General features: G+C 39.9%; 2 protein-coding genes and 1 pseudogene across 3 annotated transcripts; all 3 read left to right on the top strand.

Moving 5' to 3' along the window:
- The first annotated feature begins 22,839 nt into the window (after positions 1 to 22,839).
- LOC134213684 (ATP-binding cassette sub-family G member 4) lies at positions 22,840 to 62,787 on the top strand. Its single transcript, XM_062692956.1, has 9 exons — positions 22,840 to 23,843; positions 49,934 to 50,241; positions 60,363 to 60,508; positions 60,590 to 60,828; positions 60,895 to 61,308; positions 61,368 to 61,468; positions 61,527 to 61,682; positions 62,056 to 62,261; positions 62,321 to 62,787. Exons 1-9 carry the CDS (start codon positions 23,537 to 23,539, stop codon positions 62,460 to 62,462), a joined length of 2,019 nt encoding a protein of 672 aa, XP_062548940.1. The 5' UTR covers positions 22,840 to 23,536; the 3' UTR covers positions 62,463 to 62,787.
- Positions 62,788 to 105,564: 42,777 nt separating this feature from the next.
- On the top strand, positions 105,565 to 229,110 carry LOC134213683 (ATP-binding cassette sub-family G member 1). Of its 2 annotated transcripts, XM_062692955.1 has the most exons (11): positions 105,565 to 105,619; positions 105,815 to 106,437; positions 153,801 to 154,378; positions 178,994 to 179,111; positions 192,312 to 192,892; positions 192,960 to 193,079; positions 210,644 to 210,837; positions 226,674 to 226,842; positions 226,909 to 227,009; positions 227,364 to 227,519; positions 228,220 to 229,110. In XM_062692955.1, the coding sequence occupies exons 3-11, from the start codon at positions 154,021 to 154,023 to the stop codon at positions 228,562 to 228,564; spliced, it is 2,142 nt and encodes a 713-aa protein (XP_062548939.1). In that variant the 5' UTR covers positions 105,565 to 105,619; positions 105,815 to 106,437; positions 153,801 to 154,020; the 3' UTR covers positions 228,565 to 229,110. The 2 variants fall into 2 exon arrangements, with proteins under 2 accessions (XP_062548939.1, XP_062548938.1); XM_062692954.1 differs by having other exon boundaries at positions 105,574 to 106,437.
- Positions 229,111 to 268,453: 39,343 nt separating this feature from the next.
- LOC134210412 (ATP-binding cassette sub-family G member 1-like) overlaps positions 268,454 to 288,358 on the top strand; it is a 47,473-nt pseudogene continuing 27,568 nt past the window's right edge.

Raw genomic sequence — 288,358 nt, 5'->3', positions numbered from 1 at the left:
CTCATAAAAACCTCCGCATATCGTTCTGCTCCATTTTTTCCTGCGCCTCACTAATAACTTGTTCTTCGTACTCTTTTTTCTTCCTGCTGTGGGGTCGTTTTTCGGCTGCTCTTGCTTCCTTGTACCGATCTCTATTCGATCGGGTACCCGACACCAACATCCGGCTTCTGGCAACGTTCTTCTCGTCTGTCACTCTCTGACACTCCACATCGAACCAACCCGTCCTGGGTCGCTTCTGTGCAGTGCCTACCACTTCTCGTGCTGTTGTGCTCACCGCTCCATGGATCGACTCCCATAGATCGTTGATGTTGTCGCTAACGTTGATTGCACTTATCCGTTCGTCGTGCTTCTGGCGGTACTCAGCTGATACTCCTTCCGCCGACAATCGCTGGATATTGTAACGCATTGTTCGCTGTGATCTTTCGTTCGATACAGTTGACAACCGTGATCGAATTTTACTGACAACGAGGTAGTGATCAGAATCAATGTTCGGACCTCTGAATGTCCGCACATCGATAACATCCGAGAGGCGCCCACCCACCAGAACATGGTCTATCTGGTTGCAAGTTTCACCATTTGGGTGTCTCCAGGTGTGCTTTCGGATGTTCTTTCGTGCAAAGTAGGTGCTACTGATGGCCATCCCTCTGGCAGCAGCGAAATTTACTAGCCGTAGGCCGTTGTCATTGGTAGCGGAGTGAAGGCTCTCCCTACCAATTATGCGACGGAAAAAGTCCTATCTACCGACCTGAACGTTAGCGTCTCCGATAACAATTTTCACGTCATGCTTTGGGCACTCTCCATAGGTTTTATCAAGACATTCATAAAACGTGTCCTTCGCGTCGTCGGATTTATCGTTTGTCGGTGCGTAAACGTTGATTAGGCTGTAATTGAAGAATTTGCCCCGTATCCTCAACACATAGATTCGTTCGCTAATGGGTTTCCACCGCATCACTCGCCTCATCTGCTTGCCCATCACTACGAAACCAACTTCATGCTCTGCTTTTTCACCGCCGCTGTGATAGATGTTATACTTGAATGCAGTATTGGTCGTGGGGTCCACGGCTCGGAATTCACGTTCTCCGGATCTAGGCCATCGGACTTCTTGAATAGCAGCCACGTTCACTCCAACCTTCTGCAGTTCACGAGCCAGAATGCTCACTCGTCCAGGTTCATTTAGGGCCCTGACATTCCAGGTACCGAGTTTCCAATCATAGTCCTTATTTCGTTGCCGGGTCGGTTGCCAAAAATAACGTTCTCTTTTTCTTCTATCTGGCCCTGTTAAACCTTTATAAAAAGCTGCATGAATCCGCAAGTAGGCTTCGCCAAAGCGACCGTGTGCCGCTCAAAGCGCACAAGCCCAAGTCCTGGTGTTAGGTGGGACGCTAAACATCCCTGACACGACGGCCCTCGGACGAGACAGGAGGTTTGCGCAGGCCCAATAAGCCGCCTTTAAAAACAATTATTACGAACGACATAGAAGATAATACGACTCGATACCATCGGCAACGACCTAGGCGACGAATAAAGGATCACGACTGGAAGCTTGGAACATGGAACTGCAAGTCGCTAGGTTTCGCAGGTTGCGACAGGATAATCTACGATGAATTACATCCCCGCAACTTTGATGTCGTAGCGCTGCAGGAAATCTGCTGGACAGGACAGAAAGTGTGGAAAAGCGAGCATCGAGCGGCTACCTTTTACCAAAGCTGTGGCACCACCAACGAGCTGGGGACCGACTTCATAGTGCTGGGAAAGATGCGCCAACGCATGATTGGGTGGCAGCCAATCAACGCAAGGATGTGCAAGCTGAGGATAAAAGGCCGTTTCTTCAACTATAGCATCATCAACGTGCACTGCCCACACGAAGGGAGATCCGACGACGAGAAAGAAGCGTTCTATGCGCAGCTGGAGCAGACATACGATGGATGCCCAGTGCGGGACGTCAAAATCGTCATCGGTGACATGAACGCTCAGGTAGGAAGGTAGGAAATGTATAGACCGGTCATCGGACCGGATAGTCTGCATACCGTATCGAACGACAACGGCCAACGATGCATAAACTTTGCAGCCTCCCGCGGAATGGTAGTCCGAAGCACTTTCTTTTACCCGCAAGAATATCCACAAGGCCACATGGAAATCACCGAATCAAGGAAAACCAAATCGACCACGTTCTAATTGACGGTAAATTCTTCTCCGACATCACGAACGTACGCACTTACCGCAGTGCGAATATTGAATCCGACCACAACCTCGTTGCAGTATGTCTGCGCTCAAAACTCTCGACGGTGATCAGCACGCGTCGGAGTCATCCGCCGCGGCTAAACATTGGGCGGCTACAAGACGGTAGACTGAGGGGCCCTCCTTAGCCTTGCGGTAAGACGCGCGGCTTTTCGGATTGGAAATTGTCTCGACTTCCCTGGGCATAAAAGTATCATCGTGCCAGCCTCATGATATACGAATGCACAAATGGTAACCTGGCTTAGAAACCTCGCAGTCAATAACTGTGGAAGTGCTTAATGAACACTAAGCTGCGAGGCGGCTCTGTCCCAGTGTGGGGATGTAATGCCAATAAGAAGAAGAAGAAGAAGAAGAAGAAGAAGAAGAAGAAGAAGAAGAAGAAGAAGAAGAAGAAGAAGAAGAAGAAGAAGAAGAAGAAGAAGAAGAAGAAGAAGAAGAAGAAGAAGAAGAAGAAGAAGAAGAAGAAGAAGAAGAAGAAGAAGAAGAAGAAGAAGAAGAAGAAGAAGAAGAAGAAGAAGAAGAAGACGGTAGACTAGCCCAACACTACGCGCAGCAGCTGGAAGTGGCACTCCCAACGGAAGAGCAGCTAGGCGCAGCATCTCTTGAAGATGGTTGGAGAGATATTCGATCCGCCATTGGAAGCACCGCAACCGATGCACTAGGCACGGTGGCTCCGGATCAGAGAAACGACTGGTATGACGGCGAATGTGAGCAGTTAGTTGAGGAGAGGCTCCGAATCTCCAGGAAATCCAGGAGGAGATCGGCCGGCTGAAAAACAACAAAGCCCCTGGAGTTGATCAACTACCAGGAGAGCTGTTTAAACACGGTGGTGAGGCACTGGCTAGAGCGCTGCACTGGGTGAATATCAAGGTTTGGGAGGATGAGGTTCTGCCGCAGGAGTTGATGGAAGGTGTCGTGTGTCCCATCTACAAAAAGGGCGATAAGCTGGATTGTAGCAACTACCGCGCAATCACATTGCTGAACGCCGCCTACAAGGTACTCTCCCAAATTTTATGCCGTCGACTAACACCAATTGCAAGAGAGTTCGTGGGGCAGTACCAGGCGGGATTTATGGGTGAACGCTCTACCACAGACCAGGTGTTCGCCATACGTCAGGTATTGCAGAAATGCCGTGAATACAACGTGCCCACACATCATCTATTTATCGACTTCAAAGCCGCATATGATACAATCGATCGGGACCAGCTATGGCAGCTAATGCACGAAAACGGATTTCCGGATAAACTGATACGGTTGATCAAGGCGACGATGGATCGGGTGATGTGCGTAGTTCGAGTTTCATGGGCATTCTCGAGTCCCTTCGAAACGCGTAGAGGGTTACGGCAAGGTGATGGTCTTTCGTGTCTGCTATTCAACATCGATTTGGAGGGAGTAATACGAAGGGCAGGGATTGACACGAGTGGTACGATTTTCACGAAGTCCGTTCAGTTATTTGGTTTCGCCGACGACATTGATATCATGGCACGTAACTTTGAGAGGATGGAGGAAGCCTACATCAGACTGAAAAGCGAAGCTAAACGGATTGGACTAGTCATAAACACGTTGAAGACGAAGTACATGATAGGAAGAGGCTCAAGAGAGCTCAATGTAAGCCACCCACCACGAGTCTCTATCGGTGGTGACGAAATCGAGGTGGTTGAAGAATTCGAGTACTTGGGCTCACTGGTGACCGATAACGATAACCGATAACGATACCAGCAGAGAAATTCGGAGGTGCATAGTGGCTGGAAATCGTACGTACTTTAGACTCCGTAAGATGCTCCGATCGAATAGAGTTCGCCACCGTATCTCTACAAAACGCTTATAAGACCGGTAGTTCTCTACGGACACGAGACCTGGGCGATGCTCGTGGAGGACCAACGCGCACTGTGAATTTTTGAAAGGAAAGTGTTGCGTACCATCTATGGTAAGGTGCAGATGGCGGACTGTACGTGGAGGAGGCGAATGAACCACGAGTTGCATCAGCTGTTGGGAGAACCATCCATCGTTCACACCGCGAAAATCGGAAGACTGCGGTGGGCCGGGCACGCCAGAATGTCGGACAGTAATCCGGTGAAAATGGTTCTCGACAACGATCCGACGGGAACAAGAAGGCGAGGTGCACAGCGGGCAAGGTGGATCGATCAGCTGAAGGACGATTTGCGGACCCTCCACAGACTGCGTGGTTGGCGAAGTGCAGCCATGGACCGAGCTGAATGGAGAAGACTTTTATATGCAGCACAGGTCACTCCGGCCTTAGTCTGATAATAAATAAATAAAACTTATAGTTAATCGATTTGCTCTTATTTTGCCCCGCATTTAACGGGGATTCCTGTCCCATTTTTTCCTATTGAAAATTGGCCAAATCGGCCTATATGCTCAAAACTTACGGACAAAATACTAAAAAGCACGAGAAAGACACCTTTATCACTAGGTTGATTAATCAGGTTTAAAACAATTTCTGTTTTGGGTAGTTGAATAACAAAAACATATTAAACAAACTGTAAAACATATTAAGTTATAATTTCTATATGCATTTATTCGTAATTATTTCTATAGCTGTTTTAAATATTTGAAGTTTGTTATAATTATAATGTCATTTCGATTTGTTGTTCTGGTTAGAATGATAGAACAAAGTTTTTTTTATTGAGAATACAATGATAGCAATTAAAAAAATCAATCTCAGAGCAACTCGCATTGCGCTGATCCGTTGCAATTATTATCAAATCATATTTTATAGGCCAAATAAATGCTTTTTGCTCGGAGTCACTGCACCCTGCGGGATTTTGTTGTTGAGCAATAAATTTTCCCGGATTTCTTCCCCACGTAACCGTGAGAGTCCGTCAACAATGGGCGTCGCACGCTATCGGAAAAACATGAAATTGCCGCAAACTCATCACATAGGCAGCATCACAAGCAACAATTCAAGTTCTCTAACCTTCGATGTTACTAGGGATGTCCCCCGCGATCATCGTCGTAATTGGCTGTAGTAAAGTAATCATCGTGGAGCTCAACACAATGCAATGGACAACGCTCATATGCACCCGACGATCGTCAGCGTCGACGGTGATTTGATGAAGATCATCTGTTACTTGGTTCCGCGTGTTGCTTTTCCTCCGATCGATCGGCGGGCTGCAGAAGAAAACAAATAAAGACGATAATGATGATGCAGAAAGGGAACAAACTACAACAACTTCGAGAGCAAAAGTGACTATGTTTGTTACATTCGAATTTGATAGATAATATTCGAGAGTAGATTCCTTCTATTAGGAAGTGCACCCAAATGCGCCAACTTCCGGAGGAATTCCTGAAGGAACTTCCGGAAGAATTCCTAAAGGAACTTCCGGAGGAATTCCTAGAGAAACTTCCATATTGCCTCTTTTTGATCTATACGTTTGGAAAAATGCAAACAAATCATTAAATAGGTATAGCTATAGTGACTGGGGTCGCTTTTAACACGGTTAGATTTTATCAATTTTTCGCCCACCTAATATTCCACAGCTTCCTTTATACTGTCTGCTTTATCTAAGATTTTTAGGTGGATTCCCTAAATAACCAGAAATAACCAAAACCAAATCGCCTTAAGAGCGATCCCAGTGTATAGAAATTAATCGTTTTCCAGTATGATTGTTATTCATTATTGTAAGGAAATTGCTTTTGTACGTAGCTGTGATATGAAAACAGAAGAAACTGTTTTTGAGAAAATTAAAAATAAGTTTCATTCTTTGTTTGAATGATGTTTTAACTTAGCGTAGGAATGTTATTTAATGCTAGGAACATAAAAAGCAAATGGACGGAATATAAATATTCGCTCTGACTGTCGGAAGAAAAATAAACGATCTGCTACTGAACATTTTTTGCGTGTTGTGCCACAAGAATTACGTACAACTGATTTAATTTTCCTCTTGTTATCTTATCGTAAATTCCTCATTGCAAAACGATAGAAGATCGATTGAAATTTTTAAACGAACCAAAAAACAACCATCTCACATGTGTGATGGGAGATTAGAACGCACGAGATTGTCACTTAGCCTTGAACCGGGGGCAGCCAAATCCAGACAAGATTAGTTCCGCACCATTAACCGTCAGTCGGTAGGCCTAGAAGTTAGGGTCAGTCCCTTTTTCGAGCTCGCTCGTGCCCGTAATCAGAATCAGTGCAAACAAGTGCCGCTAGCTGGAGCACAGAAGTTGGACCAATTGACGTCAGCGCGGGTGGACTTTGACCCTTTTGAACCCTTGTTTGTTGTTATTAGTCGACCGCATCGAAGCTGCTACTTGTGGGTACACACATACTTCACACTTATTACATGCTGGGACAAGTGCACACTTCTTATCATCACCAACTTGCCCAATCGCGGGAAGCGGCGCGACACGACATAAAGCAGTGCGCGCGGTCTGTCACTTGACTCGAGTTGTGTGTTCCGATGAGCAATGCAGCCGCAGCGATCCGTAGTGCTGATTGCAACTGGAACACCCGGTCGGTCGGTTATAAGCTTATTCTTTTCGTGGAACAAGCACTTGGTATTTTTTCTGCGACCATAAGACTCGAATTTCACATTATGAAGCATTTTTTGCATTTGTGCTCAGCCTTCTTTCATCGGCTCAACCCATAAACCATATCACGTGTTGAATTGAAGGGAGCCAAGAAAAAAAGAACGATGATTCGAAGTTCAACTCGTGGCTACGATGAAAGTTAGGTCGAGCACTGATAATTTGGTTTTATTTTTGCGCGGTTCGTTAATTTACGCGCCAATGTTTGCAAACAAATTCACTCGATCTCTCTATGTGGATGTGATAACGTTACTCTTGAACAATTTTCTTAATTGATTGCATACCATGAATGGTTGAATAATTCTGACCAGCTTTGTCAGAATTCTGATATGTACAGGAGCAGGTGGTGTGATGATGCGAGCAGAAGATTGGGTGAACACGCCATCCTAATCAGCTATTGAAATTGATTATGATGGTGGGACTTCGAAGATCAGTTTCCTTCCGGACACCTCAAAGACAAGAAATCTGAATAGAAAATTATTTTAATGCATTCAGTTGTCATTAGCCGAGTTCCATCACTTGATTCTAACTTTAGAAATACGTATCTGCATAGCTACAATCAAATTCTAGACTGTCACAGGCCAGACCTTGACGAAAAAAATCCCATAAAAAAAGCAAATAAGAACATTGCATTAGAAAGATTGTGTGATTGTCCTTGCGTAAGTGCAGTAATATAAACTAAGATGTCTAAACAGTTCCCCTTCGAGCAAAACGTTGTAACGTTTTACGTTTTGCCTTTCTCGTACAATAAAGTTGTACCGAAAGGCTATCATTTCACCCAAAATCGAACTTTTATAGGGGTCACGGACAGCCATGATGTTATATACCAATCAACTCAGCTCGTCGAGCTGAACAGATGTCTGTCTGTCCGTGTGTATGTGTGTGTGTGTGTGCACACGAAAACCGAAAAACATTAGCCACTTTTTCATATAGTAATTCTCAACCGATTTTCTAGCAACAAGTTGCATTCGAAAAAGCCTTGTTGATCACTATTGAATTTGATAACGATCGACCATTGCGTTTAAAAGTTATTAAGTAAATAGAATCGAACTCTATACTCGCCATATGAGGTTGGTGTCTTGGCTAAATACGAGAAAGGTAGTATCACCAGTCGGTGAATAAAGTTGGGTTTTATCGATAAATTTTAACTGAGTCAAAATAGTAATTTATGACGTTTTAGTAGTAAATATTACGTAGGGTAACGGTACCAATAGTGGAGGTATTAGTAGATCTACATAAGAAAATATTTTTTGGAAATTGATAATGATGGAAAATTTACAGCTTGAATATCTTAGTCAATAGATAAACTAATAAATTTGCTAACAACAGATGTCATTTAACATCGACAATTACCGAATATTGCTTGCACCACTATGGGTACACTGTTCCTTTAGTGGCGGTAAAAATTAATTTTGGTTCCTATAGTGGTGCTATCCATTGGTTTCTTATGAGACTCGCCACTATTGGTACAGTTGCACCACTATAGGTGCAAGGGAGTCAATTTTGTTAAGGAAAATCATTGGTTTCAATAGTTTTTCATGTGAAATCTTAAGATAAGTTGCATTTAACAGGATATTTAAGGCACGACGCGTCAACTAAAACCATCGTAAAGTGTATAAATATGATAAATCTCATTAAAACCCCACTACCTCCACTATTGGTGCTACCTCCACTAAGGGTACGGTTACCCTAAATCATTTGAAATTTGAATTTTTATTTGTATAGAGTAACGGTACCAATAGTGGAGGTATTAGTAGATCCACAAATCAAAATATTTTTTAAAAATTGATAATTATGGGAAATTAACAGATTCAATATCTTAGTCAATAGATAAAATATTTAAAGTCAATAAAAAAAATAGATAAAATAATAAATTTGCTCACAAAAATGAGATTGATGTCATTTAACATCAACAATTACCAAATATTGCTTGCACCACTATGGGTACACTGTTTCTTTAGTTGCGGTAAAAATTAATTTTGGTTCCCATAGTGGTGCTATCCATTGAATTCTTATGGGACTCGCCACTATTGGTACAGTTGCACCACTATAGGTGCAAGGAAGTCAATTTTATTTAGAAAAACCATTGTTTTTAATAGTTTTTCAAGCGAAATTTCAGGATAACTTGCATTTAACAGCATATTCAAAGCACGACGCATCAACTGAAACCATTGTAAATGGTATATTTATGATAAATCTCATTAAAACCCCACTACCTCCACTATTGGTGCTACCTCCACTAAGGGTACGGTTACCCTATCATCAATAAGTGAAACGTACAAAAAGGTAAAACGAATGATTAATTTTAATGTTGAGTTGTATAATAAAACGAATTCGCGTTGGACTTTTCCAGCGCATTGCGCTTTTTGGTACGGGCTAGATTAATCGAGTCAGATACAGGGATACGTGTGACGTCAACAGGGCCCGTCATTTCGTCCAACGGACATCAAGAGCTCGAGCGTGCGTCAAGCCCGCCTGTAAAGATAGTCAATCGGAGGAGAAATGAAGTCGCTGCAAATATTTCCGAGAGTGCGGTCCCCGTACGTCGTCAATAATCGTACGCAGGACCCAATTCGAACCGACGGTTAGCAGTTTTTCTTTCAGTCCTCGCTCGGTGAACCGGAAATGTACCCGAAGCCGGGTCGCTAGGGAAAAGAAGCTACTAGCTTGAGGGAACAGTTATTCCGGACTCTCGATTCCGAAATCGGAAGCTTTCCGTCCAGCCGCCATTTCCTCCGCATCTTTAGTTTCGGCCATGTGGATCGAGCTCGATCTCCATCGCAGCGCTCCAAACTGCAGCATCTGCGACAAAGTCAATCGGTCGAAGCTATCGCCACAACCTGGTAGGAGGACACCGTCGCCATCTTCTCGGCGGAATCCCAACGCATCGTACGCAACGTGAAAAACCTGCGCAGGAATTTCGTTTCATGGCCATGATTTAGTTCTATTTTCCCGTCCAACCCGAATGAGAGAATAGATGCCGTTAAGTGATTTGGAGAAGTTAGCTTGAGTTTTTAGTTATATTGCGTTTGCCGTGGCTGCAGTTCAAAAATTGACTTCGAAGGTTGCTTTCCATTCTTATTTCAGCGGATTGAGCGAGTTCAAGTAGTTGCGAAATTTACAAAAAGAGTGGGGGTAAGTTTTGAGCGTATGTAATTTTGGAACCAGCAACCGTTCGAGAGTCCCCAGAGGTAAAGGGTCTGTAAAATTATTAGAACACGACCGGTGGTCTCTTTTAGAGATTGGCGCTTAAGCTACCGTGCTTTGTAAATCTCGAAATTAATTCGCGAACGGTAACAACTTTGGTTCAGGTTCATGGAGCTGTATAGTAACTGAAAAATGATGAGGTTGCAAGATCGAAAGAGCGTTTTACATTGCTCAAGATCTGCACAGGTTCTCAGGTTGGATGATGATTTATGACAAATGCCCACCAGTATCAAACAGGAGACAAAAACACCAGCTGGGCATGTCGTCACTTGGCAGTTTCCGATTGATCAATTAGTAAATAACTCGAAAATATTTAACAGAAACTAACTTTAAGCTTAGTCTCTAATACGTCTGAACCCTGTTGAGCCTTGTACACTCTGTCCCTCATTAAAATAGGTACATCCCATATTTTAAGGATACTTTTTTCTTTGTTGTACCGAACGTTACAACATTTTTAAAGTGGATTCAGAGGTTGGATTATCAAGTTTTGTCAAAATTTGGCCAGTCTATTTCTTTAGTTCATTTATTTAAAAATTTAACATTTTTTACGTGAGATGAACCTAGTAAACCATTTAAAAACTAATAATAATCGTTATAATAAATGTATATAACGTGTTTAAATGTAATTTACTTGAATGCCAAGAAGTATTTTGACACCTTGAGAGCACTTGCATTAAAACGTTTGTTTTGACTTAGATTACATCATTCATTTGATAACTATTTGAAATAGTTCATCCTCTTCATCTTGTTTACTGAAAAGCATAGAAAATGTAAGAACTACTGCGTTTGAAAGTCACTCATTAAAGTTCATATCTTGTTCGGGACTTGAATCAAGGCAGTATTTGGGCAATATAATTGAAATATATGTCATTTCTTTAATTAACAAATTACAAAAAAAAAAACATTGAAACGCTTGGTTGAATTTGTTTTTCTACTGGGAAACAAATGTCTAATTTATCATGGCTTCCCAATTTGACCTCATTTTCCCCGAATTACCCTCTTCGATGGAACATCGAAAAAGCACGGCATTTTTCAACATGAAACATTGGTGACAGATATTTTATGATATGGATAGCAGAATTTTGCTTCAAAGTAAAAATTAGATAAGTAAAATAATTGTTAAAGAATTACATTGGCATGCAGTTTTAGAGATCGATCAGTATTAGCGGTCATATTAAATACTGCACCGACCTTATCCTCAATCATTATAAAATGAACAGAGTAAATTTTAGGTTGTACTAAACAACATATCAAGCCTAACAGTCAATATTTTGGCACTGCAAATTTAACGTTTCAAAGATACACGTGAGGTAATCCACAAAAATGCAATGGCAAAAAATCATGTACTCCAGGGGCCTGCTCTTTCTCCAAAAATGTTTTCTACATGATAATTTGCGATACATATGACTTCGCCGAGATGCAAGCAACTTTCGTGGAGTTCAAGAAAGTGATCAAAACAGCATGAGGGGATATCAGTGCGTGAAGTGTCGAAAATCGTAATTTCAATGACTAAACGAATGAAAATGGTGTTCAAAACTGAACTAAGTTATTCTCTGTTGAATAATTTACAATTTTGTTCCTATATAAGCTCAAAGTTATCCTTAAAATATGGGGTGTTCCTATTAATGTGGGACATAGTGTATGAGATGGACTCTATGTTCAAGAGCTGTATAAGGTGAAAGAGGATTTTGCAGTTCTTTTGGAGACTTGGCGGCAAACTAAAATAATCACGTTGTGGATCCAATTTCGTATACTTCATCTATGTTTTGCATTTAGGACTACAGTAATGGTATGAAACTAAAAAAAAACGAATGATCGTTAGAAAAACTCCGTATCTGCGTATTGATGCTTGGTTAATATTTATGGGTACAACTTTCTTTCAAGCCTTTAGTAATTTGTTTTTTGACGTAGGATTACGTTTTTCGGGAAGATAGGGGGGTGATTCTGCAGATTCAAGTTTGAGATCATCTGGAATAGTGATAAGGAAGTATGGGCTAATATCTCAGCAGTCCTGAAATCGATTTTGAAGATTTTTGCATCATTCGGTCGACGAACTCTTTAGGGGAAGGGGAGGGGGGTCAATATGCCCTAGCTAAGCAAACACTGCTTTATTGTCTTATTTGTAACGCTATTCATGGGTATTTTTTACATTATGCAACAGTTAAACAAGATAGCTAGTTGATGCCATTCAAAAATTGTCAAAAATCTAAATTGATAATATTTACATTTCAAAAAAGTGGTGATATTCTGTTGCCGGAAAACTCATGAGGCAAAACGCCTTTTAACTGGCAGCTCCTAGGGAACAAAGTACCACGCGTCGGCGAATCAGCATTCTGGTATGGATAGTGCGTGGAGACGCAAGTACATTGTAGGTTAGAGCCACTAAGGTGTTTTGCCTCGCCAAAATGTTAGATGTTTCTTCAAAATGTGGAAATTTTCGGTTTTTCCGACCTTCCCATACACTATTTTGAAACTTTTTTCGCCTAACCTACATAGGGAGTGAGTGCTAGTAGTGGACCCCGTGCGTATAATGGACCCCCTGAACAAAATCTCAAATTAAACGCTGGAATCGACAATTTTCTGCAAGCTTCCGTCGGGTGAAGTTGCTTCATGTAACAGGACAGCAGTTCCATACATTTGTTATGGACAGGAAAACAGAAATTCAGTTATATTAACTAATTTGTTAACGTAAATATGCTAAAGGCTCCATTACTAGCACACAAGGGGGGTCCATTATAGGCAAAAGGAACATGTGGGAATGGGAACAAACTCGACGTTGCGTATTATGGACCCGGTGGTGGCCATAATAGACATGCTAGCTAGAAAATTTTAAAATCCCTTTTTATTGGTAAAAATGAATGTTTTGGCTAGTTTTATGTACGAAACACGATGCTGGTACCTGTTGCTTGTCATCTGGTGCAACAGAACTACAGTTTGACAAGAGGATCGCTCTAGCGAAGCGACTGAAGTAAATTTTAGTCGTTAAGGGGTCCATTACTAGCACTCACTCCCTAATTTTAGATCTAGTTTTGTTACGGCCATCTTAATGACGGTAAATATGAGAGAAACCACAAAAGGCGTTTTGCCTCGGGGGGCGTTTTGGGGCCTCTTCCCCTACTAACTAATAACAGCAAAGGATTAAAGGCGTTAAACTATTGAAAAATTAAAGTTCGGCAAGCACTGTTTAAAATCGGTGAACTAACATATTCCGAGAGGCTGACGTTGGCGTCAGTAGCAGTCAAGTGAAATTTTCTTTTAAGATTCTGATTTTGGCATTATTTCTGTTTTTGATTGGAAAGGCGCATTATTGAAAACAAATCGATTCTTTTGAGAAACATCATTTTAGACAAATGTGCATCAAAGTGCAACGATGGCAGAAAGTTTCCGTCAGTAGCAGAATTACAAGCGTTCATCGAAGGGATACGCTGGAAACAATTATTCGCATGGATGACGTCCATCGCGTATCAGCACCAGATTATCGAGGGCAGCAAAATAAAATTTCCATTAAAAATTAGAAATTTTCCATAAAAAAACCTGATTTGATAGCGATAAATTTCCATAATGAATGTAAAATTTCATTAAATAATTAACAATTTCTCTATAAAAATAAATTTAAAAAAATCGACAGTAAAAATGGCAATAATAATGAAAAAGTCTTCTCGATAAAGAAGTCAAAGTTTTACTTAAAGAAAAGTGTCCACAAATAAATCATTATTAACAACAATTACAAATATTTTTTTATACACCTCAAGGGCGAGTTAAAATCTGCCAGTCTCACTATGCTCGATTCAGAAAAATATGGAGATGCTGTAAGTATATTGGGTATGTATAGGTACTTTTATCATCTTATGGATTTTTACTTGTTCTTTTTCATCGCTTTTGTTTCTTTTTTCTCGTTTCAGAGGGCGAGTAATGGCGCTTGACCTGGGCTTATGTGTACACTGATGGACATAAGTAATAGTCATACGAATCCTACTGGCTTTCGGATGTTCTTTCGTGCAAAGTAGGTGCTACTGATGGCCATCCCTCTGGCAGAAGCGAAATTTACTAGTCGTAGGCCGTTGTCATTGGTATCGGAGTGAAGGCTCTCTCTACCAATTATGGGACGAAAAAAGTCCTCTCTACCGACCTGAGCGTTAGCGTCTCCGATAACAATTTTCACGTCATGCTTTGGGCACTCTCCATAGACTTTATCAAGACATTCATAGAACGTGTCCTTCACGTCGTTGGATTTATCGTTTGTCGGTGCGTAAACGTTGACTAGGCTGTAATTGAAGAATTTGTCCCGTATCCTCAACACACAGATTCGTTCGCTTATGGGTTTCCACCACATCACTCGCTTCATCTGCTTGCCCATCACTACGAAACCAACTCCATGCTCTGCTTTTCCGCCGCCGCTGTGATAGATGTTATACTTGAATGCAGTGTTGGTCGTGGGGTCCACGGCTCGGAATTCACGTTCTCCGGATCTAGGCCATCGGACTTCTTGAATAGCGGCCACGATCACTCCAACCTTCTGCAGTTCACGAGCCAGAATGCTCACTCGTCCAGGTTCATTTAGGGTCCTGACATTCCAGGTACCGAGTTTCCAATCATAGTCCTTATTTCTCGCTTAACTTTTCAAAAGGTCCTAAGTAACATTTTTTTTTTATGAATTAATTTGAATAGCGCAATCAACAGAAAAACATGTAAGCTTTTGATTGCAGTACTCAAATTAATTCATGAAAAAAATGTTACTTAGGTCCTTTTGAAAAGTTAAGCGAGATTTCATTGCCAGGTTGGTTGCCAAAAATAACGTTCTCTTTTTCTTCTATCTCAATTTTTCGTTGTATTTGAGAGGCTTCAGTAAGCTACCTTACCGGGGTCGCGTTACCTACATCGCGCTGGTCGGGCTGCCACCTTAGGTGTAGCTGACGCGATACAGCATTTCGTTGATCAGCCGCTGGGTACCAGGCAGACGCTGCACACTGGGGCAGCCCTGGTTCAAACATGGAATAAACCTCTCAGTCATTGGAATGGTTAAATTGACCATGGGTGTCTTCAGCGAAGTTTCAATATACATCAATGCCGACATTTTGTTCAATATTCATCACTTTTAGCGATAATCGCATAAAAGTCCCAAACGCCAAATTGGCCAAACAGCGTTTTTAAAGTATGATTTCTTCAGAGAAGTTGCTTGTCAGATAATTTTGATGAACCTTGGTAAAAATATCAAATTTCCAGAGCCTACTGTGATGATTTATTTGGTTATTTTGAAAAGAAACACCAAAAAATTAAATTTGATCGGTAATTGTACTTTTTCGACACTTTTACTACTGATATTATTCAAAATCATAGGTATTGGTAAAATACATGATTCGTGGCGGTTATCCAGTTAGAAAAATTGATTTTTGGCGATTTATCGTGGAAAAAAGGCTAATTTATGGTATTTTTCACATATGCCGATTATGCGATGGGGCAGAGACGGGCAGCTGTTTTAATCAGCAATGGACAGAAAAATTCAAACCCTTTCAAACAAACACTTTCTCAAAGACATGATATTCGATGATTTTTATCAAAATTAATTTTACTGAATGCCAGTACTGGTGCTATAAAAAATACCTCCTAATGATTTTCGATTAGTTAGGAGGGTAAATAATTGAACCAAATAAATCATCACCAAATAAATCATCACAGTAGGCTCTGGAAATTTGAAATTTTTGGCAAGGTTCATCGAAATTAAGTGATAAGCAACTTTTCTGAAGAAATCACACTTTAAAAACGCTGTTTGGCCAATTTGGCGTTTGGGACTTTTATGCGAATATCGCTAAAAATAATGAATATTGACCAAAATGTCGGCATTCATGTATATTGAAACTTCGCTGAAGATACCTATGGTAAAGTTCATCATTTTAATAGCTGAGAGGTTTATTCCATGTTTGAACCAGGGCTGCCCCAGTGTGCGCTGTTTGAGCCGCACCTCCTGGTGAACAGACGCTCGAGACGTACCTTCTCACTCTAGCTGATGTCAGAAGGACAACAGTTACCAGGTTGCACTACCAGCTAAGTACACAACCCTTAGCTGGCGGTCTTTTGTCATCGGACGACACGTGGAAGCGTGAGATAGGAACTTGCGGAGACCAGAGCTCTGTTGGGCGCCTTCCTTGATATCAACTTACCATTTTGCAGCCCAAATGCCCAAATGGATAGCACTTTAAATAAATATGATGTCCGTGTTGAGATGCATGATCAAGATTTACTGGTTCTGAAATTTATGCTGGGTTTGGAAAGAATCGAAATTTTCAATAGTTTAACGTTGATAATCAAAAGTTTCAATAAAACTGGCAAATTGTTGGAAAGTGTCTGAGTCGCTTGAAGGCGCCATTAACTTTCAAAATCTTACATAATTTTGTGAGGGGACCGTCATTTATAAAATTTTCATTTCACACCCTGTATCAATCCCCAGTTGACTAACAGACTTCATTGTGCGTGGATGTTCAATACTCTCTCTCGTGCGCATTGTACCTAACCTAATTTTATTCGTTGCCCAAGCACGTTGCTCCGGCGTTCTGATACTCGTCGTGTAAAAGTTAAACCATGGAGGACGGACTTTTTAAAAATACCCTAGCGTTTCGGTTCCCGCCGGGATCACCAGCACCGTCGTTGGTGGAAACAGTGTTTGTGTGTCTAGTTAAAAAATCTTGATGCCATGAAAGAAGCACAAGAGCAGATTCCAAAAATCATTGCCTTTCGTTACTCCAATGGTGAGAAGGTTGAGATAAAAGTGTCCGTGGCAGGGTGCCACACGAAATACTTTCGCATCTTTGATTTGCCTCCTGAAGTCCCGGACTCTGAAATCTCAGCAGTCCTGAGCAGATAAGGTAATGTGAAGAGAAAGGTTTCCAGTAGATTTGAGACTAAACATGTTTACAGGGGTGCGCGGCGTGCACCTGGACGTTAAAAAAGGGGTTCCAGCATATTTGTACTTCCTAAGCAGAAAAGGTCGAATTTATTATGAAGGCTTAAAACAAAAGTGTATCCTTCCCGTGTAGACGATAATAGCTCATAACAGTATAACATAATATGAATTTGTTTGAAATAAGAGTAAACTAAACCTAAGCCTTTCTAAACTTTTCTCTCACCATTCTCTTCACATATCATGTTTTGTTATCAATATCACGGCTTCTACCCGGGTTTGTAAAGAGGAAGGTCACTTGAAAACCGACTGTCTACAAAAAACTGAAAGAAAAGAAGAAATCAAGGACAATTCCTTTGGAGCATATCGAGTGAATGGGACGTCGTGTGAAGATGGAAAATCCTTTTCGCCGATGAAAGATGGCGAAGAAGGAATAAAACAGTTGAGCCAGGATCTTGCCCAGGAGCAGGCTCCCAGCTACTCCGGAGTATTGACTGGGCTTAAGGCAGTAAAGGAGAAGGAGAGCGTGGCGGTAAAAATGGTCACGTTGCTTTCTTCACGCAATAAAAGTCCCGCGAAAGGTGAAAAGATAATGGAAACGGAATCGGATTCGGAGAAAGATGGTGCAGTAAAATCTGGGGTAAAACGACAACACTCAACCGGAGGATCGAATGGTGAAACTGACGAGGAGAGCCCCCGGGTTTCAAAAAGGTGGAGGGCAATCGAAAGTCTGCCAAAGTCACAAAAAAGTAACTAATCCCCTTGAAAAGCTTGCGAGTGTGCCAGTTCCAGTAAGTAGACGAACAACGTGGGCTGAGTGAGGTTATGTTTGGCGGTAGCATGTGGTTCCTGTACAGAGACGTTCCAAGTCATGGGTAGGACAAATAGGAACGGCCGATTTGGGCAAAAGTTCTGGTATTAACATAAGCATTAAGCGATTCGCATAAATTCGTAGGTGTTACAAGCGTAGATTGTTGTATGAGATTAGCATCTTCGCTAGAATCCGTTTGAGGTTTTGAAACTGGTAGTGTGGAAGGCATAACAGTAGGAATAGTTTTGGTAGAATACGACAAACAGATAAATGACTAAGGAATACAGAAAGGACAGGGACGAGTATGCGATCGAGCCCACGACCTGCTGCTTATAGGCCCAACTAGACCACCGAGCTTGTCTCCGATTTGGGCAATCGTTCTAGTGTTAAGAAATCTATGCACATTCTATCTGTACTGCCTCCGAAAGCATAACCTTCCCATATTGATATTAAATCCATTTCAATGTGGGAAAGTTAGGGTTGCAGTGACATTCTAAAAAAATTGAATAAGGACTTGAAAAGCTCTTGCGGAAAATACTCACATCATTCGAGAGTTAATGTTTTAATTTTCAGGACAAAGATTGCTTTTCCAAGATTAATAATGCCTTCCAAGAAGCATGACATACAGGAATTCTTACGATTATTGAATATATTTACAAGATTTCAGCAGTAAAGTGAAGCTAAATTTTAAAATGTGTTTCATTGTGGACTTCTTTAGTTTTGCTACAACTTTGCATAAAAGTTGGTTGTTTATTGCGCTAGTAGCAGTAACCTAGACTAAATGATTAAAATATTGTTTTCATTTAGTAGGAGTTACTGCAACTAGCGGTTCAAATCCGTTTTTAGTGGAAATCAAAACAAGAGTTTTTTTAACGAACTATTGAGAAATCGACTGTATATTTTTATTTCGATTTTAAGGACGGCTACGCAGTCTTGAGTTATTGAAACAAGATGTATATTTATCCGACGATACCATCCCCCCCGTGTCGAAACGTCGGATAAATATACATCTTGTTTCAATAATTCAAGACTGCGTAGCCGTCCTTAAAATCGAAAAAAAAAGTTTTTTTTAACTTTATTCAAGGGATTTTTCAAAGAGACATTGAGTTTGTCACTTCAAACACCGGTTTGTTCTGCGGCGTCGTAGAAAACCTTCACACTGGACGACCACCATACAGCACATTTTAAAATGTAGCCTCTGGAGTTATTGGCATACTACAAAATGATCGAGCCCATATTACTAAAAGAGCGAAAGCATTCTTGATCCCAGAAATCTCTATGATTATTGTTGAAACTCTGATTAACTTTGAAATCACCATTTGCTTATAAACATATTCCTGCCAGCCAATCTGTGAACCAAGCCTCATCTTACCATAATCATGGGTAGGACAATGCTTAATGGAAAATGAGTTAGGAGCGACAATTACTAGTGCAAAACAGAAAAGGTCTCCAGAACCAGACGGAATAACCTACGAGATCTATCTAGTGCATTTCGAGCAAGTTAAACAAGAACTATTGAAACTGTTCGATGGTTTTTTGGATAACACGCTTAATCCCATGGAAAGCTTTTCTGAGTGGGCCGTAACGTTGATACCAAAAAATGGGAAGGCAAAGGATTTGACAAATTTTAGACCGATTAGTTTATTGAACACGGACTATACAATTTGTACAAAAATGTTAACAAATCGAATTTCGGGACGAATCAGTAAGATCGTTGACGAAGGTCAGTCTGCAGTGGTTCCGGGAAAATCGTGTGTTGACAATCTTGATATCATGCGAACACGGATTATTAGGGCGCAACAATCCGAATACATGAAGTTTGCGATACTAAGCATAGACCTAGAAAAAGCGTTTGATGTTGTGGACCATGATCGATTATGGGAGGTGATTGATAAGTTCGGTTTGCAACGTCCAGTTATAACGGCGATACAAAGGCTTGTTTTACTCCTAATTGATCCAATTGTAGAAAATAAAAATGTAGATTTCAAAATTTCGCTCTCCGATGCCACACCACTGAGTCGGAGTGATTCTTTCCACTTTTACAAAACGGTGTCATCGAATGAACACCTACCTGAAATTTGTCACAGTGCTCGATACAACCATTGCTTGAAGCTGTTAATCATTACACCATAATTCTAAACACGCGCTTCAATTATTCCTAATTTTTCGTTTCACTAGAACTTATTTAAACATATTAGAAAACATTTTAAAATGTATCCTCAAACCGAACAAAAAATCACTTCGGCCCAAGAACTTCTAGCCGCACCGTGCTGCCAGGAGTATGAAAATGATCCTTCATTGTTAATAGGAGAACTGTCTAATACGTTGACGCTATCATGTTATTTATAATTCTCTCGATTTCAAAAGGTGAAAAAATATTGTTTTTAGAATAAAATGTTGAGAGATTGAGTGAAATTTTGTTTAGGCCGGGAACTGGTTATATGTATGCCGGAATGGCAATGACTGAAATGAGTGCTGCACCTCGTTAATTTAAATCAAATAAAAACTTTTTTGAACGATATTTGGCAATAGCTATTTTTTATCAGAAGTGAACCTCAATGCAGTATTATATAACCCACAAAATTCAGGAAAAGTTGCTTCCTGTTATAAATATCAATTAAATAATGCAGTCGTACGCAAGTTAGGCCGGGAATGGGGTAAGAAACCCTATCATATAAACCCGTCGGAAACTAAAACAAATGTAACTGCTGAAGGAACAAAGAAAATTCATTCAGCCGTTTTCGTGTTATGCGGATACGAACACAGACCATTTCATTTTTATTATATAGAAGAAGATGATCAGGAATTCGATCTAGTGTTAAAAATAATTAATGAATAGGTATTCCTTTTGTGCTAGTATCAAATTAAACTTGTTGGAAATATTAGGTTTGAATGTGGCTCAAAGTTGGAAAGAAATGGTTGACAATAGTTTTGTACAGCTAATCCTTAACATGAAGCATACTATTCATATGTTCTTGATGAGAAGATTGAATTTGATGGAAAAAGTGATCACTGTCAATACATAAGTATTATCCAAATTATGGTATGTCTGGCAAATAATGCCTCCAAAAAATAAGCAGCTGGCGGAAATCAAAATGATAATAGGTCAGTTTTTGTGGAGTAACCATAAAATGTTTAGGGTCCTACGCAATCAATTGTATCTTGACAAGAGACAAGGTGGAGCAGCTTTAATTGACCCCGAAACACTATGTCAGTCCCTTTTTCATTTGAAATTTGCTTTCAAAAATGAGGTTAGGATCCTTTGCTTAAGATTGCTAGATGTAAGAGCCTTACTATTAATACCAAGAAATTATTTAGTTTAACTCAGATAGTTAGTGATATGGATCACATTTTGACAATCAAACAAGTTTATAACTACCTTCTTGCCAAAAAAAAATTCAAGTTAAAATTGTTCAAAAACATCAAAATCTTCCTTGGGAAGTGATTTGGGAAAATATAGCAAAAGAATGTATTTCATCTCAAGCAAGCTATGTTTTGTTCGAAGTGTTTAATGACGTTTATCCAAATAAGGTTAAAATGTCAAATCACAATTTTGCAAATATAGACAACTATTTGTGTGATGTTTGTAAACAACCCGATACAAACAACCATAGGATCAAACAATGTAACAACTCAAAAAATGTCTGGAACTGGGTTTCGGATGTACTTAAAAATAAGCTCAATCTGAAACTAAAATCACCAGATGATAGATTGTACAGAAGAGTCAATAACAAAGATTGTAAACCTAAAAGTACCTTATTATTAGTGTCAGAAATGATTGTTTATAATATGAAAAATTACAAGAATAGTAGCTTGTTTTGTTTTAAAAAGCATCTAAGAGAAGCTCGATGGAATAATAGGATTTTATTTGAAAAACACTTTGCTAAATTCCTTAACATTTGTTAATGAAGGTAGAAATAAAGAATATGTATTATAACTGAACTCCGACATCTAAAAATTGTATGTGAATTACAATGCTGTATGCTTTGCTTTTGTAGGTTAAGTTTGTAAAACTATGTGGTAATTAATAAAAAAAAATCCCTATGCCTTACCCTTCGACGTAGTTTATGTCAAAATTTCAGTTCAATTACATTTTTAGCCGAAAGACAACTAAATACCTACTTGCATTTCTTTTTCGATAGAAGATTATAAAAACTCAAGGCTACCACAAGTAATGGAAATTATGAAGTGGTACTTCTCAAGAAAAAGGTTCATGCCCATGTATAGTTTTTCCAGCTAAAATGAGCAGAAGCGATCACTATGCACACAAGTGATTTTTATGGATTGTAAATTCAACACATTTAGAGATGAAAGGCAAGACTTCAACTCAGTCTTATTGATAGGAATCGAGATTCCAATCTTCCAATATGACCAATGCTTGGCATTATGATTATTTTCACTAGTTTACTTGCAAATACTATTTTTTAACTGGTGAATTAAAAACGAATGCATTGTGCAACATAATTCGTGGGCTACATGCCGTTTGTGAAGAATATTATTAAAATAATGGAACAACTATCAGCCACAATTTTAATTCTGTATATCTTACACATTCGTTTATTTAACAGCTTTGTTTCCAAAAATAAAGAGAACTAGCATACAGAGGAGTAGCAAGTAACAGATGTGTAACAAGACGAGTCATCTCATATTGACAGTTTTTAATTCTCATATATCTATCGAACTCGAACCAAGAAAGTCATTAATACCCACAGACCTCAGTAAACACCCACTTCAACCCATAGGGCTGTGTATTCAGCTGTCTTTATTAGGAAATGCAGTGCGCGGCACTTGTTCACCATCTCATCCGAAACTGCGCTCTGTTTGCTTCGGATGCTGTTATCAGTCAGTTGCTTACACGATTATTAATTATTGAATCGCCACCATCTGATGGGCACAAGCACAATGAATACATTCAATCACAACCGAACCCTCCCGAAGCGCGCATCGAAGTCGTCCAATTTGAATGAATTACTTAACCAGCAGCGCCATATGAATGAAGCTATAAACATATCGCCAATGAACCAACTAGTTCTACTTGTCTGGAGTAGTCTCCGAGTAGCCAACAGCTCGAGCCACCAGCACGAAGCTGACTGGGCTAGACTTGAAAGAGGTCTCCGCTGCTGAAGCGACTCCCTTGCTGCGGTCAGTCAGCCAGTCAGTTGTTCTTTGTCCCCGGTGCGAGTTAGATCGCTTCATTATTTACTCGCCAATAATAATCAACTGGCAATTAGAGCCTCCATTACACGGGGCGAGTAACTGTTTGCGTGCATCGTCGCGGCGTATTTGTCGTCGACTTCCCAGTCATCGCGCGCTGTCTTTATCGCGAAAGAAATCAATCGTTCGTTCGTTCGTTCGCTCGCTCGTTGTCTACTGATAGCGCGCAAATACAGCGGGATTGTGTTTGGACAGTTAGAGGATTGATCGGGATTTGTTCGGCCTCTGGTGAGGCGGGCAGGAGCAGAGGATTGGTACAAATCTTCGTTCACAACCCAGGACGTTGTTCGTCTTCATTAGTTCACTGGACAGCGGTCAGAGTGGACGGTGGCGATCAGATTTGGTGGATGTTTTCCCGGGTTCGCGTTCTGTTCTAGTGCTCGATGTAAACTGTTGCGCTGATTGGTTCTAGTGTTTGCCTAAGAATGAAATAAAGTGCGATTTCGCTGTGGAAAGCTTTGTGTAACCGATCGGCAGCGCCGATAGAGTGATTCATTTGGAAGTACATTGAGGAATATCCGCGTGGAATCTCGTTAGTAACGAGCAAGAGAGAGAGTCTTGTGAAGGGAAGCAAAAAGTACAAAGTTCAAGGGAGTGCAGCACACAGTGGTGATAAAGCTATGGATATTCTACAGCAAGAGGTTCGGGGTGGGATAGCGTTGTCAACGCTCAGCTCCGAACAACATGCACCGGTTTATAACCCGACGACTGTTCCGCTGAATCGAAAAGATTCTCGCCACTTGGATCATGTGTTGAATAATACCGGGCACAGCAATAATCACAACAACAACAACGGAGGACACTTCCAGTCGCACAATGACATCGAGGCGCACCATATTAGGCCGTTCCAGAATTTGCCGCCCTGCGAACCGGTAGACATCCAGTTCAAGGATGTGTCCTACTGTGTCAGTATGGGATTCAGAAAAGGTGAGTGATGCTGTTGAATTGTTCGTCATGCAGTTTAATCGGAGTTGCGTATTTTAAGAGTGCCAGTTTGGTGTATTTGATAAAACATGTGGGAGTGCCGTATTTATAAATAGTTTATTGCGCTTAAATGAAGATAGAAAGATAATTTTGGGAACATCTCTGATCTCACTCATTTTTTGAGATTTGTGCTAACGTATGAACTGTATCACACACACAAAACGCGACGCGAGACTGGACACAACACTTATGGTTCTTACAAACTAAAAAAGGATTTTTAAATTTACCTTTTTGTCGACCGGTTTCGGGCTCGATGTTGCCCATCTACAGGACGTGCTCCAACTGGTTACAAATGGGGACGATTACACTTTTGTACTTTGGCACAGTACACGTACATCTCTGATGTTCTAGTTATAAATAATTTTATAAAAATAAATAAATAAATATGCTGTTTATGTACCTTAAAAGCTGAATTAAATCAATATTATTAACAATGAGTCATTGAATGAACGCAAGTTTTACATCAAAGGTCTTAGTTTACTTTACTTTTTGTTCCAGTTTGTATGTTTGTTCGCGGATAAATTAGATTTTTAGTATTCCTAAGCACCTACACTCGCGTCATCCATATGACGTTAATGTCGTTAAAAGTACCATATATGCATTTTGCGTCATCGGAGAATTTATGAATGAATCATGATAAAAATGTTTTAAATGAGAAATCTCAATTACTTTAGAGATGCCAGTGAATTCTTGACTTTAACAGTTCGCAGATTTGAAAATTATTCATTTTAAATATTTTTCCTATATTTTTGCCAAAAAAACAAAGCTCAAACCTTAGCCTACTATTCTGTGGTTGAGCACATTATTTTATTGTTGTACATCTTCACATAAATTAGGCCACCGGACGACTTGCTCACTTTTGGTTATTACACCTACAATAGTCAAGTAGGCTATGGGGCCCTGTTTAGCCGTGAGGTAAGACGCGCGGCTACAAAGCAAGACCTTGCTGAGGGTGCCTGGGTTCGATTCCCGGTGCCTGTCTAGGCAATTTTCGGATTGGAAATTATCTCGACTTCCCTGGGCATAAAAGTACCATCGTGTTAGTCTCATGATATACGAATGTAAAAATGGTACATGGGCTTAGAAACCTCGCAGTTAACAACTGTGGAAGAGCTTAATGAACACTAAGCTGCGAGGCGGCTCTGTCCAAGTGTGGGGATGTAATGCCAATAAGAAGAAGAAGAAGAAGAAGTGAAGTGGGCTAACATTACCTCACGTTACCGTATTTCGCATGTTTGGTGCTTGAGTAAAATCGTTGAATATGTGTTCCGTTTTATGTCACTTACTTTTACTGGTACCGCTTCCTTTATGTCTACGTGTTTTTTTTATTATGATACAAAATTCATGGTTCAGTAACTTGGATTCAGGATCTGTACTCCAGAACAAATTATGAGATAACGAATACGTTTCGTTAAGTCTGAAACAAATCTGTTTTGGCTTACTAAAATGTTTTTGGAATTTAAAATATAAAAACTCCGGGGTTTCCTAGAGTGCCGCAGAGTTTATTTTAGTTAAATTTTCATAGATTCAGAAAACAAGTGCAGACCCCATTCGATTTTGGCAACACGTTCGGTACATTTACGTTGCTAAAATCGAACGTTGGCCAAAATCGAATACGAGTTAAGTAGCTCCATTTAGTTCCACCAATTATTGCGATATCTTTGCAGATACCGAAAATACAAGACACTGAAGACGACCACACAGTTGTTGTCGAAATACGTATCTGCAAAGATATCGAAATAATTGGTGGAATTAAATGGAGTTACTTAACTCGTCTTGACGGTTGAATACATTCCAGTAAAAAAAACTTAAAATGTTTTTTTCTGAAAATCGAATAGTTTTTGTTTTTCCATGATATTTCACATTTTACGATGGCTTTAATATTTAAGCAAATTTTTAAGCGTGAAATGAGTTTCACGTGGTTTATAAACAGTTTCAAAAATAAAAAAAATTGTTGATAAAATCGAAGGATGCCAAAATCGAATGGCTTCGGTACATAATTTGAATTTTGCCAAAATCGAATGGGGTCTGTAACTAATTTGAGAATTTGCTGGAAATAACGAAAATAAATAAAAATTTTGTAGAAGCTTTTCGAATTTCTTGTTCACATGTCAATTTGAAATGTAAATTTCAGATTGATAGTTATAGGGGTAACTGGGGTAAAATGCACCCGCAGGGCAAATCACCTTTTTGGCATTTTTAGCGGTGTTCCAGAAATATTTTCAAGAATGTTTACTACTGGATTGGTAGTTTGAGATCTGAACTAATGCGCTGTTCTAAATACTCTGGAAAAAATGCTGAATATGCACTAAAAAATGCCAAAGGGTCGTTTTGCCTTTGAGTGCACATTACCACAGTGTCCCCTAGTCACTTTGTGTTTTTAGCAAAGTCACCCAAGTAACATTTCTAGTTTTATAACGGTCTTTAAAACCCTAATTTAGTCTTCATGACTTCCATAAAATCAGCATAAAACTAATATTATTGGGGCATAGCTTATTGTTTAAGATTTATTTTAATGTTTTTTGTCATGAATGTCACTACATTTTGAGACAAAATTTTCAACTCTTGTATTCCTCATTTTAGCATTATAGGATGTTCTTAAAAGTTGTTCCATATTTAATTTTGAGACACTTTACTAAAGAATCCATAGCTGTATGTTTTTTGTATCATTTGTTATGGAAATTGTTTTTGCCTTTCGTGTATACTAAGTATACGTAAAAGCTATGGGATCACTTCAAAACCGAACTTTTGATAGAAGGTTCGGAGATCACTCGACTCAGCTCGGCGAATTGAGGTGATGTCTGTATGTATGTATGTATGTATATGTGTGTATGTGTACAAAAAAATGTGAGACACATTTTTTTGTACTTAGCCTTATCCGATTTGTTTGCAACAGGATTCGACTAATTTTTTGCTATTGAAAATTGGCCCAATCGGCCATTGCGTACCGTAGTTACTGAATAATATTGTTTTTTACCCATTTTTCCCACTTGGAAAAAAATTTCAAAATCGAAATTTTTTCCGACTTTCAAAACTCACCCGCGCACCATCACCGCTAGGTGGATTTTTCTGTTTTTTTTTTGAAAAACTGTTTTTTTTTAATTCGACGTTTTGAAACACGATTCGGAGATCGCAGTATGCTGCGCACGGATGTAGTCGTGAAAATATTCTGTTCCTGTCCCTTTTTGTGGCCTGAAAAATGTCTAAATTTGGGGAAGGGTCATTTGGCCGAAACCCATCTGGCCGAATGCCACTAGGCCGAAAGTTGTTTGGCTGAATATACCATTTGGCCGAAAAGACCATTAGGCCGAAAGTTATTTGGCCGAATGGATCATTTGGCCGAAAGGGTCATTTGGCCGAAAGAGATATTTGGCCGAAAGGGTCGCAGGGATGGGAAAAATCAAATTTTCGAAAAATCGAGGATGATCAAAACTCACCCGCGATCTTACTTTTAATTTACCAAGTGATAAAAACTCGCCAGCGATTAAGAATCGTTTGAAGCATTTACCGTTACGTTTTGAACTATTTTTCCTTACTACCAAGAAACCATAACGCCAAATAGAAGATATAACGGGACTGTTGACAATTACCCGATATTAGTAAAGATTAATGTTTGATTGAAATTACTTTGTTTATTATCGTTTGAGTACAAAATTTGAGAAGTTGTCGCCGGCGTTGTCACGTGAAAACTTTTCACATAAAAATTGCAATCATTATCGTCTGATAATGATTCAGCACAACACTGAGTCATTTGGCCGAAAGGGTCATTTGGACGAAAAGGTCATTAGGCTGAAATGGTCATTTGGCCGAAAGTATCATTTGGCCGAAAGGGTCATTTGACCGAAAGGGTCATTTGGCCGAAAGGGTAATTTGGCCGAAAGGGTCATTTGGCCGAAAGGGTCATTAGGCCAAAAGGGTCATTTGGCCGAATAGGACATTTAGCCGAATACGTCAATTGGCCGAATAGGTCATTTGAAAAGTGAGAAATTAGGAATGAGAAGAGAGAAGTCTCACTTCACACTACACGCTGTCAAAAGTGAGAAGCGCGAAGTGAGTAGTGGCTTTCGGCCGAATGGGTTTGGGCCAAACGACCCTTCCCCCATAGGAAAGATATTTGCACTGGGAGAGCATGAACAACGCTAACAAGATTCAAGGTTCGCAATGGTGAGCATGCCTGAAATAAGGATATCAACTACAACTAACGTTCATGCTGGAATGTGGATCTATTGGACAAACTAGGCTATAGTCAACCAGATCGGTAAGAAAACGAGAAAGATTAGGTGAGCCGTTCATGGTCGCCGTTGGTGAAATCTTTCCGACTATAAATAACGAATGCATGGTACACTAGCCCCACATATATTGTTCACTTTGTAACAATAACTAGTCACTGACTGGAGTTTAATCACCGTGGAAACTTATTTGTTGTTTTAATTGGCTTTTTTCGGTGACAATTAAATCAAAACAGCAAATTTAGCGTTACGCGTTTCGGCTTACTACGCTTCAGCCATCATCAGACGCTACTAGCTGGCAACCTCCTAGCTGTTCAGTCAGACAAACATAACTAGGCTTCCTCCGGGTAATTCCCCAATTTCTGCAAAAATCTCCGCCGATAGCTCTCGGAAATGCCACACGAATAGCTTCGGAAATGCGGAAATTCGTGAGCAAACTTTCAAACGAGTTTATGGAGGAGTATAAACTCGTTTGAAAGTTTGCTCACGAATTTCATCGGAAATTCCCTCCGAAATTTCTCCGAAAATTCAACAGGTATACTCCTGAAATGTCTCCAGGAATCTCTTCGGAAATCCCTTGGAATTAGCACTAGCATTGTTACGGTGTAATTCGTAGATTGGACACTAGTGATACTCATGTTTCACTTTTGAGATCCTTATCTAGAATGCTATCAGAAATCAAGAAGGGGAGTGGTCCTTGATTCCAGTCTTAAACAAAAATAACAAAAGCATGAGGATTACTACTCCTGGCCACGCCCATCTTCACCGTAACTAGGGAGAGGAAGGAAGTGTTGATGTAGTACTTACTTAACGAGAGGCCACCGACTTAGCGACACCCTCATAAGTACCACGGAGTTGGATAATGAGGAAGGTATTCGTTGGGTCAGGATTTGCCTGTAGCTGGCAATGTAACCGTGGTAGATCTTACCACGTAACACACCACGTAAAGGTGTCTACCCAGCATTACGGGTCCTCTTCGGAAATCCCTTGGAATTTTATCCGAAAATTCATCCTGGATTCCCTCCGGGAGCTCGTTCAATTCAAGAAGGTAGATTTTTCACAGAAATTATTTCAAAAGCTTCCCCAGAAATTTCTTAAAAAACACCCTAAGAAATTCCTCTATACATTCCTCCAGAGATTATTAAGCGAATTCTCCAATGCATAAATTCGAAGATATATTTTAATGCATTCAACAATAAAAAATACGTTAAAATCATGTAATGATGCAAATCGCGATTCGAATAATGAGCGATTCTATGGGCCATGATTCTGTTGGGATTTTACTCACGCATGATTTGAATCGCCGATGAGATTTGAGAATTTGAGATTGTACCAACACTACGAAAGACAAAAGGTCAAAGGACAAACGGTCGAATAGACAAAAGGTAGGAGGGAAAGTGATCGAAGGGACTAAAGGTCGAAAGGACAAAATGTCTAAAAGACAAATGGTCGAAAGGAAAAAAGGTCGAGTGGAGTATGAATTTGACACTCATTGCTACAAAATATCGACAATCTTCTGTTTCTTCGATACTGGAAAGAAAATTGTGATTAATTGGGAAAATAATGTATAGGAACTTGCGTTCGTTAGTGGCGAAATAATTCTTTTTTCGACACTGGATAAAATATACCAAAACTAACGTCATGTTTCACTCACGTGCACTCGCGGACTCCACACAATGCTTGCCGGAGGAGCAAATTATGAAGTATCGTGCTTCTTTTGCTTAAGGTCACTCCTGACGGAATCCAAGATTAAAAGTGCTCGCTTTTTCGGGGGCACACCACTCGATACGGAAGCAACGCACAACTGTCATTTTTATTATTTCACGCATGCTGCGACGCAGCAAAGCTAAATCAACAAAAATGACAGTTGTGCGCCGCCTCTGAATCGAGTGGTGTGCCTCCGAAAACGCGAGCACTTTTAATATTGGATTCCGTCAGGAGTGACCTTAATGTAAAATGGTTAAAGAACTGCCCATGAAAAAAAGAAGGATAATTCTGTGGGAAATGTTAAAAGCTAGATTTTGCTTCAGGAACCTGTTTCAAACTTATTGCATATTTTGTGACTTTTATGACAACAGAATAATGAATTCTTAAATGTTGGGCTTTCGATCTTTTGTCCATTCGACCTTTTATCCATTTGACCTTTTGTCCCTTCGACCTTTTCCTTGGCATTTTTGTCTTCTGTCTCAAAGCCTAATAAGCATGTTGGTACTTGGAAGGAACTACAGTCGCCTCTTCAAATCTCGATATTGAAGGAACCATCGAGATAGGGAGAGATTGAGGAATGCAAGGAAAATTGAAATGGATACTAGATCCAAAAACGCTTGTTGCTATGAAATACGACAACAAAATAAATGTTTTTTTTATTGTTGATAGGTTTGTTATTGTCCAGAGATGATCTAGTAGCCTTAAAATTTGAACATATCGACATAAGGAGCGTGAATCCTAAACAAATCATTATCAGAACACATCGAGATAGAGAGGTTATCGAGATGTAGAATGCCCAAATGTATGTTGATTGAAGGGACCGAGGAAACCATCGACATAGGGAGAGATATCGAGATATAAGAACATCGAGATGTAAAGAGTCGACTGTAGTTCTGCTTAGTGAAGTTTGAAACAGATTCTGTAACATGCACCACGTCCTTATGGACAAAATCGAACGAGCACTGCAAAGCCCGCACTCGTTTTGCCACATGGATGATGGTTTTCAAAAAGTCCATAGCAGTCCCTAATACTCATCATCTAATACTAACTATGTAGAGTAAGACGGTATTTTGTCCCCTCCTCTGGCCAAACTATAACTTACTAAGGTCAAAAATCAGTTGTTATCTTTAGTTGGCCCTCCTTAGCCGTGCGGTAAGACGCGCGGCTACAAAGCAAGACCGCGCTGAGGGTGGCTGGGTTCGAATCCCGGTGAAGGTCTTGGCAATTTTCGGATTGGAAATTGTCTCGATTTCCCTGGGCATATCATCGTGCTAGCCTCATGATAAACGAATGCAAAAATGGTAACCTGGCTTAGAAGCCTCGTAGTTAATATCTGTATTAACTTTATTTCGACGTTATTTTTGGAACGGAGTATGTCCCCGGTAATTAAGCGTTCAAGGATTGATACGCACGTAACGTGTGTAAAACGCAAAGTCTACCCAAGTATCGTAATGAGTTTAAGCATCGAATTAAATCATACGCAAATATCAGTCCAGTTAATACCGAATATTCTAAGAAAAACGAAAAAATCTCTACGTACGCTAACATCCTAAACATTATTATATTCAAAGGTAGCATAAACCTTCCAAACCTTCCAAAACAGATAGAAAATCGATAAATTTAGTTATTTCATAGGTATTTTAATCTTACAATATTCCTTCATACAGTTGACACAACTGAAAGCCTATCGAACCAATCCGTGGTTCAGTTTAGGGTGCGACATTATGACGCAAGTGGAAGAAACAGTTGTTTACATCAATAATAGTTTCATTAGTGGTTATTGGATTGTGAAAGTAAATTTCTGTCAATTACGGAAAAAAAACCCGACTTAATCCACCTACAGTGAACGCAACCCTTCTTACACTTTTGAATGGTTATGTGTGCCCAGTGCATATTACAATTTCTATGCATATGACCTTCAATTGAATGTAAAATAACTGATATTATCATGCTTTTAACGATTTCAAAATAAAAAAGGGATACTTCTGGAAATTTAACAATTTTTAAAAAATACAAAAAGACTGCAGATTTGATTTGCCGCCTTAAATGGCAATATTACAGCTTCTGTTTAAGCCCAAAAGAGTTCAAATCGGGTCATAGACGGCTGAGATATTGGTGTGACAATTTTTCATTGGTAGTCTGAAAATATGTCTCATATTCGTATTTCACAGATATCTCTGAAACCGAATTTCCGATTGCAGAAAAAATTAATGGGTCCAATGACAAAACATAGCTTTCGTTTAAAGATAAAATCGCACAAATCGGTCCAAGGACGACTGAGATCTTGATGGGACATATTTTACCAATGTGTGAAGTTGATACGTCTAATGCTTTATGTTCGTATTTCAGAGATATCTCCGGAACCCAATGTCTAATTGCAAAAACAAAATACAATGGGTTCAATGGCAAAGTCATAGCTTTCGTTTAAAGATAAAATCATGCAAATTGGTTTACAGACGGCTGAGATATTCATGTGACAGTATTTTGTTAGTTTTCTGAAAATACACTTCATGTTCGTATTTCTCACATATCTCTGGAACCAAATGTCCGATTGCAAAAAAAATTGAACTCGTACAATGACAAAGTCATAGCTTTCGTTTAGTGTTAAAATCGTGCAAATCGGTCCACGGACGGCTGAGATCTTGATGTGAGATTTTTGTAACGCACACACATACGCACACACGCACACACACACACACATACATACATGTGCTCAGTTCGTCGAGCTGAGTTGATTGGTATATACGACTTGGGTCTCCGAGCCTCGGATAAAAAGTCGGTTTTTCAAGCGATCTTTATACCCTTCTTAGGGTGTAAGAAGGGTAAAAAGGAATACTTCTGGAAATTGAACAATGGCAATGGCAGTTCAATGGCAAAGTCATAGCTTTCGTTTAAAGATAAAATCATGCAAATTGGTTCACAGACAGCTGAGATATTTATGTGACATTATTATGTTAGTTTTCTGAAAATGCACTTCATGTTCGTATTTCTCACATATCTCTGGAACCAAATGTCCGATTGCGGTTTTTCAAGCGATCTTTATACCCTTCTTAGGGTGTAAGAAGGGTAAAAAAACGAAACGCTCGATAATAACCGATAATTGTGTAAAATCCATTATGGTTGATCTTATCGGGTTTAATTATTGAGTCTAGGTTGAATAGTTCAAGTAAATTGACTATTGAGTAAGTGACTTGATGTTAACGCGACTTTAATGTTCAAACATTCCATTTAGCTCCCTTGAATTGGAAAACAAATTGAACTTATGAACGAGTCAAATAGATTCAACTGATTTGATTAACTTACTTGCCTAATATAACCTTCAAAATCTGTTAGTAATAAGTTTGTATTGATTATTCATTTTGGTGCCGTTCATTGGCGACTCCTTAACCTTAATCACCTTTTCCATGAATTCATATTTGCTTGATTTATACGCGTGAACGAATGGGAAAAGTAGATTTCGATTAGCGCAATCAATTCTGATAATATTATTTCCATTCAAGCCAAAAAAATATCCATTTTTGCGTCGTTGGGGAGATAAGAACTGAGTTTACGAGACGTCGCTGGTGTCGTAGACAAATAACAAAACACTTCTAGAGATGGATGCATGTGTGCATTTAAGCCTTCATAACATATCACATTAAACTAAAAGCTTATGCCGGGATCACAATAAAATGATTTAATGTTCTGTTACATGATGTAAAAAATTTCTCACTATGGCTGATATCAATCAAGCTATCAACCTATCATTAGAATGCAATCGACTGCAAATTAACAATATTTTCTGCTATTACCGCTTCATCACTTCCTTCTGTATGCCAGACAAACAGTTTCTGTCGTATGCATATCAGTGGCGTAAGCTGGTGAGCAATTTATATTTTTTTCGCCGGCCTTATTATCGTCATCTGAAGTGATGAAGGTTGACTTTTTCTTTACTTAGTACGGCAAAACGATGTTATTTGTTATTTAATCGGACACCCTTAATTGTGAAATTGTCGTGATTTTTTTTAATTTTTTGGACACTTTTTAATTATATTATTTTAGAAGCTATACTGTACCGATAATGCTTCTGAAGGGAGACTGTTTAAAGGTTACCATTAAAATTTTTACAGGAAAAATGACGAAATGTGTTAATATGATATTATATTTTGTTTTACTGCAATAAAACACAACTTTTTCAATTTCCTGTTGTCTGGCTACGTCACGGTATGGTCACATCATCGTCATTCCGCCGGCGTAAATGACCGGTAGGTACCATCCCCTCATAGGACTATATCACGTTGAAGAGTGTGACGAGAAAGTTTAATGTGCGTCCAATTGATTGGAATGGGAATGGAATAAGCGGCAGCGCCGTCGTCGTCGCCGACCGCATTATCAGCTGTTTCACACTCTCGATTATCAGCCTTCCACTAATGTGCCGATGGACACGATTGAGAGAAGGCTCACTTTCTTTGTTCTCAACGAAGCGCGGCGTTGCCCCTGGATTGCCCTTTATTCGCGGCGTTACTCCACACTTTGTATTTGGAAACGATTCGCGAGAAGACATTTTCGCGAAGGTCGTCCACTCCGGGGGTGTTCCGCACTCCGTACTCATTACTTATTCCGCGAGTGTTATTTGCTCGAGTAGTTTACACCGGGTGCGGTTGATGAATGATAAGTACAAAGGTTGCGGGTAGGATTTTTTTTGGGGATATGGGACAACGGGTTCTTTGTGATGAGGAATATTGGCTCTCGCGTAGCAGAAACAGGTTTCATCTATTTCAAACGAAATCCGAAGCACACACCAATGCGAGATTGAGTGTCCAGGTATGACTGTTTTGTTGTGAATTGCACGAATTGAAAAATTTGCATACCGGTTGTTGATGTTTCTTTTATAATGGATTCAAATGTGAAATTAATATTGATTCTTCATCATGACTGGCAAACAGTGCAGCAGTTCTTGGAAATATCAATTTAGGATAAACAATGTATGCTTGCTAATGGTTAAAATGAGTAATGTTATTAAGACCTATCAGTGAATGTGTAATACGTTTCAAGGATGAGATTTCAAAAGAGCTCTATTATACAACGATTTTACGTTATATTGAATAAGTCTGTCCGTTTGATAAGACTCTTCTTTATTGGTATTATATTTCAAACTGATACTCTTATGCCCAAAAAAAAGGCAATAAAAATCCCGATTTCATCCTTCTCTTCATTTTTAACCCCTAAATTCACAAAGGAATGATAAATCCATTACTGTGAAAGGTTTTGAAAGGACAGCGGAGAAAAATCGAGGATCCAAGTTTTCATCAAGTTTGTGCGAAGTTTCCGTTTAGTTTTGTGATTTTACTCCAAACAGCTTCTTATCATGCAGAATTATTTATTAATATTTTTTAATTATCATGCAGACCCTTTAGGAATAAACATTCTTTTGAATAGGACGCACCGTTCTAACAACCAATAATAAAAATTAATACACGTTTTATTCAGAAAGCTTACACCACTCTAACGATTTGACGAATCTGAAAGCACTCCCACGCAAACCAACACTACCAATAGATAGGTGAAGGTTTCCGCCGTGAAGGTTTCGTCAAATCTTCGTTTGTATATTTGTTTACGAAAGCAGATAAATCGTTTTGAAAATTTTGTCTTGAGGGGAAAGACGTTGCAGAGGCTTTCGGAAGTTTTAATCGTGAACGGCCAATCCTTATTAGGCCTGAACGGCCAATCCTTATTAGGCCGTTACAAATATTCAATAAACTTTTTGTCCTACTGGTCTCCGAAAGGTCAAGGGGGAGGGGATAATAAAAAATAAATATTAAAATGAAAAAAATCAAAACACTCCTCGGATTTGTTAAAGAATGTTTTGAAAATCCTCAAAACAATCCGAATTTTATTTTGTTGCCCCCTCAAAATATTATTCTGAGGGGGGGGGGGAGACAAAATAGATTTTAAATATTTGTATCGGCCTTATTAGACATTTAAAAATCACTCAAATAAAGTTAAAAAAATATTTTTATTAGTCCCAATCAGAGTTGAAATAATGATAATTAAATTATCCACGGAAAAGATTATTAAAAGCACAGTGAACTCTCCCGATACTCGATATTGAAGGCATCATCAAGTTAGGGAGGTATCAAGATAAGGGAACACATCAATTTTTTTTCCTAAAATATCAAATACGTTTTAAAGAATTTAGAGATATGGTTAAGGGTCATTTGGCCGAATGTCTTTTGGTCGGAAGGGTCATTTACCCGAATAGTTGAAATTGTTTCCTTATTGAGTGAAAGGAGAAGTGAGATTTTGAACAAAAATAGTTCAACCGTCTAAGTAGAGTTAAGCACTCTCCATTTAATTCCACCAATTATTTCGATATCTTTGCAAATACGTATTTCGACCACAACTGTGTGGTCGTCTTCAGTGTCTCGTACTTGACTCGACTTTTTTATTCGAAAATAGTTAAAAGTAAGAACTAAGAAACTGTGAGTAGCAGAATACAGAGAAGTGAGTAATTCGAAATGGAAGTGAGTACTTAGTAGTGAGATATGTGGAGTACCAAATGAGTAGTAGGAAGTCAAAAATGAGAAGTGAGAAGTGAGTGGTGAGAAGTGAGATGCGATAGTTGCGAAGTAAGAAGTGGGAAGTGAGTAGTGAGGAAAACGAAAGCAAGAGGTGAGAAGTGAGGAATAATAATTGGGATGTGAGAAGCTAGATGCTGAGAAGTGAAAGGTGTTAGATGAGATATAAGATGGAAAGGAAATGAGAGAAAGAGATAAGAGAGAAGAAGAAAAAAGACGAAGGAGGAAGGAAGAAAGCCGAAGGCAGAAGGAAAAAGGACGAAGGAATAATGAAGAAGGAAGGAGAAAAATGGAATGAAAAAGATGAAAGGAGAAAGAAGAATGAAAACGAAATGAAGTAGAAGAAAGAGGAAAGATAGAAGAGAAAGGGTTAAGGAAAAGGAAGAAGGGAGAATGTTAGAGGAAGAGGGAATAAGGGAGAAGAAAGAAGTAAATTGGTAGAAGAAGATGGACGAAGAATGATAAAGGAAGCAAAAAGAGAAAAGAAGGAAATTGGAAAGAATATGCATTAATATCATAATTATCAATTCTCACATCCCACTTCTCACCAATCACATCCCATTTCTCACTTTTCACTCCATGTTCTTCAGCTCTCAATTCTCTCTTCTCATCTCTATAACCTCATTTCTCACTTTTCACTCCTCCTTCCTAGGTCCTCAGTTCTCAATTCTCACTACTCATTTATCACTTCTAACCTCTTTCTCTTCATTCCCCACTTTTCACCTCTCACTCATTACTACTCACTACTCACTTATCATTTAGCGTTTCTCACTTTTTTTTTCTTTTAAGTCTCATTTCTCACTTCTTACTTTTCACTTCTAACTTCTCATACATTACTTCTTAGTTTTCATTTTCTTCTTCTCAATTTCCCCTTCTTACTATCTCTTTTCTTTTTTTATCACTTCTCGCTTCGAATTTCTGTTTTCTCATTTCTCGGTTTTCACTTCTTTCTTCTCACTGGTCACCACTCTCTTCTCACTTAGCGCTTCTCAGTTCTCAATTCTCACATCCCACTTTTAATTTTTCATTTCACCATTCTTTCTAACGAAGAAAGAAGGAATAAAGCGGAAGTAAGTAGAAGTAAGTAGGAAGAAAGTAAAAGAAATTAGGGAAAAGGTAAAGGAATGGGAAAAGAAAGGAAAGTAGAAGGAAGAGAAAATAATTGAGAAGAAAGCTGGCTTAATACTTCTCACTTCTCACTTTTCTATTCTTGCTTCTCCCTTCTTGCTTTTTACTTCTCTCTTCTTATTTTTCACCTTTTTGTTATCACATCATACTTTCTTATTCTCACTTTTGCCTTCTCGCTTCGAATTTCTTTTCCTCATTTTTCACTTTCCACTTATCACTTTTTACTCATTGGCGTAACTCGCCTCGACGCCTAAGGGGGGCTACAGCCCCTTCATCTACTTTCTCTATTTTGAGCTTCTCGTACATTTTACCACCTCATCAAGTTATCTTAGTGGGAAAGTGATAAATGCGGTCCAACCTCCTATATGGCAATTGCGGATCAATCACACTCATCCATATTCCCTTCTCCCAAGCACTCGCTTTCTCAAACTCGGCTTTATCCCGCACACTCAAAGGACAATATGTGACGGATGGCCGTCAGGTTCCCACCGGTAAGCAGTGAATATTTTTGCATAGGTATTTCGTAAATATCTATCTATATAAATCCTCCAGGAATTTCCACGTGAATGTCTCAAATCGTCGAAGGATTCCGAAACAATCTGTCGAGGGATCTCGAAGCAAATCGTCGAGAGACTCCGAATTAATCCTCCAGGGATTCCGAAAAGAATCCTCTAGCGATTCCGAAGGGAATTCTCCAGGAACGTTAAAGCAAACCGTTTAGGGATTCCGAAGCAAATCATCGAAGGGTTTCGAAGCAAATCATCGAATGATTCCGAAGCAATTCGTCGAAGAATTCCGAACTAAATCTTCGAGGAATTGTTGAATGATTCCGAAGCAGTTTGTCGAGAGATTCCGAAGCAAATCGTCGAATGATTCCGAAGCAATACAGTGAGGGATTCCGAAGTAAAACGTCGAGGAAGTCCGAACTAAATCTTCGAGGAATTCCGATACAAACCGTGGATGTATTTCGAAGCGAATCGTTGAATGAACCCGAAGCAATTTGTCGAGGGATTCCGAAGCAAATCGTCAGAAGGATTTCAAAACAAATCATCAAGGGTATCCGAGGCAAAACGTCGTGAGACTCCGAATTAAATCTTCAAGAGACTCCGAAGCAAATTATCAAAGGATTTTGAAGCAAATCCTCTATGGGTTATGAAGGGTATCCCCTACAGATTCCCAAGGGTATCCCTCGAGTATACTGAAAGGAATCCAGTTTGAATTCTTCTGGATTCCGGTTGGAATACGTCGATGATTTCGAAAGGAATTCTTTGGAGATTATCTTCTGCTAGGCAACTGAAAGTCTGCTGGAATACTTTTACTCCGAGATGGTTAACCACATGTCTTTGACTGCTGGCGTAGTACCACGATTGCTTTGATTAATATTTTGGTGGCTCTTCGTTGTTGTTCATACCTGGGACGGGACTTGCAAAGAGGAAAAAAATGTAACTTCAGCTGCTGTCAGTAAACTGCTGTCACAAACTGTCAGGTGCAGCCAGCAGCTTTTTGTATGAAAGTATTGGTATCCCAAATAAAATATTCCGCATGATTTTTGTTTTACGAAGACTTTTTCACTTTAACGAGTATTCCAAATCATCCGTTTAGTTTATTAATAATCAGTTATCAGTTCCTGGTATAAATATTCTTATGAAAATTAATTCCAGAAGAGTACACCCGGGTTTAGGTGACAATAGTCAAACAGTTGAAACTCGTCGAGTCGAGTACGAGACACTGAAGACGGTCGAAATACGTATCGAAAATTAATTGGTGGAATTAAATGGAGAGCACATAATTCGTCTTAGACGGTTGAATACATTCCACTAAAAGAGCTTTATATATTTTTCTGAAACTCGATGATCAACTGATTATCTGCTGCTAGGCAAGTAGAAGTCTGCTGGAATACTCTCACTCCAATCCGAGATGGTTGACCACATGTCTTTGACTGCTGGCGTAGTACTACGATTGCTTCGATTGATATTTTGGTGGCTCTCCGTTGTTGTTCATACCAAGCTTACTTTGATGCCTATAAATCAATTAGATATCTCGCGCCTAGTTTCATAGGGGCGTAACTGTATTGATCGATTTCTCTTAATCGATTTTATATTTTGTTAATAACTCAATTGTTTCAAAAGCTAAAACCGTAATTATTGATTCTGGTGCAAGATACAATCATCTTTTATCACACCAAACCAATAAATCATCGACAAACTAGCGCAATTCGACACAATAATAAAAAGAAAACATCGACGAAGAGAAATCGATCTTTTTCATTATGCCATGTGTTGAAAATTATCACTGCTAACTATCTTTTCAAATCCTAGGGGGGCTATTTTGTTTCTAGGCATGGCTACTTCATACTTCTCACTTTCCTCTTCTCACTGGAATAATAAAAATGACAGTTGTGCGAAAACGGGAGTGCATTTAATTTTGGATTCCGGGAGGATTGTCCTTCAAATCGATCAGAGTTTTTTGAACGGGCCCCTTCGGCTCCTAGAATTTTTTGAGCATGGATAACACTGAGATGAGATAAGACATCTTACTGTCCCTTTTTGAAACCATTTGCCTGCATTTTGCTGGTGGATGCTTTATTTTTACTTTTGCGATGTTGTTAGTAGCCTGGGATTTTCCAACTTCAGTTTCTAAAGAAACAAGTAAACATGAATCAACATTTATTTCATTAATTTCTACGTGAAATAGAATGAATAATAAGAATGTTGTCATCATAGAACTGTCCTTTTTTAATTTCATCGAAGTCAGCTCGGTATGCCATCCCAACAAAATTGTGATTCTTTTTAACTCACTTTAACGACGAGATCAGACGTCGTGAGTTTTTGGAATCTCACTGAAACCCCGAGCGACTAAACCCAAGCGGATGTCCTCAGATTGGGCACGATATGCCGTCCTTCGAAGTCATTCGGGCTAGAGCAATTTCACGAGGGAAGACCGTCGATGGATTGCGTGATTGTTGTACCACTTTTTGGAATTGTGGTAGAAGTTGATGTTGACGACTGAATCACCAGCCCCATCTGGAGAAGTAGCATGTTTCAGGATAATGTTGTGCAATCCTTTAAGATGCGTTTTCATTCCGCTTGTGCTGGAGCATTCACACTTAGTTACTTTTAAACACTTCACGCATTTGGCTACGCCACGGTTTTGCTTTCCGCGTAGAAACCACACAGAAGCAGCGGAAATACCGAATTTAATTTTCGTTTTAAATTCCATGTGAAATTTTTCTCCGGAGTTCGCGACTGGACGTGTTCGTATTAGGACGCAGGAAAGTTGCAAAATCCGACTACACGCTAACATTTTCCTTCTTTTCCAACTGACTTACATACAGTCAGTTGGCCTTGAAAGGCGCTATTATTGATCTATATTTGTGAGCTGCTGTCAGAGAGTAGCAACCATTGATATGTACACAGTCAGTCTAAGCTAAGCACAAATTCCATATAATTTTTTTTCTCTGTGAATTGCAAACGCAGTCACTTAAGCAATAATTTTCACCCATGGTCATTGAAGAAAAACTATTTGAGATTTTTTGTACTATTTTTTGTAGTTGTAGTTGTTCTGTATACGGTTCCACCCAACAGGCAAGATCGAATTTAATTATCATTCTGCTTTCAATGCACTGCTGTATGAAGGGCCAAAAATGGGGGTGGCGGACAGTGTAATTGGATTACACTGTCGGTGTAATTACACCGACAGTGTAATCCAATAGACTATGAATTTTTTAGATTGTTTAGAGATTTTTTTTATACTGAGAGCAAATGCTTAATGCCACAAGCGAGTAGAAGTTAATGTACCTACGCCTATTATAGTATAAATAATATAAGCTGTATATTTCCACAAGTACAAGACACTGAAGACGGCCTTACTGTTGAGGTCGAAATACGTATTTGTTAAAGTTACAATCAAGTGGTGGAATTAAATAGGATAGTACGAACTCGTCTTATGACAAGTAAAAATAAACTTTGTTCAGTAAAATGTAAACTGCATCACAGCAAACTTTCAGAAAAAAATGTTGATGATTAGCAAAAAAGTTTGTTGCTGGTTATGTTCTTTGCAATTTTGAATTGCTCAAATAATAAAAAGCAAATTTGGTGTGTAGTATGCAAGGTTGGATTTGGTGCTTTACAAGCAAGTAAGCAATCAGGCTCCCTAAATTAGGCAAAGCTTGCTTTTGAATGTTGTAATTGAATCTTCTTTAATTTCTTTTTATTTTGTTTTTTTTTTTGGATTTTGCACAAAAAATAATCTAGGTATATATAAATCTTCTATTGTGACGATTCCGTTATGTTGAGCTGCGGTTTCACAAGTCGCTGTCGTACTTATGCATGCATTTATGCTAATTCAAGCAAACTTCCTAGTCTGCATAATCTGCTTTAGAACACATGCTGATTGTTGATTGATTCGACCGACACATACCGTTGACAGACCAGATATCTCGCAAATTTGCAGCATTCTAACAGATGCGATCCGCTATTCCGAGCCCCACCGGCAGACAAGACACCCCACGGTCAACCAGTTTCCATTTGCGTTCGGTTCGTACTTCCTTCCGTGCGCGCATGAACTCTCCAAGAACAATGTTGCCCAACAGCTGTCTTCCTCCCAAGCGGCCATAATTCACACCTTCGCTATCAACTGGAACCCGGTGAGTCGTTCAGTCAATCAACGGGTCAGTACCGATGTTAGCTCGTGAGTGCCATTAAAGGGTAAAATCATTACTCGAACCTGTTTCAGCTTTGTATCGGAGACGATGATCATTCATCATCCGTCGCAGGTTTTCTACTGGAGAACCGGTTCGCTGAAGGAATATTGTGGCCCTTGGCAGGATGATGCTGCGATCGACTAACGTGAAACAATGAATACATTATATAATGAGATGCGGTTTCTCGACAATTCAAGTTTATTCTTGATGGGACAAGGTCGGGATGGCAATCTGCAGTGGAAAAGCTATGAAGGACTTGTTATTGACCTAGAGTAGTCTGTTTCCATGTTTTGTAAAACAAAACCAAGAAAATATGAAGTTGGTTTGTCATTTTTTGATGCATAACCGCATAACAATTGAATTGAAATATTTATTAATATTCAATTTACGACATTGAATACGTCTCAGGCTATTAATAGCCCAATCGCCAATCACTTTCATTTGAAATGTTTCTTTGTACATACCCAAAGCCTGCATTCTCTCAGGAGTCGTCGACCATCGAAGATTGCTGACGGCGCACAAAGATCCTCATTATCAACGGTTATGATCGATGCTGATTGTTTGTACAAGCGCAGGCAAGCTGTCCATCTTAACTGTATCAAAACTGCCTGCCTGTGAAGCCAGAATCACGCTTGGAAGTTACCTACTTCGAGTGAGTAACGTTAGGTGAATGACTTTTGGCCTGGGTGTGCTACGAATCGGCGTAGTAAAAGTGCAAATAAGGCATAGTTTATGCGTTGTATCGCCCGTCTGATGTAACTGTCGCGACAGAAAGAAGGGAACCGGATCGAATTGTTCTGTTTGCGTTTGGCAAGTGCTGAGTCAGATTGATTCGCTTTTTATTTCGTCGTCTGCGGCTATTCTACTGGGGAATAATAATAGAGGTAAAAAGCTATAGAGGAAGACTGTAGCTGTCGTCAATGGCGAAACATCTTTTGCTGACAAGGATTGGCCAACGAAGAAAAAATCAATACGTTTCGACAGTTGTGTACCCAATATGTTTGGAGAAGAGAACACAGGGAACCGTAGCGACAATCTTCCTCTATGGTTTATTACCTCTATTGTAATAATAAACTGGCCCGAAATTTTATTTTTAACCAGATCAAATATTATACATCATCACCGCTATACAATTGCCGTCACTTTTGCAGCAGCACATTGCTGTTTATACACGGCATGCCACTGATCCATAATTTCTTTCTCCAGTTTAAATTTGTTGGAGTCAACATTATTCAATGCCGTATTACCATAGATATAATTTGGTATTACTACAACTTCGGATAAAATTAAAATTTTATTCATCCACGACATTCGTGAAAATAAGAAATGATGGATAATAATGCAGAAAATTCAGAAAGTATGGAAGGAGATGCGAATTTTAAGACTTGTACTTGTTTCTATTGTTTTTTCTATATTGGACCCCTCGTTGTGTACCGTTTTGTCCAACAGATTCTGAATTGATGGTTAGTGGACAAACAAATAAGTTAGTTCCCAACAGTAAGTAAAAAATAGTAAGTAAGTTCAAAAGAACTCTGCGAACATAATAACAAAAAAAATTCACGCTAACTTTATTCTAACGGAAATTCGTTCGACTTTCCAACGAAAATTCGTTCGACTTTGCAACGAAAATTCGTTCGAATTTCCAACGGAAATTCATTCGAATTTTCAACGGAAATTTATTCGAATTTCCAACGGAAATTCATTCGAATTGCAACGGAAATTCGTTCGAATTTCCAACGGAAATTCATTCGAATTTCAAACGGAAATTCATTCGAATTTTCAACGGAAATTCATTCGAATTTCCAACGGAAATTCATTCGAATTTCCAACGGAAATTCATTCGAATTTCCAACGGAAATTCATTCGAATTTCCAACGGAAATTCATTCGAATTTCCAACGGAAATTCATTTGAATTTCCAATGGAAATTCATTTGAATTTCCAACGGAAATTCATTCGACTTTTCAACGGAAATTCATTCGAATTTCCAACGGAAATTCATTCGAATTTCCAACGGAAATTCATTCGAATTTCCAACGGAAATTCATTCGAATTTCCAACGGAAATTCATTCGAATTTCCAACGGAAATTCATTCGAATTTCCAACGGAAATTCACTCGAATTTCCAAAGGAAATTCCTTCGAATTTCCATCGAAAATTCATTCGAATTTCCATCGGAAATTCATTCGAATTTCCAACGAAAATTCATTCGAATCTCCAACGGGAATTCAGTCGAATTTCCAACGTAAATTCATTCGAATTTCCAACGGAAATTCATTCGAATACCCAACGGAAATTCATTCGAATTTCCAACTGATATTCGAATGATTGATTCGAATTTCTAACTGACATTCGGACAACGGAAATTCATTCGAATTTCCAACGGAAATTCATTCGAATTTCCAACGGAAATTCATTCGAATTTCCAACGGAAACAAATTCGAATTTCCAACGGAAACAAATTCGAATTTCCAACGGAAATTCATTCAAATTTCCAACAGAAATTCATTCGAATTTCCAACGGAAATTCATTCGAATTTACAAAGGAAATTCATTTAAATTTCCAACTGAATATCTTTCGAATTTCCAACGTAAAATCATTTGAGTTTCACACAGAAATTCATTCGAATTTACAACGGAAATTCATTCAAATTTCCAACGTAAATTCATTCGAATTGCAACGGAAATTCATTCGAATTTCCAACGGAAATTCATTCGCATTTCCAACGGAAATTCATTCGAATTTCCAACGGAAATTCATTTGAATTTCCAACGGAAATTCATTTGAATTTCCAACGGAAATTCATTTGAATTTCCAACGGAAATTCATTCGAATTTCCAACGGAAATTCATTCGAATTTTCAACGGAAATTCATTCGAATTTCCAACGGAAATTCATTCGAATTTCCAACTGAAATTCATTCGAATTTCCAACGGAAATTCATTCGAATTTCCAACGGAAGTTCATTCGAATTTCTAACGAAAGTTCATTTGAATTTCCAATGGAAATTCATTCGAATTTCCAATGGAAATTCATTCGAATTTCCAACGGAAATTCATTCAAATTTCCAAAGGAAATTCATTCGAATTTCCAACGGAAATTCATTCGAATCTCCAACGGAAATTCATTCGAATTTCCAACGGAAATTCATTCGAATTTCCAACGGAAGTTCATTCGAATTTCTAACGAAAGTTCATTTGAATTTCCAATGGATTCATTCGAATTTCCAACGGAAACAAATTCGAATTTCCAACGGAAACTCATTCGAATTTCCAACGGAAATTCATTCGAATTTCCAACGGAAATTCATTCGAATTTCCAACGGAAATTCATTCGAATTTCCAACGGAAATTCATTCGAATTTCCAACGGAAATTCATTCGAATTTCCAACGGAAATTCATTCGAATTTCCAACGGAAATTCATTCGAATTTCTAACGGAAATTCATTCGAATTTCCAACGGAAATTCATTCGAATTTCCAACGGAAATTCTTTCAAATTTTCAACAGAAATTCATTCAAATTTCCAACAGAAACGGAAATTCATTCGAATTTCCAACGGAAATTCATTCGAATTTCCAACGTAAGTTCATTCGAATTTCCAACGGAAATTCATTCGAATTTCTAACGAAAGTTCATTTGAATTTCCAATGGAAATTCATTCGAATTTCCAACGGAAATTCATTCGAATTTCCAACGGAAATTCATTCGAATTTCCAACGGAAATTCATTCGAATTTCCAACGGAAATTCATTCGAATTTCCAACGGAAATTCATTCGAATTTCCAACGGAAATTCATTCGAATTTCCAACGGAAAATCATTCGAATGTTCAACGGAAATTCATTTCAATGAAAATTCATTCGAATTTCAAACGGAAATTCATTCGAATTTCCAACGGAAATTCATTCGAATTTCCAACGGAAATTCATTCGAATTTCCAACGGAAATTTATTCGATTTTAAAACGGAAATTCATTCGATTTCCAACGGAAATTCATTCGAATTTCCAACGGAAATTCATTCGAATTTCCAACGGAAATTCATTCGAATTTCCAACGGAAATTCATTCGAATTTCCAACGGAAATTCATTCGAATTTCCAACGGAAATTCATTCGAATTTCCAACGGAAATTCATTCGAATTTCCAACGGAAACTCATTCGAATTTCCAACGGAAACAAATTCGAATTTCCAACGGAAATTCATTCGAATTTCCAACGGAAACTCATTCGAATTTCCAACGGAAATTCATTCGAATTTCCAACGGAAATTCATTCGAATTTCCAACGGAAATTCATTCGAATTTCCAACGGAAATTCATTCAAATTTCCAACAGAAATTCATTCAAATTTCCAACAGAAATTCATTCGAATTTCCAAAGGAAATTCATTCGAATTTCCAACGTAAGTTCATTCGAATTTCTAACGAAAGTTCATTTGAATTTCCAATGGAAATTCATTCGAATTTCCAACAGAAATTCATTCGAATTTCCAACGGAAATTCATTCGAATGTTTAACGGAAATTCATTTGAATTTCCAACGGAAATTCATTCGAATTTCCAACGGAAATTCATTCGAATTTCCAACGGAAATTCATTCGAATTTCCAACGGAAATTCATTCGAATTTCCAACGGAAATTCATTCGAATATTCAGCTTAAATTATTTCAAATTTTCAACGATAATCAATTCGAATTTACAGCCGAAATGCATTCGAATTTCCAACGAAAATTCATTTGAATTTCCAACGAAAATTCATTCGAATTTCCATCGGAAATTCATTCGAGCGTCCAACGGAAATTCATTCGAATTTTCAACGGAAATTCATTCGAATTTCCAACGGAAATTCATTCGAATTTCCAACGAAAATTCATTTGAATTTTCAACGGAAATTGAAATCTAATGAATTTCCGTTGGAAATTCGAATGGATTTTCTGTTGGAAATTGGAATGAATTTCAAATTTTCAACGATAATCAATTCGAATTTACAGCCGAAATGCATTCGAATTTCCAACGAAAATGCATTTGAATTTCCAACGAAAATTCATTCGAATTTCCATCGGAAATTCATTCGAACTTCCAACGGAAATTCATTCGAATTTTCAACGGAAATTCATTCGAACTTCCAACGGAAATTCATTCGAATTTCCAACGGAAATTCATTCGAATTTTCAACGGAAATTGAAATCTAATGAATTTCCGTTGGAAATTCGAATGAATTTCTGTTGAACATTCGAGTGAACTTTCGTTGGAATTTTTATTGAATCTCCTTTGCAAATTCTCTGAATCTCTTCAGAAATTCGAATGAATTTCCGTTGGATATTTCAATGAATTTCCATCGGATTCCGTTGAAAATCAATTCATTCGAATTTCTAAAGGAAATTCATTCGATTTTCCAAAGGAAATTCATTCGATTTTCCAAAGGAAATTTATTCGATTTTCCAAAAGAAATTCATTCGATTTTCCAAAGAAAATTCATTCGCATCTTCAAAGGAAATTCATTCGAATTTCCAACGGAAATTTGTTTGAATTTCCAACGGTTTACCATCTATTCTCGATGTGCACGTTCCAGCAGCCCTCGAATTTCGATCAATAACGGCGCCGTTCAAGTCCTTACAGTCAGTTGGGAAAGTAAAAGAAGGTTAGTGTGTGGTTATTTTCACTACAAGAGACCGAGAATACCTCTGCATCTCTACAATTACCACGGGAAGAAATTTGTGTTAGTTGGATGGGGTAATCAGAAACATAGATCGGGATTCACCATGAAAAGCGATGTGATCTATGCAACTTATATTTTACCAGTTAGTACGGATATTTTAATATACAACAGTATAAACATTTTCTTATCAGACCTTTTGGAACACGTGTTAAATTGTTCATCCATCGTAATGATGAGCAATCAATCACTCAAAATGGACTAAAACGTCAACGCCATCGCTATTGCTTTAAGGTGGTTATACAACAAAGCCACAAATCGGCCATCTTGGAAACCACGTGTTTTTTTTCTAGTGATTTTTCAAGAGCACGAATTGAGAAAACCTCAATGCCCATGTGTATGACACATCCGTAGATTGTTTGCTCACTCATACTTAACAATCGACTTTAATTTCAGCATTGTACGAAAATTATTACGCTAGATTTGAACTTTTGACAATAGGAGTAGAAAATCGTGTGGTGAATTTGAAATTCACCACATGGCTTGATTGTATAATCACCTTAACGCGAGGATTTACCATGCCTACTGTAACAATGACAATGTAACATTAGAAACTATTTCTGCCTTTCTCGTACAACAAAATTTTACCGAAAGGTTATCGTTTCACTACGCTTCTTCTTCTTCTTATTCCCACTAGGACAATGCCGCCTTGCTGCTTAGTGTTTATTCAGCCCTTCCACAGTTATTAACCGCGAAGTTTCTTAGTCAAGTCACCATTTTTTTCATTCGTATATCATGAGGCTAACACGATGATACTTGTATGCCCAGGGAAGTCGAGACAATTTCCAAATCAAAATCTAGACTAGACCGGCATCGGAAATCGAACCCAGCTACCTTCAGCATGGTTTTGCTTTTATAGCCGCGCATCTTACCGCTAGGCTAAGGAGGACCTCACACTACCACACTGTCAAATTTACGTTTATCCTTTGCAACTGGTAGTCAAAAAACTTATGCTACTCCAAAAATAGCAGAACTATTGCGGCAATCAGGGAATCAATCATCGCGCCATGCATTGTTCCACCACCACCCGGAATTCCCTAGCAAAGTCCAACGCAATTCCAACAAATCCCCGACTTCTTCATATTTGTGGCACACCTTATTTCCACCTACATCAACGAGCAACGATAAGCAACAATAAATCAACCTTTGGTCCCGCAACGCGTCATCCATCGGCACCCTCAGAGACGAAGTATTGAGTCGACTGTCTTATCGCGGTTTCCTTTTTCTATTGCAAGCTAACTTGAGCTTCGATAAAAGACGAATAATCAGCGCTGATAGTGTCGTAAAGCTCCAGCCCAATTGTTTCAGATTTTACGTATGCATCGCGTCACGCATGGGCGGATTTCAATCGGTTGATTGTTGATAAGGGCTGATATTTTCGTGAACTAACCTGAACCGAATGTTTAATATCGCCTCAAGGTCTGTGGACACAAGTTTCCGTCATTTCCAGTGCGAAATTGATTTACTATGATCATCAGCCTGACCAAAACATGTTTTCCATCATCCTTGCGACAAAACAAAGCAACTGCTTATCACTCGAATTACGGCCAATCAGGCCAGGGTTAATGCGCGTTAAGGAACACACTTGAACAGAACACTTGAAGCGATGGTTCTGATTTGTAATCATTCTTCCCGGCGACGACGGTTGATTAAACTTTGCTCAAAGTCCACCACCACGGTTGGTAGTTTAGATTGCAATCTGTTGTGAAAAAGGGCTCGTTCTATCATCCCGGATGCGATCGGGCTCCGATATTTACAGCTTGCTTATCGCTTGTTGACATTTGTGAACTATTTCTTCAAACCCATCGGTTAGTAGAATTCCTGTTTGTAATGAATTCAACAAACAACTGCAAAACGAGCGAAATGCAATATCATTCCATTGCATGTGAAATTTGATAAGATATCATTCCTATTTCCAATTATGTATCAGTCACTCGCTATTGACACCAACCTAATAATAGACTTTTTTCAATTCTCGCCCATCTATTCTTACCAGGCCAGAAAGAAATCCTGCACAAAGTAAATGGAAAGTTCCCGGGAAGCCAACTCATTGCCATCATGGGCCCATCGGGTGCCGGAAAATCCACACTGTTGGATTGCCTGTCCGGGTACAGGCGGACCGGTGTGGAGGGAGCCGTTTATGTGAACGGGCGCATCAGGAATCTGAACAGCTTTCGGCGGATGACGTGCTACATCACGCAACAGGACCAGCTGCAGACGCTGCTGACGGTGCTGGAGAATATGCGAATTGCGGCGGACCTGAAGCTGGGACCGGAGAGCTCCAAGCACGAGAAAGAGTCCATTGTAAGTGGTAGTTTTTACCGTTTGCAGTGTAAAACGCAAATAATAGGATACTGTGTGTTTGTTACGATTTTTAGACTATTGAGAAAATAGTTGATGACAGTTTACTTTCGCTCGATCACAGAAATCTGGCATATTGTATCTTGCAGCAAAATGATAACTTAGGGTAAAGTGCCCAATATTGGACCCCCAACCAATAGAGGACCCTCCAACCATTTTTGCATTATTACAGCACAATGCAAACATTTTGCTATGGAATTGCATCGGGAGAACCTACCTTACAGTCCTATGATTTGATTACATGTATTGGAAATGCTATGGAAAATAAAATTAGATGATTTTTTAAAATTCTATAAAAAATAAACATGAGAGTGTCCATTATAGGAACATATTGGGGGGTCCATAATAGGGAAGAAGAACGTCCCGAAACGGAACATAACAGTCAAATGAAGTGTTGACTATAGGGAAGCAATTTCCTATTATGGACCCCCAGGGGGTCTACTATAGGGCGAATTCAGTCAGACTTTAAAATGTTAATTTCAACAAATAACTTCGATTATTTGAGCGTTTTATGTATGTATCGTGAAGAGGAGATGCAGAGCTTGATATTGGATATCACGCAAAATTAATATTTTGAAAATTTCCACTCCTTATGCCAGGAAAAGCAGAATTTCGCTACTGGGGGTCCACTATTGGGCATTTTACCCTATGTGATCATTTTTCAATGCTGTCATAGATGTTAAAAATTTATCGGCTGGAGAAATAGCACGTGGTTTAAAAGCATTCATCTTCAGAAGCCACCATGTGGCGGCCAAATTTTCAAAAATATCAAAGTAACTTTTTTCCTATTCTGCACATAAATGCATAAGAGTCCCACGTGATTTCCCATTAAAATCGAGATAAATCCAAAAAACGGCTATAAATCGCTTCTTCTTTATCAGTGTCATCAAAATATAAAAACAATGTTCCCCAAATTAAAAAAAACATTTCTTACACGACCTGCCCCATGTTCAAAATAAATGCATAACAGTCTCACAGAAGAATATGCAGATATTTCCTCATTTCGGTCACACAGAATAAGACAACGTCATGGCAAATCATTAACGAAGAACAACGTTTATTTTTCCAAGTTTATTTAATCCGTTTACTTAAAAGATTTTTGAAAAAAAATCAATAATTATTCATTTGTCCTCATCGGCATCAGACGTCTACTTATCTGCCAGAGTTTTGCAATATTCTTTCTTGTCCTCTTCAATTACTGGCAGAATCGCCTTCAATAATGCGGTTTTACGCTTTACATAAATCCCTCGCGGAAGCTGTTTGAAATGTAAATCTTGAGACAGATCGAAACCGGTAGACGACACCACTTTTCTTAGTGAATAGCATAACACTGTCCAACACAGCACCCATGTTCAACGAATCGCCGTACTTCAAAGCGTAGCTTCCTTTCTGGATTACAACCTGCTTCATTTTGTCCGTATAAGGCCGAGGATGGATATTTTTAGTGCGTTCTGAGATATCTGCAGCCGTGTTTTAAAAAAAATCTTGATGATGCATTTGAAACACTGTTACATTTTTCTCTGCACATTTCAACACATCCTTGAAATCTTCGAATCTTGAAATCTTTAGTTTTCATTTTCTTCTCGACAGCTGCGTGATAGCTATCAGTAGCCATGAAGGTCTGTCCCGTCTCAAAATATTTTAAAGTAATTTCCTGCTTTGAAAATCCTTATACATATCTGTCGCGGACAGATCGGAGGGAAGGTAGTAACGGTTGGGAGCGTGTTCTCGGCGATAATGCGATACTGTAGGACCATATGACTTAATATTCTTCTCTATGGCATCTCGTTTCTCCGTACTTCTTTTGTACTTTCCTCGCTGGGACTTTTTCAGCTGCTCATCTCAACACACTGATAAATTATGTTACTGTTGGGATGAAGTTCAGCTTGGCGTGTATATTATTTAAACCATGTGAAAAATATTCACTTACCCACAATGATCAGTATACCCCAGAGTTTACAAAAAAAAAAACTTCCGACATACTTTGAAAGAAAAATCATTAGAATCCCTTGTCATAAGACGAGTTAATACAATCCCATTGAATTCCACCACTTAATTGTATCTTGACAGATACGTATTTGGACCTCAACAGTAAGGCGGTCTTCAGTGTCTCGTACTTGACTCGACGTACGAGACACTAAAGACGGCCTTACTGTTGAGGTCGAAATACGTATCTGTCAAGATACAATTAAGTGGTGGAATTCAATGGGATTGTATTAACTCGTCTTATGACAAGTGAAGACATTCCACTAAAAAGCTCAAAATAATTTTCTTATCATTGGGATCCATCAATTGAAACACGAAAGTGTTACTTTTTCTCGGAAGGGTTAGGAAAATCTTTGGGTGGGAATAAATCATTGGTATCATCGCCAAATCCGGCAAAATCACCTTCTGACCGTGCGTCGTAATGCACCGTGTTGTCCTCATCCATCTCATTAGCTTCCTCGTCAGAACTATCACCGATATCACCATAAATTTGTAGTTATTCAAGGAACGACTTTTTCAACTTTAAACACGAGCACAGAAACTGACAGAATAATTATGACACGTGCAAGAACACCCGATGCATCACAGTAAGCACTGATACTGTAATGCATTTATTCACGTAAAATTAGGTGACTAATAAACGGATGTCAGTTTTACTCATATATTTCGGCGTTTTAATTAATAATGTTGGAAAAAAAAATAAAATGAAATGGAACACTATATGGTACAGTGTGTGGCGTCGTTAGGATGCGGAATCCCAAAACAAGAACTTTAATTAAAGAACCGTTGAAACTTTAATCGCGTTTTTCTCGATTGCTCGGTTTTGCTAGTGGGACTAATATGCATTTATGGGCAGTATAGGTATGGTTTTTTCATGAGCGTCACAATATAAAATAAAAGAAAAATATCAATTACAAAACACCGGTACAGATCCATTTAATTCGATTTTGCAAATACAATTAAAAAAATCTAATTGCTTATAAACCGCGTAAATCTCATGTTTCGCGTAAAAAAACTGGTTAGACCCCTAAACCGACGTAAAAAAAAGTAAAAAAAAAATTGCATTAAAAATGTTCAAGGAAAAAAACAGATTTTAAAATCCGCGTAAAAAAAACTGGTTAGATCCCAAAACCTACATAAAAAATCGAAAGTTTCCAGGAAAAACACTCACATTGGGGAACTGCTCCTGAATTCCATCTCATGGCTCCGATCTTCATTCCATCAAAAACAAAGCAATGAAAAGGTATTTGATTTATTTCTTATTTTTGTGATTTTTTTTTCTGCAGCGAGCACACATGTTCACAAAAAGAAGCGACGAAATTGATGCCGCATTTCCTTGTTTCGCGATGAGATGAATATATGTTCAGTGAGATGGAGATCGGAACGGTTCTCATATGTAGATATCAAAATCCGCGTAAAAAATCGTCACAGTCACAATAAGTGTAGAAATGTGAAGTATCATGAGAAAACCAAAACTATTCGAAGTTGGCGGCATTCGATTTTGTGCTACCATAAATGTTCCGAACCATTATATTGAGACTGGGAACACGACCTAGAACTAGAAAAACTTTAAGAGCGACACCTATTTTCAACCTTCCCCAAAGGCCTATACATGGCTATTATCTATAGTTCTCATGAGGTATCCTACAATCAAGCAATTTTGTTGAGATTCATGGGAACAGTATCTAAAATAGATCTTGTCCCTTTACCTACATGAGTTTCCAAAAGATTTTTTTTTAAATTTTAAATCCCCTATGCATTCATCAAGGAAATTCATAAAAACCACAAACTTAACACTAGTATAAAATATTTATATCCTGATTTTTTTTTTCCAAGTCAAGAAAACAGTTCTCGATTGTCGTTAGCATTTCTGTTAGAGGACTTTTTTGAGAGAAGTTAGATTGACTGTTTTATTCTTAGCTTCCGACCACTGCAATTCAACTTCTGCAAATGGATTCTTCCTGCCCAAAAAATCGCAATTAGGATAAATGATATATTTTGGACATGTACATATTTTGGACAAGCCTGAGCTTCTTCGATCAATTTTAGATAATGTGTAGGATTTTTTTTATCGAAAGTATGATCATTGCATACTTTTACCTCAACTCTAACGGCTCCTGATGAGAATTCACAAATCAACTATTATTTATCGTTAAAATTATCTAAAATGTAAAGCTATCTACCAAAGTGCCTGCTGGACGCCAGTATGCAGGAGAACATGCATTATAGGACTCTTCGTAACATGCACCTGAAACACGTTTAAATTGGTTCAAACGGCAATCTTGAGGTCCTGCGGCCAAAGTTTGATTGTAATTGAGATACTAACATATTCCAATCGCTTATCATAAACTTGAGACGGATGAAAAAGGAGTGACCAAAATGAAGTTATGTTTTTATGCATCAGACATTTATTGGTCACCCCATGTACAGTACATGGATGAACCATTAATTGCCAACTTTCAGGCTGTTTTCAATGATATCGATAAGATTGCGAAACAATGTTAATTTCTGGTTTAATCTATGTCAGTTAAGCAAATAAATGCATTTAAATGAATGTGGGTACTTGTAGGCAAGTCATACCATTGAGATCTGTAGGTGGCCATTTTTAAATAAGGAGAAAATGACTCTGTCCAAAATATATTCATTTTCCATGTCGAAATTATATATTTGATGTCCAAAAAGAAAATATTTCAGTTCGCAGAATATCACAGTTTACACCTAGTAAACGTAATTTACTCAAAAATTGGGTAATGGAGACACAAGACTAATCATAGGTTATGTATTTGGATGAACCTAGTGGTTTTTAATTGGTTTATACTATTCAATCTCGATATATTTTCTAATGAATGTCCTGCGCTTGTCCAAGATACATCATTTACCCTACTCGGAAGTATATTCAATAGAATATAAAGTTGCACAATGGTGGAATCAGATCTTAAACCATTGAGCTACTGAGACCTGGTAGCTCGTGATTGTAAAGAAGGAGCCAGATCAGACTAGTTGTGTAGAGCTGAATAGGGTAGAGACAGGCTGGTAGGAGAACTAAGCTCTCCCTGCTATTTATGATGGTTGTGTAGGGGGGGATGGTTACTTGAATTTCTAGAAAAACCAGGGGAAGTCCAACACAGTTCTAAAAGACAGAAACACCGTCTTCGACCAAGGGTCGTACGCAATGATTATTTAACATCTAGCATGAGACAACGGACAAAGACACATAACAACCAGTGGATCTGTGGTGAATTTGTCGATCACGAAAACTTCCTCCTTACCGGGCGGCGGTAAGCGAACCCACCCTTCGTAGCACATGCGTCTAGACGACTGCACGGCCACGAAGCCCACAAACAAGCCAAAGTTGTGCCGCCACCGACCTTCACAGGATTTTGTTTAATTAATTTCTTTTGTTTTGATTCAAAAGACAAAGCAAATTGTCTCCTCGTTTAAAATGAGATAGTGTTAAAATAGAATTATTCATAGTGTCAATGAAGGCGTTCTGGAGGCGTCCTGGAGGGCATTCCCGAGGCCAGCCAAAAATGCGTTCGTCCCGCATCCTACGTAATATCAGAATCGCAGCCTTCCCTCTAGAGGTCAGTGAGGTCGGACGGAATTTGGATAGATCCCGGGAAAGGACGTTATTCTTGGAAATCGAACCCACTATTGATTCCAAATTGATTAATTTCGTTAATTAATAATACAATGAACGTAACTATCCTAATGCCTCATTTTGTTTACGTGGATAAAGGTAAAGTGGATAGTTCAAAATGAAATTACTTAGAATTAAAAATCTCTAAGTTTGCTTTATTACTCTTGGATTGGCTTGGAATTCCTAATCAGAAAACAAAATTTCGAAGTGTGACGACATAAAATAGCACAATAGGCAAAAATGGTGACTACCGTTTTGACTAAATTCCGAGACTAAAATAAATACTCCCCCTAAACAATTAGAAAATTCCCATAAAAAAAAATAGAAAATTGCCAATAAAGAAATCAAGGTATGAGCAATAAATAAATATAAAATTTTCACAAATAAAACAAAATTTCCATAAACATTTAAAATTTTCCTCAAAACAAAAATAAATAAGCACTTTTAAAAACAAAATTTGCAATTATAAAAGAAGAATTTTCCATAAAAAAAAATAAAATAGTCTACGAAAAAAATACAAAATTTCCATAAATAATTCAATATTAGCAATAAAAAAATTTAAAAAAAATCCTCAAAATAAATATATTTTTCCATACAAAAAATAAAAATTTTCCACAAAATGATAAATAAAGAGCAATAAAAAAATAAGAAAATTTTCATAAAGAAATATAAAAAAGCAATCAAACTATGCTTTTTTTTCCATAGATGGCCCCTTTTTTAAACGCGTTTAAAGTTCATGTAAAATTTCATCAGCTTCATTGCTTTCTTGTATTTTTTTATGGAAATATTCTTATTTTTTTATTGCTCTTTTTTGATTATTTTGTAAATTTTTTTAAAATTTTTTATGGAAAAAAATATTTATATTGTGGAAAATTTTGTATTTTTTTATTGTTAATATTGATTTATTTATGGAAATATTTTTTTCGTGGAACATTTTCATTTCTTTATGGGAAATTCTTCTTTTATAACTGCTATTTTTGCTTTAAAAAGTGCTTATTTATTTTTGTTTTGTGGGAAATTCTTGATTGTGTATGGAAATTTTGTTTTATTTGTCGAAATTTCATATTTATTTAGGCCGATATTTATATTTATATTTATATTTATTTAGCCCCCCCCCCCCGTCGGATTTTTTTTCCGGTAAATAATATTTTGAGGGGCAACAAAATAAAATTCGGAAGATTTTGAGAATTTTGAAACCATTCTTTAACAAATCCGAGGAGTTTTTTGATTTTTTTCACTTTAACATTTATTTTTTATTACACCCCCCCCCCCTTTGACCTTTCGGAGACCAGTAGGAAAAAAAGTTAATTAAATATTTGTAACGGCCTTATTGCTCATACCCTGATTTCTTTATTGGTAATTTCCTAATAGTTTATGGAAAATTTCTAATTTTTAATGGAAATTTTATTTTGCTGCCAAATTCCGATAATGGCTCATATTACGAACACCGGCATTTTAGCGCCCCAGAACAAATTTTTCATCGGTATTCCTTACTGAGGATAAAGATTACAATCCTCTGCAGAAAGTTACACGAATAAAGATAAAATGGCCGTTTAAAAGCGAATGTTCGGAATATGAGTGATGTTCGGGATTTGAGTCGAAACGGTATTCATCGCGAGACAGAAAAGCGCAGGAATTCAACAATGTGGGAAACATACTTAATGTTATTTTCAATAATTTTTCGAACCAAAAAGTTAAGATCTACTGAGACTAATATGAGACAATTATGCGTGGAAGGGCAGTTAAGCGGTTAGGTGTTTTCAGGATTTACCGTCTTGATCGAGACATGTCAGTAGCTACTTCAATCTTCTTCTTCTTCAATGGCTCTACATTCGAACTGGAACTTAGTTGCATAAGTATGCATTGCATAAGTATGTATCTTGTGTGGCAAGTACAATGGATACCCTATGCCCAGGGTGTCGAGAATGTTTCCAACCCGAAAACATCCTAGACCGGACCGAGAATTGAACTCGCCATCTCCGGATTGGCTATCCGCCAATCGCCAAAACGCTTTTGCTCGCAAGGTTACTGGAGACCCCTAACTACATAAACCATTAATTAAAAAAAATCAAATTCAAAGTCAAACAAAAATGTTCATTCGCGCTATGCGTAACACTTGGTAGTACCCACCAGCTCTCCCACATTTTAGTATAACAAGGTATAAAACAAGTTGGACCACGCCCACCTCAAAATGCGTTATGTAATTTGTGAACAGACCCTTACCGTTACTCTGTTATTCCTACATCGATTGGGCGATGTTGTTGAACATGTTTGTGATAGTCCTTGACAGAGAGACAATAAAAAAGTTTCAATAAACGTCCATGTAGGTACCTTGGAATACCCGAGCTGGGGAAGCTTCAGAGTAGGGACATTTATTTATTTATTTACTTATTTCGCCATAGGAGGTCACCCCGGAAGAAGCCGTTTGATGATTAGGACTGGGATTCCATTTTCGCGGGAATCAACTTCCCGGGAAACGGGAAATTAAAATATTAATTTACTTACCGGGAAAAAAACAATTATGCAAAACTACATTCAAAATCGTGGCATGCATTTTGTTGTGATCTCAAGGGATTGACACTTGTTTGTACTTGTTGCTCGTTTGTTTAGGGATTGATGGACAATATACCTCAAATGATCAAAGAGTTGTTAAAAAGCTTGAGAACGTTTTCTGTTTAGTTCGAAAAGCGAAAATCTGCATTTGCCAAACAATCGCCATGTTATAAGCATAAGTTGGCGGAGTATCAGCATTTATACTCTGACTCAAAAGTGAGATCTGCAGTGTCAGGATAAGCTCTGCTAGGCACTATTTTATCATAATGTCCGTATTATTTTTTGATATGGGAGAAAAGAGGGCTTTGAGAGGTTTTGTTCTGTTATTGCCGGAGGGATTCTAACGTCAACCATTCTGAAACTCGGTCACACAGTTTTAGGTAATACAAACAATCTTCTGGTCAACTTTGAGCAAAATACTGTCATGAGCACTTGAGTACATTTTTTTACTCTGAAGGTCATAAAACAGATAAATAAAAATATTTATAAAAAAATGTTCCATTCGAAGGCAAACGAAAAGAACTTCTATACGAGCGCATTTTGATTGCAGCTTACAATTGTTTAGCATTTTCAGTTATAATTTTATTTCTTAATAACATGGGGCCTACACTTTGTAAACATGTTTTCATTGGGGGAACGGTGAGAAGACGTTAGTCAGAAATTGTCATTGATAAACCCAATTTAAAAAAAAATGATTAGAAAATATTTCAGTGTGTTGACTTCCCTGGAAATTAGGGAAACTAATGTACATACATCCTGGGAATCTGGGATCCTGGGAAATCGTTTCCCGAAATGGAAGCCCTAGTTAGGAGGACTTTTCTCCTATCATGTAATAAGTATAAAAACGTCGACACAACGTTCTGATACCTGTAATAATTAAAAAAGAAAACGAATGTTGGAAGGGCCTTTAAGATGGCAGAAAAACGGAATACTCTGCTGGTTCAGGTTGATTTAACTATTTCACTTAGAAAGTGTCTTCCAAATATTTGGCAATTTAGTCGCCCATTAACATGTCAGATAGTAACAACTTTCATAATCTAACTCAAAGCTATTACAGACAAATGATTCAACGCGTTGAATACTAACCTAATAGTTTAGTCGGCAGAGACCTGTCCAGCTGGAGACGAGCCAGCCTCGGGCTGAAAGTTCCGATAATAAAGACAAAAAAAAAGACCTGTGCAGGCCTTGGCTAAGACACTGCAATTCTGATAAGACTACATCAATGCCGCTTGTGCTGAGTGGCAGCCCAAGTTTCAAGTTTCAAAAGTTTCACCCAATATTTAGATATGGGAATAGGACCAATAGGTTTAAAACCCAAAGTCATCCAAGCTTTTTTGACGTAATACACAAACCCACTATTAATGTTAGATAGTCGTCGGCAAATCTTTTGGTACGGAAACCGACATTATTGCGTAGTCTTAATAGCGTATCCACAACGTATCTTCAACGAGATTTTACAAAAGTGGAGATAATACTCCCCCTAATACATACGTAGACACTCAATATCCCAATCCTCTGTACCATGTATTCTCATTTTCATTTTTGTCTTTGGGAGGCTGTAGTAACTTGGTTGACTTCCTGCAATCTGATATGATCCAAAGGGAGCTGCTGCTGATGAGGAGCTTCAGGCTCGGTAGGTTGTTCCAGTACCCGTTAATATTCCACTGTAAACAGATCTTAACTCGGAAGGTAGGGAGGAAACTGTTGAGGTAGCGAAGAATGATGGGAAAATTTGGGAGGATTTCTTATAAAAATTCATTAAATGTTCTTGTAGTAATTCGAACGAATTTCCTGGGAAATTACTGTCGAATTACTGTCACCAAATTTATTTTAAAGATAAGTCTATGAGCTGATCAATATTGTCAATTTTCCTCTCTTTCCACAGATCGAAGATATCCTCACGGTATTGGGTCTCTACGAACATCAGTACACCATCACTAGTCGGTTATCGGGTGGACAGAAAAAGCGACTATCAATAGCTCTCGAATTGATCAACAACCCCACAATCATGTTCTTGGATGAACCAACTACGTAAGTCTACCTTTTTTTGATAATGCTCAAATCTCATTGGTGTTTAACCTTTGGAAATTATTGCTCATTTGCCTTTCACAGTGGTCTCGACAGTTTCTCGTGCAACCAAGTGGTGGATCTCTTGAAGCAGCTTGCCAAACAAGGTCGCACCATTATTTGCACCATTCATCAGCCATCAGCCAAACTGTTCCAAGAGTTTGACCAAGTGTACGTCCTCTCCAGTGGCGAGTGTATGTACCAAGGCTGTACCACCAATTTGGTTCCCTTTCTCCAATCGGTGGAGATGCCCTGCCCGGTGTATCACAATCCCGCCGATTATGGTAAGACAGAAGCCAAAAATTGTCATTTGGTTTTTCTCCCTAATGTTTGTGTTTTGCATTCGACAGTGATCGAGTTGGCTTGCGGGGAGCACGGGATGGACAAAATTCAAACCATGGTGACAGAGATGGGGAACGGCGAGAGCACGGATTGGTTCGGTGACAAACGGAGGGTGCTCAAGTTGGAGCAGCTTCGGAAGAAGTACCCCCTGAAGAAGGTGATCGAGCAGCACGAGGACTTGACGGCGACGTCACAGTTACACCAACTACAGGTGCTGATGAAGAGAGGCATTATTAAGGGGAAACGGGATGCGACGCTGACGCACTTGCGAATCGGAGTCAACATCTGTATCGCTGCCATGCTTGGGTTTTTGTTCGTGGACGCCGGTAACGAGGGTTCGCGCGTGTTGGACAACTACAATTTGCTGTTCTCGATCTTGATGCACCACATGATGGCCACGATGATGTTGACGGTTTTGACGTGTAAGTGTCGACAGTGTAGGATTCTGAATTAAGACGTTTAAACATTTTTTTTTCAACAGTCCCCACAGAAATGGGAGTCCTCCTGAAAGAGCACTTCAACCGATGGTACTCGCTCAAAAGTTATTTTCTGTCAGTGAATTTACTCGATCTACCTCTATCGGTGAGCTTTGTGTGTAAGTTTATTGTGAGTCATTGCTCAAACTCATTTCTCTCGACAGTTCTTCTGCTGCTTGCTGTTTACATGCATAATTTACTTTATGAGTGGTCAACCGATGGAATTGTTCCGATTTGGGATGTTTTTCACGATCAGCTTCCTCATCGTGCTGATAGCGCAGAGCATTGGCCTTGCAATTGGGGCTTGGTTTAATGTGGTGGTAAGTGCTAGTTATTAAGTTTAGTTACATTTAGTTACATTCCAACTGAACTGTAAACATAATTCTCGTAGTTTTACCTTAACAAACTGGTGCATATTCCTTCCACCAGAAATTTCATTAACGTAGCAACACCTTCGAATGCTAACATCAACTGGATTGTTTGACATACTCACATTCAATCGATCCGATGCGATCAATCATTTGGTCAATAGTAAGCAAGGTTCGCGTTGGCAACCATCAAAACAAACCTGACGCTTACTACTAATCAGCTATCTCCATGACCTACACTTACTAGCAACACATTTCATATCATTGAATAGAATTCACAGACTTTACTCCTTGATTTATTATGATTGCTTTCGTTTTTCACCAGAACGGCACATTCCTCGGCCCGGTGCTGTCTATCCCGATGATGATGTTCGCCGGCTTCGGAGTTACCCTGCGCGATCTGCCCAGCTACCTCAAGTGGGGTTCACACATCTCCTATCTGCGGTACGGCTTGGAAGGCTACGTCAACGCGATCTACGGTGAGAATCGCGAGACCTTGGATTGCGAACTCAAACCATACTGCCACTACAGGTGAGATGTCGAAACTTTTGTTGGTTTAGAATTTCTTGAACATGTTTTTTGTATTGTAGGTACCCAGCTAAGTTCCTCTCGGAGATTTCGATGGAGGGTGACAAATTTTGGACCGATGTCTACGCCCTGACGGGGACGCTGGTGCTGGTTCGACTGTTGTGCTACTTTGCCCTCCGATGGAAGGTGATAGCCGTGCGATAGAGACGGAATGTTTCGATTCCTGCAAAGAAGACTTCCACCACGCTGTTTTTTGATATTTGCTAAAACCTGGGATAGCATTTTTGGTTCCATAGATATGTGGGATATAAGAAGGGGGGAAGGGGTTGTGCCAAAAAATAACCGATTTGCCAAAACTAGACGCGGAGATGCACAAAGTGGTTAGCTTGTATTGTGTAAATAGAGTATGACAACAATTCCAGATAAAGCTAGTGATATTTATTTGCGTAAGATAATTCTTCGTGGTTTGTATATTTTCTAGACCTCTAGTGCAATACTTTAATGTTGAAATATATTGATATAAATACAATGCTGTCTTTATTTCACGAGATAATACGATTTTTGAGTTGAAATCCTAATCGGGATGCGTCCAAGCATGTTATCGATCATTTAGTAACCTGCGTTCGATCATTTATTACGCATTGCAAGAAAAATTGATAGTCCTAGAAAATTCAAAGCGCCTCCAATGAATATTTTCCGGGTTTTTGATCAAAGGCAGCTAGCTAATGTTAAATTTGTGATGTTTTGCTTGTATATATTTATATATATGACATTTCTATATTCAGTTCAATGTGCAGAAAAACAAGGACGAAGGACTATACCTGAGATGCTCAACAATCCTTGCCTAAGTCGCTGCAAGTTGTGAAACTTGCCTAGGACGTGGTTAGGTTTTAACAGAGAGCTCTTGTAATTTTCGATAAAAAGCTTCTTGTATCAGCGGGGGGCATTTTCCGTTCAAAGCGCACTGGTCCAAATCGTAGGACTCTTAATAGGTCCGACACGATGGCCTCCCAGTGAGAAAGAAAGACTGTCCAGATTAGCCGCCGATAAAACCAATCATTATGAAAAAAAATTTTAGGGCTTGAAACTGTATGACATTCTTCTAAATTTGATATTTCTTTGATTAGCTGGCTTGAGCACTGAGCCACTACATATTAGGGACCAGTCCTATACACTTCGGGTTAGTTGATACCGACAGGATGCTGATGATCAGTCCTTACATATTATGTACGCGTGTAAACACGTCATTCAACTTTCTGGGCTTCATGACAGTTGCTTTGGTATCATGTTCAATCCAACGCACACTATGTATGATTTGTTCTATGCGGGGATTGCCTTCTGCGCGTTATTTCCGCGAAGCTATCCAAATTTTTCTTTTTCTCCGTTTTTTTTTTATTTATTTATTTTTTTTATTCAGACTTAGGCCGAAGTGGCCTGTGCGGTATATAAGAGTCTTCTCCATTCGGCTCGGTCCATGGCTACACGTTGCCAACCACGCAGTCTACGGAGGGTCCGCAAGTCATCTTCCATCTGATCGATCCACCTTGCCCGCTGCGCACCTCGCCTTCTTGTGCCCGTCGGATCGTTGTCGAGAGCAATTTTCACCGGGTTACTGTCCGACATTCTGGCTACGTGCCCGGCCCACCGCAGTCGTCCGATTTTCGCGGTGTGAACGATGGATGGTTCTCCCAACAGCTGATGCAACTCGTGGTTCATTCGCCTCCTCCACGTACCGTCCGCCATCTGCACCCCACCATAGATGGTACGCAGCACTTTCCTTTCGAAAACTCCAAGTGCGCGTTGAGAGGACCAACGAGCATCGTCCAGGTCTCGTGTCCGTAGAGGACTACCGGTCTAATGTGCGTTTTGTAGATTGTCAGTTTGTTACGGCGGCGAACTCTATTCGATCGAAGCGTCTTGCGGAGTCCAAAGTACGTACGATTTCCAGCCACTATGCGTCTCCGAATTTCTCTGCTGGTGTCATTTTCGGCAGTCACCAGTCAGCCCAAGTACACAAATTCTTCTACTACCTCGATTTCGTCACCACCGATGCAAACTCGCGGTGGGTGGCTTACATTGTCTTCTCTTGAACCTCTTCCTATCATATACTTTGTCTTCGACGTGTTGATGACTAGTCCGATCCGCTTAGCTTCCCTCTTCAGTCTGATGTAGGCTTCCTCCATCTTCTCAAAGTTACGTGCCATAATATCTATGTCGTCGGCGAAGCCAAATAGCTGGACGGACTTATTGAAAATTGTACAACTCGTGTTAATCCCTGCTCTTCGTATTACCCCTTCCAAAGCAATGTTGAATAGCAGACACGAAAGACCATCACCTTGCCGTAACCCTCTGCGGGTTTCGAAGGGACTCGAGAATGCCCCTGAAACTCGAACTACGCACATCACCTGATCCATCGTCGCCTTGATCAACCGTATCAGTTTATCCGGAAAACCGTGTTCGTGCATTAGCTGCCATAGCTGGTCCCGATCGATTGTATCATATGCGGCTTTGAAGTCGATGAATAGATGATGTGTGGGCACGTTGTATTCGCGGCATTTCTGCAGTACTTGGCGAATGGCGAACACCTGGTCCGTGGTGGACCGTTCACCCATAAAACCCGCCTGGTACTGCCCCACGAACTCCCTTGCAACTCCCTTGTGCTAGTTGACGGCATAAAATTTGGGAGAGTACCTTGTAGGCGGCGTTTAGCAATGTGATTGCGCGGTAGTTGCTGCAATCCAGCTTATCGCACTGTTTGTAAATGGGACATACGATACCTTCCATCCACTCCTGCAGCAAAACTTCCGCCTCCCAAATCTTGGTAATGACCCAGTGCAGCGCTCTAGCCAGTGCCTCACCACCGTGTTTAAATAGCTCTCCTGGTAGTTGGTCAACCCCAGGGGCTTTGTTGTTCTTCAGCCGGCCAATCTCCTCCTGGATTTCTTGGAGATCCGGAGCTGGTAGAATTATGTCCTGCGCGCGTTCCCCCAGGTCCATCACCATACCGCCATCTTCGTCTGCCACATCGCCATTCAGGTGCTCTTCGTAGTGCTGCCGCCACCTTTGAATCACCTCACGCTCGTTCGTAAGAAGGTTCCCGTTTATGTCCTTACACATATCAGGCTGTGGCACGTGGCCCTTACGTGAACGGTTCAACTTCTCATAGAACTTTCGTGTGTTATTAGCGCGGTACAGTTCCTCCGTCTCTTCACGGTCTCGATCTTCCTGCTGGCGCTTTTTCCTCCGGAAAATCGAGTTTTGTCTGTTCCGCGCCTGTTTATATCGTGCCTCGTTCGCCCTCGTGCGGTGTTGCAGCAATCTCGCCCATGCTGCATTCTTCTCCTCAACTAACTGCTCACATTCGCCATCATACCAGTCGTTTCTCTGATCCGGGGGCACCGTGCCAAGTGCAGCGGTTGCGGTGCTACCAATGGCGGATCGGATATCTCTCCAGCCATCTTCAAGAGATGCTGCGCCTAGCTGCTCTTCCGTTGGGAGTGCCACTTCCAGCTGCTGCGTGTATTCTTGTGCTAGTCTACCGTCTTGTAGCCGCCCAATATTAAGCCGCGGCGTCCGACTTCGACGACACTTCGAGAGTTTTGAGCGCAGGCATACTGCAACGAGGTAGTGGTCAGATTCTATATTCGCACTGCGGTAGGTGCGGACGTTCGTGATGTTGGAGAAGAATTTACCGTCGATTAGAACGTGGTTGAATTGGTGTTCCGTTTCTTGGTTAGGTGATCTCCATGTGGCCTTGTGGATATTTTTGCGGGGAAAGAAAATGCTTTGGACTACCATTCCGCAGGGGGCTGCGAAGTTTATGCATTGTTGGCTGTTGTCATTCGAGTCGATAAAGATGTTTCCTTGTCAAGTCTTATGGAAAATGCCATGTTTTCAATGACTTTTTGGGGTCGTTAACTACATTTGAATGTGATTCTATACCCTCCTCATAGTTATTGCATCACGCATGCCTGACTAATTTCAAACAACCTTCAATGATTGAGAATATAATAAGTTCATGTCCATCATTGCAGCCACCAATCGTGAATTAATTGTTTGTTAATGGGAGGGATCGATCCGGTTTTCTTTGTGCCATGAGTGTGGTACAATAACTAAGGAGAAGATAACCAATAAATCAAGATGTTTTTTAAACTTATGAGATTTTTTTCTATCACGTTCAATTTAAAGGAAGTTTCCGACCGCGACAGATTATCGACAACATGGAATTAGCCACCTGGCTTGATAAATAAAATATCTTTAACTGCTAGGCGCCTCGAACCGTGGACCTCTTGATCTGCAGGCCCTGACACTACCACATAGCCCACTCTAGATTCATACCAGTGGGTCGAGCATACTGGATGACATTGCTCATAAATCATGGTCAACTTTGTTTTAGCATGGGGGGAATGGTCTTGCTTGACTACCCTATTCAAATGTTGAGTATTTCATGAAAACTGCATTATTACATGTCGAAGGTTATTTTTCAGAATAAAGTGATGTATGAACGAAACTTCCGCAACACTCGAAGGAAATGGAAGGAAAAATTGAATTGGGCACATATTGAAAATTTATACTATCCCCAGAGGCACCTAAAATTATTATTCTAGTTTTCAGGCATTCTTTTCAGCTAAATCTAATAAAAAGTCATAGAATACGCCCTCTAAACATCCTAGTATCAATGACAAAGTGATAATAGATAATAGTCTAAAGAAGCTATCAACGACTAATCCTTTTATTATGTGGAGTTAAATAGATGCATTCAGACGATATTTTTACGAAAAGTCTAAAAAATCACAAATCTCGTTTGATGCACCTCTAAATCTCCAAGTATTTGGCTGTAAATTGGTCAGGATACTCCATTTAAGATACTTATTGAAATAGAGGGGTGGCACTTTGAATCTGGATTACTTTTGAAAATGGTGAACATGTCTAGTGTGCAGACTATCCGGTCCGATGACCGGTCTATACATTTCCTCCCTTCCTACCTGTGCGTTCATGTCGCCGATGACGATTTTGACGTCCCGCAGTGGGCATCCATCGTATGTCTGCTCCAGCTGTGTGTAGAACGCTTCTTTCTCGTCGTTGGGTCTCCCTTCGTGTGGGCAGTGCACGTTGATGATGCTATAGTTGAAGAAACGGCCTTTTATCCTCAGCTTGCACATCCTTGCGTTGATTGGCTGCCACCCAATGGCGATGGCGCATCTTACCCAGCACTATGAAGCCGGTTTCCATCTCGTTGGCGGTGTCACAGCTTTGGTTGGAGGTAGCCGCTCGAAGCCCGCTTTTCCACACTTTCTGTCCTGTCCAGAAAATATCTTGCAGCGTCACGACGTCGAAGTTGCGGGGATGTAATTCATCATAGATCATCCTGTCGCAACCTGCGAAACCTAGCGACTTGTTCCATGTTTCAAGCTTCCAATCGTGATCCTTTATTTGTCGCCTAGGTCTTTGTCGATTATATCGAGTCGTATTATCTCTTATATTGTTCGTAATTATTGGTTTTCCAGGCGGCAGGCCCGCAAACCTCCTGTCTCGTCGGATGGCCGTCGTGTCGGGTCTGTTTTGTGTCCCACCTGACACCTGGACTTGGGCTTGTGCGCTTTGAGCGGCACACGGTCGCTTTGGCGGGGCCTATTTGCGGATACATGCAGCTTTTTGTAGGAATTTGACAGGGCCCACTGTCAAACCCCACCACATCCTTGGCAAGCCCCACAACTCGCAGATGATCTGGGGAGGGATCGTCAAGCCTTTGGACATAGTCCCTTCCGAAAACTAATCATGATGATTTTTTGGTGCTAGTTATCACGCTTTTGCATGTTTTTTAAACAAATATAAATAGTGAAGAACATGAAAACCCTTTCTGACATTCCAAACTTATCTATTTTATTACTGTTCCAAAATAATTTGATGCATTACGTTTTGTTATTATGCTTGAAATAAGTTTTTAATCAGTTACAACTAAGATAATTTGAAACCAAATGTTTTTACTCGGTCAAATTGTATTGTAACATTGGTTAAAAAGTTAAAAGTAAAACATTGAAGTCAGTTGCATCAGTAATTTAAAACTTATAGTTACCCTTAATCCATTTACCATTTACAATATTTTTCTATTATCATGATGTTGCATGTGTTACTTGGGGATCTGATGGGAAGAGCTCAATGTTAGTGATCTGAAGATTTAGTGATTTACTTAAATTGTCATAAAGGAAGCTAATAGAAGACAGTGGGAAGAATTTCTCAGCTCCATGAATCCTTCGGAATCGGTAGCTGAATTGTGGAGGAAAATCATTCCAGATGGCTCTGGCACCCCACTGAACCAGTCTTTCTCCGCTGCAGAACTGACATTCGCCATAAGTGTTTTTCAGGCAAAAATGAGCCTCTCGGGGAAAACGATAGGTAGGGATTTTGAAAACTATTCAGCAGCATATAAGCATAAAAGCATATGGAGGCGCATGATACATTTGTGCTATAATTCATCTTGTGACTAAACTGATAATGCAAATTTCATCACATCCGTTTTATTAAATAAATGAACAAGTGTACAAGCATTGGTATGGAACCTAGCCATTTAGTTCGAGATGTCGCGAAGAGCAGACCGCGGTCACACCATCGGCATCGGCAGAGCTTCTGCCGGACATTATATTCCCGCCGATGGTGTGGGTCGTGTGGTCGACGTCGTCAGCATTAGCAGCATTTAGATGAAAATTTCTTGCCTGTTTCGCTACAATGGCGGAACACATTTCTGCAACGATGGCAGCTGAAGTTCTAACGATTGGCTATCATCAGTGAAAGCAGCTCTTAAGCCCGTAATTTGAGGCGAGATGAATCGATGGCAGATAGTTTCCGTCTGTAGGGGAATCACGATCGTACGTCAGAGACGCTGGAAAAATTCATTTTCCATTTTAGCATTAATACCTTCTTCTTCTTCTTCTTATTGGCATTACATCCCCACCTGGGACAGAGCCGCCTCGCAGCTTAGTGTTCATTAAGCACTTCCACAGTTATTAACTGCGAGGTTTCTAAGCCAAGTTACAGTTTTTGCATTCGTATATCATGAGGCTAACACGATGATACTTTTATGCCCAGGGAAGTCGAGACAATTTCCAATCCGAAAATTGCCTAGACCGGCACCGGGAATCGAACCCAATTCAACAGATTTAATTGACCTTAAAAAAATGAAAAATGCTCCTTAAACTTAAAAATCTTATGCACAATTGTATAGCCCCTAGATTGTTTTGCTTGGTAACCCTATTCAACTAAAAACTAAGAAAAATGCTCCTTAGGATGAATAAAATGCTCCATAAACAAATAAAAAATGCTCCTTAAACTAAGAAAAATGCTCCCTAAAATAAAGAAATGCTCCTTAAACCAACGAAAAATGTTCCTTAATTTGAGGAAATGCTCCTTAAACGAAAAACAGTGCTCCGTAAAAAAATGTAATGCTCCATAAACTTATAAAATGTAATCTTAGCCAACAGGCTATTCAAAGCATTGTTTACGAAATTGAGCACCTGTCTCACAGACAAACAGACGTCCCAGACAATTGCACATCGAATAAAAAATGTTTGGCGATACGAATTTTAATTAAAATCACATTGCATTTAATATGCTAATCGGTTTATTCATTAACTTCCCCGCATAACCACACACGACTTGAAGAACCCGGAATTGCCTTCTTCTTCTTTAATGGCTCTACATTCCTACTGGATCTGAGCCTGTTTTTCAGCTTAGTATTCTATGATAAGCATGTCCTCAGTTATTAATTAAAGCATTTCTATGCCCGTCATTGCATGAGTATGTATCTTGTGTGTCAAATACAATGGATACACTATGCACAGGGAGTGGATAATCGAGCTCGCCATTTCCGGATTGGCAATCCACCGCCTCTACTCGCAAGGCTACTGGAGACCGAACTCGAAATTGTAAAGCACACTAAAAAACTGCTAGGGAGACTACTTTCAAAACTAAGAGCTAACTAGTCGCCTTACAAAAATAAACCTGAAGGAACTTGGCGGTGGATGCTTAAACAGCACGTGCAGTTTGTACTGTGAATCAATTTTACTCATTAACATTTTATAAGTTTCATTTTTTTTTACGGTGCCTTTTTTTTCGTTTAAGGAGCATTTCCTCAAATTAAGGAACCATTTTTCGTTGGTTTAAGGAGCATTTCTTTATTTTAGGGAGCATTTTTCTTAGTTTACGGAGCATTTCTTAATTGTTTATGGAACATTTTATTCATCTTATAGCCTATTCAGATAACGCCATTAATGACATAATAATTGGCGTTTCAGGGTAAATACGCTTTATGATGTCATTATTTACGTAATATTCCATACATTTTGCGCTGTCAAAAGATACCCGCTAAAAAGAATCATAAAGAATTTATTACGAACAATTATTACGAGAGAGCTTTCGTTCTAACTGGGATGCAGGGAGAAATTTAACAAAAAAAACTGACAAGCGTCACGCTCTCTTTGCCAGAAAGCAAATTCTCTCTGTTTTCATCTCGTTTCGTAGTTGACAGCCATGCTCTTTCTGTCGCAGCAGGGTCGAATGCATGTTAGATGGAAATCTTCTGAGCGCTGAAGAATAACTCGGATTGTGATGGTTTTGTGGAAAGCATTTTATAGGATGAAAAATAATGATGATAATTATTTATTCTCCACTTATTCAACATGAATTGTTTAAAAAACAGATGCTCTCTAGAATTAACATGAAGTATTTAACTTAAACCTAGATTTAATAGAACAAATCGAATAAATTTTCAAAGTTCAAGGGCCAATGCGGAAGACAATTTAAAACGTAGGAATGGTTGTAAAACGAATATATTTGATGAATAAACATGATTTCATAAATTGTTTCAATTCTGCTCCTTGAATGGCTTAATATACTTTGGATTTCAACATTTTTCACGTGGGACAACTGTACGATTTGAATGGGATGTATATATAAAGTAGAATAACCTTAAATAAAACATGGATTGATAATGCATTAATTCATCCAAAATCCAGTTTAAATTATATCACATTCACACGATTCGATTTTGTTAGAAGCTGTATCATTGATTGTCGAGTAGAACGCAATGGTTCAGTTTCCATTTTTGAAAAAAAATTAAATTGCTGAGTTGCCCTTCATACATGGAGATACTAGTGGAAATACATTTTAGTTCGATAATATTTCTTGAAAATTGGTCCAATCGTCTTTTTTTTATTTATTTGTGAGAATTGGGTCCTAAAATGAAGAATCGATATTCGATTTTCTTTCAGGGAACGATGAAGGTAATCATTCTAAACGCGTCAGTTTTTCTTTAGACTGAAAAATCGAAAAGAACATTGTTTAATTTGAAATTGAAAAATAGATGAAAAATGCTTCCTCGACATTTTCGGTCTTGTTTGACGTACGTATTCAAACGCACTAGCAAAACACCGCAGGGCATTTGACTCAACCTTTGACAGTTAATATATGGGGCTGACGTTTTGGGCTGATGGTTCATTCGTTCTGAAATGTTGCACAGCCCAAAACTTGCCTTAAAATGTTTATTTTTACTGATTTAGAATTTTAACAGAATTTTTATAATAACGGTACAAGTATTCTTGACCGATACATTATCGTTTGCAACCATAAACAAGGTAGGGCTTTAGGACCCAATTCCCAAAAGTATCTAAATTTTTCTATCAAATCTCCGTTCGATCATAGTACAAGGGGCAGCAGGGACTATGTCCAAGGGCTTGACGACCCCTCCCCATGGCCACTGCGAGTTAGGGGGCCTGCCTAGGATGTGGTGGGGTTTGACAGTGGGCTCTGTTAAACCTCTGCAAAAAGCTGCATGCGTCTATATAGGCAGGCCCTATCAAACCCAGTCAACACATGAAAGTATATGGTGTCGTGTAGGCTGTTGAAGTGGAGGCGATATAGGTGCTTCTCCATACAACATGTATGTATATCGTGTACCAATATCGTCTCCAATTTAGCATCTTGTATTGCACTATGTACGACTTTATATTGACTGAAAAGCGACCGTGTGCCGCTCAAAGCGCACAAGCTCAACACGAGTGCCAACCGGCACATCAGGATTAATACCAGTGAGATCCTGATTACGGTATACTGGTCACGGCAAGCGACAAACACATGCGCGAAAGTTATGAAAAATAAACGACATGTAAAATAAACGTAAATTAACAAAATATGTCTGGCTGAACATTCTTATTTAACGTTAAATAGAGATAACATAATTAGCTTTCTGATTACTATCAATTTGATTGAACAGCCGTGATTATTACTTTATTTTCAATTTGAATCCCGTTTCTTTTTTACTTTCCTTGCGTTGAAGAAATGATGCCGCGGGTGCCTCATCCGAAATTCAAATGAACAATCGCTCATTTTGAGCGATTAATTGTTTTTTCTCGCGAAGGATAAACAATTGAACAAATCAAGGAAATGCTAATACTGTAGTATAGAAGTTGCATAGTCACATCACTTTCCATGGTGAATCCCGATCTATGTTACTGACTACCCCACCCAACTAACACAACTTCCTTCCCGTGATAATTGTGGAGATGCAGAGGTATTCTCGGTCTCTAGTAGCAACAATAACCACACACTGACATTCCCTCCCTTCCCCAACTGACTGTAAGGACTTGGCCGGCGCCGTTATTGATCAACATTTGAGAGCTGCTGAAACGTGCACTTCGAGAATAGATGGTAAACCCCAACCACTATTCACTTGGATCGTAGTGCAATTTGCACCAGTTCTGATCAATCACGGAGTAGCAACCATTGATATGTACAGTCAGTCTTAGCTAAGCTAAGCTAAGCAAATATCCGTTCGATCATAGTACAGAATCAAAATACTTTTTAAACTTAAAAATAAATTGAGGAATAGTCTGATTCCCCGAAGAACGGCGCACCCAACTAATGAATGTAGCTTCGCTCATTATCCTCAATGAGAGCTACAAATATTTTTCGAAAATCCCTTTTCATATTTTTTTTATATTTTTTTTTTTCGTAGAAACTTTGTTCAGAAAAAAATGTTCGATTTACGCCACGCAAATGCTTGATTTCGCCAATTAAATTTTAAAACTCTCCTTGAATTCAACCCTGTATTAGCGTGCAAATGAGGAAACATGGAAACGTCAAGATATATTATCTTGCTCGTAATAATTGGATACCCTCTCACTTAACAAAGTCATAAATAGCCCAATCTGAATAGGCTATTAAGGAACATTTTTCTTAGTTTTCGGTTGAATAGAGTTATCAAGCAAAACAATCAACAAAAAACTCTAGGGGCTATACAATTGTGCATAAGATTCTAATTTATGATAGCCATTTTTAAGGTACCTTTTGAACTATTTTATAATAATTCTTTTGTCAATATACTGCGCAATTATTGTTAAAGTATAAACTGGATCCGATGAGCGATATCTTTTCTTTTGAAGTAAAATTTATAATGAGTATCCGATACTTTTGATGGTCACTGTTGAAAGCTGGCGGGACACCTATACGTGATGTACACGAACTTGCCGTTACAAGCGTTGTTGTGGTTGTAAAAGCTCCGAAAGCTGTTCAGTCGCTTGAAACGGTGAGTTACGTTTATTTCACTATCAGTTTGCGCAAGCTTGACGGTATCTTAACTGTACTAATCGCACCGAGAGCTTTCACTATGAAGTGAAGATACATCACCTTTTTATTTTTGTATCGGTTTTAGTGATATGGGATCTTCAAATGGAAACATCTTGCTATATGCAGATATGACTGATTGTTAATCCAATGAACATATTTCTGTTTGTTCGATTTTATACAATGCATAATTTCTTAAATCGTTGAAATCTACTCCATTGATCAATTTATGTAATCCAATGTAATCTAATGTAATCACATGTGTATTTATAATTGCTGGTAAACACTTTTCTGAAATTAATTCTTTTCAAATTGTCTAATGGGCAAAAATATTTGCCAAATTAATTAACGTTTCATACCATCAGTGTCATGTCTCCAATATGTGATCAATTCTTCGGCGTGTGCGAATATATTTTTGGAGGATGCTAAATTCTCAAACCGCATGCGCCATAATAACCGTCAAACGTCGAATGCTAATCATAAAGGGTGGTATGGACTTCTAAAGTACTGTGAAAATAGATAGGACAAGTAGTGGTCAAGGAATGATTCTGCTGCTGACATTCCTTGAATAGTACGGAGCTAACAAGGAAATCAAATAATTTAGCAATAGCAGGCGTATTGCAAGAAAGAAAACATTGATTTACGTCTTCCCTTGCGAAATAATGCACTGGTGCATTATTCCGCAAGTAAAGTGACGTTTTGTTAAGTTTTTTTTTCACTCTGTTTTTTGTTTGTTTGCGATTTATTGCAGGTCCACTATTTTTTCGGCTGTGATGATCTTCAGGTGTACCGAGATGTAAGGCTATGTTGGAAGTAGGTGCTGCGATTGACCATGTTCTGGGAAGCGGCGGAATCTATTAGACTCTTGATTGGACTTCTCAATCGTCAAACAAAGAGTTCTGAAGTTTCCAAAAGTCGGTTTAAACTTCTCTTCCTGGCCAACCTGAGCGCTCGAACATCCATGAAGATTTTGATGCTGTAGGTTGAAGAGATGTCAAATCCGCGCTGCGTATATAATATGCTATCACCATCAATCCTTCCGCAGTGTAAATGCATATTTGCATATCGTCCTTCTAATGAAAGCTGTGTCCAGCTCGTGTTTGTTGTCGCAACTCTGGTAAATGGTACAATCAACTTTGAACGTTGCAACACACTTCCGGCAGCGCTACGATGTTGAACGCATTCCTAAAACTATATCAAAAATAATTCGAGTTATTGTCGACTCGATGATGCTGATCTGAGAGATTTGAAGTAGCATTAGTCTAGCTACCAATTACTAGTATCTTATATTCGGTGTGGGTTTCTCCGATGGTTCCGGTTCGTATTCTTTTGTTGATTATTCGTTGCTTTTTTTTTTTTTGTAATCTAACCAGGCAAGACATCAGCTCAATATTATCACATTTACACCAACCCTCAGAATTTTTAATGAACGATAGTTAACAATGTTGCTTGATGTCTCTCACAGGTACTTGGGCGATGCTCAGCCCTCCAGGCAAAGGTAACAGACGCTGTTGAGAGGCGAGTTCAAAATTCACTTAAATAAAGAAATAATTATAATAACAATAAAATTTCCAGCAGATCTTATGGATGTGGTTATGCATATGGAAACTTTGAATCATGAAAATGCTAATGCCGAGTTCCTGGAAGAATTCCCGGCAGAATTACAGAAAGAATTCCTGGATAATTTCCGAGAAATTCTTCGAGGAATTCCCGGTGGAAATTGTGGAGGATGTTCCGGATGAATTTTCGGACGAATTCCTGGAGGATTTCCCGGAAGGAATTAATGAAAAATAATTTCGAATTGAAGGTATTGCGGAACCGGAGACGAGCCAGCCTCGGGCTGAAAGTCTCCTTAATAAAGACACAAAAAAAAAAAAAAAAAAGGTATTGCGGAAGGAATTCCCAGACTTATTTCCGGAGAAATTTCCCGAAGAATTCCCTGAGAAATTTTCTAAGCAATTCTTGGAAGGATTTTTGGAGGATCTCCTGAAATAATTCCCATAGAAATTCTTGAAGGAAGTGGCCTCGGTCCATGGCTGCACGTCGTCACCCGCGCAAATCGTCTTCCACCAGATCGATCCACCTCGCTCGCTACGCACCTCACCTTCTTGTGCCGTCGTATCCTTGTACCATTTTCATCGAGACTAACATTCTGGCTACATGCCCGACCAACCGCAGTCGTCCGATTTTCGCGGGAAAACGATGGATGGTTTTCCCAACAGCTTATGCAATTCGTGGCTCATTCGTTCCCAGGTACCGTCCATCATCTGCACTTCGTCATAGATAGATCGTTTCCTTTCGAAAACTCCAAGTACGCGTTGGTTCTCCACGAACATTGTTCTGGTCTCGTGTCCGTATTTCAGGAGGAAGGAGGAGGAATTACTTGGAGAATTCCTGGGGCAACTAGCGGAGGAAATCCTCGGGAAGTTTCAAAAGGAAGTCATGAGAGAATTCCCTGGAAATTTCTGAAGGAAATCCCAGAAGAACTCCCGAATGAAATCTCGGAGGTATTTCTGGGGGAATATTTGGAGAAATTTTCGAAGGAATTCCCGTAGAAATTCCTGGGAGAATTTTCGGAGAAATTCCTGGGGAAATTCCACAAGCAATTCCTGGAGAATCCCCAGCAGAATTCCTGGAACATATTATGGAGGAATTCTTGACGGAATTACTGGTGAAATTACTGAAGGAATTCCTGGGAGTATTCCCGAAGTAATTTATTAAGAATTCCTGGGGAATTTCCGAAAAAAATCATGGATAAAAATCCGAAAGAATTTCTGGAAGAATTGCCGGAGATTTCTGGAGGAGTTCCTGGAGAAATTTTCCAGGAGGAATTCCTGGGGGACTCTCTAAAGAAAATCCTGGAGAATCTCCTGGGGGAATTTATGGGGAATTTTCACAGAAATTCCTCCAGTAATTTCCCCAGGACTTTCTCCTGGAAATCCTCAAAAATTCCTCAGGGAAGAATCTTTCCTAGCAACGCCTTCGTTAATTCCCAGAAGTTCCTCTTGAAATTTCCCCAGGAACTCCCCTAGCAGCACACAAGTTCCTCATTGGTTTCTGCAAATGATATGTGACCAGATTCAGTCACTATCAAGTTGCTGTAACCATTTCTGTCTGACTTGTGCTGCTCGGGTCCTCTGGAGAATCCCCAGGAATTCTTTTTGGAATTCCTACGGTAATTATTCCTAAAATTCTCCAGAAATTCCTCCAAGAGCTTCAACAGAAATTATTACGGCAATTCTCCCAGAAATTTCTTGGAAATTCTTCAGCAATTCCTCCGGAAATTAACAGTGAATTCCTCCGAAAAATCACCAGGAAATCTTCCGGGAACTTCCCCAGCAAATTCTCCGGGAATTTCTCCAAGAATTCTTCCGGGAATTTTCCCAGAAATTCCTCCGGGAATTCGTCTAAAGTTACTTAGGGAATACTCCCAGGAATTCCTTCAGTAATTTCCCCAGGAATTCCGCCTTCCTCAGGGAATTCTCCCAGGACTTCTTTTGAAACTTCCCCAAGAATTCCTCCGGAAAATGGAGTTCCCTCAGGAATTCCTCCGGAAGTTCCTCCAGGAATTCCTCCGGAAGTTCCCCCAGGAATTCCTCATGAAGTTCCCCCAGGAATTCCTCATGAAGTTCCCCCAGGAATTCCTCCGGAAGTTCCCCCAGGAATTCCTCCGGAAGTTCCCCCAGGAATTCCTCATGAAGTTCCCTCAGGAATTCCTCCGGAAGTTCCTCCAGGAATTCCTCCGGAAGTTCCTCCAGGAATTCCTCCGGAAGTTCCTCCAGGAATTCCTCCGGAAGTTCCTCCAGGAATTCCTCCGGAAGTTCCTCCAGGAATTCCTCCGGAAGTTCCCCCAGGAATTCCTCATGAAGTTCCCCCAGGAATTCCTCATGAAGTTCCCCCAGGAATTCCTCCGGAAGTTCCCCCAGGAATTCCTCCGGAAGTTCCCCCAGGAATTCCTCATGAAGTTCCCTCAGGAATTCCTCCGGAAGTTCCTCCAGGAATTCCTCCGGAAGTTCCTCCAGGAATTCCTCCGGAAGTTCCTCCAGGAATTCCTCCGGAAGTTCCTCCAGGAATTCCTCCGGAAGTTCCTCCAGGAATTCCTCCGGAAGCTCCTCCAGGAATTCCTCCGGAAGTTCCTCCAGGAATTCCTCCGGAAGTTCCTCCAGGAATTCCTCCGGAAGTTCCTCCAGGAATTCCTCCGGAAGTTCCTCCAGGAATTCCTCCGGAAGTTCCTCCAGGAATTCCTCCGAAAGTTCCTCCAGGAATTCCTCCGGATGTTCCTCCAGGAATTCCTCCGGAAGTTCCTCCAGGAATTCCTCCGGAAGTTCCTCCAGGAATTCCTCCGGAAGTTCCTCCAGGAACTCCTCCGGAAGTTCCCCGAGCAATTTCACCGGAAGTTCCCCGAGGAATTCCACCGGAAGTTCCCCGAGGAATTCCTCCGGAAAGTTCCCCAAGGAATTCCTCCGAAAGTTCCTCCAAGAATTCCTCCGGAAGTTCCTCCAGGAGTTCTTCCGGAAGTTCCTCCAGAAATTTCTGGAGGAATTCCTCGGGGAACTTCCGGTGGAATTACTCGGGGAACTTCCGGAGGAGTTCCTGGAGGAACTTCCGGAGGAGTTCCTGGAAGAACTTCCGGAGGAATTCCTGGAGGAACTTCCGGAGGAACTTCCGGAGGAACTTCCGGAGGAATTCCTGGAGGAACTTCCGGAGGAATTCCTGGAGGAACTTCTGGAGGAACTTTTGGAGAAATTTCTGGAGGAATTCCTGGAGGAACTTCCGGAGGAATTCCTGGAGGAACTTCCGGAGGAATTCCTGGAGGAACTTCCGGAGGAATTCCTGGAGGAACTTCCGGAGGAATTCCTGGAGGAACTTCCGGAGGAATTCCTGGAGGAACTTCCGGAGGAATTCCTGGAGGAACTTCCGGAGGAATTCCTGGAGGAACTTCCGCAGGAATTCCGGAGGATTTCACGGGGAACTTCCGGAGGATTTTCGGAAGAATTCTAGCAGGAACTTTTGGAGATACTGCCTGACGAACTTATTGAGGAAATCTTGTATCAATTTGCAGAAGCATTCCTGGAGGAATTTTCTGAAAGAACTTTCGAGGAAATTCCTGATAGAGCTTCTGGTGGAATTCATAAGGAAGGAATTCATAATAGAATTTTCGGAGAACTACTTTCGGACTATTGATAGAACTTCCGAAAGGAGTCCTGTAGGAACTCCCAGAATAATTTCAGTAGAAATTTCCGCAGGAATTCCTGGAAGAGCTTTTTGGGATAGTGCTGGACTTCTGAAGGAATTTCCAATATAACTTCCAGAGATAAATTTCTTGGATACATTTTCAAAGGCGTTTTTAAGAAATTTCGGATTTTTTTTTTTAAATTACGAAATAGGTTTACGCCATCGCGCCACTAGCGTCACGTCTCTACCGTTAGCTTAAAATTATCTCTTGAGCGACCGCCTTTAAAACTTCAATAAGCGTACAGGTCTATTTCTGGAGAGCCTTCAGAGAATCTACCAGAGGAATCTCCAGCGATATTCCTGAGTAGATTTCTGGGAAAATTACTTGTAGAATCTCCGGAGAAACTATTGGAGGAACTCCTTGACAAATTTCAAGAAGAACTGCTAGAGGAATCTTTGAACGAATTCTTGAGGGAATTGCCGTTTTATACCATGCTGGGAATTTAAAAAAAACTTTCGTGGTAGAATTTTTGAATAAATTTTTGAAGCAATTCTCGGAGGGATTCTTGAAAGCGCTCACAGATGAACTCTTGAGAGAATTTATCGAGTAAATTAAAGAAAATGTGGTGGAATTTTCCCGGAGGAATTTCTTATGACATCTTCGAAAGATATCGGGAAAGAGTTTTAAAGCAATTCTTAGAAGACACTCCGGGGGATTGACCCGTAATGCTGGGTAGACACCTTTACGTGGTGTGTTACGGGGTAAGATCTACCACGGTTACATTGCCAGCTACAGGCAAATCCTGACCCAACGATTAAAGCTATGTTCATTTAGAATCCGGAATAATAGAATCATCTGTATCTAGGTAACGGATTGACGTACAAATAAGGTTAATACATCAAAACAAGGGCAATTTACTGTACTTTAAAGAAAAATTATTGATACAAATAATTTCTTCTTGTTTCTAGTAAAAATTCGCACCGTCTTTTTTATTCCTCTCATTAAAAGTTGCACACCTCCGGAGTCAACTTCCTTGGCACATTTGTTCCACATTTTGGTCACGTCCCGAGCTGTTTTTCCACGTTTTCCACTTTTCTTAAGCTTCCGCTTCATTACTGCCCAAAATGTCTCGATGGGCCAGAGCTGTGAGCAGTTGCGTGGATTTATGTTTTTATCGACGAAATCTTCGTTATTATCGCGGTACCACTGGATGATTACCCGGCTGTAGTGGCAACTCGCCAAATCTGGCCAAAACTTCACGGGATCTTTATGGGCTTTATGGAAGGTCGACCGCGGTTTTTGAGACATTCCTCCTTGTACAGCTTCGAGTCCATCGTCTTATTCGTCACAAACACTTAGGTCTTTGCCCCACAGTTGCATATCCCTAGCCAAAATCATCCGTTTTTTTGCAAGTTTGTCCAAAAAGCAAACTTAAACTTCGCAGGAACTACTCCTCGTGCCGTCACCATGTAGAAGTTTTGGCTAAGAAGCTGTCCGAAATCCATTTTGACGTAGGTTCCATCGTCGATGACAGGATTATCTGTATGGGTGTGCAGACTTTTTTCTCTCCTTTCGGCTTCCATCTGGAATAATTTTTGACACGCTGCACGAAACTTCGTGAAATTTATACCACAGCAAGTGGGCGCCTAGGTAGACAAACTGCTGTAAAAGAATTCTTGCAGCGGTCACTTTCCGTGCCGCTGCAATACAATAAATGATTCCGGATTCTAAATGGACATAGCTTTACCTTCCTCATTATCCAACTCCGTGGTACTTATGTGGGTGTCGCTAAGTCGGTGGCCTCTCGTTAAGTAAGTACTACATCAACACTTCCTTCCTCTCCCTAGTTACGGTTAAGATGGGCGTGGCCAGGAGTAGTAATCCTCATGCTTTTGTTATTTTTGTTTGAGACTAGAATCAAGGACCACTCCCCTTCTTGATTTCTGATAGCACTCTAGATAAGGATCTCAAAAGTAAAACAAGAGTATCACTAGTGTCCAATCTACGCATTACACCGTAACAATGCTAATGCTAATGCTATGCTAATTCTTAGAAGACACTCCGGGGGACAATATTCGGAGAAACCCCATGGTAAATTTCCAAAGGAAATTGAATTCCTGGGATAAGATCCTAAGGGAACTTTCAAAAAATTTCTTGCAGTTTCCTGGGATTTTTCCGGAGAAATTCATAGAAGATGGATTTAATCAGGAAAAAATCTTGCGGTTTTTCTAGAGGATATATGATACCGCGCCGCCACCGCCGATATTGGATGGCGTGATGCCGCCGTCGACTGAAAACTCATTAAGTCTACTCTAGATTCAGTCTGTGTCTACAGCAAATCTTGTAGATATAATTAAAAATTTGCTGGGTCTGCAGGAGGTTTGAATGAAAACAAATGAAAATGATGATGAACCATTTAATAATAAAGATTTAAAGCTTTTGACTTGCATCCATTTCACTCGTAAACGGGAGTAGTGTTCGAAAAAAAATCTGAAAATTTATTTTGCCCGAAGTACTAATCTTCACAGCTTGGCCTGCAAGAAGGTCGATTATGATCGGAAGTTGCATTGCAGTTTCTGAACTGTTGGCGCGAAATGCCACCATCGTTGCGTTGGTTTCGACCGGACATTCATTTCACCAAATTGCTAAAAACATCTGCATTAGTACCGGTGACTCAATCTAGAAATAAAGCAACTACAGATTATTTTGAAAAAAAAAAAAGTTCCAGCTATTTATAAGACCACTTACTAACCTTGATTGATGACATTTTGCCAAATTGATTGACGAATAGGCACCATATATTTCTCGCCTACTTCTACGTTTGCTTCCAACCGCTAAAATTACTTCGGTAATTAGATCAAATTTTCCTTGAGTATTTTCCTTGAGAACTGCATACTAAGCTTAAGAAGGTAAACACAGAACGCACGAACATCATATCATACCAGGTAAATCGCCTGGAAGACCGTGACATTTGAGAGTAAATCTCGTGCCAGTTAACCTACAGCTAAGCAGGGCTCTAACCGAAACTAATTGTTGCGACAATTTGCCATGTCTACGATTACCGTTCACCTACCGGGGGCCGGTCGGAGTTCTAGTTCTCGATAATTGCAGCGCAGCTGCCACCGAATTGATCCGCTCGGCGGGTTAAATTGTGGAACGTCGATCGCATCACGGCAAAGGGGTGTTAACTTCTTTTTCTAATCTCGACAATCGAGTGCATCGAATGCGGTGCCGTTGCAGTTGTTTTAGTAACGATTTGTATTATGATGATGACGATGATGGCGACGTTGAACGAGGCAGTTGATAATGATCATGTTTTATCAATTAGTGGGATCGTACATCAACACCGACGTGGGGAAGCAGCCATGAGGGCTGATTAAGACGAGTCTGGTCTATCATTTGGAGCTGTTTGTATAAGTTTTTAGTATCGCTTATCAAATTGGATGATTTGCCTTTTCTTAAATTGTCAGTTTCCGTAATTGACAAATGCATTCGCACAAGGATCGACAACTATTAATTGTCGGTTTTGTCATTTATATTGATTATGGCTTACATTCCAGAGACTGTAGTGATACAAACAAAATGATTGATCTTCGGTTGTTACAAGGTGGACATAATCTCATGACAGACGGGAAATTAATTATTTGTTTTGATACGTTTCAAAGACTTTTTAGCTTGCTTTGCAGACATCATTTGTGGGGTTTATTTCTCTGTCTTGTTCAACATCACATCTCCCCAACCCGGGAGCAACTTGACATATGCAGGGATGCCAGATACAATTTTCAAATGTCTGTGTTAATCTCAGTAAAATGTCTGTATTTGTCTGTATGGGGCTTAAGAAGTATACTGGAAATAGAAAATTACTCAAAACCATACATTTTTGATATCATTGAATATCAAGGCTTCAATAATCTGAAATTCGAAATAAGTTTTTGTTTCATGAAATAATCAATAAAGTATAATAAAACTAATTGTAATTCATTTAGTTTCCGTTAGCGATTATCCAGCTGAGATTCAGCGAACACTCTACATCTGTAGAGTTCCTCCGGACTCACAAAACGCCTATTTCAATTCTACGTTTTCCGCCTAAGAGCTGCCTTTGCTCACTCAATGAGTAAGGGAAAATCATCAGGTCTCGATATGGTTGGTTATTTAATCATTAAAAACTTTCCCAACTCCGCCAAAATCTGGTTCTGGGTTGATAAACTAAGCATGGTCTGATCAAATCTTTCCGGATGAATGGCGGAAAACCCTTGTTGTACCCATCCACAATGTACCGGCCTATTTCTCTGACAAGAGGTGTCTTCAAAACCGTGGAAAGGTTTGTAAATCAGCGGCTAAAAATTAGAAGTCGATAATAGGTTCGGCTTTCGCTAACAAGCGTTCCGCCCGGAATACGACACGGGCACATACTTCGCATATCTGGAAGATGTACTGCACAATGCCTACAACGACGGCAAGCACGCGGATCTAGAACATTTCCAAGGCCTTCATCAGGACTTCTAACAGTGGCAATAATGGGGATTCTCCGGCAACCTCCTTGCTTTTGTCCGGAACTTGGTAGACTCTGACAACCAGCAAAAGACTCTGACAACCAGCGTTCGAGGACACGTCCTTATTCCGCTGGTTGAGTGACTAACCCATCTCCAACAAAAAGATTGTGGAAGTTCTTGGAGTCTCCATTGATCGGAGACTCTCGTTCCTTTCGCACTTCCGCGAACTCAAAGTAAATTGTCGGACCAGAGACAACGTGGTTCGGACCTTGTCTCATACTCATCGAACCAACAACTGGAGGTCCTTCAATTCCTTCGTTCGAACCGCCTCAGAATTGTTATTCGCAACACCAGCCGAGTCTGCCTGTGCGGAGGCTGGCATTCTGCCCTTTTGCCACCGTGTGCTGGCGGCCATCCGCCGCTAGCCGGCTCGTTCGCCGCAGCTACTGCTGGAGAATACAAGATCCCTCTTCTAGATGAAGGGGCCGGAATCGACACACTACGGCCTGCGGAGAATATAAATAGTTTGCAATTTCCGCAGGGGTGACAATTCCGCGGCTCTTAGAAGGTCGGTGGTTGAGCCACAGATATTTCCACAACTATGAACACAGTTTTACGGATGGGTGAGCATTGGGGTCACTGGGACCGGTTTCACTATCTCGGACCACCTCCCAGATATGTGCTGCATTTATTCGGCTGAAGCAGCCACGGCGCCGTATTCTACCCGACCAGGGAACCCATCCTCGTAATTTTAGACTTTGCCAGCGCCATCTCTACATTCCAGAGTGATAAGCCTAATCACAACAGGATCCAAACCATCTTAGCGAACATGCTCTGGAACACAACCTTCCCTTGGATCCTGGGGCACTGCGGAGTGCCTGGCAACAAAAAGGCAGATCTCCTTGCCGAAGTCGGACATCAGGGCCAACATATCACGACATCCGTCCTGTTTGGTGATGTCAAAACCTGCATGAAGAAAATCATTTGAGAAAACTGGGAAAAACTGGACAACCACATCCTACACTACAAGGGACCACATCGGCGTGGACATATGTTCCCTATTTTAACAGCAGATCATCTCCCGGCTCTGGTGGCCCTTGCATAATTTCGACAGGAGCCCTTTCTGTACTATCTGCAATGTCTGTGACGTTAGCAACTCTGAGGTGCATTTTGTCAGCGGATGCTTGTAAAATCAAGTTCTTCCATTCAAGTGTCCAAGTTCACCTTCGAATTACTTATAAAATCTTTATGAGGTTTGTACAATTATTCCAAAGAATATACATTTAAGCATATTCCAGGCTTACTTCAAGAATTCCGAACTAAAATTCCGGGGTCCTCAGAAAAATTGATTCGATTTTCTTTGGTGTTGTTCTCTCAGGATTCCCTACGTAATGTTTTCAAAAGCAGCATTAGGTTTTAATTTATACTGGAATCATCATCAGAGATTCTCAGGTTTTCATGATTTTGTCTGCTTTGGTTTTTCTCCAAAGATAACAAATGTCTGTAAAAGTCTGTAACATCAATCAAAAGTCTGTATAATGTCTGTAATCTGTATGATGTCTGTATGCAAGACCAAAAGTCTGTATAAATACAGACATGTCTGTATATCTGGCATCCCTGGACATATGCAATACAATATCACTGTACCCCGAAATTTTGGTCCGGGTGGTCCTGTCAAACTCGAGATTAATCGAATCATTTTACGAATAGGGCGAATATGGAATTGATGTGCAATGCAGAAAAATGGTAAATGAAAATCTATCTAAACTTGAATTAATCAAAGGAGAATGGGGCTTCCGTAGCTGAGTATTAGGATGACCGCCTTAAGGTTGTTGGGGTGGATTATCAAAACGTTTCTGGTGGGTTAATTTTCTCGGATAACGGTTTATCGTTCAGCGGGATTGTCGCAAAACTTGAAAATTTATTCAATTTTTTGAGGCAGGTAATTTTACGAGATCTCACTTCTGTGTCATGAAATGCGTCCATTATGAGCTTTTTAAGACTGGTGCTACTGGTGAGGGAAGTTTAGCGCAAATTCAGAACGTTCTTAAATCGCTTCATTTGTTTACTTAAGCTATCAGTACACTGTTTGTCATAACGACAAATATTTGTCAAGTCAGCCTGATATCCATGTCGATTTCTAGTCAGTCTGACAGATATCCGGATAAACTTGACAAATATTTGTCATCATGACAAACAGTGTACTGAGGGCTTTAAACAATATGTACGCAAGTTAAACGAACTCTACACTACTAAAAATCCACACATATTTATTGGCAAAAATGCATAGATTTAACTTATGATGTATATCAGCGCACACAAAACCATTCCCCACGAGAACTACTAATAAAATATATATCCAAATAAACTTTATGTGTGGTCTCGAATTAGCAATTATTTAATATATGTGTGGCTCTATATCGATTATATTAGGGTGGAGCTATTGCAAAAAATTATAACGGCGACACATATATCTTATACAGATATTTTTGGCAGTGTATCACTTCCAGTATACCTAAATATGCCATTCGTACTGTTTTAGGTTAATTTTCTGTTAATGAGATGGCAATTTCGACTGATTTCAAAATGGTTCAAACCATGATACGATTTTCACTAGTTCAAACCATTATTGAATGCCCTACAGTCGGGATTCGCTGGTTGGGATTTTAATACTTGGGTCACTTTTTAGTTGGGCCTCCGCTGGTTGGGCCATGGCCCAACTAAAAAGCAACCGTACGTCAAAATTCAATGTAAACACGGAAAACGGGATTGGGCGTCACTGGACATCATTTGTGATGTTCAAGTCGAAATACACGTGTTCAAATGGCTGTCAGTTGGCCCAACCAAAAAACCGAATTCGTTAGTTGGGCCGAGGTCGTGGCCCAACCAGCGAATCGCGACTGTATTAGTATTACATAGATCAGTGTGGACATACTGACATACATAATGAAAAAATGGATGAGTACTTTTCGTTCCTCGAAGTGACAATTTTCAATTTTGAAGTAATGATATTTTCCGTTAATAATTTTTTACCGAAAGTTGTTGAATAAGCCATTTAATTAATTTCACTAAAACTATTTTTTATTGAGCAAAGCAAAATAAATTATAGAGAAGGTTTTCGAGAGTTTCGCAATCGACGTTTTCACTTTTATCTATTATCGTCCTTCCGTGAAGTATATTCGAATACATATCTTTACAAATATTCTTCAACGGTTCACCTGAAATTAGCCAAAGAATTGACTAAAGAAATAAATCAAGAAATTTTGACGACACCATTGTGTTTATTAGAAGTGTGTTCCAAATGAGAAGTATTATGCGTAATTTTGTGAATAAAAATGAAACTGTCATAAAGGAATTTAATTTTTTTTAGTCAGTTTTACAGTTCTCTTAATTATCTAATCCTTATTTGAGTATCAAGGAGCAAAAAACAATGAATAATGGTTTTGGCTCCGTTGCGCTTAATGCACTTGAGCATAAATAATAAGTAAACGAACGAATAATAGAAACATTATTTGTTTTCCTCTTTGTTCATTTTACTTTCTTATATTTACTTCGCAATTAAAAATCTGCCCTATTCAAATGAGGATCCTGTCTGTTATTTGGAGACAACAAATGACGAAACAAAAAACATGACTTCCATGGAGAAAAAGTGTGACGTTGGCGTAGGATGGACCCATTGTTTATGTTTCGAAGCGCCATCTGCGATTTCCAAGTGGGTACGCGAAACTAAGACTAAATGTCAAGTTGTTCGGGGGTTGCATCTCCCACATCTGCAGCAGCGGGGGAACGTAAGATCATAATAGATACGGTCTTGTGGGATAGACCTAATTATCCGAAAAGAGAGAATTGGAGCTCCACGGAGCCTAATGAACATTATCAAACTTCGTACACGAGAGCCAGTATTACAATGGCTATCAGATATTACCTGATGTGATTCTGTGCATCAACAATGGATTCTTTGTAGATCACGAAATGCAAAAAAAGAAGGAAATAAATCAAAATGTTACTTGGTACATCATTTCGGATTATGGGTCATTCCATACCAAGTGACCGAACCACTTGTAATCGACTTACACCAATATTTATCAAATTTTGTGGATTTGTTTATCCACCGATTATATGTGAAAATCCAAATTTATTTGATGATTGGACAACCCCTCGGCAAATGCGAGCACCCCCCGTTTTTGACGATTTGTAAAAAGCATATTTTTGAACGACTCATATCTCGGACAGTTTTAAAGCTACAAATAACTTCTTTTTATGCATTTTGAAGAGAATTCTTCAAACTTTTTGAGAAAAATGTCGATTTTCAGTAGAAGTGTTGCCATCTGCATTGTTTTTGCATTTTAAGTAAAAAATTGTATTTTTCTGCCAATGAGTATATTTTTATTTGGAAAATAACATCAACATCGTGTTCTCCAGAGAATTTTGCATAAGAAACACTTGAAACTCCAAGGTACTATGAGCCGTTCTCGAGTTATAGAGTTTTGAATGTAATATGATTCATATGGAGCTTATCAATCACATAAGATTTTGTTATGCATACCCAACCTTTACCCTTATTGTTTTCTTAAAAGAAATTGTAAAACATGTAACATTGAATAGAAAATAATGTACTTGGCAACGTAGTCACTTTGGAAAAAATAACTTTTCTGTATTGTTGTAAAGCGTACTATTAAACTATTACTCACATAGGTACTATAGTATTTCACCTGCTATGGAAAGATTTTTTTTAATTTTATAGATCATTAATTAATTTCAAAAGCTTTCGGCTCATATGCTGTTAAGCGTTACGGAGCTGAAATCCTTTTTTTTACTATTCTATTCTTACAAAATAACGTTAGATTAAGTTAACCGAAAGACTCGTGTTTTAATCATAGAAACAAACATTTTCTTAAAAACAGCAAAAAAAGTCATACGAAAGGCAATTTCGACAGAGGAAACGATATAATTATCTAAAAAACCTTGATTAATTTACCTTGCGGGAATGGTGCACTTCTCGTGCATTTTGAAAATAGTATTTTGACCATATGTTTCGAGTCCATAGTCCGAACCAGTCAAATTTAAATAGCAAACAATGGGACAGGATTTCCCGTAAAATGTAACATGTTGTGAGCAAATCGGTTAAGGGCAAGTGCCTAAAAAGTTGATGAAACTTTTCTGCGCGCACACACACACACAGACATCAACTCACCTTATGCTGAATCGATTGGTATACAACACTATGGATCCCCGGGCCTTCTATAAAAAGTTTGTTTTCGAAGCGAACATATAGCCTTTAAGAACGCTTAGTGTACGAGAAAGGGAAAAATAAAGTAGCTCATAAGGAAGTAGACTTTCACTATGTTATTTTGGGAAAAGGGTATGAAAAAGGCAAATCATTAAGTAAATGATACTTGTACTTTCAGAAGAAGAGGGTAAGTGATTTGTGACTATTTGTGACAAGTGGGAGGTAACCGGGTTGAAAATGGCAAAAAACGTTGGATGCAATTTTCAAACGAATTTTGTAGTTATACACAAGGCAGAAGAAAATCTTAATATCAATACTAGTCGACCAGAGGAGAACTATCCACAAAAAGTTTTTATCTTACTACCACGGGAATTAAACCCACACTTCACAGCACCCAAATGTGATTTGACGACAGCCATGAGCTCTCAGTCATTCACCAAGGAATCGAAAATTGTCAACTGTGTATGTATATTGTCAAAATATGAAAATAGTAGACCAAAAACAAACATCATTAAAAAGGACTTCTTTGAGATAATGATTTTATTTTCTGTATTTTGAAAATAAATGGATAATATTTGCTATCCATTTTTTTTTGTATTTTTTTGCATTTTTAACTCCTAGAGAATTCAGATTTTCTTAAACCATGTGACATATTGCGTTAAAGGTTGACCATAAGAATGCCGAAAAACTTTGCAGAAGAAGGATCACTCAGGAAAATCGACACATACTTTATGGGAAAAATCCATGTATTTTGAAATATGCATATCATGCGTCGGCACATACCTAATTGCATTCAAATTCACCCATGGATACTATGACCCAGATGGATAGTATGTGTGAACACTTATGCAATGCATGTGGGCGCATGGAATATATGTGTCAAAAATATGGAATCCTTTTCGTCAACCCCATTGCAAAAATCCATGTGTAAATTCATGAATATAATGTGGAGTTTTTTGTGAGTAATCCTTGCTGGAACGACGATCAAAATTGTTTATTCTGCCAGCACTGCCAAACTACGTGTATGTACCAATCATTCAACTGAGCGTTGTTTCAAAAATTTTATTTTTTTAGGACTGAGGAACAAATTGTAGTATAGTGCTGGCAGAAACATTTCAACAATCAAACTTCAAAGCGTTGTGAAATTTCCAGCAATGCTTATTCTTCAGCAAACTTTTTCGGCATCTTTCAGACTATATGCTAACGTATTGAGTCAGATGATTGAATTAACGATAAAATAAAGCCGCTAGGAGCAAGAATGCAAAAAAAAATCCATGCTAATCTTCATATAAATTTCAAACGAGATGCGGAAAGTGGGGAAGCAACCAATTGAACTGTGTGTGTATGTGTCAATGCGAATGTGTGTGTATGTTCGGAAATTGATAAAAATATTCAATGTTCACAGTGAAAAAAGGACTTTGCATTTTTAAAATCCTGTATCTCAAGATCGGAACATAGTACCTCGGGGTTTCAAGCGTTTCCAATGTAAAAATGGCCAAAGAACACGTTGGTGAGGTTATTTTTTAAATAAAATTATACTCATTGGGCAAAAAATGCATTTTTCGGACAAAAACTTGAAAATTGTTCATTTGGCAACACTGCACATCAAAAAAATATTTTTTAATAAATTCCTTGAAAAATCTTCTTTCGAATGGTTACCTTAGATTCATTATAGACCTCACAGTTCCAGAGATATTAACAAAACAAAATGATGGGTTTCATCATTTGTCCGAAAAGGGGGATGGTCGTATTAATCGTGGGGAGGTCCAATCACTACGAAATTTTGGATTTTGGGGTATAACCCATACATAAACAATTGGTCAAAATTTCATTTAATTCTAAGAAAGTCGATTGCACGTTTGCATTTTTTCTCGGTCACTTCATATGGAATGACCCTTATCCATTGTTTATTCGGTTTTATTTATTCGGTTTATTAGAACCGACACTTTTATTCACGCGCCTTTGCACCATCAAATCACTCGATGATTCATCACAAAAGATCAATCTCAAAACACATGTTTTCGGTCTTCAGAATCGTTTTCCACATAGCTGTTTTCTTGATAGGCAAAAGTATGGTAAAAAGGCGAAACGTGGACAACTATTTTATAATACTTGGAATCCTAATATGAATATAGAAGAAGAAAAAATAATGAAATAAATACGAAGCTTAGTATACTGCGCAATCATACTCACCATTTTATGTTCTTGAATTCATCTATTTAAAAAAGTAATAATTTCTTCAGTTCAATTTGTCAATATCCTGAAAAATATTGAATGAGTTCTTTCATATTCCATTTTATTTGATGTCAGATAAATATGTAAGAAATGAAATAGAAAATGGAAGTAGTATGGAATACCAATACAATAGTTTCAAACGCGTTATAGAGAGTTGTGCTGAATTAAATTTGTTTCGCACACCGTCTTCTTGCACACCGCCAAAGATGGTCCTTAGCACCCGTCTCTCGAATACTCCGAGTGCTTGCAAGTCCTCCTCTAGCATTGTCCATGTTTCATGTCCGTAGAGGACAACCGATCTTATTAGCGTCTTGTACATGACACATTTGGTGCAGTGGCGAATCTTCTGGAAGCCCGTAGTAGGCCCGACGTCCACAGATGATGCACCTTTGTATTTCACGACTAACATTCCCGAGTAGACAAAAATAGCTCAATAATATCAAATGTTGATAAGATAGCAAAATGAGATATGAACCTGATTGATATAAGAGATAAAATATCAGACGATAATATCAATATTTTGCACTAAAATATCATAAGGAGATCAAGTTATGCTATTTGTAATAAGTGATGAATATCATGTGCCATTAGTTTGTTCTTATCCATATCATATCTTGATATTTAAATGATATTTCGGTGCAAAATTTTGATATTGTTGCCTGTTCTTTTATCTCTTATATCAATCAAGTCCATATCATGTTTTGTTATTCTGTTCATGGCTTCTGCCCGGGTTGTTATCAGCCATTAGCAAGGATCCAAGGTAGACGAATCCTTCAACCACCTCGAAGGTATCCCCGTCTATCGTAACACTGCTTCCGAGGCGGGCCCTGTCGAGCTCGGTTCCGCCCACAAGCATGTACTTTGTCTTTGACGCATTCACCGCCAGTCCAACTTTTGTTGCTTCATGTTTCAGGCGGGTGTACAGTTCTGCCACCCTTGCAAATGTTCGGTCATCCGCGAAACAAATAAATTGACTGGATCTGTTGAAAATCGTACCCCGGCTGTTACACCCGGCTCTCCGCATGACACCTTCTAGCACAATGTTGAACAACAGGCACGAAAGTCCATCACCTTGTCTTAGTCCCCGGCGCGATTCGAACGAACTGGAGTGTTCGGCGGAAATCTTCACACAGTTTTGCACACCATCCACCGTTGCTTTGATCAGTAAGCTTCCCAGGGAAGCTGATCTCGTCGCGATCTATACTGTCTGTCGTAAGCCACCTTGAAATCAATGAACAGACTTGATATTCACGGCATTTTTGAAGGATTTGTCGTACAGTAAAGATCTGGTTCGTTGTCGAGCGGCCGTCAACGAAGCCGGCTTGATAACTTCCCACGAACTCATTCACTAATGGTGTCAGACGTCGGAAGATGATCTGGGATATCACTTTGTAGGCGGCATTCAGGATGGTGATCGCTCGAAAGTTCTCACACTCCTTGTCGCTTGTCGCCTTTTTTGTAGATGGGGCATATAACCCTTTCCTTCCACTCCTCCGGTTGTTGTTCAGTTTCCCACATTCTGACTATCAGTTTGTGCAGGTAAGTGGTTAGCTTTTCCGGGCCCATCTTGATGAGCTCAGCTCCGATACCATCATTACCAGCTGCTTTATTGGTCTTTAGCTGTTGGATGGCATCCTTAGCTTCCCTCAAGGTGGGGGCTGGTTGGCTTCCATCGTCCGCGAAACTGACGTAGTCATCTCTTCCGCTGCCTTGACTTTCACTTCCTGTACTCTCAGCGCCATTCAAATGTTCCTCGTAGTGCTGCTTTCACCTTTCGATCACCACACGTTCGTCCGTCAAGATGCTCCCATCCTTATCTCGGCACATTTCGGCTCGCGGAACGAAGCCTTTGCGGGATTCTCTTCGACTTCGTTCCATATACCCGACGTTGTTCTCCGCTGCGTCGTTAATGGCTGCTTTGACTGTATTCCAGCAGTCCTCAAGAGGGGCCCCATCGAGCTCACCCTCTTCCGGCAACGCTGCCTCGAGATGTTGCGCGTATGCAGTGGCGACATCAGGTTGCTTCAGTCACTCTAGGTCGCACCGTGGCGGTCGTCGGTACCGAACATTGTTGCTGACGGATAGTTTTGGGTGCAGTTTAACCATCACCAGATAGTGGTCAGAGTCGATGTTAGCGCCACGATATGTCCTGACGTCGATAATGTCGAAGAAGTGCCGTCCATCAATCAGAACCTGGTCGATTTGTGATTCTGTCTGCAGTGGTGATCTCCACCCGAGCAGCACAAGTCAATCAAAAACGGTTGCAGCAACTTGATTGTAACTAAATCCGGTCACGTATAAGTCGCATTAACCTATGTGGAACATATGTGCTGCTGGGGCAGGTGTACCGATACGGAAGGCTGTGTTGGAAGTAGGTGCGTATGGCCATATTCTTGGAGGCAGCGAAATCAATTAGTAGTAGGCCGTTTTCGTTCGTCAGTCGGTGTGCGCTGAACTTCCCAATAGTCGGTCTAAACTCCTCCTCTTGGCCAACCTGAGCGTTCAAATCTCCTATGATGATTTTGACTTGGGCGTGGCTTGGGCAGCTGTCGTACTCACGTTGCAGCTGCGCGTAGAGTGCGTCCTTATCATCCGGAATGTGGGCTATGGACGTTGATTATGCTGAAGTTGAAGAACCGGCATTTGATCCTCAACCTGCACATTCTCTCATTGATCGGCCACCACCCGATCACGCGCCTTTGCATATCGCCCATCACTATGAAAGCTGGTCCCAGCTCGTGTGTATTGCGCTTCTCTAGTAGATAGTAGGATTACCTCTAAACGATCGCACCACTGATCCCTTCCAACAAACCTCCTGCAGCGCTACGATGCCGAATCCACGGTCCTTGAGCACATCGGCTAGTATGCGTGTGCTCCCGATGAAGTTGAGAGATTTGCAGCTCTACGAACCGAGCTTCCAATCGCTAGTCCCTTTTCGTCGCAGTGGTCTTCGCCGATGGTTCCGGTCCGCACTCTCTTGTTTATTGTTCGTTGCGTATGTTTTTTAAAGGCTGGCTTGCAGGGCCTGACACCAAACCCCCTAAATTTCCGGAGGACCATTCCTCCTTATTCCCGGTGGACCATGGTGCACAGTTTCACTTAGAGTCCTTCGCTGGCACTCGGACGATGATCAGCAGCCCCTAACATGAAGAACAGACGCTGTTGTGAGTCAATCCTCACATGGAGAAAACAGACGATCAAAATGACAAGCTTGGCCACGGTAAAGCGTGAAAAAAGAAAAAAATGGAAATCGCGTTTGCTTGTTTTGTTGAAAAGAAGTGCACGGAAAAAGAAAAAAATGAAAGTTTTCAATCTTGACATTAGTGACACTGAAAAAAAATGTTTGCAAAAATAGAATGTGTGCCATTAAAGAAATCTCGCTTAACTTTTCAAAAGGACCTAAGTAACCTGAGTTTTTTTCTGGTAAATGTTAATTTGTCGAAACACATTATTTTTATTATTTTTTATTATTACAATTTCCCGAGAGGTAATCCCTGATAGGGTAAACAATCATTCCTCTGAGAGGGTATATTCAATAAAGTAAACAGTCATTCCCTCCGAGAGGGTGTCCCTGATATGGTAATCAATCATTCCCCCGTGAGGGTATCTATGTAGATAATGTAAGCAAAGAGTTGCGTAGAATTTTTTGATATTTTTTCCCGATTTTGATACAAGATTGATGTTCCAGAGCCTGGTAAGCTCTATCCATGACGGCATTCCGAGATCAATTGATGATTTGAGATCAGTGTTAGAAAAATGTGAACAAAGAGTGAGAACAAGTAAGGAGAGAGTTGCGTAGAATGTTGTTGGTGATATTTTCTGATTTTGATGGAAAATTGATATTCTAGAGCAGCGGTTCTCAACCTTTTTCTTGAGAGGTACCCCTTCGTGTTTTTGTATTAATTGAGGTACCCCTTATTTTAATAAGCGTAGTTCATAAGATTATCTTGAAAGAGTTTTGAGCATCTTGAAATTACGTTTCTGAACCTTTTAAGGTAGTAGGTAAGTAGGTAAGTAGGCTTCCAAGCTTCTTGAAAGAAGAATTCCGAGCTAAACGAAAGGAAGTTTTCGATCCTCTTGAAAATTGGTTTCCGAGACTCTAGAAAGGAGGCTTCCAAACTTCTTGAAACTGGGCTTTGGAACCTTTTGAAAAGAGGCTTCCGAGCTTGCTTCCGAGCCACTCGTGGGGGTTGGCTAAAAAAATTCTGAGTTCCTCGAATGGAGGTTTCTGAGCCTCTTAACCCTCAAACTGCCGGGACGAATCTTGACAACTTAAAACAGCTCGTTCTCGGTCAATTTTTAACTAAATTGCAAGCGGTTTCAACTGTGATCAAGGGGAATAGCAGTTACAGCATGTAGAGGGGTAAAATGCTCAGGATGACCCTCCCTCTTTTAGAGGGGGGAGTTTTTAAGTGTGGCATAAGTCATTTTTTGAGCAAATGTTTAGTATTTTGAAATTTTTAACGTCGTGACAGGTGTTTTAGTATACGTAATAATTGATAAATGTGAATGGTTGACAACAATGGTCAAATAGACATAAATTGACCTCCGGATGACTTTCGAATGGGTTCCGGAACCCGGAATATCCGGTATAAAAGGCCAGCATAGAATCACCGAACATATCGGTCTTCCGACACCTCAAACTTTTCAGAATCTCATAGGTAACTTAGAAAACGTCATATTTTCTTGGTAGGGTAAAACTGGCCATTTGATGGCCACGGAACAGGTTCCGGAAACCCGGAATTTCCGGAAAAAAATGGCCAACATAAAACAACAAAACAAATTAGGCTTCCGACACCTCAAACTTCTCAGAATCTCATAAGTAACTTAGAAAACGTCATAGTTTTTCAGTAGGGTAGAACTGGCCATGCAATGGCCATGGAACAGGTTCCGGAAAACCGGAATTTCCGGTACAAAAGGCCAAGATAAAACTACATAACAAATTTGGCTTCCAATACCTCAAACTTCTCAGAATCTCATGAGTAATTTAGAAAATGCCTTAGTTTCTTAGAAGGGTAAAACTGGCCATGCAATGGCCGCGGATCAGGTTCCGGAAACCCGAAATTTCTGGTAAAAAATGTCCAACATAAAACTACAAAACAAATTAGGAATCCGACACATCAAACTTCTCAGAATCTCATAGGCAACTCAGAAAACGTCATAGTTTTTCAGTAGGGCAGATCTGGCCATGCAATGGCCGCGAAACAGGTTCCGGAAACCCGAAAATTCCGGTAAAAAATGGCCAACATAAAACTACAAAACAAATTAGGCTTCCGACACCTCAAACTTTTCAGAATCTCATAAGTAACTTAGAAAACGTCATAGTGTTTCAGCATGGTAGAACTGGCCATGCAATGACCATGGAACAGGTTCCGGAAAACCCGGAATTTCCGGTACAAAAGGCCAAGATAAAACTACATAACAAATTAGGCTTCCAATACCTCAAACTTTTCAGAATTTCATGAGTATTTCAAAAATGCCTTAGTTTCTTGGTAGGGAAAAACTGGCCATGCAATGGCCACGGAACAGGTTCCGGAAACCCGGAATTTCCGGTAAAAAATGGCCAACATAAAACTACAAAACAAATTAGGCTTCCGACACCTCAAACTTTTCAGAATCTCATAAGTAACTTAGAAAACGTCATAGTGTTTCAGTAGGGTAGAACTTGCAATGCAATGACCACGGAACAGGTTCCGGAAAACCGGAATTTCCGGTACAAAAGGCCAAGATAAAACTACATAACAAATTTGACTTCCAATACCTCAAACTTCTCAGAATCTCATGAGTAATTTAGAAAATGCCTTAGTTTCTTAGAAGGGTAAATCTGGCCATGCAATGGCCGCGGATCAGGTTCCGGAAACCCGAAATTTCTGGTAAAAATTGTCCAACATGAAACTACAAAACAAATTAGGAATCCGACACATCAAACTTCTCAGAATCTCATAGGCAACTCAGAAAACGTCATAGTTTTTCAGTAGGGCAGATCTGGCCATGCAATGGCCGCGGAACAGGTTCCGGAAACCCGAAAATTCCGGTAAAAAATGGCCAACATAAAACTACAAAACAAATTAGGCTTCCGACACCTCAAACTTTTCAGAATCTCATAAGTAACTTAGAAAACGTCATAGTGTTTCAGCAGGGTAGAACTGGCCATGCAATGACCATGGAACAGGTTCCGGAAAACCCGGAATTTCCGGTACAAAAGGCCAAGATAAAACTACATAACAAATTAGGCTTCCAATACCTCAAACTTTTCAGAATTTCATGAGTATTTCAAAAATGCCTTAGTTTCTTGGTAGGGAAAAACTGGCCATGCAATGGCCACGGAACAGGTTCCGGAAACCCGGAATTTCCGGTAAAAAATGGCCAACATAAAACTACAAAACAAATTAGGATTCCGACACCTCAAACTTCTCAGAATCTCAAAAGTAACTTAGAAAACCCCATAGTTTTTCAGTAGGGTTAAACTGGCCGTGCGATGGCCATGTAACAGGTTCCGGAAACCCGGAATTTCCGAAACAAAAGGCCGACATAAAACTACCCTCTCAAAATCTCATGAGTAATCTAGAAAACGCCTTAGTTTTTTGGTAGGGTAGAACTGGCCGTGCGATGGCCATGGAACAGGTTTCGGAAATCCAGAATTTCCGGTAAAAAATGGCAAACATAAAACTACAAAATAGATTAGGCTTCCGACACCTGAATTAAAATTTTAAAATATTTGAAACTGGATGACTTTTTTTTTTCAATTGACTTATCGCTTGACTGATTATTCCCTCAAATTGAAGTTCTTACTACTGATGCTAAATTATAAATGAACCTTCTTCTTCTTCTTCTTCGTTTATCATGAGGCTAACACGATGATAATTTTATGCTCAAAGAATTCGAGACAATTTCCAATCCGAAAATTGTCTAGACCGGTACCGGGAATCGAGCCCAGCCACCCTTAGCATGGTCTTGCTTTGTATCCGTGCATCTTGCCGCACCGCTAAGGAGGGCCCCAATGAACCAAAAACGCTAAAAATGCTGGTGCTCGGATTAGATGAATGAATTGACAATTAGGTAAATTTTTTTTTTTTTTCAAGAAACCCTTAACCCTTTTAGATGGAAATGGTTTTGTACATATCGCTAAATCCCAGGTGTGGTGTTCTACTGGTGATATTGTAGAAGCAAGACAAAGAGGTGGCTAGGGCTCCGATACTTGGTCGAATAACAGTATTACTGTTCTGTATTGTCAAGAAAGGATTGAATTCTTATTGAGAAGGGGCGCACATTCAATGAGATTGCTCTCTGTAAAGGGTCCAAATAGGCTATCATGATCCTCTTGAGAGAAAAAAAAAACAAGAACTATATCGAAACCGATACTGCATTGCTTATCAATAGTATTGGAGTAATTGGAGATGCACCTATACATTAAGAATACGGGGAATGCTGCGATAGATCTAATAGCTGGTCAAAGTGGTACATCCGAACATAAAAATGTTTGAAAAGTGATTTATTTTGTAGTTCTACGTTGGTCTTTAGTACCGGAGAAGTAAGGTGTAAGGTAAGATAAGGATCCAAGTCTTATTGGTCCAAGGTCCAGGTCCAAGTTTTATTGTTCTATGTTGGCCTTTAGTACCGTGAATTCCGGGCTCCCAGAACCTGTTTCGTGATCATCACATGCCCAGTTTTACGCTACCAAAAAACTATGGCGTTGTCTAGATTACTAATAAAATTCTGAGAGGATTGAGGTGTCGAAATACCGATAAATTTCGTAATTCTATGCTGCCTTTTGAATTGGAATTTCCGGGTTTCCAGAACTTGTTCCGTGGCCATCGCATGACCAGTTTTACCCTATCAAGAAACTAAGGCATTTTCTAAATTACTCATGAGATTCTGAGAAGTTTGAGGCGTCGGAAATCTAATAGGTTTTGTACTTTTAGGTTGGCCATTTTTTACCGGAAATTCCGGGTTTCCGGAACCTGGCCACCACACGACCAGTTTTACCCTAACAAAAAACTAAGGCGTTTTCTAAATTACTCATGAGATTCTGAGAAGTTTGAAGTGTCTGAAGCATTATTTGTTATGTAGTTTTATGTCGGCCTTGTGTACGGAAATTCCGGGTTTCCGGAACCTGTTCCGTGGCCATCGCATGGCCAGGTCTACCCTACTGAAAAACTATGGCGTTTTATTAGTAACATATGAGATTCTAAGAAGTTTGAGGTGTCGGAAGCCTAATTTGTTTTGTAGTTTCATGTGGGCCATTTTTAACCGGAAATTCCGGGTTTTCGGAACCTGTTCCATGGTCATCGCACCGCCAGTTTTACCCTACAAAGAAACTAAGGCGTTTTCTGGGTAAGTCATGAGATTCTAAGAGGATTGAGGTGTCGTAAGACAAGTTTTTTATGTAGTTTTATGTTTGCCTTTTGTGCCAGAAATTTCGGGTATCCGGAACCTGTTCCGTGGCCATCGCATGGCCAGTTTTACCCTACCAAGAAACTAAGGCATATTCTAAATTACTCATGAGATTCTGAGAAGTTTGAGGTTTTGGAAGCCTAATTTGATATGTAGTTTTATCTTGGCCTTTTGTACCGGAAATTTCGGGTTTCCGGAACCTGTTCCGTGGCCATTGCATGGCCAGTTCTACCCTGCTGAAAAAGTATGACGTTTTCTAAGTTACTTATGAGATTCTGAGAAGTTTGAGGTGTCGGAAGCCTAATTTGTTTTGTTGTTTTATGTTGGCCATTTTTTTCCGGAAATTCCGGGTTTCTGGAACCTGTTTCGTGGCCATCAAATGGCCAGTTTCACCCTACCAAGAAACTATGGCGTTTTCTAAGTAACATATGAGATTCTGATAAGTTTGAGTTGTCGGTAGACCGATATGTTCGGTGATTCTATGCTGGACTTTTATACCGGATATTCCGGGTTTCCGAAACCTATTAGTAGGTCATCCGGAAGTCAATTTATGTCTATTTGGCCATTGTTGGCAACCATTCATATTGACCATTATTTACTTATACTAAAATACCTGTTATGACGTTAAAAGTTTCAAAATACTAAACATTTGCTCAAAAAATGACTTATGCCACACTTCAAAACTCCCCCCTCTTAAAGAGGGAGGGCCATCCTGGCCATTTTACCCATCTACATGCTGGAACTGCTATTCCCCTTGATCACAGTTGAAACCGCTTGCATTTTAGTAGAAAATTGACCGAGAACGAGCTGTTTTAAGTTGTCAAGATTCGTCCCGGCAGTTTGAGGGTTAAAAGGGGGCATCTGAGACTCATGAAAGGGATTCTTCGAGCCTCTTGAAATGAGGCTTTGGGCATCTTGAAATGACGTTTCTGAGCCTTTTGAAAGTAGGCTTCTAAGCTTCTCGAAGGAAGAATTCCGAGCCCCGTCAAAGGAAGTTTCCGAGCCTTTTGAAAGGGGGCTTTCGACTCTTTGAGAAGAGGTTTCCGAACCACTTTAAAGGGGGCTGGCTGAAAATAGAATTTCGAGCCCTTCGAAAGGAGGTTTCCGAGCCTAATGAAAGAGGTCTTTCAAGTCTCTTGAAAGGAGGCTTTGACTATCTTAAAATGACGTTGCTGAACCTTTCGAAAGTAGGCTTCCAAGCTTCTTGAAAGAAGAATTTCGAAATCCTCGATAAGGTTTCCGAGCACTTGAAATGGAGCTTCCAACCCTCTTGAAAAGGAAACTTGTGACCCTCTTGAAAATGGGGCATCTGAGCCTCTTGAATGAAAGCTTCCTATCTTTTTGAAAGGGGGCTTTCGAATCTCTTGAAAGGGGGCTTCTAACCCTCTTGGAAAGGGTGCTTCCGACTCTTTTGAAAAAAGGCTTCCGAACCACTTCAAAGGGGGCTGGCTGAAAGAAGAATTCCGAGCCCCTCGAAAGGAGGCTTCCGAACCTCTTAAAAGGGTGCTTCCGAGCAGCATGAAAGAGGTATTTCTAGCCTCTTGAAGGGAGTCATTGATCATCTAGAAATGACGTTGTTTGAAAGACTTCCGAAAGACTTTGAAAGAAAGTTTGCTAGCCATTTGAAATGGGATTTCGAGTCTCTTGAAAGGGGGCTTCCAACTCTCTCGAAAAGGGAGCTTCCGAGCCTCCTGAAACTGGGCTTCTGACCCTTTTGAAAATAGGCTTCCGAGCCACTTGTGGGGGTTGGCTGAAAGAATTCCGAGCCCTTCGAAAGGAAGTTTCCGAGCCTTATAAAGGGAGGCTTTCGAGCCTCATGAAAGGGGTTTCCAAGCTACTTGAAAAGGGGCTTCCAACTCTCATGAAAGGGGGCTTCCGACCCTTTTGAAAAGAGGCTTCCGAACCACTTAAAAAGGGCTGGTTGATAGAAGAATTCTGAGCCCCTCTAAAGGAGGTTTTCAAGCATCTTAAAAGGGGATTTGAAAGGAGGCTTTCGAACCGCTTTGGAAAAAAGCTTTTATGCCTCAAGGCTTCTGAACCTTCAAATTCAATATTTTGGTTAAGAAGTATATTCTTAACATATTTCATAATCAAGTAGATTGCTTTTGAAGATTTTTTTGATCTTTTGTCCCACAGCCCTTCATACACTGTGTTGGCTGTGGTGAACATGATTCGATATGTTTTGATTTACTGATTGCTATGCATATTATGTACAATACAAAGTCTTGCAATATAAATTTATACAATTATTAAGACTTTACCAATATTTTTTTATTGGAATTGTAATACGTCATTACGCCATTACGCATTTTCGTCCGAGGTACCCCCTGGGGTCAGCGAAAGTACCCCAGGGGGTACATGTACCCCAGGTTGAGAACCGCTGTTCTAGAGCCTGGTAAGCTCTATCCATGACTGCATTTCGAGATCAGTGGATGACTTGAGTTCAGTGCTAGAAAATGTAAACAAAGAGTGAGAACAAGTAAGGAAAGAGTTGCGTAGAATTTTGTTGATGACTTTTGTCTGATTTTGATGCAATATTGATGTTCTAGAGCCTGGTAAGCTCTATCTATGAATGCATTCCGAGATCAGTTGATAATTTGAGATCATTTTCAATAATTCACCTTCCCAACTAACTGCAAGAAAACTACGCTCTCCGCTCTCCGTGACCATTCACCGTGGATCCTTGAACAGAAATAACGCGCGAGCGCGAGACACGATTTTTTTATTCCCAGTGAAAATGAAACGGTGGGTCAAATGGCCCGTAACTTACATCATTCTGATGACCGTGTTGGGAATGCATGAACAGGATTGATTGATTCTGATATTTTTAATGGGTAGGGAAGAATAGAAATTTTTAATAGTTTATCGTAAATAATCAAAAAAATCAATGAAATTAACAAATTGCTGCAGAGATTCCGAGTCAATTTATTTATTTATTTATTACCAGACTAAGGCCGGAGTGGCCTGTGCAGTACACAAAAGTCTTCTCCATTCAGCTCGGTCCATGGCTGCACGTCGCCAGTCACGCAGTTTGCGGAGGGTCCGCAAATCGTCCTCCAGCTGATCGATCCACCTTGCCCACTGTGCACCTCGCCTTTTTGATCCCGTCGGATCGTTGTCGAGAGCCATTTTCACCGGATTACTGTCCGGTATTCTGGCCCACCACAGTCTTCCGATTTTCGCGGTGTGAACGATGGATGGTTCTCCCAACAGCTGATGCAACTCGTGGTTCATTCACCTCCTCCACGTACCATTCGCCTGGACCATGCTCGTGGAGGACCAACGAGCACTGGGGGTTCGTGTTCCTATAGTTGGGAATCCCATAGATTTTATATGGGATTCGCAACTATCCAGTATTTTGCGCTCCATAATGGCGGCGTGAGTTCCATCTACTTTTTTATTATTTAATGTTTATTTTTTATTATCCTCCCCCCCCCCCTTAACCTTTCGGATACCAGTAGGACATAATTTAAATTAAATATTTGTAACGGCATAATTAGACATTCAATATATTTCAAAGCTCCCAAAGGCTATACAGCCGTGAAGAGAAAGATTGTGTTCTCAACCTCAGAATTCCATTTGAATCCTTAGCACATGAGGAGTGTTCTTCAATTCCATTTGTTTGGTTTATAAGCACTTGAAAAGATCCTCGCGTGGGAATTCCGTGAATTAGGCAACAAATGACGTTTTTTTGAAAGCCACTTTTTGTCCAAGGTATTGATGTCTCACTTTTTCTTGGCCATGTTTACGCTACATAATGTAAATAAATAGCTACAAAATAAATAGGAACAAAAAATGTCCGTTTTTTTTAATGGTACCTCCTGAATGTCGAATGAGATGGAACTCAAGCCGCCATTATCGAGCGCAAAATACTGGATTGGAACACTACCGCAACTTATGGCGCAAGAGAGAGAAAAAGATAAGCTATTTTAAAGATACTTTACCGATTCAAGGAAATTCCAATGGTGTTAATGTCTCTAAAGTATTATGACAGGTCAACTAATTGATCGGTACGGTGGGTTGCTGTGCTTAATTTGTTTATTCTCTAAAATTCGTACTACCACAACTAGGAACACCCACGACTAACGGAACTTTTACCCCAATTAAAATTGAGCGTCTTAGGGGAAAATGTTACACGGTTAAAATATTTCACTAGGGTAAGTATACCGGCTTTGGCCACCTTAGTGCCTAATTTGGCCAACTCTGAAAAATGCATATTTTCAAAAAAAAATATATCAATAAGTATCAACAGAGAAGTAGCATGAGGGAGGAATATATCTCTTGTTAGAGCTAATAAAACCCTCAAAAATTGCTTTATTTCTGAAGTTATGCGAGAAACTGACCAAATTAGGAACATAGCCAAAACAGGTATAGTTCCCCTATTCCATTTACTTCCGCTATATTCATCAAAGTATAAGTAATAAACTTTAAATTAATACCTGAACTGTAGAGTTGTAAGCGAATGTAAGGAATGTTTCATCAAAAACCATTTTCTACCATGCAAAGCAGAAATCAATCACAATCATAATTTGATGAACCAATGCACCATGCGTCTCCATGTGCTTGTATGTCTAATGCCTATACGTCGAACATGTTAAAAGCTTAATGGTATAATAATAAATCTCCAACAGTAATGAAATTACGAACTTGGTGTTTTCGACAAAGTTTTCCAGGACAAACTACAACTTAAAACTCTAGCAATGACATATACTTTGTATGCTGTAAAGTACAAAAAACATAGCCACTTTTAGGAGTATTGATCATATGGCTGAAATCCTCCAAAGAAGCGCATCGACTTACTGATAAAATGTCTTGAAGACGCCATAACGCTAAATCACAGATTAAAGATACTATTAAATAAACGCGCTAAAAACACGATTTTAGCTACCGTGCAATGCCAAAGTTGCAACCACAGAGTTGGGTAGTTACGATCAATGTGCTGATGTTGATCATTTCTGTTTTCTGAGGTATCTCATTTTCTAAAAACGTTTGATTTCATATAGGTGCTTATGGTGCGAATCATCCCCCGATGATTGAAACAAAAACGACAATTTATTATAGTCTCCAACGGATGAAAACCGATTCGTTACCGCAAGATCGTTTAATGTCACATTGCTCACCATGCCGCATCAACTCACAACTCATTCTCATCCGACACACAACTGTTGAGCAGCAGAGCATATATTTGAGGATGATGATCGGATACGCACCTCAGATAGCCGACTCGCTTATATTTCAAAAATTGAATCACTGCAGGTTGCAATAAGATGGCAGGACTTTTATTTATTAAATATAGTTTGCGACGGTTAAGTTGAACTTAACTGAAAATTTTGTGAGGCGGAAGAGTTGAAATATAAACTGAATTAGGTCGACGCGGTATCAACCACGTTCCCCAATCAAATCGTTCAAGCATGGCGAGAACGGAACAGAACGAACGTTTTAGTTGTGATGCACATCCACCAGTCGAGCGGCAGCATGGCTCTGCTCTGAGAACATCGATCAACGCTGGCGCTGCTGCTACATCTGATTCGCGACCAAGTTCAGCATGACGGACGACGGCGGCCGGTCAGCTCGCGGCTGTTTCCCCGTTAACCAAAGCAGGCGAAGACTTATGAGTGTTCGTATTCTGTGTAGAGTGTAGAGTAGGGTAGTTGGCGGTTCGATCGTACGTTCTGATTCAGAGCGTTTGGTTCCGCTCGGATTTGTTCAACAGCACTTGCTGTTGGCTGTGGTTTGTAATTCGCGATTAAAGGCTGCATGAAGAAGAAGAAGTCGAAGGATGATATTAGAAAAATATTGCACGGGGAAGCATACGGAAATTTTTTTAAAACTCTTCTTAAAAATTCTAGAAGCTATTTAATTAAAAACGGAAAGCAGTACGGGGTTGGACTTTTCTTATACTGTGCATCAAGTATGATATCATAAAATAAAATTTGAAATCGAAAAATGTTTATGATGCAGTAGACGGAAAGTCCAACTTCGTACTGCTAACCGTTTTTAATTAAATTGCTCCTAGAATTTTTGAGAAGAGTTTTAAAAAACTTCCCGTATGCTTCCCCGTGCAATATTTTTCAAATATCATCCTTCGACTTCTTCTTCTTCATGCAACCTTTAATCGTCAATCGCCATCACCGTCGTTGCTATTCGTGCGCTCGTTTCCTAGCAGTAGTATTTTTGCCGCGGTCGCTGGTGGACGTAATTTGTCTTAAACCTTTAGGTGGTTGTTTTGTATTTGGTTTCGCGATTTCTTAGAACTTATGTTTGCATAACTTTGTTTTGCGATAGCTGCTACGTTGTGCTAAAATTGTGGATTGAAATCGTAAAGGATTGTTTACTAATGTGTTAGATGTTTGCTAATTTTTTGTTGTGTTTAATTTTACATCGTGCGGTTGTATCGCTGATTTGTGTGTAGGTTTATCAAGTTCGATGAATGTTTGAAAGTTGCAACTGATTGACCGACATCCATGCGAAAATAAACGGTAAAGTTGAAGTGCATTGTCTGTGCCAATTGTATGTAAATAACCGGAGTGTGAATTGTTAAGGCATTTTCAAACTAAGTGTTTCCAGATAGAGTGATTTTTCGTATCCGTGTAACAAATAGGAAACTTACGTTTATACGTACACGATCTAACTTCTACCCCGAAAATTGAATTGTGTCAATCACCTTGTCAGTGAATCAAATGAAATAGTTAACCCCTAAGGAGTGAACCCGTGCAAAAAAAAAAGTTCTCCGCATGTAAACCAATGTTCTAAAACGAAGTCGTTCATAGAACTACAAAGTGCAAAAAAAATCGCGACGCTGCTGGAGCGCAATAGCATACAGCTGTGAAATCCATTCCTGCCGGAAGAAATCGTGCGGTTTGCCAGTCGGGAATCGATACGGTGTGTGTCTGAAACTAGTGTACGAACAGTAGCGGCGCTGTCGATAGTCTACTCCACTTGAAAGGCGTTAGTAAGTGCAATTGATGACGACAACAACGCCGGAGACACGTGTATGTTAGTTTGTTTTTACTAACCCGAAGGGCGTAGAAAAGTGTAAGTAAATGTAAAACTTCATGCATGACGATTACTGCCCATTTCGTCATGTAGTGATTAGTTGCTGTTTTTTTTCCTATCTGCCTTTTGTGTGGTGGCATAACAGCCAGATAATAGTTTTCAAATTATATGCACGCGGCTTGTTGTATCTAGCCCAAGTTGATAAGTTGCATGCCTTGAAGTTTATTTTACTTGCCTTCTGCTTTTTTTTATCTTAGCAATACAGTAGACAACCTTACAATAAAGTTTTGAATGGCGATTTGAATGGGTTTCGTGCCAAGGATGTTTTCGATCATTTAGTAATTTGGGCTAGATGATTTAGAAGTTTGTCAATAACTCATTCCAGAGGATAGATTTCAAAATGTGTTGTATGGTGGACCGTATTACTATGTTGTGTTGTTTGTATTACTCTAATAACGGAGCTAAAGCGTTAGTTGCAGTAGCTTTTACTAAATGATAACACAATTTCAATTACCGCAGCGCAACTAGTGCTATAATATTCCACTAAAAGAACTTAAATATTTTATTTGCTGTGACTCCGTTATTAGCGAAATTCAAACAACGATCTATTTAGGCAGAACTATAGAAAAACCTTCGCACTAAAATTCCGCCATACTGTCTGGAATGAGTTATTGATAAACTACTAAATGATCTAGCTCAGATTACTAAATGATCAAAAACATCCTACAATATTTTGGGTTAATCTAAAATTTTTTTTAAGAAATCCTCCTGAAATTTGAACATTCAGAAAATACGAGAGATGTCTCTCTAAAAATCATGAAAGGCTTTGAAATTCTTCCGATGATAGCTTCCCTAAGATTTTCCAATCTATATCTCGATATTTCCATGAGTCGATAATCCCTTCAATATCGACTAATGGAGGTTTGACTGTACATGGTATTTCTATCTGTTCGAGAATTCCTCTTGAAATATATCCTGAAGTTCCGACAAGATTTCTTTTTTTTATAATTTAGTTAAAGCTTTAAAAGCTAATTGCTATTCAGGTCATTTTTTTTTTAATTTCTTATGAAACTCCTTCGAAAATACTTCTACTTCTAGGAAGCCTGCGGAAAGTTCTCTGGCAATTTTTCAGCAAGTATTTTAAGAATTTATAAATCCATCAGACATTCAATCGGAAATCCATACATTTTCAAAAATCCTACAGTATGGCCCATAACAAAATGCGAAAATATTTTTTAACTTATGTTTGTGTACATTAAAGGGTTATTTCTATTATTCATATATATGTGTGTAAGCAAACGTATCATGAAAAAAACATTTGTATCTAGTGAATGTATTAATAAAAAAAATTGTTACTATGTAACATAGTCTCTCAACTATGTAACTACGTAACTATAATTTTGATGTTTTCGCATTTTTTTATGGACCATACTGTAAAGTATTCTTTAAGACATTTTTCAGAAATCGTTTCTGGAATTCACTCAGGAGCTTCTTTGGATATTTTCACAAAAAATGTGCGGAAATTCTTCCTGAGAAAGTTTTTAAAACAACCGGTGGGGAATACCCGGGCCATAGCCAGAAGAAGTTTCCTCGTGAACGCTTTGAACAATTTCTGAGGAAATTGCTTTAAAAATTTCAGAATACGGGAGAATTCCATTATGCTTATCTGGGAGAACTCCTGAAGGGTTTTTTATCGCAAAGATTTTTGTAGTAATCGTGGGGAACACTCCTGAAGGCAATCTGGGACAGAATTTCTGGATGATGTGATAATAATACATGTGGAGGAATAGTCAGATTAACTTTTGGAAGAATTTCCGGAGAAACTTATGGGAGAATTTTTGAAGATTTCCTTAAGAAAAGGCCGTAAAAATTCCTGAAGGAATTTCCACAGAAACAAATCTAGAGGCTTTGGAGGAATTTTCAAGAACTGGAGGTAGTAAATTTCGTAATGAATTCCAAGAGGAATTTCTGGTGGAGAGAAATTCCAGGAGTAACTTGTGGAGGAATTCCGAGCAGGAATCCTGAAGGAGTTTACGGAGTTCTTGGTGTTTTTTTGTTAGAATGTAAAAGGGAATATCTGGAGAAATTTAAGAGGGATTATTAGGAATAGTTTCGAAATGAATTTCAGAAAAAAAAAATCCAGGAAGAACTCGAAAGGGAGTTGAATACCCAACCAGCGACTGCTTACTCTGTATAACAAATCGTTATATTCTTATACAAAAAATATAAGCTCACAAACAAATATTGTAAAAAAAGCTTACAAAATTTTAAGGTATCATACAACATTTGTATGAGAATCTATCATTTTTGCATATGCCCAGTTCTTATGCAGGTTCTGGTAGGTTATACAGAATTGTTAGAAAATCTAACAATCACCGGTTGCCTTCACCCAATAGCCCTTCTTTGTATCACAAACTGACAGAAAACATTCCAGTACGACATTTATATAAGTGATTACCTTATTTGTAGGAATAATAGCAAATACATCATTTTTCTCAGTAGTCTATAGACGAAAAACAAATTTTCTTTGTTATTCTACTGCTTTGTTGTATTATTTCATAGAAAAACTTACCTTACAGTATTTTTAATGATAAAACAACCATTATCAAACTGTATGAAAAAGGGCTAAATGGTATTTTCAATTGCAAATCGGCGATGCAAACAGGCGAAAACGTCAAACAAATTGACAGCAAGGCTTGACAGGAGGGCGAAAATGATTTTGAGAAAACATTATGGCGTGTTTCTGAAGGGCGTAATTGTACACGGATAAAAAAAAAGTGTCAACCAATATTTTTTACTACCCAGCTTCCAAAATTAAACAGGAACAAAATTGATTTTTATGTCGTGAGACTGAATACGCATAAACGCATTCTGTAAATACTAAAAAACTACTTAAATAATAGTCAATAGTTGAACAGAAATTAAAATACTGGCGGCCAATATTGAAATTCATTTTTCTCCATTTGAGTAAATTGCGACATTGGCCCTCATGGAACAACTGTGTCGATATGTGACATGACAGCCCGACTGTCATTTTTGGTAACTCACTGCCCATGCAGCATCAAAGGCATCAAGCGTCACGAATAGTTATCGAATTGGTGTTTGAGTGTATTGGACCATAGGCATAGAATTGGCTCTTACATTTTAATCTTTATACACTGATACAGGAATGTACTTCAAATATTGTTTTATCTGAGCATTAAGACACTATCAAAAATCCACACATTTTTATTGGCAAATATCCATAAATTTAAATTATGATGGATATAAGCGCACACATAACCATTCTTAACGCAAACCACTATTAATATATTTATATTTTATAGTTATATAATAGAGGAGAATATTGTTTTATGAAACAAAAATGGAGGCCCATTTTGTTTCACGCTAAATTTTTATAAGCTGAACTGCTACTCACAACTTCTGTTTCAAAACTGAGCTCTCGTCACTTCTTCGTTCGTCAACACACGTTATGTCGACAATATCGACTCGACAATACAATTACTCTCTCTCTCGAGAGAAAGAGATCTCACTCATTCTTTTCTTCTTGCTTCAAACCGATGAATGTAAAAGCTCAATTATAAGCTTTTCATTTCAACCAAACCAATGATATAACGTACTAGAGCACACTGGTTCATTTGAACTTTTACTACACTAGAAATATGTCCGTTTTTGTATTATAACAATTTTGATGTATTTGCTATTATTCCTACATTATTCATACACTATCTCAACAGTAACATAGTGGCAACAAAGATCCCTTCTAGCAGTTTCGAACAGGTTTTTTCGAGAAATGAAATTGTCGCTTAAATGCAATCAGGCGTTTTTTCTACTTGGACGTAACAACAATTAAAAAAAAAGTTTTAAAAAATCACTTTTATCGGTTTTGCAAGTATTGTTGACAGTTCAAACAATATTTCCACTGCTGTTACCGTTAGACTAAATGGTATACCACGTTTGATATTGAAACATTCATTTGATATTGTCTTCTTCTCAATAAGCAGCAAATTATTTATTATTATTATTTTTATAAATTTTAACAGGAAATAAACGCTGCCGCCGATTGAAAATGATCCATTTTAACGCCAGCTATAACATTTTAATCGGCGCCTAGGTCTAGTGAAAAAATGATCATTGATGGCTCAAATGGACTACAAAGTCCATGGTGGAGATATTTTGAACAATCTAAAGCATTCAAAAAATATTTCACTTTTTTCATTTCAAAATGTCGTATAGGGGTGGTTCCTTCATGAGCGCTGCCACCTGGAAAATTCTCGATAAAAAGTAGAATCATGGGAAATTTGGCATCACACGATATAGGAAATGAAAATATATATAAAAATGTTTAGTCAAACAATCTAATGTGCGAAAGCAGTCCTTTATTGGACAAAAGAAAAAACTCTTGCACAGCCTGCCTGTTCAAGTCAACGAAACATGGCTGCTAGAAAACCGAGTCAAACTGATTATTCACGCAATTTTTTTAATCGTTTATAGTTGAAAAAGTGCATGAATCTAGCGTAATGAAGCTGAGGTCACCGAGGTTGATCAAATTCTGAGACGGCCTATAATGATTTTTACCGGAAAGTTTTGTGTTGATGCTTTTTTGAAAATATGAGTTGGGCATTAATTGGTTAGGAAGAATGCATCTAATGCCTATGACTCTATAAGGCTTCTTATATATTTTGCTAATAGTCTAGAATTATGACAAAATCTTAGAAAATTCTTGGCGGCTGTAATCAGATCTACATATCGCCGAATATTGACTGAACTTTTTGAATTTCCGGTTCAATAAGCTTTTCAATCTTACTTCTTTTAGGTAAGAATCAAATTGTTCTTTAAACATAAAATTTTACGCGTTTTGCTTTCTCCAGTAGGAAAGGGGCGCCTAACTATTTTTAAATTTGCATTTTTTTTTCAACTGATGCCGCTGGCTTTATCCATCTCAAAAACGCAACTCATCGTGTTTTTTTTACGAACAAGAAAGCAAAGCCAAAAAATGAGGTCATTGTGATTTGCATTTTGTTTTGGTCTCCTGTTTTTGTTTTTGATTCAGATGTATCTTAATTTGCGGTTTATAATGATGGGAGAATCATTCAAATAAGATAAGGCTAATGACACAATGTGGCGTGAGAAGTGTCTTTTTCTTTGGTAGCATTGTATTGCCTATTGGAACATTGCAGTCACTCAGCTGTTCTTCAAGCACTTTCGTAGTTGATAATTTTCAGGTTAGTAAGCCAAGTTATCTTTTTTCTATTCGTATATCATGGGGCTTACACGATAACACCCTTATGTCCTGGAAATTTGATGTCCAACTCACATTCTCTAAACCGAAACAGAAATTCAAACCCAATCATCGTCAGTATTGTTTTACTTTTGAGACATACTTCTCACCACTAGTCTAAGGGGAACCCAATAATGTACATAAGAAGTGTGGAAGGAAGCTATTATTTTGTTTCACGATGGAATTTCAAACGTACAGTACGTTTCACACAATTGTGCAGGATTAACCCAATATTAATTTACCTGCAGATTATGGGTTTTCAGTTGTGACCGAAGTCATAGCATAGCTTGTAGGTAGAACAAGTTTTGTTTTATTTGAAACTAGGAGAAAAGACCCAGCTTTGCCCGGGTTGCAAATGTCATATACTGGATTATTTGCAGCACCGCACCCTACACCCAACCGGCGGATGTTAGATTTTCTAACAATTCTGTATAAGAATCTACCAAAACCTATATAAGAACTGGGCATATGCGAAATTGTTAGATTCTTATACAAAAAATGTAAGCTCTCAAACAAATATTGTTAGAAAAGCTTACAAAATTGTTAGATTCTTATACAATACTTGTATAATAATCTAACAATTTCGCATATGCGCAGTTCTTATACAGGTTTTGGTAGATTCTTATACAGAATTGTTAGAAAATCTAACATCCGTCGGTTGGGTGTAGATCAACTTCCTTGCGGTTGATTTGTTTTCCTCAACAGCTGACTAAAATTGTATTCTAATTATTAAATTTACCAATTTTTTGTATATACAAACCTTGCGAATCACAAAACGAATCGATTAGGCAGAAAATTTTGTAAATCGGTCAATCTGTATGGTCAGGAAGGATATATCAACTAATTTTTATTTAAATAGATAGATATATAGATAGATAGATAGATAGATAGATAGATAGATAGATAGATAGCCCAGCAGGAGTGCCAACCGGCACATCAGGATTAATACCAGTGAGATCCTGATTATGGTATACTGGCCACGGCAATTGACATCGGACGATTCTCGGATTATGGATAGGATTAGACGCATATGAGCTGACAGTTGAGCTATTCTGCTTCCTGAGTAAAAACGAGTGACATCTTTTTGAAATGGCTAGCAGGCTAATGGTTCGACTGCCTCCGTCCCGGTAAACAACCTGGCAGGCCTCCGGTAACGCTCAAAACCTGTCACCTTTACCGGTGGGTAGTAGGTTCAGATGCACCATTCTGATTTACGCCGATCCGGCTCTGAACACTGTGTTATAAGGCACCGGAGTCAACCCTGCATGGACCTCACTGTTTACATAGGGACCCATGGGATCACAAAGGCGACTATCTACAACAGGTAGAGATAACGGCCCGGAGGGGGGACCCGTATAGAATGGAAAACCAAACCAAAAACAACGAAGGAGCAGGCGAAGAGAATGTTTTCGCAAGGAGCGGAAAGTTGCTGAGATCACCAGCATCGACAATGAAAGCGGTGGATATGACCAGTGATAACAACCAGCAGGTCAAGAAACAAAGACCTCCAGGAGAACTAGAGATTCTGAATCAGATGCTCACACCGAAAGCGGGAGGCAGTGCCTTTCAAGAAAGCCTCCAATTCGGGAGGTCCAGCATGGTGGAAGTGAGAAGAAAAGTAAATGAGCTCTACGATTTCATTAAAGACAGGAACAACGTGCACACTAAGATCAAGGAAATTTTGACGTGTATTAAATCCGCCGTTACAGCTGCTGAACGCGAACAAAAATCGCTGAGGTTGAGAGCTGAAACTGCTGAAAAGACGCTGATAGAGATTGCGGAAAGAACAATCAACGAAGCAGAAGTTACTCGCACGGAGAAGCGGGTTAGGGATTCTCCAGGGGAGGAAGAAGTTCCAAAAAAACCAAAAAACGTGATGGCGTGCGAAGGAAAAAAAGGTAACGAAAGAAAAGACACTGAATGGCGTACCGTCGAGAGGCAGAAGGAGAAGAGGAAAAAAGAGAAAGATAACGGCGAAAATAAAAAGTCAGAACGAACAAAGCAAAAACCCAGAGCTCGCAGAGTGAAGTACAAGGATGATGCGCTATTCGTGGAGGCAAACAACCAAACTTCGTATGCTGCACTACTCAGGAAAGTGCAAGAAGACCCTGAGTTGAAAGAATTGGGCGAAAACGTGGTTAAAACCAGGCGTACTCAGAAAGGAGAGATGCTCTTCGAGCTAAAAAAAGACCCCTCGATCAAGAGTTCGGCCTTTAGGGAGCTCATCGCCAAATCACTAGGCGAGGAGGCAACGGTTAGAGCCCTGACCCAGGAGGTTTTAGTCGAATGTAGGGATTTGGACGAGATCACCACTGCCGATGATCTGAGAGATACACTAAAAGCGCAGTGTAACCTGGGGAACATGCCAATGTCAATACGGTTGAGAAAATCGTATGGAGGCACACAAACGGCGACGATTCGACTGCCGGTAGAAGCGGCCAACCGGCTTATGAAGACTGGGAAAGTCAAAGTGGGATTGTCGGTGTGCTCTCTAAAAGCCATCTTTAGAGTTTCCAAACAAATGGAGAGATGTTTCAAGTGCATGGACTTCGGACATCTGGCAAAAAACTGCAAGGGTCCTGACAGATCTACACTTTGCAGGAAATGTGGCGGGGTAGGACATTTTGCTATAGACTGCACGAAACCAGCAAGATGTATGCTTTGTAAAGCGGAGGACGGAAACGACCACATGACGGGTGGCTTTAAATGTCACGCATATAAAAAGGCGATTACAGGCCAACAGTGATGGAGATAACCCAAGTAAACCTCAATCATTGCGACACTGCTCAGCAACTGTTGTGGCAGTTTACAACGGAATCTAACTGTGATGTCGCAATCATTGCAGAGCCGTATCGAGTTCCTCACGATAACGGTAATTGGGTAACGGATAAAGAACGGATAGCTGCGATACAAGTTATGGGCCGATATCCCATACAGGAAGTAGTCGATAGCTCACACGAGGATTCGTAATCGTCAAAATCAATGGTATCTTTGTATGTAGTTGCTACGCACCGCCAAGGTGGCCTATAGAGCGGTTTAACCAGATGCTGGATGTGCTCACCGACACGCTAATCGGCCGAAATCCAGTAGTTATCGCAGGAGATTTCAATGCCTGGGCAGTAGAGTGGGGCAGTAGGCTAACCAACGAAAGAGGCTACAGTTTGCTGGAGGCTTTAGCAAAGCTGGAAGTTAGACTGTGTAACGAAGGGAACGTTAGCACATTCCGCAAAGTCGGTCGGGAATCCATAATCGATATCACGTTCTGTAGCTTGTGTCTGATGGGAGATATGAACTGGAGAGTTAGTGAGGATTACACTCACAGTGATCACCAGGCCATCCAGTACAGCGTCGGCCAGAGAAACCCTACGTCGATACATAGGATGAGATCTTGCGAGAGGATGTGGAAAACGCAGTACTTTGACAAGGACCTTCTAGTCGAATCACTTCGTGCGGCAAGTGGTAATCTAAACCTTAATGCAGATCAGTTAACAGAAACTGTAGCGAGGGCATGTGATGCATCAATGCCGAGAAGATTGGAACCACGCAATAGGCGACGTCCGGCTTACCGGTGGAACGAGTCACTCAGGGATCTTCGTTCTGCTTGTTTAAGGGCAAGAAGACGCGTTACAAGATCGCGAACAGAAAAGGATAGAGAACAGAATAAGGTAGTATTTCGTGCGGCTAGGGCAGCATTGAACCGCGAGATCAAGTTGAGCAAGTTGAACTGCTACAAGGAGTTGTGCCGCGAAGCCGATGCCAATCCGTGGGGCTACGCTTATCGGACGATAATGGCAAAGACCAAAGGACCAACAACGCCAGTTGAAATGTGCCCGGAGAGGCTAAAGATAATAGTGGACGGTCTCTTCCCGCATCACAGCCCAACGCTGTGGCCATCAACTCCGTACGATGATGAAGACGACGCTGTTGATGCTACGGTCTCCAGCGAAGAGCTTGAAGTTGTCGCGAAAGCTCTGAAGGTTAAAGCTCCTGGTCCGGACGGAATTCCCAATGTAGCATTGAGGACTGCTCTACTGGCGTTCCCGGACATGTTTAGGACGGTAATGCAAAAATGCCTGGAAGAAGGCAATTTTCCAGATAGATGGAAGATACAGAAGCTGGTGCTGTTGCCAAAACCAGGTAAACCGCCTGGGGATCCAACATCGTACAGGCCCATTTGCTCGGAAAACTCTTGGAACGGCTTATTCTCAACAGGCTATCAAAGTACACAGAAGGTGAGCGTGGTCTATCGAATATGCAGTTCGGATTCCGGAAGGGTACATCGACGGTGGACGCAATCCGGGCTGTCATTCAGAGGGCCGAGATGGCCTCTAAGCAAAAAAGGAGAGGTGGTCGATACTGTGCCGTCGTAACAATCGATGTTAAAAACGCGTTCAACAGCGCTAGCTGGAAGGCTATCGCTGAAGCACTGCATAGTATGCGTGTCCCGGCGTACTTATGCAGGATTTTGAAGAGCTATTTCGAGAATCGTGTCCTGACTTACGAAACAAACATCGGGCAAAGGTCGATCAGGGTCACAGCAGGAGTGCCACAAGGTTCTATACTCGGACCCATTATTTGGAATGCGATGTACAATGGAATACTAACGCTTATGCTGCCCAAAGGAGTCGTGATCGTTGGATTTGCCGATGACGTTGTCTTGTCGATAACGGGTGAGAATCTAGAGGAGGTGGAAATGCTGGCAGCTGAAACGATCGATATAATCGAAAACTGGATGGCTAGTGTCAGTTTACAATTGGCTCACCACAAAACAGAAGTTGTTTTGGTGAGTAACCGCAAAGTCGCACAGAGTGTGGAAATTTCTGTCGGAGGGCACGTAATTCGGTCTCAGCGTTCACTGAAACACCTGGGGGTGATGATAGACGATCGGTTAAATTTTAATAGCCACGTTGACTATGCCTGCGCGAAGGCTGCGAAGGCAACCACAGCGTTAGCCCGAATCATGCCAAATGTTAGGGGTCCGAGGAGTAGTAGAAGGCGGCTTTTGGCGAGCGTATCATCATCGATCCTAAGGTACGGCGTCCCCGCGTGGGGTAATGCGCTCAAAACCAAGCGTAACCAGGCAAAGCTAAATAGCGTGTATCGGCTCATGGCTATGAGAGTCGCTAGCGCCTATAGGACTATATCGTCGGAGGCAGTATGTGTGATCGCCGGGATGATTCCCGTCGGCATAATGCTGGCTGAGGACATTGAGTGCTACCATAGAAGGGACATTAGAGGTGTGAGGAAAACAGTGAGAATAGAATCAATGGCTAAGTGGCAACATGAGTGGGATAACTCGGACAAAGGAAGGTGGACCCACCGCCTCATTCCAAACTTGACGAGTTGGGTAAACAGAAAGCACGGCGAAATAGATTTTCATCTGACGCAGTTCCTGTCGGGACACGGATGTTTTAGGAAGTATCTACATCGCTTTGGTCACGCACGTTCACCATGCTGCCCGGTGTGCGAGGATACGGAGGAAACATCTGAACACGTTCTATTCGCATGCCCCAGGTTCGAGACCATACGAAGAGAAATATCAGCTTTGAGCGTGGAGAACATAGTCGGTGAGATGTGTCGCGATGAAGCCACTTGGGATGTCGTCAAAAATGTAGTATCGCACATTCTTACGGAGTTGCAAAGAACTTGGAGACGGGACCAGCGAATGAATTGACAGCGACAGCGACCACGCGAAGATAGGGAGAGAGTGATACAATCGGTAACTGGGGAGGTTCCACTGTCGGGGAGCCTCTTGTCGGAAAAGGATAGATCCGCCGCCGGGGACTATTCGAGTAGTCCGCGATTAAGCTGGGAGCTTAGTGGCTCAAGGTTATTGATTATCAATCTCGTAATAACTTTCGTCGCCGGGGAGGTGCGTCGGTGTAAGCTAGATCCACCGTCGGGGACTAAGCCGAGTAGACCGTGACGCGTAAGAGTACCGGGTTCGGGTCGTCGAGGCGCCATTGAACCAGACGTTATGCCCCACCCGGAATCTCTGGATAGACTTCGGCACTCGACCGGTCACTCGCTGAAGTGAGAAAGGACTGAAGATTGGAGAAGACAAATTAGATGTTAAGAGTAGTTCAGGCTACGCAACAGCCTTCCACGAAAGCGGGTCGTCGGTTTCGAGGGAAAATCCTTCGCCGGGGAACTCCCTGACGGAGTAGGATTGATTCGCCGCCGGGGATCATCTGAGTAGTCCGCGACGGAACTGGGAGCTAACTGGCTCAACGTTGATAGATGATGATGAATGGCACGAGAATGTTGTTAAAAGACTATGATTAGACCTATATCAGGCTAGGAGCTGAATGGCTCATAGACAAGGGAGAACAGATCCGGGGGAGATTCCGCCGCCGGGAATTTTTTCGTCGGTGTAGGCCAGATCCATCGCCGGGGACTAGGTCGAGTAGATCGCGACGCGTTGAAGGCCGGTTTCGGGTCGTCGAGGCACCATTGAACCGGACGCTATGCTCCACCCGGAATCTCTGGATCGACTTCGGCACTCGTCCGATAACCCGTTGACGTGAGAAAGTGCATAGGACCTGCTGACCAGGTGTATTAGTGGTGTTGAAAAAGAAACAGCCTTCCACGGATGCGGGTCGTCGGTTTCGGGGGAGCTTCCGCCGCCGGGGGACTCCCCGTCGGAGTAGGATAGATCCGCCGCCGGGGATTATCTGAGTAGAGTGCGACCACGTTGGGAGCTAAATGGCTCGAAAAGGAGATGGTGCTGAATGGCACGAGGAAAAGATAAAGAATTTTGTGTGCTTACTGGTACAAACAAGAGAGCCAAATGGCCCAGAAGTAAATAGAAAATCGAAGAGAGGCGCCGTGAAACGTGCCATTTTGGGAGGAGTACATAAGGTACTGCCTATCCCCCAGAAGTAATACTGGAAGGTAGTCCCGGGGGGTTCAGGGTATTAGGGGAGAGGGTAACTCAAGTAACCTTCTGTTACTTGGGTGGGTTTAGTGGGTCCGGCGGTTTGGCCTTCTGCCTAACGCGTCAACCCCACTCCCTGAGTGATAATTTCAGGTGTCTGTATGCAGATTTGCCTTCATCCCTCTAGAAAGGAAAAAAAAAAAAAAAGATAGATAGATAGATAGATAGATAGATAGATAGATAGATAGATAGATAGATAGATAGATAGATAGATAGATAGATAGATAGATAGATAGATAGATAGATAGATAGATAGATAGATAGATAGATAGATAGATAGATAGATAGATAGATAGATAGATAGATAGATAGATAGATAGATAGATAGATAGATAGATAGATAGATAGATAGATAGATAGATAGATAGATAGATAGATTATGATTATGATTATGATTATGATTATGAAATTATGTTTGATTGAATAAGCGCTCGATATGAGAATTACAATCGGTGTTAATGTTTTCATGTTCTCTATAATTGTTTTATTCAAATAAGGCCAATAAGGCCGTTACAAATATTTAATTGACATTTTGTCCTACTGGTCTCCGAAAGGTCAGATAGATAGATAGAAAACTCTTCGGATTTGTTAAAGAATGTTTTGAAATCCTCAAAATCATCCGAGTTTTATTTTGTTACCCCCTCAAAATATTATTTTTTCCCTTTTTCTCTTGTCATGGACGACAACTGTCTCCATATATTGTTGGCTCCAGGCTTGCATGCATATAAAGCTGGCCGATGAAAATGCACACATTAGATATTAGAGTGATTTGGAAATTTTTTTTTAAGTATCTTGTCTTGTCTTGTCTTAGGGATCGTTCAAAAATGATGTCACAGGTTTTAGGGGGGGAGGGGGTCTAAGATTTTGTGACAGTACATGTACTAGGTATACAAAAAAGCGTGACAGAGGGGGGGGGGAGGAGGTATAGAAATTCCAAAAAGTAGTGGACGTCATATTTGAATCGCCCCTTAGCACATGCAAAGTTAGTATTAAAAAGCAGAAAAATATATAAAGCTCTTTTAGTGGAATGTATTCAACCGTCTAAGACGAATTAAGTACTCTCCATTTAATGTTAATAAAATTAATTGGTGGAATTAAATGGAGAGTACTTAATTCGTCTTAGACGGTTGATTAAAAAGCATCCAGTGGGTTATGTGGATGGGTTACATTTTCGTAAATATAACACAACCGTGCAGGCTTGAAATGGGAGACGATTCATAACTCTTTGGCATTCAGTGATTAATAACATGGTCAACGAAGAGTTTTGAATTCACAAAAGGAAGAAACTGGGACAGCCGTACCAACCGTTCCACATTAAGGACATTACTAAGACGATTAGAGTCTGTCCTTGCTGATCTAACTTCCAGGGATGGGGCACAGGTATTTCTACCCATATGTCCTGGCTCTAATGCCTAGCCTAAAGCACCATTACTCGCTTTCTGAAACGAGATAAAATAAAATACAGAAAAAAAAGAATCCGAAATGAAATTTACAAACCTTGAATTATACTTACTTATTATTATTTATTCAATCAGCCATAGTTTTAGTTTTATTCAAATTGATCTTCAAATACAGAACCATATCAATGATATTCATTTGAAAAAAAAAATCGATTGAGTTTTTCCAAAAATATTGAATTCAACAATATTGCCAATATGTAAAACGCATTATCTGTTAACTCATTCAGCTAAACTGTCATCAAAATATTTCAACATGTTTTTAAAACCATTCGTTTGGTTATCTTCTTTCATGTATTTCATATACAGTCGACTCTCTACATCTCGATGTTCTATATCTTGATATCTCGATATCTTGATATGTCGATGGTTTGCTCGGTCCTTTCAAACTACATACATTCGTGCATTCTACATCTCGATAACCTCCCTATCTCGATATCTCTTTATCTCGATGTATTCTGAGGATATTTTGTTCTGAATTCACTCTCCTTATGTCGATATGTTTAAATTTTTAGGCTACTAGACCATCTCTGGACAATAACAAACACATCAACAATAAGAAATGACATTTGTTTTGTTGTCGTTTTTCACAGGTTTTTCATAGCAACAAGCTTTTTTGAATCTAGTACCCATTTCAATTTTCCTTCCATTCCTCGATCTCTCCCTATCTCGATGGTCCCTTCAATATCGAGATGTGGAGAGCACTGGCGTAGACAGAGGTGGGGCACCACACGATGCAATCACACCCTTGTTCTCATAGGCTATTGTTCTTACGCCAAGTGGTGCCCCACCAAATAACAATAGCTAGCGACGCCAGTGGTGGAGAGGCGACTGTGTTTAAATGAATATATTTGCATGATCACAGACTCTCAAGTTTACCAACGATATCACAAAGTTTCATTTGAAAGCCCTGAAACTTATTAATTGAATGCTTTTCTAAACCCGTGTGGCAAGCATTATGGATATTGTTCACACTATGCCTAGGAAGTTGAGAATGTATTCCACCCGAAAACATACTAGATCGGACCGAGAATCTTTGTTGAGTTTGGTCATTTTTGAATCGCTTCTTCAGAAAATTGTGTTAAATCTCCCCGTCGATGAGAATATCAATTAGCACATGGAACTTTGGAGCTGTCAAATCAAACTCGCTAACAAAGGCCGTGAGTTTTGGTAACACGTGAAGTTGGACGATTACGAAGAAACACAGATCGATGAACCAGGTTAGTTAGTTAGTTTCAATACTAAGTGATCCTGATTGTACCTGAGCAGGGGAAAAATTAGATCAGTTCTATCATTCGTTTGAAAAGTATGATGTCGCATATTTTTAATGATGGTAAATCGAGGGTCATGCGAAGGGCAACGATGGACGATAGAACTGGAAAAACGAGTTTGTCCGATGGTTCCCAAATAATTATATAAAAATCGCAAGCAATTTTTTTATAAGTCTACTTTTTCTCTGGATGACAGCGTTATTATACGGTGTTGAATTTTCAATGAATCATCACTTATAAGCGTACCGTCGTCGGGGGTGACAATGGGTCAAATGGGGGTGAGAATGGGTCACTGTTTCATCCACTTAGAATGCTTGTAGAAAAGATTGAAGGTATCTGAGGGCAAGAATACTAAAATACAAGAGTCCTATTTGAACGATTTTGCTCTACGACCTTCAGACTGTCGGTGAGAGCGATGACCCATTCTCACCCCCAGACCCATTGTCACCCCCGATGGCGGCACAGTTGTTTTTTTCATTTTCAAATATGTTAATCATGACTTGACCGTAACAGTAATGATTGGTTGTTGATTCCCAAATGTGCAACCTTAATTCCAGTCTAAATCGTCACTGACGCATATTCAGTGACATTTTCCAATATCAGAAAGTAGTGCGACGAAAACAAAATAGTGCGATGTCTCGGTATATCATACCTTAGGCGTTTAAATTGTGTAAAGATTCATAATCAAAATATTTGATTAAAGTGAATTTCCAATGCAATTCGGTTCAAATCGTTGCAATTCGGTTCAAATCTTTTTTCTACCTTATTTTACCATATGACTCGATCGCTGATTGATTTAATCTTTTACGAATATTTGAGTTATTAGAAATTGATATGACGGGAATCAGTGCCATGGGCGAGTTAGTGCATATCACTATATATGGTTATTTAGGTTATCAACCAGACCTAATACATGATATGATGGGTAGTATTCATTGTTATCTATGTCGTTTTTCAGATCAACTCGCAAACTGTATTTGGCGAATCATGATGACAGAGTCCATTACTAAATAATTTTTGTAGGCATATGCTTAATTGGCCCGACCGCACATGTGTTTATGAAAGTGATATTCGTAGATTTCGGCTCATGTGTTGATGGGTACTATACGTAAGATCATTTTCTTCGTGTCGATCATAGTCATTTGATAAATGCAATACATGCAGATACCATTTTTTAACCTTTTTTTTTTTTTTTAATTGGAGCGATGACTTTGAGATGCTCTAATGTTTTGATTTCACTCCATCAAATCAAGTTTCATTCTAAATAAGCATGGAGATTAGAACATTTTAAACTACTTCATTGAAGCAAAACAACATATTATTTATCTAATAGTAAAAAAACACTTGAAAACAAACATTGCATCTGTTTTCATCTCAATCTTAAATCTCAGATCTTTTGGCTGCGGAGGCTGGTTCATGACAGCAACTCGTGAGGAAGAAGATGATCTTGAATAAAAACCACGACCAGAACATGACTCAGCAAATAGTTCACCGGGCGTTATACCTTTGTCTGATTCGTCCTACTCTTTCTGCAGAGAAGTACAGCAAAAAACAGGAATCCATTCTGACTAATTGAGTTGCACGCTAGCTTGGCTGTGTTCTTTTTTTCTGATCAGGGAATTCTCGAAAGACTCAAACTTCCACTTCCTGACCATTATTAGGGTGACCATATTGTGGTTTTACAACAGGTTGATGATTGCTTGAAGTTTTCCTACAAAGGGGGAAGAAATTTAGAAAGACAAAAAACACCAACTTTCGATTCCGTAGACGAAACAATCTAGCTTTTAAAAAGCAAATAAATAGTGGTTTAATAATAGTAATGATTAAATCAAATGTTTCTGAGGAATTTTTGTAGTCCACTTTAATGGGCATAACACCTCTAAGCGAACATAGACTATAGAAAATCGGTTCTATGTAGTATCCATATTATAATTCCTACTAACTGAAGTATTTTTATAAGAATTGATGATTTTTATGAATTTGATAAAAATATGAGTGTGAGATGGAAATTTGAATGGATCCCCAACAAATGTTTTTTTTCTCAAATTATGTTGTTAAAATACAAATAATTGTCAGTATAAGATCACTACAATGTTTATACCAGGCAGATCGTATTTTGTTTTTACTTTAAAACACTCAAGTTCAGCTGTTATAATACGAGTTTAATACAACCCCATTTAATTCCACCATGTTGTAATATTTATAGATGCGTATTTTAACTATAAGGCCATCTTCAGTGTCTTTAGTTAGGCAAGACACTAAAGAAGGCCTTACGGCCTTAGAGCAAGATATTCTACTGAAAGAGCTTGATAGTTGTCACTGAGAAATTCTCAAGTAGAGAAATACGTAGTTGATATAAAAAGTATAATGCAAGTAAATGCAAGAATAAATTTGTGATCTCGTAAATATTTTTTTACCTATTTCACATGAATGGCTCCAAGTAGAAGACTATCATATATCAATGATTTTTATTTTGTTTATCGACGGATATTCAATGGTCACTCTTATTGGAAATAAGTTGCTAGAAATCTTGTACTCCATGTTCATCCGGATTCTCGACAAGTTCCTCATTTCCGTATTTATCGACAAATGACTTAGCACATCTCAATGAGACGTCTTATTGTCCCGCAGAATTCGGTTTCGCGATCATCGATCCATTTGATTTTTTTGTGTGTAGATTTGAACTGCCCATCCGATCGCTTCTCACCGCTCATCCTCGCCGGGTGGTAATTTGTTCCTCACATCGAAAACAAACAGACATTTCACACCACGGTCCACACTCAACCATCTGAAAAGATTGACAGACGCCTGTGCGTTCTGGTGTTGACAATAAATTTGAATATGGGAGGCAGCAATATGGACGCACATTGATAAACTACAATTTTTCTATCAGAGACTAGAAATTTTCAGCCTTAGAGCGAAAGTCATTTTGAAGCTCTTAATAAAAAATAAGTAAATTCCATTGATATTAACATTTGTTTTATTGTCACAATAAAATCATGAATTTCTCAACTATTCCTTTCAGCTTTTTATTACTTGCACATATTTTTTTCAATTTCACCCTATTTCAACTCGATGGACCATAATAATATTTGTGACGAAAAATTAAAAAAAAAAAATTAATTAAGAAAAATCTTTCTTACAAGAAATGGATTATGTGGCAAATTCTTCTGAGTTTATATTTATTTTGTTTTTATACCTATTCAAGTAAAGTACACATCGGTTATCTTTTATTGTCCACATGATAGCAAATAGACTGGTCCTCATTTTCGCCGATGTAAACACGCAAAATGCTGACTTCTTTAGAAAGTATGAAGAAAACAGATTGGCGGAGACGTCATTGGTGGTTACAATTAGTCAATTATTACATTTACTACAGACGCCATGCAATATTTTAATGTTTACATCACGATTCCATTTGGACAGTTTCCCATTCCGCCAGTCTCTCAGCTATTAGTTTTGCCAACAGTCTGTATGGTGCGGTAAAAAGCGAAAGATTTATGGCAGTCGGTTGAAGCACACGACATTACTGACTGCGAAATGTTTAATAACTCATGCGTTATCTACTCGGTATCTGGAACACTGAGCTAGTGGGGCGTATTAAAATCACATTATTAGTAGTATCAAACGAATTATCTTTTATCGGTCAACGGATTTCTAACTCAAGATCAGTTAGTAATACTTCTGTTTGGAAAAAGATTAAATATATTTGCCCTTATGAGATAGTGTGGCGACTGGTATTTCCGCCTGCGATATGATTCCCGTCAACGGGTTACAGGGTTAAACAATGAAAGAGGGGCTTTACAACTAAACTTGTCGATATCAAAAGTAGTCTCCGGAGCAAATAGACGCTGGTTTCCCTGGATTTCAGCCTCTATGGCGGAAATTAAAAGATGGATGGGAATACCTGCTGTTTCCCTAGTCCCGATACGCCATTTAATTTACGATGGCTTTCACAGAACAATCCACTCGTTATTATTACCATATTGACTGGTGCAGGAAGAGGTAAAAGTCGAACGATTATCATCCATATCTCTCTTAGCGGAATAATATGCTAATGGTGTAAATAAAAGCTGACTGAGACGTTTGTTTGTTTTCAGCGTTGGCAGCGACGCATGTCGGTATAAAGCAAAGTTGATGCAGTTGGTCACTTGGTACCGTTGGGTTTGAAGAGGGTAAACAGAATTATGTTTGATTCAATAAAGAAATCCTAATTACAATTTTGCGTGTGAATAATAAAGCAAATACTAACTTTCTTATCAAAATGTAATGCTTTTCCAGTTGCTTGTACTTATATTCGTATTTAGTGTGCAGAAACCCGATATTATTTTTAAAACATTCATTTCAAAATTCACTCGATGATTTATCGTCACATCACTGGAGAGTGGAGATGCTACTTAAGCCAACACATTTTTTGCAGGAACGACCGTCGATAGCCGTCACTATTGACGCCATGGAATATTGTGCATGCACCATGCTTCAATGTTTTAAACTTTGGAATTTTCTGTTTAGGGAACATCCATTAATTCCGTAACGCTTAGAAAGCGAAAGAGGGTTGTGTAAAGTGTGACAACCCATACAAAATTTTCAGACATTTCATACAAAAACTACGCCACAGACAAAGGGGGTGGGGAGAAAATGATCTGTTTTGCGTTATGCAATAATTACTTACTTTTTAAAATTGTGGTCCTAAAAACAACGGAGCCACTTGGTGATTTGCCGCTGAAACGCTTAAGATGCCATCCACGGGAAAAAAAATGCAGCATCTTCCTCCGACGCGCGTTTGTGATTGTGCTACCAACGGCAACGTTTTGCCGTCGCCAAGCGGTTGTATTTTGGGCTTTAAGGAAAATTCGTCTCGGCACAGTTATCTCTTATAATAACTGGTGGTTCTCAACCTTCTCTTGTATGAAATGGTGGTCCTGAAAAGAAACGATTTCTATAATGTGCTTTTTAAACGCTAAAAGCAACAGAAACGAAGTTGGTATCTTGGAAGAAATTTTTACTTGACGTCATGGAAATAATAAGTATGTAAATTCTTTCCAAAAACAATGGTGGTCCAGAAAAAACGAATATTTTTCCATAATTCGCCTTTCCAATCTTTTACAGCAACCACTCAATAGTTTAAGTCTTGCAAGAAAATTGTGACTTGTAAGAGACTTCCATTGATGTTGGCTACCAGTGTTGAAAAAAAAACATGGCGAGCCTAGTTGTCTTGCTAGATCAATTCGTCTGAATTCCAGAATGATTTGGAGAACTTGAAACATTCGCTTTGGGCATATCCAATACTTAAATCAAGCACATGGGCTCCAGAGTATGTATTGAAACCATTGGTTGCTTTTTACTTTGTATTGAGCAAAGTTGACTTGGTGGACCAATTGGTTCGAACTCCTGAATGATTTGGAGAACTTAGATCATCTGGTGTGATTGTTAATCATGTACATGGCGTCTAAGGGCATGTATGAACCCCATGACTTACTATTGGCTTCGTATCGAGTTCATTTGACTTGGTAAACCAATTCATCTGAACTCCCGAATGATGTGAAGATCCGGTTTGGACATATCTAGATCGTAAATAATGCGTATGGCCTCTAAGGGTTTGTATGGGCACCATGGGTCGCTATTGGTTCCGTATCGAGCGTAATTGACCTGTGGAGGCTCTGAAATTGAGAATGATTTGAAGAACCTAGAGCATCTGTAGAAACATTGTCTGTCTTCATGATTCGTCATCTCTGAAATAATGTTGGGTACATTTCTGAGAAAAAAAAAAACACCAATCAAATCGTTCATGCGCGATATCCGTGTGCAATTTTTGTCCATACAAATTACGATTACAGGATGTAGGTGGGGCCAATCAACAATCTAAGATCAGTTTCGGAAAATTTATGAGCTGACGATTATCTTCTATATAATAAAAATGGGTTGAGTTTTTCTTCCTGACGATTTAACTCGCGAACGGGTTGACCGATTTACAAGATTTTTTCCCTAATCTATTCGTTTAGGGATCCGCAAGGTTTGTATATACAAAAAGTTGGTGAATTTAACGATTAAATGTAAAAAATCATTAGAATGCAATTTTGGGTCAGCTGTTGAGGAAAACAAAACAAACGCACGGACATTGACCTAGAGTGCGGTGCTGCAAATTAGTTCATTGTGACATTTGCAACACCCGGGTGCACCCGGACAAAGCTGGGTATTTTCCGCTAATTTTGGGTATATAAATTCAATACCAAATTTTCAAAACGACTTATCTGCTTTTGTAAACAAAGATTTAAACGTCGATTTGGCGAATCTGTAAGCACTCCCATGCAAACCAACACCATCAATGCGAAGGCGAAAGCTTATGCTACCTGTAGACGCTGTTGGTTTGCGTGGGGGTGGCTTCAGATTCGTCAAATCGACGTTTGAATCTTTGCTTACAGAAGCAGATAAGTCGTTTTGAAAATTTATTATTGAATTTTGGATATGTTTCAAATTTTCAAATATTCTAAATTTTAAATAGGGGGAAAGACGGCTTTGGCAGGTTTTGTTCTATTATTGTCAGGGGGGTTTTTGTCGACCAAATTTTATGAAATTTTGCCACAATATTCTTTGATATGCAAAGATGTTTAGGTCAAATTTGAGCAGTCATAAAAAAAACCCTTGCCAATAATGGAACAAAACCTGCCAATACCGTCATTCCCCTATTAAATTTTTCTAATTTTTAAATTTGCCAGTTTTTAGTTTTTCATTTTTTTTTTCAACTTTCCAGTTATAAAATTATACAATTCTCGCTTAACTTTTCAAAAGGTCCTAAGTAACATTTTTTTTCATGAATTAGTTTGAATAGCGCAATCAACATAGCAACAACAGTTACTTAGGACCTTTTGAAAAGTTAAGCGAGAATTGTTTCCTAGTTCTCACAAATTTAAATCCTTTGAATTTTTAATTTTTATAATTTTCACCTTTTGTCTTTCTCGTACAACAAAGTTGTACCGAAAGGCTATCATTTCACTCCGAAAACGCACTTTTTATAGAAGCCTCTGAGACCCATAGTGTTATATACCAATCGACTCAGCTCGACGAACTGAGCACATGTCTGTCTGTCCGTGTGTATGTATGTGTCTATGTGTGTGTGTATGCGTGTGCACAAAATCTAAAGAAAACATTAGACAACTTTTCGTATAGTAATCCTTAACCGATTTTCTCGCAACAAGTTTTATTCGACAGAGGACAAAGCCTTGTTAATCACTATTGAATTTGATAACGATCGGTCATTGCGTTTAAAAGTTATGAAGAAAATGGTACACCGAACCATATAGGCCCCATATAAGGTTGGTGTCTTAACTAATTGCGAGAAAGGCATCACCAACGCAAGGTGGATTAATCTGTTTTTTTTCTAAATTTTTGTTTCATCGAAGGTTTCTCTTTGTTTTCTATTTTTCTATTCATCTACACACTTAAAATATATAACCGAACTCGGTTGAAATTGAACCGAGTTTTTATCTGCTGAACGCTCGGTTGCCTGTTCGGTTTTTATTCAGAATATTTTGATGAAAATGAACGACTGATCGGTTCATTGCTTTCAACCGATCTGGTTCGGTAAAAAATTCAACCGAGATCGGTATTATAATTTAAGTTTGTAATTTCACAATATGAATATTTTCTAATTTCTTGGTCTGAGAAAAAAATTAAAATTTCAATTATGTTTAATAAGGTTTCAAAATTTATGTTGCTAATTTTTTTTTATTCTAAAATTTTAATTAGAAAATTAATTTTGTTAGTTTTTATTTTATTTTAGGCTTTTTAAGTATTTTGCATTTTTTAAATGATAGAACCTTGAAATTTTTTAATTTATTAATTTTGAGCCACTTAAATTTTTTAATTTATAAATTTTTAAGCTAGGTACATTATTTATTTTTTTAGTATTTTAAATTCTCATTTTTATTTTTTTTATTTTCGGATTTTGAAATAGCTTTCTTCTTCTTCTTATTGGCAATACATCCCTCACAGGGACAGAGCCGCCTCGCAGCTTAGCGTGCATTAAACACTTCCACAGTTATTAACTGCGAGGTTTCAAAGCCATGTTACCATTTTTGCATTCGTATATCATGAGGCTAACACGATGATACTTTTATGCCCAGGGAAGTCGAGACAATCTCCAAACCGGATTGTGATTGGTTGATTATGCTGCTTTCGGCCTCAAAAGTTCAAATATGTTTCAATAGTTTTATATTTAAGAATGGTTTCAATGGAAAAATTGGGAAACATGAGAAAATTTCCACACTCTTCCCGAATTACTTTGGTAAATAAATATCTCGAAAACTTATTAAAGGATAACGGTGTTATTAGTGTTCAAATTCTTACGTGATTTTGTGTTACAAGCTAATTAGAAAAATTTCATTTTTCGAGTAAAACGTTGTCTAACTAAGGTTTCAAAAAAAAAAGGCTTTCCGTCAAGGTCTTACGTTTCTGCAGTTAAATCTAACATGTAATGCGTAAAATAAACTATGGCCCAGAGAAGAGTTGAGAATCCTAATTGTAAATATTTTGATAATTCCAGTTGGTAAATTAAATTTGATTTCAGAATTAAATTCTTCCTTGTGCCCGTTTGCATTGCTCAATGTTCAGAAATACCAAGCGGATGTAAACCGCTTCCGTTGTCGTTTCGCTACCACTTCCATTGCGTTCCCTGTCGAGTTAAGTAATTTCTGATAAACTCCTTATTGTACCCGGGATGTCTTACAAAAACACACCACCCTCTTCTGTTACATATTTCTTGTCTACTGATTGCTTGGAGTGTCATATATTCTATACGTCTCCTTTTCTCTACACAATGGAAACCATTTTCAAACGAGTTTCACAGTTTGATTGTATTAAGTGGGTTGCTTTCACTCAAAACCGTAGATTGGGCCAATAACCCAAATTTGTGTAAAATGACTTTTATGGCACTTTGTAGTTTGCCTTTAATCACATGTTAGCAATTTACCCAAAACTGAGTTTAATTTATCCAAAGCTGACTTTGATCCACTAAAAATTGAGAATATTGAATTTACTCGAATTTGGGTTATTGGGCTGAGCAACCCCGCTGAGGTGCTTGCATCTTGTTCTAGTTTTGACAACATTCATGGGAAGAAAGGGAAGAGAAGAGTTTGCAATAGCCATCGAGCAAGTAAGTGCAGTGCGTGTTTTATTCGTCGGGAAAATAATAAAATATCTATTTGGTGTCGGTGGCTCATGCGCATGTATTGCGCTTTGCTCCGGTCGAAACAAGCGCGATCTTCAATAGTTTGCTGTAGCTATCGGGCTAATAAGTACAGAGTGCTGCGCGTCCGTTCGGTCGTCCAAAACGCGATTCTCCTCAGTTTTCATATGCCACCGGGCGTGCATGGTTTAACTTTTTTCTCGTGGCGAGACAGCGAATTAGTGTTATTTCCCATCCCATAGATCGCATCACTCATAAAAGTGATTCCAGATAAAATATCCTATACAACTAACACAATACCACATCCCGAGACAATCGTGGAGATGCAGAGGTGTTCTCGGTCTCTAATAGCAACGAGAGTCAAACTAACAATCCTTCACTTCCTATATGACCGTAAGTACGTGGCCGGTGTCGTTATTCACATTAAATTTTTGAGCTCCCGAAACGTGTACTTAACGTGCAGCTAATCCCAAGCCCCATTTATTGTGTTCTCCGTAGAGTTCTAGTTCTTCTAGTCAATCACGAAGTAGCAACTACGAATTGTGCGGTCATAATGCTCATGGTCATGCTCATGCATTCATGAGAAAGAAAGGGAAAACTACCCAAATTTGGGTTTCTGCAATATTCTCATCGATGTCCGAATAGGTCTGCGGTGACATTTATATTTTTTTATTCTGCATCTCCCTCCTAGATCGACACAATCATTCGCTTAACGTGAAAAGGGCCAAAACTTACATCAAGCTGATGTTCGTGTGGGGAATACATGAACGGGATTGATTGGTTCTGGCATTTTAATGAATTTGACAAGAATTTAAATGTTCAAAAGTTCCAATAAATTTGGTGGAAAGTCCAAAATCAATCGTAACATAAAGGTTGTAATTTTGTGACTGTTCACAATTTTAGATTCTGATTGGACATCCAGCATCATCGGATCGCTTTGCCAGATACCAGATACCAAAAAAGCTATGCATAATTTGGTTGTTCTGATACTTGCAGGCATATTTTATCTCATAAAGTTATAATGTGTACGAAATGTGTATTTGCACGAATTATGATCTAATGAAATCGTTTTTACGACACTGCAGTGATCGCGAGAGTGATGAATTCAGATCACATTCAGTATGCTAACTCAGCAGACTTGCCGGTCGGTCGGAAGGCAGTCATTAGTCATATGGTTGTTCAGACGTTTGTCAAATAAATGCCGACGTGATGCAAAAGAATCAGTCATTGCAATTCATCGCTGGAGAACAATTATTGGATGATACAATCCGGTTAGTTAGTCATCGTGCATATTTTTGTTCAATTGTTCACTAAAAATTCTGTAAGGAACACCGGCTTTTAATGAATAATTTCAATGCAAGATGAATTGTAATTATTTATAAATAAGAATCCAAATCATATAACAATTTCTATGTGCAACGAGTGCCTTGGAGTAAAATTACAGAAATGCTTTCAACATCATGCTAAAAGACTAGCCAAGTTCTGATAAGTTAAAATTCGTCACAAAATATAAAGGTAAAAAATTAAGTTGTGTTTAGATAAAATAAGCATTTGTATTACTGTTTGGCGCTGTCATAAGTTCTATGAATTCAAAAGTTTTTGTGCTTAATTGCTTCATCAGAATTCGTAGACAGATCACCTACCCGGTCTGAATTCGAATCAAACTTCAATTATGCGCAACGTGTCGAACTGGTTTATCCCCTTTAGTAAATCAACCGTACGTAAATATTTAGTTTTGATTGTCAATCAAAACTGGTCAAGCCTATGAAAAAAAAATGCTAATTACTCATTCTCACAATAAAGACACACGAACACCATCTAAATATTGGTACCGTCTGAAAATACTATATAATAGGGGGAATGACGGCTTTGGCAGGTTTTGTTCTATTATTGGCAGGGTTTTTTTTAAGACTGACTATGCTCAAATTTGGTCTAAGCATTCTTTACATATCAAAGAATATTGTGGCAAAATTTCATAAAATTTGGTCGATAAAAACCCCCTGCCAATAATAGAACAAAACCTGCCAAAGCCGTCTTTCCCCCTAATATAGCAACCCAACACGCAAAGTTGTGATAATTTTTTTTGTTTATTCAGTACCTAGATTAGTTGTGTTTGAGGAACTAGATGAAATGATTTGAACGGTAAACCGGTGATAACCAGAACTGAAGGAATACATTTTTACGCTTTGTAGTTTTTATGTCCTGGAATTTGAATAATCGTTTGTGGCATTATTGGTCAAATAATTTGTAAATTCTCAACCTTTTAAATCAAGTCGATGTTTTCAGATATGTAACTTTCGAAAACTGTATAAAATAAAGATATAATCATTCATTTCTAATGATCTGAATGTCAGCAACGAAACGTGCAAATCGACGCCGAGCATCTCGATAAAGGTGCCAATAGTTGCTGATATCCTGGTGGATTTATCGAAGGCCATGCTTTGAATGCTCGTGAATGTTCAGTCAATAACGGCGAAGGTCATGTCCTTATCGTTATATAGAAAGTGTGGGATTATTTATATGCAATCAGCGAACCACCTAACGATCCTTCGTCGATTTCTCGGCATTTTTATTATAAGCAGATTTTTTTTGCGCCTTATCCCCCCAGAACGATAGAAAACAATTAAATCAAATCTTCTGTTTGCCATTTTTAATTGACGTCAGGGGGGAAGTCGACGAAGAGATCTCCTTCTGGTGAATTTCGTTCTAATTGGCTGCAACTTGATATTTTGACTGGTTTACCTTGTTGAAGTATTAAAATACAGCACATTGATTACGGACTTATGATGGGTCGTAAAACAATTACTGGACAGAGACCAGGGAAACGAATTCTTCGTACACCTGGCTTTACTTCTTACTACCCTCAATACGACAACAATGCACTTCAAATGACGCACAACGATTACCTATATAAGGAAGTACTTCCAATGTGATAACAGTTCTTATAGGTCAGGAAGACAAGATAGTACAGTTACATTGCGTTTTTTCGAGTTTATTCGATTTGCGCTCGTGACCTACCTTTTCATGATAATAACAATGCTGGTGGGCGAGAAAACAAGTTTCTGTCACTACACGATGTGACACAGTTGAATTAAGTGAAGGAATGGAGTTGAATGTGATTAGAGGATTTTACCACAAGGTACTAAATAATGAAAGGACTGTTACGTAAATTCCTGTAGGTGTATCAGCAAACAAGTCATTAACAATTAAGCCTCATTAGCCGATTAGTAATTAAACTATCGAATAGCGAATAATAGTCCATGACTTGTCACTACGCGTGTCTATTGTGTAGATGAGAACGTGGAATGGGAAATAAGTGGATCGATTGTACATGATTAGAATAAATAATACCTACATCGTTTATCTAAATGAATGGATCACGGAATGGGGATTTTTCCCGGAAAAAAAATGATGCGATTACTTCTGTCCACACGGAAGATCTTTTTGCTTTTTTAAAGAGGCTTGCAGTTCACCTCTGAGCACACGGTAGTCTAAAAACCCCTTTTAAACTTGTTCTTATAATCGGACATGATCGTTTTTTAACCCTTAAAAGGCCGGGACGACAGTCACCTCCTTCAAAGTGCTCGTTCTCAGTAAATCATTGACCAAATTTCATGACCCCGGGCTTTTCTCAAAGGGGATTAGTAGCGCTTTCTTTTGACATAGATGCCGCCCCGCTAGACCCCTCCCCGCGTTCATGAGTATCGAAAATGTCTGTGTTTTTTCCTTATTTTTTGCTATGATGGCCAAATTTCTTCAGTAATCAAGTGCAATAAAGTTCTGGCGCCATAAAATAAAGTAGATACTTGAAATATATCAAGTAGAAGTGATTTTGAACGTTTCTAAGTTATCTGATTACTGTTATCACCGATATTGAAAGCCATATCCCTGATCTAAGATTGATGGTCATATTTCTTAAAATCTGATCACGAAATAAACCAGACAGGAGGGAAAAATATCACAAAAAACTGTAGACATATGTGTAATCAATTTTATGTATTGAAGATACTATTTTGGAACATTCCAGTTCATCCAAAATATCCGTGAGTTCAGGTCTTGAATTCTACCATAGAAGCGAAAGGTAATGTGCACATAAAAATACTCAGAGTACATCCTACTCAGTTCAAAGATATCAAATAACTCATGGAACATTTTTCTGCGTGTCCCATAGTGACATTCTAGAATGCGCGAAATGTTCTGAAGTTCAGCTCGTAAGACCTACGCTACAACGGTCTCGAAAATGTTTTAGGCAGCTATCAAAAACCTTCCCAACAGATCCTTGGATACCTGCCAAGAAATGTTATACCGATCTTTCTGCACTTCAGTACACTGCAGGTCATCCAAAACGTTCTTGAGTTCAGGTCATCAAATCTACAATCAAGTAGAAGCGCAGTGCTTGTTTCAAATCAAGCTCAGGTCATCCTGCCCAGTTCGAAGAAATCAAATGAGTTATGGGAAATTTTGCTGCGTGCCTCAGAATGTCATTCTAGAATGCGCGAAATGTTCTGAAGTTCGACTCGTAAGACCTACGCAACAACGGCCTCGAAAATGTTTTCGGCAGCTATCAAACCCCTTCCCAAAAGATCCTTGGATTCCTGCCAAGAAACATTATACCGATCTTTCTGCATTTCAATACACTCAAAGCCATCCAAAACGTTCTTGAGTTCAGGTCGTCAGATCTACAATCAAGTAGAAGCGCAATGCTTGTTTCAAATCAAGCTCAGGTCATCCTGCCCAGTTCGAAGAAATCAAATGAGTTATGGGAAATTTTGCTGCGTGCCCCAGAATGTCATTCTAGAATGCGCGAAATGTTCTGAAGTTCTGCTCGTAAGTCCTACGCAACAACGGCCTAGGAAATGTTTTAGGCAGCTATCAAAAACCTTCCCAACAGATCCTTGGATACCTGCCAAGAAACTTTATATCGATCTTTCTGCATTTCAGTACACTGCAGGTTATCCAAAACGTTCTTGAGTTCAGGTCGTCAGATCTACATTCAAGTAGAAGCGCAATGGTTGTTTCAAATCAAACTCAAGTCATACGGCACTGTTCAAAGAAATCAAATGAGTTATGGGAAATTATGCTGCGTGCCCCAGAATGTCATTCTAGAATGCGCGAAATGTTCTGAAGTTCTGCTCGTAAGTCCTACGCAACAACGGCCTAGGAAATGTTTTAGGCAGCTATCAAAAACCTTCCCAACAGATCCTTGTATACCTGCCAAGAAACGTTATACCGATCTTTCTGCATTTCAATACACTCAAAGCCATCTAAAACGTTCTTGGGTTCAGGTCGTTAGACCTACATTACAACGGCCTCGAAAATGTTTTCGGCAGCTATCAAAACCTTTCCCAACAGATCCTTGGATACCTGCCAAGAAACGTTATACCGATATTTCTGCATTTCAGAACACTGCAGGTCATCCAAAACGTTCTTGAGTTCAGGTCGTCAGATCTACAATCAAGTAAAAGCGCAATGCTTGTTTCAAATCGAGCTCAGGTCATCCTGCCCAGTTCAAAGAAATCAAATGAGCTATGGGAAATTTTGCTGCGTACCTCAGAATGTCATTCTAAAATGCGCGAAATGTTCTGAAGTTCGGCTCGTAAGACCTACGCAACAACGGCCTAGGGAAATGTTTTCGGCAGCTATCAAAAACCTTCCCAACAGATCTTTGGATTCCTGCCAAGAAATGTTATACCGATCTTTCTGCATTTCAATACACTCAAAGCCATCTAAAACGTTCTTGAGTTCAGGTCGTCAGATCTACAATCAAGTAGAAGCGCAATGGATGTTTTCAAATCAAGCTCATCCGGCACAGCTCAAAGAAATCAAATGACTTATTGAAATATTTTTGCGTGCCTCAGAATGACATTCTAGAATGCGCGAAATGTTCTGAAGTTCTGCTCGTAAGTCCTACGCAACAACGGCCCAGGAAATGTTTTAGGCAGCTATCAAAACCTTCCCAACAGATCCTTGTATACCTGCCAAGAAACGTTATACCGATCTTTCTGCATTTCAATACACTCAAAGCCATCAAAACGTTCTTGGGTTCAGGTCGTTAGACCTACATTACAACGGCCTCGAAAATGTTTTCGGTAGCTATCAAAACCTTTCCCAACAGATCCTTGGATACCTGCCAAGAAACGTTCTACCGATATTTCTGCATTTCAGCACACTGCAGGTCATCGAAAACGTTCTTGAGTTCAGGTCGTCAGATCTACATTCAAGTAGAAGCGCAATGATTGTTTCAAATCAAGCTCAGGTCATCCTGCCCAGTTCAAAGAAATCAAATGACTTATTGGAAATTTTACTGCGTGCCTCATAATGACATTCAAGAATGCGGGAAATGTTCTGAAGTTCAGCTCGTAAGATCTACGCTACAACGGCCTCGAAAATGTTTTAGGCAGCTATCAAAAACCTTCCCGACAGATCCTTGGATACCTGCCAAGAAACGTAATACCGATCTTTCTGCATTTCAATACACTCAAAGCCATCCAAAACGTTCTTGAGTTCAGGTCGTCAGATCTACAATCAAGTAGAAGCGCAATGGATGTTTTCAAATCAAGCTCATCCGGCACAGCTCAAAGAAATCAAATGACTTATTGAAATATTTTTTGCGTGCCTCAGAATGACATTCTAGAATGCGCGAAATGTTCTGAAGTCCAGCTCGTAAGACCTACGCTACAACGGACTCGAAAATGTTTTCGGCAGCTATGAAAACCTTTCCCAACAGATCCTTGGATACCTGCCATAAAACGTTATACCGATCTTTTTGCATTTCAATATACTGGAGGCCATCCAAAACGTTCTTGAGTTCAGGTCGTCAGATCTACAATAATGTAGAAGCGCAATGCTTGTTTCAAATCAAGCTCAGGTCATCCTGCACAGTTCAAAGAAATCAAATGAGTTATGGGAAATTTTGCTGCGTGCCCCAGAATGTCATTCTAGAATGCGCGAAATGTTCTGAAGTTCTGCTCGTAAGTCCTACGCAACAACGGCCTAGGAAATGTTTTAGGCAGCTATCAAAAACCTTCCCAACAGATCCTTGGATACCTGCCAAGAAACTTTATATCGATCTTTCTGCATTTCAGTACACTGCAGGTTATCCAAAACGTTCTTGAGTTCAGGTCGTCAGATCTACATTCAAGTAGAAGCGCAATGGTTGTTTCAAATCAAACTCAAGTCATACGGCACTGTTCAAAGAAATCAAATGAGTTATGGGAAATTATGCTGCGTGCCCCAGAATGTCATTCTAGAATGCGCGAAATGTTCTGAAGTTCTGCTCGTAAGTCCTACGCAACAACGGCCTAGGAAATGTTTTAGGCAGCTATCAAAAACCTTCCCAACAGATCCTTGTATACCTGCCAAGAAACGTTATACCGATCTTTCTGCATTTCAATACACTCAAAGCCATCTAAAACGTTCTTGGGTTCAGGTCGTTAGACCTACATTACAACGGCCTCGAAAATGTTTTCGGCAGCTATCAAAACCTTTCCCAACAGATCCTTGGATACCTGCCAAGAAACGTTATACCGATATTTCTGCATTTCAGAACACTGCAGGTCATCGAAAACGTTCTTGAGTTCAGGTCGTCAGATCTACATTCAAGTAGAAGCGCAATGCTTGTTTCAAATCGAGCTCAGGTCATCCTGCCCAGTTCAAAGAAATCAAATGAGCTATGGGAAATTTTGCTGCGTGCCTCAGAATGTCATTCTAAAATGCGCGAAATGTTCTGAAGTTCGGCTCGTAAGACCTACCCAACAACGGCCTAGGAAATGTTTTCGGCAGCTATCAAAAACCTTCCCAACAGATCTTTGGATTCCTGCCAAGAAATGTTATACCGATCTTTCTGCATTTCAATACACTCAAAGCCATCTAAAACGTTCTTGAGTTCAGGTCGTCAGATCTACAATCAAGTAGAAGCGCAATGGATGTTTTCAAATCAAGCTCATCCGGCACAGCTCAAAGAAATCAAATGACTTATTGAAATATTTTTTGCGTGCCTCAGAATGACATTCTAGAATGCGCGAAATGTTCTGAAGTTCTGCTCGTAAGTCCTACGCAACAACGGCCTAGGAAATGTTTTAGGCAGCTATCAAAAACCTTCCCAACAGATCCTTGTATACCTGCCAAGAAACGTTATACCGATCTTTCTGCATTTCAATACACTCAAAGCCATCAAAAACGTTCTTGGGTTCAGGTCGTTAGACCTACATTACAACGGCCTCGAAAATGTTTTCGGTAGCTATCAAAACCTTTCCCAACAGATCCTTGGATACCTGCCAAGAAACGTTCTACCGATATTTCTGCATTTCAGCACACTGCAGGTCATCGAAAACGTTCTTGAGTTCAGGTCGTCAGATCTACATTCAAGTAGAAGCGCAATGATTGTTTCAAATCAAGCTCAGGTCATCCTGCCCAGTTCAAAGAAATCAAATGACTTATTGGAAATTTTACTGCGTGCCTCATAATGACATTCAAGAATGCGGGAAATGTTCTGAAGTTCAGCTCGTAAGATCTACGCTACAACGGCCTCGAAAATGTTTTAGGCAGCTATCAAAAACCTTCCCGACAGATCCTTGGATACCTGCCAAGAAACGTAATACCGATCTTTCTGCATTTCAATACACTCAAAGCCATCCAAAACGTTCTTGAGTTCAGGTCGTCAGATCTACAATCAAGTAGAAGCGCAATGGATGTTTTCAAATCAAGCTCATCCGGCACAGCTCAAAGAAATCAAATGACTTATTGAAATATTGTTTGCGTTCCTCAGAATGACATTCTAGAATGCGCGAAATGTTCTGAAGTCCAGCTCATAAGACCTACGCTACAACGGACTCGAAAATGTTTTGGGCAGCTATGAAAACCTTTCCCAACAGATCCTTGGATACCTGCCATAAAACGTTATACCGATCTTTTTGCATTTCAATATACTGGAGGCCATCCAAAACGTTCTTGAGTTCAGGTCGTCAGATCTACAATAATGTAGAAGCGCAATGCTTGTTTCAAATCAAGCTCAGGTCATCCTGCACAGTTCAAAGAAATCAAATGACTTATTAGAAATGTTTCTGCGTACTCCATAACGACCTGAACTCAAGAACGTTTTTGATGGTCTTCAGTGTATTGAAATGCAGAAAGATCGGTATAACATTTCTTGGCAGGTATCCAAAGATCTGTTGGGAATGGTTTTGATCAGGCATTGCAATATCATCTGAGCACAGGATGTCATCTTTGCTTGTGCAAAGATATTATCCCTAATCAAAGAGCACTCTGAAAAGGTATTATCATTTGAGCATTTGATGATGATCCTGATAGACAGTGCGGTTCGGGGTTTGTTCACGTTGCGAGGGCGTTGCTACAACAAAAACAGTGAAAAAACTTTTCTCCATGGCGAACATTGCACTTTGTTTACTGAACAGATAGATAACTAAGATCGATATCCCAGCATATCATCAGTATCTTTGCTCAGAAAATCGAATGATGGGATAAATTGCAATGCCTGGTTTTGATACGCAGCAGAAAGGTACGCAGGAGAATTTCTAACAATTCATTTGATTTCTTTGAACTGAGCAGGACGACCTGAGATGAATTTGAAACAAGCATTGCGCTTTTATTTGATTGTAGATCTGACGACCTGAACTCAAGAACGTTTTATATGGCCTTCAGTGTATTGAAATGCAGAAAGATCAGTATAACATTTCTTGGCAGGTATCCAAGGATCTGTTGCGAAGGGTTTCGATAGCTGTGGAAAACATTTTGGAGGCCGTTGTTGCGTAGGTCTAACGAGCTGAACTTCAGAACATTTAGCGCATTTTAGAATGTAATTATGGAGCAGGTAGACACATTTTCAATAAGTCATTTGGTTTCTTCAAACTGAGCAAGACGACCTGAGCTTGATTTGAAAACAAGCATTGCGCTTCTACTTGATTGTAGATCTGACGACCTGAACTCAAGAACGTTCAGGATGGCCTCCAGTATATTGAAATGCAGAAAGATCGGTATAACGTTTCTTGGCAGGTATCCAAAGATCTGTTGGGAAAGGTTTTGATAGCTGCCGAAACTATTTTCGAGGCCGTTGTAACGTAGGTCTAACGACCTGAACTCAAGAACGTTTCAGATGGTTTTGAGTGTATTGAAATGCAGAAAGATCGGTATAACGTTTCTTGGCAGGTATCCAAGGAGCTGTTGGGAAGGTTTTTGATAGCTGCCGAAAACATTTCCTAGGCCGTTGTTGCGTAGAACTTACGAGCAGAACTTCAGAACATTTCGCGCATTCTAGAATGACATTCTGGGCACGCAGCAAAAATTTTCCATAACTCATTTGATTTCTTTGAACTGGGCAGGATGACCTGAGCTTGATTTGAAACAAGCATTGCGCTTCTACTTGATTGTAGATCTGATGACCTGACCTCAAGAACGTTTTCGATGACCTGCATTGTACTGAAGTGCAGAAAGATCGGTATAACGTTTTATGGCAGGTATCCAAGGATCTGTTGGGAAAGGTTTTCATAGCTGCCGAAAACATTTTCGAGGCTGTTGTAATGTAGGTCTAACGACCTGAACCCAAGAACGTTTTAGATGGCTTTGAGTGTATTGAAATGCAGAAAGATCGGTATAACGTTTCTTGGCAGGTATCCAAGGATCTGTTGGGAAGGTTTTTGATAGCTGCCTAAAACATTTTCGAGGCCGTTGTAGCGTAGGTCTTACGAGCTGAACTTCAGAACATTTCGCGCATTCTAGAATGTCAATATGAGGCACGCAGCATAATTTCCAATAAGTGATTTGATTTCTTTGAACAGTGCCGTATGACTTGAGCTTGATTTGAAACAACCATTGCGCTTCTACTTGAATGTAGATCTGACGACCTGAACTCAAGAACGTTTTGGATGACCTGCAGTGTACTGAAATGCAGAAAGATCGATATAAAGTTTCTTGGCAAGTATCCAAGGATCTGTTGGGAAGGTTTTTGGTAGCTGCCTAAAACATTTCCTAGGCCGTTGTTGCGTAGGACTTACGAGCAAAACTTCAGAACATTTCGCGCATTCTAGAATGGCATTCAGGGGCACGCAGCAAAATTTTCCATAACTCATTTGATTTCTTTGAACTGGGCAGGATGACCTGAGCTTGATTTGAAACAAGCATTGCGCTTCTACTTGATTGTAGATCTGACGACATGAACTCAAGAACGTTTTGGATGGCTTTGAGTGTATTTAAATGCAGAAAGATCGGTATAATGTTTCTTGGCAGGTATCCAAGGATCTGTTGGGAAGGTTTTTGATAGCTGCCGAAAACATTTTCGAGGCCGTTGTTACGTAGGTCTTACGAGCCGAACTTCAGAACATTTCGCGCATTTTAGAATGACATTCTGAGGCACGCAGCAAAATTTCCCATAACTCATTTGATTTCTTCGAACTGGGCAGGATGACCTGAGCTTGATTTGAAACAAGCATTGCGCTTCTACTTGATTGTAGATTTGACGACCTGAACTCAAGAACGTTTTGGATGACCTGCAGTGTACTGAAGTGCAGAAAGATCGGTATAACATTTCTTGGCAGGTATCCAAGGATCTGTTGGGAAGGTTTTTGATAGCTGCCGAAAACATTTTCGAGACCGTTGTAGCGTAGGTCTTACGAGCTGAACTTCAGAACATTTCGCGCATTCTAGAATGTCACTATGGGACACGCAGAAAAATGTTCCATGAGTTATTTGATATCTTTGAACTGAGTAGGATGTTCTCTGAGTATTTTTATGTGCACATTACCTTTCGCTTCTATGGTAGAATTCAAGACCTGAACTCACGGATATTTTGGATGAACTGGAATGTTCCAAAATAGTATCTTCAATACATAAAATTGATTACACATATGTCTACAGTTTTTTGTGATACTTTTTCCCTCCTGTCTGGTTTATTTCGTGATCAGATTTTAAGAAATATGACCATCAATCTTAGATCAGGGATATGGCTTTCAATATCGGTAATTACAGTAATCAGATAACTTGGAAACGTTCAAAATCACTTCTACTTGATATATTTCAAGTATCTACTTTATTTTATGGCGCCAGAACTTTATTGCACTTGATTACTGAAGAAATTTGGCCATCATAGCCAAAAATAAGGAATAAACACAGACATTTTCGATACTCATGAACGCGGGGAGGGGTCTAGCAGGGCGGCACCTATGTCAAAAGAAAGCGCTACTAATCCCCTTTGAGAAAAGCCCGGGGTCATGAAATTTGGTCAACGATTTACCGAGAACGAGCACTTTGAAGGAGTTGACTGTCGTCCCGGCCTTTTGAGGGTTAAACAAATATGTTCATCACAATCGTGTTAAATCGAAGGAACCCCCAACGACCAGCCCTCAACTTGAAATAAGTTCTCATCCGTATTGCAGTGAATTTCGCACTGACTGGCTCGTCAGCTGTCTATAGCGCAGCGCAACGATTCAGAAACAAATAACATCGCCACCGTCGCAACAACTTTTCTGCTGATAATGAATACCACGCTCGGAAGATCCAGTTCCGCCTGTCGGGCGGTGTAAAGCATTGCGTCCTCCAGCAACAAGCTGATAGTGAGAATCGTTTTCAAGTGCACGGTTCGCATTCGTGGTCAGTGTTGTGCTTCGGATTTTAGTCAAGGCTTCTATTCAATATGTGATGAGTAACAGCCTACTCAATGATCAGAAAAGTGAGAAAATTGCATTTAAAAATATTTACGACCATTATTGTTGCTTAGGTATCAAGTCTACTTCCAGAACTATTATATATTTAACAAAATCCTTCTATTCAAGTGTATGTGCTTTAATACATTGCAATGTGCCATGTGCTATGGCACAAAAGTTGATGTTTGGAGCTAGTTGATTCCAAGAAACAAAATAAGGAAAAATTATCAATACGTAAACTTTGCAAAGTAATATTGGTGGTTGAAGTCACGTTACTCTAGATCTAGAATACAAGAATACGGTGAAGATCCTCCGCAAAAGTAGTTCAATGCATTCAATGCAACCCTCAACCTATCACTCTAGCAGAAACGTGTCTGCCTTGAAAATACGTAGTTTGTAGATAGCATTCTTCCGATACCTTCCAGGTATTGTATTGAAAGTATTGAAAGGAAAAATTGAAGCTTCGGGAATAAGGCTTTCATGAGGATATATTCTATCTTTAGCAGGGAGACTTTTCACCCGAGGCTCTATAAGGAAAATCTTCTACATAAAACTTCAAAACTATGGATCCATATAATCTTATTAAGAATTTTCACCAGAAATACTCATCTTCAAAAACAAAATCCCGATGGTTTCGAACATTTTTTTCGTAGAAATCTCTTCAATATCTACAGGAAGCTTTTTCAAAATAAAAAAAAATTAAGTTCCTGTATCAAGAATGTTATTTAGCTCTTTTTTAGTGGAATGTTTTCACTGTCATAAGACGAGTTTAGCACAATTCGTTTTAATTCCACCACCTCGTAATACTTTTACATATACGTACTTCGACCTCAACTGTAAGGTCGTCTTCAGTGTCTGGTAGTCGAGTCAAGTACGAGACACTGAAGACGACCTCACAGTTGAGGTCGAAATACGTATATGTAAAATTATTCCGAGGTGGAGGAATAAAATGCAATTGAGCTAAGGGGCCGTACACATATAACGTAAGCACTTATGGGGGGAGGGGGGGTCGGTCAATATCTTACGCTCCATATAAATAAAAATTCATTTGTATGAAAAAAATCTTACATGGGGAGAGGGGGGGTCGAAAAACCCAGAAAAAAGGCTTACGTAATAAGTGTACGACCTCTAAACTCGTCTTATGACAGTGAAGTTTCTGTATTCAATACACCAAGTGATTTTTTAGGATTGTCCCCAACGTCCACATCATATTTCTTCAGAGCTCCTAAAATTGTGTTCATAAATTTACTAGAATAAAAACTTTAATCTATTTTTATCACGTGAAGCCTGAATGATTTTTTTTTTAGAACGATCCATCAGAATTCATGTCAAATAAATTGGCCTTACTGACTGGGTTTTAATCACCGTGGAAACTTATTTGTTGTTTTAATTGGCTTTTTTCGGTGACAATTAAATCAAAACAGCAAATTTAGCGTTACGCGTTTCGGCTTACTACGCTTCAGCCATCATCAGACGCTACTAGCTGGCAACCTCCTAGCTGTTCAGTCAGACAAACATAACATAACAAGAGTTATGTTTGTTTGACTGAACAGCTAGGAGGTTGCCAGCTAGTAGCGTCTGATGATGGCTGAAGCGTAGTAAGCCGAAACGCGTAACGCTAAATTTGCTGTTTTGATTTAATTGTCACCGAAAAAAGCCAATTAAAACAACAAATAAATTAGCCTTAGTTTTGATCGCTATTCCAGTTTTTTGTCTTCCATAACCAGTTATAAGTGGTCAGTTAAATCAGAAATAAATCTGGTAGTATCGTTTTCAAGAAATAATTTGAAATGCCGGAAATTTGTTACTCATATCATTCCATATTGCATGGATCATGATTAGTTGCGTTGTTTGACACTACTACTGCCACCGGAACCATCATGTTCTACCGCAATAAGGACAATTTGCTTTAAAATTTATTGATTTGAAATGATTCAGCTACATCCATATTCAACATTTTGCTCTAATGACTGATACCGGAAAGTAGTGGTTAGGATTTGGTGTAGATTTGAGATGAATTGCCTCGTTGTGAAACTAATGTTTCGGTACGAGTCCAACAGTAGCGTTGCGACACTCATCGAAAAGTAAGAGTGTGAGTGAAAATAATTATTAAGTACTTGTTGGATAATGCGATGGTATTGAGCATCGTTTCGACCGATAACATCGAGCATCGGGAATTCATAGTAGTTCGTTAAAATCGTAGTAAAGAAAAGGCTGACATGGTTTCATCACTTATCATGGAGAATCCAGACCCAGTAATGCCTACAGACTAACTAATGTACTTCTCTGTGTTTTTTTCGTGGATATGCAGAGGTAAACAAGGTTTGCAAACAGCAGAAATCATCTTTTAATATTCCTTCCAAATCCGGCGCGCTTATTGATCATTTGAACGTTTGAGTCACGGAAACAATAAGAATGTTTGATCAATCCCAGGTACCACTTCGCTTGATTCTTTGTGTAATTTCACTGATTCTGGCCAATCACGGAACGGAGTATCATCCGGAGATATAGTTACGTTGGCACCAATTACCAATGTGCTGACCCAGAAGTTAAGCTTGACAACAACCTACAACACGCAACCAGTGGACGGATGCCGCGTCAGCAACTGTATCGAATAACCATCGACCATCGAACTTCGGACCCTTTGGAGTCAGCAGATTTAGAATAGGCTGTGAGGTTTCGAGGACTGAACAATTAATAATCAAATTCAGTTCAGTTCGTGTACGCGTAGTGCTGAGATCGATAGAAGTGTTGAAATAAAATTATTTTTTTGAATTAAATCGAGCCACGACTTGTGAATATATATGTAGCCAGTCAAAGCTAAGTTAATACTAAACTTAACCGGAGTTTGACTCGAAGTAGATTCAGTACAACGGGATCGATAAGCCCTGACTTTATAGATCCTAGAATTTTGTCGTTACTGCTGAGTCCACCAGGGGTTCGACTATCTGGCCATTCCACGATAGATATCGAGTGCAATTCAGACCAGTACTGGAATTTCTCATTTTCAATGATAGATGTCACGCGATGTTTACATATCTGCCCCTTTCAATATCTATAGAAACGCGAAGGATGAATGGCATGCTACAAAAATCTCAAAAAATATTTGTCCCGTGACAGAGCATGAAAGTATGCAATATCTGCTTTATTTTTATGTTTATTACCACTTTCAGCCTGGTGAATTAAAGCAATATTATTAATTTATCGACTAGTCACTATCCTTTGCATATATCTATTAAAATAATTTAGAAATTTTAATTCTAAAATAAAGCACAACATCCTTTCATGACTGCCTTTCATGTGAAATTGATCAAAGAACCCACGATTCTTTCATTTGGTCGCCTGAAATAGAAAAAGGCGCTTTGCTCTCTGTCTTATGACGATCACGACTTATTCCAGTACTGATTCAGACCCTCTCAAGCGTTGACTGAAATTACCGGAAGCACGAAATAAGTCGTTCCGATACGTGAATTCGTTTCAAGTATCGTCGTTTCCGGTGATGAATCAAGTCAGGTTCTGCACTCCCAACAGTTGCCCTGGTATTGGGCGACATTCTCGAGCGACTATTCACACAAAGACAGCGTCGCAGCCTCGATACTATGGTACAGCATCCTACAGATCACAAAACCCTTTTTGACGGTTTTGAAAAAAAATATTGCAAAAGCAGTTTGTTGTAGTTATAACATAAAACAGGAACACCGCGTTTTATCAGAGGTCTCATAGATTAAATACTTAGAGAGGCGCCGTAACTGCAAAGTGGATTGATCTATAGATAAAATGACGCAACCATACACCAAAGCAATTGAAAAATATTTGAATCTCGTGATTCATTCGGGGTCCAAATCTGCAGAAAACCAGTTAAACCAGTTTTAAATTTTTGACCGTTGGCTGGTATGAAAAAATGGTATGAAAAATGAATCTACACCCCTCCTTTGTGTTGTATGACGAACTTCAGACGTTTCTCAAATGAATCGCACGCGGCACGCACCTGATTCATCGGCATCTCGCACGAGATCATGGAAATGAGCGTTTTACATTGGTCCATAGTGCTCACTTTATGTTCGCTCTGCTTGGCCAGCATGTATGACCATACATAAAAGTCCAAAGGATTAAGAAGCGGGGAACTGGGAGGCCACAAAGACTTATCGAAAAATATTCAAATTCTCTCGACAACACGCTTGGACGATATTGGCCATGTGAGCCGGTGCGCCGTCCTGTTGAAAGACGTAATGATCATTTCCGTAGATGTTACGAATTGCCGAATCCACAACCTTCTCTACAATCTTGATTTTATAGTACACGGCGTTGATTTTCACGTTTTACTCAATGAACACCAGTGGGCTTCCCACGCCTACATAGCCCCCCGAAACCATCACCGACGCGGCGCTCTGGAACCGCAGGATGTTTATGTGGGATGGGGGGATGCTGGCCACCGTCGGCGCCCACAACAGATCATTTTGGACATTATGCGGCTGTTGTAAGTCAAAGAATTTCTCATCAGAAAACACGAACTCCTGATCTACGTGCCGCGAAAGTATCAGTTTGGCTCTGTCCTGCTTCTTCTTCGTTGTAGCCTCTGTTTCTCCGTTAACCTTACGTTTCTTGTACGGCTTGTATCCCAGCAGGTCTTTTGTCATGATGGTCCACATCGTGCCGATCGACACATTCAGTTCAAAAGCGGTCTTCCGGATCGAATGGTTCATTTTTCGACAAACCGTCTCTCTCATCACCTTAATGGCTGCTGGCGTCTTTGCCGAACGCGGCTGCCCAGATCTCGTCACGTGAAAAGGCGTTTTCGAAATCCCCAACATCCCTTAGTTGCACTTTTTGTAACAAATTTCTCAAAAAAATGTATGGATCGTTACGCTTTTCGAAACTTCCCTTCCCCTAAAGGCATAAAGTATTTAATGGATGTCTCTCAAGCGTTATTTCCTATTCTAGGAAACCAGCAACTTACACGTGTGTAATGTGGAAAAACAACGAAGCCGTTGAATATTCTGGGTTTTAAGAAAGATTGGTTATTTGTCTGAGTTTTAAAAACGACGGCCCTATAAGGATTCTGATCATTGATCATTTTACTCCAGAGTTAGATTTTATTGAGACTTAACTAGGTTCAGTAGTGGTTCCAATCTACCGATAGATTCACTCCAGAGTTGATTTATCTTGATCCGAACAAGTCCGATAGCAGTTCCCGGCAGCGACCATCGCCAGACCTCTATACGAGCTTACGTAATAAGTGGGGGAAGGAACTGGTTGGCCGAAACTCATTCGGACGAACGCCACTAGGCCGAAATTCATCTGACTGAAGCCATTCGGCCGAACGAATCGTTTGGCCATTTGGTCATTTGGTCGAATAGGTAATTAGGCCGAATAGTTCATTTGGTCGAATAAGTCGTTCGGCCGAATATGTCATTTGGCCAAATGGGATATTTGACGTCTCACTTCCCACTTCTCAATCACCATTTCTCACTTCTCAGAAATGAGAAGTAAGAAATAATGGATGGCGTCTCCCTTCTCACTTTGCTCTTCTTACTTTTCATAGCTCATTATTTCTAACTTCTCATCGCGACAAGAGAGAAATGAGAAATAAGAAATGATGAGTGAGAAAAGAGGCGTGAAATCTAAGGAGTGAGAGATTAAAATTTCTCTCTCCTCGATTTTCACTATAAAAGTGAGAATTGCTAAGTGAGAAGTTGGACGTTTTACTTTTCACTTTGCTCTTCTTACTTTTTATGAGAAGTTTGAAATTGGGAGTAAGTAGTGAGGAGTAAGACGTCTCGTAACTTTTCACTTATCACTCATAATTTCCCATTCCCATCTTCTTATTTCTTCTTTCTATCTTCTCATTTCTCTCTTCTCATTTTCACAGTGGGAAGTGAGAAATAAGAAAAGATGAGTGAAAAGTAACGCATCTTTCTTTTAATTTTTCACAGTGAGAAGTGAGAAGTTAAAAATAAGGAGTGAAAAGCGAGACGTCTCACTCATCATTTCACGGTGTGAAAAATGAGAAGTGGAGAGTAAATAGTAAGACGTTTAACTTTTCACTTGTCATCCAGTTTTTTGGCTTCTTATTTCTCCCATCTTATTTCGCACTTCTTCGTTCTCTTAGTGAGAAGTGAGAAGTATGAAGTAAGTCGTCTCACTTCATATTTATCACTCCTCACTATTGACTTCTTACTTCCCATTGTTTAAAGTGAGAAGTGCGAAATAAGAAGCGTCATTTCTCATTTCTTTCTTTTCTTTCTTCTTTTTGCCAAACGACTATTAAGGCCAAACTTCTTTTTCGGTCAAGTAACCTTTTAGACCGTAGGCCCTCCTTAAGCCGTGTGGTAAGACGCGCGGTTACAATGCAAGACCATGCTGAGGGTGGCTGGGTTCGATTCCCGGTGCCGGTCTAGGCAATATTCGGATTGGAAATTGTCTCGACTTCCCTGGGCATAAAAGTATCATCGTGTTAGCCTCATGATATAGGGTAAAATGCCCAATAGTGGACCCCCTAGTAGCAGAATTTTGCTCTTCCTGCCATAAGGAGTAGAAATTTTCAACATATTTATTCTGTTTGGTATCTAATAACCACTTCTGCATCTCCTCTTCACGATACATACATAAAACTCTCAAATACACGACGTTATTCGTTGAAATTAACATTTTAAAGTCTGACTGAATTCGCCCTATAGTAGACCCTCTGGGGATCCATAATAGAAAATTGCTTCCCTATAGTCGACACTTCATTCGATTTTCATGTTTCGTTTTGAGACGTTCTTCTTCCCTATTATGGACCCCCCAGAATATTCCTATAATGGACACTATCGTGTTTATTTTTTATAGAATTGTAAAAAATCATCTAATTTTACTTTCCATAGCATTTCCAATGCATGTAATCAAATCATAGGATGTAGGTTCTTCCGATGGAATTTCGTTGCAAAATGTTTACTTTGTGCTGTAATAATGCAAAAATGGTTGGAGGGTCCACTATTGGTTAGGGGTCCACTATTGGGCACTTTACACTACGAATGCAAAAATGGTAACTTGGCTTAGAAACCTCGCAGTTAATAACTGTGGAAGTGCTTAATGAACACTAAGCTGCGCGGCGGCTCTGTCCCAGTGTGGGGATGTAATGCCAACAAGAAGAAGAAGAAGAACCTTCTAGATCAGGGGTTCTCAACCTGGGGTACATGTACCCCTAGGGGTACCTTCACTGGTCCCAGGGAGTACCTAGAACAAAAATGCATAATGGCGGATGTATTACAATTCCAAACAAAACATATTAATAATAAAAATAAAATCAAAATGTTGAAGAATATGTTAAAAATATGCTTCTGAACTAAAATCTATAATTTAATGGTTCGAATGCCTCCGTTTGAGATGCATAAACGGTTTTTTTTTCCTAAAAGCTCAGTTGTTTCGTAACAAGAAGATTAGAAGCCTCCTTCTTTGCATCCTTCCCTCTCATTTCAAGAGGCTTGGAAGCCTCATTTCGAGGGGTTTGGAAAACTTCTTTCCAAAAGCCCGGAAGCCTCCTTTCAAGAGGCCCGGAAGTCTCCTTTCAAGAGGCCCGGAAGTCTCCTTTCAAGAGGCCCGGAAGTCTCCTTTCAAGAGGCCCGGAAGCCTCCTTTCAAGAGGCCCGGAAGCCTCCTTTCAAGAGGCCCGGAAGCCTCCTTTCAAAAGGCCCGGAAGCCTCCTTTCAAGAGGCCCGGAAGTCTCCTTTCAAGAGGCTCGGAAGTCTCCTTTCAAGAGGCCCGGAAGTCTCCTTTCAAGAGGCCCGGAAGTCTCCTTTCAAGAGGCCCGGAAGTCCCCTTTCAAGAGGCCCGGAAGTCTCCTTTCAAGAGGCCCGGAAGCCTCCTTTCAAGAGGCTCGGAAGCCTCCTTTCAAGAGGCCCGGAAGCCTCCTTTCAAGAGGCCCGGAAGCCTCCTTTCAAGAGGCCCGGAAGCCTCCTTTCAAGAGGCCAGGAAGCCTCCTTTCAAGAGGCCCGGAAGCCTCCTTTCAAGAGGCCCGGAAGCCTCCTTTCAAGAGGCCCGGAAGCCTCCTTTCAAGAGGCCCGGAAGCCTCCTTTCAAGAGGCCCGGAAGCCTCCTTTCAAGAGGCCCGGAAGTCTCCTTTCAAGAGGCCTGGAAGTCTCCTTTCAAGAGGCCCGGAAGCCTCCTTTCAAGAGGCCCGGAAGCCTCCTTTCAAGAGGCCCGGAAGCCTCCTTTCAAGAGGCCAGGAAGCCTCCTTTCAAGAGGCCTGGAAGCCTCCTTTCAAGAGGCCCGGAAGCCTCCTTTCAAGAGGCCCGGAAGCCTCCTTTCAAGAGGCCCGGAAGCCTCCTTTCAAGAGGCCCGGAAGCCTCCTTTCAAGAGGCCCGGAAGCCTCCTTTCAAGAGGCCCGGAATCCTCCTTTCAAAAGGCCCGGAAGCCTCCTTTCAAGAGGCCCGGAAGCCTCCTTTCAAGAGGATAAAAGTCTTGTAGGAAGCTTGATGATTACACTTAATGTGAATTGGAAAGTTGCACCGAATAATAAAAATGTCAGCCCACTTTATGGAGAGCCATATATCCCATCAGCTTTTTCGTCCATGTTTCATATGTCTAATGAGTTACGCTTCATTTATTTACAGCAAAAAATAGGAGGTACCTCAATTAATGCAAAGGATCGAAGGGGTACCCCTCATGAAAAAGGTTGAGAATCGCTGTTCTAGACCTAACGACATTTTCGGTCAAATGACCTATTCGGCCAAATGACCGAGTCGGCGGTATGACCCTTGGTACAACTTTCGGCCTAGTGTCCTTGGCACCGGGCAAGCGGCCCTTCTCCTAATAAGTGTACGGATGATCAGAGATTGAATGAAAGGAGACACGTAGAAACCTCTCACTAATCATCTCCGAATCCACCAACGATATGTAATTGTGAGAGACATTTTTCGCAAGCTGAACTGATTATGCCTTTTAACTTATTGTATACAGCTGTGTAAAAATATCATAGTCCCCAATGGCAATTGAGCGAGAACGAAACATTTAATTGTAGCTTGTTGGTGGGGGCTGCCTCTCAAATTCTGATTTTCTCGCATCAGTTTATATCAAACTTGTTTTCATAGCTTGTTACGATCGAAAGAGATTCATGTCTTTCGTCAATCGCCGTTTGTTATCAACTAAGTGCGAATATTGCAATCCTTATATGGGACTTATTATTACAACTTGGAATAAAATCACGGCATTTTCCAATAGTCAACAGTTCCAGCCACACCCTTCCATATGCTGAGGAACGAGGGGGCTCTATATCCTTTTATAAGTGCCACGGTGAGTTTTGAAATCGTGAAAAAACTCAAAAACACATAGAAGATATGAATATCCTAGATATGAATATTCCTGGCATTGCATGCCCGTCATTATGTGTCGTCATGCCTAATGACGGTCTGCCATCAACCTACCCATGAGTTAGGAAGAAGTATTTTTGATTTTTTTTTGTTTATACCGGATACTTGGAAAAAGATAAAATTTGAGACAACACAGTGTCAGATTTTGTTCAAAATTTAACATTAGATTTTGGTGCCACAAATCAGGAGGCCCCTTCCTACCGCCGAGTACCGCAAATATTTAAGAATTGCTTTAAACCTTATGTAACTGTTGTCGATTAGTGTACAACATGACTTTTCTTTATTTTTTCTGTCAAAAGTCTGTGACGAGTAAACGCATACAGTGAGCTGTCGTCCAACTGCATTTCCGCAGCTGAAATTCTGCCATTTAGTGCCCACATTATGTACCTACACTCGTTTGTTCATAAATCTTTTTCATTTATTATGACACGTTGAGAAATTGATTTAGAGCATGATTTCAAAAGCTTATAACATACGCATATTAAACAGTATATATAACCCCACAAATATAAAATCGCGTGTAATAGTTTAAACGGAGAAAATCGAATACAACATTACGTCATTCCATAACACAAACCTCGATTTCAACACTAATCTGCTAGCATTTTATCTTTCATCAGTAGAATTTATTAGCATATTTACTCATTAACTCGTGCATAACGATTTTATAATGCTCAATATTGTTTTTGTTTGTCTTTATTGTTCTGTGGATTTTTGATAAATCTAATCTTAATTAAATCTTGTACAAGTTTTCTAAATGGAGAGAAATGAATTCATAACAGAGGAGATTCATAGGGAGAGTGCTACTTGTAGATTTGGTATACATTCCGAATTTTCCAATTTGAGTTCTCAATCGACTTCTTTTGTTTTACTGAATGGTTTTTGCCTTTCTCGTATACAAAGTATACGTAAAGGCTATATGTTCGCTCCAGAAACGATTTTTTCTTATTATATTGAAATAATAACGCAGTGGAAAATATTGATGAAAATATTGAAAATATTGAAAAATTGATATTTGGAAACTTTTTTCATAAGTTTAAAATTACGTTTTAAAATCATATTGACTAAACTAATGCAAGGTTAATCTAAGATACAATGGGCCATTCGATAATCGTTCCCATCGTTAACTTATCGTTCCTTATCGTTGACCCGTGCGTGAAATGCGGTTCGCATTTTGCACACAATATGAATATCCGTGTGAACTTTGCATTCTAGCCCTAATGATACTATTTGCGCACATTAACCAGGAACCCGTATGATTACTTTCGTTCCAGGTGAAACCGATCGCGTGCAACGAAACATCACCGGAAAAGACAATGCCGCGTTCATTATTGTGATTCTCCGCCGCCCGATGAATTAGAAGACAGTTATCGAAATAGCCTATCGGGCACGGTTCGACGCGGAATTGGTTTCGTCGGGAGTGGGGACGAGGTACGGCGCGAGTTCGCGTGTCTGGTTTGTGATCTTCTCCCCGGGGCAGCTAACTTGGACACGATGACCGTTCCGCAACCGCCGTCATCGTTGGTCCAATCGAGCGTGATGGCGACTGGCATCAGTCCGAGTGCAACCGTGACACAGTCCGGAACCCCAACAACGACGACGACGACTGCTAGCGGTGGTGGTTCGACGACGGCATCCGCGTTCAGTTGTTGTCCAGCGAACGGTGAAAGTTCGTCTATTGGGGAAGATTCGATAGAGCTGAGTGACTGCCAGGGGAACAACAATACGATGTACCACAATGGGTTCTTCGAAAAGGAGGACTACCACTTTCCGAAGAGGCCGCCGGTTGATATCGAGTTCAGGGATATTCGATATACTGTGAAGAAGCTCAACATTAGCAAGGCAAAGTTTGGTAAGTGGATTTTTATTATTATCGCAGTACACTCCAGGAAGAAATCATTTAGCTAAGGAACATAAGTAGAGTTTGTTTAGCTCTTCAAATACACGAGAATCAGGTACTACGCCTATAAACTTCCGGGCCAAAAAGCTGAGGAACTGATTTTATTGAAAAATATTTGGTTATATCGTTCAAATGCTACATTACTCAGATTTACTGGCCATTGCTGCAAATTCTTCGTATTCCATACCAAACTTGACTTCAGGTTGTTGCTAATTCTGCATTGATTATTGCTACAATCATCATTGGTACCTCACCGGTTTGATCTCGTTTTCTAGAAATCGTGGCATCCGGTCAATAAAACACCGCCTAATTCTTTCACGCTCTTCACATTCAACAACCACCAGAGTATGACAGAGCATGTTTCGGTACGCTTATTATCACTAGCATGAAGCTTTTGTAGTTAATCCACTTTGCCACGCATTGATGTGTATCGAACACCCATGCAAACGAATTTTGCCCGGATACCATTTGTGGTTATGGCTGTAATTAGTGAAAAGTAGAACGAATTGAAACAACCCATGGTTCGATTGTTGCTATTTTGCTTCGCTTAAATGCGTTCATTCTATTCTAACCAATCGGTATTGTAGTAGCGTGCCAATGAGCACATATAAAGAAATGCGAAATTTTGGAAACAGCAAATATGCCTTTAAAAATGTTCATTGGCCTGAAAAAGCGGAATTAGGGCCTACCAGGGAGATCTATTTTGTATCAGAATTTTATAATAAAGGATAACTTCAAAGGAAACATACGTTTAATTTGTTTGAAAAGATGGATTTTTAGTTAGGGAAAAACATGCCGGAATATGCGTTCAAATCATCAAAACGGTCCACGCTCTCCTATATCTTCATTGTTCTATTTTTAACCACATTCTTTCTCATCATTTGCACATGCTAGCACCTTGATCATGAAAACCATGTGTGCAGAATTCCGCCAAATACCACATCCTTGACAATGGCACAAAGCACCTCCGGAAAGACCACTCTCAAGCTTCAGTGGGCAAGAATTGGAAAGCCTCATTCGCCGGCACCAGCTTTTTACTCTGCGTTCCATTGTTTGACCAAGGAAATACATTAATAACACTGCTCGTGCGCCCAAGCGACCTTCGGTCATTAGGTAGTGAGTGAAACGGTCGATGGTGGTGGCGTTGATGAGCACGCCGCAGGCTTCCAAACAAATCGCCAAAAGAGTACCTCTTGACTGTAACTTTCGAGGGGCGAAACAACTCTCGAAAAAATAAGTGCGGCTGCTTGTTCAGACGGACCGTAGCCGGTTTATGGATTTTTTGTCGGTCCGAAAATTTGTCCAGACAGCTGTATTTACTGTGGATTTTTTTTGCCGCTGAAAATCTGCCGATCCGGTTGCCGGTACTGTCGTGGTAGACCTCTTCGCCGATGAATCGCACTTTTGTATTATTGGCACAATAAAATGTACCTTGTGGAAAGTTATATGTTCGCAACATTAAAATAGTTTCGAAACAGCTTTATTATTTTGTTTCGTCTAGTTTGAGCGATATATTTATTGATGTGCAGCTAGTGCATATATGCCCCGAAGTCCACGTGATACAACCCTAAGGTGGATTAATCATATAACAAAAATATCGCTTCGAATTATGGCTTATTGAATAACCATTTATCAAACTTCATCGAAAGCCTCCCATTGAGCTTCCGTAGATAAATTCTGAGACGTGTGCCAATTTTCAAGAGCCTCGTCCACCTTCCGAAGGAGTTTATTTCACCCCAGCGACAGCTATCAATTGATTCTGTTCTAATCGAAGTCGAAGGCAGTCAAAGGTGGAAACCAGTTGACCTCATTTGACTTGATTCGTTTGTTCTATCGTCTCGTCTCGGTTTTGTGATGCAGAGAAATCGCGTTCTTCCAACGAGTAGACGGCTGCTACTTACTGTACATACGGAGAACAACCGCTGAGAAGGGAAGCACTTCACGAAACATCGACTGTGGAGAAGTGGTAACGGACGAATGGCGATTCGTATAAAGGCAATCAGCATTTCGACGATGATAGCTAACTACCGGCAGGTTTCCCCTTCTGACGAGCGCACAGGTGATCATATGTACTTGAGGTGTGTTCTGGTAGAATCGGCGAACTGGCTATTGTTGTTGAGTGGCACAGTTCGTTCAACATAAATTGACAGATGATTTGGAAAACTTTAATATTTGATAGTTATATTTACTGTGATGATAATTTCAAATACTATACAATACGAATATTTAAAAAAATTGTTCTGTCGCATTTGACAGGATTTTGTGGAACGGAGCTCTCTACTTGCTTATTTCTCATTTAGAATAGAAAATTATTTACAGCTTACTTCCCATTGTTCTTGGAAGTATTCACATAACGGAGGGCTATGTCTAGAAATCGAGGAAACATTTTAACTAGAAAAGAACCCTGTTTGCTTGTGACACATTCGCATGTTTTGTTTGAAGTTATTTATACGCAGTGTCGTAAATTATGGAAATCTCACTCAAAAACACAATTTGATTTCATAAGCCTTGTTGCTACTGCGATTAAAACGGTACACAGTCCCTTTTGATGGGACTAGTTCCGGATGTATGTACCTATACAGCTTTTTATAGAAGTTTATTCCTAGCACATCCCACAATTCACAGCGTGGAGGCTCGTCAAGTACCAGCCCCAGGATAACTAAACATCACTATATGAGTACGGTAAGTGCATGATTAGCACCTTCAGATTGAATATTCATAAATTAAGAGCGACGTCCGTGTTTCGCCGAATTCTGACGCATTTTCGTGACGCTGCTAATTGACTTCAGTGAATTGCACCTTTTGGGGAAGACAAAACATAGTTATAGGATAGGATAATTTTATATTATTTGGTTGTGCCTCGTAAGGCAATGCTTACCTAATATTTACACATAAAGATCCTCCGGGTACTTAGCTTAGCGGGTACTGATGAGCCCAAATTCCCAACACTAGGCACATGGCATCAGAATAGAATATTTTTTGTAGTCTAAAACTGATGACTTGTAACAATTAATGGATTTCCCTTCATAAATTAAATGAATATTCAATTCTCTTCGTTTCCCACAGATCCAATTATCTACGTCCTTTCTGTGGATCTATTCTTTTCTCGCAACCACTCGCGAATCATTCAGATCGCAACTAGGTGTCTCTGGTGGACCTATCCTGTCCTATCTCTGGTTATCGAGAGACGTCCGCTGCTTTTTTGACATTATATGCGTTATGTTACTAATACACATTCTCATAACCTATGCGACCCGAATGCCATGACTATGGTAAAGTGTCGATAATAAAGTAATAATAATTCTCATAACGGCTCAGTATCTGGGTTTGGGTCCAACACCATTGACAGTAATGCTTTTCATTTCGATCTAATCTAGGTCTTGGATGGGTCGGGTGGAAGGTGATCTTTTCTATTTCTCACTTTCTCAGCACCTTGATTTATAAGGTTTTGGAGATTTCTCTCGTATCTCTAGGATTGTATCACTCATAATTGGCGATTAAAGGTTGCATGAAGAAGAGGATGTCGAAGGAAGATATAAGAAAAAAAAAATGCACGAAGAAGCATACGTGCTTCTAGAAGCAATTTAATTAAAAACGGAAAGTAGTTCGGAGTTTGACTTTTCTTATACTGTGTATCAAGTATGATTTCACAAAATAAAATTTGAAATCGAAAATTTGCGTTTATTATGCAGGAGGAGAAAAGTACAATCCCGTACCGCTATCCGTTTTTAATTAAATTGCTCCTAGAATTTTTGAGAAGAGTTTCAAAATACTTTCCGTATGTTTCCCCATGCAATTTTTTTCAAATATCATCCTTCGACTTCTTCTTCTTCTTCTTCATGCAACTTTTAATCGCCAATTGACTCGGACTCGGATTACAAATCCAACGTCAGAAGTTTCAGAAACTCTAAAGTGAGCAGCTGCATCAATCGATCCACCGTGTTATTGAGAAAATATGTGAGACGAACATCGTCCTACAAGCTGGTCGAATAGCCTTATGTACCCCATCTACAAGAAAGGGCGCTGTTCTTAACGGTGGCTTTGATGAAACCCTACTTCAGATGTTGGTTGGAACACGCAGATCAAACGAAACATGCGCTACGTTATTGTAGAAAGATCATGGGATGCCATGGTTTTGGAGAAATGAGCAGAGGAGAGCCTTTAGCAGAACTCACGGCATACCGTATACGGTATACCGTGAGCAGAACTCTGTGGTAACAACGACATGGTGATCGGGGAATCAATTTTCCCCCAACGGTCGGATTTTCGGGTTTCCCGTGACGGTTTTATAGAAAACGGAATAAACCTAGTGCTGATATAAATTCTGATCATCATCAATTCTGAGACCAGGAAGACTAGATGCCAGAGCCGCGGTAGAGCGAGAAAAAAACCAAAGGAGCCAAAGTCTTGGCCCGTCAACAATACTCTGATTTGTAAAAGGATGTGAAACGCATCCAAAGCATGAAATCATCGAACAATGCCCCAGGGGTCGATCGCATATCAGCCGAGATGCTCAAAGCTAACCCGATGACATTCGCTCAACTATTGCATCGTTTATTTCTTAATCTTTGGGACACCGCAGCTTCCCCGGGCGACTGGATGCGAAAACTAGCGAAGCATTATGTAGCTGTGTACTGTCCTATGTCCAAAGTCTTATGTAAAGTTATCCTAGATCAGATTCAGGAGAAGATCGATACGACTCTCCGGTGGAATCAGGTCGTATTCTGTGCCGGAAGATCCTGTGTGGACCATATTGTTACGCTCCATATAATTCTGAAGCATTCCAAGCGTCCCTTTATTCTGTTTTCTTTCACTACGAACAAGCCTTCGACTGTCCCAATTACGAGAATATGTGAGGCGCCTTGAGACGCAAGTTGGTTTTTGAGAAAATCATCGGTAAAATGCTGCACAACGGGACTTGTTTGACCCCATCCGGGTCATAGCCGGTGTGAGACAAGGATGTATTCTAACACCGTTACTGTTCCTCATCGTAATCGACGAGATTCTGGTAGGAGCGATTGACCGTGAAGCATGGACCATGCAGCACCTAAACGACTTCGATTTAGCTGATGACGTTACACTCCTTGCTCAACGGCGCTCTGATATGCAGAGTAAGCGCTCCTATTCGGCAGGTTCAGTCACCAACGCCAACAAAACCAAATCGTTGGATGTAAACACAGCTACCCCTTCCAGTTTCACCGTAGTCGGGCAATCAGTGAAGAATGCAGAAAGCTTCCAATATCTTGGTAGTCAAAAGACGTCAGAAAACGGTACCAAGATTGACATAGGACACAATCCACGTACTTCTACGCTTCTACTCCGAGGGACCAAAATTTCAAACAGAAAAGTAGGATCCAATATCTGCAGGACATACATATTTAATTTCAAGAAAAACATTTTTTCCACTGAAAACTGATTTGGGGACATCTCTACAAGTGTCCTTCACCCAGAGCCGTAGCGTGAGCTCCCGGCGCCCTTGGCGAAACTTTTATTGGACGCTTCTCGTTTATTAAGAGGAAATAAAGTGCTCAAATTTTATATTTAGAGAGCAATTTGAATCTTACCAAATAGTAGTAAATTTAGTTGGTTTAAAGATGCTTTAAACTACCTTTAATAATCAGATCTCACAGATAAATATTATAAATTTTCATGCACATATTTGGAGCATTCACATAAACCGAACATTCGATCGATCTTACTGTTAAACGAACATGTTAAATCAAAATAAGTTAAAACTGTGCTTGCTGGTAAAATTCAGTCAAATTTAGATGAATATTGAATGTTATATCGCTACGATTTTACAAGTTGTTAAATTTTCAATCGTGTTATGAAGTTTGCAGAGCCGCGTTGGTAGTTAATAATAATTATTGGAAGTTTTTCACGTCCATCTATAAAGTAGATCCCGGAGCAGGGAGGGTTTGAGTAGCTTTGAAAATTATAACAAAAAATAGTTGTACAAAACAAATAGCGTGACCAAGTGGTCGAGGAGAGGGGAGTTTAAAATCACTATTTTTAGTGATGCACTAAATGAATGTTCACATTATATTTTTTGTTAAATTTCAACGGGATAAAAATTACACAAATTAAATAACAAACAGTTTTTTTTCGGAACCCACGTTCTGCTACATTGTTGGGCCAAAAATTCAACTCTAAAGTGGATCGTTCTATCCACGGCGTAGCTATCGGACCTATTCAGATTCAGACGAATCTACATCTAGAGTGGATCTGACGATAATTTGGAACCATTACTGAACCTTATTGGATTAATAAAATTCCACATCGGACCTAGCCTAATCATGAAAAAACTTACTTTGAAGTGAGTTGGTTGAAAGCCGGAATCGCCATAAGACCTATTCGAACCAAGAAAATTCAACCCTGGACTAAGTCTTTCGGAATCGCTGTTCTGGATCGTAATCGGACCTAGTCAGATAAAAAAAACAAAATCTGGCTCGGCTTGGTCAGGGGTTTAAAGGAACTAACAGATTTAGTTGGATCAGTTGAAACCAAATCTGGAATCGGAACCGCTATTTGACCTTGTTGAACCAAATGTATTTGTTGATTGGTGGATGAAATCACCATCAGATCTATTCGCATCAGGGTAAAGCCAGTTCTGGATTGGGTCTGTTAATAATTTGGAAGCACTTGTGCACCTCTCAATGCAACTTTGATGTGGTTTGATCGATGGTCGAAAGCGCCGTTGCAAGCAAGAGGGTAAAGAAAAGAAATCCAACTCTGAATGTTGGCGCGGCAGATACTTCTGATCACCCTATCAAGTTCGTTTTGGAACATATTAGAACAACACAACATATTAGAAGAAAGGAAGGAAAGACCTCAATGAACACAGATAGGCATTACAAAGTTTCTTCTTCAATAATTTATTGCCCTCTCGCAATGCTAGCAAAGCAAATGTTTAGGAGTTAACGAAATCCCTCGATGGAGATGCTGATGAAACTCTATATTATTCGGACTACATGGAGTTTTTCGAGCAAAAATATCTCAATTCTAACCCTTAACCCTTATCCCTGGTATCAGTTATAGGAGCAAAAGAGCCCTTCGGAATTTGGTCATTCGGTTGGTAATGGATGTAGTCCTTGAAGAAACCGCATACAAATGCTTAATCATCCCGGGCAGAACCCATGAACAGAATAACAAAACATGATATGGACTTGATTGATATAAGAGATAAAAGAACAGGCAACAATATCAAAAATTTACACTGAAATATCATTTAATGGCTATGGATAAGAAGAAACTAATGGCACATGATATTGACAACAAATTATTGATATTATCCTCTGATCTGATTTCTTATACCAATCATGTCTATATCTCATTTTGCTATCTTATAAACATTTGATAATATTGAGCTATTCTCGTCTACTCGGGATTTCTTCATTATTCAATGTTCACTGCTGTTAAACATGAAGATTCCGAAAGTTCCTCGGTGGCCGTAATAGTGACCAAAAATTAATCAATTATAAGGTGTGTATTAAGGTGGCTCAAAAACACTTTTTTAAATTGTTTGATGGGCCGCCCTCTTATTCGACTCTATTTGATGCCCTGATGCTCTGGACAAAATTTCAGCCAAATCGGTCAACGTTTGGGCGGTGCTAAACTCGTTGGGAGTTTATATGGGAAAATGTATGCAGAAACATCCAAAAACAGTGATTTTCAGTTGGACGGCACAGTTTACGATCAAAATCATGATACTCATTCAGTTCTTGTAGAATTAAATACAGAATGTTATGCTGAAAACCGCGAGAAGATTAGAGTTTATTAGACAAAGATATTAGCGTTTTACTGGAGTGTTGTAGGGGTGAACTTATTTCTTTTCAAAGGTAAAAGAAACGAAATTTGCTCAAACCCCACTTCAGAGAAATGCTCATAAATTAGCCGGGTAAACTCTAATCTTCTCGCAGTTTTCTGCATAACATTCTGTATTAAATTCTTCAAGATCTGAATGAGTATCATAGTTCTGTATCATAAGTTGTGCCGTCCAACTGCAAATCACTGTTTTTTTTTTATTTTTCTGCATACATTTTTCCATATAAACTTCCAACGAGTTTAGCACCGCCCAAACGTTGACCGATTTGGCTGAAATTTTGTCCAGAGCATCAGGGCATTAAATAGAGCCGAATAAGAGGGCGGCCCATCAAAAATACTGAAAAAAGTTTTTCCCATACTAATTTGAGCCACCCTAGTGTGTATCAAACTTCGTGATTTTCAAATAACTTTTTAAATAAGATACCCTAAGATTTTTTTTTATTCATCCTGAAGGTCCCTGAAAATTCTGCCGAAATACCAGTGAAAACTAAAACAACTCTATACAAAACGTTGATGTGGAAATAAAGAAATATTTTTTGTTTGCTCTCTACCATATACCCATAGACCTTTGGACCAATTCATAGTCAGTTTGGTTGTTACATGCCCACAAACTAATGAATTTGTTCTTTTTATTATAGAGCAAGCATTGATTTTAGCCAACCAACCGGCAACACACTACGGTGTTGCCTCCACCGCAACTATTTGGGTACAAATGTATTTGTGAATACGTCATAAAGTAGACTTTTTGTTGACGTTTTTATGTGTCAATTGCATTGCTGTTAAAAAAAATGTTTTCGTGAGATATTTGTAGGGGAACAGGTGGTAAAATGAACACGTTAAGGACTTGCGCTGAATTCAATCATAAAACGAGGATAATTTGCTAGTTTTACTACTTGGTTCAGCAATTTAACTCTTATTCTTATTGCACTGAACATTTTTTTCGCTAATAAACATTGTTTCATATAGTTTTTCATCGAAATAAACAACATCGAAATTTCGTATGTACAAAAATAGTGCGGGTAAAATGAACACTGCCTGGTGGTAAAATGAACATCGCTTCTTAAACCCTTTTGAAACATTTAATTTTCTTTTTTTACTCTGGCACTGTATATACAATAGGGTGTCCCAAAAAAAATCGATGTTCAAAAAGTCATGGTGCTCAACCCTGAAATGAAAGATATACCTATCTGGATAATTTTTGTAGAACAAACCGAGTTTCAAAAAAATCGTTTAGAGGTCGCGCTAGATCGATTTTTGAAAAATGACCTTTTTTTAGGTAAAAAATCAAATATTGGGTCCTTTCACAATTTTTTTGAGGGTCACCCATTCGTTTTATATTTTTTTATTTTTCTGTGGATCTTTGCCCATTGTCTCCATGAATTAGTTTTTGGTATTATGTGTTTTTACAGTCTGCAGAACTTTTTAAATATCGAAAAAAGCACATTTTTTGACTAATTTTTGAAGTTATTTCATCCTCACACAAAAAATATTTTTTTCTCATTCAGAAAAACTTACATACTACAAAGAGCTATTTATAAGGAGTATTTTCATAAAAAAGATCCAAGAAATGTTGTTCTGGGGCTGAGATATAGCAGTTTTAGTAAATAGTCAAAAAGTGTACAAATTCGGTACTTTTTCTTTACATGTTATAATTTCATCAAGATTGCACCAATATTTTAATTTAAATTAAAAACAATTCAAAAGCAAAGAAATGGGAATATTTTCTAGGTAACATAGCTTTTCTTTCCGATGGAGTTCGTTATCTGGATTACAGGATTTGGTCGGAGTATATGGATGGAGCCAGTTATAAAATTATATCACACCCAACAGTTAATATGTAGCAATATACAAGTAATTAGGTTTACTATGATCTCTTTATTAGTTTTGATTCAATCATATGATGCTTTTAACTGTATATAAAAAACAAGGCAGGCTCAGCACGTATGTAAACATTCAGTTTGAACGTAAACATGTGTCGTCACTACTATCTTCGCACAAGCTGAACTGAGATGATGCTCTACGGTCTCCGAATTGTACACTTTTTGACTATTTACTAAAACTGCTATATCTCAGCCCCAGAACAACATTTCTTGGATATTTTTTTATGAAAATACTCCTTATAAATAGCTCTTTGTAGTATGTAAGTTTTTCCGAATGAGAAAAAAATATGTTTTGTGTGAGGATGAAATAACTTCAAAAATTAGTCAAAAAAATGTGCTTTTTTCGATATTTAAAAAGTTCTGCAGACTGTAAAAACACATAATACCAAAAACTAATTCATGGAGACAATGGGCAAAGATCCACAGAAAAATAAAAAAATATAAAACGAATGGGTGACCCTCAAAAAAATTGTGAAAGGACCCAATATGTGATTTTTTTTCCTTAAAAAAGGTCATTTTTCAAAAATCGATCTGGCGCGACCTCTAAACGATTTTTTAGAAATTCGGTTTGTTCTACAAAAATTATCCAGACAGGTATATCTTTCATTTCAGGGTTGAGCACCATGACTTTTCGAACTTCGATTTTTTTGGGACACCCTAATATACAACTAATTGAGATTAGGAGAGCCTTTTGAAAAATCTGGTATAACTTTTGAAAAGCTCTTAATTATCAAAATAATAAAAAGAAGGATGCCATTTTCAGAAAAATATATTAAGCTCTTTTAGTGGAATGTATTAAACCGTCTAAGACGAATTAAGTACTGTCCATTTAATTCCACTAGTTAATTTCCGTTATCTTTGCAGATACGTATTTCGACCACAACTGTGTGGTCGTCTTCAGTGTCTTGTAGAAGTCGAGTCGAGTACAAGACACTGAAGACGACCACACAGTTGTGGTCGAAATACGTATCTGCAAAGATAACGGAAATTAACTAGTGGAATTAAATGGACAGTACTTAATTCGTCTTAGACGGTTTAAAAAGAAGGAAAAAAGTTTTAAAATATCAATTATTTTTTAATTAAATTTACATATTCAAAGTTTTTTCTTGGTTATTTGATATGGTTGGTTTCTTGAACTTGTGCTTCGCCGTCGCACAACTTTTACCATAAATTTGTGAAAGTTTGATACAAGTGTTCATTTTACCCCCATACCTGCCTTGTGATAAATAACTCTTCCTCTAACTATGCAAACCAATAATTTTACTATTTACCCCTGCAACATCTTTGTGAAGGTTGTCCTATTTGCCGCTGTGGATAGAACCGGTTTAAATCAATGTTATTATGAATTTATTGAGAATTAAAGCTTGCGAAAAAATGGTAAAAAATTACATTAGACCCTATTTTTACGACCTCAATTGATATTCCTCATACACTATTCCTAAAATCGAGTAGTGCACGACGCATACGCTATTGCGATAAACATTGGTTGAAAACAGACTATTAATCGAAACAAATGACAGAAAGATGCCTCTTCACCATTGCTAAGATTGATTTATTCTCTGATTAGTTATGCAGAGATTTCTGTGTCATTTCTATGGAACACCCCCTTTCCAAAGGGGGGAGGGGTCTCGAACCATCTTAAGAACCTTCCCGGCCAAAAAAAACTAGTGCATACCAATTTTCACGCCGATCGGTTCATTAGTTTCGGAGTCTATAAGCACAGATAAAGATATGTTGTGATTTTTAATATATTTTCATGCACATATTTGGAGCATGCAAATAAACGTAACATTCAATCGATCTTACTATTCTTTTAAATCGAAATGAATTTAAACCGTGTTGATTGTAAAATTCAATAAAATTTAATTGAATATCGAGTGTTTATTCGGTTTGTTAGAACCTGGGTGCTGCGGACTCAATCGATTCTAATTTTCAAGATATTTTGCTTGAAACCCGCGAATTTCCTCTCAGTGTTCGATGTACACGTTACGGTTTTTTCACATTGAATTATTATTATGTTTATCTTTTTTGAATGAATTGCAAAGAATTCGTCGATATACCGCATTGCATAAATTATTGTGACGATTGTAAAATTATTCCATGCTGTTTACTTTTATAGAATTCCTCGATAGATTTAAAATGATATCAGAAAAATGAATTTTGTTAGAAATGAACTATAATTAGTATAAGCGGATTTACACGTGTACTCTCCCAGCGTTGCTCAAAATGCTCACAAACTCTCTCGATGCGATGGATACTTTTTGACAGCTTGCGGTGGAGATTTTTTGACAATCATTTTGACTCTATCCGCAGCTCCCAGGTTAGAACTAACTGCAATTTTACACGTCGTTGAATTTTCAAAATTATTTGCTGTGAGGTTCAAACAGACAGAAATTCATTTTTATGTATATAGATTACCTGTTGGTTATGCACTTCAAATGACGAACAGTTCCGGATCTATTTCTTCTTCTTTTTATTGACATTACATCCCCACACTGGGACAGAGCCGCCTTGCAGCTTATAGTGTTCATTAGGCACTTCCACAGTTATTAACTGCGTGGTTTCAAAGCCAGGTTACCATTTTTGAATTCGTATATCATGAGGCTAACACGATGATACTTTTATGCCCAGGGAAGTCGAGACAATTTCCAACCTGAAAACTGTCTAGACCAGTGCTGGGAATCGAACCCAGCCACCCTCAGCATGGTCTTGCTTTGTAGCCGTGCGTCTTACCGCACGGCTTAGGAGGGCCCCATCTATCGGGTCTATTTACACCTAGGATTATTTCATGCGGTTCCATTTCGGTCGATTATGATCTCCAGATGAAACGAAACAATGAGTTCAGACCACAAATAAAAATCAATGGAATTTATAGAAATTATTGATTTTTTTCCGCGTGAAAAACAGACCTATACAGATGTGTTAAACTTTTTATAAAAGTTTAACCCCACGTCAACGCCACAACTCACAGCAAGGAGGCTCGTCAAGCCACAGGATATGTACTTTACCACGACGAGAATGTGTTCAGTCGACTCGGATCATTCATTATTCCTGAATGATTAGCGTCTTCAGATTGAATATTCATAAATTAAGAGCGACGTCATTGGCTTCCGAAATCTGACGCAATTTCGTGATGCTGCTAATTGACTGCGGTGAATTGCACCTTTGAAGAAAGACAAATTATTCGTCTGGAAATATATCATATTAAGTGTTCACACAAGGTTTCCTGTATTTCCTCTTTGGTATGATAATTAGACTATTAGATGATCTGTAATAAATAATATAGAAATGAGTGTTTGACTGTAATATCTGCAATTTATGTTGGTAATCTGGGGCCTTCTTTAGCCGTGCGGTAAGATGCGCGGCTACAAAGCAAGACCGTGTTGAATGTGTCTGAGTTCGATTCCCAGTTCGGTCTAGGAAATTTTCGGGTTGGACATTGACCGGGGTTCTGCCAAATTGCACCAATCGTCATTAACCATTGTTTTACCTAAGTTTTCATGTAGCAGATTCAATTAATCATAAATCGTATCGGATATCCCTTAGCCCTATATAACTGAGGATATCTTATAACAAATGTACGCATGCCTAAATATGAATTAACTTCACTTTTACGAACAAGTTATCACAAGTCAGTCAAGAAGCCGCTTGGTGCGGTTTGGTTGAACCCCGACCATATGCAAAAATGGTAACTTGGCTTAGAAACTCCGCAGTCAATAACTGTGGAAGTGCTTAATGAACACTAAACGAATAGTATTATTATCAACATAGTCCACTTCGTGAAACCCCATATATATAAGGCAACAGACAGCTCACTCACACCATCTTGCGTCACAAAAGGTAAAAGTGATGGTGCAGAAATGGCAAAGCTTAAGCTAATTTTGCTATTTTTGAAAGTTGAATTACATTTTCCAAAATTTTGCTTAGCCGAATCAAAAAATATATGATCGCTTTTTTCTTCATATTTTGCATTTGCTCGAATTAAAGCACGGAAGTATCTTTCACTTAAATCACTAAAAAAGCTAGAGTGATATAATAATTCCTTTATTTTAGCATAACAATGATGGAAGGAATCATATGCCGGATTTAAAAAAAAAGATATCAAACCTGCGTGAAAAGGTCGATAGGAAAAACAAGGCCGAAAGTACAAAAGGCTTTCAGCTCTTGGCTGGTTCACCTCTGAGCAAATATATTATATTATAACTCACAAAGATCATCCTGTGTTAAAATGGCGGAAAAATTCAAGAATAAATTATTATTAGTTGAAACACAAATTTATATTAATATGCAAACCTCGATAGAGTAGCATATATGTGAAAGAATGCAAATCTAGTATAAAACCTCCAATTTTAAAGCATTGGAACTTTTGTCCCAATTATCTTTTTTTTTGTAATTTCGACTTATTCACATTATTGTCGTAGAACGTTTAGAAGGAATATCCAAAGTAAAAGCTAAAAGGCTTTTTGATCAAGATAAATCATTATCTGCATAATACCGATTAGCTTGGGTGCATAATTCTGCCTTCTTTATGGCTAAGGCTGAGCTTTCTACCTCTATTATGCCTCTATTATGAATCAGTAAATGCAAAGTCATTTACTGCAATATGATTCTCTGCTAAGCAGAAAATATCGCTACAAAAAGCCATTACACTCTTTTTGCCTTTTCTAGGTATGTGCGTGTAATTGAAGAAGGAACTAAATTCCCAAGTGCTTTGTTCTGGACAACTACGCATTAAGATGAAATATGTAACGTTTTGCATGTTGCCAATCAAAGAACCTCTCAATTTGACTTAACGACTGGTTCTGGCATTTAATGCATTCAGGCTAAAGGTCCTTTTGGGCAAATGATCTTTACGGGTGTTTGGTCTTTTCAGGCGAAAGGAATTCGGGTTTATGGTATTCGCACGTTTGTGATAGAACCGTCTCGAAATTAAGCGAGATTTCAAACCATAAAAGCGGTTTTTTTAATCGATTCGGAAGCTTTTCAGCAATTTCTAAATCCATTGAAACTATTAGGGTATCCAACGAAACATTTTTTTTTATTTATTCAGACTAAGGCCGAAGTGGCCTGTGCGGTATAATAGTCTTCTCCATTCGGCTCGGTCCATGGTTACACGTCGCCAACCACGCAGTCTACGGAGGGTCCGCAAGTCATCTTCCACCTGATCGATCCACCTTGCGCGCTGCGCACTCGCCTTCTTGTGCCCGTCGGATCGTTGTCGAGAACCATTTTCACCGGGTTACTGTCCGACATTCTGGCTACGTACCCGGCCCACCGCAGTCTCCCGATTTTCGTGGTGTAAACGATTCTTCCAACAGCTGATGCAACTCGTGGTTCATTCGCCTCCTCCACATACCGTCCGCCATCTGCACCCCACCATAGATGGTACGCAGCACTTTCCTTTCGAAAACTCCAAGTGCGCGTTGGTCCTCCACGAGCATCGTCCAGGTCTCGTGTCCGTAGAGGACTACCAGTCTAATGAGCGTTTTGTAGATTGTCAGTTTGGTACGGTGGCGAACTCTATTCAATCGGAGCGTCTTGCGGAGTCCAAAGTATGTACGATTTCCAGCCACTATGCGTCTCCGAATTTCTCTTCTGGTATCATTTTCGATAGTCACCAGTGAGCCCAAGTACACAAGTTCTTCTACCACCTCGATTTCGTCACTACCGATGCAAACTCGCGGTGGGTGGCTCACATTGTCTTCTCTTGAATCTCTTCCTATCATGTACTTCGTCTTCGACGTGTTGATGACTAGTCCGATCCGCTTGGCTTCCCTCTTCAGTATGATGTAGGCTTCCTCCATCTTCTCAAGGTTACGTGCCATAATATCTATGTCGTCGGCGAAGTCAAATAGCTGGGCGGACTTATTGAAAATTGTACAACTCTTGTTAATCCCTGCTCATCGTATTACCCCTTCCAAAGCGATGTTGAATAGCAGACACGAAAGACCATCACCTTGCCGTAACCCTCTGCGGGTTTCAAAGGGACTCGAGAATGCCCCTGAAACTCGAACTACGCACATCACCCGATCCATCGTCGCTTTGATCAACCGTGCATTAGCTGCCATAGCTGGTCCCGATCGATTGTATCATATGCGGCATTGAAGTCGATGAATAGATGATGTGTGGGCACGTTGTATTCGCGGTATTTCTGCAGTACTTGGCGAATGGCGAACACCTGGTCCGTGGTAGAGCGTTCGCCCATAAAACCCGCCTGATACTGCCTCACGAACTCCCTTGCAATTGGTGCTAGTCGACGGCATAACATTTGGGAGAGTACCTTGTAGGCGGTGTTCAGCAATGTGATTGCACGGTAGTTGCTAAAATCCAGCTTATCGCTCTTTTTGTAGATGGGACACACGACACCTTCCATCCACTCCTGCGGCAAAACTTCCTTCTCCCAAATGTTGGTAATGACCCAGTGCAGCGCTCTATCCAGTGCCTCACCACCGTGTTTAAATAGCTCTCCTGGTAGTTGGTCAACCCCAGGGGCTTTGTTGTTCTTCAGCCGGTCAATCTCGTCCTGGATTTCCTGGAGATCCGGAGCCGGAAGTCGCATGTCCTGCGCGCGTTCCCCAGGTCCATCACCATACCGCCATCTTCGTCTGCCATATCGCCATTCAGGTGCTCTTCGTAGTGCTGCCGCCACCTTTGGATCACCTCCTTATTACTGTCCTTACACCTATCAAGCTGTGGCACGTGGCCCTTACGTGAACGGTTCAACTTCTCATAGAACTTTCGTGTGTTATTAGCGCGGTACAGTTGCTCCGTCTCTTCACTGTCTGGATCTTCATGCTGACGCTTTTTCCTCCGGAAAATCGTGTTTTGTCTGTTCCGCGCCTGTTCATATCGTGACTCATTCGCCCTCGTGCGGTATTGCAGCAATCTCGCCCATGCTGCATTCTTCTCTTCTACTAACTGCTCACATTCGCCGTCATAAGTCAAGAATATCTCTCCAGCCATCTTCAAAAGATGCTGCACCTAGCTGCTCTTCCGTTGGGAGCGCCACTTCCAGCTGCTGCGCGTATTCTTGGGTCGTCGCAACAAAGTTGATTCATTTCATTAAAGGGACATGTTACAACCGCGAATCCTAGTTTACAAGGAAGCTTAGTTCATTATCTTTCTAAAAACATCCTTTGTGCACATATTTGTAGGAATATAGCCATAGATCAAATAAGAACACGTCTGTCTTGTACGATGTTCAGATAGTGAATGAAAAAACAATTATTTATTTGCTATACATAGTAACAGTTTGGTAATCATGGCATGCTTGTGAATCCTGTATCGTCGCTGACTCCTACACTCCTCCTCGACGGCAGGACTCCAGCAGCTTCCCGGAAATGTTTCAACTTGATGGCTTGGAGTGGCTTCGTCATCATATCTGCCACCATTTCTTCGGTGGGGCAATAACGAAGTTCAATTTCTCCATCTTGCTGTAACTCCCGGACATAGTGATATTTGGTTTCAATGTGTTTGGATCTACGTCCCACGGTTGGTGAAGTAGACTGTTTGATACAACCTTGATTGTCTTCGTATATGATTACCGGCATTTGAATCTTCACAGAGAAGTCTTCTAGTATGCGTTGAACCCACCGGAACTCTTGACAACATTCGGCAAGTGCCACATACTCGGCTTCGGTACTACTCAAAGTGACACAAGTTTGCTTCCTTGCGCCCCAACTTATTGATCATCCGGCAAAACGAAATATGAATCCTGAGGTAGATTTTCTGTCGCTTGAATCTCCTGCCCAGTCCGCATCAACGTAGACATCCAACGGAGAATTGTCCAGACCTAGCACTAGCTCGTTGTCCATTGTATTTTTGAGATAACGTAGAATTCTCTTGGCTTCCACCCAGTCCGCTTGAGAAGGCTTACTTGTTTTTCGCCCCAGAATAGACACGCTGACCGCTATATCCGGACGTGTGTTAACGGCTACATACAACAATCCTCCGATTAGACTAGCATACTGTTTGTTGTTCGGCAAGTTGTCTTCATTCTCCTCCTACATAACCTACATAACCTGTAGGAATATAGCCATAGATCAAATAAGAACACGTCTGTCTTGTACGATGTTCAGATAGTGAATGAAAAAACAATTATTTATTTGCTATACATAGTAACAGTTTGGTAATCATGGCATGCTTGTGAATCCTGTATCGTCGCTGACTCCTACAATATTTATGGTCAGATTCATTGAAAAAAACTTAATAATTACATAACTTTGATTCGTACCATGGTTTGTACTAAATTCGTACAATGGTTTGAACTACTGCATCAGCTCCTAAATATAATACTAATCACATGCATGAAACGCTGAGGAAATATATAGAAAAGCTAATTTGTTTTACTATTCATCTTCTCGCATTAGATTAGTAACTCGAAACGTGTGAAAATCGTTAAAATTATCGATATGAAAATTACGTTTTATCATATTGGAAATGTAAACAAAATGCTCCAGCTAGGTGCATGCAGCGCTCCTAGCGGACAACAGCAGAACATGAATGCACAAGTTCAAACCACGATACATTTTAGTTCAAACCATGATCAGTTTTCACCTTGTATAAATGTTACTATTTTAACTATTAAAAACTGTTTCTCAACTGTATGATGATGTCAATCGATTACAGATAAAAATGGCTTTCTTTTGATATATTGATATATTGACTTATTCCTGTGTCATAAAATGCGTCCTTCACGAGCTTTTTGAAATAATGCCACTGGTGGGGGGGGATTTAGCGCAAATTAAGGACGTTTTTAAATTTTATTACTTCCCTGACTGGTTAGCCACTTGGATCGCTTCATACCTCGACAACCGTTATGCATCTGTGAAACTAGGGACAGTCAGATCGGTTCCTTTCCGTATTACGGCCGGAGTGCCGCAAGGAAGCCACCTTGGACCCCTACTTTTTGTACTTTTTGTGAACGATTTATGCAGCGAATTAAAATTTTCAAAATTAATGTATGCTGACGACTTGAAAATGTTTCGAGCCTTAACGTCGCTGGTGGATTGTTGCGCGTTGCAAGCCGATGTTGATAAGCTCTCGGACTGGTGTGACAGAAATGGAATGACGGCGAATGTAAACAAATGTAACATTATCACGTTCACACGTCTGCGCTCTCCAATAATTTTCGAATACACTATGCACGACCTAACTTTGAATCGAGTCTCGCTCGTCAAAGATCTAGGTGTTTCACTGGACAGTACACTTCGTTTTAGTGAGCACATCTCAACCACAACAGCTAAAGCTTTTGCCATATTGGGACTTATGAAGCGCAACACCCGAGATTTCAGCGATATTTACTGCCTCAGGACGTTGTATACATCGCTGGTTCGCAGTATTCTGGAGTATGGCGTAGTCGTATGGGCACCGTATCACGCAACGCAAATAGCTAGAATCGAACATGTTCAGAAAGCTTTCATCAGATTTGCGCTACGAAGGCTTCCTTGGCGTAATAGACGTGAGCTGCCTCCATATGAGCAGCGCTGTGAACTCGTGAGTCTTCCTACATTGAGTAGTAGGAGAATGCTTCTTCAGAGGCTCTTTGTATTCGACCTTCTGCAGAACAACATCGACTGTCCTTATCTCTTGGCGAAACTCCGTTTTAATGCCCCCGAAAGAACAGTAAGGAGAGCAGACTTTTTCCGACGCCCTGCACACCGTACATTGTATGGGCAAAAATTTCAATTTTTTTAAACCATACTAAAAATTTCAAAACCAATCAATCCCATTCATGCATCCCCAACACGGACATCAGTTTGATATGGGGGTTGTTGCCTTCGAAAACGTATTCACTATGGAGGCGTATTCATCGATTTGGCTGATTGGAAACGAAATCGATTCTTTTCAGGGCCATCATTTTGTGCATCAGCCCTAAATCATCAAGTGGCTGACGTGGGCATTGTTTTTGACGTGGAAATTTAAAATTGCTATATCCAACAATTTTCATATTTCGGAAAAAAAAACTCAATAAAATGTAAATTTGTTCTTAGGTGTTTTTGTAGTTTAGGCAAAATTAATAAAGAATTGAAAAAATATTCAATAGCTATATAAAATCAAAAGGGGATCAAGTCTCCCCAATTCTTAAATTGCATCATCTGTCGAATTCCATAACAATATTAACAATACTCGTTCATGAATCTTATGAATTCTTAAAATCTGCTAGCACCTTTTTACTTTTTTCAAAGCAAGCTCAGGGATCATTTCCCCCAAATATTATTCGTGTTTTTGTATATTTGGCTGTGATATATCGGAAATGAAAGAAAATCAATCATCCTAATTATCCTCTATACGAGATCCTACTTAGCGGTCGGTTGAACTAGTTGAAGTTCAAAGTGTTGTCATACTCTTAGCTTTTAGACTGCCTTGAACAAACTTGGTCAAACGTGGTCCTTCTCAACCAATCTTGGTTTTCAATCTAATTATTCAGCAAAAAATTTCACCTTCCAGGACGTGACGCCGCGGTATGCCTCGTATGGACAATGAAAACAGAATTTCATATAGGGTAAGACGATATAATATGCCCCCCCTAAGGCAATACCTTGATAACTTTTTATTTTTCAATGATTGTTGGATACTAGCTACAACCCTGGTAGTGTTCTACATGTCCAGCTAAACTATATGTGAGAGGAGATAAACTGGAGATAACTGCGCAATGAGAACTAAGGCGACTTTGATTGATAATACTCATTTATCTCTAATCGTGTTCGGTAAACATCGCATCGTGAGGCTGCTTGTATATTCTGGGAAATGAGTAGATTGTAAGATGAGTAGTCGGTTAGTTAGATATAAGCAAGGAGTAGGGCACGCGTGTCAAATTTTAATCTGTTACTTTAAGCAATAAACTGTGTAGTTGTATGTAGTGTTTCAATATAATTGTGTGTTTGATTGCCGCTAAAATTTGTGTTTGAATCGTGCATGCTACAAAAATCGGAATACCCAGGAAGCCTTAACGTCGTAAAGACTTGGATAACGCTTACGAGGTCTTCGAAAGGAACTGTATCGTCGACCAACTCGGAAAGAAAGGGAGATTCACCTTCGTCGCATGCAACCATCTGATGTTGGAATACATTCCTACAGTCCATAATCCCAAATCAGCAAGGTACACCGGTTTCCCGACAATGATATTTATGCAAACTTTGTGTTATTTGGTAGTCCAAAAAATCGCAAATGTATTGCCTGTGAGTAGTCATATAAAAATATTTCAGAGAACACGTAATAAAGCTTTTTTGAAAAGTCGTGAAAAAATGGATTTCAACAAGTGCCTGGGCAATACGCCCCACCCTCACCAAAGACGTTTCATAGCCCTTCATTAGTATCTTATAAATCTCATATTAAAAAGGTTACAAATCCTTATGTGCTTGACATTAAAAAACTAACATAAGTCCATTTAAACAGGTTTTAATTACATTTCAATATTTTTTTTTTTTTAATCTTTATTAGAGTGATTTTTAAGATAATACAAAGTTCATCACTAATTACATTTCAATAGTTTCCATATAATTTGCAACTGCTGCAAGCTCGCCGCGCTTGTGTCCAGTTGGTAAGGGCATATTGTCCTGCCTACACTGGGGCGTTTTGACCAGTGAAACATATTTTTGAAAAATGTTACATTTTTGAAGATGGAAGCAATTTTATATCAAATTGACAAATGAGAAAAGTTATTTTGTTGCCCAACTGAGTGTTCCAGTGCAAGTTTTGCGGACAGTATGCAAGCATCGCTCCAGAATGTTGAACAAACAAACATTGAAAGTTACATCAAAACTGTAACTTTTTGTATTTTTCTATTATTTTTATTACGTAATTCAAAAATACTCCCAAATTCACATAGGATGATGGTTTTACAAATATTTAAAGGTTCCAACTAATTTTGACCCTTAGTAAGTTATAGTTTTCTAGAAATCAAAGTGGGGCGTTTTGGCCAGGTGGGGCGCATTATACCGTCTTACCCTACACATTCCGTTTTAGTAATAGTGGTCTTCCTTATGCTTCTCTGCAACAGATACACAGTCGTATTCTTATAATAAAATTATTCAGGATCTGCTGGAACCTTGGTTGCTTTCTTGCCTCTGTTTATGAACTTGTTCATGCAATCAATTCTTTTTCTTAATATACCCGTCCAACGGCACACCTTAGGATATTATTATATCGATGGAAACGCACAGGAGATTACAGGTGACGTAAATCACGTAAATAATTTCTTCCGCGACGAGAAAAAATCCAACTTTTTGTCACGAAGTGAATTATCATAGTAGGGGAACTGTTTGGTACTTCATCTCATAGCTCCTTTGTTCATTCCATCAAAAACAAAGCAATGGAAAGGAATTTGATTTGTTTCTTATTTTCGTGTTGTATTTCATTGTTTTGCGATGAGATGAATAAATGTTCAGTAAGATGAAAAACGGAACAGTTCTTATATATATCCAACTTCAAAACTTCACGGATAAATATGTAAACTAATGCCTTAACAACGGAATGCAGCTTTAATCATTCATCAATCATCCTATTATAGAAATCTGTTGTACCAATACCAAATGAAATTAAAAATATTTTAGATTGTCATAAAAGCTCTGGAACGCTATTGGCTTTTTTCTATACATTTTGGATAACGAATCGACACTGTAATAAACTGATTTTAATTTAGTTGTGTAATCTGTAATCTGCCAATAAAATAGAAGCTCATCTTGCTGATAGCCACTTCAACTGAATGGAATTGTTTGACTACGACGAAAAAACGACAACTACAAATTCATCACAAAACACCAATGCCGTCAAATTTGAAAAATGAATACAGGAGAGCTGTTCTTTTTTCCATCTCACTGAACATTAATCTCGTCACGAAAGAATTGAAATACAGAACCAATCTGCTGAAAAACAATACAAAAGTAAGATACAAATCTTATTCCTTCATTGGCTAGTTTTAAATGGAATGAAAATATGAGCTGAGATGAGATGAAGTCCGGGAGCAGTAATACAGCTTATTACGCCGAAATACTTTGCCAAAGTTCGCAGCTAGTCGATGAAACAATATTATTCCTTGTTAACCCGTGTATGTCTGAATTGTCTATCGTACATTGTATGGTTCAGGCAAATATTTATTAAAGTTTTATTTCAGCTCGAAATTCCTCATAAAGGTGTAAATAGTTATACCTTAAACCAGTCCACACAACCACGCTACGAGCCAGCAAAGCTCCCATAGAAGGAAGATTATTCTCAGGAAGCGCAAATAGATCACGCTTCAAACACCTTACAGCACGTGGCTCAAATTGCTCGCTGTTTTATTATTTTTGCTCGAACTTGAGAATCACCATCTCCGCTGTCGTCACGAACAACCAACCGTTCAATAGATTTGCTCGCGGTCGACCATGAATAGTAAACGTCGCGTCGGTCAGCGACAAACCTCTATCACAAATCCTCCATAGAATTATTACTTATTGACTATTTTTAAAACTACATTAGAGCAAATCCAATCACAATGCACCGCTAGACCGTCGATTGATCTGAGGATGTTAAACGATTAATGATCGCCGCCGACAGCCAGTTCAAACGCAGCTCCGCCCTCTTCCCTTGCAATAAATCGTTCTTCCTTATGAGATGATGTGAACTGGCCGGGTCAAGCTTTATTGAGATTTTAATCGATTGATTTGCATGTTTATACGATATTGGAATAGAATGGCTCACTCCGGTCCGGGCATCGCACAATCGGCGGTAGAAGTCAATGATCTTTCGCGGCTGGTGCATCCCATCAGGAGGGTAGACAGCCGGGCTCCTTGAGATGGCACCGCAAACGATGAGCGGCACTTCGGCTCGAGTGATTCGACTTGTCGGAAAGCCAAGTGACAAATAGGAAGATAGGAATGGAAATGGAAATAACTGCCCGGCCGGATAAACCACCGCGAGCCGTGTGGCTTTTCGCCATTGGGTGAATCTGTGTCAATTGCGACATGGGCGGTTGCATGCTTAAAGCACGATTGCGGTTTCGCGAGGGCATTAGAACGCACAGTGGTGTACTTTCGAGTTATAATTTTGATATTTGTTTCTTTATGTTAGGAAATTTAGAAAATGATTTAAAAAATGGAAAATCAAGGTTCGCGAATTTTCGTAAGCTGGAGGAAGTTTCTCCAGTAATCTAAACTCGCAGATTTTTAAATGAATATCTTAAGGAAAAATTCATTAACCAAACAAAGTTCTAGAAAAAAAATAACATTTATCCCCATCCACCGTTCAATGTGCTCAGCCTGCCTCGTTCTAGCGATAAGTGCGAGCAATGTTGTCGTACTTGACGGGTTACATCAAATCGAGTTTGGTTGATGATGGTGACTGCCATGCCGCATGTTAGAAACCCAAACACACGGTCGATCGCTTATGGTGCTCGGTGATTGCCAATAAGTGCCTTCGGGGAGGTTTTCGAGTGGTTAGAATTGAACGATCAAGTGACGCACGGGAAGAAAATCGAAACATTGACGGCGCCATACAGGGGCAATCTCGTAGATGGTGCTGCCGAGCGTAGAATAGGGTAGCTCATTAATTGAAATGTTCGTAATATTTATATATTGAAACATTTTTAATATTTCTTTCCCTTAAACGTCACAAATTTCATAATAGAAGTATTAAAGAAGAGTTTCTACGGTTTACCCTAAATTTGAACTACCCTACTGCAAAGCTCTGACGTCTGCATCGATTTTTTGCATTGAATTTACACCTTCTCCAACGTAAATGCTTCAACGTCTGACGGATGCGGCACAATAATTGGTCAGCAATTTGTTTCTTTTTTTCGGTGGAATGTTGAACTTGACTTTGATTCACTCTCGTAACCTAGCCAATTTGCCAATTATTTCTTCTTTGTTTTGTTTCTTTTTTACAGAGAGCAAAGAAATTCTCCACGGTTTGAATGGATCGTTCAACTCTGGGGAGCTGACGGCGATTATGGGCCCGTCGGGGGCCGGAAAGAGCACATTACTCAACATCCTAGCTGGTTACGTGTAAGTATATTCTGTCACAGTACACGCTTAAAATCAATAACACCTTTGCAGTTCATGCAGTTTTTGACCGGCTACTCTCTTCCTAAACAGGTCAATATAGAGTTCAACGTAGCTACAGTGTTATGTGGACACCACCAAGGTTTTCAAGAGATTTCTAATTACCTTATGCGATATATCTACAAGTGGGAGCCATTTCGCTCCGAATATTTGGTCTTAGTGCAATCTCGTGAATAACCCTTGCTAGGTCGGTTAAATAACCAAAAAGCATCCTCTCATCCAAAAAGAAACCTCTCATTTGAATCACACAGAGATATGTTTGCTTCACACAAAACGGACCTAATGCAGAACAACACATAGATGAGCGACAGTTACACAGCCACAAAAATAACTCGTGTGGTTTTATTGAAGCTTGGATTTCAATATTTTCAACCGCATTTGGTTCCTCATGAAACAAGATATCTGTACAAACGTTTACATGTTAGAAAGAATCGTTATCACGACCGTACGAGGCATTTTTGTGCCTGTGTAACTGTCGCTCATTTAGGGGTTGTTCTGCATTAGGTCCGTTTTGTGTGAAGCAAACATATCTCTGTGTTATTTATTTTAAGCGTGTATGTAGTTGAAAATATGATTCAAATAAGAGGTTTCTTTTTGGATGAGAGGATGCTTTTTGGTTATTTAACCGACCTAGCAAGGGTTATTCACGAGCTTGCACTAAGACCAAATATTCGGAGCGAAATGGCTCCCACTTGTAGGTATATCGCATAAGGTAATTAGAAATCTCTTGAAAACCTTGGTGGTGTCCACATAACACTGTAGCTACGTTGAACTCTATATTGACCTGTTTAGGAAGAGAGTAGCCGGTCAAAAACTGCATGAACTGCAAAGGTCTTCACATTGTCAGTTGGCCATGCAGACGCTGCTACAGCTCACCCGAGGCACTGCCTTGGACTGCGTTGTCTCGGGGATGCTGCAAATTGAGGAGCGATTACTGAATATTCAAAAGAACTCACAATGGAAATTCAGGAAAATTTTCCATGAAACATCTTGGAAGAAATTCTCATTAGGAAAATACACCTAAATAGGAAAAAAAAATCCATGGAAATTTTATAACAGGTCCACTAAAAATTCGAAATACTCACACATGGGAACTTAGATGAATTTCTTATGGAAAATCAGAACAACTTCCCAAGGAAATGAAAAGAATTTTCTGAGTAGATATAACGTTTTTTAAATTTTTAGAATTTTAGAAATTACATCCCAAGCCGATTCCAAATAATTTCCCACGGAAACTCCAAAGAACGTTTCTGAAGGAACTCTCGGAGAATTTCCGAAAAATTAACAATAGAAATGAGGCACCATCTCCGCAAAGTGCTGTTCGGCATCCTCGCAACAGGTCCTAAGCACGCGTCTCTCGAGTACTCCGAGTGTCCGTAGCTTCTCCTCGAGCATGGTCCAAGTCTCATATCCAAAGAGAACCATGAGCGTTTTGTAAATGATACATTTGGTTCCGGTGTTAATCTTTTTTGAACACGTTTTTTTCGAAGCCCATAATAGGCCCGACTTTGACAAATCATGCGCCTGTTTATTTGTTCGACCGACAAAGTTCATATCATCCACGAAACAAACAAATTGACTGGATCCTTAAAAATTGTACCCCTTCTGTTACACCCGGCTCTTCGCAGGTACTGCCTAAACAATTCTTCCAAGGACTCCTTATGACATTCTTTCGGAAATTATTCCAGATGATGCTTATGAACTTTTCTCAGGAATTGCCTCAGAAACTTTTCCAGGGATCTTTTCGGAAGTTCCTTAGGGAATTACTTTGGAAATTCCTCCAGGAACTGCTTCGAAAATTCCTCATAAAATTCCAAAAAGCAACACGCACCAGATGTTGCTTATGAACTTCCCTCAGAAATTGCTTAAGAACTTTCTTCAAAAATTCCTATGCAAATACCGCCAGAAATTCTATAAGAAATTGTTCCACAAAAACCTTTCGGAGTTTCTCCAGTAATTCTTTCGGGGGTTTCTCAAGAAGGTTCTTTGGGAATTCATCAACAAATCCCTGGAAATGAATCCCCGAAGAATTTTCCGAGGAAATATGCGTGTGAATTTCTAAAATAAATTGCTAGATTTGATTTGAAAATTCCTCTGGAAGAAATGTTTAAAGAATTCACAAAGAAAATATTTTAACGAATTGTTCGAAAAACTCTCAAAAGAATTTTTGTAACAATTTTCGAAAAAATACCTGAAGGAATCTACAGAGAAATTTCTGGTAGAATTTTGAAAAAAATCGTGGGGGAATTTTTGGAAGAATTCCCGAAACGATTTTCGTAAAAAAAACTTGGCGGAATTTTCATAGGAATTTTGGAGGGGAAAAATATTCTGAGGTATTTCAGAGGCTATTCCGGAGGAAAGTAAATAAGTATCGTCTTAAGAAATTTCTGACGAAATTACTGAACTAGAGGAATTATGCTAGGAATTTCCTAAAGTCCTATAATAATTTCCAAACAAAATCCGGGAGAACTTTCGAGGGAATTCTGAGTGGAATATCCGAGGATTTTTTTGGAGTTATTTCCGAAGGAGTTCTTAGAGGAATTTCCATAGTAACCCCTTGAGGAACTGCCCAAAAGGATTCTTGGAGGAGATTCTGAGACAGTTCGTAAGGGAAGTTCATAAGCAACATCTAGAAGAATTTCCGAAGTCATTTCAGAAGGAAACTCCGTTGAAATTCCTGGGGAAATTTCCTATGAACATTTCTGGAAGAATTTAAAAGAAATGTTTTGATACATTTTTGAAGTAACTCATTTCATTTCATTTATTTAGTCTACATCTAAACAGATAACACTGAATCAACAATTTGACGCCACAATACACGGTTCGAGGCCGCATCTCTCCATCCTCGAATGCGCCCCACACTCGCCAAGTCGTTTTGCACCTGGTCTGCCCACCTCGCTCGCTGCGCTCCACGCCGTCTTGTACCTGCCGGATCGGAAGCGAACACCATCTTTGCAGGGTTGCTGTCCGGCATTCTTGCAACATGCCCTGTCCATCGTACCCTTCCGGCTTTAGCTACCTTCTGGATATTGGGTTTGCCGTAGAGCTGGGCGAGCTCGTGGTTCATTCTTCGCCGCCACACACCGTCTTCTTGCATACCGCCAAAGATGTTCCTACACCCAACCAGAGATTGCAACATTTTATTGCAATCTCGCATTAGTTTCGTGTACTGTTTGCCATAATTTGCGACATATGCACAGATTGTATTAAGTAAACGGCAGACCCTTGCATTAGGTCTCCGGTCACGAGAAAATAAGAACTGGTTATGTGGTAGTGTCTACATTGAATCTAATTATACATCCCCCATCGAGGAGTGAAATACTGTATACTTCGACAACCTTAGCAACCATACAAAAAAATCGGTCAAAGACGGGAATTGAAGCCCGACCCTTCTCCCATAGCACATCTAAACTGACGCGCCAACCATCTGGACTATTTACCAGATGAGGAACGACGCGACCAAAGGCAATCATAGTCCACGTTTCATGATATGTGGATGTGACAAGTGGAAGGGTAACGGGGATAGCAATGAGTGATACAAGTGGAACAAGCACCATGCATAGTTGTGTCCTTTTCCGTTATCAAGCTTAATGGAATCAGGAAGATTGTGTGGGTTAAAGTTATATTGCTGTACACGATTCATATACTGTTCTAGGAGGAGCCAACGAAGTTCGTTTGGATGTATTGATCGAAACCAAATAAACCGACTTTATGCAATGAGCTGTTTTATCAAGTATGATATTGTCTGATCGGTTTGAATGCGAGATTTGATACAAAATGCTTAATACAAAGAATATCACACATAATTGTTTTGGGTGTAAGAACCCGTCTCTCGAATACTCCGAGTGCTTGCAAGTCCTCCTCGAGCATTGTCCATGTTTCATGTCCGTAGATGACTACCGGTCTTGCCATCGTCTTGTACATGACACATTTGGTGCGGTGGCGAATCTTTTTCGACCGCAGTTTCTTCTGGAGCCTGTAGTAGACCCGACTTCCACAGATGATGCGCCTTCGTATTTCACGACTAACATTGTTATCAGCCGATAGCAAGGATCTAAGGTAGACGAATTCCTCTACCACCTCGAAGGTATCCCCGTCTATCGTAACACTGCTTCCCAGGCGGGCCCTGTCGCTCGGTTCCGCCCACAAGCATGTACTTTGTCTTTGACGCATTCACCACCAGTCCAACTTTTGTTGCTTCACGTTTCAGGCGGGTGTACAGTTCTGCCATCTTTGTAAATGTTCGGCCGACAATGTCCATGTCATCCGCGAAACAAATAAATTGACTGGATTTGTTGAAAATCGTACCCGGCTCTCCGCATGACACCTTCTAGCACAATGTTGAACAACAGGCACGAAAGTCCATCACCTTGTCTTAGTCCCCGGCGCGATTCGAACGAACTGGAGTGTTCGCCCAAAATCTGCACACAGTTTTGCATACCATCCACCGTTGCTTTGATCAGTCTGGTTAGCTTCCCATGGAAGCTGTTCTCGTCCATAATTTTCCATAGCTCTACGCGCTCTGTACTGTCGTATGCCGCCTTGAAATCAATGTACAGATGATTCGTTGAGACCTGGTATTCACGCCATTTTTGGAGGATTTGCCGTACAGTAAAGATCTGGTCCGTTATCGAGCGGCCGTCAACGAAGCAGGCTTGATAACTTCCCACGAACTCATTCACTAATGGTGACAGTCATCGGAAGATGATCTGGGATATCACTTTGTAGGCGGCATTAAGGATGGTGATCGCTCGAAAGTTCTCACACTCCAGTTTGTTGCCTTTCTTGTAGATGGGGCATATAACCCTTTCCTTCCACTCCTCCGGTAGCTTTTCAGTTACCCAGATTCTGACTATCTGTTTGTGCAGGCAAGTGGCTAGCTTTTCCGGGCCCATCTGAGCTCAGCTCGGATGCCATCCTTACCTTTATTGGTCCTTAGCTGTTGAATGGCTTCCTTAACTTCCCTCAAGGTGGGGGCCGGCGTAGTCAGCTCCTCCGCTGCCTTGACTTTCACTGCCTGTACTCTCAGCGTCATTCAAATGTTCCTCGTAGTGCTGCTTCCACCTTTCGATCACCACACGTTCGTCCGTCAAGATGCTTCCATCCTTATTCCTGCACAATCCGGCTCGTGGCACGAAGCCTTTGCGGGATGCATTGAGCTTCTGATAGAACTTGCGTGTTTCTTGAGAACGGCACAGCTGTTACATCTCCTTGCACTCCGGTTCTTCCAGGCGGCGTTTCTTCTCCTGAAAAAGGCGGGTCTGCTGTCTCCACTTCCGTCTATAATGTTCCACGTTCTGCCGGGTACCTTGCTGCAGCGCGACCGCCCGCGCTGCGTCCTTCTCCTCCAGAGTCTGTCTGCTCTCTTCGTCGAACCAATCGTTCCGTCGACTTCGTCCCATATACCCGACGTTGTTCTCTACTGGATCGTTAATGGCTGTATTCCAGCAATCCCAGCAAAGGGGCCCCATCGAGCTCACCCTTTTCCGGCAACGCTGCCTCGAGATGCTCCGTGTATGCAGTGGCGACATCAGGTTGCTTCAGTCGCTCTAGGTCGTACCGCGGCGGTCGTCGGTACCGAACATTGTTGTTGACGGATAGTTTTGGGCGCAGTTTAAACAGATAGTGGTCAGAGTCGATGTTAGCACCACGATATGTTCTGACGTCGATAATGCATTATGGTTCAGGATACAGATTTACGCGGAAAGATGAATTTTACGCCAAAACTATATTTTTTAGAAAAAACTGTTGTTCTACAAAATTGCTCGAAATAGTAAGGTCATCATTATGGTTCTACCAAAAAATAGGGTGATCCATCATATAAAAATAAAATTTTTTTTTTTTTTATTTCTCAGAATATTGACATGTTATGTTCTACAAAGTTGTAGCGCAGCTTATTCCAATCAATTTAGCTAAAAAAAACTTTTTCTGTAGCTCTTAAGTTATCTGATTTAGAGCAATTTTACCAAATTGGGTTAGGGTGTACCTAAAAAAAAACAGTATTTTTTATCTACTTTTTTTGTTTTAGATTTCTCGAAAAAGACGTCATCCGGTGACTTTTAGAGGTCAAACAAATGCAACTTTTGATGGGTAAATATGGTCAATATCTTTTTCCGATCAAAAATTATAATCGTTTTTCTGTCAAAATAACATTTTCTTCATAAGTTGATATCTCCGGTTAGGGCAGACCAAAAAAATATATTCACACGGTATCTGAAAGAAAAATTAATATTCTCTTTTATGTGAAAAAATTGGGGATATATTATTTTTTTATCCAAAGTTTCACCAATTTTACCAAAATCATGTTTTGTAGAACAAATTTTGTTTCTTAAAAGTATGCTTCAGACCGAAAATGCATCTTTTCTTGAAAATCTTGCAATACGATGATAATGATAAAACTTATAAAAAGTGTTAAAGCTGTAGCTGTATACACGAATGTCATCTTCTAAAGACTTTTGGAGCTGGGGACAAAACGCGTGTTTTGTTTTAAGAATATCGTCTGTATCTTCTTCCGTTGTCGAGTTATATTAATTTATTTGAAAAAAAAAACATGATTTTAGTAAAATTGATAAAACTTGAGATAAAAAAATAACATATCCTCAATTTTTTGACAAAATAAAGAATAATAATTTCTCTTTCCAATGCCGTGTGAATATATTTTTTTGGTCTGCTCTAACCGGAGATATCAACTTATGAAAAAAATGTAATTTTGACAGAAAAACGATTATAACTTTTGATCGGAAAAAGATATTGAGCATATTTACCCATCAAAAGTTGCATTTTTTGAGCTCTAAACGTCAACTGAAGACGACTTATTCGAGAAATCTAAAACAAAAAAAGTAAATCAAAAATACTGTTTTTTTAGGTACACCCTAATACAATTAGGTTAAATTGCTCTTAATCAGCCAACTTAAGAGCTACAGAAAAAGTTTTTTAGCAAAATTCATTGCAATAAGCTGCGCTACAACTTTGTAGAACATAACATGTCAATATTCTGAGAAATAAAAAAAAAATTCTCTACTTTTTTTATATGATGGGCCACCTTATTTTTTGGTAGAACCATAATGATGGCCTTACTATTTCAAACAATTTTGCAGAACAACAGTTTTTTCTAAAAAATATAGTGTTGGCGTAAAATGCATCTTTCCGCGTAAATCTGTATTCTAGACCACAGTGTAATCCATCCATGCCGTCCATCAATCAGAACGTGGTCGATTTGTAATTCTGTCTGCAGTGGTGATCTTCAGGTGTACCAATACGAGAGGCTGTGTTGGAAGTAGGTGCTGCGAATGGCCATATTCTTGAAGGCGGCGAAGTCAATTAGTCGTAGGCCGTTTTCGTTCGTCAGCCGGTGAGCGCTGAACTTCCCAATAGTCGGTAAAAACTTCTCCTCATGGCCAACCTGAGCGTTCAAATCTCCTATGATGATTTTGATGTCGTGGCTTGGGCAGCTGTCGTACTCACGTTCCAGCTACGCATGTGTCCTTATCATTATCAGTGCTTCCGGAGTGTGGGCTATGGACGTTGATTATGCTGAAGTTGAAGAACTGGCCTTTGATCTTCAACTTGCACATTCTTTCATTTGATCGGGCTCCACCCGATCACGCGCGTTTGCATATCGCCCATCACTATGAAAGCTGTTCCCAGCTCGTGTGTGTTGTCGCAGCTCTGGTAGATGGTATGATTACCTCTAAACGTTCGCGCCATTGATCCCTTCCAGCAAACCACCTGCAGCGCTATGATGGCGAATCCACGGTCCTTGAGCACATCGGCGAGTATGCATGTGCTCCTGATGAAGTTGAGAGATTTGCAATTCCATGAACCGAGTTTCCAATCGCTAGTCCCTTTCCGTCGCAGTGGTCTTCGCCGATGGTTCCAGTCCGTAATCTCTTGTTGATTGTTCGTTGCGTATGTTTTTTTTGGCTGGCTTGCGGGGCCTGACACCAAACCCCCTTTATTCCCGGTGGACCATGGTGCACAGTTTTACTTAGAGTCCCTCGCTGGCACTCGGACGATGATCAGCCGCCCCTAACATGGAGAACAGACGCTGTTGTGAGCCGATCCTGACATGGAGAACAGACGCTCAATAAGATTTGCACCTCCGGAGAGGAGCAAAGCCCCCTTTCCCTGTCAGCATACGACCATAGTTCCCACCATAGTTCTTCCCTAAGGTTGCTCGTATCCCGGCCAGCACCACGGGGAGGTAGGAATAGGAGTTGCTGGGTAAGAGGCTAAGGACCGCAATGGTACGCTTTACTCAGCATTTGCCGACCGAACTCATTACTTCCAAAAAAAATCTTATAGGGATTTTCATAGGAATATCGGGAAGAATTTCCGGAACTTTTGAAAGAATGTCTGGAATAGTTTTCAAAAGAATTTCAGGAGGAATTTCCCAAAATCCAGTTTTAGCTATTGACGCAACATTATCAATGTGTCTATTACGCCAGAATAGTTGGTGACCAACGCTATTTTTGTGCCAGAACTCTGGTGCCGTCGGAAGAGCTGAGAATCGCTTTGAAATCCAAAAATTCTAGTCAAATACGAGAGACTGAAGACGGCCTTACTGTTGAGGTCGAAATACGCATCTGTCAAGGTATAATCAAGTGGTGGAATTAAATGGGATAGTATGAACTCGTCTTATGACAAGCCAAAAAATAAAATGACTCAGAACTGATTCGTACCAGTGGCGTCATGAATAAGAGTCCTCTATCAAGACCTCGGTTTAACGAACGCTTTCTCATGCGTTGTACTAAATGTGCACTTAACTTGTTGCTGTTTTTTAATCACACCTTCATTAAAATTTGTTTATATTTCTTCAAGTCCCAATCGTATATAACAATGCCAGTAAACGTTATGACTTCGAGGAATTTTCTCTAGCAATCCGCGTATGCAGTGCCCTTTCCCACCCTTCTATTACTATCATATTGGCAACCCGTTTACCAAGACGCACCTCTGCCAAAGAACCTAAGGAGTCGTACACTTATTATGTAAGCATTTTCTTCAGGTTTTTTTTACTCCTCCTCCCCCCATTTAAGAGTACAGCGTTAGAAAACGACAGACAACCCCCTCCCCCCTTTAAGCTCTTACGTAATATGTGTATGGCCCAGGGTTGTTAACGTTAATTAACGATTAACGCCGTTGACGTTGATTTTCACTTGGGTTAACGTCAACGTCGTTGCATTAAGTTACTTGGATTATAACGTTAACGTTACGGCGATGCATTGAATCAACGTCAACGGATATCACTAATTTGCCCGTTCATTTGTCTTCGTCCTGACTAATCAACAATCAACACGTTTCCAAGCCAAATTGTTGATTCCATGGAACATTGAAACTTTTCTTTATGAATTCATAGTTTACTGCTTCAAAAATCTATTGACAGTTTGCATCCATTCAACTAAGTTTAAAGAAAACATGGTAAACCAATTCGCCAAGTTTTTGAGCTGATAAGTCAAGCCGCCATCTTCAAGAGACCGATCAATATGCGCTCATCTATATTTATTAGATGGAGCGTATGTACTTTCGCAGAATGTAAATGCGATACAATTCTAGCTCTCAAAGCTAGACTTTTCTCTCCACACTAGATTAAAGGGAAGTTCCGATAATTTTGCCCAAATCCCGGATCTTTTTCAAAACTGGCTAGTGAGGGAAAACTTAAAAGGAACAATAATTGCTTTCAATGAATGGACATCTGACCTAGTAAAATTTTAATTTTATTTAAAGCATCCCAAAGAAGTGAAAAACATCAAAAATATCCACTTGTGTTCAAACGGCAGCCGTTTTGTCAACTTATGACCATACCATTCGTTGGTTTATTCCATTCTGCAAGCTATATGCTTCGTATTCCTTAATGCAACAAGCGTACATCATAGAAAGGACAGACTAGCCTTTATGGTGCTTTTGGGGTGAGATTTACTAACCTCGCCCGAACCGGAGGCTTCCTCAGATTTCTCTTGGGTCGGCCTTCCAGTTAGCCGAACCTCGCCCGAACAGGAGGCCTCCTCAGATTGCTCTTGGGTCGGCCTTCCAGTCGGATTGGCGGTAGCGGCAGTCGGTTGATCTGTAATCTTCCTTAGTTGGATTTCACCAAATCGGTAGTTGAGGGTGTATTTGGACTTCTTCAACTTTTCCATCGACGCACCCTCTACTGTGAAGATCCATTCAACATGAATATCTTTCAGATTGGATCGTTTCACAATACGCCAATTAGTTGTTGTGATGTCATTTTGGCTTTCTATGAGAGCCTTTATTCGGTCGTCATCATAGCTGGAGCTTTGTGGGAAGAATGCTTGGATCATCTCTGGACGTGGAATCGCCACTTCGTCCATTGCCATCAGCTCTGCACCTTCCCAGGGTTTCATGGATGGGGATATTCTCTTTAACCACTCAGCAGTCTCTTGATCCTTACAGATTAGAACCATGTAACCGGACTTGTAGATGAGGTTGTTGAATTTGGGTTTTATTGGCTCGTTTCGCTGTTGAACTACTCTGAGCAGGAGTGTTTCTTGTAGAAGGTCTAGCTGGGCTGTAGTGAGTTGGACGGTGGGAAAGTCTTTGGGTATTATCCCGACCTTCACGCTTTTGGCCATATCACTGTAGCTGATACCAGCTGTTTTCCTCATGGGTGGGTTTTGTTGTCCAGACACGTTTTTCTGAGGCGCGCGGTTTGAGGACTGTTGGGCGCGCTCTCTCGGATCCAGATGGTGCTTCACCCTTTTTTGTTTGGGGTCCTCTGTGGCGGATTTGTCTAGGTCGTTTCTCGAGCGTTTTGAGGAAGTGGGCTCGCTCTCCTTATTCAGGATTATGGACAAGGCCTCATTCCGGTCTTTTCCCTTCTCCCGGAGAGTTCTAAGCTGCTTCCTCTGCGAGCGTGTGAGTGTGGGGATTTTCTTTCTCGGAGCACCCTTGGCTTCCGTAGAACCCTTGTTATCTTCGGATCCTTTGCTACTTGCTAAAGATTTTTGGGGTTGATGATGAGCCTTATACCATCATCTTCGTTAGCTTCCAGGTCCAACAGGTTGGGGTCGGTCGACGAGGAGGGTTGTAGATCTGGATCAGCTTTGTCGAAACATGTGCTGCTCCGGGAGATAGGCGTTGAGGGCAGGATATTTCCATCTTCTCCTGCGAACTACTGAGTAGCTGGTCTTCGGTAAGGCCAAGCTGACTCAGAGTATTCTCCACTTCGCTCTCACACGACTGAGAGAGGCAGTCGTCACCTTGAGGGTTGTTTGTAGAATTTGTACTCATTTTTGGTCCCACGAGTAGCTAGGGAAATAAATGTCCGCTGCACCAGTGCCCCGCCGTAGTGCAGTAAGGGCTGCTTACTGGGGTGTTCGCCCTGGTGCACCCCAGGCTCCGTTCGCGGTTGAGCATGTTTAGAACCCCCTCAACCATTCAGCCCTCGGCACGGGTCGCATGACACCTTGGCATTGGGGTTTATCCATTTTTGCTTTACACGATGGCCATGAATAACAGCCATCGCAACCTTCCTCCTTTACCAGGGCTTAGGACCTGTAGCTCAAGTTCTCAATAGTTTCACAATCTTTCGGACATGCAACTACAGCGAACCATCATTGCTAGCGGAGTTTCCGGAATCCATTTTGAACTCGCATAGTTTTGCAGAGGTGTTTCCGGAATCCATTTTGATTCTCCCTATTTGACCCAATATTGAAACTACATATAAAGCACGACTCAATTACCATTTTGACAAAAAAAAAATCAGATCTTCAACTCTTACTAGTTCTGTAAAACATTTGGGTCCTTGGGTCAACCGGAACCTCCCCGTAACTATGGGTAATCAAATTAATGTCCTAAAAAACTAAAGGTAATCTTTAGTTACACAAAAACGGTACATCAGTTGTTTCTACTCATACGATATTCAGCATTGAAGGGAAGATCCATACAGTACGTCACGCAAAAATAGGCGATTTTCAACCCCTCTCCCCCCCTTCGTCACGCTGTTTCTAACAAACCTGTACAATTTTTGTATGGATCGTCACGCTGCTCTGAATCTCCCCTCCCCCCTTGAGGCGTGACGTACTTTGTGAATGGCCTCAAAACAAAAATGGTGTTCCACAAGACATATGATTTTTCAATGAATACAATTTTAATGTAATATAAATAAAAAAATGCAAAAGAATTCAATTAATAAAGTTTGAATGCATAACAAATCATAAATATAATTTCATTGAATCAAGCTATAAAATGCTTTGCTTGTTATAAAATGTGTTTTTATCAAACATACCTTTATCCGATAAGAGGCTTCTGCAGTTTTTATTCTGTATAATTGAAAATTCAGTCAAATATTAAAATAATAGAACAAAATCTATTAAAGCCTTAGTTCCACCAAGCTGGACACCATATAAAGCATCTTTGGCTGGTCAACATATATAGCACCTCAATAGCGTGAAAAATAATTAATTAATGTTAAATTTACGTTAAACGTTAACGCTGTCGTTTATTAACGTCTTATAAACATTAACGAAAAGACGTTAATCGTTAAAATTAACGTCAACGAATTAACGAAACGGCGTTAATCGTTGATTAACGTTAACAACCCTGAGTATGGCCCCTAACACCCAGATTCTAATAAAATTCCGCATGATCTCGTGGCGAGTGCAGAGGTATTCTCGGCATACAGTGGGCCTTCCCAAGCCCGATAGACCGTAAGAACGTGTTCAGCGCCGTTATCGACCAGTTAACCCTTAAATGCACAAGGCGTTTTTTAAAAATAGTCGAAAATATTTTAACGTAAACAACCATTAAAATAATTAACACTGAACGTATTACAACATAAGTTTCTCAGAATAGAGTTAATAAGAGATTGATAATGTACAAAAAAGTTTAATAACCCGTTGGGTGTCTAAGTTGTGCACTTAATACCTTCTAAGGAAATATTTAAAATGCATCAACTATTGAGACCAAATCTTAGAAAACATTATTTTTAATTTTGATATATTTCTTGGGGTAAGCAATGCTTGAGATGTTTGGGTTTTTAAATTGTTGAAAAATTCTTATGAAATTCTAATATGATTAAGAAAAAATTATCAATACAGCTGGATTTCTGTAGATAATTGCCAATTTCTCTCTTTTCCATTACATTAGGTTAATCTAATCCCACTTTTTCGCCTATTATGTTTACAGTTCATCCGGCGTGAGCGGTCTGGTCCAAGTGAACGGCAAGAACCGTTCTCACAATTCACAAAGCTTCCGCAAGCTGTCCTGCTACATCCAGCAGCACGATGCCCTCCGTCCCTGGCTAACGGTCAAAGAGGCCATGAGCTGCGCCACCCACCTGAAGCTGGGCTTCAGCATCAGTCCCGAGGAGAAGAAAAAACTGATCGAGAAAATCCTGTTCATGCTGGGACTTGAACAGAAGGGAAATACCCCCACCCATGGCCTCTCGGGAGGTCAGAAGAAACGCCTTGCTATCGCGCTCGAGATGATAAACAACCCGCCGATTTTGTTCCTGGACGAACCAACCACCGGGCTGGACAGTTCCTCCTGTACCCAGTGTATTTCCCTGCTGAAGCGATTAGCGCAAGACGGCAGGACCATAATTTGCACGGTTCACACGCCGAGTGCGTTGCTGTTCGAAATGTTCGACAAATTATATACCGTCACCCAAGGTCACTGCTTCTATCAGGGACCGGTCAAAGAACTGCTGCCGTTTTTCTCCAATCTAGGATATAATTGCCCGAGCTATCACAACCCCGCCGATTTCAGTAGGTGTCTGTGGCGTTCTTGGCGGAGCATTTGAAATTTTGAAACGTTCTTTCTATTCCGTTGCAGTGATGGAGATCGCCATCGGTGAATACGGCGCCGATGTGGGCAAGATCATAAAGGCTGCACTGAAAAAGTACTACGAAATGAGCAGCGAGTGCATTAAGCTGGATCCGGTCTTCGACGATGGTAAGTGCTTATTACGAACTGCTGCAGTTTGATGCAATCTGGCTTTCATGGGGGTATGCGGGCTATTCATTTAGTAAAGGTTGGAATGTTTATCTTCAGCCTGATAAGTAGAGAAATTTAAGATAGCATTTATTTGCAAATTGCTTTTTTTTTAACTGTAGTATCTCACGTTTTAATTATATGTATTATCATAGACCCTTATAATTCGACGTTGTTGGATCACAGTTTTAGCTGAATCCAATGATGGATTTAATATTATTGCTGGAATTTGGATTATGATGCTTATGGCATATGTCGACATATGTAATCAAGTACAACTAGTGCAAAGATTGGTGTGGTTTATTATAGCTAACGGCAAATTAGTCATTGGAGATATCAATTAGAAGGCATAAGACGTAGCCAACTGAAGTCACGATCTGCACATATTCCTCTAATACCACAACCGAACGACGGACATTGCACCGATGCCAGTAATGTACATCACGTTCAATGCATGATTGAAGCGGCAAAAGGGCTCTCGAACTCAGAAAGGCAAGAACTGCAACTAAGAAGCATGCGCATGGCAATGCGTCTGTCATGCATCCGTGGCAATTAATTTACAAACAAGTCCTTCGGCCGATGCATTGAACCTCGTGACAAGACGTGCACCTTACATCTACTGTCTATCAGCCAGTCAACGGTCGATCATGGTTCATGGTCGAACCCTTGGGATGGGTGGAGCGAACCTTAACCCTGTAACAGGATCGATTCAAATTCTTTCGTACCAACAGTTGCAAAACCTGCCTTTCCAGTTGAGTCGTTTGGCAACGCATCATGAGCTGTGGTAGGAATAATTTATTACAAACTGATGATGGGTGTGAGAAAGCTACGAAGCGTTCATTATCATATAACAATGGGGTGAGGCAATTATAAAATCGATTCAAGTGAAATTGTATTTGTGAGAGATGCGTTCTAAGGCTAACTTGACATACAGCAATCTACCACAGCAGACAGATAAATAATCATCATACTCGAGAGTTATTTTAAACTTTAAATTCACTAAATAGCATGACACTTTATACAAACAGGACGTGAGAGTTTGATAGGTTTTGTTGTTTTCTTCAATTATTGACTGTTTTTTTAAATAAATTTTTGAAACACGAGAACTAATTGTCGCTAAAAATTGTAAAACAAGACTAACTTGACACATTAATGGTTTTTTGACTATGCAGAGGATAAACACAACGTTGCTTTTATTTAAACGTTGCTGTTGGATTTAAATATTTTAGTAACAAAATTAAGGAAATCCTCACGGACTCCAAAACTGAAAGCACTCGCATTTTCAAGGTAACGCAGTAAAACTGGAATAATAAAAATGATAGTTGTGCGTGGCTTCCGTTTTGAATGAGGTGCCCTTGAAAACGCTAGTGTTTTCAGTTTTGGATTCCGTGAGGATTGTTCCTAAAATTATGTTGTAGCATCGTTCCTGTCTAAATAATCCTTACTTATTGAAAACTAAATGATTGTCATCGAAAAAATTAAAAAAAAATCGAACTAACTACTTCTCTAGATGATAATCAGTTCAGTAATACTCAATAAGCATATCCATATTTACAAGCATATTTACAAGAGAGGGCAATGTTGTTGCCATTTTTGATACTTTAGTTTTACATTCGCTATCTGTAATATGAAATTAACATTCTGACCAACTTTGATGTTGGTCTTGCTAATAGAACGCTAGGTATAACGATGCCTACCGAAGTCGTAAATCTTAGGAAAGATAAAATAGCGTAAACAGAAGACGGATCTTGGGAAAGGCTAACGACTGCGATTTACATTAGCTGCTGAATAGACTTTTAGGAATCTTTATCACAAAAATGTAAATAAATTGCTGTGCCTTAAATCTACTAAAGCCTACAATCGTAATGCCTGTCTGGGTCAGGGGTGCTCAAACTTTCAAGTCAAGTACAAGGCAAGTAAGAAAGTGAAACAGAATTGAGGTCTCGGCTTATGACAGATGAAGTTTGAAAAAGTTTAACAATTTTCACAAAAAGTATGCTCGGTCATCTGTGCATCATTTCTGATTACTTATTAGAAACATGTTCTTTACTTACCGATTCCATCCAATTATTTCCGAACTTTAATGGGTTACTTCAGGTCGGTTAAGGTTCGTCATTCCCGTTATTTTTTAGGTGCTTGAGTTCTGTTCATTTAAACTTTTTGTAGAGCCGATGTAAAATATATATATAGAGTTTCCAACACGATTTACACCCCTACACATTTTTTTCTGACGAAATATTCTTAATAATAATCTGCGAGCATCTTAGGGGAAAATGTTACACGGTTTAAAAAAAATGTGTCTTCCTGAGTAAGACATATTCTTGATTTCTGACCTAAAATCAACGCCGCTGCTAATTCCTCTCACTAGCTTCAAGGAAATAAACATTGTTCTGCATTTGTTTCACTGGTTTCCTGTGTGAAAATTTCGATATTTACACGAGACTAAAATGAAATTAGTGTTTTAAAAGGCAAGCGTTACAATGTGTTACGTTTTAAAGCTTACATCGCATAAAATTTAGGAATGTACACAGTAAGTTTATGTCGAAATTGTGAATTTTAAACGCAGGAGTTCTATCATCATCTGTTTTGTAATTTGTCGGCTTTCATCTTATTTAACTTATTCAAACAACATGTTTGGCTCTATCTAGATTTGTTCATTTTAGAAATATAAACTTGTCCGAATGTTCTCCTGGTTTTTATTCTGATTAATTTTCTTTCGCCAAATAACCCGTTCGGCAAAGAGACATTTCCGGTCATATATTCCGTTTGGCCAAATGACATTTTCGGCCGTTTGACTTAATCAGCCAAACGACATGTCGGCAAAAATACATTTTCGGCTAAATGAAACGTCTCCTTCGACCATATTAGTTGCTCAATGGTAATGGTCAAATAACCGTTTCTGCTAAACATTTTATTCGATACAGTAACTTTCGGTGAACTGGTAGTCAGCTTGTCACTTGAGGGTCATTTCCATGTGACTGGAGCTTCACTAACCGTAACTTATAAATCGCTTTCAGTCATGTACGGTTACTTGCGAACAGTGTCTTGAAATCTAAATGTCAATTGAACTTTTACACCCAAATGTGAGCTTAACAAATCTCGATTGAATATAGAGACCTTATTTAAGTAGTCTCTGTCTACTCTAAGCAGCAGAAGTCAGACAAATATGGTTGCAGCAACTTGTGACTAAATCTAATCGCAAATAAGTTGCAGTAACTTATGTGAAACATGTATGCTGCTACAGTATCCAGTTTTCCGCGAGCGGTAATGGCCGCCAGCTTGTTTGCGGGTCAGTCTCTGATTTGACGTTTGTGGAGGTCAACTGCACCCACCGCTCCGAGCATTCTGACCAATGTTGTATATAAGAAGGTGCTGATTCAGTGAATCCAAGCCTTCTTATATACCACATTGATTAAAATGCTCGAATGGTGGGTGCAGTTGACCTCCAGAAACGTCATATCAGAGACTAACCCGCAGGCAAGCTGGCGGCCATTACCGCTCGCGGAAAACTGGATACATTTATTAGCAGTAAACACATTCATTCGACTCTAGTGACATCTCGTGCATATAAAATCAGTTCAAAAATTTTCCTTTAAACCAATTTTTGGACAACCATTTACCACAATTGGCACAAACATTAAAAGGACATTGTAAATAGGGACTTAGAAATATGTTTTTCCTGTAATTTCTCATTCATACTTTAATATAAAGAATACCCAGAAAACATGAAAAAAAGACATTTAAATATTACATACTTACGATAATCCATTACATGTATATAAGCGCTTCAGTCATCATAAAAGCAATTTTAACGCAGGTTTTGGCACAATTTACGGCTGCTTAAATGCTTCATCCTACTTTGTCGCTAATGTATAAAATCTATTGACTTGCATTAGTTGGATTCCATGATGAGTATCCTGAAACTTTCTGAAACTCAATTTAACTCGTCTCAGAATGCAATGAAACAAACGTCACCTACTCATAACGAAGTCAGTGAGTAGTAACCAATGAGTAGTGACAAGGGCCCTTCTTAGCCGTGCGGTAAGATGCGCGGCTTTGATACTTTGAAAGGCATAGGCTATGAAAACATTTTTTGCGATATTCGGCTTCTTTGAGAACTTAAGATACAAGCTGAAACAAAATATGTATTGCAGTTTATGTTACCATTTTAAAAGAATGTGTCGAAGCACAACATCCTGCTAATATGTATGTGCACAGCTCGTGATTCTGCCGTAATCTGGCAAAGTGACGTATTGACGCCATTTTCCAAAAATGGTGTTAACGAGTAGTACTCATCGTACTCTTCAACAGAAAAATGGAAAACATGTACGTTGTAAAATGGCGCATACGTCACTTTTTCAGATTACGGCAGTGATGCAGTTTCTATATTACAGAAAGGAAAAAAACTCAATTTGTGAAAGAACCGATTAAATTTTCAACTGCATTCATTATTACAGAAGAGTAAACGAGTAGACTATTGCGTCTTGTCACATTCCTTTGATGACAATCCACACGGAATCTGAATTCAAAAGTACTTGCGTTTTCAAGGGTACACCACTCAATACGGAGGTAACGCAAAGCTGTCATTTTTATTATTTTAACTTTGCTGCGTGACTACTCGCGTTTTCAAGGTGAGTACTTTTCAATTTGGATTCCGTAAGAATTGTCCTTAAGCCTGTCTCGTCTAATGGAATTTACGTCAAATGCTTATTGAAAAAAGCTGTTTTTAAAATGCTTATATACAGCATGGAGCATATACAATGTACGTATAATGCTGCATTAGTGCATACTGTAATGCTTATTGGTTACCTGGTGAGAATAACTTAATTTACAAGAGTAAATTCTCAGTTGAGACGACATGGAAAACGAAAGAGGCAAACAATGGCTGGCAAGATTTACTTTTCAGTGCACTGGTAATTCGGAACTAATTTGCGATATGCGCGTGACATATTTTGTAAACAAACAAACATTGTTTTATGGATTCCGTAGAATGCAAGCGCTTTTATCCAAAATTAATTCTCTTATCTGACAGAAGAAAGCTTATTCTGTCGGATACATGCCGTAGTTTTTCCAGGAAATGCATGCTTTAGCAGGAATACGCTTTACAATATTTGTTTATAAAATAAGTTACTCCCAAATAGTGAATCAGTCCCGAATTTACGGGTTGGTTTCTGTCACTTGTGACTCACTTTGGGTCACTCAAGTCATTTCAGGTTTCACTTTTGATCATATAAAGATACTCTGGACTTCTACTTCTGTCAGATAACCTAAGTGACCGAATCTTTTTCCTGCTAACAACCAAGAAGAAGAAGATAATAAGTTCGGCTAAACAAGTTATTCTGCCAAATTATTCGTCCGGAAAAAAGCCATTTTTGGCCATATGAGCCGTTTGGTCAAACGACATTTTCGTATGATTTGTTCATTTCGACCTTTTGTCCCATTTGACGTTTTGTCCCTTCGACCTTTTGACTTTCGACCGTTTGTTCCTAGCCTATCCTAACATGTTACTTGCGTTTTTATGAACTCGAAGCATAAATACTGATACTTATGAGAATAATAAAATGAAGATAATTTTTTTTTTTCAATTCATATTTTTGCTGGACAGTAATGGAAAGCTATGAAATTTATATCTGTGATGGTGATCAGATCGTGTTTGTTCTGTTTTGCAAATCTGATTAAATTGTTGTTAAATTAGTTTCAATTATTTATATTAAAGATAAATCGTTTAGCTCAAACCTTTATAGGGTTATGTGGCGGGACCATCATCATCATCATCATCACCTAGTGACATTCGATCATCTGGTGTTATACTGCTTGTGAGTAATTTCTCGTCCGTAGTGTGTCATTGCCAGTAACATATGGTCTCTGACTGTCAGTTATGAATCGCTTCCAGTCACTTGTCATTCATTGCGAATACGCTCCGGTCATTGATGGATCACCGACGGTCATTTATGGGCCGTTTTCGTTCACTTATTGGCATCTTCTGACACTCGAGACAGATGTTCCAGTCTTTTAGGGATTGTTTTTGGTCTCTTATAGGTCATTTCCATTCACCTATAGCTCACTTCTCGTTACTTGAAGATTTTTTTCCGGTAATTTGGGTGCTGTTTGCGGTCACTTATGTGGCTCACTTCTGGTCTCGCATGGGTACCGTATAAGTCACTTACGGTTACTTGTGAGTTACTAAAGGTCGGTTGAGAATGAAATCCAGTTTCTGATAAGTCATTTTAGGTCACAATCACGGTCTGGTCACTTGTGATTTTGTTCCGGTCATTTACGGATTGTTTCCTGCCACTTGCGGCTTACCTTTAGTTACATATGGTCATTTAGAATCACTTGCTCACTTCAATTAATTAAATTAATGAGTCACTCCTGGTTTTAGTTTTTGGTCGTTTTTGGATTTGTTTTTGACATTTATGGGTCGTTCCTTGTTTATTGTGGCTCATTTCGGGTCACACACGGGTAATGGCTAAATAAATACTTGTGGCTCACTTTACATCATCTCCGGTCACTTGTAGGTTACTGTCGGCCATTTGTGAGCCTTTTCCATTCTCTTGTAGCCGGTGATGGCACACTTCTAGTCACTTATGGGTCATATCTGATGACTTGCGACTCAATCAATTGTGGTTTCATATCCAATAATTGTTGGATTTGTTTCGGACACTTATGGGTCGTTTCTTATGGCTTACATCTGGTCACTTGTGAGTCATTTCCGGTTACATTTGGGTTACTCGTAATCACTTGAGGTTTGCTTCGATCATTTATGTGTAACTTGTTATCACATCTGATCACTTGTGAGTCACTAATGGGTTACTGACAATTCTCAGCTGACAATCACTCAGGCATAAACTATGGTCACTAGTGGCAAAATTTCGTCGCTTCTGGGTAATTACCGGTCAATTTTTGGGTAGCTAACGATTACTTATGCGAAACTTTCGGGTTATTTTCAGTAACTTGAGGTTCACTTCTGATTACATGAGTTTTTGCCTTTCTCGTATACAAAGTATACGTAAAGGCTATATGTTCGCTCCAAAAACGAACTTTTTATAGGAGTCCCGGAGACCCATAGTGTTATATACCGATCGACTCAGCTCGACGAATTGAAGTGATGTCTGTGTGTATGTGTGTGTATGTGTTTTTTTTCTTCCTAAACAATGGAGGGGGAATCTGCTCAACAGACATCCTGGGTTGACCAGGAAGTGCGGGGTTAGGGATCACCGAGGGAGGCAGGACTACATTCCCGACCCGCTAAACCGTTTCCATTGCCGCCAAGCCCATAGTCCCTTCGGTACAACCAGAAAGTAATGCTTCAAAGGGGGGCCAGTGCACAATGCACCCTCGAGGTTAGCTGCGTGTCCTTGCAGCACCGAACATCGTAACTCGCTTTTTTAGAAGAACACGTGCCAGCGCGTTGCCGGCTTTCCAGGTGGCCTTACCACGCCCTATGTCCTCGGAAGGTGGGCAGGGTCGACTTCGCGCCTGCTTCCCTCTGCACGACTGGTATCAAGAATGATGATGCCGCGTGCACCCCAAATTGACCTTTCTGCGATAGGGCCTATTCGCCAGCACACAGAGGGACTTGCCGACGTGGTGCCTACGCCTGCCCCAGCCTTAACGAGGACCCCTTTCCGTCCTCGGGCTCGGAACCCGCCCGGTTGATCAACGCCGCGAAAGCGACGATACCATGTTGTTCTTCGCGCGGCCACTTGTTCGGTAAAAGGATCGAGTTCGACCACAGAGCATGTCCACCGGTATGACCCATGAAGCCGACTCCGATCCCTTGGACCACCTCTTATTTGCGCCTGAACTAGCCATCCTTGAGTCCACGCGCCACCTTCTATGTAGCTCCGAGACGATTTGGGCGATAGCCGATAAAACGGCGTTCCAGCCAACTTCATCTTTACACATCCTCCGAACTGGGTTGTCCGGGGTAGTGTCCAGACCACATGTGGCAAGCATGTGGTCACGCATTGCGCGAAAACGTGAGCACACGAACAACACGTGTTCCGCCGTTTCCTCTAAACCTGCGCACACCAAACACTCGGGCGAGGCCGAGTAAGCCAGCTGCGTTACCTGCATTTTGATTTTGCAGCACGCTTAAACGCCGGGCACATCGAACCCCCCATGGGGTGCTTGCTGTTCACAGCTTTGCTGGAACAAATCAAACAATTGGGAGGGCTCGTGCAGCATTGTGCCTTATGTCCATCTAATCCGCAGCGTCGGCAGAGATTGCTTCTGTCAGGGCCTTTGCAGTACCATTGCTTGTGCCCCGGTTCCAGGCACTTGAAGCAAACTTCGAGTTGCTCGTATATGCGCACAGGGCATACCGACCATCCTACCTTGACGCTCCCTAACTTGACTACCTTGGAGGCGTCCGCTGCAGATAGACGAACCGATGCTACCTGCGTCCCTGCCGGACCTTTCCGTAGCCGAACGGCTGCGGTGGGCGTCTCCACTTCACACTGTCGCCGCAGTGCCGTGATGAGCTCTTCGACTTCGGTGATCTCGTCCAGGTCTTTAACCCTTAGATTCACCTCCGTCGTGAGTGCCCTCACCTTGACCGTCTCGCCTAGGACTTCCTCCGCCAACTTCTTGTAGGCGGCGCCCTTTTGCGAGACGCCCTGCTTCAGCTCGAGGATCATGTCGCTCATCCGGGTACGTCGTACATCGGCGCCGAGTTCACCGAGCTTGACGCTTGACTCCTCATCGCCTTCAAGACGTCCGAGTAATTAGCCTCGTCCGTCTTGATGACTAGGGCATCGCCCCTGGAGCGATTGGCGCCTACCCTAGACTTCTTGCTACCCTCATTCGCCTGGGCCTTCTTTTCGGCCCTTGACGTCTTCGGTTTCCTCTTGTTCTTGACCAGGGTCCAGGAGGCGTCATCCCCCTCTATTTCCCTGGTCTGGTGCGGCTGAGAACTTTCAGCCTGCCGTAACCGCTTGCCACCGTCTTTCCTGAGTGGACGGACCTTTCCAGGTCCTTCCTCCCCCGGTTTTGGAGGTACCTGGCCGGGGTTCAGATTCCCAGCACCACTACCCTTGTTCGGGGTAGTAACCCTCCGCGTTTTGGAGCGGCCCCCAGGGAGCTCATCCCCTGGAGACTGTCTCCCCCGTTTTTGTGTCTGCTCCGTTGGAACAGTCACCCCTGACGTACCCGCAAATACTTGAGCCTCAGTCTGGGTAGACTTTGGCACCACCGTCTTCGCTGGCACGCCTTCGGTCGATTCGACCTTGCCCGAGTCCGCGAATCCTTGGGCCTCAGTCTGGGTAGACCTCGACTCCACCGATTTCACGGGTTTACACTTGGCCGTCCCGACCACCCTCTCCAGCTTGGCGTCCAGCAACGACTTTCGAAGTTTCTGCAAGCTCCTCTTGAGGTCCTTGCTGATATTATGCTTCGATGACGCAAAGTCGATGATGGCGTCCAGCTGTTCCGTCGCCACCTCGAAGGCCGAAAGCCCATCGCGTTTGCGGTTCATCGCCTCCTCAAGCCATGGGCCGTCAATAACCCCTACCGGCGTTTTTATAGCCGAAAGGAAGGTTGAGTGACCCACGCTGGCGCTGCGCACTGAGCTACCGACTATTGCCTCTGGCCTCCTAGGCGGAGACCTGAACAACCCACCTCTTGCGAAGGGGTTGTCGCCTACACTACTACCACTAATTGAAGAATTGACTTGGTTTTCCATTTTGGTCCCACGAGTTGCTCGGGAAAAGAGGTCCACCACGCCAGAGCCCAGCATGACGCGGTAAGGGACAATTACTGTGGAGGGTGCCCAGGTACCCCACAGGCTCCGTTAAAGGCCCCTAGCTCATTATTTCACCCCCTGGCCATGCATCCCCTCGGCACGGGTCGCTTGACGCCTTTGGATTAGGGGTTAGGGACGATGGTCCCGGTCTAACTCGCAGTGGCCATGGGGAGGGGTCGTCAAGCCCTTGGACAAAGTCCCTGCTGCCCCCTGTGTATGTGTGTGTGTATGTGTGTGTGTATGTGTGTGTGTATGTGTGTGCGCAAAATAATCTCACTCATTTTTCAGGCACTTATCATTAACCGATTTGCTCGCAACAAGTTGCATTCGACGCGGAATCTTGTCCCATTGTTTCGTATTGAAAATTGGTCGAATCGAACTATGGGATTCGAAGTAATGGCCAAAATACATTTGTTGACAAGAAAAATTCTCACTCATTTTTTAGGCACTTAGTTTTAGCCGATTTGCCTGCAACAAGTTGCATTCGACGCAGAATCATGTCCCATTGTTTCGTATTAAAAATTGGACAGATCGGACTGTGGGTTTCGAAGTTATGGCCAAAATCCACTTTTTCACATGATAAACACGTACAAAATTCTCACTCATTTTTCAGGCACTTATCCTTAACCGTTTTGCTCGCAACAAGTTTCGTTCGACGCGAAATCCTGTCCCATTGTTTCGTATTGAAAATTGGTCGAATCGAACTATGGGATTCGAAGTAATGGCCAAAATACATTTGTTGACAAGAAAAATTCTCACTCATTTTTTAGGCACTTACTTTTAGCCGATTTGCCTGCAACAAGTTGCATTCGACGCAGAATCTTGTTCCATTGTTTCGTATTGAAAATTAAACAGATATGGCCAAAGTTTATTTTTTTGCCTTTTTGCCTTTCTCGTATACAAAGTATACGTAAAGGCTATATGTTCGCTCTAAAAACGAACTAAAAAAGACCCATAGTGTTATATACCGATCGACTCAGCTCGACGAATTGAGGTGATGTCTGTGTGTGCGTGTGTGTGTATGTGTGTGCGCAAAATTATCTCACTCATTTTTCAGGTACTTATCCTTGACCGATTTGCTCGCAACAAGTTGCATTCGACGCGGAATCTTGTTCCATTGTTTCGTATTGAAAATTGTCCCAATCGAACTATGGGCTTCGGAATTATGGCCAAAATATATTTTTTTATAAGGAAATTTCTCACTCACTTTTTAGGCACTTATTTTTACTTGATTTACTCGCAACAGATTTCATTCGATGTAGAATTTTTTCCAATTGTTCCGTATTGAAAATTGGACAGATTTCATTCGATGTAGAATTTTTTCCAATTGTTCCGTATTGAAAATTGGACTATGGGTTTCGAAGTTATGGCCAAAATTATTTTTTTTACATTAGAAACACATACAAAATACTCACTCATTTTTCAGGCACTTATCTTTAACGGATTTGCTCGCAACAAGTTGCATTCGATGCAGAATCCGGTTCCATTGTTTCCTGTTGAAAATTTGGCCGGATTGGACTATGGGCTCAGAGGTTATGGCCAAAATACTTTTTTTTCACCAAAAGTGCGTAGAAATTACTCACTCGAAAAAACGAGAAAGGCACCATCACCGCTAGGTGGATTAATCTGGGTTTTTTTTTTAGATGTTTGTGGGTTGCTTTCTGCCATCCTGTGGGTTGCTGACGGCCATCCGATTTCTGGCTGGTCATTTTCAGACGCTTGTGGCTCACTTCAAATCATTTGTTGGGTCACTGACTGATTGATTAATCATTTGTAATCCTCCATCATTTTCGGTTGCCTCTAGATCACTGATAACCACTAGCAAGTACTCACAAGCCGTGGCCCTCCCCTAAATGGTGGAGGGTTTAGGGTCATAAAAATAAATGTATTAAGCAATATGTACGAGAGCTAATTTGGGATCCAATCATGTTCAGAAATAGGTGGTTTAATATCAAAAATTCATTTTGAAAAACCTAGGAAATTCAAGATCCGAAATATATGAAATTCCAAAGAACTTGAAGCAATCAAAGCTTTCGTTGTGGTCTCAGATTGCTTATTAGATTCCCGTAGTCTGATTGAAACTCTCCATCAATAAAATTTTCAAATCTATTACAAATCAGTCTGATTGCAAATCCCTAGATAACTCATTCTTTGGTGGGTTCAGTCCAAGATATTTTTGCAAAATCATAGCTGTCAGGAGAAATTTATTTGAAAGAAACCCCTTTTCTGAGCTACAAATTATTAGTTGCATACCCGTAGATCTGTTGGAGTTGATATTCAAACTCAATTCCAGATTTTTTTGTTTTAAATTCCGTACTTCGACTTATGGTTCACAGTTTTACCAAAATTAAATTAAAGGTTTTGTTTATAAACTGTTGATTTTTTATCTTGTTAAAATGTTGTTGTTTCGGAACTTTTACATTTCTTGTACAATAATTGTAGATCGGTACCACAGAAATATCACTGCGAGTAGATGATGTTACCAAATATCCAACAAGATGTCATGTACGACGAAAACAAATTATATTTAAAAAGTTCGTCCGTGTGTTGAAGAAGCGAGTTTTAAGTGCAGTGAAAAATGTATGCACCTCCCCCTCATTTTCTCTCCTAGCACGAACTCTATCGAATATTGAGGAAACTGTTCTGGTAATTCAACCCGCAGAATAGCAAACCCCTATGTGTAAACAACGATCTAGTACTAGCCTAAGCAATATTTTAAGTTTTACGCTCTTGAAGACAATAATTTACTTTACTGTTATAAAATCAGTAAAAAACCAAAATGTAACTAAGGAGGTTCGGCCAGGGAAATTTTTTCCTCTCAACCATCCTAGGTAGGTTATCCATTGCAGGCAAAATGTTCTCCATGAAGAAAAGACGCGGAGTAGAGTTAAGCAACATCCGCTGGCTCAGTCGAATGTCTTTTTTAAGTGATGAACTTTGTACTTTACTTAAAAATCACTCAAAGAAAGAAATAAAAAAAAAAGAATGTCTTTTTTCCGTGAAGCCGTTCGCCTATTCCGGCGAAATTCTTGGCCGCAGAGGAACAGGAGTTTCTATGACGGCCTCCCTTTTTCAATCGAATAGAAGCAATGTGACAGATAGGAGAAAGCAACTGAGAGAATCTCTTATTTGATGTAGGAAACGAGCTTTTTCTTTCAGTTCCAATTCTAGCAGCTACGACTTGAATAGTCACGTAGAAATCATGCATCGGGCCGATCAACAGTCAAAGTATAACTGGTTATAGCGAAAAGAGAATTACGAAAGGTAGGATTGCATTAGGCTGTTTTAACTTAAGCGTACATTTTGAACCAACAGTTCAAACGGCTGGCCATTCGATCTGGTGGTTCAAAATGTCCACCTAAGTTAAAAAAGTCCAATGCAATTCTGCCTTTTTTGATTCCGCCTTTCGTGTTTCTGCCTTTTGTATCGTTCCGCCTTTCGTTCATTCTGCCTTTCGTATTCCGCCTTATGTGCTTTCCACTTTCGTGTATCCGCTTTTCGTGGGACACCCGTTAATAAATGGCGTAGCATAAGTTATTTTGGACCAAAAAACTCCAAATCCCCCTCCCCAACCACGATCCCTCCCCACAAATTCAATAGAAGATTCATATTTGTGGACTTTGTGGTAAAAAAAACCTTCCCAAAAAGATACTTGTTGATGTCGGATAGAATCTTAGAAACGCTTGAAAATAATGTGCAGCGAATCTACACAAATTTCGAATTATCAGAGAAAATGGAAAACTTGGGTAGCTAACATGTGAAGGGTCCATTGAACTTGGAGAATGGAATTGTAACCGTTCAGTTACATATCTCTTAGATTTAATTTCAATTTGTGTCTTGCTTAGAAACTGTTGTGTTTGTTTAATATAAATTGTGTAAAATAAGTAGGATTAGTCGAAAATCAAATGTAAAAGTTAGTTGTGTAAACATTGTTATTAATTTGTAATGTGAAAAATGTTAATGTGAGAATTGTAAAACCAATTAAAGAAGGATTGAATGGGTCATGTTGGTCTACTGTGGTAAAAGGGGGAGAAGGACATGTTGGTCGACATGGAAGGAGTGGATAAGGATAATGGAAGTATGGACGATTGGGCGGGAAAACTCCATGGAAAAGGAAAAGGTCTGCATACCTCTGGGGTAAAGATAATTGCTCATTAGCAAACTGGCGTCCGTGCAAGTAAGCCGTGAGTGAGAGTGCCTCTATAGTGCCTCAGTGATTTTTAAATAGAAGTGAACGACATCTTGTGGCCCCTAATAGTTCGTTCAGGTAACTAGGACTACCAGAAAAGCCTGGAGGAAGAGTTTTAAAACTATTCTGGTCCGTAGGACCTTTTGTTCGTTTGTATAATTCGCTAGATTAGCGACCTCACGCAGCACGATCGACTGAGTCAACGTCCGCGTTGGATCTTGGTCTAATCACAAAGGATTTCCGGCACAGTTCCGCCGGAGAGTACCCTTCTCGGCGCGGCCAATACGGTCTCGTCCGTGGTCCGTCGATTGAGTCAACGAAGGGCACGCCGAAGCTTCATCGATAGCGTCCAGAGAGTGGCAAGCCGCCATCTCGACCAATCGAGGCATCCCGCGACCCCACCATCGTCCCGAGTCGACCAACCCGCCATCTTCCTACCAAGCCGTCGTCGACAACCAACTCACCGTCTGCTGCGAGCGCTCGCCATCGTCGTCCAGAAAAACCCCCGGTACGTACCGAACAACGGATAATCACCCCGAACAAATCAAACCCACAATAGTCCCAATAAATTGTTATCCTACTAATTAGATTTTCTCAATAAACGTCCATAGTCATACCCAACAACACAATTCCATTACACAAGTGCAATATTTAAATAACTCCGCAGTTTCTACACCCGTTGTTCCGCGTAGCCCCTCCGAATTACCCAGTAGCATGCCGGCCCTGCGACACAGTTCAGGGGTCTCATGTTACTGAGCTATTAACCGGGAGTTGTTGATCCGCCTTGAGGCTTGAGAGCAACCCCGTAAGTCTAAGAGAGTCTCAGAATTTTGGAAAATTTAGACGATTTCCGTAAGCATTGAAGAATATATTATCGACAAAAGATAAGTTGATATGTCAGACTTTGGATAGCGAAGACCGCATGAGAATTTGAAGCATTCGAAAATCCTAGATGATACAGAGAATGTATGAGTAATGATAATTTGTTTTCAAGTTCGTTTATTTGGTAGGCTCAGGCGTGTATGTATAATACTTTACGGAGCCATGGTATTTGATATGGTGATATACACAATCAATATCATTTTATTTTTCAGTTAGTAAGAATAATAATGATTTATATGATCTATGGAACCAAAAATATCTGAAGATATTTAGAAAAGTTCAGGTGATAATGATCAATAATCGAAAGAATCTGATTTAGTTCCAGAATCTGAAGAAAATGGGTTTTCAGAAAATGTGTACAATCTGGAAAATCCTCAAATCTGCATATATAAAAACATAAAAAATCAGAGAAACGCCTGAAACATCCGAAGATTGCATAAGACAGTTTCATCATTTTTACCTAGGGTAAAGTGCCCAATAGTGGACCCCCAACCAATAGTGGACCCTCCAGCCATTTTTGCATTATTACAGCACAATGTAAATATTTTGCTATGAAATTCCATCGGGAGAACCTACCTTACAGTTCTATGATTTGATTACATGCATTGGAAATGCTATGGAAAGTTAAAATGGATGATTTTTTACAATTCTATAAAAAATAAACACGAGTGTGTCCATTATAGGAATATTTTGGGGGGTCCATAATAGGGAAGAAGAACGTCTCGAAACGGAACATAAAAATCAAATGAAGTGTCGACTATAGGGAAGCAATTTCCTATTATGGACCCCAGGGGGTCTACTATAGGGCGAATTCAGTCAGACTTTAAAATGTTAATTTCAACGAATAACGTCGAGTATTTGCGTGTTTCATGTATGTATCGTGAAGAGGAGATGCAGAGCTTGATATTAGATATCACGCAGAATTAATATTTTGAAAATTTCCACTCCTTATGCCAGGAAGAGCAAAATTTCCCTACTAGGGGGTCCACTATTGGGCATTTTACCCTAATTGTTTTTCAGACCGAACACGTAGTTTAAAAGTTTAGTTTAAAATATTTCATTTTTAAACTTCTAATAAAATAGCTCGTATCTTTCACGTATTTCAAGAAATACCTTGTGAAATACGTTGTGATTGATTTTGAAATCATGGTATAACTGATAATATCCAAAGAAAGTTTTGACTATCCAAATGGATGGCAACTCATAGTTAGAGAAACACTGCTGTAACATTCTCGAATGTCACCTAAAGCAAAACCGTGATAAAATCGACCTTCCTTGATTTGCATAAATATTTGCAAAACTAATTTGAACTGGTTTGAAAAATCGTAAATTCCAGCTTTCGGACCACATCAAAGTTTTTCGAGAGCATTCAATCTTGATATCGAATGGTTTCAGGTTTACTACATCCCGGTTGTGAATTTTAAGCATTTGGAAGAACCGCCTCAAACCGCTTTCAAATTTAGTTTCCACAAGTTGTAAACAATTTGATTACCGCGCTCTCAACACACCTACATCGAAATCTCCAAGTGCCGTTAAACTTCCACTTAGACGCTTCCTCCGAAAAAGAATCACAAAACAGGTAACACGGTAATGTAAACATAAACACTTGTCTCGTCCAAAGCCGACGTACGCTGATCACGTCCGGAGAACATCAAAATGTTGTACAGAAGATACCGATTTGAAGTCATGATCAATCGGTTTCCCTTCTTGTTGTTTCGCTCTCAACTCGCCGGCAAACCTCTGCATGGGACCGCGCTTGTAGTGGCATTAGTGGCCTTTGTTTGCGTTGCGCTAGATTTGCAGACAATTCCACGCGTTCACGGCTTATCGCAATTTTTCACGCGTCCGACACACCAACAATGATGGGGTGTTACCTGGCAGGGTCATCACGCCCGGCACGCTTCTACGTCAGAGTCAAGTTCAAGTTCAACATATGCAGCACAGCAACGCGCTGCGAGACTTCGGGTGTCGGACCGATGGTCAGGGTGGTAATGTTCACAAGTCGTTGCAAATCAATTCAGCAAGCGCCACCCTAAGCGGGTTTAATTTTTCAATATCTCCTCTGCTGAAACCGGTCAACGATCGTGGGTACCAACAATCTGTCTATCAACCTGTTTTAATCAGGCTCATTAAACGCCATGTAATGGCTGTATTTAACGAAAGGAGTGACATTTTTCGTTCGATCGATCAACCACTTAGATAGCCTTGACACAAAAATGCTGTTGTAGTCGAAGCATAGCAGCAGGAGGCGAGACGACTGGCTGATTAAACTTTGTTTGAATCCAGGTGTATTGATCGGTTGTATCGGTTGATATGATTATGATTTTCGGATTTTTAAATATTAACTAGGGTTCTATTGGAATGGTGATGGATTTATGAAAAAAAATAAAAAAAATAAAACTGGTTCTAGAACTTAATAATTTAGTTTAATACACAAACAAATACTAACGTTCTATTGATGACCTTGATTTGATCTGTCTATCTCCAGGAACAGCTGAAAGGAATGATCTCCTACGCAATTCCTGTAATTCTGCAGCAATTTTAGTAACTGGATATTTGAATCTAAACCGATTGTTTCTTAAAATTTTAAAATAAAAATTTAACATGTATTATCGGGTTTATGAATGTTTATTATTTTAAATCATAAACCACGTAAAAGTTATCGATCGACAACAATTACAGTTTCTCATTCTGTACCTCTCATTTCAGTTAAAACCGTTGTGGCGCGATATGACTTTGCTGATGCCGGTTCGAAGGACATCGATTCCAGCAAGGCGGAGGAGCTAGACCCGCAAGGCAACGAGCTGTGCCCGGAGATTGTCGATAATACGAAGCCGGCCTCGTTGATGATGCAGTTCCTACTTCTACTCTATCGGAATCTGCTGATGCTGAGGCGGAATTATGTAAGTTTGCGAGATATAGATTTGCTATCTATAGTTTTATGGGAATGCCCTTTCCATTGCTGTCGATTGGTATCGCTCGTATCAAGAAAACAGATCACGTTTTGTGCACGTGTAAGTTACATCGCACAGTTAAAGCTTTCGATGTAAAGTCTAAGGATATTTTATATAGTTTCTACCGAGCCTTTTACAAGAGGCTTGAATCTTGAAGGCTTGATCATTGATCTATTGGGAAGATAAAAATGTAATAATGAAGAAAAGCATGTTCTTGATTGATTGGTAATTGCGTAAAGTAGCTTTGTATATTCACAACTAAATCCAACTGATTATTAAGCTTGAAAAACCTCGAAGCTACGGATATATACGTAATAAAAAGGGCATCTTCCATTGAAGTAAAAACAATCAGATTGCAACATTCTCTCAGGGCACCGGAGCGCAAATCAATTAAGCGGATGTGCTTCGCTTAGCGATGTGAGATGCGATTGCTGTTGCTTCGCTATTCATGTGCTAAGTTGTCATAATGATCATGCGATCAACAGATCAGTCACTTGCACACGACAGTTCAAACAATAGGCGGAAAAGCGCGGCGGATTAGTCGTTTGTTAAATGCACTAATTGAAGCGTTAAGGCGCTGAGTTAAGTCACTTGCATCAAATCGTGGGTCGATTGCTCATTTGGCACTCCTGGGGCGAGAAAAATAAAAGTGAGAAATGATAATTACTGTGATTTACCGGAGCGATCCTGATTGTAGCTTCTGATTATTTATGAGAATGCTAATACCGAACATGCAACCATACCTTCAACAGTTCAGAGGGAAGATTTACTGGGAATTCCCGGTTCGAACCAACATAGTTTTGTTGAATTGAAATTCTGCTCAATTAGCCTCACTGCATACCATTTGGAAATTCAGACAGTACAGATGATCAATGAAGCGACCAAATTAACTCAGATTGATGATTGAATTACAAATGCGAAACTCGTATCAACTGAAGTAATCTCTCAGAATAATCCGGTTATCGCTTCTGCAATCTCATTATTCAACTTGAAATGTTGTTTGAGTGACTTCACCTACCTATTTACTAACTGCCAGCGGGATTTCAGTTGTCTGCTCTATCTGGCTCTAAGTGCGCCGATTGTATTCCGAATGTAGTGCACGTGCTTGAAATGTATAAACAGTCCGAGACACACGCTAATGGTAATCACTGCCATTAGCTCGAAAGTATTTGCACTCGGAACGAGTTCTGGATCCGGTCGATGCAGTAAGGAAGACTGGTTCATTTTCTTAGGGGTCCAAATTTGTCGAATTCATATATCAGTTTGGGATATTTCGTTGGAATATAATCTCTCTTAGTATCGAAAAAAATCTGAAGGACATCAACTTTCGAATTACGATTTGCTCGTTCTATTCAGTAGGCAAAAATGAGCACACTAAAGCACAAAGCCTGATGCTGCACGATATCAAAGCGCAGTAGAAACTGAAGCGGAAGTTCACTGGGTCCACGCCTTGAATAGGGAAGAATCAACTTGACCAAGTATTGAATAAGTACCTGAACAAGATGAACTCAAGGGTTACATTGTCAGCTAATGAGTAGGAGACAATCACTTAGAAAGCGCAGCTAATGGTGCTGGTAAGATTATCTTTCTGACAACATGCGACCAAACGCACCTACGTTGTACCTTACAGATTTTGGGCGATCCCCAAATGAGAGATCCATTCCAATAATGGTGTGATCAAATAGAGGAGCTATCACGTCCTTGTGCCAGTCGGATTTTCAAAATCTTCCGACCAGAAAATATGATAGTAGCAATGTTTCTAGGAGCCGACACAGTCTCACCTGTCCTGCGAGTCGAGTTGTGAAAGTCTTCGACAACAACAACAACATTGTGAAACTTTATGTGAAACGATCCACTGCACGGCCCAGCACTCACAACAAACGATCGCTCTTCTATGATGATTTGATGGGCGCAATTTTTGCATTTCGTTGAGCTCAATTCCGACATAATGCTCACACCAAATCAATATCCTCACTGATATATAAATATAGTCCACAGATCACTTTATCAGTTTTCAATGATTGCAATAATTCTAGAAGCGAATATTCAACTAAATTTAACTTTTCAAGCAGCGTAAAAAACGGTCCAGGCGTTCTTCGTAAAACAACAACAACAACAACCAAGTTATGGATGAGCTTGATCAGGACCCTTTCCCGCATCTTCTGGATTCCATAGACTTCGTTTTCAGAATTCAGAATTTCAGAGGCATCTTCGATACCAAGTGATTATGCGGCCTTGATATCATCTGTATCGCCAACTCTGCTTGCGGTGTCCACAGTATATGCCATTTCACCATAATGTGTTAGTCACCATCTGTACTTAAGCTGCCATTTTCTCCAGGGGCCAAGCTCTACTAGCAAGGAGCCACTAACTGGTGAGCCAGACTAGTCAGCAGTGACAAAATCATACAATGGATGCTCAGAAGTGACGATAATTTGGAGGCTGTGTAAGCCATAATTCTTAACCTGCTGAGAACGATTTATTCCGTACATGAGCCTACCACTTCTCGAATTTGAGCAACACGCTTGTCTGTCATAGACGACTTCAACACCACCATATTCAGTCATACTGGAGCTGGTGCTGCAAACAAAAATCATTCCATATCAATTCATTCGTTTATTTGTTATGGGATATTCTCAGTTATATGGTTACGGGATATTCGATACGATTGCGTTAAATTTAATTTTTTGAGCAAAAGCTTGGGCAAAACAACGGATTTTTTCTGGTTGGTGTTTGGTGCGATTTGGCAGAAACCTGGACATTCCCAAACTAAATGTTCATGTGCCAGTCTAATGCACAGGTTGGGCGCCACAAATATCAAAGCAATGTGCTCATCCCACACATTTTTATTCGCATTTGTTTTACAAATTCATTTGAGCATTTGTAAATTTTTCATTAGAAATAGTTATTTGGTCAATGAGCAGATCCGTTTAACATTTGCTTGGACAATTTTATTCATCAAATGATCCTATTATTTGTATCATTGTTCGACGAACAGCCAATCATACATTGTACAGCAACAGAGCGGGTGGAATACTACAATAAATCAAAAGTCTGACGAATATATACAGAAATCCTATAAAAATTTTTAGAATTTTGTAGGGGAGTTCAAGAATTCCCAAGCATTATTCCAGAACACCAAAATAGCAACAAAATAACAAAAATATATACCAAATATTTGAGAAGGAATTCCACATTTTCGCGATTGAAGTTTGATTTGGGATTTTCATCGATTGTAAAGACAAGACATCGCATTAATTTGCCAGACTGTCCAGACTTTTCGATCGATTCACTTGTATTCGGCTATCTTCCGCGGTCACTAAAGAGATTGAATTGCGCAATTCCAACGGCGGTTTTTAAACTCCGTGAAAAAATTCCGTGCGAAGATATCAGAATTAAGAATAGATACCTCTGCATATTAATACCTTCTATTAATTAGAAGAAGAAGAAGAAAGGAAGATTAATTAATAATTCGATTGCTTCCTGTTAGAACACCGAGAAGGAACTCAAAAAACAACATGAAGAACTTCCAAAATTTCATACAGAATTGTAATAGGATTATTTGGATGGACGTTCTGAATTCTTTTCCGATTTTTTTTTATGTCACAGAATTCTTGCTTCCATCTTTCAATTCTGGGACTACTGTATTATATATTGCACTTTAAACTTGTGTAGGGTTTTCGGGAGCTTTCAATAACGCGTGAGTACAGGTTGAGTATTTGAACAGAAAGAGAACCTTTAGTTTCCTTGTTTAGTGACAAACGCAGAGACAGCTTTGAGCCTGCGCGGACCTAGAAAATGATGACACAAAACTCTGATTAATCCATCTGGCGTTGTTAATACCCAGTCAACACAAGATCGTAAATGGTGCCGTATAAGATGCTAAAGTGGAGACGATATAGGTACATCCCCATACAACATGTACGTGTATCGCCTCCACTTTAGCATCTTAGGTTGCACCATATATGATTTTGTGTTGACTGGGTACCTTTCCCATGCATTACATGTACCAAAAAAGTTGAGTGAGTTCTTATTAGCCTGTTTTGCTTATAGAAAATAGTATTTTGACCAAAACTTTTGAGCCCGTAGTCCGATTTTTCAATAGCAAACAATGGGACAGGATTCCCCGTCGAATGAAACCTGTAAATCGGCCAATGCTAAGTTCCAAAAAGTATGTCTACGAAATATTGACCACATACAGACATCAACTCAGTTCGTGGAGTTGATTCGATTGGTATACAACAATTTGGCTCTCCAAGCCTCCTATCAAAAGTTCGGTGTTTGCCATATGAACTATTTCTCTCAGTGTAAATTGAATTTGATAGCATTTATAGCATGAACATTGAACTGAAATCGTAACGCATGACACTATAGTAGTATTATTTTTCGCTTTGATTTCTATTGTGAAAAACATTATAAAACCCCCTTCAACCAATAAATCGCTCTCTATCGTTATCAAAACCTATACAAGTTCACATCTCATATCACAGTTCTCTCAGTTTCGCTCGGTGCTTTGAGTTCGGAAGGTTTGCAGAGTCCGGTTTCGAGGTTTGCAGTTTGCTAATCGCAGAAAAAGTATTAAACAGAGGTTTTTCGAACTACTGACCTCTGGAATGGAAAGCGCTTGTTATACCACAAAACCATCGGAACACACAGGGCCCCGTTGAAACCCTCAGTTTAAACAGCTTCTATTCCGGAATGTCGTCCTCCTCGGTATCTGCTGCACTGGTAAACTTGCTTCTGCTGGATTCCTTCAGATCTTCTTCAGGTTTGATGCTTGGACTTCGGTCGAGCTTCACGAAGGCGGAACGTCTACCGGCAGGATGCACGCTTCGGTTATGGCTCTTTTGAATGTTCCTCGAGCTGTTCGAACCAATACGACCCTTGTGTGCCCGTCGCTCCCTGGGTATGTTTCGACGATGCGGCCTAGATTCCAATGGAGCGGTGGAAGGTGTTCTTGTTTGAGCAAAACTAACGCGCCTGTTGTCGGAGCGGGATGTGTCTCGGTTCGTCATTTTGGTCGTTGATGGAGCAAGCACACGTAAACGCGGGACCAACGGTGCCAGAAATCTTGGACGGATCGTTTCAGTCCCTGGAATCGAATCAATTGATTAACGTTCAATTCTGTTACGTCTGGTTCCGGAATTGATAATATTGGTTCTCCAATAATAAAATGACCAGGTGTCAAAGCACTTAGATCTTGTTAGACAAGGGTGTTGAAGGTCTAGAATTCAGGATACTTTCAATCTAAGTTACAGCTGTGACCATTTCATCGAAATGAAGTGATTTGGTAACCATAATGCGGCGAAAATGATATCTAAAAGATTTTACACCTGCCTCCCACAAACCACTAAAATGGGGGGAACGAGTAGGAATAAAATTGAACTTAATTCCTTGCTCAAGGCAAAAGTTGTTTCAACATTATGTTTAAAATTGGCTCAGAAATTGTCCACGAAGCTCTTTGAGTTCCCTATTTGCTCCTACGAAAGCTGTTGCATTGCCACAATACAAATTAATCAATCGACCCCGTCTAGCAATGAAACGTTTCATTGCGTTGATACAGGCCTGAGAAGACAAATCGTGAACTATTTTGAGGTGTAGAGCCTTTGAAACCATGCAAACAAATATCGCTACATAAATTTTGATTGATGAGCCCCTTCCAAAGAGCAGTCGAATAAGAAATGGTCCACAGTAATCTAAACCGCAGCTAGAAAAAAATCTAGCCAGCGTAAGTCTAATCTCCGGAAGAGGAGCCATAACTTGATGATTTACGCGAGGATTACATCGAAAACATCTCACACATTCGTGGACTGTTTTACGGGCTACCTTTCTCCCCTGTAATGGCCAGAAACGCTGTCGGATGGTAGATAATAGTAATGTGGGACCAGAATGTAAAGTTTGGAGATGGACTGAGCGAGCAATCATATGCGTAATTTTATGGTCAGATGGTAATAATATTGGACACCTCGTATCCAACGGTGCGGAAAGTTTTTCAAGACGTCCTTTAATTCTTATTAGCTCGAAGTTATCTAAATATAAATTCAATCCCTTTATAAGCGACTTGAAATTCATTTCAGGTCGCGCGCAATTATCATGATTCGCTTTTGACAACAAACTCATTTCGTTAGGGAATGAATGTTTCTGCGCAACTCGTACCAATAGTTTTAACGCCATATTTATCTCATCAGGCGTGAGTGAACCGTAGAACCTCCAACACCATGCAACAACCTTAAGCAGTTTGGATAACTCCGAAAATTTATTAAATATGTCCCATTGGATATTCCTATTTGTAGATAAAGATACCAAAGGTCGACGTTCAAGCACCTGAACATCGTCGATATTAGCCCCTTTAGGATTCTAAGGCCAAAGATCTTTGCCCTTTACCAAAAATGTTGGACCTTCCCACCACAATTTATCATTCACCAGTTGTTTTGGTTGAACTCCTCGAGAGATTTGATTTGCAGGGTTCATTTCTGTAGGAACATGCCGCCAAACATATCCTTCAGAGAGTTTTTGTATTTCTGAAATTCGATTAGAGACGAATATTTTCCAAACTGAAGGAGGTGAGTTGATCCAGTGCAATACCACTGAAGAATCTGTCCAGAATGTAACCGATCCCGAAAAGTCGGTTGTGGTGAGAATTTGATGCACTAATTGGCTGCCCAACAGAGCAGCACAAAGTTCCAGACGCGGGACTGACTGTAGTGGTGCTACTCGCGATTTAGTAATTAGAAGGTTGCTTGCTGAAACACTGTTACTATTTGTAGAAACGTACACGCAGCATCCGTACCTTCGTTCGGATGCATCACAAAAGCAGTGAATTGAGTAAAATCGACTTGTTATTACTTGTCTGGGAACCTTTATTTGATGCAATACTGGTAATTGATTACGATATTGTTGCCACCATGTAGTCCGATCCATAAACGCTTAACAACGTTCGAATTATGCCTCCACAAAATTTGAAGAAATCTACGATCCGCAGGGTGGATCCAAATTTGTCTGAACATTTACTCGATGTTGGCAATGAATACAAATTTGGGAATCCGAAAATTCAATACTATTGACAACAACGTTGGTTGAACTGTCGGTCCAGCATATAAGACTTCATTCAATAATAACTGATTACTCTCACTAGACGAGCCATAAAAAACAATACGAGTCTTGGTAGTAGAACTATCTGGGCGAAAAACCGGGTGATGGGGTAAAAATGATTGAGGATTATCTGCATACATGTATATATATCTTGGTTCCATGTGTCCTAATCTCGCATACTCGTCCATAAATTGATGGTAGTTGTCATGAAAATTCGGATCTGCTGGGAAACGACGTTCGGTGGACGGACAATAGGGGAAACTGGACACACATGATCCCCACTTTTTGTTTAAGATATTTCTCGATGTAACATGGACCGATTTGCATGCTTCTTGATGGACTTGATAAAGAATTTAAAGAGCTATTCAAAAACGTCATTGGAAGCAATTATTTGTCCATGAAAATTACCAAAAAATCGATTTTGCCAAAAGATAGAAAATTTGGAATTTTCAAAACTTGCGGGAGACTTGATCCCCATATAGGGAGAAATTGATCCCATTATGAGCTGAACATGTTAAGGTTCTTCCAAGTCTAATGAAATGTTGAATTGGTCTAGCCTCAAATCCTAATAATTCTTCATAGTCTGCCGTAATATCAGTTGTGCGAAAATTAAATATTGTGGGTATTAAGCAAGGCAAGTATTTTAGTTTTCGAATAGAGTAATAGTGACATATAGAATTTTTTGAAAAAATTGACATGGTGATGGTGATTTATCTGCAAACCATTCACTCCACTAAAAGACAGTGGTCATATCACGACAACCATGATGTTCCCAAGAGGATCTCTCTTTATGATTGATACCAAGTTATGATACCAAAAATGGTTGATCGATACATAAATATATCTTTGTAATTTTAGAATCTAATTATTCTTTTAAATTGTTCAAAAAAGTCTCTTATATTTTGATCTTCTTGCCCTCATATGCATTCAATCTATTTTACAATCATTCTAAGTAGCTGAAACAGTGACCCATTCTCACCCCTATTTGACCCATTGCCTCCCCCGACGACGGTATATCGAGATCGCCAGACTACTATCAATATCACAACCGTGATCATACCATGGATGATGACTTCATACATCAATATGGTACTATCACGTATCATCATTTTTGTAGTGAGTGTTTTTATTACACAAATGCGATTTCTCTTAAACGACTGACCAAAAGATGTTGAATGAGCCTATTATTAAAAATTCTTTAAGAAGATTTACAAATAAATGGTGATTGTAAGCAAACTTCTCCTCGTTCAAACGAAAAAAAAAAATCGAAAAGATCGAAAAAAAATCGAAAGATCGAACAATACTGATTTTAAGCCCTGTGATTTGTTGAATATTTTCAAAGCTTAATTCACACTCTTTCTCATTTAAAATAATGTAAAATGCATTTAATAAAACTAATCAAAACTAAGTATGTTCAACTACACTTTGTTCTGGTTAATGAAATAAGGTTATTGAGAAATTCAAATTGCGCGTGTATTGTCTGATTAACAAAATTAAAGAGAAATAAAATTTATTTATACTTTTTAACTAGAAAATAATTCTAACAGATCAATTAGTTACATACAATACAATAATATGGGACGGTATACAACAAACGCCTTAATATATGCAATATCGGGATCAAGTGTGTCCAAACTGTGGGGGATCAAGTGTGTCCAAACTGTGGGGGATCAAGTGTGTCCATGTTGAGTATTTATCTTGTTTTGTTTTTTTATTCAATGGAAAATAAGCAATAGTTATTTGAATAAATTTATTCAATTCTACAATAATAAAACTTTGTCCAGTAAAAAATTGGTACGTTTTGGTTGGACATATTCAAAGTTATTAAACTTTTCTCCTTTGAAGAAAAAAAGGATTGAGAATGCTTAAATAATAAAACCTCTGTAAAACTCATATACATAAAGTAACTAATATCAAATGTTACTCAGATTCAATAATCTATCTAACGGATTCGTTTGCACATATCACTGGTATAAAAATGTGATTAGTTTTCGAGAAAACAGGGGGGGATCATGTGTCCCCGGGGATCATATGTGTCCAGTTTCCCCTAATCGTCGCTGGGCCAAGTGGTAAGAATCACCAAGGTATGGCAACCGTTCTTCGCGTAGTTCTTCGTTCTTCGAACTATGTACCTTCCATCCTGTCCTCGCGCAATAGTTCTTCGAAAATGATCTTCACACCGCTGCTCGTTTAACATCAGAGGTCTACCGTTGTCTAGATTGTCGAGCTCCCAAAATCTTTGCAGCATCCCGTCGAGACTGTTGGCGGTACTGATTATGCAAATCGGCGGTTGATTTACAGCTGTAGAGTACATACCCGACATCACGAATCCGAACACGGTGCTCTGTAATAAAGGACAGCCTTGAGCAAAGCAAATTCTTCTAGGTGTTAGTAGTGAGACAAAAAAAAACTCAGCGCCGATTAAAATATCTACGCCCGCACTTATGTTAAACTTAGGATCAGCTAGAGGTACATTCGACGGTGTTTTCCAGCTAGAAATATTTACATTTTTACTGGGTAAAATGGCTGGAATTTTTTGAATCACTAAGCATGACGCGGCACATGTATATTTGCCTATACAAGAATTTATGTTAATAACGTCAGACTCAGTTATATGCACTTTTCCAGTGCCGACACCAATTACGTCGACGTTAGTTTTGTTACGTTTAACACCGATTTTAGTTACCAGTGACTCCGACACGAAACTGCACTGTGAGCAACTGTCTAGTACGAGACGCGCGTAATGACTACGGTCGTGCGTGTCTTTCACTATTATTAGAGCTGTAGCAAGGAAAACTTCACTACTAGTTCTGCGTGGCGAATCTCTATGTGTTGAGTTGGATTCAGGCATAGCATTTGTCACCGATATAGAAGATGACCCGTAGTTGTCCGTTGTAGTGGACGAGAGAGTTGCAAACGTGTGCGCGGTAGTGGTATGCGTAGTGTTAGAATTGGACGATGGTAATGCGTACGATGGAAAGTTATAATAATCAGATTGTGTTGATAATAGACGTTGTTCTTTCTTTGGAACCGATTGTTCATTTGTGATGAACGAGTGCGATATATTATTAGTAGATTGAGAGCGACTCGAATCGATGTTTGAAGGAAGATGCAGAAGTGTGTGGTGTCGATTACCGCACACGCTACAGTTCGACGAATTGCACGATTTTGCAATGTGATATCCACTAATACAGTTAATACACAATTTGTGTCGTTTCGCGATATTAAAACGTTCCTTTGGCGGCATTTTTTTAAATTGTACATGGTGCAGAAAATGATCATGATTGCACAAAGAACATTTCCCGGGAGTTTCAGTGGCGACGAAGGTTGAAGCCGTTTTCGAGATTTGTTTTTTGTTCTCGTGGTTGGGTACGACCGAACATTGTGATCACTTCACCGAGTAGCATGCGAGCTTGTTTCCTAATAAATGTAATTGATTGCTCATAAATTGGACTCTCATTTTCTCTACACTGCTTCTCCCATTCTTTGAGAGTAACCGAATCTAGGCGTCGACTGAGACTTTCGACGAGTACCGAATTCCAATGCCTGTCTGGTCCTTCTAGCTGGTTCAATACACTAACATGACGATCGAATTGGTCAAGCAGCTCAGACAATCCCGACGACGACTCGCGTTTCAAAGCGGGAAGGGAGAACACCTTTTGTATGCAACTTTTGCACTGAGTTGAGCTGAGGGTTGGCGTGTACGAGAGATTTAAATTAATCATTTTGGCCAAATGACCCTTTCGGCCAAATGACCCTTTCGGCCAAATAATCTTTTCGGTCAAATGACCCTTTCGGCCAAATTACCATTTCGGCCAGATGGGTTTCGGCCTAGTGGCATTCGGCCAAATAGCTTTCAGCTAAATGACCCTTCTCCGTTATCATAATGGCAAAGTGAGTTATTTATAAGCCATTTTCTAGAAAAATGTCTGTTATTATTTTAGCTATTTAAGCAATTATATCAAATAAACCAATATTAAATTTTGCTATTCAGTTATTTATATATTAATATTAAGCTTTGTTATTCTTTTGCTCTTTTCTTCTACCCGGGTTCTCCCGGGATGCCGTCATTTTGCGTTTCTCGTACTCCAAGGTGTAACGAAAGGCCTATGTGTTTACTCCAAAAACGAAATTTGGCTCGGAGATCTGTCTTTCATATACAATTCAACTCTGCTCGACGAATTGAGGTAATGTCTGTCTGTGTGTATGCATGTGTGTGTGTTTGTATGTGAGTATGAATGTATGGGCGAAAAAACTAACTCACTTTTAGATACTTCTCCTTAACCGATTTACTCGCAACAAGTTGCATTCGGCGGGGAATTCTGTCTCATTATTTCTTATTCCTATCGAATCGCACAGAAATTGAACAAAAACTTTGTTTGCCATTTTTATAAAAAATCTGACAAGAGCAATTGTTTTTAAATTACGTTATAATTAATGAGATGAGTTTGTTACTTCTTGATGTACATGTTCATGATTGAAATAGAAGCGCAAGAACAAATCTACTTTTATATAAAATTCTTCATGCCTGCCGTATCCTGCAGAACTATCAACAAGGTTTTGAAAAAAATTATCTTCCTTTTACTTCCACTATTTTGTTTTTATGTGTTTTTCACAAATACGTATTTCGTCCACTACTTATGGACATCTTCAGTGATTGTTTAGTCGATAAACAACACACTGAAGATGTCCACAAGTAGTGGACGAAATAGGTATTTGTGAAAACACGTAAAAACAAAATAGTGGAAGTAAAAGCAAGATAATTTTTTTCAAGCCCTGTAACATTTTCCCCTAAGACGCTCAAAATTAATTATTAATTAATTATTAAGAACTATCAAATTTGTACGTTCGCCTCTAATTCTATCATGAACATGTTACGTCTAAGTTTGAAAGATGATATTACCATTTTCATATCAAGAAGTAAAAAATTCATCTAATTAATTATAACCTAATTCAAAAACAATTGCTTTTGTTAGATTTTTTATAAAAATGGCAAACAAAGTTTTTGTTCAATTTCTGTGCGATCCGATATCAGGACACAGGATTATCAGCCGAACGCCCTACCAACTGCACCAGGCACGATTGCTGTTGCCGTATGATGTATCGATTTAATAACATTCTACCAATTTCATTTCATTTATTCAGACTAAGGCCGGAGTGGCCTGTGCGGTATATAAGAGTCTTCTCCATTCGGCTCGGTCCATGGCTACACTTCGCCAACCACGCAGTCTACGGAGGGTCCGCAAGTCATCTTCCACCTGATCGATCCACCTTGCCCGCTGCGCACCTCGCCTTCTTGTGCCCGCCGGATCGTTGTCGAGAACCATTTTCACCGGGTTATTGTCCGACATTCTGGCTACGTACCCGGCCCACCGCAGTCTTCCGATTTTCGCGGTGTGAACGATGGATGGTTCTCCCAACAGCTGATGCAACTCGTGGTTCATTCGCCTCCTCCACGTACCGTCCGCCATCTGCACCCCACCATAGATGATCCTTTCGAAAACTCCGAGTACGCGTTGGTCCTCCACGAGCATCGTCCAGGTCTCGTGTCCGTAAAGGACTACCGGTCTAATGAGCGTTTTGTAGATTGTCAATTTAGTACGGCGGCGAACTCTATTCGATCGGAGCGTCTGGCGGAGTCCAAAGTATGTACGATTTCCAGCCACTATGCGTCTCCGAATTTCTCTGCTGGTATCATTTTCGGCAGTCACCAGTGAGCCCAAGTACACAAATTCTTCTACCACCTCAATTGCGTCACCACCGATGCCAACTCGCGGTGGGTGGCTCACATTGTCTTCTCTTGAACCTTTTCCTATCATGTACTTCGTCTTCGACGTGTTGATGACTAGTCCGATCCGCTTGGCTTCCCTCTTCAGTCTGATGTAGGCTTCCTCCATCTTCTCAAAGTTACGTGCCATAATATCAATGTCGTCGGCGAAGCCAAATAGCTGGACGGACTTATTGAAAATGGTACCACTCGTGTTAATCCCTGCTCTTCGTATTACCCTTTCAAAGCGATGTTGAATAGCAGACACGAAAGACCATCACCTTGCCGTAACCCTCTGCGGGTTTCGAAGGGACTCGAGAATGCCCCTGAAACTCGAACTACGCACATCATTCGATCCATCGTCACTTTGATCAACCGTGTCAGTTTATCCGGAAAACCGTGTTCGTGCATTAGCTGTCATAGCTGGTCCAACATTCTACCAAGGCACCAATGATTACTTTGTCTCAACATTTCAGGTCCCAACCAAAAATATTAAATGACGATCATATACAGTCAAACCTCCATGAGTCGATGTTCTATGACTCGATATCGACTCATGGAAGCAAATTATGCCATATTAAAAAATATTTTCTGGGTTACTGTGATGGTCCCTTCAAACGGCTTTCCAAAGATTTGATATTCCTCATCTCAATATTTCCATGAGTCGATGGTCCCTTCAATATCGACTCATGGAGGTTTGACTGTAAAAGCAAAGGTAACTTCACCTGTCATAAGACGAGTTTATACAATCCCATTGAATTCAATGGGATTGTATAAACTCGTCTTATGACAGGTGAAAACATTCCACTAAAAAGCTCAAAATAATTTTCTTATCAAAGGTAACTTGTTCAATAAAAATGCTTGTCAGCGTGCGAGTCTTTGTAATATGGCAATCAATTGATTGAATCAACAAAGTTAATTAAAAAAATATCTGAATGTAGATTTCATACGCCGTCTATCATTGAAAAATGTTTAATTTCGGGTATCGCGAAATATAAAACCTGTTGAAACACATGGAAGATCTGTTTCGATTATAATACAATGCTCTACAAAATTGACAAGGAATGGCATGGCTTTCATTTGAATTATTTATTTGATTTGATCTTTCGATTTTTTCGATATAGAACACTAGTTTTTGGCAAAACTCAATACCCTGAGGCACTTCCAGTGCGAAAACTGTATGCAGTACTCCATAATTGCTCTTCATAGTGCGTGCAAATACGTAGTTAAAAAAAAAACGATTTTTTTCATACATTCCTGAACAAAATTTGTTTTCCGTGTTTTTTCTGTCAGAATATCTATTTTTGGATAATGATTTACTTACTTGATACTTGATGGGCTACATCTCTTTGATGAACCTACAATGATTTAGAATATATAAAAAATCTCGTTTTGGCCAAAAATTTAACATATACAGTTTTGCAAGTAAAAGAATTATAAACAAAAAATTGTAGGGCAAAAACATGTCAGAACCTTAAATCGATTTGAAGCACACCTAAATTTCTACCAAATGAGCTGAAATTTTCACCAGAGGCCTATCATAGAATACAAATTGTCAATACCAGTTGACCTGTGAATTTTAAGACTTTTTTTTGGAAATTTGAACAGATCTACTGGAGATACAACAGAAACGATTGTTTAACCCAGCGAGCCTTCGGAATTTTGAACTGCTCGCTGCTGGTGAGTGATTTTTAAGTCGTGACGTGGTGAAAGAGATATCGATGAATTTCCCACGGAGATTCGATGATTTCTTCATGGAGATTCGATGAAATCTCCACACGAGCTCGATAAATTCTACACGGGAATTCGATGAGTTCTCGCATTACTTTTCAAAAGGACCTACGTAACATTTTTTTCATGTAATTAATTTAAATATTGCAATCAATAGACCAATATGAAAGCTTTTGATTGCAGTACTCAATTTAATTCATGAAAAAATGTTACTTAGGTCCTTTTGAAAAATTAAGCGAGAGTTCTCTACGGGAATTCAATGCATTTTCTCTGGGAAGGGAATTCGACCGTCTAAGACGAATTAAGTACTCTCCATTTAATTCCACCAATTATTTTCGATATCTTTGCAGATACGTATTTCGACCACAACTGTGTGGTCGTCTTCAGTGTCTCGTACTTGACTCGGTCGAAATACGTATCTGCAAAGATATCGAAAATAATTGGGTGGAATTAAATGGAGAGTACTTAATTCGTCTTAGACGGTTGAATACATTCCACTAAAAGAACTTAATATATTTTTCTGAAGGGAATTCGATTAATTTCTTATGAAGTTCCTTAAAAACATTCGTTGAATTCCTCACATGAGTTCGATGAAGGGAAGTCCTCACGGCTTTTTGGATCTCCCTTGACGAATTTAATAAATGGCAAGATTTATTGTTAATTGTAGATTTATCTATTTTAAACCATGGTTGGAACGATCTTCTGAACAACATAAAATAAGTGAAAAAAAACAACAGTCATGTTCTTCACGTCAATCAGCACGATCAACCTTCCGCAGCAGCGAAAACTTTCAATCTTCTCTATTCATATCGGCAAGATTTACACTTCTAATAATTATTCCATCAGCTGCCAACCCCGCCGGTAACCGGTTCGAATGGCAACGATTCGCTTTCAGTTCAGACGATTCGCAATCCATATATTCAGTGCGGCTAGATAAAATATGAGCCAAAGGGATCTACCAACGCGCTGGGTCCTCCGGAACCGGTTCTGTGCTAACGGCGGGATTCCTGCTGATGGTATGCTGAGGAAATAAATCTTTATTGCTCCTGTCAGAATTGGTTAGATTGTCCAACTAATTTGGACGATAACTAATTCGTTTTATTGTTAATTATAGTTCAAATATTCCATCATCAAAAAGCTTCATAAACATATTTTGAAGTTCAAACAATAATTCTTCTCTAATGTCCCTTTTCAGTTCCTTCTTGGAATTCGTCTGATCGCACATGCTTCCGTTGCCACACTATTCGGCTACATCTACCAAGGAGTCGGTCCAAACGCCAATCAAGTACTGGCCAATTACGTCTACCTGTACGGGTCCATGCTGATGTTGGTCTACACTGGAAAAATGGCCGTAGTACTGTCGTGTAAGTATTTTTCAACCAAAAGTTCTATGGGACTTACTTTTCTAATTTTACGATTTCTATCTTTAGTCCAAGTCGAAATGGAATCTTTGACGCGTGAACACTTCAACCGATGGTATAAATTAGGTCCTTACTTCCTATCGGTGTTGATCATCGAAGTTCCCGTCCAGGTAAGAATGGCGGCTACAATTGCAAGATCGGAAGAAAAAAAAGTCAAATAGCACAATTTAAATTCAAGTGTGTATACAAAATTTAACAAGCTGGAAAGCTTGTTTTGCCACCCACAATGTAACGACTGCGTGCTGATTGTTCAGCGCAAATATTAGCCTTAACAAGTCGCAAAACACGCGGCCTCACCTTGCTCAAATTAAACCCGGTTTATCAAACAAAAATAAGCGAGATGCCGTTTTACTACCACCGAAACGGTACCCAACCGAGAAGACATCCCCGAAACATGTTTGCGCTCCATTACTCAGCCCGGCGGTTAGCGGCATTCATTCATTGATACTCTTCTTCGTCCGCAGGTCGCCTGCTCCATGATTTACGTTGTCATCAGCTACCATCTGACCGGCAACTACTACACCTTCGACCGGTTTGTGCTGTTTGCGCTGTTCTGCGTCGCGGGATCCATTTCGGCGCAAGCATGGGGTTTCTTCATCGGAGCGACGCTCTCGATTAAGGTGAGTTTGAGCGTCGATTAAGGTGAAGTTGTGTGGAGCAGTGAGTTTGCGTGTGCTCTTCAGTGAATTGGAAACAAGTGAGCTAGCTATTAGTGATATTACCGGTTGAAGAGTGAGAATCGCTTATCTTGCGAGAATGATTGCATGCAACTATATTATATTATTGATTCGTTATAGCTTCGCAGCTATAAAATTGTTAACAGAACTTTTATGCAACTTCTTCCACACTGAGTAAAAACTGTAGCATATTCTGACTTAATCAAACCATCTAAGTATTGTAATACAGTTACTCAATAAGGTCGATAGAAATATATAAAAAAAAACAAATTTGTCCTCTCTCTCTCTTTTTTGCCCAAAAATAATGATTTGAGTGGCAACAATAACATTTCCGGAAAATTTTGAGGATTCTCAAAACATTCTTTAACAAATCGAAGGAGCTTTTTTTATTTTCTGTTTATTTTTTATTATTCCCTTAACCTTTCAGAGACCAATAGGACATAGTTTTAATGAAGTAGCCACTTTGAGCGAATTATTCATTAAATATTTATAATTATATTAAATAAAATATTTATTTCTGTTATGTTCATAAGTAATCAGGTTATAGTGAAGTTATTTATACTATTCTATTTGTTTTGTAATTAAAAATAATTATACTGTTTTTATATCCCATCAATGCCTATCTAATCAATCTCCATTGCAGCTCGCCGTCTTCATCGGTCCGATCCTGGCCGTCCTATTTTCCGTGTTCGGGTTCTGCACCCGGTACGTGGACATTACTCCGCTTTTCCAGTGGATGTGGCACATCAGCTACTACCGGGCCAGCTTCCACGGCATTCTTAACTCGGTGTACGGAATGAACCGCAACGACCTGTACTGTCCGGAGACGCAGATTTACTGCCACTTCCGCAACCCGGTCCTATTCCAAAAGGACATGGACATCGAACACGTGGACATGGAGAAAAACTTCATCCTAATTGTGTCGATTGTGATAACGATGTACATTGGAACGCTGTTCGTGCTGTGGTACAAGCTGAATAAACGATAGGGGAAATAATTAGGTTAGTATCGCAGAAGCTCAATTCACATTCGGGTAGTTTGTATGTAGTGTTGTAGATAGTATGCAAAATCCGTCAGGTACGATGATTTGTAGTGTAGTTAGGGGTCACTTAGTTGCCTTGATTCTAGATCTAATATATTCTTAGTTGTCTCAAATTTTCTCGTTAAGATTGATCTTGCCATTATCCACCAAGTCAAACATAATCCCAGTTTGGCAAACAACAGCCTCTCAGGTAACCATGAGCCTTGTATCGAACAAAAAATCCATTTTATGCAAAAAAGTATTTTAGATATGAGACATAAGGCCTCACTATCAAACTTATGGTTATCAGGTTTTTCTATTTCTTGAAAAAAATAATCCCACTCAAAACAAAACAAATTGAATTCCATGAACGAGCCAATTTAAAAGAAGTGTTAAGCAATCGTCTGTGATTACGTGATAGCCCATTTTTCTTAGCTGTAAAGGTAACCGTATTAAATCATATTATTAGCTACTTATACCAAACTAAAATAAACGTTGATAAAAATGTTGTAATCTCTCTACACCGTACCAAGAGTCAAGTGTTAAACATTTGACCATATGTACAATCGAATCTGGAAGTAATGAAAAATAAAATTTCGGCGAAAAGACTACCGGTCGGTACTTGCGTAGGACAATGAACGGAATGGAAAGAAATCCCTGCGGAGACCCTTGAACTTGATGAATCGTCCGCTGGCAGTTATCATTCTCTTATTTCTGGGGCAATCACATTAGGCTGCAGAATGGCACGGTGAAGTACTCAGTCAAGCTTTGCAAAAAAAAATTCCATCTGAAACGTGTTCGCGATTGTTCATGCGACCTGTGAGTTATCAATCATATCAACGTTGCGTGTAGTCAAGTGCTTTTTTTATTCTTGTGTAAAGGGACCAACACTCTATCAATTGTGGATTGTAACCTTCCATGTGTCTCAGTTTTACAGCCATTTGCACCTGGCCAATGGAAGCGGATGATTGAGTGATTGAGCGATTAGGATTATCGCCTGGAATTAGGAATGCTTGCTGAAGCGTTTTGCAGCTTAGCCGGAGTTGTGGAGAGGTGAAGAACGGTGCGCAACTGTTGAGCAGTTGCACTTGCCACAATGAGCTGGATGACGAATCAAGGTAATTGACCCTGGAAAACAGGTGCTAACGGAAGCCAACTCACTTAGTTGGGAGCTTCAGCGTTATTTTGTACGGCTAGGGTTGGGACAAAAACAATCTACTACATATATAAAAAAAATCCAGTTTAGATAATGAGGACGTAATATTCATTTTTATTCAATTGCAAATATAGTAGTGAAATTAAATTGAATAGTACGAACTTGTTTTTTGGTGTAGTGCGAGCTGGAATGTACTTATCAAATCCACACCAAAGCCTGTCCTTATTGGTTGATAAGTATCACTTATATGTGGAGATTAAAGTTCCTTCACATGCTAACGCTTATCAATCTAAATTGAAACATAATTGTGGAACCAGTGAAGCAAAGTCAAAGTCCAACTGAAGTTCAGCCTTGTCCAGCTCCCGGGAATGTGATATAAGTACTGTATCGAAAGAAAGTTATGTTCATTTTTCAGATAAAATTGGAAAAATTTTCATATGCTTGCAAAATAGTTCGGCAATATATTTTAGGTCTTTTTAATTAATTAATAATTAGAATTTGGGAAGATTTGATCCCCTTTTATGATATCTACTCAATTAATATTTTTCGAGCCAACCTTTCGTCAAATCTAGGCAAGAATAACAATTAGGGTGGCTCAAATTAGTATGGAAAAAACTTTTTCCAATTTTTTTGATGGGCCGCCCTCTTATTCGATTCTATTTGATGCCCTGATGCTCTGGACAAAATTTCAGCCAAATCGGTCAACGTTTGGCCGGTGCGAATCTATGACAAAAGGTCGAAAATACAAAAGGTCGAAAGGACATAAGGTCGAAAAGACAAAACGTCGAAAGGGACAGAAGGGCGAAAGGCACAGAATCGAACGGGACAAAAGGTCGAAAAGGACAAAAGGTCGAAAGGGACAAAAGGTCGATCAAGAACAAGTTGATAACAAGTTGGGTGTATTCCAAAAGAATTTATGAAATGCATTTAACTTCAAGCAGAAATAAAATACTCATTACATCAATCAAAGTTGAAGAATGAGCAATTTTCAAAGAAGGAGTAATTACTATGAAAAAATATTATAAATATCTAGATAGTTCTGTTAGAGATAAAAAGATTGTTGATTGAGGAAATGAATAAAACTTGTATTGCGCGAGACAGAGTTGTCCTAAAACTGAATAAAATTCATTCAATGAGTGCAAATAATAAATAGATGAATATCTAAGTTTTCTGAATGTCACTTCGATCTGTCAAAATAGTGTACTCCGCAGCCACGCAGGCGCCGATGTATTTAATGTGCGGCGTGCACCATTTTGACAGATCGAAGTGACATTTAGAAAACTCAACATCCATCTATTAGTTGTACTCACTGAATGAATTTTATTTAATTGTTAAAAATTGTGAAACATAAAAGAGCAGAGTTTTTGCTAACTGTGTAGGGCAACTCTGCTGGTGCTAGATTGACTCTCTCCGTTTCAGTTCCTTGTCCATTTTGACCCTTTGTCCCTTTCGACCTTTTGATCTTATTGATCTTTAGTTTTATCCTTTTTTATCCTTTTTTATCCTTTTTTATTCTTTTAGTTTTGTCCTTTCGACCTTTTGTTTTTCGACCTTTTGTCCCGAACCCGGCCGGTGCTATACTCGTTGGAAGTTTATAATGTATGCAGAAACATCCAAAAACAGTGAAACAAATTCAGCTCGGTCCATGGCTGCACTTCGCCAACCACGCAGTCTGCGGAGGGTCCACAAATCGTCCTCCACCTGATCGATCCACCTTGCCCGCTGTGCACCTCGCCTTCTTGTTCCCGTCGGATCGTTGTCGACAACCAATTTCACCGGATTACTGTCCGACATTCTGGCTACATGCCCGGCCCACCGCAGTCTTCCGATTTTCGCGGTGTGAACGATGGATGGTTCTCCCAACAGCTGATGCAACTCGTGGTTCATTCGCCTCCTCCACGTACCGTCCGCCATCTGCACCCCACCATAGATGGTACGCAACACTTTCCTTTCAAAAACTCCCAGTGCGCGTTGGTCCTCCACGAGCATCGTCCAGGTCTCGTGTCCGTAGAGAACTACCGGTCTTATAAGCGTTTTGTAGATAGTCAGTTTGGTACGGCGGCGAACTCTATTCGATCGGAGCGTCTTACGGAGTCCAAAGTACGTACGATTTCCAGCCACTATGCGCCCAGCGATGCCAGATTGTTTCAACATCAGTTCCGTAGATTTGCTCAAAAAAATTGGACGGCCCAATTCCGGTGATCAGTCACAAACCTTCCAGTTCCAATACAAAAATGAAGTAAGATCTGGCGTTAGTCAAATTTCCTCTCGTTTTCAGATGTCACAATTGCCATGTGCGGCATCATGTGCATTACTCATAACAGTCGCGACAACCGAATATGGGAAAAATCGATCACAATTTGTACGCAATTGAACGAATGTTATGAACCAAGAACAAAAGTGTGCTGACAACCGATCACCGTTTTCTACTTTGATTACTTTGACTTTGTTGATGATTAGGTTCTTTCTATATTTTTTCCCAATCATTTGTAACTATTACAAATAAAGAAGTCAACAGAGTACCCTAAGTCTCTAAAGTATCAATTGTTGGACTTGAAGTAGTTCTAGGGCGAAAATATACTACTATTGCAATCGAAATAGTACAGACAAACAGACATAACACATGGAACATTTTCCGAAAAAAATAATAGTCACACAAACACTAACGACATCTGTTGTTTACACCGAATTTGGTGAATCACAAGGCAGGTGGCGGTAGTTGGCAAACTTTAAACTCGAACAAAACAGATTAGCACGTCGCCGGCAATCAATTTGCTAGCTAATGATTATTTGAACTGACTAGTAAATCAGTGAACGATGAAATAATCTCGAGTGTTATGTTTGTTTTTCTGTGGAAATAGTGAGTTGACTCCCCGAAAAACCGAAAAACCAGGTGATATTTAGAAAGTTATTGAAATTAAATGTTATTTCAGTAAAATGCATTTAATTCTATCGATATTTTGAATAACATGATGAAATGTGAGATTTTGTTCGGAAGAAATGCACTAAAATAGCAATCCAACGTGTCCCATATTGAATGTACCCGCATATCAGTTTCATTGTTCAACAGTAATTAATTAAACAAGGAATAGCTTATCAAAATTTCAACAAGATAAAAGTATGATTGAGACTTTTTGTTTGAAAAGTTTTACATGGAAAACCGATTTGGGAACATTGGCTACCATCCAGTATGCGAAAAACCAGTTTCGAATAAATACAACAAACGTTTAATTGATTATTTGGCTTTCTGGTGACTATATGTTTTATTTTGGTAGATTTTGGCTTCGCAGTCTTGAAGGGCATTGAAAACTATGTTTTTTTTCCCGACGTTTCGGTCCATTCAAAAGCAGAAAGCAATGCAATGGTAGAAATGGGCAAGTCCAGTCACCGAATTTCGGATAGCAGAATTTTTATTCAAATTGTCCGATACTAAATTCGTCCGATACTAAATTCGTTGACTCATATAGTTCACATGATATAGTACGTTACATAGAAACATATTTGACGAAGAAACTTTAACAAATCGACCCCTTGAAAAATGCCCTGAATGGGCCGAAACGTCGGGAAAAGATCAAAACCATAGTTTTCAATTCCTTTCAAGACTGCGTTAGGAAATCCTGCTAGGAGAGTTAGGGGAAGTTTAATGCAACGTGGTGCATCACGCCACGCCGCATTGCAAACCATGTGTTGGGCTGAGCAAAATGCGCAAGGTAGGAATAATTAATTTTATAGTAAGTCAAAAATCTACCAAAATAAGTTCAATAATACAGTCGAGTAAAAAACAAAAAAAAAAGTTTTTTTTTGAATGATTTATCAGGAAACGCACGTAGAAAGTCAGAGCCGCAGAATATATTGTAGCTTGAATCACAACATCAACGAATGTTCATCGACGAATACATAAAATTGTATTCACTGGATACCCAACAAACATTCACTAGTTGAACTAACATCAGTGTGATGATTTAATTCAGCGCTGTGTTGAATTATGTCTGTACTATTTCTTATCACAACTTCTGTTCAAGCTTTGTTCACACAATTTTGGCGAAGTTATACAACTACAACATCTCATTTTGAAAAACAACTTTATTAACTGATTCGTTAAACCTTTAATATGCATTTTACTAAGCCTCTATTCAGCTACATGTGAATTCTTCGAAAATAATAACGCATAGAAGGTAACATCATCAAGATCTCCAATGAACGTATTTTCAAGCAATTGCTATTTTCATATAATCTTTTTAAAATTTTCCTAAATCGGGTCTCGAACTGCTGTCATTTGATCATCCGCCGGTAACGTTGTCATCCGCGCCATCCTTGATTTGTTAGATATGGCTCACTCAATGCATAACATAACTAATATTATTGCTGAATACGAATCATAATTGGACTCTTGTTCAATAAGTCGATCTGTCAAACCATAGTTTGTTAATAACTGAACAAGATTTTTATTTCAACCATTGTTCAGCCAGTCATAACCATCGCACACTAGGAAAAATACGTAAAAATAATGTCGATAAACGATAAATTAAAATCCATCCCCAATGCTATTTATGAATTTATGAAAATAAAATCAATGTATATTCGGCCTTCCTCAGAATCTCTTGATAAACGGTTGCGATATGATTGTCAAATGCTAAGATTATTCCAATTTCTCCGCAATAAAGATCATCATCCATGCGATAATAGTGGGATTCCACACATCAAAGATTAAATAATTTTCCGACGTTATTCAACGGGGTTATGTCCGGCTTTCAGTAAATTTATTTCCGCATGAATGCATGATTTTTTTATTGCTCCAGCAGTTTTGTTCGTTTATTTTTTTTTTATTGTCTTTATTAATGAGGTTTTCGGCATAGTTTTGTTCGTTATAATCTCCGACAGCTTATTAAATCACGAATATATAAAGCATGTCTTGAAAATAAATCATTATTTTATTGTCTTTTTATTGTCTACATTGATTTATTTATGTCTATTTGTATTATTCAGCATCCATTTTTCCTATAAATCAAATTTTCCAGATCTAGAATCCAGATTTTCTCTCAAACTGAAAAAGCATAATGTTTTTTTCCACTGTGCGATAGATCAGATAAATGTGAAATCCAATGGTTAAGAAGGACAAAGGTTAAGAAGGATGTCTAAATGCTTGCTTATTAACTTACTATTCAAACTCAATTCGACCACCCTTTCAGAGCATCACATCATAGTTGAACAGAGAACTTTAAAAATAATTAGTTCAGCACATTGCTAAACTTCCCCAATGTGCTGAAATATGATAAAACGAAAACGTTAGTTCGACTTCAAATAAAGGTAGTAAACAAATAGATAGGTCATGTCGAATATCAGTTAGATTAAATGGTGAAATGAAATCTGTCTAGCGAATTATTCAGCATCCATTTTATACAGCTACGAAGATCACAAATAAACAATAATTCAACCTAGATGCTTATTTGTAGCTTGTCGTTGTTTGTTGGGTAAACAGTACAGTGGATTTTGCTGCAAAATAAAATGTGCTGGAGTACTAATAAAATGTATGTGTATTGCTGAATAAATTGCTCAATTTTAGACATGGCCACGTTAATCTCTATTTAGGTCCCTATCCCTATTTCTGAGCCTTATATAAAGATCCACTTTTACACCGGCGGTCTAAACGGGAATGGAAAAACATAAAATAAAATTATCTGCTAGTTCCCAAATTTAGCGCTCTGGTTGGGATTTTGCCTGTTTGTGAATGCGAAGTTCTTCTATGAGTCCTCAAGAAGTTATTCTACGAGGTCATCTAAAAATTATTTTATGAGAGATGTGCCGGCAGTGTCCGTAGACTTTTAGGATTGTTTTTCAGAAATATTTCCGGGACTTTGCATATAACCTTCTCTATGATTCGAGTTCTTCCATTAGTTGTTTTTGTTTCGGTTGTTCTTACAACAATTTCTCTGGGAATTCTTCCAGTACAAATTTGTGGGAGAATTTCTGGAGAAATTCCAGGATGGAACTCTTGCAGTTAAAAAAAATCCTTTGAAAAAAAAATCCTGAAACATATTTCAGAATACATGCTTGAAGAAAATTTAAGACAAACTCCAGTGATTTTGAAATGTTGAAATGATCCACAAAACAACAAGTGTTTGATTCGCTTTAAAAAATCAGTGCTTTTATACACCGCAATACATATGCTTATACGTCGCACAAAAAGGAACTACTCTAGCAATGCACGTTGTGAGCCCAATATATTTATGAAAGTGCTAAACTGACGAGTAGTCAAGGTTTTCAACAAAAAGCATGAATAACGTGTCGTTGAATTTCTTGTAAGGGTGTGTGAACCAGTGTTGGTAAAAACTCAAAATCTCAAAAGTCATGGATGATTCAAATCAAGCGTGAGTTGAAACGCACCCAACTGAGCACCAAAAACTCATGGATGAGTTGAATGAGTAGGTTTTCTTTTGTTCTCTTTCGTTAAAAACAATGAATTAACGTTTGTCGCATAAAATATTAGACACTCTTTTATGTAAAGCAATAGGTTGCCCCAAATTGATTTCAAATGCGTTTTAAACCAAAATGATTTTCGGCAAATGAGTGAAATGACGCGTTTTATCATGAAAAGTTCAAGCGTGATGCATTCCTTTAAAATCGCAGACGATTTCGTTCGCTCGGGAGCGCTCGTTGATTGAGATTTATGAGTGATCTTACCAACACTGGTGTGAACAAGTCACCAGAAAGCCATTACAGACTAATATGAGACTATGTCCTCATGAATTAACGATAAAAATTAATACTGAGAAAATAATCCGTAGATTTCCGCAGAAATTTTCGAATTTCCGTAGATTTTATCTACGGATCCGTAGATCCGTAGAAAGCATTCAATTCCGTAGATCTACGGAAATTTCCGTAGATCTGGCATCGCTGTATGCGCCTCCGAATTTCTCTGCTGGTATCGTTATCGGCGGTCACCAGTGAGCCCAAGTACACGAATTCTTCAACCACCTCGATTTCGTCACCACCGATAGAAACTCGTGGTGGGTGGCTTACATTCAATGTTATGGATTTTATACAGGTTCGGGCGAGACAGCACAAAAGTGTTCGTGAAATGTCGGAATCAGTAACAGTGTTCGTTTCGCACGACGACGGCGGTGGCTCGGGTGCCGGGAACAAAAGAACGGTGACGTCAATCTCACACCTCATGAATGAAATTTGGTGTGAGTTTGATGTCAGCAATCAGCTGATCAGAAATGTTTACTCTTTTTGGGCTACTAATACGAACAAAAGGCACGCTCAACCGGACCTGTATAAAATAAATGACATTGGCTTATATTGACCTCTCTTGAGCCTCTTCCTATCATGTACTTCGTCTTCGACGTGTTGATCACTAGTCCAATCCGTTCAGCTTCGCTTTTCAGTCTGATGTAGGCTTCCTCCATCCTCTCAAAGTTACGTGCCATGATATCAATGTCGTCGGCGAAACCAAATTACTGGACGGACTTCGTGAAAATCGTACCACTCGTGTCAATCCCTGCCCTACGTATTACTCCTTCCAAAGCGATGTTGAATAGCAGACACGAAAGACCATCACCTTGCCGTAACCCTCTACGCGTTTCGAAGGGACTCGAGAATGCCCCTGAAACTCGAACTACGCACATGACCCGATCCATCGTCGCCTTGATCAACCGCATCAGTTTATCCAGAAAACCGTTTTCGTGCATTAGCTGCCATAGCTGGTCCCGATCGATTGTATCATATGCGGCTTTGAAGTCGATAAATAGATGATGTGTGGGCACGTTGTATTCGCGGCATTTCTGCAATACCTGACGTATGGCGAACACCTGGTCTGTGGTAGAGCGTTCGCCCATAAATCCCGCCTGGTATTGCCCCACGAACTCTCTTGCCAATTGGTGTTAGTCGGCGGCATAAAATTTGGGAGAGTACCTTGTAGGCGGCGTTCAGCAATGTGATTGCGCGGTAGTTGCTACAATCCAGCTTATCGCCCTTTTTGTAGATCGACACCTTCCATCCACTCCTGCGGCAGAACCTCATCCTCCCAAACCTTGGTAATCTCCCAGTGCAGCGCTCTAGCCAGTGCTTCACCACCGTGTTTAAACAGCTCTCCTGGTAGTTGGTCAACTCCAGGGGCTTTGTTGTTTTTCAGTCGGCCAATCTCCTCCTGGATTTCCTGGAGATTCGGAGCCGGAAGTCGCATGTCCTGCGCGCGTGCTCCTAGGTTCATTACAATACCACCACCGTTGTCTGCCATATCGCCATTCAGGTGCTCTTCGTAGTGCTGCCGCCACCTTTGGATCACCTCACGCTCATTTGTAAGAAGTTTCTCGTTTATGTACTTACACATATCGGGCTGTGGCACGTGGCCCTTACGTGAACGATTCAACTTCTCATAGAACTTTCGTGCGTTATTAGCGCGGTACAGTTCCTCCGTTTCTTCACGGTCTCGATCTTCCTGCTGGCGCTTTTCCTCCGGAAAATCGAGTTCTGTTTGTTCCGCGCCCGTTTGTATCGTGCCTCGTTCGCCCTCGTGCGGTGTTGCAGCAATCTCGCCCATGCTGCATTCTTCTCCTCAACTAACTGCTCACATTCGCCATCATACCAGTCGTTCCTCTGATCCGGGGGCACCGTGCCAAGTGCAGCGGTTGCGGTGCTTCCAATGGCGGATCGAATATCTCTCCAGCCATCTTCAAGAGACGCTGCGCCTAGCTGCTCTTCCGTTGGAAGTGCCACTTCCAGCTGCTGCGCGTATTCTTGGGCTAGTCTACCGTCTTGTAGCCGCCCAATGTTAAGCCGCGGCGTCCGACTTCGACGCGTGTTGTACACCGTCGAGAGTTTTGAGCGCAGGCATACTGCAACGAGGTAGTGGTCGGATTCAATATTCGCATTGCGGTAAGTGCGGACGTTCGTGATGTCGGAGAAGAATTTACCGTCGATTAGAACATGGTCGATTTGGTTTTCCGTTTCTTGGTTAGGTGATCTCCATGTGGCCTTGTGGATATTTTTTCGGGGAAAGAAGGTGCTTCGGACTACTATTCCGCGGGAGGCTACGAAGTTTATGCACCGTTGGCCGTTGTCATTCGATAGGGTGTGCAGACTATCCGATCCGATGACCGGTCTATACATTTCCTCCCTTCCTATCTGCGCGTTCATGTCACCGATGACGATTTTGACGTCCCGCAGTGGGCATCCATCGTATGTCTGCTCCAGCTGTGCATAGAATGCTTCTTTCTCGTCGTCGGGTCTCCCTCCGTGTGGGCAGTGCACGTTGATGATGATATAGTTGAAGAAACGGCCTTTAATCCTCAGCTTGCACATCCTTGCGTTGATTGGCTGCCACCCAATCACGCGTTGGCGCATCTTTCCCAGCACTATGAAGCCGGTCCCCAGCTCGTTGGTGGTGCCACAGCTTTGGTAGAAGGTAGCCGCTCGATGCCCGCTTTTCCACACTTTCTGTCCTGTCCAGCAAATCTCCTGCAGCGCCACGACGTCGAAGTTGCGGGGATGTAATTCATCGTAGATCATCCTGTCGCAACCTGCGAAACCTAGCGACTTGCAGTTCCATGTTCCAAGCTTCCAGTCGTGATCCTTTATTCGTCGCCTAGGTCTTTGCCGATTATATCGAGTCGCATTATCTCTTATATTGTTCGTAATTATTGGTTTTGTCTCGCCGGAGGGCCATCGTGTCAGGGCTGTTTAGCGTCCCACCTAACACCAGGACTTGGGATTGTGCGCTTTGAGCGGCACACGGTCGCTTTGGCGGAGCCTACTTGCGGATACATGCAGCTTTTTATAGAGGTTTAACAGGGCCCACTGTCAAACCCCGCCACATCCTAGGCAGGCACCACAACTCGCAGATGGCCTGGGGAGGGATCGTTAAGCCCTTGGACATAGTCCCTGCTGCCCCCGGTTGCCTAAAATAACGTTCTCTTTTTCTTCTACCTCCATTTTTCGTGGTATTTGAGAGGCTTTAGCTACCTTACCGGGGTCGCATTACCCACATCGCGCTGGTGGGGCTGCCACCTTAGGTATAGCTGACGTGATACAGCATTTCGTTGATCAGCCGCTGGGACCAGGCAGACGCTGTTTGAGCCGCACCTCCTGGTGAACAGACGCTCGAGGCGTACCTTCTCACTCTAGCTGATGTCAGAAGGACAACAGTGCCCAGGCTGCACTACCAGCTAAGTATACACAACCCTTAGCTGGCGGTCTTTTGTCATCGGACGACCCGTGGAAGCGTGAGATAGGAACTTGTGGGGACCAGAACAGTGTTGGGCGCTCTTTACTTTCCAAACCCATGATTTTGCAGTCCAGGTGACGAACAATACCTTTGGTAAATATTTGCATTTCTCATACACTAATTAATAATTTATATTGTACACTGAGGTAACTTTTTACGCGGTTAAATTTTATAAATTTATCGGGCTACCTCAATTTCCATAGGTTTTCAATTACCTCCCGATTTTCTTTGATTTTCTGTGATTTTTTTCGCGTGGTCGACACATTGTTTTAATGAATACAAAAGGCAGGAATAATAACCTCGCGAAAAGCGACCCCAGTGTATGCTGTTGAGTATACCATGATAAGATTCACTTAAGGTTCCTTTAAAAATTTCTTAAGGAATTTCTTTACGATCTGCTCAAGCGATTTCTCCAGGAATTATTCTTGAAATTTCTTCTATATTTCGTCCGGAAGAAAGTGTAATCCCTAGTGAAAATACTAGTATTCCGGAAAATTTCTGTAAAAGGAATTCTCGTAGGAGAAATTTCCCAGAATTTCTGGAGGAGACATTCTCCAAAAAAAACTTCCACAATTCTTGTATAACGAGTTCCCAGAATTCCTTAAGAAGAATTTCTTCAAAATATCTACAAAATATCTATTTCCAGAAATTTTCCAGAAACGAGCTTTTTCGCTACCGCTCAACTCCTTGTCGTAGCGCACCTGAAGGGAGTCACCAGCAGAGCTGTTTGTGGGAAGAAAACTAAGGACATCACTAGATCTACTGAAACCTCCAACTTCGTTCTACAAGCAAGCCGAATCAAAGCAAGAAAGTCAGTTCAACCGTAAGCATGGCACAAAAGCAAGAAACTACGATGCAGAAGAGCTGGTTTGGACGAAAGTGCATCGAAACAATACCTGGTCATGGGAACCCGGACAAGTACTAGAATGGATTGGTCGAGTCATCTACAACGTGTGGCTACTGGAAAAGCGGAACCTTATTAGGTCACACTGCAATCAACTGAAGAAACGGTATGAATCAGAACATCTAGCATCAACAGCGCAAGACAAGTGTACTCAAATCCCGCTAAGTATACTTTTGGATTCATGCGGTCTCAGTCAACCTACAGCTACTGTACCAGCAGTACCAGAACCATCGAACCGTTGCAGTCAGCTTCAGCAAGTAGCAATATCCTCAATGAACTACAGTCAAGGGAGGTTAATCGCTGAGCACCAGTCAAACCACCAAGTGCTACTATTCAGCAGGAACCGAGCCAGCTTCGCCAATCTTCGCCAGTCTTCGAGAGCCAGAAGACAACCCGTGAGGTATGTATCATCTCTTTTAAGAGGGGGAGGTGTTGGGAGGACCACCCTACGACCCTGAAACGCACCATCTATTTAACGGTGGGCTCATCGTCTGACGCAATCTGTCAGAGCGACTGACGTCTACCGTCTGACAGAGCGACTGACGAGCGAGCGAGAGGAAGCGATCTGTCAGCCGACAGCAACAGTCATTCATTGAGTGCATTTACCACCACTGCAACAGTAACCACGCCGCGTTTTTAAATTGTTATTAGAATTAGTTTTAAATAAAGATTTTAATCTGTTTGTTGGGTAAATCATCGGCCCATTTATCACAACAGTATTCTATGTAGTTAATGTGTTGATTATATTTAAATAGTTCATGGGCCATTTCACGGGACGGTCTTCCACATAGGCGTCGATTTTCACAGTAATTTCCATACACACTTTTAATAACGTGTGCACAATCAAATCACATCCAAATAAGCTAAAAATTTGGGAGGATTATTATGGCAAACGCAATCGTTTAAGCATTAGGGGGGCAAAATATTCAAAATTTGAATCACTCTAGTGTGCACGTTCTTTCTACATGGGGAAACATGGGGAAAAGACGCTCATGCACTCCTGGAATAGACCTGAGTGGTTGAAAATTTATCGGTTGAGATCATTTTTTTAGCCAGAGGCGGCGGCACGGCTGCGTGGGTCGGCGCGAGCTTTTTTCAAACTTTAGAAAATATCCGAAATTCCTCCACAAATTCCTCCGGAAGTTCCTCAATGAATTCCTCTGGAGGTTCCTCAATGAATCCCTCCGGAGGTTCCGTAAGGAATTCCTCCGGAAGTTTTTCAAGAGTTCCTCCGAAAGAGTCTCCAAGAATTCTCTTAAAAGTTTCTCCAGGAGTTCCTCCGGAAGTTCCTTTGTGAATTGCTCCGAAAGCTACTTCAGGAATTTATCCGGAAGTTCCTCAAGGAATTCATCCGGGGGTTCCGCCAGGAACTCCTCCGGAAGATCCTCCAGAAATTTCTTCGAAATTTCCTTCGGAGGTTCTTCCAGAAATTCCTCCAAAAATTTCGCCGTGAGTTCCTCTGGAAGTTGCTCCAAGATTTCTTTCGGTAATTCCTTCAAAAATTCCTATGGAAGTTTCTCCAGGAATTCCTCTGGAAGTTCCTATATGAATACTTTAGGAGGTTTGCTCAGAAATTCTTCGAGAAGTTCTGTAATTTCTTGAATAGAATTTCTATAGAGTTTCTCCAAAAAATCTTCCAAGAATACTTTATAAATAGCTTCACAAACTCTACCACGAGGACTCTTCAGATATTTGTTATGAATTCCTCCCGAAATTCACATGAAATTTCATTAAACCCACCTCCAAGAAATTCTTTAAGGAATTGTTCACGAATTCTTGATAATTTGGATCTAAAAAATCTTACGCGCATTCCTCTGGGAATTCTTCCAGAAATTAATCAAGAAATTCCATACTCAAAATTCCTCCAGGCAGAGCTTGAAATATTCATCTTCATGAAGCAACTTCAGTCCGAATTTTGACAAACATCGCATGAATATTCAAAACATAGAATGACATAGTCAGACGACTACTCCACAAACTTATTCATTCGACTGTCACTGAGTGTGGTCACTATGTGGAGAAAAACACATAATTAGCATTGTTTACATTGATGTTTTCCGTGTAAAGTGCCTCGCGGGTGAAAATCGGGTTCAGTTCTTACTCTTACTAATTATTTTACTCATTTAAAACGTGTTCAGATTTCAGATAATTTATGAATTTGTAGAATGTGCATTAATATTCAATGACTAACATTCAATCGAATATTTACAGTCCAGAGCCGACTATGAATGTGTTTGGAAATGAACTGACAAGTGAAGAAAGTTTGACTTCACCAAAAATTTTTGATTATTTTACACTCTGCCACCAAGGATTCTCTTGGAAAGTCGTTCTTGCCGGTGAACGACTTTCCAAGAGAATCCTTGGAGGAATTTATAGTTAGTTCTTGAAGTTTACTTTCCTAAACTTGGTTTTGGAATTCTTCCTAAATTTTGATCAATGATCAAAGCATGAAGTATTTCTTGAAGAAATTTGCAAAATTTGAATCTTAGTTTTTTTTTGTTTAAATTCTTAAATTAATTTCGTGCGGACCGTTAGACTTATAGGATTTTTGAAGGAATTCTTGGAAGAGTTTCCGAAGAAATACAAGAAGCAAAGTCTTTCAACACAGCGTGATGCAGTCGATTTTGGAATTTTTAACAGACACCCGGTATAGTAAAAGAGACGTATGACCTACGTTAAAAACAAGCGAACAACTTTATTTAAATATCTGTCCTGTACAACCATTTCGGATCTGGAAGAAACCTTAAACGCCAATCTCCGAGATACAAACGATCATGCCATTTGCTACCATCTCAGAAATTTGTATATATTCAGACCAATCAAGGTGCTTTAATGATATGTCTAATTATTGGTTTCGTTTTTGCAAAATAAGGATTGGCACTGCACATCATGACTCAAAACGAACATGCAAACCAAGGTTGTCGATAAACGCAATGAAATTCTAGGGTATTCCTGCATCACGCACATCCATTTTGGCACGTTATCTAACAACGAAAGAACTCGTGTCGATGTTCATTAGGTTGATCCAAACTGAAAATCTGTTTTCTTCCCTATATTTGAACGATAAGATTTATCACTTTTTATGTCGTGTTTTGTGTTTTCTAAGCCCATTTACGTAAAGCATGGCCTTACTTTGTCGTCCAGCAAGGGGCAGTCTATAATGAACCGAATAAGATCCGATCTATAGCTTCTTCGAACAATTAGTTAGCATTTGTATGATCGTATGTTTTACACATTAATTAGCATATTGTAGTCAACTGCTTAGTATCTAGAACAACCCATGAAGGGGTAATTCTTTGTTCTACAACTAGCTTGTAGTATCTGAATGATCGAAAACCAATCTGAGACGACAATGGCAATCACTTAAACGTCCATACTATAAAGGTATACTCCGAAAAGGGAACCACTACTTCTTTGTCCTGTGGCCGACAGATAAGTGGCAGATTACCTCTAGATCTAGCGAATGCACACTTCGTCCATAGGTTTGAGTGCTATTCGATTAACAGGGGTCGATAACACATGATCTGGATCTATTAACCATAACCACACTCAACACGCTATGACTCATTGTGCAAGAAAGCACCGTATTTTATTAGAAGGAGCATGTTTTGAACTCTGTGCATTGGTGATTTATGGATTCTTCGTAGAGTTTTCGTGTAGGAATGAAATGCGTACCGGGCTGATCGGCAAATTCAATGCTGCTGCACGCTCCACTGATTGGTTGCATACATTTCCATCGGCAATGAAATCAATCTGCGTGGGGCACTCAGACTGGATCGCATCTCAAATCATAACACATACTTAGTGGCAGCACTGAAATTCATGATGTGATGTTTTTGCGCTTTCAAGTGAGAACTCAATGTTGGTTGATTAAACCACAGACCAGGGCTTCGAGATTTTCTACCAGAACCAGTTCCAGTGGAGACATGTTGTTAGGAGCACTGAAAAAGAGAAAGCAAGTTTTTTCACCACAGCCCATGCCTAATGTAGGGACGGTTGATAATGTAGATAAGCAGATTAATGGTGTTGTAGGGGTCCTCCCCAATCGTAGATGTATACAAACCATGCCCAGGGTGATTGGGTTTGGTTCCCGGACTGGCCAAGTCATTCCCAAACATAAAAGTATCATCGTGTTAGCCCTATGATACTAAACGAATGCAAAAATGTTAATCTGGCATAGAAACCTCGCGGTTAAATTGTAATTGTGGAAGTGTTTAATGAACACTAGGCTGTGACGCGGCATTTTTCAGTGATGCCAACAAAGTAGCAGATATAGACGGTTTTATAATTCCAATTAACTGGAATAATCGATAGCTAGGTAATGCTAAATTTCTGTTTTTTTGAAACGTGATTTGAATTTGAAGTAAGTGCAATTTTCGAGCGTACCACAGCTTTTGTAGATTTCAACAATTTTCAATTGACCAGGATGACAAATTTGTTAGCTATTTGCGCTCGTTCTTAGTAATGCACAATTTTTCATGACCAAAGTCAGTTACTTAAAAAGATTAGTGGGGTTTTCTTTTGACGAACGAGAGATGCAAGAATGTAAAGGTAATTATGAATCAATTTCATCGTAAATCAAGATGAGGAAAAGAATGGTAACACATATCTTATTTCCAGTTTGAAATACAGATTTATTTATCGCGGTCCTGTTTTGAGTTGCGCATTTTATTGCAAGATTACTCATTACTTTGTTCGATTGATAAAGCGATTTTGTAAATTACACCCAGGTTTTTTTTGCACGAATTTTTTTTTGCGAGGTTTTTTTGCGAGTTTTTTTACACGGATTTTCGAATTAACTCGGTACTTAGCTGAAAATTTTCTAAGTCTTTTTGAATGGAAAACACAATTTTATGGATGTGGGAACGATTGTTTTGCAGAGTATAAAACCGCATACAATATGGGTATTGCCGGAATAGGCTCGATCTGTAGAAGCCGGAAATCGATGTCTGACGCCATTTTGAAATTCAAGATGGTCAACTTCCGGTTTGATTAACGACCGAAAACCCATACAATATGGGTATTGCCAGAATAGGCTTGATCAGTAGAAGTCGAAAATCAATGATTGACGTTTGATTATTGCAATATGAGTATTTCCGGAATGGGCTCGATGAGTAGTAGCCAAAATCAATGTTTGGCGCTATTTTGGATTTGAAGATGGCCGAATTTCAGTTCGTTAGAACGACTGGAAACCCATGGAATATGGGTATTGACGGAATGGGGAGATGAAGCCAGAAATCTATTTGCCGCCATGTTTGAATTCTAGATGGCCATTTTCCGGTTTGATAACATGACTGAAAACCTTTTCAATACCAATGGCCGGAAACCATTATAAGAATTCCTCCGGCATTTCTTCCAGAAATTCCTCCGGGAGTTCCTTCGAGTGCTCCTCAAAGAAATTTCTCCGGACGATCCTCACAAACATTTTCTTCGGGAGATCCTCACCAAAATTCCTCTAAAAGTTTCTCAGAAGAATTTCTCAGAAAATTCCTCAGAGGATTTTCTCTGGAAGTTCCTCAGAAGGATTTCTCCCGAAGTTCTTCAAAAGAATTCCCTCGGGAGTTCCTAAAAAAAAACTCTGGAAGTTCCTCCGGGAATTCCTACGGAAGTTCCTCCGGGAACTCCTCTGGAAGTTCCTCCGGGAATTCCTCCGGAAGTTCCTCCGGGAATTCCTCCGGAAGTTCCTCCGGGAATTCCTCCGGAAGTTCCTCCGGGAATTCCTCCGGAAGTTCCTCCGGAAGTTCCTCCGGGAATTCCTCCGGAAGTTCCTCCGGGAATTCCTCCGGAAGTTCCTCTAGGAATTCCTCCGGAAGTTCCTCCAGGAATTCCTCCGGAAGTTCCTCCAGGAATTCCTCCGGAAGTTCCTCCCGGAATTCCTCCGGAAGTTCCTCCCGGAATTCCTCGGAAGTTCCTCCGGGAATTCCTCCGGAAGTTCCTCCGGAAGTTCCTCCGGGAATTCCTCCGGAAGTTCCTCCGGGAATTCCTCCGGAAGTTCCTCCGGGAATTCCTCCGGAAGTTCCTCCGGGAATTCCTCCGGAAGTTCCTCCAGGAATTCCTCTGGAAGTTCCTCCGGGAATTCCTCCGGAAGTTCCTCCGGGAATTCCTCCGGAAGTTCCTCAGAATTCCTCCGGAAGTTCCTCCGGAATTCCTCCGGAAGTTCCTCCGGAATTCCTCGGAAGTTCCTCCGGAAATTCCTCCGGAAATTCCTCGGAAGTTCCTCCGGAAATTCCTCAATTCCTCCGGAAGTTCCTCCGGGAATTCCTCCGGAAGTTCCTCCGGAGTTCCTCCGGAATTCCTCGGAAGTTCCTCCGGGAATTCCTCCGGAAGTGCCTCCAGGAATTCCTCCGGAAGTTCCTCAGGGAATTCCACCGGAAGTTCCTCAGGAATTCCTCCGGAAGTTCCTCGAGAATTCCTCCGGAAGTTCCTCCGGGAATTCCTCCGGAAGTTCCTCCGGAATTCCTCCGGAAGTTCCTCCGGAATTCCTCCGGAAGTTCCTCCGGGAATTCCTCCGGAAGTTCCTCCGGAATTCCTCCGGAAGTTCCTCCGAATTCCTCCGGAAGTTCCTCCGGGAATTCCTCGGAAGTTCCTCCGGAATTCCTCCGGAAGTTCCTCCGGGAATTCCTCCGGAAGTTCCTACGGGAATCACCCCCGAATTTCCTCCAGGAATTCCTCCGGAAGTTCCTCCAGGAATTCCTCCGGAAGTTCCTCCGGAATTCCTCCGGAAGTTCCTCGGGAATTCCTCCGGAAGTTCCTCCGAATTCCTCCGGAAGTTCCTCCAGGAATTCCTCCGGAAGTTCCTCCAGGAATTCCTCCGGATGTTCCTCCAGGAATTCCTCCGGATGTTCCTCCAGGAATTCCTCCGGAAGTTCCTCCAGGAATTCCTCCGGAAGTTTCTCCAGGAATTCCTTTGGAAGTTCCTCCAGGAATTCCTTCGGAAGTTCCTCCGGGAATTCCTCGGAAGTTCCTCCGGGAATTCCTCCGGAAGTTCCTCCGGGAATTCCTCCGGAAGTTCCTCCGGGAATTCCTTCGGAAGTTCCGCCGGGAATTCCTCCGGAAGTTCCTCGTGGAATTCCTCCGGAAGTTCCTCAGGAATTTCCTCCGGAAGTTCCTCCGGGAATTCCTCGGAAGTTCCTCCGAATTCCTCCGGAAGTTCCTCCAGGAATTCCTCCGGAAGTTCCTCCAGGAATTCCTCCGGAAGTTCCTCCAGGAATTCCTCCGGAAGTTCCTCCGGGAATTCCTTCGGAAGTTCCTCCGGGAATTCCTCCGGAAGTTCCTCCGGGAATTCCTCCGGAAGTTCCCCAGGGAATTTCTCCGGAAGTTCCTCCAGGAATTCCTCCGGAAGTTCCTCCCGGAATTCCTCCGGAAGTTCCTCCAGGAATTCCTCCGGAAGTTCCTCCGGGAATTCCTCCGGAAGTTCCTCCGGGAATTCCTCCGGAAGTTCCTCCGGGAATTCCTCCGGAAGTTCCTCCGGGAATTCCTCCGGAAGTTCCTCCGGGAATTCCTCCGGAAGTTCCTCCGGCACTTCCTCCGGAAGTTCCTCCGGGAATTCCTCCGGAAGTTCCTCCGGGAATTCCTCCGGAAGTTCCTCCGGGAATTCCTCCGGAAGTTCCTCCGGGAATTCCTCCGGAAGTTCCTCCGGGAATTCCTCCGGAAGTTCCTCCGGGAATTCCTCCGGAAGTTCCTCCGGGAATTCCTCCGGAAGTTCCTCCGGGAATTCCTCAGGAAATTCCTCCGGAAGTTCCACTAGAAATTCCTCCACCAGTTCCTCCAGGAAATCATTCAGAAAATCTTCTTGAAATTTCTTGAAATTGATAAAAACGAACATATATTCATCTCATCGCAAATCAAAGAAATACAGAACCAATCTCGTCGCTTCTCTTTGCTAACAAGCGTGTTCCTTGGTGAAAAAATTTACAAAAATAAGAAACAAACCTTTTCATTGCTTTGTGATGGATGAGATGGAAATAGGAGCTATGAGATGAAGTGCCTAACCGTTCCCCTAGGACACCGCAACTTTTCCGGTCGAATGGTTGCAAAGTATCTTAATGAAGGTTCCCAAAAAGGGTGACGTGACTGTGTGCGATAACTGACGAGCCCTGATGTTGCTGTGTATTGTCTTCAAAATTCTATGCAAAGTTATCCTAGGCCGGATTCAGGAAAAGATCGATGCAACTTTCAGGCGGTTCCGTGCCGGAAGATCCTGTGTGGACCTTATTGTCAGTGGAAAATGTTGAAAACTTCCAATATTTTGGATGCCAAGTGGCGTAAGACGGCGGTACCAAGATCAACATAGGCGCACGGATCAAGAAACCAAGGGCTTCCTTTGCGAGTTTAAGTAATATCTGGAAGAACAGGCAGATATAACGCATCAAAATCCGAATTTTCAACTATAACGTGAAATCTGTACTGTTATACGGTTGTTTATCAACAGATGCCTACGATACATAATTTGTGCCTGGTGGCCTCACAACTGGATCTCAGCTCCATCGTCCGATAGTAAAGCCGAAGCCGATAGTAACGGAAACTCGGGATCGGAAGTGGGGCTGGGTCGGCCACACACTTCACGAAGGGCGGAAACGAAATATGCAAACAAGCATTAGACTGGAACCCAGCGGGACATCACAGCAGAGGCAAACCCAAAGGGTCATGACGGCGCCAAACATCAATTTTCGGCTTCCGCTCATCGAGCCCGTTCCGACAATACCCAGTTTCTAAGTTTTTGTCAATCAAACAGACTGATAAACTTTTCACTTATCAATACATTTTCTAAGTCTTTTTCAATGAAAAGGACAATTTTCGATGTTTTTTTACACGGATTTTCAAATAACGGTTTTTTTACACGGTTTTTTTTTTGCTAGGTACGTTTCCCCCTCGTGAAAAAAAATCCTGGGTGTATATTATATTTATAAAAAACTCCATGGGGCAGCCCAATCGGGTTGTACGCAAAGGTGACGTAGAACTACGTAGCTATTCGAAAATTATGGTATTTGCCATAATAATTTGTCTCGTTTATTAACATTGAGCAAACAAAGGTTGATCCGACAATCCGATATGAACTTTCTTCAAAGTGCAAAACTCAATCGTAACTAGCAAATTTGATAGCGCAACGGAGGGAGATGATGCAGTAAATTTGAATGAATGGAATCACTAACAGCAACCAAGCTACCACGCCAAACCCGATCCCACCAGAAACAATTCATTTTTCGCAATAACCTCTTTCTTATTATAAAATGCTGGTCCTGAGAAGAACCAATTTTCATTTCCCAATACGCCTTTTTAATAACTAACTGCATCCAAACGCTTGTCGGCATCTTGCGTTGAAACTGTCCGACCGCCACTTGATGATTTTTCGCTAAGCCTCCAAAATTTGGAATAAATTTTCCGCATTGCCACTGCCACCCACGCCTTCGTGCTGCTGTGTCCGCTCCGCTGCATCAAATGTCGAACCGCTCTTTGTGGAATCCCGATCAAAATGGCTTGTATTTAATAAATTAAACCCGTAAGCCCCGCCTCTTTGTGATCTGATATGGGTGTTAATGTAATGTGCACTCATAACGATTAACAACAGCGACCAAGCTACCACGCCAAACCCGATGCCACCAGAAACAGTCCATTTCGCAAAATAACTCTTTCTTTTCGTAAAATGTTGGCCATGACAAGAACAAATTTTCTTTTCCCAATGTTCCTTTCCAACTAACTGACACCACATTTGTAATACATTTTCAGCATTGGCACTGGTGGTGCGGGATCGCCACAGTCCTATTTTTATGGTCAACCTTTTCATCATATGAAATTCAGGTTCGTTGAGGTTGAATGATCTGCAGCAACACATCGAGCACCACCACCAATGCGATGGAATTTCTTTGAAAATGTTATTAGCGCCTCCGTGATGCTGTGTCCGCTCCGCTACGATCGCTTTGATGCGTCTGCTATGCGTAAAATCTTGTTCAAACTGAGGATTAGATCCAAACCCGCAAGTGATTGATTTTTGATGTCTGTGCTAGTGATGCATGTACGTGATTGGTTAGTTTACCTATTTCCAAACTTTTTATGAATTTTCGATAATAAATAGTTAAAAATCAGTATTTTCAAATAAATACAAAGAAGCATTGACTCATCCTTGATCGAATGGTCCAAAAAAATTGAAAATCCATCGAGAAACGGCTTAGATATTAAAGTTTAAAGTCTATCATATTTTCGTGACGGTCTCCGTTTTTCGCAATCGTAAAGTGTACCCCAATATAGAAAATACAAACGTAGTCCGACGTCAAAAATGCCACTTCAATACAGGAATCCAAGAACATTTGGGAGCTCTGCTCCAGATTTTTGTATTGGGTTTATTCAATCCCAAGGTTGCCTAATTAAGAAAGATAACATACACTCGATTGCACCAGGCTCTTTTCTATCTAAATAGAAACCTACTCTTTGTCTCCATTCGAACACCCAAACGCAATAATTCATTCATTACAACGAGTGCAATAACACAGACCCAGACCCACCTTCCATAATCAGTCACTCACCGACACTGGCTCACGTACTGGTGCGCGCGCGTTCCGTCCCGACAGACCAACGGACAGCTAAAGTTGCCATGCGGCGGGCGCGATAAACCGCCTCGCCACTGAAACTCATTCAGTATTCATCGTGAGTCGGCAGTGCGCGGATCGTCGCGGAAGTTGCGCGCGCGCCGTTCGACCCTGTTGCACTCTGCACCGAAGAAACACAGAAAAGAAAGAATAACGGCCCTAGATCGGGTAGCACGCCCCGTGGTCGTAGCCCTTGTGAGATTGAGCAACTAGAGTGAAGCAGTTATGCACTGTTGAGTGTTTGAATTATTAATTAATCGCAAAAGTGCAAGTGACTTTCTTTTGTTCATCTCTGGTCGCGGTCTTCAGTGGGAAAGGAATATTCTAGTCGTTGAGCTCAGTGCTCGTTGTCTGTGAATTCTTATCGCGTGCCAGACGTGTAGAAATGGACGTTTCGAGTTCTCAGCAAGGTCGATTTCTAAGCAGCTGCTGACCCAATTCAGTCCTGTTTGAAGTTGGTTGGCGCAAGCGGTAAAAGCGGTTAGCCAGTTCTGCGACTCCGGTTTCAACTTCGATGAAAGAGTGGGCTTCGACAGCGCAATATTCAAGCCTAGTACGTCGACCGCAAAGATTGGGTGCTCGTAGACGGTGCATAGGAGGACAACGACGTCGCACAAATCAAGTCCCAAGTCCACGACGACAGGGCGGATTATCGCAGGGAATGATTCGGGAAGCAAAACGATAAGATATTGTGCTGTTTCATTCGACGGTTTAAACGCAAAATATTTATCTAATTGCATTCAAACGTGACGTAACAGGGAATGTGAATCGGATTAACTAACAAGTGAATCAGGCGGTATAGGGCAGTGCACCGCGTGTCAGTGTACGGTCGAGATACGGTAGATTATGGCGTAGAGTATCCTGGGTGTGATATTTTTAGAAACCGCGGATGCCGTTGTGTGACATGTGGTGAGAAGTTCTCGTCTCAATTCGCAAACCAAGCAGCAAATCATCATCAAGAAACTGTGCAATCTCGGTAAATAAAGCGAATATTTGTTGTGAAAGACGCTGAAGAGTGCGGGAAGAAGTGAAAGTTCAACATCCCCATCGAGATGGCGGAGGCGTACGAGATGTGTAGCACCAGCAGCAGCAGCACAAGCAACAATAATTTCAGCGATGATAGTCCTAGTGGGAGCAGCCGGAGGATAACGATTGCCCCACTCGCAGTGCAGGAGGAAGTGGAACAGTTCAAGGAAGCGGAACTGATGATTCAAAAGATGGATCCGGAACGGGGAGCTAAAGGGTTGGTGTCGAAACGCCCAACCACTTTGGGATTGCCACCGTTGAAGATGCCACAGAAGCTACCTGAGTTCGAACACAGTTCCAGCATTGGGGGAGCATCGACTGCATCGTCGTTGGCCGCAGCGCGACTTTTTAAACCGGTTACCATTAGCTTCAAGGATCTGTCGTACTCAGTGCGAACGGGTATCTTTCGGAAAGGTGAGTACGGCGCTATGTGCGTGGGATATTACCACGGGAAGTGCTGATAGTAAAATAATATTTTCTGCAAACGTCATGTTGATACGGAATCGTTACTTTTTGCGTAATGATTTGCAAAAAAGCGATACCATTTGAATTCACCGGCCGATTTTTTAAAATTTTATTTGGTTATTCAGCAAAAAAAAAATATATCATTTGCATCATAAGTTTGATAAAAATGTTTTGAATTGTATGAAAAAAAAACTCCGGATTGATGCGATCGGACGGTTGTTTTCCAGAATGTTTAAAATAATTTGTTTGATCCGGAGGTGAGCCAGCCAAGGGCTGAAATAAAGATATATATATAAAAAAAAATGTTTGAGACATGTGAGAAAAGTATACCCCGTGAATATGAAATAATTTCTTATAACAACGTTATCAAAATTTGTCGCCTCTCATCTTCTTCTTCTATATAATAAAAATGAGTTGAGATTTCCTTCCTGACGATTTAACTCGCGAACGGGTTAACCGATTTGCCAGATTTTTCCCTAATGGGTTTCTTTCGCTAATCAAAAAATATGAAAGAAATTTATCACACCGATTGGTTTTTTAATTGAAGACATCAAGGTGGAAATGTTTCTTTTGTTAACCTTCCAAGACTCGCACTGTTGTGAACAGTACAACAAAGATACAACAAGTTATCTTTTCAGTCAGTTCACCAATTTGCACCACCATGCACCACATCCTGAAAAAATAGTTCTTTATCAGTTGAGAAGATTTTAAAAGGGATTCTATAAAAGGCTCGGGTATATATAACTAAATAAAGGCTAATATGCACGGGGATAGTGGGTCCAATAATTAATTATTAAAAATTGTTGCACAATTTTTTCTGACAATAAACCGGGGAGCTAATTCACAGTTCTCATTCATCTATGACCACTGGTGGCCATAACATGGCCTTCGAAAAACCCTGATTGCCCGCAAAATGGTCATTTTGTAAAGGTCTTCCTAGAGCAGTACAAAATGTGCTCAGAGTACGACAACAAGAAATTTCAAAATTGAAATCGCACTACTAGAATGACTTCCATGAAATGAACATTTTACTGATGTTCCGAATCTTCTGAAGGACTCCGCGGGAAAGGGTCACGTCAATGATTTCTTGCTTAGAACTCGATAACAAAATTTTGTAAAAAAAAATTGAAAAATTTTGCACGGTTTTAGGATGAAAACCGTGAAACGACGGTCTATTTGGTTTTAAGGAGGGAGTAACAATAATTAATTGTAACTCAGAACACGATGATACATTTTTTGGTAAAAATGTGCTCTTTTAAGATGAGTGCCGTCATTTGACTAATTTTATGGTTATTCTGGATCTTTCGGAGCACCTCCATTGACCACATAGATACATGAGGCTGAGTCGTGATAAATAATTTGTTGCTCAAAGCAAGCCAAAATTTTTTTCAAACGCATTCTTTAGGACAAGTGTTAAGAATTAACCACTTGAAAGGACTTTTTCGTATCTTCCGGAGGACCTACAGTGGCCACTCAAGGGCTCCATGAGGTTGGATTACTAAGCATATGCTGCATTTCGAAAAAAAAAATCGTTTCAGGTGGTTCGAAACGAAAATCCGCGGAATTTAGCGAAATTTGACCATGCCGAAATCTGATTTCTTGATTTCGTTTCGTTTAATTACAAAAAAATCGCTGGAAAAAACTAGCTTTTAACGAAATTTAACGGAATTCCGCGAAATTTCGAAACAAATTTAAACTTAAACCACACTGTCTCGTACGGCCGTTATCAAAAATTTCGGCTTTGCCGAAACTTTATGTTTTACAAGTTTTTCACCCACTACATAATCTAAGTCGTCAAATACGTATTCTGTTTTTTTCCATGTATCATTTTCAGTGTATCTAGCAGAAAACGAAAAGTATCTTCAACTATTCTATCCTATTTTTTCAAAAGTGATCCGACTTAATATTTAAGACGTCAAGATCAGAGTGTAAATGAAGTCAGATATGAATCAGAGGCAAAGCTGTGGCGTGGAGATTGAAGTTTTTTTTTAAGTTTTGTGATATGATTTGACTATTTGCACAATATGAGTGCGGAATCGATCGTGTTACTGCTGGTCTCAGGACGGAAGCTAGTCCGGAAAAACGCGAACTAAAAAAATGATGCCTCGCGAGCTGAAATTTATTCAATCAGTGTTGATGCTGGTCACGTCAGCTAGTGCGGGAGTACACGAAGTGAAAAATTTAATGTCTGCATCGAAGAGCACAACATTATTCAGTGCAGAATCTTTCGTGTTGTAGAAGCTTATTAAACGAAGCACATTGATTTTGCGTTGGATTGATTTGAAACACGGTTTTCGTCTTCGAGTTTTCAAAATAACTTCGTTTACAATAATTTTTTTATTGCTTACCACAATAATCACCTTTTCGACTAACAAACGATTCCTTTCCCGTGGCGCTCACGGAGATGCAGAGCATTCCTCGCTCTCTTATAACAATGAGTGTCAAACAAATTTTTCTGTCCTAATCCTAAATTGACAGTAAGGACGTGACCATTCACAGCAGCTGTTTCTTGCACTCAATTGAAGTCGGTTGAGGATGAAAATTTGGCAAAAATGTATACATGTCTCATACGGACAAACACATATACAAGGGGCCTCATGGCGTACCTCCTTTCGACAGCTCTTTCGTATGACAGTTTGCATGGTTTGCTCGCTCCGAGTCTAGATGCGCAATTTCACCCAGACAATAGCTCGTTTCGTCGAGCTGATTGTATATAAGACTATGGGTCTCCGAACCTCCTATGAAAAGGTTGAATTCGGAAGCAAATGATTGCCTTCTGGTACAACTTTTTGTATGAGAAAGGAAACATTATTTATTTATACATAGCTGGAAAACTGGAAAACTTTCTAGTTTTGAGTTAGCTCAATATGAGTATGCTTCCAGCATGATCACATAATTCTTAAGTGAAATAAAGTTTTCAACAGAATTTGAATCCAGTACAAAAATAATCGCACAATTTCTATATTTTCATGTGCTTACTGATATAAAACTGAACTGATCTAAAATTGATCAGGTTCGGGAACACACGCTTCACGATGAATTCCTTTGAAGGCGGCAAAGTGCACAAATCAGAAAACAGCAAAGGGAATAACATTAAAAAGAAACAGTTGATCATTACCACCTTTTTTTTCTTTCTCTTTTTTTCAGAATAGGGTTATAAGATGCTTATAGCACTTCGATTAATAGGATTATGAAATACATTATATCTTTCAATTTTGATTTTCAATGAAGACAACACATTAATATTAACGCATTTGCCCAAAAGTACACGCGGTGCTCCCCAGAGGAACGACGCACCGCGCTTTTGCTGCCGTTACTGGATTTTTTATGGGGAGCGTTTCCTAGGCCGCGGTTTCTTCTTTTCGAATGAGGAACGCCGCGTGGAGTCTTCATCAAATGCGCTTTTGGAAACATTAATTTGTAACAGGCTTGTTTTGTTATTCTCGATGAACAATCTAACAAGAATAAAAATTTCCAACTGCACATTAATCAATATATTTTGTATCTGATTCTGTTATAAATTTCTAACAAAGATGTTATTTCTGTTATAAAATTGTAACACAATCTGAAAACTTTTTGTTACAGATACCTGGATACCTGGTTGGCTACAGCGCCGATAAACCTATGCCTGGCGTATTGTAGAGCTTCATAATCGTCGGTCTTGGGCGATGTTCCTCCAGTTTCCCCGAACGTTCAGGGTCCCCAGGTCCGATTCCACCGCGTAAAGCCAGCGTGTTCGTGGCCTTTCACGAAGTCGCCAGCCCCTATCGGGCCTATATTCTCTGTTGAATATTATTTTCGCTATTCTTTCTTCCGACATTCGCACTAAATGACCAGCCCACTGAAGTCTGCCATATTTTATACGATTCACAATATTTTCTTCTTTGTATACCCCCTCCCTCTCTAGCTACACTACTGTACAGAGTACGGAAAGTATTTACCAATCGGATAAAAATTCGCGAGATTGCGTGATAATCATGCAATTTCAAAGGGATTTACATCCGGTCTTCACCAGTCGCTTCCTTATATAAAAACCCAGATTAATCCACCTAGCGGTGATGGTGCCTTTCTCGTTCGTTCAAAAGGTTTGGAAAAATCTCAAATAACACCAATATGTGGATTGGTCTTATTTTTCATATTTGTTTATATGCATAAAAAAAATTCTCGACAAACGCAATTTGTTGCAAACAAATCGGATGAGCATAAGAGCAAAAAATGGCATTTTATTCAGTAGTTTTAAAATTAGTATTTTCGCCATAACTTTTGACCCAATTGTACGATCCGGCCAAGTTTCTATAGGAAACAATGGGACAAGATTCTGCGTCGAATGCAATCTGTTGCGAGCGACCTGAGAAGCACACATATTGCACATCAATCACAGTAACTTATATATTACCGGACTCAGTCACAATATGGTTACTGCAACCAGATTTGTTGAAATTGTGTTGCTTGGGGAATAGATGAAGTATAAGTGCTGAGAAAGTGAGCTAGACTTTTTTGAACTCTTTTTCATAATAAATAGTAATTTGACCATAACATCTAATCCCATAGTCCGATCTGGCTAATTTTCAATAAAAAAATATGAGACATTCTGCGTCGAATGCAAATGCGAAACAAATCGATTGAGGATAAGTGCCCGGAAAATGGTGACATTTTTTACGCGATTTTTTCGTATGAATTTGTATTTTGGCCATAACTTTCGATCTCATAGTTCGATCTGGCCAATTTCAAATAAAACAATGGGACAGAATTCTGCGTCGAATGCAACTTGTTGCGAGCAAATCAGTTGAAAATAAATTGCCCGAACAATGAGTAACATTTTTTACGCGATTTTTCGTATGAATTTGTATTTTGGCCATAACTTCTGATCCATAGTTCGATCTGGCCAATTTCAAACAGGAAACAATAAGACAGGATTTTGCATTGAAAGCAACTTATTTGCGAGCAAATCAGTTGAGAATAATTTCCCGAAAAATGGTGATATTTTTACCGCGATTTTTTCGTATGAATTTATATTTTGGCCATAACTTCTGTTCCCATAGTCCGATCTGACCAATTTCAAATAAGAAACAACGGGACAGGATTCTACGTCGAATGCAACTTGTTGTGAGCAAATCGGTTAAGGATTAGTGCCCGAAAATGGTGACATTTTTACGCGATTTTTTCGTATGAATTTGTATTTTGGCCATAACTTCTGATCCCATAGTTCGATCTGGCCAATTTCAAATAGGAAACAATGGGACAGGATTCTGCATCGAATGCAACTTGTTTGCGAGCAAATCGATTGAGAATAAGCTCCCGAGAAATGAGTGACATTTTTACGCGATTTTTTCGTATGAATTTGTATTTTGGCCATAACTACTGATCCCATAGTCCGATCTGGCCAATTTCAAAAAGGAAACAAAGGGGCCGGATTCTGCGTCGAATACAACTCGTTGCGAGCAAATTGGTTGAGGATAAGTGCCCGAAAAATGAGTGCCATTTTTTGAGGAGTTTTGCGCACACAAACACACACATACACACACACATACCCACACACACACACAGACATCACCTCGATTCGTCGAACTGAGTCGATTGGTATATAACACTATGGGTCTCCGGGCCTTCTATAAAAAGTTTGTTTTTGGAGCGATCATATAGCCTTTACCGTATACTTAGTATACGAGAAAGGCAAAAAGGTTCTACATTTTATCCACAACAGGAATCCGATGCCCCCCGAGACTTTTCTAAGGAGTTCGGAGCTGCTCATAACAAGATGTCAGATTTTATTTCGAAAAATTAATTAAAAAAAAAGTAGAGGCTTGTATCAGAGGTTCGACCGAAAATTGAACGTAGAATTACGTATAGTGCAATAGTAGATGCGAAATTTTATCATGCACATTTTATGCATGTTTATGCCCTGTACGTATTTAGTGCATTTTTTTGTATAGATTGGTGATGCAATGAGAAAAATGAAAAGTAAAGAACTGGAACGTGCTCACCAATTTAGTTTGTCCAAAAGAGCTCCAATTTTGAACAGTAAACACCAAGGATATCCGAAGAGACCACATAAATTTCTAAAGTTTTGTACTTATTATTCTCCTTTTCTTCCAATGAAATCGTGGTAACCACGTGGCGGCTACGAAATTTTCCTTTGGGGTTATCAGCTTCCGGTAGCTGTTATTGTCCTGGCTGCTATAGTCAAGTTGATTCAGCTCAGTACCAGCTCACAATTTTGATTTAATATCTTGAAATGAACAGATATTAGGAAACGTTCAGATTATGCAAAATTGAGTTCTTGAATCGGGTCTTAAAGCATGGGTGCGATTGGTGGAAGCATTTAATAAATGCATCATCCTTGCAGAAAATCAGCGGCTGGCTCTTGACGTTTAGAATTCGAAACTCGCATTTTAATTGCAATGAACCGAGAAGTGTTAAAATGCACTGCGGATCAAATCAACCTTTACGTGTTTGATGGGGAACAGATTTGAAGTCACTTAATTTTCTTCTCACTAATGTTTGCTGGACAATTGTTCGGTAGGCATTACACCATCACCGCGGCGTCGGATGGTAACACTATCACACATATTGGCACTGGATTAAATCGCGAGAATATCGGGCAGCTGGTGCCGTGGCACTATCGAGGAATGTAGATCAGTTCTCAAACGGATAAGTTGGAGGCCATGTGCTGATGAATTTGAATAAATTCCACAGAAATATTTTATAATATACAGAAACAAACGAAAATTTGTGACAGCGAAATTATGTTGCAACCATTCACACGCGTTGTCTACTTCGATCCTCTACCAAATCACTCTAATAAATCTACCACCCCTAATACTTTGAGAACTCCATAGAAATTCCTGAAACAATCTACTTTAAGTCGAAATTAGCGTTTGGAAAATTGCGATTTAAAAAAATAAAAAAGAAACGAAACATAGGAAAAATATCGTGGTGTGTCGTGTTGCACTGAGTCATCGTAAAAACAAATAATAATCCAAATATACAACAAAAGATATCGCTGTTTATTTCTAATTTATTCAATCTCTTATTTCATATTGATGAATAATTAGTACCAGTTTGATGGTGTACGAACTTAGTACCGTGTAAACTCATATTTCGGACGCTTAAGAGCCTGATGAGAAGAAATCAGTCCAAAATCATCCTGGTTAACTAATTCCAGCCGGAACTCTGCTTCATACATAACACAAGGGCCTCAGTCATTGACTGCCGACTTGGTATATTGCTTTTAATACCTAAAAAATCACAAATTAAAAGAAATGTGTGACTTCTTTTAAAATCTTATTTCGAACACTTACTTTCATTATATTCATATTTCGGACACTTGAATCGAACTTTGAACAGCTTTAAAACAGCATTAGAATTAAATATATATAACTAATTTTTATTTTACTGTTAGATCTGCTTTCAATGTAAACAATGAATTGTAGAAATAACATGGCTAACTATGACGAAACATTTTTTAATATGCGTTTCAATCAGGTTAATTTTCAGTACGCAAAGTTGAAAGATTTCGGGTGAAATATTTCAAATATTCTTCATACAAAATCAAGTGTCCGAAGTTTGAAGGCGTCCGAAGTATGAGTTTATACGGTACTAAATTTAAGCCTGGAATAAAAGCCAACCTAAGGAACCTAAATCAGTCGTACATTTTTAGCTGGTCGAGGCTTTTGGGATTTTCTTTTGCTCTAATTTTTAGCTTATGGACAATCCTCACGGAATCCAAACTAAAAAGTACTCGTGTTTTCAAGGGCACACCACTCAATACGGAAGCAATACCCACTGTTATTTTTATTATTTCATTTTTGCTGCGTTGCAGCATGCGTAAAATAATAAAAATGACATTTGTGCGTTAACTTCCGTATCAAGTGGTTTACCCTTAGCTGAGTACTTAAAAAAGTTTCTGAAAATTGCTAAAACCTAAATAATCGTGATTTCGGAATAATTTTTCCACCTTTACCGTTTACTACCTAACTGTTCCACTTTTTCGGTTGTTACCTTACTGTTCCGTCGTTACAGTAACATGAAGCTTAGTTTTGGGGAACCACTTCCATAGTTCACATTTGCTCACCGATAGATAATTTTTGATTCACCTGTACTTTACCAAAACCTTCAGCAGGGGATTCTTTATCAGGTTGTATCTATTGCTGTCAAGGGTATTCCTCAGCGACCATTCAGAATTCACGTTACTGCTTTAGGAGGGGGTTAAACGTTTTCCGTTTCTCATACAGCAAGGCGAAACGAAAAGTACTAATGTTCTCTCCTAAATCGAATTTTTGATAGAAGGGGTTGTGTTAACTCAGTTCGACGAATTGATATGATGCCTGTCTGTGTCTGTCTGCAGAAAAAAAAGCTCAATCAAGCACTTATCTTGAACGGTTTACATGCAACAAATTGGATATCACAGATTTGATCTCCTGGTTCTTTCCCATTTATATTTCATATCGTTGATTATATCGCTCAACCTCAATGCAAATCAAATTTTCATTGATATCAAGCTGCTTGATTCAAGCATGATTCTAAGTATGACCGCATCGAAGTAGCACTTTTTCGTGCTGTGCGGTTCTTTCTCTTTGCGGAAGGAAGTTTTTTAATACTACCTTGAAGCTATTTTAATTTCAACGGTGCTTCTTAGCGCCTATTTCTACCCACTGATCCTGTTACGATCTTTGCAAGGACCCGTGCCTTCGTTTTACGTTGGACCCGTAGTTGCGGAAGTAAAATTCCGACAAGCGGTGGTAATCCTGCAGGGACACCCGTTCTGGGAAAAGCACCTCTAAGAAGGTCACGTCTCCACGCTCAGCAATGAGTATTAATAAAAACAAAGAGGAAGGAGAGTCTCTACCAGATTCTCCACTTCAGCTTCAAAGAAACAAGGTTTCAAGACCGTCCTGCCCAAGCGCGGAAAAAAATAGAAGGAAGCTGGAGACTTCAGATATTCCTTCTAAATCTAACGTTGACATTATTTCTTCTCCCATCGAACTGAGCAATCGGTTCGATTTGATTACTAACGATTGAGTGGGAAAATCGAATCTACCTCCCTAAGCCCAGGTGATTCGATTCATGCGAAAAACAACGGATTCCGCCAATTGTGGTATCTGTTGCCGAGTTTTCTGGCTTTCGGAATGAAATTCTTGGAAGTAACTCTTCAGGGATCAAGGTTTCATTTCAGATTGCTATAGGAAGGGTGACTGCCGCGTTTTGCCGGGATCCTTTTGACGATCGCAAACGTCTTCTCCAGTATTTAACTGAGAAGCGCCATAAATTCTTCACACATACGACGACAAAACTGGAGCGATTGTTCAAAGTCGTCTTGATAAAGGAATCTGCCTAGTGATGACAAATCACTGGATGAGATTAAAATTGAAATTTCTGAATTACGGATTTTCACCAGTCCAAGTAATTAAGCATGAAAAAGAAATCCCACTCTGGTACTTCCTAAAGGGGCATTTCTCAAGGAATTTTATTTAGTTCATTTTAACAAAAGTGAACTTAAATAATATGAAAAAGTTGGAAAAGGGTTTCGCTGTATTATGTCCCATGTCCGTGTTACATGGGAACATTTCCGCCAGAGCCTGGGGAGAATTTCCTAAAAAAATCCCACCAGTGCCGTAAGTGCCAAAAGGTAGAGGTCACGGAACCAAACATTGCCACATGGATGTTAAATGCATGATTTGTGGTGGAACACTCTCTACGCCAAGGACGCTTGTCCTGTGAGAGAAGATTCAATAAATTTAAGTGTGCAAATTGTGGGGGTAATCATAAATCCAATTTCTGGGAATGCCCTTCACGCAAAAAAAAGTTCTTTTGAATTCCCGTGCAAATTGATGACGGTAAATTCCAATCGGATCCCAGATTCGACGGTAGAAATTTTTCAAACGCTCAAATTTCGAAACCAGTTACTGGTCGAGCAATTCGCCACCCACCACAATTCACAAAACAAATTTTGCCGCTCGTCAACGGGTAGCAAGCACTTCAGTAAATTCAATTTTTCTGAATAAATTTACCTACGTATGCAAAACATTCGCTGCTAAACGGTAGACAAAATTTCTCTTCTCAAAATGAGGTTTATACCCATGTCCCAACGGGAAATAATGGTCATGTTGCCGATTCAGGTAGCATGACTGCTTTCCGCTGATAGCATGACTTGCATACCAGGAGCTCGTTCAGGTTGGTATAAAGACACACAAAAATTGTTATCGGTTATCGTTTCAATGGATCCAAAAATTGTGTGAAAGTTCTAACTTGAATGCCCGTTTCTAAAGGGTAAGGAAGATGAATTATTCAACTTCCAACAGTTCATAATGTGCATATTGCCATTATAACAGAAACTTATTTAAAGCCCGACTCTCCATCAAAAGAGATCCAAATAATTTTATCTACAGAAATGATCGTCTTGACAGCGCCTGTAGGTCCATTGTCATTAATAGACGTATCAAAAATTATTTTCTTCGTTTGAAACCAAAGTTTTGAAACCTTGGGAGTTTTTGAAACAAATTTTGGTCATTCTTCATTGCAGCCTATTTGCCTTTCAATGCAATGGGCAGCAAAAGAATTTGTTGAAAGCTGATCTCAAATTCTGACTCGAACAAATCCAAATCCTTCGTAATTGGTGACTTCAATGCCAAAACCGTTCATGGAATAATGCTCAAAGCAATTCCAACGGCAAAATTTTATTTGAAGATTGTTCTGCGGATTATAATATTCAATATCCCAATGGCCAACTTGTTTTTCATCCACTGAAATCCTTCGACAATTGATTTGGTTTAACGGATTCAAGTCACTTGTGGGCAATTGGTAACTCATGCTGACTTTGACTTGATCACCTTCCCAGACATTTGAAATCTCACAAGAAGCATTTATAATCAAATCAGCCTCTACTTTCAATTATCATAGGGTGATTGGGATTTATAGAAAACGTATATCGATAGGAATTTTGATGTTGATATTCCTCTCGATACCAAAAGTGATATTGATAATGCTCTCGTATCTTTGACTAATTTAATTGTCGAAGCCAGAGGCATTGCAATTCCTAAATGTGAAATTAAATTCAACTCCATTATTATTGACGACGATCTTCAGCTACTGATCGTCTTAAAAATGTGAGGCGAAGGCAATATCGAAGAACTCAGATCCCGTTGAAAGTTAATTCGAGAGAAATGAAATTAAAAAACGTTTGCTATTCTGAGAAATACCAACTTTGAGAATAATGTCTCGAAGTTGATCCCAGTTCGAAACCCTTTGGAAATTAACGAAAATTTAAAAACCCTCAAAAGCCAATTCCAGCGCTTAAAGAGGGAAATAAAATTTTATTAAAAATGGCGAAAAGGCTCAAAACTTGCTCAGCAGTTCGAGAGTTCTATAATTTAGTCTAGGTCTCACTAGTCCAATTGAGGATCAGGTTACACGAAGCCGAAGACATTCTCAACCAAGATAATGTTTTTGACCCTTCGTTGGGAACTAATTTGGATGAAGGAGATCTATTACCAGAAAATTTAAAAATATGAAAGCCCCGGATGATGGTGTTATTTTACATACTCATTAAAAAACTTCCTGAGAGCTCTTTGTCCTTTTGGTTAATTTATTTAACAATGTTTTCAATTGGCATACTTTTCCTGATAAATGGAAAATGCCAAAGTTGTTCCAATTTTGAAGCCGGACAAAATCCAGCTGAGGCTTCTAGTTATTGCTCACAGTTTGCTTTCTTCAATAAGCAAACTGTTTGAAAAATTATTTTAAATAGAATGATGGTTCATATTAATGACAATTCTATTTTTGCTGATGAGCTATTTGTTTTCACCATGGGCATTCAACCACTCATCAGTTATTAAGAGTTACGAACTTAATTCGGCTCAACAAATCTGAAGGATATCGACTGGAGTTGCTTTGATAGAGAAAGCATTTGACAGTGTTTGGTATGAAGGTGATTGTAAAATTGATGAATTTTAATTTTCCTCTGTACATTATTAAACTGATCCAAAATTATTTATCAGATCGCTCACTGCAGGTAAACTATCAGAATTCTAAATCATTTTTACTTGACTTACCTGATTTACCACCAGGGTGTCAAAAATCTTTGTTTGCAGATGACACAGGTCTCTCAGCCAAAGGGCGTAGCCTTCGTGTCATTTGTAGTAGATTGCAAAAAGTTTGATATTTTCCACTTACTTGCAAAATGGAAAATTTCCCTGAATGCTTCCACAAACTCAGCTTATAATTTTCCCACATAAGCCGAGAGCTATTCTGAAACCTTCTAGCAGACATATTGTCACTATGAATGGGGTTCCAATTAATTGGTATAGCGAAGTAAAGCATTTCAGTAGATCAAAATTAACTTTTAAAATCACATTGAAGGCCTTCAAGCTAAATGTAATCATAATTAAGTGTCTATATCCACTTATAACAGAAAATCAAAACTTTGTCTTAAGAACAAACTTTTGATTTACAAACAAATTTTAGGCCTGCCATGTTGTATGCTGTGCCAATATGGACTAGTTGCTGCAATACCAGAAAGAAGGCATCTTCAGAGGATTCAAAATAAAATTTTGAAAATGATTCTGAAGTTGCCTTGTATAGTACCAATGAACTTCATAGAATTTCAAATATTGAAACATTGCAACAAATTTCCAACAAAATAATTTTCAATTTAGATAAAATCGTTGCAATCTTCTATTGCAACGATTAACCCTTGTACCCTTAGTATACACAGGTTAAGTTTAGGTTAAGTTAAAAACATTTCAGACATTTCATTCTCATTTCTCATCAGAAAAATGAGAAGTAAAGTAAGTAGTGACGTTCTCTAATGTCATCCATCATTTCTCACTTCTTATTTCTCATATGTTATTTCGCACTTCTCCGTTTTCTTAATGGAAAATGGAAAGTATGAAGTAAGTCATCTCACTTCATACTTCTCACTTCTCATTACTGACTTTTTACTTCTCTTTGTTAATAGTGAGAAGTGTGAAATTAGTAGTGAAAGGCCTCACTCTGGCTCCTCATTTCTTTCTTTTCTTCTTACACCAAACGACCATTAAGGCCAAACAACTTTTTCGGCCAAGTAACCTGTTTGACCTAACGACATTTTCGGTCAAATGACCTATTCGGCCAAATGGCCTACTCGGCGGTATGACCCTTGGTAACACTTTCGGCCAAATGGCACCAGCCAAACGGCCCTTCCTTTAATAAGTGTACGGCTTGTAAATCTAGACTATGGATAATGACTTATGATCATAGATTGAATCAAAAGAGACACAAAGAAATCTCTCACTAATCATCTTCGAATCCATAAACGATATGTAGTATACCGTGAGAGACATTTTTCGCAAGCTGAACTGATTATGCCTTTTAACTTATTGTATACAGCTGTGTAAAAATATCATAGTCCCCAATGGCAATTGAGCGAGAACGAAACATTTAATTGTAGATTGTTGGTGGGGCTTCTCTCAAATTTTGATTTTCTCGCACTAGTATCAGTTTATATCAAACTTGTTTTCATAGCTTGTTACGATCGAAAGAGATTCATGTCTTTCGTCAATCGCTGTTTGTTATCAACTAAGAACGAATATTGCAATCCTTATATGGGACTTATTATTACAACTTGGAATAAAATCACGGCATTTTCCAATAGTCAACATCTGTTCCAGCCACACCTTTCATATGCTGGGGAACGAGGGGCTCTATATCCTTTCATAAGTGCCACGGGAGTTTTGAAATCGTAAAAAGCTCAAAACACATAGAAGATATGAATATCCTTATCGTAGATATGAATATCCTGGCATTGCATACCCGTCATTATGTGTCGTCATGCCTAATGACGGTCTGCCATCAACCTACCCATGAGTTAGGAAGAAGTATTTTTGATTTTTTTTTGTTTATACCGGATACCGGATAGTCCTTGGAAAAAGATAAAATTTGAGACAACACAGTGTCAGATTTTGTTCAAATTTTAACATTAGATTCTGGTGCCACAAATCAGCCTACCGCCGAGTACCGCAAATATTTAAGAATTGCTTTAGGGATTGTACAATAAAAGCCAGAAATCGGCCATTTTGTAAACCACGTGCTTTTCAAATATTGTTTTCAAGAGCACGAGATGAAAGAACCATAACGCGTATGGGGCTGAAATAATGGTAGATCGTTTGCTGAGTTATGCTAAATAATCATTATTTGAGTTTCGGCACTGTACGAAACATTACGCTAGATTTGGGCTTTTGAAATGTTTGTAGATAAACGTGTGGTCAATTTGAAAGTCACCACGGGCTTTTATTCTATAATCACCTTAAACCTTATGTAACTGTTGTCGATTAGTGTACAACATGACTTTTCTTTATTTTTTCTGTCAAAAGTCTGTGACGAGTAAACGCATACAGTGAGCTGTCGTCCAACTGCATTTCCGCAGCTGAAATTCTGCCATTTAGTGCCCACATTATGTACCTACACTCGTTTGTTCATAAATCTTTTTCATTTATTATGACACGTTATAAAATTGATTTAGTATATGATTTCAAAAGCTTATAACATACGCATATTAAACAGTATATATAACCCCACAAATATAGGATCTCGTGTAATAGTTTAAACGAAGAAAATCGAATACAACATTACGTCATTCCATAACACAAACCTCGATTTCAACACTAATAATCTGCTAGCACTTTATCTTTCATCAGAGAATTTATTATTTACTCATTAACTCGTGCATAACGATTTTATAATGCTCAATATTGTTTTGTTTGTCTTTATTGTTCTGTGATTTTGATAAATCTAATCTTAATTAAATCTTGTACAAGCTTAAATGGAGAGAAATGAATCATAACAGAGGAGATTCATAGGGAGCAATTGTAGATTTGGTATACATTCCGAATTTTCCAATTTGAGTTCTCAATCGACTTCTTTTGTTTTACTGAATGGTTTTTTGCCTTTCTCGTATACTCCAGAAACGATTTTTTTCTTATTATACTGAAATAATAACGCAGTGGAAAATTTTCCAAACTTTCTTTTCTAAAAAAAATGCAGAACCAAATTGATATTTGGAAACTTTATTCATAAGTTTCAAATTTTGTTTTAAAATCATATTGCCTTAACTAATGCAAGGTTAATCTAAGATACAATGGGCATCTGATAATCGTTCCCATCGTTAACTTATCGTTCCTTATCGTTGACTCCGTGCGTGAAATGCGGTTCGCATTTTGCAAACATATGAATATCCGTGTGAACTTTGATTCTAGCCCTAATGATACTATTTGCGCACATTAACCGGGAACCCGTATGATTACTTTCGTTCCAGGTGAAACCGATCGCGTGCAGCGAAACATCACCGGAAAAGACAATGCCGCGTTCATTATTGTGGATTCTCCGCCGGATGAATTAGAAGACAGTTATCGAAATAGCCTATCGGGCTGGTCGACGCGGAATTGGTTTCGCTGGGAGTGGGGAGAGGTACGGCGCGAGTTCGCGTGTCTGGTTTGTGATCTTCCTCGGGCAGCTAATTTGACACGATGACCGTTCCGCAACCACCGTCATCGTTGGTCCAATCGAGCGTGATGGCGACTGGCATCAGTCCGAGTGCAACCGTGACACAGTCCGGATCCCCAACGACGACGACGACGACTGCTAGCGGTGGTGGTTCGACGACAGCATCCGCGTTCAGTTGTTGTCCAGCGAACGGTGAAAGTTCGTCTATTGGGGAAGATTCAATAGAGCTGAGTGACTGCCAGGGGAACAAACATGATGTACACAATGGGTTCTGAAAAGGAGGACTACCACTTTCCGAAGAGGCCACCGGTGACATCGAGTTCAGAGATATCTGATATACCAGAAGCTCAACATTAGGCGCAAAGTTTGGTAAGTGGATTTTTATTATTATCGCAGTACACTCTAGGAAGAAATCATTTAGCTAAGGAACAGAAGTAGCATTTGTTTCGCACTCCAAATACACGAGAATCAGGTACAACGCCTATTTATTGCCGGGCCAAAAAGCCGAGGAACTGATTTTATTGAAAAATGTTTGGTAATATCGTTCAAATGTTACATTACTCAGATTAACTCGCGATTGCTGCGCATTCCTCGTATTCCATACCAAACTTGACTTCAGGCTGCTGCTAATTCTGCATTGATTATTGCTACAATCATCATTGGTACCTCACCGGTTTAATCTCGTTTTCTAGAAATCGTGGCATCCGGTCAATAAAACACGCCTAATTCTTTTCACGCTTCACATTCAACAACCACCAGAGTATGACAGAGCATGTTTCCGTACGTTATTATCACTAGCATGAAGCTTTGTAGTTAATCCACTTTGCCACGCATTGACGTGTATCGAACACCCATGCAAACGAATTTTGCCCGGATACCATTTGTGGTTATGGCTGTAATTAGTGAAAAGTAGAACGAATTGAAACAACCCATGGTTCGATTGTTGCTATTTTGCTTCGCTTAACGTTCATTCGATTCTAACCAATCGATATTGTAGTAGCGTGCCAATGAGCAATCATATAGAATGAGAGCTTTTGGAAACGGTAAATATGTCTTAAAATGTTCGTTGGCCTGAAATAGCGGAATTAGGGCCTAACTGGGAGATCTATTTTGTATCTGAAATTTATAATAAAGGATAACTCAAAGGAAACATACGTTTAAATTATTTGAAAAGATGAATTTTAGTTAGGGAAAATCATGCCGGAATATGCGTCTGAATCATCAAAACGGTCCATGCTCTCCTATATCTTCATTGTTCTATTTTAACCACATTCTTCTCATCATTTGCACATGCTAGCACCTTGATCATGAAAACCATGTGTGCAGAATTCGCCAAATACCACATCCTTGAAATGCACAAAGCACCTCCGGAAAGACCACTCTCAAGCTCGGGCAAGAATTGGAAAGCCTCATTCGCCGGCAATTAAGCTTACCCTGCGTTCCATTGTTTGACCAAGGAAATACATTATAACACTGCTCGTGCGCCAAGGACCTTCGGTCATTAGGCAGTGAGTGAAACGGTCGGTGGTGGTGGCGTTGATGAGCACGCCGAGCTTCCAAACAAATCGCCAAAGAGTACCTCTTGACTGTAACTTCGAGGGCGAAACACCTCGAAAAATAAGTGCGGCTGCTCGTTCAGACGGACCGTAGCCGGTTTATGGATTTTTGTCGGTCCGAAAATTTGTCCAGACAGCTGTATTTACTGTGGATTTTTTGCCGCTAAAATCTGCGATCCGGTTGCCGGTACCGTCGTGGTAGACCTCTTCGCCGATGAATCGCACTTTTGTACATACTGGCACAATAAATGACACTTGTGGAAAGTTATATGTTCGCAACATAAAGATAATTTCGAAACAGCTTTATTACTTCGTTTTGTCTTGTTTGAGCGATATATTTATTGATGTGCAGATAGTGCATATATGCCCCGAAGTCCACGTGATACAACCCTAAGGTGGATTAATCATATAACAAAAATATCGCTTCGAATTATGGCTTTTTGAATAACCATTTATCAAACTTCATCGAAAGCCTTTCTTTGAGCTTCCTGTGATAAATTCTGAGACGTGTGCCGATTTTCAAGAGCCTAGTCCACCTTCCGAGGAGTTTATTTCACCCCAGTGACTGCTATCAATTGATTCTGTTCTAATCGAAGTCGAAGGCAGTCAAAGGTGGAAACCAGTTGACCTCATTTGACTTGATTCGTTTGTTCTATCGTCTCGTCTCGGTTGTGTGATGCAGTGAAATCGCGTTCTTCCAGTGAGCAGACGGCTGCTACTTACTGTACATACGGAGAACAGCCGCTGAGAAGGGAAGCACTTCACGAAACATCGACTGTAGAGAAGTGGTAACGGACGAATGGCGATTCGTATAAAGGCAATCAGCATTTCGACGATGATAGCTAACTACCGGCAGGTTCCCTTCTGACGAGCGCACAGGTGATCATATGTACTTGAGGTGTGCTGAGAATCAGAACTGGCTATTGTTGTTGAGTGGCACAGTTCATTCAATACAAATGGACAGATGATTTGGAAAACTTTAATATTTGATAGTTATAATAATCGTGATGATGGTTTCAAATTGACTGAATGAATATAAAAAATTAAAAAAATTTTTTGCCGCAATTTGACAGGATTTTGTGGAACGGAGCTCTCTACTTACTTATTTCTCATTTAGAATAGAAAATTATTTACAGCTTACTCCCATTGTTGTTAAGTATTTACACAACGGAGGGCTATGTCTAGAAATCAAGGAAACATTTTAAGTAGAAAAGAACCCTGTTTGTTGTCGCATGTCTTGTTTGAAGTAATTTATATAATAAAACACAATTTGATTTCATAAGTCTTGTTGTTACTGATTAAACGGTACACAGTCCCTTTTGCTGGGACTAGTTCCGGATGTACCCATACAGCTTTTATGAAGTTATTCCTCCACATCCCACATTTACAGCGGAGGCTCGTCAAGTACCAGCCCCAGGATAACAAACATCACTATATGAGTCCGGTAAGTGCATGATTAGCACCTTCAGATTGAATATTCATAAAGTAAGAGCGACGTCAGTGTTTCGACAAATTCTGACGCATTTTCGTGACGCTGCTAATTGGCTTCCGGGGAAGACAAAACATAGTTAGGAATATATATATATTTGGTTGTGCCTCGTGAGGCAATGCCACTATTTACACATAAAGCTCCTCCGGGTACTTAGCTTAGCGGGTACTGATGAGCCCAAATTCAACACTATACATGGCATCAGAATAGAACCAGAATAGAATATTTTTGTAGTCTAAAACTGATGGCTTGTAACAATTAATGGATTTCCTTCATAAATTAAATAAATATTCAATTTCTTCGTTTTTCCCAGAGCCAATTATCTAAGTCCTTTCTGTGGATCTATTCTTCTCGCAACCACTCGCAAATCATACGTTGCAACAGGTGTCTCTGGTGACCTATCCTGTTCTATCTCTGGTTATCGAGAGACGTCCGCTTTTTTTGACATTATATGCGTTATGTTACTAATACAATTCTCAAACCTATGCGACCGAATGCCATGACTATGGTAAAGTGTCGATAATAAAGTAATAATAATTCTCATAACGGCTCAGTATTCGGGTTTGGGTCCAACACCATTGACAGTAATGCTTTTCATTTCGATCTTCAGGTCTTGGATGGGTCGAGTGGAAGGTTATTCATATATCCCACTTTCTCAGCACCTTGATTTAAAAGTTTTGGATTTCTTTCGTATCTCAGGATGTCACCATAATTGGCGATTAAAGGAGGCATGAAGAAGAGGATGTCGAAGGAAGATATAAGAAAAAAATGCACGAAGAAGCATAGTGCTTCTAGAAGCAATTTAATTAAAGGAAAGTAGTTCGGAGTTTGACTTTTCTTATACTGTATCAAGTATGATTTCACAAAATAAAATTTGAAATTGAAAATTTGCGTTTATTATGCAGGAGGAGAAAAGTACAATCCCGTACGCCATCCGTTTTAATTAAATTGCTCTAGAATTTTTGAGAAGAGTTTCAAAATACTCTCTCATGTTTCCCATGCAATTTTTTCAAATATCATCCTTCGACTTCTTCTCTTCTTCTTCATGCAACCTTTAATCGCCAATTGACTCGGACCTGTATTACAAACCAACACAGAAACTTCTCAAACTCTAGTGAGCAGCCTTAATCGATCCACCGTGTTATTGAGAAAATATGGAGGACGAACATCGTCCACAAGCTTGTCGAATAGCCTTATATCATCTACAAGAAAGGGCGATGTTCTTAACGGTGGCTTTGAAAAAACTAGCGATGTAGGTTGAACACGCAGATCAAACGGAACACACGCGACGTTATTGTAGAAAGATCAGGATGCCATGGTTTGGAGAAATGAGCAGAGGAGAGCCTTTTAGAGAACTCACGGCATACCGTATACGGTATACCGTGAGCAGAACTCGTGGTAAAACGACATGGTGATCGGGGAATCAATTTTCCCCAACGGTCGGATTTTCGGTTTCGACGGTATAATAGAAAACGGAATCAAACCTAGTGCTGATATATAAATTCTGACATCAATTATGACCAGGATAGACCATTCGCTCAACTATTGCACGTTTATTTTTAATCTCAACACCGCAGCTTCCCTCAGCGACTGGATGCGAAAACTCGAAGCATTATGTAGCTGTACCGTCCTATGTCTAAAGTCTTATGCAAAGTTATCCTGGCTCGGATTCAGGGAAGATTGATACGACTCTCCGGCGGAGCAGGTCGTATTCTGTGCCGGAAGATCCTGTGTGGCCCATTGTTACGCTCCATATAATTCTGAAGCATTCCAAGCGTCCTTTATTCTGTTTTCTTTCACTACGAAGCCTCTGACCGTCCAATTACGAGAATATGTGAGGCGCCTTGAGACGCAAGTTGGTTTTGAGAAAATCATCGGTAAAATGCTGCACAACGGGACTTGTTGACCCTATCCGGTCTTAGCCGGTGTGAGACAAGGATGTATTCTACTACCGTTACTGTTCCTCATCGTAATCGACGAGATTCTGAGAGCGATTGACCGTGAAGCATGGACCATGCAGCACCCAAACGACTTCGATTTAGCTGATGACGTTACACTCCTTGCTCAACGGCGCTCTGATATGCAGAGGGCCCTATTCGGCAGGTTCAGTCACCAACGCCAACAAACCAAATTGTTGGATGTAAACACAGTACCCCTTCCAGTTTCACCGTAGTCGGCAATCAGTGAAGAATGCAGAAAGCTTCCAATATCTTGAGTCAAAAGACGTCAGAAACGGTACCAAGATTGACATAGGACACAATCCACGTACTTACGCTTCTACCTGAGGGACCAAAATTTCAAACAGTCAAGTAGGATCCAATATCTGCAGGACATATATTGAATTTCAAGAAAACATTTTTCCACTGAAAACTGATTTGGGGACATTCTACAAATGTCCTTCACCCAGAGCCGTAGCGTGAGCTCGACGCCCTTGGCGAAACTTTTATTGGACGCTTCTCGTTTATTAAGAGGAAAGTGCTCAAATTTTATATTTAGAGAGCAATTTGAATCTTACAAATAGTAGTAAATTTAGTTGGTTTAAAGATGCTTTAAACCTTTAATAATCAGATCTCACAGATAAATATTATAAATTTTCATGCACATATTTAGCATTCATAAACCGAACATCTGATCGATCTTACTGTTAAACGAACATGTTAAATCAAAATAAGTTAAAACTGTGCTTGCTGGTAAAATCAGTCAAATTTAGATGAATATTGAATGTTATATCGCTAGATTTTACAAGTTGTTAAATTTTCAATCGGGAAGTTTGGAAGCGTTGGTAGTTATAATAATTATTGAAGTTTTCAGTCCATCTATAAAGTAGATCCCGAGCAGGGAGGGTTTGAGTAGCTTTGAAAATTATAAAAAAATAGTTGTACAAAAAAATAGCGTGACCAAGTGGTCGAGGAGAGGGAGTTCAAAATCACTATTTTTAGTGATGCACTAAATGAATGTTTACATTATAGTTTTTTGTTGAATTTCAACGGGATAAAAATTAACAAATTAAATAACAAACAGTTTTTTTTTGGGAACCCACGTTCTGCTCTAATGTATTGCCAAAAATTCAACTCTAAAGTGGATCGTTCTATTCACGGCGTAGCTATCGGACCTATTCAGATTAAGAAAAATCTACATCTAGAGTGGGCCTGACGATGATTTGGAACCAATACTGGACCTAATTGGATTAATAAAATCCCACATCGGACCTAGTCTAATCCGAAAAAACTTACTTTGTGAGTTGGTTGAAGCGGAATCGCCATAAGACCTATTTGAATCAAGAAAATCAACCCTGGATAAAGTCTTTCGAATCGTTGTTTGAATAGCAATCGGACCTAGTCAGATAAAAAAAAAACAAATCTGGCTAGCTTTCAGGGTTTAAGGAACAACAGATTTAGTTGGATCAATGAAACCAAATCTGGAATCGGAACCGCTATTTGACCTTGTTGAACCAAGTGTATTTGTTGATTGGTGGATGAAATCACCATCAGATCTATTCGCATCAGGGTAAAGCCAGTTCTGCATTGGGTCTGTTAATAATTATGAAGCACTCGTGCAAGTCTCAATGCAACTTTGATGTGGTTTGATCAATGGTCGAAAGCGCCGTTGGAAGCAAGAGGGCAAAGAAAAGAAATTTAACTCTGATGTTGGCGCGTCAGATACTTCTGATCACCCTATCAAGTTCGTTTTGAGAGCATATTGGAACAACATATTAGAAGAAACGAATGAAAGCCCTCATTGAACACAGATAGGCATTACAAAGTTTCTTCTGCAATAATTTATTGCCCTTTTACAATTCTAGCAAAGCAATATTTAGGAGTTAACGAAATACCTCGATGCAGATGCTGATGAAACTCTATATTATTCGGACTACATTTAGTTTTTAACTAAACGAGCAAATATATCTCAATTCTAACCTTAACCCTTATCCCCGTATCAGTTATGGTTCTATACCAATCGCCCGAAAACCATTCGCCCGAAACCCATTCGCCCGAATGCCATTCACCCGAAAGCCATTCGCCCGAATGTGCCATTTGCCCGAATGAGCCATTCGCCCGAATGAGCGAAACGCCCGAATAAGCCAGTATGAACCGATTTTATTCTTAGTTTAAAACTATCAGAAAGAACAGCATGTGAAATTAAGAAGGGAAATATTGATTGAAAGCTATTAGCTTATGTAAATTGATTATTCTTTTTAAAGGTTCAATCGTTGATCAGCAAATCTGCCCAACACAACATAATGCATCGTTGGCGACGTCGTGATATGCCGCAAGAGCCACTGGTATGCGAAGATTTGGATCATATCGACATACGCTTTAAAGTAAATCTGAATGGGGAGCTCTTCTTGCAGTATGTAGTTGATGATGATAAGATCCTGCTGTTTGTTTCGGCACAACACATAAAAGTGTACACGCTTTGTTCCTTTGGTTTATATGTTGCTACTGAAGAAGAATAGAGAGAACCTACGAATCAGCTTTCAGTGCGCTGGAAGAAATTGCGGAGAAATACCAATGCGAACGTGAGCCGGAGCATAGCATATTCTATTGGTTTTGAAATAGTAGAAATAAATTCTGTTAACAGATTGGAACCATTCTCCACGGTTGTCTTTTTCGCCTAAACCAAAGTTTATTAAGAAAACTAACACACCTTAAGCTGAAGTCGATTTATTCCAAAGATTTCACTATTCAATTTGCGTATAAGAAAGTTGTTGCTTTGGCATTCTTGTCGAATCAAGAGATTCCAAATGCATTTCAAGAATTGCAAAAAACGATCCCAGAGCCTCTCTGTAATTTTTTAAACTATGTGAGTGAGTTTTACGTTAATGGTCGCCAAACAAAAAGCAAAAAAAAAACAGTCGAGGTCCTCTATTTCCGCCTTCATTATGGTCAGTTCATGGAAGAATGACGCAAAATATTCCACGGACCTCCAACCACATTGAAGGATGGCATAACAAATGGGGTTCGCTGCTAGAACAGGGTAATCCTCCCTCTACAGTGTTGTAAAAGCAATTCCAGCTAGAAGAACGAATAGTTAGCACTGATATTTTACGATCGCTTCAGTCCCAGCCGATAGCAGAGCACCATAAAAAACATTGAGAAAACATAAAGTTAGAAGGGCTCGTTGCGTCATACAAGCCAGGTGAGTGGTTGAGCTTTTGACGGGGATCGCGCCTTTGTGTTAATTAGTTCCCCAAGTTTCCTATCACCTAAGACTTATGTTGTAATGATTCTTTTAAATATGATAATATATACTATAAAATATCAAACAGATTTTTTTTCATTTCAAGGGCTTTCAGGGTTTGGCTCATTCGGGCGTTGCGCCCATTCGGAGCGAATGACCTATTCAACGAATGGCATTCGGGCGTTTGGCTCTTTCGGGCGTTTGGCATTCGGGCGAATGGGTTTCAGGCGAATGGTTTTCGAACGATTAGTATAGAACCTGCAAATGCTTAATCATCCCGAAGCTGAGCCCATGAACAGAATAACAAAAACATGATATGGACTTGATTGATATAAGAGATAAAAGAACAGGCAACAATATCAAGAATTTTACACCGAAATATGGCACACCTGATAATGGCACATGATATTGACCCTGCGTTATTGATATTATCGTCTGATCTTTATCTCTTATATCAATCATGGCGTTCATATCTCATTTTGCTATCTTATCGACATTTAATAATATTGAGCTATTTTCGTCTACTCGGGATTTCTTCATTATTCAATCTTCACATGAAGATTCCGAAAGTTCCTCAGTGGCCGTAATAGTGACCAAAAAATTAACCAATTATAAGGTGTGTATCAAATCTCTTCATGATTGTCAAATAACTTTTTAAATAAGATACTCTTAGATTTTTTTTATCCATCCTGAAGGTCCCTGAAAATCCGGCCGAAATAACAGTCAAAACTAAAACAACTCTATACAAAACGTTGATGTGGAAATAAAGAATTTTTTTTTTGCTCTCTACCATATACCCATAGACCTTTGGACCAATTAATAGTCAGTTTGGTTGTTTCATGCCCGCAAACTAATGAATTTGTTCTTTTTATTATAGAGCAAGCATTGATTTTAGCCAACCAACCGGCCAACAGCACGCTACGGTGTTGCCTCCACCGCAACTATTTGGGTACAAATGTATTTGTGAATGTATGTATCAATTGCATTGCTGTTAAAAAAAATGTTTTTGTGAGATATTTGTGCTTCAAAAACAGTGACATTGAAATTGTATCTCGTTACGAAAATAGTCGTACAATTGATACTATACGAAAAGTACAAACAATTGGGCTGAATGTCTCGCTAATAAAGACAAAAAAATTGAATAGCGCAATCAACAGAGAAAACATGAAAGCTATTGATTACAGTATTCAAATTAATTCATGAAAAAAATGTTACTTAGGTCCTTTTGGAAAGTTAAGCGAGAAATAATGTTTCGGGTTCTCTTGAAACTCGTCAAGAGCTTTCTTTTCATGTATTAGGTTCCAAAATCGGAGCATTTTTCATGAAGTTACACTAGATACAAAAAATGGTGTCCCGTTATTCTGAAATGAGAGATAAAGGGCTTTCGGTTTATTGATACAGTGTCAACAATGGCATAATGGCAAATTGAATAAAAGTTTCTTTTTGTGTGTTGGGGCTTGTACATGAATAAGCGAAATTGGGGGTTTAAAGGGATGTGTCATTTGTCCATACTACAAAAAATGGGTCCCCATTACCTGCATGTTATGAGTTCCCATAGTATCTCGGCGACTAACTGTCAACATCGTGACGCTGAAATGTTTACAGCATGCAAAGGATCTGCCATAAACATACGCCAATTTACTCGATATTTCTTAAAAACTTAAACTTAAGAACTTAGATTTGGCCAGTCAAGGTCGGTAAAATAATTGAAATTTATTGGCCACTGACGGTCTAAAATATAATGGATAGCAACACCCAAAAAAAAAATTCAGCAGCCACTGCAAGAATAAAGGCCTATTTAAAAAGGTTAACAGAGAGCTGCGGAGTGATAAATTGAATATTTATTGATTTCCATCTAATGTTAATCGAGATGAACCAGACTAGGGCTAAAAATCTCGTTATTAAGAAGATATTATATTTGGCAAATTCGAATAAACTTCTGCTTTAAAACTTTTGAATGACTATTGCATAATTTTTTGCGTTTTATTTTACACCAGGATATAAACACTATTCTCAAAATTGAGTAGATACCTTAAGAATAGTGTTAATTAGAGTGTAAGGATTTTAAATGCACGTAAGTAGTGCACTCAGTGCACGACGCATATGCTATTGGTTGAAAACAGACCATTAATCGAAATAAACGACAGAAAGATGCCTCTTCACCATTGCTAAGATTTTTGGGCCATCATCACCTTTCAAAATGGTAAACGTAGAAAAAAAGCAAACATAGAATTATTCAGTGTAAAAAACATCTCAATTTTAAGGGGGTCGATCATTTCTTAGTGGTTTTCAATAGTAAAATATTAACTATTATTTATTTACTAGCAGACCCGACGAACTTTATTTCGACTAAAATTGATTTATTCTTTGATTAGTTATGCAGAAATTTCTGTTTCATTTCTATGGGAGACCCCTTTCAAAGGGGAGGGCTTCTCGAACCATCTTAATAAAACTTCCCCGGCCAAAAAAAGCTGTGCATACCTAATTTTTACGCCGATCGGTTCATTAGTTTCTGGAGTCTATAAGCACAGATAAAAATATGTTGGTGATTTTTATTATATTTTCCTTGCACGGCCATATTTGGAGCATGCAAATAAACGTAACATTCAATCGATCTTACTATATTCTTTTTAAATCAGAAATGAATTTTAAACCGTCGTAAGCGTCGTACCGCACGGCTTAGGAGGGCCCCTCTATCGGATCTATTTACACCTAGGATTATTTCATGCGGTTCTTCATTTCGGTCGATTATAATCTGCAGATGAAACGAAACAATGAGATTCAGACCACGATTTTTTTTAAATAAAAATCAATGGAATTTATAGAAATTATTGAATTTTATCTGCGTGAAAACAGACCTATACAGATGTTTTTAAACTTCTTTATAAAAAAGTTTAACCCCACGTCAACGCCACAAACTCACAGCAAGGAGGCCTCGTCAAGCCACAGGATATGGTACTTTACCACGACGAGAATCGTGTTCCAGTCGGGACTCGGATCATTCATTATTCTTGGAATGATTAGCGTCTTCAGATTGAATATTATTCATAGAAATTAAGAAGCGACGTCATTGGCTTCCCGAAATCTGAATGACGCAATTTCGTGATGCTGCTAATTGACTGCGGTGAATTGCACCTTTGAAGAAAGACAAATTATTCGTCTGGAAATATATCATATTAAGTGTTCACATAAGGTTTCCTGTATTTCCTCTTTGGTATGATAATTAGACTATTAGATGATTTGTAATAAATAATGTGTGAGTGTTTGACAGTAATATCCGCAATTTATGTTGGTAATCTGGGCCTTCCTTAGCGGTGAGGTAAGATACACGGCTACAGAACAAGACCATGGTTAAGGTGGCTGGGTTTGATTCCCGGTTCGGTCTAGGAAATTTTCGGTTTGGAAATTTCCTTTGCTTCCGTGGACATCATCGTGTTGGCGTTGGCCTCGTGATGTACCCTCCCGGCCAAAAGTTTGTGTTCACCCTCGAAAAATATAGGCAAAAGATTTTGGTCGTATTTTAGCCGTCTTCGATCCGATTTCTGGAATTTTTAGCTCAGTACATAGATTATGAGAAGATCTTGCATCGTATGTGTTTGAAACGAACAATTTTTAATTTTTATCCACTAAAATATTACATCAAGATACATATTTTTCTTAAATTTATGTAGTAAAAATATGTTGATTTTTCTCGAAATTGAGCTCACAAAATTTCGAAATAAAAGTGGAATAGAACCCAATTTTAATCATCTTTGAGAGGCATTGATTTTGTTTTATGTTTTAAAATTCAAATGTTTACTCAAGTGCATGGTATGCATCAGTTAGTTAGGGTTCACACTATATGGTGAACCGGTCATAAGTTTGGGGTCACTCTCCTGATATGCGTTTTACTTCAATTTCAGCCGAATATTGTCTGAAGTACAGCTCTTGACCTTTTGATGGGAAACTCACTTTTTTCAGACGATTATTTAAAAGGCTCATTTGTTTAATTAAAAACTCCACGGAGCCACGAATCTTTTCAAATATTATTATAATCTAATATTCTATTAAAATCCAAAATTCAATTTACTCCGAATTTCCTTCCCTGGGCAGGAACTAGAACTACGCCGGAAGACGCAAACTGGTCTCTTCGTTGGATCGCCTATAGGTTCCTCATTGCATAAAGGTCGTAGTTTTCCGAATTGATCAGGTAACCGGCTGACGGTATCCGTTCTAGCTTCGTCTTCCACTTCACTCTCTTTATCTTCCAGTTGGCGTTCGTTCTTATGATCTTCACTTCCGATCAGGTCTAAGTGTTCCATGACTCCTTTATCCATTGGTTCCTAAGTTTTTCTTCCACCGGATCTACAATGATATTCTCTGCGCATTCTGAGTCTTCATCAGAGGTACAATTCGAGATACAATCCCAACCTTTGAACTCGGATGGGATTGGTTTTTCAAACTTCTCTTTTCCACCGATTTCCAGAGGGGTCGTTGTGGGCAAGAATTCTTCCGATGACCCGCAATGACAAAAAACATACATCCTGAAGACCGTCATAATATATTCTTCCTTTACGGCCACCGAAATTAAGCGATGGCGGTATTTCTTCTTTCAGGTCAATGTACCCGATCAAGAATGAATAACAAAATTATAACAAGGGGAGTTATTAATTTCAGAAAAATATTGTAACAAATTGTATTTATAAATTTTTGCTGGTTAGTTGTTAACATAACAAAAATTATAACAAAAATACCTCTAGCCGTAACATAATTCAAACAAGACGTTGATATAATTTTTCTGTACAAAAATCATGAAAGTCATGGTGATTGCCTATAGTATACATCACGGATAGAAGTCTGGTACGCTACCCGCCGGATTTTTATCCATAATGTAGGCAATTAACTTTGTTCCAGCTATGTATTAATATCGAGCGGGTTCAAGTTATACTGAAGGTATTACCTCCGATTTTTTATCCAATGTCAATAAGATTTTAGGCAATTATTTTGTGAAAAAAATCATAACTAATGTTGTTATAATTTTGATATGAAATAAAACTGGCCGAAGACACATTTTTATCGAATTATCTGTTTATAACACGTTGTTTTAAATAACAACAATTTATAGAATTGAGTTATAATTTTGTTATGCATTCCTGATCGGGTATACACCACGCACACCAGTGTACATACATATGCCCCAAGCCAGATTCCCAGATTTTCCCTTGATAAACATTCCACATTTCTTCGTCGAAGTCGAGTCAAGTACGAGACACTGAGGACGACCTTACTGTTGAGGTCGAAATACGTATCTGTCAAGGTGCAATTAAGTGGTGGAATTAAATGGTCTGGAATTAACTCGTCTTATGACAAGGGGCCAAACCGGATGTTCTTCCATACAAGCCATTCGGGACCATGAGCATAACTTTTCCTTTTTTTTCACATCTGGTTTGGACATATCTAAATCGTAAATAATTTGCATGGCCTCTAAGGGCCTGTACCGATAAAATGGGTTGTTTTTGTACCGTGCGCTATTGACAAAAAATCTGAGTTCAAGAATGATTTGGAGAACATGAAACATCTTCAGGACTATTGGCTGCATAGCGTTTTCCATCACATGTAAAATAGTTTTGCTTTGTTTCAGAAAAAAGTAAACAAATCGTAGTTGCGCAGTTTTATTGTGCAATTTCCGTCCATATGAAAGGGGCCAACTATCGTTTCATCCACCGTCGATCACAGAGTGTGGGTGTGGCCAATCAATAATTGGAGAAATGGCATTCGCACGTTAGTGATAGAACCGTCACGAAATTAAGCAAGATTTTAAACGCTTATAGCGATTTTCTTATCAAGCGATTCGGAAACTATCCAGCAGTTTCGAATCCATTGAAACTATTATTTATCAACGATAATTTTTTTTTCATCCATACTAAAAATTGCAAAACCAATCAATCCCAATCATGCATCCCCAACATGGATCTCAGTTTGATGTGGGGGTTGTTGCCTTCGAAGACGTATTCACTATGGAGGCGTATTCATCGATTAGGCTGATTGGAAACGAAATCGATTTTTCTCAGTACCATCATTTTATGCAAGAGAAGGAAGATCCGAGCTTTTTTTTTTCAAACTGCAAAACATAACCGATTGGGGATGCCAAGAAAGATGATGCAATAGACTTATTCGCATGTACGACGTAAATAGCGTTTCAACGCCAAATCATCAAGTAGCTGACGTGGGCTCTGTTTTAGAGGTGGAAATTTAAAATTGTCATATCCAACAATTTTCATATTTTGCGTTACACAAGTTGTGTTCAGAGCCAGCTATATAAGCCATAAGCGAGCCTCTATTGTCGTTGCAGAAGCAATCTCGCCTCAATACGACAAATAGAAGCACATGTTTATGATTCAAACGCAACCGACTGTTGTTCAATTCTGATACACAGAGTTGAGTAGAAGAGAACAGGGTGTGAAATATTTATGACAGATTCAATAGATACGGGGAATTGACTGATATCCCATCGTTATGAGCTGGTTATAGAACAACTTCTCGCAAGGCCAGCTGTTGTATAATTGGTAATACGTCCGTGTACTTAATGGTACTTAATGGAATAGTGTGGGTTCAAGCACCATCGGCAGCCGATTTTTTTTTCGCAATATCTCAAAAAAACACCTTAAAATGGCAAACTTAACTATGTGTATCAAAATTAAACATTCTTTCCAAAAAAAAGAAAAAATCTGACTTCCCTCACAAGCTATCAATCAAGAAAAATAAAGAAATAATAAATAAGGCACTGCATTACGTAGCTTGCATTGAGCGGAAGTGCCTTGTACATTAACCTTCTGATTTTTTGGATTGACAACCATAGGGGCGATTCAAATATGACGTCCACTACTTTTTGAGATTTCTAGAATCCCCTTTCACCCCTCTGTCACGCTTTTTGTATATGTACCTAGTATATGTACTGTTACAAAATCTTAGACCACCCCCCCCTGGGACCTTCAGTGAAGCTATGGGTCTGGAAGAAAACACGGGAAGTTTAATGACGACGAACTGGTTGCGGTCCTGTCTCGAGCTTGAGACGCGACCATGCCGAGGAAGGTGCGACCACGGAACTACAGGCCACAGGTATACTGGTGGAGCGATGAGTGCAGCCCTTCGAGTAGCCTGTCACCGGGCTGAAAGAAAAACGCAAAGAAGGACACGCTTGGCGGAAGTGAGGGAGGAACGCATCAGGCAATTCAAAGCAGCGAGACAGGCTCTAAACAGGAGGCCATCAAAGAAAGCAAAAGCCTGCTTCGACAGACTGTGCCAGAGCGCCAACTCGAACTCATGGGAGACGCCTATCAGGTGGTGATGGCCAAAATAAGAGGGGCACTGGCCCCTCCCGAGCGATGTCCAACGAGGCTGAAGACTGTAATCGAGGCACTATTCCCACCACGGCCCAACCCACTGGCCGCCAGCAGCGAGGTAGCAAATGATGAAGCGGTGGAAGGGGTGACGGTAGAAGGGAATATTGACGGTGGCAAAGTCCCTCGACCCGAGTAAAGCACATGTCCAGACAGGATCCCGAATATGGCGTTAAAAGCAGCCATAACGATTAACCCGAACATGTTTAGGTTAGCCATGCAGAAGTGTCTGGACGAGAGGACATTCCCGGATATATGGATGAGACAGCGTTTAGTCCTGTTACAGAAACCTGGCAAACCACCAGGGAGACCCCTCAGCGTACAGACCAATCTGTCTGCATAGACACGGTAGGGAAGCTACTGGAGAAGTTGATCCTGAACAGACTGTCGCCGTACGTCGAGGAGGTAGGAGGATTATCGAGCGAGCAATTCGGCTTTCCGGAGAGGAAGACCGCTCTGGGTGCCATTACGTCGTCGGTGGTTGACACTGCAAAGGTCGCCGTCGAATGCAAGCGGCGCGGTATACGTTACTGCGCAGTAATAACACTCGACGTGCAGAATGCATTCAACAATGCGTGCTAGATGTAGATCGCGAACTCGTTGCTTCGGCTGGGAGTACCGGTAGGGCATATAAGATTCTGGGAAGCTACTTTCAGAATCGATTATTGATCTGGCGAGACAGACGAAGGCACGTACCGCCCCATCACGTAAGGTGTCCCACAGGGGATCAATTTTGGGTCCGTTGCTGTGGAACGTGATCAGCACGATGGCGTGCTGCGGTTGGAAAGCTCCCGCCAGGAGTCAAGTTGAGTGGGATTCGCCGATGACGTAACCGCGACCGTGTGCGGAGAATCCGTCGAAGAGGTCGAATTGACTGCAGCCTATTCAGTCAGCCCCTAGTGGAGGAATGGTTGCACGGCAGAAGCTACAGTTGGCGCATCGCCGAACGGAGATGATAGTCGTTAACAATCGGAAATCGGTTCAGGAGGCGACAATTAGAGTCGGCGGCTGTGACATCACCTCAAAGAGATCTCTGAAACAATTGGGGTGATGCTCGACGACCAGTTGAGCTTTAAAAATCGTATCGACTACGCCTGCCAGCGCGCGTCGACGGCGATAACGGCACTATCGAGGATGATGGCGAACAGCTCTAGAGTGTGATCCAGCAAGCGCAAGCTGCTGACAAGCGTGGCAGTTTCAATACTGCGATACGGAGGACCAGCTTGGGTGTCAGCGTTGAGCGTAGCTGCAACGTGCGAAAGCTGGAGAGTACTCACGGGCTAATGTGCCTGAGAGTTATCATCGCATATCGCACCGTATCTCGCGAAGCCTTTGCTTGTATGTACTCGCGGACGCCAGATGCCTATCAAACTGGTGGTAGAGAGGAAGACGAAAGTGCTACGCCCTCAGGGGCACCGATAACGCTCGAAGGAATATAAAGGCAACAACGGTAGCCAAATGGCAGAGAGAGTGGGACAACTCGCCTAAAAGGAAGGTGGACCCATCGCTTAGTCCCAAGTGTGTCCGGCATGGATTAGCGGACCTCTTGGGGAGCTAAACTTTGACTTGACCCAGTTCTTGACAGGCCATGGATGCTTCAAGTGCGTTACCTACACAGGTTTGGTCACGCAGCTTCTCCCACCTGTATAATGCCCAGACGTGGCAGAAACGGCTGAACACATCCTGCTGTTCACATGTCCTCGATTTCGAAACGGAGAGGGAGTGCGATGTTGGGGGCATGCCGGAACCAGACACCAACACCGATAACATTAATCATAAAATGTGCCAGAACCCAGAACAGTGGAGAGCGGTTGCAGAGCGACATCCAGGATGGCCGACATCCTGCAACGAAGTTGGCGCATAGAGCAGCAGCAGGCAGCCGTTACGGATAGCGGACCATGAGTCGTGGAAGTCGTGAATATATATATGTCGATAATGGATGGGAACGACAGCGTCGCGACTGTATTCAGCTTGCGGCGAGCGCTTCAACCGCAGAACGTGGCGAAACAGCCGGGTTCGGAGGAGCTCCCGCTTTCGAGGAACTTCTCGTCGGAGTAAGTTAGATCCGCCGTCGGGGACTATCCGAGTCGTTCGCGATCGCGACCGGTGGAGACTAAATGGCTCAATGAATAAGGTTTGAGCTGAATGGCTCAAGGCAAATGAAACTCGGTTATCGGAGTAAAATGGGTCCACCGCCGAGGATCAGCTGAGTAGACCGTGGCGTGCGAATGTACCGGCTTTGGGTCGTCAGGGCACCGATGAACTGGAAGATTATCTCCACGGGGAATCTTTTGGATTGACCTCGGCACTCGCCCGGTCACCCCATTGAGACAGGTCATCCAGATTACAGGGGAGCTACCGACGTCAGGGAACTCCCTGTCGGAGTAGGATTGATCCACCATGAGGGACTATCCGAGTAGTCCGCGACCAAAGGTAAAGAGCTGAATGGCTCATCGGTTAAGCAAGAAGCTGAAAGGCGCAGTTCTTGGGAAATCTAATTTAATCCAGGTAGGCTAAATTCACCGCCGGGGACCAGTTGAGTAGATCGTGCCGCGTGAATGCACCTGCTTCGGGTCGTAAGGGCACCATTAAACCAGAATCTATCTCCACCAGGAATCTTTGGCCTGACCTCAGCACTCGTCCGGTCACCCCGTTGAAGTGAGAATGTGCGTGAGACCCGAAGGCGGATCTATGAACATGCATGCAAATTGAATAACCATAGTGTTGGTAATGTAACAGCCATCCACGAATGCAGGTCGTCGGTATCAGGGAGCTTCCGCCGCCGGGGAACTCCCCGTCGGAGTAAGGGTAGATCCGCCGCCGAGGGACTATCTGGAGTAGCTTGCGAGCACGTTGAGAGCTAAATGGCTCTAAAAATAAAGAGGAAAAGTAGATGCGTTGCTGAATTAGCTGGAAAAAAAAAAGTAAAGGGCTTAAGGGCCCACGCTTTTGTGTGCTTACTGGCATCAATAAAGGGAGCCAAAGGGCTCAGATGTATGACAAAGCATCGAAGAGAGCGCACTGTGAAAGGTGTTTGTTTTGGGAGGAGTACTTTTAGTACTGCTTTTTACAGAAGTAATACTGTAAGGTAGTCCCGGGGGAATTAGGGTATTAGAAGAGAGGGTAACTCAAGTAACCTTCTGTTGCTTGGGTGGGTTTAAATGGGTCCAGCGGTCTGGCCTTCTGCCATACGCCAGCTACTCCTGAGTGATAATTTCAGGTGTCTGTTATACTGCAGATTTGCCTTCATCCCTCTATTAAAAAAAAAAAAAAAAGACCACCTCCCCCCCTAAAACCGGGAACGTCATTTTTTAACGACTCCATACTTATTTCACAGGGGCCCTCTTTAGCCGTGCGGTAAGATGCGTGGCTTCAAAGCAAAAGTATGCTGAGGGTGGCTGAGTTCGTTTCCCGGTGCCGGTCAGGGCATTTTTCGGTTTGGTAATTGTTTCAGGCATGGGCATAAAAGTATCATCGTGTTAGCCTCATATTATACAAATGCAGAAATGGTAACCTCTGCAGTTAATAACAACTGAGGAAATGCTTAGTGAACACTAAGGTGCGAGGCGGCAATGTCCCAAATACGAGACAAAACCTAATATGTTGCTCGAATTTTTCACCAAAGAGTTATTTTGGAACGCTAAATTCATTTTGAGGTTAGAATATTGTTATCCAACATATACTATGCTACTCGAATACTTCTGGAGTAGGGTGCCAATGGAATGTATAGGAAAAAAATGACATCGAATTTCGAAAAACGACATTTGCTCATAGGTTTCATTACCTCAAAATATGACCCCATGCAAAATTTAAGCTCAATCGGACATGATTTAGAGGTGCCTAAAATTCATCAATGTTTTGAAATTTTCACCCATGCAAATTTTTCCAAGGGGGGTCGAAAATATTTATATTCAATATAATCAAAACTTTATTTTTTTTCTCACAAAGGGGATATATTTTTTTTTGTTTTTTGATAAACCTCAGTGTAATAAACATTGCATAGCAATCTGATAATTTTCTTCGTAAATCTAATCTCAAAGTCCCAAAAAATCGAAACTTTGATGGCACCCCTCAACCCTAAATCATGTTCGATAGAGCTCAAATTTTGTATAGAGGAAATGTTTGCGTAACGTCCGGTTTTAAAATTCGATGAAAAATTCATAAGATTTTTTTTTCAAAATCCCAAAACAGTCGATTTTTTTTCAAAAAAATAATTCTCAAAGTTTTATGCATTTTAAATCTTTTGGCATCAAAAATAAAGTTTTGATTAATTTGAAGCACCCCAAATCCTGTCCGATTTGACTCAAATTTTTGCATAGA

Source organism: Armigeres subalbatus, chromosome 2 (genome assembly GCF_024139115.2).
Source record: "Armigeres subalbatus isolate Guangzhou_Male chromosome 2, GZ_Asu_2, whole genome shotgun sequence".
NCBI classification, from domain to species: Eukaryota; Metazoa; Arthropoda; class Insecta; order Diptera; family Culicidae; genus Armigeres; species Armigeres subalbatus.
The sequence above is the reverse complement of the archived record's forward strand: the minus strand, read 5'-3'. Positions and strand labels throughout refer to the sequence as shown.

Excerpts from the sequence above, each read along its gene's own strand:
- LOC134213683 (XM_062692955.1), top strand. The coding sequence starts at position 154,021 with ATGACCGTTCCGCAACCGCCGTCATCGTTGGTCCAATCGAGCGTGATG. Across the intron at positions 154,379-178,993 it reads CATTAGCAAGGCAAAGTTTG|AGAGCAAAGAAATTCTCCAC; the intron begins GTAAGTGGATTT and ends TCTTTTTTACAG. Across the intron at positions 227,520-228,219 it reads GAGCGACGCTCTCGATTAAG|CTCGCCGTCTTCATCGGTCC; the intron begins GTGAGTTTGAGC and ends TCTCCATTGCAG.
- LOC134213684 (XM_062692956.1), top strand. The coding sequence starts at position 23,537 with ATGGATATTCTACAGCAAGAGGTTCGGGGTGGGATAGCGTTGTCAACG. Across the intron at positions 23,844-49,933 it reads CAGTATGGGATTCAGAAAAG|GCCAGAAAGAAATCCTGCAC; the intron begins GTGAGTGATGCT and ends TATTCTTACCAG. Across the intron at positions 61,469-61,526 it reads TACTCGATCTACCTCTATCG|TTCTTCTGCTGCTTGCTGTT; the intron begins GTGAGCTTTGTG and ends TTCTCTCGACAG.